The 276,166-nt window shown below is 41.0% G+C and overlaps 2 protein-coding genes, 2 long non-coding RNA genes and 1 pseudogene across 5 annotated transcripts; all 5 read right to left on the bottom strand.

Annotated features, from left to right (window-relative positions):
* Positions 1-51,025: 51,025 nt before the first annotated feature.
* On the bottom strand, positions 51,026-91,485 carry LOC137163750 (receptor-type tyrosine-protein phosphatase R-like). The gene is made up of 3 exons (XM_067564028.1): positions 91,310-91,485; positions 75,930-76,234; positions 51,026-51,276 (listed from the first exon to the last, which is right to left on the bottom strand). The coding sequence occupies exons 1-3, from the start codon at positions 91,368-91,370 to the stop codon at positions 51,250-51,252; spliced, it is 393 nt and encodes a 130-aa protein (XP_067420129.1). The 5' UTR covers positions 91,371-91,485; the 3' UTR covers positions 51,026-51,249.
* A 25,205-nt stretch (positions 91,486-116,690) lies between these two features.
* On the bottom strand, positions 116,691-118,989 carry LOC137163623 (uncharacterized). Its single transcript, XR_010922739.1, has 2 exons — positions 118,929-118,989; positions 116,691-118,161 (listed from the first exon to the last, which is right to left on the bottom strand). It is a non-coding gene; the product is annotated as an uncharacterized lncRNA (long non-coding RNA).
* A 1,367-nt stretch (positions 118,990-120,356) lies between these two features.
* LOC137163622 (uncharacterized) lies at positions 120,357-152,992 on the bottom strand. The gene is made up of 3 exons (XR_010922738.1): positions 152,843-152,992; positions 122,286-122,376; positions 120,357-120,638 (listed from the first exon to the last, which is right to left on the bottom strand). It is a non-coding gene; the product is annotated as an uncharacterized lncRNA (long non-coding RNA).
* Positions 152,993-176,041: 23,049 nt separating this feature from the next.
* Positions 176,042-190,577, bottom strand: LOC137163740 (ubiquitin-like-conjugating enzyme ATG3 pseudogene; annotated as a pseudogene).
* A 7,712-nt stretch (positions 190,578-198,289) lies between these two features.
* TSPAN8 (tetraspanin 8) lies at positions 198,290-249,238 on the bottom strand. Of its 2 annotated transcripts, XM_067563930.1 has the most exons (14): positions 249,113-249,238; positions 248,008-248,148; positions 245,671-245,763; positions 244,266-244,463; positions 243,421-243,565; positions 242,367-242,518; positions 241,613-241,765; positions 213,943-214,005; positions 211,135-211,263; positions 209,481-209,555; positions 209,282-209,389; positions 204,289-204,438; positions 202,233-202,316; positions 198,290-198,532 (listed from the first exon to the last, which is right to left on the bottom strand). In XM_067563930.1, exons 7-14 carry the CDS (start codon positions 241,691-241,693, stop codon positions 198,479-198,481), a joined length of 744 nt encoding a protein of 247 aa, XP_067420031.1. In that variant the 5' UTR covers positions 241,694-241,765; positions 242,367-242,518; positions 243,421-243,565; positions 244,266-244,463; positions 245,671-245,763; positions 248,008-248,148; positions 249,113-249,238; the 3' UTR covers positions 198,290-198,478. The 2 variants fall into 2 exon arrangements, with proteins under 2 accessions (XP_067420031.1, XP_067420032.1); XM_067563931.1 differs by lacking the exons at positions 241,613-241,765; positions 242,367-242,518; positions 243,421-243,565; ... (2 more) ...; positions 248,008-248,148; positions 249,113-249,238 and adding an exon at positions 219,885-220,000.
* Between the last annotated feature and the right edge of the window lie 26,928 nt (positions 249,239-276,166).

The following is a 276,166-nucleotide window of genomic DNA, read 5'->3' as shown; positions in this document are numbered from 1 at the left end:
AAATGTCATGCTGACTGGCACTATCTGGCATTTCTACAGGAGGGGCCAACCTGGAACTGACTAAGACCCTTAAAGAAGTCTACCCAAAGCAAACTGAACTGGTTGATTTAACTGAATGAAAATGATTTTTCATGTAAGAATTTAACCTTTCTATTTAAAGCCATCAGTGTGGCTGAGTGACTTGTTCAAGGTCACAGAATGAATGAGGGTAGATCTGGGAGAAGCTTTGATACAGCTCTAAGTACCCTGGGATGGTTTCCCCCTTCCCAGATAGACCTGTGTGAGAAGGATTAACTAGCAGTGGGCTAGACATCAAATTGTGACTATGCTTGATAAAGAAAGAATCATTTTCTTAAAGAAATCTCCCTGTTTGTGACAGGATTTTCCGTCACAAAATTGCAAAATGTGTTTGCAATAGTTTTTGATTATGTATAAATCAGGAAAATATTATAAAACTCCAAGGGACATACGTAAAAAAGAGAAGCAGAGGAAAGGGAAGAGAGAGAGAAAACAACCCTCAATATTTGTTTGCAGGAGAAAAGCTCCTTTTTAATATTGTTATGCCACTCTGATATTACTGTAATTTGTCTTGATACTATGGTGATTTGTATTCTGTAAATATGATAGAGTACATAGATTAGGACAGACAGATTAGATTAGAAGGATTAGATAGGTCTAATCTGTCTAAACTAGATAGACTGGGATAAAAGAGAAACAGGTCTGGAGTCCAGACCTTTCTGACCACTTGGAAACCATAATATTATTAAGCTAACAGTACCATTGTGGAGCATATAAATTGTGGGCATTAGTATCAATAAAACAAAATGTTAGCATAAATTTTAAAATTATTTCTTACTCAGTTACTGCTGCTGCTCCTTTTGCTCTGGAAAAGGAAAGGCTGAAACATCCCATGTTAGACAACACTAATTAATCATTTACTCTTTGCTGATCAGCAGTGTTTATCATATATTGCACCTGCTCTCTAAGGAGTATATAATTCTGAAACTGCTACCCATGTTCATTTCCCAGAGCAATTATTAATCTGGCTATTGCAAGTGTAGCGACAGTTTCTAGGTTTATATGCTCCAGGCAAAACAGGTGATTTGAGGAGAAAGAGTTCTTGCCTGCAATAAATAAAATGCCTAGAAAGAGATATTTCCAAAATGAAAATTCAGAACAGAAAACCAAAGAAGAAACATTTAACACTGGGATTCTACAGGCATCTTTGTACAGGGATTTTCATCCAGGAGGAATGAAATTATGCACAATGGGATTTTCTTCAAATATGGAGTCATGTCTTTTATCTATTATAAGAATGTATTGAGTCAAGTGCAGGATTTGTTACTCAGGCAAAAGCCAAATGAAGCCTCTGTGGCTTCCCTTGATTCACCTTCCCACCATTATCCTCTTGCTGCTCTGATTCCTCTGCCTGTCTGCCTCTAAAACACACCACTGCTCTTCATTATTCTGGCTTCTCCCCTGTGAACTCCAGTTGCCACACCTGCCTGCACCTATCTGCTGCTACCAATTTCTCACCCACCACCCAAGAAAATAGGGACCACAAAATTGAAAATCATAAAACAGGTCACGTGCAAAAACGAAACCTCATAAATGGATTGCTTTATTTGCATTACTTTCTATTTCTATATCTCAGGTCAATAACAAATATTAATGGATCTATAGCAAATGCCAGAAAGTTGCTGTATGACAGAGAGACTGAAGAATAAAATTAGAGTTCTAACACTCTTAACAAGCACACTTGATTTTTTTGTGGCACTCGTTTGATTCAAGATGGAAGGAGTGAAAATGCCCTCTCAGATGTTTTAGTGATTAGTTTGTGTTTGTTATTTGTTTGTGTTAGTGGAAGATTAACGGATGGATGACTTGGGTGTCAAAGTTAGCAGTACCTATTAGGATTTTAATATGGTACTCAAATTCATCCTGACTACAGTTTTGGTAGGGTAGGGCAAGATCTGTTAAGAATAAAACATACACCACCCATGATTCTACTCTTGTGTGTTATCTGGATCTGGCATAAATCAGTGAGACTTGGTTTGATACACTGACCCAGCTTATTTGCACAACTTTGCACTCAGCCATGCTCTAACTTTAAGCAGAACGAAGAACAGAGGTGAGTAGTGTATGTTTTCATTCCGCTTGCAGTGCTTGAGATAGCCAGCCATAGAGCCTAGTTTATTTGGCTCCTGTCACTTCCTGTGCACCTGAAGCATGATGTAGGCTTATGATTTTGTTGCCTTATAGACTATCAGGTTGTATGGAAAATGTCAGAGCTAAACTCTCTAAAATAGTGTTGGTGCAATGTTTGGAGTCCTTATGTATTATTATCTTTGATGACTCCCATGTGCATGCAGATGTCAGTGCAGATGTTTCTGGAAATTAAAGACTGTTTTGGTTTTACCCAGAGGGTTTTTTCCACAGGGCCAGCCACATTTTAAGGCTTGCCTTTGGGTCTGTTTGGAATATTTCAGATACATGGGTCAGCCTTTCTGGTTCTTTTCCAAACCTGAATCAGTGCATGAGATTTTCTGCGTATAATTGTGTATTAACAGCATTCTGATAATAATCTATCCCATGTTCAGAAATGAACTCACATACAGCGAGAGAGAGAGATGACTGAAATTTTTCGACAGCTAACTTTTCCCATCAGGAAATGTGGCTTAGTTGAAATCAGTATTTTCCACAGGGAAATATTGATTTTGACACAATTTTCCAATGGCAAAATTGTAAACAGTTCCCCACTGAATTTACATTTCAAAACAATTTTTTTTAATGAGTTAAAATGTTGATTTGTTTCACAATTTTGGAAACTGACACACTTTGGTTTGGGGATTTTGAAGATTTCTCCTCCCCCTCTCTTTTTAACTTTCTCCTCTTGGACACATTTCAGGTTTTTGACCAGCCCAATATTTTTATAATATAATATAAATATAATATATATAAATTGTGGGTTATGATAACAAAATTGCAGATCCACAATTCTATTTTGCCTGCAATTTATATTCATTTTTCTGAATATCAAGCAACTATTTGGATGATTAATTAATACTCCATATCAAGGATGGCTTTGGGTATTAGCAATTACCTAGAGCTGTGTATGCAAACTGCCACACACACATTTCTACTAGGAACACAATGTGAATAGAAATCAAAACAGAAACACTTCCTGGGAACTTTATACTCTTCCAAGGCCATGACCCATCAGGTAATGACTGAAAATGTTGGGGGGAATCTTAGGGCTACGCTTAAATATTATAGAAAAAAAATATCTGTAATTGCAGAGAAAATGACAACATATGTTGTGTGAGGTAATTAGAACCAGACAAAGTATAGGCAAATGCTGTACAGACCTCTGTACACTGATCTATCAATATAACTCAGTTGTGACCTAGAATAAACCTTTATTTCAATCATGCAATTTTCCTATGAGGAGAATGCTGAATAAATATACAATAGGGACTGAGATCAAACAGTTCATATTTACTTGTAGCCTCTGAACATTTGGGATAACTTGTCCAAAGAATACTTTTGTGATCAAGAAACTAACTCAGATTGCAGATTGGTTAAATGGTAGGAATTGGCATTTAGATTGCTGCAGCCCCTTTTATTCAAAGCACATTTTGCATATTCAGATAGACACATTGCACAAGTTCACACTCAAGGTAAAATGTAATGCTTCTTAATTGTATGTATTTGTAAGATAACAATACAGAACATATATTTCTGGCACTTGATATATTAATATAGTGCAATGAAAAATAATGTATACATACACATACTATGAGCTCTCAGAAGGAAATCGAGACTAGAAGTAATACTAATGGGAAGTGTAGGGATAATCTAGTTAGTTAACATGACAATGGACACAGTGGACACTGCATTCTCCATGTTTTCCCCAAGGGAACTTTCTTTGAAATTGAAATATGGGAAATATAAAATCAGTGTGCAGCGTGTAATTAAACTGTAGAATTCATTGTTAATGCCAAGAATTTAAGATTCTAAAAGGGATTGGACATTTATATGGATAGGAAGAATCTCCAGAGTTATCATAATTCATTATAACAAAAAATTTGTGGAAGTGTTATTAAATGGCATGCTTCAACTCTTTACTAGTAAGACCAGTATGAGATCTAATGTGGGGTGCAGATTAACCCATATCTGCCTACTGAAGGGTTCTTAAAATTTCCTCTGAAGCATCTGCTGCTGGCCAGTCAGAGACAGGATAATGGACTTGATGGACCTTGAGTCTAACCCAATTCAGCAATTCCTATGTATCAATGTAGATAATTTAGTACTTTCTCAGAGATTATTGTGTCATAGAGTGTTTTGATAATTCTATGCCATAACAGGTGTTCCAATAAAGAACGTTTTTTCCTCAGTCATGGTATTTGGAATCTAGACCAGCAAAGTTGTTCTGAATGTAGCCAGTATGGTTAACCTCGACTGCCTCAGTCCCATGACAAATTAGAGTACGTTTTACAGAGAGGAAATATTAACTCAGTTTGCAAATAAGATCAGCTGTTTTGGGGGGGGAAGATGACCACTTCTGTAGGAAGCGTCAAAGCAGGAATGAGAAATATTCTATCTATAGTGGCTAACTTTCCCCTAGAGTCACTCATTGAGGTTTTAGGGGTGCTTGGAGACTTATAGTCAGACATCTGTAGAAAGGACCCATATCCTTTGTGATGATTAAAATATGTAGACACACATTTGGCTCATTACTGATGAGGATTGTTAATGTCTCCCTTCAAGAGGGCACTCAGGGACACCCAGGATTTTGCCAAGTTTCCATCTATGCTCTGACTGTTTAAACTGTTACTCAACAAACCAAAATTGAATATTAACAAGCTCACCAATTATTGTCTGATCTCAAATCTTCCTTTTTCAGGGAAGACTATTGAAAAGTTTGTGATGGACCAACTCCAGTTGCACTTTGATTCCACAGAATACTTTGATTTCTATCAGTCTAGGTTCTGCATTAATATCTATTCTGGTGATCTTCTAGAAATGATAAAGAATAAGATGTCTATGATGATATCACATGATAACCAGTAGCCTGATCTTATGGGAAAAGACAGAATAATACTTCCGACGGTTTGCTGCTGCTTCTCTGAGAAGTCTCAGATGGCCTTTTTTTTGTTCCTCTCTGAGGGCTCTCACATTTGTGTCACTCCTGTTCAGCACCTATATGAAGGCATTAGGTGATCAATGTCATCAATATGCTGATGGTACTCAGGATACCTTCCTTTTCATCAAACCTGGCCCTGGATTCACCTTTCCCTGATTAACACGTCATTGTGGGGGCCATGGAGATTCATTAGTCTATTTGCTGTATTTATGTCTATCTGATCACCCCTCATAAGCACCTCTGTAAGGGACCTGGTCCAAAGCTCACTACAGTCAATGGGAGTTTTCCTTTTGAAGTCAATGATCTTTGAATCACACCACAGAGCTCAGTGGGTTTCAGGCTCCACAGTTTTGGAGGGGTAGGACAGGGAGAAGGGTAAGAGATGTCCACTCTCCAGGGCACTGTACCCCACAGATCTTCAGGACTCTTGGACTTAAGGTAATGCTAATCTTGGATGCATTATCTGAGTCTTTGTCACCCTTTATATTATGAAAACCACTTGTGGGAGGATAAGGAAAGGTTCTGGAGGCAGCAGGAATCCAATGGGGCTGTTCCAATCCAAAGGAATTTTAGGATCTTCTGTAAGATTAAACACACTACAAATTATGAGGTGCTCCGATACTGTGGTAATGGGGGTCATCGACCTATCTAAGATAGATAGAAGTTTACAACTTGTTTCAGAGCCATCCTTGACTTTGTCGTGAAAAGTTATGTTTTGTCCTTCTTTAATTTGGTTCTGCATTTCCCCAAAGCCTGGATTTTAAATGAGAATAAAATGATGTCAAGCTTGTTAAAAGGATCAGCTGGGGGGTATTTCAAAAGCCACTGGAATGATGGATTTCTCAGCCCTTTCTGCCTCTTTTTTCTCTCATTGTCCCTGAGTTATATGCCAGAGAGTTGACAAGAATGATCTACCACAAAGGCAAAAGACAATATACAGACAGATGGAAACATGGGGAGAGAGAGAAAGTTCAGCTGAACCATTTTAACCTTCTCATTCTTTGAGAAATATGTGATGATTAGTACATAAAATTGTCCAACCTGTCCTTATTAAACATACAGAAACCAAGGACTTTCTTCTATTATAAGAGAAAGAAAGGGTACTATTATCTACAGTACAATTTTTATGCACAGCATGATTACAGCAATCATATCTTGTTTCAACCTCCCAAAGCTTACCTGTAATACTCAGAATACTGGGCTCTTTTGAGCATGTTCAGTACAGCACATTGTAATACATTGTTTTTTTCTCTCTGATTATGGAGTCTCTAGATACTGTCTCTGTAAAGTTTGAAGCACAAGGGAACGTGTACCGTCTTTCCCTGCTTCTTTGGAAAAAGATATATTATAAGTTTGTACTGCCAGTTTCACTTCACTCAAACTACCTGCAGTTACTGAAATTTAAATTCCTGTTGTAGTTTTGTAAAATGGCTTAGAGAATGTAGAACTCACTTTCAGGAAACTGTCAGGAGGAGCAATGACATTTTACCCAGAATTGTAAACTAATACACGACAGACAGATGATTACTTTTTCTTTTATGTACTAGTCAAGATCAAAACTATAGCTTATTTTAACCACAAGACTCTCGTTGACTTTAATAGGAATCACACTATTAAAGCCCTTCACATAGCTTAGAAAATGTAAAGGTAAGAACCCGACACTACTGATTGGCTAGATTGCTTGCATGCTTATTTTCACAGACAATTTTGCGAATAGTTAAGGATCAGTAAAACATTATGATTAAATTAGGAATCTTCCTGAACCTTTGCTCAAACTTAAACTGAACCTTTCTGGGAGAAACAGAACACTTTTATATTTTCATGTCCCTCTGTCCTTCCATGGGACTAGAGCTGGCTGAATAATTGATTTTTCAGTTTCGTGGCAGTTCTGAAAAAAATCTGTTTGGGTTGAACTGAACCAGAACCTTTTCAGAATTTTTGGTGAATCAAAAACGCCAGTTTTGGGTCTGTTCTAGGGGATTTTAACCTAGATCTCCCATGTCCTAGGTGAGTGCCCAAACCACTGGGCTAAAGGTTAAAAGGAGAGGAAGAGGCAGGAAGCAGATACAGCAGCAGCACCTCTTCCTTCTCCAGCCATTTTTTTTGAATGGCCAATATAATCGTCTCAAATTCATGAATAGTTTTGGGTTGCCCAAGACTGCATTTTTGTCAAACGATTCAAAAAATTTCATCCAAGAAAATCTGTTCTTGTGCTATTTCTGGGCCAGCAGGAAGCAGGATATTCTGGAAATATCATGAAAAAGCTTCTTCTATGTGATTTCCAAACTTACCCCGCAGTCCAAAATTGTCTGGCCAAGATTTTCAGAAGTGAGAAGTGATTTTGCTGCTGCAGTTTGAGAATCTCTGAGGGAGCCTGATTTTCAGAAGGTGGGTGTGTGACAGACTGACAGTATCGTGGAATATCCTGAACAAACCTTACGGAATTATGAAAAACTCTATTAGGGGGACCAGCTGTCCCAATTTTATAGGACTTTCGGATATAGATACTCAGGGCTTTTACTTATCTAGGTGCCTATTGCCCCCAACTCCTTGTCCCAATTTTTCACACTTGCTATCTGGTCACCCTAAACTCTATTGAATTAAGTTAAACCTTATTGAATTAGGTTTAGTTCTTTTGTGGTACGGTGTATTAAAATGCAATTTTGGTATGTGTTATTGTGGCACTATATGTACTTTCTCTAGTGGGAAGGGGATGCTAATGGATTTCCTTTGTTATCAGCCCTTTGAAGCCATCCCCTGGAAAGGTTCACATATACTGGTTCAAACTGGATTCTCTAGGGACCAACACACAAAGAAAGGATTTTCTGATAACTAGCCTGGTTTTAAACAGACCTTCTTCCTGATCCAGCTAACAGACAGGACCCTTGGCACACAGAGGGCCCCAATCCTTTGAGAACGGTTGGAAAGACTGGGCTTACTGAGGTCCCATAAAACCATGTGCTTGTTCTGAACTGAAGCTGCGATGAACTTGTGATCAAAAAGGAAACAATAGGGTGGACCGCTGAAAGTCTGCTCTTTCCAGAGCCCATATTAGAGGGGGGATGGTGTCTGGTAAGGTTATTATCATGTATGTAAGTTAATTTATTGTTTTAAATAGATTTTCTCAGTAATGTCTTTACCTTGATAATACAGTAGGCTTGCACAGAAAGAACTGTACGGTACTTATAACTGTTGCCAATTAAGCTGGCGATGTCTACAATACACAGCACTGGTGGCAGCATGTAGTGTATGTGTAGTTACGCGCTGCAGCAAAAAGCAGGCTGTGTCCACATTGTGATGTGTAGCTTCATGCACTGGTGAAAGGCTCTGGCAGAAGGGATGCAGTGGGGAAAGCCTTCAGCAGGTCTCTGTTGCTGGAGCCTCTCTCTGTGGGGAAGGCTCCAGCAACAGGGAGTTTCAGAGCCTTTCCCGGTCTCACAGTCTTTCCATGAGGCATGGAAGGGCTCCAGCACTAGGGAGCTGAAAGAGCCTTTCCCTGCTGGGGGAATCTTTCCTGTGAAGGTGAAAGACCCCAGCAGTGGGGCAGCAGCAAGACGCTACCCTACTAAAAATAGTAGTGTGGTTGGGGAAGCACAACATGGGGGAGTAGAAAGCATGCAGGGTATGCACTCGAGTACATACCAACACCTTTCAGGTGTGTCTTTACTCCAGTTGCCTAAGCAGTGCCTCACCAGCTACACTTATTTAAACCCATGCTAGGGGGGCTATGCAGGTATGTGTTCTCTACACACTGCTGAAAGAAGTGTGTAGTGTAGATGTACCCCCTGTTATCAGTCTTTGAAGAGAAAGCAAACAGGTGTGCATGGGAAGCCTGGCTCTGCTGGGAATCACACAGTGAGGGCAGGGAGCTGTGCAGGTTGAAAATACCCTGATCAGAAGGGAGTGAGACGTGGGTCTCCACCCAAGAAAGGCAACAGCTGAGGAGCTGGGTGCCTGAAAGAGGGTGCCCTTGCTGAGGGAAAATACAGGTGTAATTGCCCCGATCTGTGGCAGGGTGCTCAGGACTTTCTGAAAATAAGGCCCCTTTAAGATTTCTCCAGGTGACCCATGGCTGTTGGGTGGTGATCTGCACTGAACTTCTCAGCCAATTTTGTCCAGCATACTACTGTCATCATTGAGATATGGGAGCAAAATTGATAGCATTGATTTTCCCGATTTACTAGGCTATTTCAACTCCACACAAACTGAAACCAGAAAATATTAAATATAATGTTTGTGACTGCATTTAATCTCCTATAGCTTAAGAAGCATCACCTGAACTGCATTTTTGCTGCAGAAAGAATTAATCTCCATAGTCTGAGGACCACAGATACTTCATAGGCATCCCCAGGGCTGCCAACTCTCATGATTTTATCATGAATAAGTGAGAATCTCAACTTTCATTTTATAAAAGCGTAGGTTTCTAGCCCTCACAGTTGGATCAAAACATAAAATCTATAGGCTCAAAAATCAAACAAACACCACGTGTATTATTATTATTTTTTAAAAAACAAACAAACTCGTGAACTAAGGACAGTGTCGTGATTTCTGAACCCTTGGAGCTTATAATACCAAATGCATCATATCCGTACAGACTCTGAGGTGCAAATTTCCCTTTTCTCGAGCAGCTGAATGGATAGATGCTGTTTTCTTTCTCTCATGTATTACTGCAGTACAGTTCACATATAAACAGAAATACTTAATCTTCTAAGACTCATGTAGGATTTTAACTGCATGACTCTCATGGACAAAAATGCCAGTTTGGTATTTTAGGTCTCATCTTTCCGGTCTAGGCCTCTAATACTGCCCATGGATGTTGGATTCTTGAGAATTATGTTGGGTACCAGATGCTGTAACATACGGCAAGTTTTTCATGTGCTGACTAAACACTGGGGAAAAAACTTCAAGAGGCTGCAGCCAATTTTTTTTTTTTTTAATGAGGGTTCCATTTGGCCAAACACGGAGAGCAAGAAAGAGCCGTGCTGCCCAATTTTTTTTGGACATTACCACCACCCTTTAATAGTTGGAAGCCAGGGACTTTCAGTATGTGTGTGTGGCGGGGGATGGGAGGAGGGCAGGGGGAAGGGATAAGATTGTCTCTACCATTCCAATGGTCAGGGCATCCCTCCAAGTTCTTTTTTTTTTTTTTTTTTTTGTAAACAGATAACCCAGCTTTCCTAGTACATTTTAGAAATGGATTGAGCAATGTGAAAGGTAGTTCATTCTTTTATGTATTCAGATTTGTTTGCTATGCTTATCCCAGTCTCTAGGCATTAAAACAAGCCATTTTAGAAGGTCTACACTCATAAATCATACAAAGAAAAAAACATAGACCTCCTATAATATCTTCCCGTCCCCAAACATCCCTTCATTTTTAGGACACATTTTATTTGTAAGTCATTTTAATATTGTAAAAACATCCTTATTTTCCCAAAAGGAATTTACTCAGTGGGGGGTATATTTAGCAATCTGGAATGCATAGACTTTATTACCACTATCACTTTTGGTTTTGGTTTTATTACAGTATGCCAAATTCAGATATCACAGGAGCACTATCACCACTTATCATTGTTAACCCTCTTTGCCCTTCCTACTTAATAAGTATATAACACTAGTCAGGATTTGTTCAGTGCTTAAATCTTGAAAGCACTGAGCAAATATTAACTGATCAACTGCTTGCCTTATACTTGTACTTTGTTCATCCTGTACTTTGCTCTTTTGCTTACATTGTATTTGCTTCATAGGATCCAGGCTAGGAAAATGAGATGAAACTCCCTGAAGATACTTACGTGGGTGACCTCAGTGTTTCCCTGGGCCCGGCCTTTAAGTCTTTCTGAATATGTCTACATGTTGAGATGGGCTGTGATTCCTACATTACAGAGAAATACTCATGCTAGTTCCCATGGAGCTGGTGAGCTAAACACAGAATGTAACCATGCTGTCGCAAGTGGCGGGGTGGGCAAGCTATCCCAAATACATGCCTAAGGTCTCAGATGGGTATGTACTGGGGGCAGCTAGCCAATCCCACAGCTCGTGCTGCTGCAACTACACTTTGTGTTTCGCTTGCTTGCTCAATGACAGCTAGCGTGAGTGTGTCTCTTCATGCTGGGAATCACCCCCCCCCCCCCTCTCAAAGTGTAAATGGACCCTCTCTTTTTTCAAATTTACAGACAAGAGAGGAATTTTATTGGGCTTCAAGCCTTCGTGTCCTCCCTTGTTTTTCCTGTTTCTTTCTTTTTCCATCTGTTTTCTATTTTTCCTCTCCTTCAGTTCTTCAGCATCTCCCCCTCCACACAACCCTACTTTTCCTCAGAACAACACACACAAGAAGTCATTGTAATTTTTGCTTATTTCTCTCATTTTTGTTTCCATACGCAAGAAGGAATCTCTCAAATATCTCCAAGTGAACTTGAGCGCTGCCAATTGCATTTGTGCAATTCAGTTTCAGATCAGGGATGCAACAAGACAAACATATCTGTGATCACTAACATTTGCCCTTCCCCTATGCCACCCAACCGCAAAGAGAAGACTCCCAAACACTAGAATAATACAAAGAAAGAAGAAGAATCTATAAAATGCAAAAGTGACTAATCAGTTATCAAAAACTAGTGGAAAAGATATGTGTTATTTGCCTTCTGGGTGAAGTTCACATACCTGGGCATTTGCAGGAACCAGCAAAACAGCTCTGAGATGACTGCTCCATCTGAGGGGTAAGAATAGCATCCCTGCCCCCTCTGAATCCCCACCGTGAGTGTCCATAGCTTCTGGGTGTATGCATGGCTCAGAGCAGAGCGAAAAGCCCAAACGTCATACACTCCACACCTAAGGCTCAATCCCATATGGGACTGCATGCAGATGTGCCGCTGTGCTTAGATGGAGTCCCACGGACTTCTCACAAACATTTGCCTTATTACAAGGAAAGTCAGCAATCATTTAAGGCGATACTGTGTTAGAAATTATTTCTATTAGCAAAAGGTTCTGTTTGCCTTTTTTTGAGTGCTTGATTGGAATCTAACTGAAAAACAGGGACCAAATTCATCAGTCGAGCTGTGCCTGCTTCTACATGTGCTGAATTTGGTCATACATGTTCAAGGCTGAATTTTTTTTAAAACATAAACTGTAGGAAATTTCAGCAGAAGGTGCTTTAAATTATATATTTTACACTTATATTATATGTAGATACTTCATATGACAGTACCATGCAGCAAAAGGAATTTCATGTGAGGCATGTTTGTTTTATTTTTAGTCACTGATTTTAAAATTATTCCGACAAATTACGTGAATTAGCTCCTATTCTCTATAAGACGAATAGCATCTATGATAAGATGGAAATCAATTTAGTTAATCCTATAAACACTTACTCATGAGTGATTCCAATCTACACAAATTGAAATCAATAGGATTATTTGCATGAATAAAGGCTGCTTCTATGGTAAGACAGGGCCTGACAGCCAAGCTAAATGTAGACATCTCTGATCTTTATACCAAATAAACTATGGGTTAATCCCTCCCCTCCTTTCTCTTAGACTAGAGCTAATTTTCTTGACAACGATGAATTTTAGATAGTGTGCAAAACTTCTAAAAGTGGTGGGGGACACTGACTTGATTGGGACTGTTAAAACTAGATTGAACAAAACAGTCAAAAATATAATAGAACTGCTCTGCAGTGAGTATGGAGATGGGGTTGATGAACTAAATGGCTCTTTTCCCTGTCTTATTTTTGTGATTTGATGACCCCTCCTGACAAGCAAAATAACTCCCCAAAAACTCTTCAGACAGAAATTTTGCATACTTAAATAATTACCTCTCCCAAGGGAAAACAAGAAAAAAGGTTTAAATTAAAAATGCAGATTTTAAAAAAAATCTTTGCATTTGGTAAGCAGAACAAACAGCAAGAACAAGCAAAATATTTTTTTAGGTTATTGCAATTCTTAGTTTTGCTAATATGCAGTGTTCTCTGTCCCTATGGCAAAAAGGCTTTGGAAATATAATATGTTCCACAAATGGTTGGAGCAGTAGTTAAGAAAAAAATTCAGTGGAGCTGCATGGCTATAAAAGACACTGTAGTTTGTACTTTATTTCCCACATCTCCCCTATGTTAAAGACATGACAACACTACGAAGATCAGTTTGGGTTACTGTGAAAAACTGATGAATCCCACAGAATCCCGTAGAAGAAATGCAAGAGCAAAAATACTACAGTACATACAATCCAACATTTCCTGCACACGATAAGTGTCATCTACTCACCATATCAGTTTGCTATATTAACCAGATCTATATCACACTGAATAACCTGATGGAGTCTCTTACTTTTCAGAAAGCTGATCCCGTGCTTCTGCTGTGTCAACATCTATGTGCAAGATTTTGTGCATCTTATTTTCACCTCAGTAATCAGCCCTAATCATGCAGGTTTCTAAGTCAATAGAGAAAGAAAAGCAAATCCCATTCAGCCTCTAGAAAGTGACTGCCTGGTTTAATTGCTAGAGACATAACTGGTCCCAGAACTCCTGAGGTGTGCTCCCCAGGGAGCATCACAGGTGCTTGCTGTTCCTGCAGTTTACCAGAACTGGAATGTACAGAGGGGATGCTTCTCACAGGTAATTAGCAAATCCATACAGAGAGGCCTAGAAGGTGTGTTATGCAAGTTAGTCATCCATCAGGTATCAACAAGAAGACCCCATACGCAGAATGAGTATTGGACTATCCGACTACTGTATTCAAATAGCTTCTTCCTACTGATTCCACTGTGCAGCTACTGTGTGCAACCTGACTCTGAACAGAGAGAGTGATTTTAGCCTATTGAAATATTAACCGCAAATGATAAACAGCAGCAGATTTCCAGTAGCCTGTGTTATTGTTGATTGGATTGACATTGTGTACATAGCGACCTTTATTCTATCCTTGCAAAGATTTTACTTCCTGGAGCAAATTTTGCTCCCCATTACACCACCTATATAATAGTCAACAGAATTTGGTCCCATGGCTGTTAACTTCAAAGAGGCTTTTGCAGTCAAAATAAAGAAGTTCAGTCACAAGTTGCCTGTTCATTCACTGTGTGTCTCATCAGGACACAAAATATTGCAAATATTAAGCTTCTTTCAATAATCAATAATAGTAACTCTAAATTCTTTTCATTTATGGGCCTCAATGCATTTTAAAATGGAGAAAAAGTATCCTCTCCATTTCACTGATGGGGAAACTGAAGCACAGAAATGAGAAGTGACTTGCGTACAGTCACGGAACAGGTCAGTGACAACTATGAATAAAACCCAGGTCTCCAGATACCCAGTCCAGCATCCTAGCCACTAACCCATAGTATCGCCCTTTCAACATTTTTGGTTTGTCATATTATACCGTATGTAAAATATTTTAGTATAAAATGTGATTAATACTGAACCATAAGCAAGTTTAAAACTCCTCTGGTAAATACATTCTAAAGTATATAAATAAGGTACTACATGTATTTTTATTCGTGATGGTGTAGAAGGTTGACAGAACCCTTTGGATCTGGATTCTTTTAAAGCTATTTCACTACATATGTTCCTTTTTTATGTTTGCACACTGTAGCATAAACCATCAGGTTGTGCAAGATTACATCAAGTTCAATTTTTTTTTAGGTGCTTATATGACTTCCATCATCTTAGTATCCAGGGCTCAGATTTTAAAAAGTATTTTATGTGTTGTAACACATAATTGATTTAGGAATCTAAGACTCATTTTCAAAAGTGTTTTATGCATTTAGGAGTCTAAAGCCCACTAACGTCACCGGGACTTAACTAAGATACATATTTTTCCTTATGAAATATGAAAGAAAGAATATTATTTGTTTAGATGACCTGGAAAGGGATTAGAAATTGGTCTTGACAGGTCATGTGCTTTCATTTTTTTATGTAATGTGGTTTGAAAACATATTATGACTCATAAATCTTTTAAAGTATAATGTGTTATTAGAGATTCTAAATTATCATCCTGAAAGTAACAGTTAAGTTCCCAAGATTTCAGTGGTGTTCTTCTGTTGTTTCTCACCTATTTTATTAACCTTCACTTTTCTTATACTAAAAATACACACCCAGAGAACAGATAGATCAGAGAGCTGTTCAAAAACAGGAAAATAATTTTGCAAAAAGTTTTAAAAATGTCAAATTTGTTATATTTTACAGAGTTCAAAATAGACCCATTTCCCATTTTCATTAAATTTATCATTAAATTTTTTAACCAAATTTTTATCAAAATCACATTTTATATTTGTTATTTATCAAAGCCTGGTGAATTTTGAAAATTTTGAAAATTATTTTAGTAAGTTGACAATTTTCCACAAAAAGCTTTGTTGTTGAAAACAAGCTTTTTTTGTTTGTTTGTTTTTAAACACAATCCCCCCCCCCCAACCCCCCACCCAGTTTGTGCAAAAAATGGTGACTGGCTCTAAACGGTCCTACATATAACTTATGTATTAAAGATAGATATTTGGATGTGTGGTTTTGGTTGAAGCTGATATTTTTAATATATTTACACATACATACATATACAAAGAAACATTTGTAGAGTTAACTATGAATAAAACATAGAGATGCACACTGCAGGATGGTGGCAAGAGCAGAAGATGGAGGATCATATTAGGAATTTAGAAAAGAAGCTGCCAGAATTAGATAAGGTTTGTAGGGCTGTGAAGACAAAAACAGAGGAATGGCATACAGGAGCAACCAGGGACTGGTTTAGAGAATTGGAAGAGCAGAAGTAGAGAACTGGCAATTGGATTAAATTTATAAATCCAATTTGCTTCCACTGATGGGAATTTTACATTCATGTTTTTGCTAAATTCAAATTTAGTCAGTCTGATGAATGGGGTAATTTTACACTTTAGGAGCTGCTGTTCACACCCATTTGGATGCTATTATTTCAGTCTTTCTGGCTGCAGCCTAAAAAAAGACTATTTCATATTGTTGAAGCTATGCATCCAAAGGGTATGTCTACACAGCCTGTGGAAAAGAGCCATGCCGCCTGGGTCGACAGACTCAAGATGGCAGGGCTAGTGCAGCTCAGGCTGGAGCTTGGGCTCTGAAGTCCAATGATGGGGGTGGGCGTCAGAGGCCAAGCTTCAGCCTGAGGCACAACTTCAAGGTGCTGTCTATACAGCTATTTTTAGAGTGCTAGTGTGAGCCCCATTAACCCAAATCTGTTCACCTGGGCTGGGAGCTAATGGGCTATGTAGATATACCCAAAGAGCCTAGAAAATTTACAGTTTTCCTTTTATGAATAAAAAGGCATTTGATTCTGAAGAAAACTGCAAATCTGCTGAAAAGACTGTAATTCTGTGAATCCATCTACACTTCTATGACAACAGCGAATTATTGGCCTTGGATTTCACTTTTCTAACTAGTGACTTCATAATAACAGGGAAGAGGAAGCACCGTACATGAAATGTAGCTAGTGGATAAAGGAAGCTAAATGTATTAATGAAAGATCTATGGCCAGTAGGGTTAAGGACAATAAGATTTTTTTTTTTAAATCAGGTACAAAATTAACCCTAACGATAGTATAGTTCTGTTACAAGCTGGAGATTGTAAAATTGTCACTAATAATGCAGAAAAGGCAGAAGGGTTCAATAAATATTTCTATTGTGTATTTGAAAAAAAAATGGCTGATGTATTCATATCTTACAGCAATAATGAAATACTTTACATTTCAGCAGTAACTAGGCAGGCTGTTAAACAGCAGCTACTAAAGTTAAACATTTAAATTTGCAGGACGGGACAACTTGCACCCAAGAATTGGCTGAAGACCTCTTTCCAGTGTCATGTCTTGGCCCAGTTCTATTTACTATTCTTATCAAAGATCTTGAAGAAAATATAAAATCATTACTAGTAAAGTTTGCATCTAACACAAAATTGGTGGAGTGGTAAATAATCATAAGGACAGGTCAGTTTTACACTGATCTGAATAAGCTAGGCTCACTTGAACAACATGTTTCAATGCAGCCAAATGCAATGTCACATACATCTAGGAACAAAGACTGTAGACCACACTTACAGGATGATGGACTCGGTTTTAGAAAGCAGTGACTCTGAATGGAATGTAGGAATCATAGAAGAATCATAGAATCATAGAAGATTAGAGTTGGAAGGGACCTCAGGAGGTCATCTAGTCCAATCCCCTGCTCAAAGCAGGACTAACTTCAGCTAAATCATCCCAGCCAGGGCTTTGTCAAGCCTCAGCTTAAAAACCTCTAAAGATGGAGATTCCACCACCTCCCTAGGTAACCCATTCCAGTGCTTCACCACCCTCCTAATAAAATACTTTTTCCTAATATCCAACCTAGACCTCCCCCACTGCAACTTGAGACCATTGCTCCTTGTTCTGTCATCTTCTACCATTGAGAACAGCCTAGTTCCATGCTCCCTGCAACCCCCTTTCAGGTAGTTAAAGGCTGCTATCAAATCCCACCTATTCTTCTCTTTTGCAGACTAAACAAACCTAGTTCCCTCAGCCTCTCCTCATAAGTCTTGTGCTCCAACCCCCTAATTATTTTTGTTGCCCTCTGCTGGACTCTCTCCAACTTGTCCACATCCTTTTTGTACTGGGGGGCCCAAAACTGGACACAATACTCCAAATGCGGCCTCACCAATGCCGAATACAGGGGAATAATCACTTCCCTCGATCTGCTGGCAATGATCCTACTAATGCAGCCCAATATGCTATTAGCCTTCTTAGCAACCAGGGCACACTGCTGACATATCCAGCTTCTTATCCACTGTTACCCCCAGGTCCTTGTCTGCAGAACAGCTGCCTAGTCCGTCGGTCCCCAGTCTGTAGCTGTGCATGGGATTCTTCCATCCTAAGTGCAGGACTCTGCACTTGTCCTTGTTGAACCTCATCAGATTTCTTTTGGCCCAACCCCCAATTTGTCTAGTTCACTTTGTATCCTATCCCTACCTTCTAGGGTATCTACCACTCCCCTAGCTTAGTGTCATCTGCAAACTTGCTGAGGGTGCAATCTACCCCATCCTCCAGATCATTAATGAAGATGCTGAACAAAACCGGCCCCAGGACTGGCCTCTGGGGCACTCCACTTGTTACCGGTTGCCAGCTAGTCATGGAGCCATTGTTCACTACCCGTTGAGCCCGATGACCTAGCCAGCTCTCTATTCATTTTATAGTCCATTTATCCAACCCATACTTCTTTAACTTGCTGATAACTGTGGGAGACTGTATCAAAAGCTTTGCTAAAGTCAAGGTATATCACGTCCACTGCTTTCCCCACATCCACAGAGCGAGTCCACCTCTTCATAGAAGGCAATCAGGTTGGTCAGGCATGACTTGCCCTTGGTAAATCCATGTTGACTGTTCCTGATCACCTTCCTCTCTTCCAAATGCCTTAAAATGGATTCCTTGAGGACCTGCTCCATGATATTTCCAGGGATTGAGGTGAGGCTGATTGATCTGTAGTTCCCTGGATCCTCTTTCTTCCTTTTCTTGAAGATGGGCAATATGTTTGCCTTTTACCAATCATCAGAGACCTCCCCCAATTGCCACGAGCTTTTAAAGATAATAGCCAATGGCTCTGAAATCACATCAGTCAACTCCCTCAGCACCCTCGGATATATTGCATCTGGCTCCATGGACTTGTGTGTGTCCAATCTTTCTAAATCATCATGGACCTGTTCCTTCAGCACTGCGGGATGCTCACCTCCTCCCCATTCTGTGCTGCCCAATACAGTAGTCTGGGAGCTGACCTTGTTTGTGAAGACAGAGGCAAAAAAGGCATTGAGTACCTCAGCTTTCTCCACATCCTCTATCACTAGATTGTCTCATGGTAGAGAACTAGTTGAGCATGAGCTCCCACTGCAATGCAGTGTCTAAGAGCTAATGTTATCCTTAGATGTAGATGGGACACAGAAGAATATCAAGTAGTAGAAGCGAGATGGTACCACCGCTATATACAGCATTATTCTTTCTTCTTTATTCTCCCACAACTGCAGGTGCATAAGGGTATCCATCAATTTCCATCATTTATTTCAGTCTTGTGCTGGTCTGTTCAGGCTTCTGACTGTCATGCTGATAGATTTGGCTTCTCTTTCTGTTGTTCTGCATAACGCCTTTCTAGGTTGCCCTCTTTTTCTCATTCCAGAATTATCACTTGCCAGGGAAGTCATGTTGGTGGCGTTCTTAGCATGTCCTAAATACACGATCATCTTCTTATCATACTTGATATCAAGCAGACAAAGGCATAATACAATCCAATGCTTGGAAGCTGAAGCTAGACAAATTCAAACTGGAAATAAGGTGTAACTCTTTTTATATAGTGAGGGTACTCAACAATTGGAACAACTTACCCAAGGATGTGGTTGATTCAACATAATTAAAAGTCTTTAAATAAAGACTGGGTATCTTTCTAAAAAGAGATGCTTCATGCAAATGCTTGATGCAGAAATAATTAGGTGAGGTTCTATGGCCTGTGCTTTATAAGAAGTCAGACTTGATTATCATAATGGTCCCTTCTGGCCTTATGAATCTGTGAATATCCCATATGTTTTATCTGCATGCTGTTCATCTCAGAGATTGCCAGCAGCTAATTTAACTGATCTGTTGAATTTAAGATTATACACACACACATACACAAAACAGCTTTAATTCAATGTTATTTCTTTTCATTAAAATCACACCCCCACCCCCACACACAGAGACTGATTCAGCATCACGTGGTGATTCTTTACATTCCAGCTGCTTCTAGCTTTGTAAGCACATAATGACTTTATTACTGCTAATGAGCTGAATCTTACCAGGTGACACACAGCACCTGAGGGGCGACTTGAACAGATTACAATTTACTCTTGGTTCCTGCATGTGTTATTGAATTAGCAACATCAGTCTTGAATGCTGTATGTGCTGATCACTGAAAACACAGGCAATTACAAACAGGCATCCAGCCTTATTTTCTCAATTACATTTGAAGAAAAATATGATTTGCTTCAAATTATAAAAGTAATTGAAGGAAAACATTTTTCATGATGTGTGTCACTCGGATAAGCCGAACAATTCCACACATTAACAGATGTTTTCCACTCCTATTTTAGGGCCGTGGGCAGAAATAATGTGTTAATAAAAAGTGTTCCCCTCAGCAAAGATTTCCAAAAAGATTTTGCCTAAACAATATTAGGGTGCCAAACAAAAAACAAAAGCCAGCCCAACAAAACCCTACTCATTTTCTTGAGTGAACTAAGGGTGAGAGGGGCCAGTGCCAGGACTTCTGCATTTCTTAAGTCTCTTAAGTCTTCTTAAATCGATTTTGCTAGTCAGGAGGCATGTGCATGCTGAAGGAGGCATTTAGACTCTCAAACTTTAAGGTCAGAAGGGAACATTATGATAATCTAGTCTGACCTCCTGCACAATGCAGGCCACAGAACCTCACCCACCCCCTCCTGACCTGTGACTGAGTTACTTACTGAAGTCCTCAAATCATGGTTTAAAGACTTCAAGATACAGAGAATTCACCAGCAAGTTACCCGTGCCCCATGCTGCCGAGGAAGGTGAAAAACCTCCAGGGCCTCTGCCAATCTGCCCAGGGGAAAATTCCTTCCCGACCCCAAATATGGCGATTAGCTAAAGTCTGAGCATGTGGACAAAACTCACTAGCTAGGCATCTGGATAGAATTCTCTGTAGTAATTTAGAACCCACCACATCTAACATCCCATCACAGACCATTAGGCATATTTACCACTAGCAGTCAAAGATCAGTTAATTGCCAAATTAGGCTGTCCCATCATGCCATCCTCTCCATAAATTTATCAAGGTCAGCCTTGAAGCCAGCTAGGTTTTTTGCCCCTACTTCAGGGAGGATTCTGCAGCTCTTGTTCCAGTACAGAGACTCCTCTGACCTTGCATAGATTGGCACCCAGAGTTGCAATAGGGGCAGGACGTATGCTTACAGAGATTTCATGACTCTACCATAGCATGCAAGTGGAGTGGAGGGCGATGAAACAGCTACTATGGTGGGGCTGTACTGTGCAGGGGTGGAGTTTACCTTTCCCCCGCCTGCACTTCAGCCACATGAAGAAGGATTATTCAGGCATTTCTCCCTTCCATGAACAGCCCCAGTCTATACTTTTTGCTACACCATGCTGCATAAAGCCCTCCTCAGCATTTTGGAAGTGAAATAACTGCTCGCTGCATTTCATTAGTACCCAAGAGTTAAATAAAACCAATGCAAAAACTGTAAAAATCACACATAGGGAAATTTAAACTCTCAAAAGAGAAGCCCATCCCCTGTTGACCCTATGGCTTGGTTCACAGTATGGACTTAGTTCGATTTAAAGTCCCTTAATTCGAATTAATTACTCCTGCGTTTACACTGGCACCACTGTTAATTCAAATTAAGGTGCCTGTAAAATCGAATTAATAAGACCACCTCTGCAAGTGGCGTAGTGCCTAATTTGAATTAGTGTCAGTGTGAACGTAATGTATAGCTGTAACGCCCAAAGCCATCCGTCCAGCACTTCGGCACACAGATTACATGTAAGCTTCAGCAGGGGTCTTGCTAATTTGTTCCAGCCACTCAGTGAGACACAGCCACACAATGCATTTGTTTATTATCTGTCCACTATGATTGTAGAACACTAACTCAATAGGCCAAGGTTACTGAGGGACACTGCTACTGTAATGTTATACACATTGCTCTTATATAAAGTAGATTGTAATCACAACACTAAAAATGAATGCCGAGATCCCATCTGATTACACTTATATGTGTTTGGATAAATATTATATACTTAAAGTAAATCAAGCAATGACATGGAAATTAATAATTGGCTACAGAGAGTGGCCCTGTGCCACAGAAGATACCCTGAGTTCTGTGGGTGTTGGGCGCACAGAATACCCCCCGTTCCCTCCTGAAGGAAGATAGTAGAAGTAATTCCATGAGTTGAATCTCACTGACAGCGCTTTATTTGTAATGAAAGAGGTGCTGGGGCTCAAGCAGTTTTTTTGCATTCATAACTGACGCAGCAAGTCCAGAGGTGCCGGGACTATGAACTGCCAAACCTAGAGGTGCTGGGGCTCAGTCCTGACAAGCCATGGTACAAATTAAGCACTGATTACTGAGTTTCTGCAGGAAGGAACTATCTGGCACTTTGTTAACAATTCTGTGGATGATGCCATGAAAAGAAAAGAATCCAAGTCACTTTTCCAGAGTTGTGATGTTTCTGCAGTAATAACATTATTTAAGACTTACTTTTGTCACTCAAATTAGCAGCTATGACTCTAAAGGTACACAAGGACACACCTGCCAACCTAGCAAGTAGCATTTTACAGTTGTTTTTAAAGCAGAGGTGGTTTTGGCCCCTGTTGAGCATGTGAGTAGTCCTATTAACTTTCACAGGATGATTCACACACTCATGGTTATGCATGTACTTAGCTGCCTTGCTGGATTTGGACCTTTAAAGTTTTATACAACTTACATAGCGAGATAAAAGAAAACATACTTGATTTATAATGACTCAATGTGTTTTGTTTCCCCTGAGTATTTCAGTGGGCATTTCTTTTAATTTAGTAATATCTGTTTCAAGATAACTTACCACTTTCAAAGCAACATGATCAAAGACAGGACATAAGGGTAGGAGAATGAGGCAAACATTTTCAAATTAGAGTGCCTATAGTGTCTATATCTGTATTTATATGCATAAATAAATGTTGAGCATCCACATTTGCAATAGAAGTCAATGAGAGGGCTGAAAATTTGCCATCAGATAGAGGACACCATGAATGCAAAGGAAACAGATATACTAACCAAAAATATTTTGCTACAGAGTTCAGACAAAATCCTAAAGGTGATCAGCAAGGTGATCATGTTTCTTTATGATATATCTAGAAGGCCTGAAAATGGTTTATTTTGTTGGTTTGTTTCTTTGAAAGAGTGGTGGGGTCTGCCACCTTTTTACACTAGACATTTAGGCTTAATCTATACTTGAAAGTTATATCAGTACAGTTACATCGGTCAGGAGTTTGAAAAAATACACCTCTGACCACTCTACCCTGAGTGTAGATGCAGCTATGTTGACAGACGAATGTGTCCATCAACTTATCTAAAGTAATTTGGGAAGGTAGTGATCTTACACCAATGGAAAAACCTCTTCTGTTGGTGTAGTCTTCATCTACACTATGGAGATATGTTGACATAAAGTCTCCATAGTGTACTCATACCCTCAGGTTTTGTCTGTCTCGGAAGATTCTAGGATGACTGGATAACTAGTGAAGTGATGATGTCCACAAAAGTGCAGTGAGTAAGAACTGAACAAATGAGAGGTGAAACGAATTTTAGTTACACTCTTGGGTTTTGTTAACACCTATTTAACTTCCTTGACTAACATTTTAGACAAAGGAAGCTTTTGTGAGAGACACAACCTCCCATCTTTTCATTTAAGGCATGAAAGTCACAAAGCTTTTCTATGAAAATATTTAGTTCACAGCAAGCTGGGGTGTGAATCTACCCCACCGCTAGCCACACCACGTGGACCTCATTGATGTGCACTAACAGGTCCCTAGTGTGCTGTGATGTAGTCCTGTTTCAAAAGGGTAGATCAAAATGCACTAAGGTACTGTTAGCATATATCAGCAGGGCCACATGGACACTTAGTGAGTTGCAGGTGAGTGCAGGGTAGATTTATATCCCAGCTTGCTGCAAACTAAACATTCTTGTAGACAAGCCAATAGTAAACGTGCTCTGAGAGAACTAGCAGGTCCTCCAGCTAAATCAAGGAAGACTAGACTTGACACTCTTAATATTTCTGAAGGTAAAACAAATAAGAAAAAGCACAGTCCCATTTATTTAAGATCATTTGCAGGACACCTTGAATGCATAATTTGGGATATGGATGCACAGAATGCAGATACCATACTGATGAGCACAGTATAAGAACCTATATGGAATGGAATAGAATTGATAAGCAGATTCAAAGCTCAATATCTTTATGCAACATTTAATTAAAAACAGGTCTAATACGCTCCATTCTCTTTTGCTTCATGCAAACGAGCTGCTCATCTATTTCATTAACTGCAGAACATTTTTGAATGGTCAAGATAATTAAGGCCCCGATCCTGCAAAGACTTAAGGCATGCACTTAACGTAATGCATGTGATTAGTAAAGTTAAGCACATGCATTGAATATTTGCAGGAACAGAGCCTTAGTGATAAAAATCTTGCAACCCATTTCACATAGGAAAAAAAAAGAATATTAAAAAAAAAAAACCCCAACTCTTCAATAACTTCTATTCACTAACACCAAAACCTAAGGGCATGTCTTCACTGATGGTAGCAAATTTGCCACCGTCAGATCGATCTATCCGGATCAATTGAGCAGTCAGTGAAGACCTGCTCAATCAATCCAAAAGTCGACGCATTAAAACCACCCCCTCAAGTGGCATAGCACTGCGTCGATGGGAACACATTTCCCGTCAGCGCAGCGCAGCGAAGACACTGCACAGGAGAGGAGTTACGAAGTTGATGGGAGTTACGCAAGCGTACCTTATGTAACTCCCATCAACTGCTGCTGAATTTCCAGGTAAGTGTAGACCGGGCTTAAGATGAAAACTTTTTCCATTAGGATACACCATCTCTGGTTAACAGGAATTTATAAGTATACTGATAGTTTGACCACTGGAGAGAGGCTTTGTTGTTCCTTAAATGAAATGGAAACATACTGAAAATTAAATTTCCTTTGCAAAATGTAATACAAAGGCTCTAAAGTTCAAGCCAAATTGTTCAGAACAATATCAACAGGCTTGCAAAATGACACGAAAAATCAGACTTAACTTTAGTTTTGCTTCTTCAACACAACAAAGAAGGTGGAGAAGAATTTCTCCATTGTGGTTGTATACTGTAACTTCCATTGTTTAGCTGTCTTTGTGTAGACAGAACAGCTATTAACAAATTAATCCCTACCACAAATGAGTTTTTTTTTCTCTACTGAGATCATGGTGTAAGGGTGTGAAGAATTCGCAGAGTCACACTTCCAAAATTTATGGTCAAAGAGTATTTAATCAATAACTTGAAGCTTCATTTAAGCAACCTTAGTTCATGCAAAGGCTTTGATTCTAGCATTCAAATACAAAATGGTGTCTCCTACTCATTTCAGTCCTAAAAGTACAAACATCTTTCTAGTGTGGAGTAGCATCAGCTGAAGTACATTTATGTTTCCACTGAAAGACCAAGGTCCCAACAGACAACCTGAAAGATTATACCACAGTTCTGGACAACAGATTCTAAGAACACCATATGTGACAAACATGACAGTGATCAGTAATTCAAGAGCTAGTTCCTTCATTCAAATATATTTACTTTCACCAAGGAATCAGAAAGGAAGTAGAAGGGACTGCATGATTGTGTGTGTCACATGACATGCATTTCATTGTAGTAAGTCCTGCTGCATGCCTGATTTTCAGCTATGGTATATCAGTGACTATACCACCACTAATTACCATAATACTATCATCTCCTGGTATTCCACAGTCAAGTAGGCATGAGATATCCTTCTCCTTTTAATAGTGTTCATGCTTTATGCCATTTCATGCTCTAGCTCTCTGTGACATTTCCTGTGAGTATTTTCTATTTAGTTTCATCCTCTTCATAGATTAATATTCATAGTGTGGGGGAAAAGTTTGTCCATTTCTAGTGTGTCTGATCTCTGATAGTTTCCAAGAAGATGCCAGATTTTTCTTTAGAGATTAATTTAAATTTAAAACCACGATGAGTGTATGCTATTGTAAATTTCTGAGTGCTGGTCTGTCTCATACAGGTAGTGCCTCTTTACGTGGTTAACACATACAGAAGTTAGAATATATGGGCCACAGGTTCTTGTTATAGAACAAAATCCATTAAGGAAGTACATGATGATCTTGGTTGTATTTTTGCACTGACACAAATTTCCTTCAAATAAATGAGGTCAGCCAACTCCCAGCAGAGAAGGGTGTGGAGGGAGGATCATTCCACCTAAAGTGCAAAACTCTTGCGGTTCTGAAATGCACTGCAGTGGAAGGATTTTCAACAACCAGACATAGAATTAGTGTTCCATTGTACTAAAACAAATATATCATCTCAGAATAGACCTCCTCACTTTTCGGAGATAAGTACATACAGATCAAAGTCTAACAAGAGAATTTTGCTGTAGGTTTGGGTAGAGAGAGAAAATAAGATATTTCATTGCAAGATGTTGTACATCAGGGAACACAATGTAACTTGGTATGTCCACCTGCAGTATGATACAGAGCTAACATATGTAGAAAAATCACAAATCATCAGAGGTGATTAACAACCTGTATCCAAGTAAAAGAAATTGTGTCTACTGATTTCTACCAAAGTGGATTTCCCAACATATCTTTAAAAGGTTCATTTTTGGTTTTGGTATATGAGTGCTAGAACATCTATCAAAGCAGCTATTTTCTGTGAGCAAGAAATTCCCTATTTCTAATGAATACCTAAGCTACTAGTTAAGTTTGAAAAAGATTCATAGCCAGTGTCCACAGTTAGTATTAATTTATTCTAGCAATTAATTACTTTGGACAGTTGATTGAAGCCAAAATACGAATTGGAGAGGGAGAGGAGTTAAGATTAATTTATTATTATTTTAGAAATTGAGCAATTGTAGAGTTCTTCCTTTATTTAAGTCAATATGATTGATTCAGGATGAGAAAAAGACAGATGAGAATTTATTTAAAAAGGAGGAATTAAAGATTTGGTTTAGTGATATGAAAATAAAACATGAGATTCCTACAGAAGCCTTGTTTTTGTAAAACACCAAGGCCTAGGATGAAAGTGATTTGTGGGAAGCAGTTTTAGCTCTTCCTGTGTCATTTGATAACAGAAGAGTTTTTGATTCACACAATTAATGATGAATACCATTCCTCTAGCCAATCACAATACAAACTGATTTATAGAATATATGTAGTATTAATTATATTATATAGAATAAGGTTATCTATCACTGAGATGCAACCACTGTGGTGAAGTATGGCAACTCTAAGCACACAGCAGAACTGCACAACAATTTAAGACATGAAGTAAAGAATGCCAGTGTTTACAGCACACAGTTTTGTAGCCGTCCTGGTCCCAGGATATTAGCGAGACAAGATGAATGAGATAGTATCTTTTATTGGACCAACTTCTGTTGGTGTGAGAGACATGTTTTCAAGCTTACACAGAGCTCCTTCTTCACAAACTGTGTGAGTTCCAATACCATTCTTAACTACATGAGCCTGTTTTTCAAATAGAAATGTGCTTCTAATGAATAGTGTCCTGCAAGAAAAACAAGATTGTGTGATTTATATAGGATGGAGCTCAGTAGTTTCATGGCTGCCTTGTTTTCTGAAATGTGCAGGATAACACCTGGCACAGTGTATGTCATGTCCACCTGTAGTATTTTCTGCTCTGTGATAATGGACTACTACTACTACCACCTAACAAAGTTACTGTTTTAGCTCAAAGGGCAAAGGTCTGTAGTTTGGAGTTAGGCATCCCAAGTTCAAACTCTGCTACCAACCCATTCTGAAAGTCATTAAATTAATTTAAAAAAAATCTATCCAAAAGAAGATGATTTCTTCTCCAACATTGGACCTGATCCTCAGCTATGTCAGCTTTTTACATCAGCTAATTATCTGCCCCATTTTGTTGTCATTTCTCCAACTGATATTTAAAGAACTCAGAGGAAATTGAGTAATACAAAGTCTGATACATTTTGTGGAACAAAATTTCTCCTTCAGTTTGCTTTACTTTGGAAATCCATTACTCCCTATTGTTAAGATAATCCCTTTGGAATCCACTGGTAGAGGAACATGTTTCCTTTACTAAACTGGAGGAAGAATTATTTATTTAAATACTCTATCCAGTAACAATTCGAATTAACATCAGCTAAATTTGCACTAACATGAAAGGTTTGCATTTCAAAATGGACTATTTTGCCATGAGCTTGCAACTTCAATCTGACAAACTCTTACTAAATGACACATTTCCAAAAGGTTAAACCTGGGAAGCACAATGAAATGCCTCTGATTAAAATGTGAAAATGAATTATTTTGAGCTCTTCACTATTATTTGGGCTTCAGAGTTAATTATTCTGCTAGTATCACAGCAAGAAACATTCCTTTTTATGTGCTTGCTGTTATCTTTTACCTTTAATTGGCCATCTCATAGTCATTATTAGGTAGACGAATTCTGGGGAATTCAGCAGATAGGCTCATAAACAGTAACAGTAGTAAGAGTTATGATGGTTTCTTCAGATGTTCCGGCATTAAAATATTTCCTCCAAATATTCCATCGTTTGCTTCTTAGAGTCATAGGCAAACATACTCATAGACTTATAGACTCTAAGGTCAGAAGAGATCAATATGATCATCTAGTCTGACCTCCTGCACAATGCAGGCCACAGAACCTCACCCACCCAATCCTGTAATAAATCTCTAACCTATGACTGAATTATTAGAGTCCTCAAATCATGATTTAAAGACTTTAAGATACAGAAAATCCACCAGCAAGTGAGCCATGCCCCATGCTACAGAGGAAGGCGAAAAAACCCCAGAGCCTTTGCCAATCTGCCTTTGGGGAAAATTCCTTCCCGATTCCAAATATGGCTATCACTTAAGCCCTTAGCATGTGGGCAAGACTCACCAGCCAGACACCCAAGAAAGAATTCTCTGTAATACCTCAGAACCCACCACATCTAACGTCCCTTTGTAGGCCATTGGCATGTCTACCATCAGTAGTCAAAGATCAGTCAGTTGCCAAACTAGGCTGTCGCATCATACCATCCCCTCCATAAATTTATCAAGCTCAAGTTTGAAGCCAGCTAGTTTTTTTGCTCCCACTGTTCCCTTTGGAAGGCTATTCCAGAACTTCACTCCTCTGGTGGTTAGAAACCTTCATCTAATTTCAAGCCTAAACTTCCTGATAGCCAATTTATATCCATTTGTTCTTGTGTCCACATTGGTGCTAAACTTAAATAATTTCTCTCCCTCCCTGGTATTTATCCCTCTGATGTATTTATAGAGAGCAATCATATCTCCCCTCAACCTTCTTTTGGTTAGGCTAAACAAGCCAAGTTCTTTGAGTCTCCTCTCATAAAGGCAGGTTTTCCATTCCGCAGATCATCCTAGTAGCCCTTCTCTGCACTTGTTTCGGTTTGAATTCATCTTTTTTATACATGGGGGACCAGAACTGCACACAGTATTCCAGATGAGTTCTCACCGGTGCCTTGTATAATGGTACTAACACCTTCCCATCTCTACTGGAAATATCTCGACTGATGCATCCAAGGACCACATTAGCTTTTTTCACGGCCACATCACATTGGCAGCTCATGGTCATCCTGCGATCAACCAATACACCCAGGTCCTTCTTCTCCTCTGTCACTTCCAACTGATGCGTCCCCAGCTTATAGCAGAAATTCTTGTTATTATTACCAAATGCATGATCTTGCACTTTCCACTATTAAATTTCATCCTATTTCTATTACTCCAGTTTACAAGGTCATCCAGATCTTCCTGTATGATACTCCGATCCTTCTCTGTATTGGCAATACCTCCCGACTTTGTGTCACCCGCAAACTTTATTAGCACATTCCCAGTTTTTGTGCCAAGGTCAGTAATAAAAAGGTTAAATAAGATTGGTCCCAAGACCGATCCCATGAGGAACTCCAGTAGTAACCTCTCTCCAGCCTGACAGTTCACCTTTCAGTATGACCCGTTGTAGTCTTCCCTTTAACCAGTTCTTTATCCACCTTTCAATTTTCATATTAATCCCCATCTTTTCCAATGTAACTAATAATTCCCCATGTGGAACTGTATCAAATGCCTTACTGAAATCTAGGTAAAATTAGATCCACTGCATTCCCTTTGTCTAAACAAATCTGTTATCTTCTCAAAAAAGGAGATCAGGTTGGTCTGGCAGTGGCACGATCTATCTTTTGTAAAGCCATGTTGTATTTTATCCCAATTATCGTTAACTTCAATGTCCTTAACTACTTTCTCTTTCAAAAATTTTTCCCAAGACCTGTTGGAGGCTCAGTACAATTTGAGTTGCTTGACCACTGTCCTACAAGGTCTAGCATAGCTTCAGTTGCTTGGTTGGCTATTCTGACCCCTGTAGCATGACATCATCCAGTTGGCAGAGACTGAATAACCTTATAGATGTCTCAGTTTCTGCACACCATGGCACATAATAAAACAAAATACAGATTCTGTATGCTTGCAGCTGCACATAGATAATGGTGATGGGAACAACAAGTTATCCTTGAATGTCTGGGGGTACACTGTTTTATTGCCAAGGGGGCATACTTTTACTCTGCCCCTCCTATCACCAGATGTTGTTTTGATGACCCCAATTATTATGGTGAGAATGGAATGTAGTTAAGGGTGGAAACCCAATGTGGGTAATTAGCATATATGATAATGAGAGAGATAATTAGGTGAAGGTTGTTTATGGAAGGGTATAAATAGTCACCATTTAGACAAAGTGGGGCACTCCATCAACACCTGATTCCATGGGAGGTGCTGCCGGTTGGACCAGAGGATCCACTGACTCCCTGAAGAAAACTGCTCCTGTATACAGCCTTCTGAGTAATTGCTTAGCTCTCCAGGCTTAGTGAGTATGATATATTGTGGTTAATTTTAGGCTTTGATTTTAACTAGTATATTTATAGAAAACCTTGCACATTAAACCTTATTGATCTGCAAATCGGGTGTACCGTGTCTCACTGGTATCCACACTGATCACAAAGCGTCCAGAATCAACAAGACCTTGCATACTACTGAGGTCAAATTAACAGGCCTGTAGTTACCCAGATCACCTTTTTCCCCCCCTTTCTTAAAAATAGGAACGATGTTAGCAATTTTCCAGTCATACGGTACAGCCCCTGAGTTTACAGATTTATTAAAAATCCTTGCTAATGGGCATGCAATTTCATGTGCTAGTTTCTTTAATATTCTTGGATGGAGATTATCCGGCCCACCCGATTTAGTCCCATTAAGATGTTCGAGTTTGGCTTCTACCTCGGATGTGGTAATTTCTACCTCCATATCCTCATTCCCATTAGCCACCCTACCACTATCCCCAATATCATCATTAGCCTCATTAAAAACAGAGACAAAGTATTTGTTTAGATATTCAGCCATGCCTAGATTATCCTTAGTTTCCATCCTACCCTCAGTGCTTGGCAGTCCCACTTCTTTCTTGGTTTTCTTCCTATTTATATAGCTATAGAACCTTTTACTGTCAGTTTTAGTTCCCTTTGAAAGGTCCAACTCTACTTGGCTTTTGGCCTTTCTCACTTTATCTCTATATGTTCTGACCTCCAAGAGGTAGCTTTCCTTTCTGATCCCTCCCATCTTCCACTCCTTGTAGGCTTTCTGCTTTCTCTTAATCACCTGTCTGAGTTGCTTACTCATCCAGCTTGGTCTACAACTCTTGCATATGAATTTTTTCCCTTTCCTTGGGATGCAGGCTTCAGATAGTTCCTGCAACTTTGACTTGAAGTAATTCCAAGCCTCCTCTGCCTTTAGATCCATGAGTTCTTCAGTTCAGTCCACTTCCCCAGCTAATTCCCTTAATTTTTTAAAGTTAGCCCTCTTGAAGTCAAAAACCCTAGTCACAGATCTATTTTTGTTTATCCTTCCGTTTAGTTTAAACTCAATTAGCTCATGGTTGCTCGAATCAAGTTCTTCTAGGACGTCCTCACTACTCACCAATACCAAATCTAAAATGGCATCCCCTCTTGTTGGTTCAGTAACTATTTGGTGAAGAAATCTGTCAGCTATCACATCCAGGAAAATCTGGGCCCTATTATTACTGCTAGTGTTTGTCCTCCAGTCTATATCTGGGAAGTTAAAGTCTCCCATAATCTCACAGTTCCCAATAGTATTTACTTCATTTAAAGCCTTAAAGAGGTCTCTATCCATGTCCAAATCAGATCCCAGTGGTCTGTAGCACACTCCAAGCACTATCCCAGGGGAAACTCTAGTAGTTTTCTTCCCCAATGTGATTTTTACCCAGACAGACTCTGTCTTATCAATTCCATCACATCATTGATATACAATGCTACTCCACCGCCTTTGCCTTTATATCTGTCTTTCCTAAACAGCACATACGACTGGTGTACAAGTATTGTGGATGACTACTATTCCACCAGGTTTCTGTTATTTCTATAATATCTGGTTTCACTTCCTCTACCAGTAGCTCTAGTTCCTCCATTTTGTTACCCAGGCTCCTTGCATTGATATACAAACATCTTAATTTTTGCTGTTTGGGTTCGCTCATGTTCCTTACCTTATTTGGCGCAGTCATTCTACTGTCAATATCACCTGTTAGAGTGGTATCTACACTACACTTCCGCTTAATGTCCATTCTGCTTCCCATTGCTGTGTCCTTTTTTACTTCATTTCCCTCCCTCTCAATGCTAAAATCAGGCGTGGAGATTACCTGGGCATCTCCCAACCATCTCCCTCAACTCCCTAGTTTAAAGCTCTCTTAATCAGTTGTGCCAGCCTCCATCTTAGAAGTGCATTTTCCCTTGCTACTCAGGTGAAATCCATTCCAAGAGAACAGTCCTCTGTCCATGAATTCCCCCCAGTGACCAGACATCCCAAAGCCCTACTTATAGTACCACTGCCTGAGTCATCTGTTGATCATCTGAATCTTGTCACATCTTTGTTGTTCTCCTCAAGGAACAGGCAGAATCCCACTGAAGATCACCTGAGCTTCGGTTTCCTTAAGAGTCTTCCCCAGCCTGATATAGTCTCCTTTGATACGTTCCAGTGAGAATCTAGCTATATCATTTGTATCCACATGAAGGACAATCAATGGTTCTTTCCCACTCCCATTAGGATCCTCTTCAGCCTCAGGTCCACATCCCGTATCTTAGCACCTGGCAGACAGCACACCCTTCTGTTCTCCGGATCAGCTCTGGTTACAGGCCTGTCTGTTCTTCTCTGGAGGGAGTCCCCAATCATGTAGACCTGCCTTTTCCTGGTGACGATGCGATTATCCAGTCTATCCCCTGTTCCTTCTGGCTGCAAGTCATTGTGTCTACTATTCTCCTTTGCAATCCTCTGCAACAATTCCTGTATCCTCCTGGGGCTCTTATTTGGTGGTATCTGAGCTCTATTGCACCTTCACTAGCCTGTCTTTTCCTCTGCTGGGTTCTCGCAGTCACATGCTTCCACTGGCCATTTTGCTCACCTAGCATTCTCCCCCCAGAGTTCATTGGTCCTGCTTCCATCTGCAGGTCTGGGTTTTTCCCTTCAGCTTCCTCGTTCCTTTGCTCCAGCATCTGCTCGAACCTCCTTCTAAACTCAACCAGTCAGCGGTCTCCAGTAGCTCATCCCAGTCACCAGGACTTGGTAGCCCTTCCCAGTCTCTAGGGCCCAGTAGCCCCAGCAGGCCCTTGAGGCGCCGGTCAGTGGAGGGCTTGTGCTGCCCAGCCACGTGGCCTAGGTCGGGCTCAGACCACAGCCTCGGGGAAGGAGCATCCTTCTCTGGCAGCAGCTTCGCCCTGACTGCGAGCCTTTTGTACTTCCCCTTCCTGTCTTGGCCCCGCCCCTCTGCTCCTGCGGTCTGAGGCCTGCAGTTCCCGTATATGTCCAGTAGGGGTGTCACAGCCCTTCCTCGGGCCCAGATTCTGAGGAAGGCCACAGCGCCTTGCTACACACTCCCTCCAGGATCATGTACATCCCGTAGCTTCCACATCCAGTCATCTTCATTGTCTCTTCCACTGCTTGAGTGACTACCACTACCATCTCTGTATCTGTCATAGCCTTTCCCCTACTTCCTATCAGAGAGAGACAGAAAAACAAAACACCCCCACCAAAACATTCCCCAATGAGCACACCAACAATACCAGAACACCACATATCCCCTGCCCTTAAGGCTCACTCAAACTCCCCTGTCTTCAGCTCTGTTTGCTGGCTCCTGTGCCACTGCCTAATTGAGTGGTTGCCTTTATATGCCTCTTAATTAGGGAAGCCCCGCCCCCTAATTAGGATAATCTGATCTAAGTACACCACCCAGTACTAGCTCCTGCAAACTGAAGGGTAAAAAAACGAAACAAAATGAAACAAAAAACAAAATCAAAGACAACTCCACAAAATTCACCCCTTACCTGTAAGGCCCACTCAAACTCCCCTGTTTTCAGCTCCGTTTGCTGACTCCTGTGCCGCTGCAGTTTTATTCCTGGGTTCTACATCTCTGGATATTTTCACACTACATTCACGGATATGTCCCTTGACACAGGATTTTGTTTTGTTTTAAAGAAAATTACATTTCTAGACTTTTATTGTTGACAAGAATACATTTCAAATATGAACTGCCTACAGATGATGCTGAGTTGTCTGCCTGAGTTTCAGACAGTCTGAAAATATAGCTCTGAGGTGTGAACTGGTATATTTATATTTATCTCAATGGTCTTATTACCTGTGAATTATGTATGTTTCATTGTTAATATTTTTAACCAAAACTGAACATTTTAGTGTCTTGCTAATGTGGTTCTCCCAATCCCAAACTTCACACACACTTTTCCATGTGCCAGAACCCCCATCTGTGCCCTAGTTGACTGCAAAATCCTCATGTCCCCAGTCGTGCAGTTTCCACTACATAAATATGGAGAACAATCAATTTTTATAAAAAAGGAACTGAATAACAACAACACGGAAGTTACTATAGGTATCATTCATTTTTATATTAATTCAATTTATATTAATTTAGCAGGAACACTAAACATCTCAATAGCTAGAGAAAAGACATCATTGTTCTCCTTGTCTCTTTCACTCCTATACCCAATGACTAGCTTTAGGAGGATGGTCAAATAACAAACAGGTTTCTTTTGGTTTTGTTTCAAATGTCATAATCAAATCCATTAGTATTAGCTTAGCAAAAAGTAGTAACAAAGAGAGATAAGTGGAGATATAAAAAAGAAGTGAAAGATTTGACAGGTATGACAAGTTTAAGTACTCCAAGAACTGATTTACATGACAATGTTTCTGCTCCCAATACACAAAATAGGAATCTTTTACTTAAGTTTGCTAAGGTCAAATGTACAACATAGCAGAGAATTCTAAAAAGCAATGATGGATGGCAAGTGCAGGAGATACAGGGGCTCACCTCTGAGAATGATAAATGAAAGAGACACGGCACAGTTGGTACAGTAAAGACCAATTTAAGAGCCTGATCCAAAGCCTACTGCAGTCAATTGGACCCTGGCCTTTGAATTCAGTGGTTATTGAATCAAGTTCATAGGCCCAGATCCACAAAGCGGCATAAGCACCTAATTCCCATTGACATCAATGTGTGCCTAAATATATCTTGAGGCTCTGGGCTGCAATGACTATGAGAAGTAGTATGTGATTTAAAAAACTTACATTGCTCTGCCCTGCCTTTTGAAGATAGTGCCAAAACTGTGATTTGTAAGGAGTTGTTTCCCTCCCAATCGGCCTTTCCCCTTTGGTATCCACCGAACAGCTCTACACATGGCTGCTCCTTTCCCATGCAGACTCCTCTGCAACCCACCACCTCTGTGGATCACTCCTCTAGGGGGAAATTGTGGATTATTGACTGCTGTAATGTTAGGATTGAGTTACTGTTGCATGAACCTGTCAAAGTCAACTAATTAATGAACTATGGACTAATTAAGTAAGGCCCTTTTGCTGAGCAATTTTATTTCATGTGTTCGTATTTAAATCAATGGCAGTGGGATTTACGCAATGGTTTGATACACCCAAGATATATAAACAAACTTCTGGGAGGCAATGGCAAGGTGGTATTTTTACATTCCCCTCTTTAGTTCTTTAATGAATGATCTAATTGAAAGAGTCTTTGAAAGAGTCTTTCTGAGTGAGAACAAAAGCACTAGGAACTCTCAGAATACTTGCTGGAACTCAGGTTCCCCTAAAACTCCACATATGCCTCTGTTGTAAATGGGACATCCATCATCCAGCTTGAATCTCTTGAGAATATGGGAGCAAAAACAGGATAGTGCCTTTTCAGTTCAATGCTTTCTAGGGACAGAAAGGAATCTAATGTGCTCAGTAAAAGAGGCTATGAAAAGGTAAACACTAGCAGCATACAGAATACAGCTGTACCTTTCAAATGTGTAATTGGGCCAAGACCCGTCCCTGGTGTAACTCCATTGAGGTCAGTGGCATTATGCCAGCCTTGAATTTTATGCATTATGTTTTATTGAATATGGCTCCATTTTTTGGAACATTAACACATCATGCAGTTGGTGAGCATCGGGCATATTTGTAAACCAGAAGATCTACCCTGCAGCTATTTTCAGTGGTTTTTTCCAGTCAGAAAGTATCTTCAGTAATAATAAACAAATACAGTAACTGATGTAGTGTTTTCTTTTGTTGAAGCAGTGTTGAAATAGCCAGAGATATCAGCACAGTATGACACAGAATTAGTACTGTATTTAGCCCTTTCCATAACCCTAGATGATAGTGGCAGTCATGAAAAGAATAGTTTTCTCTGTAGTCCTGAGGGTAAATATATTGAAAAGTCAGCAGAGATATTCATTTAGTAGTTATCTTCCACTGACATAAATGTTTTTTTAAAAAGCCATTGTTTACTTTTTTTTAATTTAAGTAACATTTTTAAAGGAACAATTCACTCCTAAGAATTAATTTACTTCTTTACAATATTAAAAATAAAAACTACTTGTACTTCCTGTGTGTGTCTTTCAAAGGGCTTATTATTGAGGAGAATAATGGTACTGTTAGATGCATTGTTATTGTGAGAAACCAAACTGAGGTTTACAATAAGCCCATTTCATTTGTGACCCTGGACTTAATACAGATTTTCAGATATAAAATACCAGAGTGTAACTTCTTCTTGGCCTTTTGTCTAAGACTGTGTAGTATCAATTAATATCTGATATGGCCTAATGGGACACTGTATCCTGCTTGTGCATGGGGAGAAACTGCAATCTAACCACTTCCCTTTCCCTATCTCTAACTGCTATGATCCCCACTCCTCCAGATGTGACTAAGATTTTAATGACAGCAGAAATGTCTTTGCCCTGTGTACTCCCTCTCCCTAGCCTCCTGCATAATTATGTCTTTGCTTGCATTAGAAAGACAAAAGCACTCTGTGCCAATTAGCTTTTAAGACCTTTTTAGGTAAGGAAATCAAACCTAATTGAAATGCACTGTGACGGTTCCACTGCTGTAAGTCATGTCAACATTAAAGAGGATCTGATTTAACTGATTACTTTTCGAAAAGGCAATGCACGTTATTGAACATGAAGAGACTCATTTTTAAAAGTACAGCTGTGACACTGGAGAAGTGCTGTGATAAGTACATTGGTACACAGAAACTTACCTTAGTTCTTTCACAACTGGTGAAATGGCTGCTTTTTATTAGCAATGGTAAAATAAAGTAGTACATTTATTTGTACAGAAAATTTCATCCTAGTTCTTATGAGGAAAAACAAGCCAACAAACATCTTAACAATTTTAAACTCAGTAGATTAGTTGTATTTCTGGATGTCAGATGTGAATAGCTAAAGACAGATAACTACTATTATGTTACATTATATCTTCCTCTAAAATGATTTAAATGTTATGCTGCCAACTGTGAATGAGCAAATCAGTGTCATGTTTTTTACATTTCTGTAGTGTACTGGGAAATAAATTACAAATATGAATAATCCTATGAGTGTAAGGAAGGATTTAGTGTTCAAACTGATTGGCTTACAGCTCTTGCCTTATTCAACTTCCTGAGATCCTGGAAAGATTTATATCCTTCCTCAAACTCTAAGTGGAAAACAGATTTAGCATCTATCCTTATAAAGACAACAATCAAGGAATGGTCACCTAGATTGGTTCGCTCAGATCTCGAACATATTACAAGCCACAGTCACTTCATAAGATCATTTCTCATTGACATATCTTTTTATGTTAATCATCTCAAACTCAACATGATGAAACCAAGAGCATCATGTACTTCCTTCATATCATCTGTTCTTTCCTCTCACACTTCCTCCATTTCCCCCTTTCTCCTTTACTGATGACAACCATGCCTCTAATCTAAGGTGGCTGAATGTGTAACAACTTGACTACTAAAGGAGTTTCTCCCTACCTCCCTCAGTTATAGTGTGGATTATGCACAGGATTATGAGAGTTCATACCCCTTCCAAACACCTTTCTTTTTCATCCTATCCAATGCAACTGTTGACATTCTAATTATCCAGTTCTGCAACACTTGAGTTATTGAAATTTTTCTACATGCAGGGCTCACTGAATTTATCTTAACCCACGCCTGTCTCTGTCTTCTGAGATGTGGGGTTAATATAAATTTTACTTTTATCTCCACCAACTCCTATGCCCCTCTTACTACTATCCACTTCTTGTCTGGGCAGGTGGGAAGGTCATGCCACTCTCACTGGGACACACTGATCTGAGTCTCATCATGAATTCAATTTCTCCCCAGAGACTTAGTTCTGCAATAAGTGAAAAGAGAATTCATTCACTAATGCAGGAAGCATTAGCATGTGTACCTATATCATCCACAACACAGACTGAACTTCACTGACACAGGCAATACTAACCTTTTAAAGAACATAAGAGCTCTCTTAATGAAGCATTGCCATTGATTTGTCTTCCCAGATGTACTCGGTTAGAGATTGTTGGCTAACTTAAGTGTTTTATGAGAGGAAGAAAAAACTAAATAGGTTTTATTCCTCTAAGGACCACATTTATTTGCAGCATTATTATTCTGGATAATAATATCAGAGCACTTGTAGGGAAAAAAAAGAATGCTTTGTCCATTATACATCTCCACTGTTAGAAACAATGCAATAATAATTAACTATTAATGAGAGCAAAGAAACAAGATTTTTTTCCCTTTCTCTAAAATATCATGTTAAATGCAGCAGGATATATGAAAAGCAAGAGACAGCAGCTTACTTCATTCATACATCAAAAAGCACTGTGAAGATCAAGAATTTTATACCAAAATGTAGATTTCTAAACTCAAGAAAATGGGTATTCTTGTGAGAAATGTGTTATTTCCTTTTCAGGGAACATTATAACAAAAATACATAGACACTTTTCCTATTACAAGAAATATAAAGATTTGTTCTTACTGCTAACAAACCGGGTAGCTTTTTAAACGGACATAAAAGATTTTGTTCCATTAAAGTATACAGGATTCGATTCAACATAAATGTTATATGCCCTTCTCTATTTCCTTTCTCCTGCACTTAATAGCTCCCTAACATTTTAGCTGTTTAAAAGAAATGAAGCCATTTTGCAGCATCATTTTTGTAGCTTCTTGGTGAATGGAGTGGGGGAGCTTGACAAAAGGACTGCTCCTAACAAGCATATTTGATTCCTCCAAGCATGACATCTTGACTGTCTACGTTCATGTAGGCATTAGGATATTCTCACGCCCACATGAAAGGAAGGGAAAGAAGGAAAGAATATCCTATGACTGATGCTAGTCACATTGTTTAATCCACTACTGGAAGGTGCTCAGATACTATCCATGGTCTCGGATAAAGCACAAGAACCTGAACAGAACAGAACAGACATATGTTAAGCAGGAAAGGATTTAAAGATAAAGGCCTGGTTGGCAGATGTACTGGGGGCCTATTGTGATATTGTATTTAAAACCTTGACAGGTAGGTGTTAATAGTTCCCAAGAGTTCATCCCAATAGTTCAAAGAGAGCATATCATACAGTTTCTGAGTAAAACAGCCATTCAATACACATAAAACGTAAACAGTATCTGGAGTACTTAGAATAACTTTTAAACAAAAGCTGTTAGACAGTAGATCTACTCGTGTTCCTTATACAGAAATCTTCCTTTTGTAGTGGTCACCTCTTTAAATGTAATGTAATATTTCAACATAAAATCTGCACTTCTATACTTTACCACACATGTAAACACATTCCCTTCTCACGTTGTTTCGGAGATGACTTCTCAGTCTTTATAGTGTGATCGTAATACATAATGAGAGTCATCTGCCTCTTCAGAGCTTGAGCAGAAAGGGAGCACCTTAGTCCTTTCAAACACTTCAGAACCCTGCCATCAGGTCTGGGGATCTCCACATCTAGCAGCGTGCCAGCCCTCGGGCTAATAGTGGACTAGTCCTCAATCGCTGGTGAAACAGAAATCTGTAGCCTGCATCCAAAGTGGAACAGGTAATGGGACCAGCATATAAAATGTCTACTGCTTGGATCTGTACAAGGCTCTCACTCTATAGGGCACCATCTTCTCTCTATAAACCCAGCTAAATCAGGCAAGAATATACAAATCTTCACCTCACTCAGCTCTGCCCCTGATCTCTCTTTTATGGAGGCAGAATCCCACTTAAAGCAGTTAGTTAACAGTTAAATGTAAGTTCCCTAGGCTCTGTAGCCTTTAAGGGTGACAAAATCTCCTCCCAGCTCTCCTCCTAGGTCCACAAAAAAACACACTGTTGTGCACCAAACATTAAATCTAATGGAGGTATTTCCTAGTAAGTAAAGTTGGAACAGCATTTACCTGTATCCAAAGTGATACAGGTATTGGGACCCAGCCCCCACAGAAGACACATGTCTTGGTCCTGTGTGGATCAACTGCTGAGTCCATCTTTAACTCCTATGCTTATAACCTTTCCCTGCCTCCCACATTCTCTGGTTGTGTGAGCACTCAGAGGGTGATTAGGTATGACCTACCAAGTAGCTTGTGCACAATGAAAACTTCCTTTATAGCTTCAGAGACCCCTACTGTGCATGTCTAGTAACTGCCACACCCTATTTCTCATCTTTCTGGGCCCTTTCATGTCTCTTCTCCACTTTTTCTCTCCCTTTCTTTGGGACGAATAAATAAATAAAAATGCTGCAGTAATAAAACACGTGGATTACAGATAAAGTTTATAGCAAAGAGATTTTGGCCCTGATCCTGCATCATTAAAGTTAATAGGAACTTTGCTATTGACTTCAGTGAATTCAGATCCAGCCTCATAAGAAATAGATTTGTTAACATGGCTCTTGGAGAGAGCCATACGTAATTGGAAAACTACATTTTTGGCAGATTTATAGTAATGGATTTTTAGTATGACCTCTTGCTACCTGTCTCTTTGCATTACTGCAATCACTCATTCGCTACTAATTTGGATCAGCTCGACTCTCCTGAGCAATATCCTCCTAATGTACTAAGAAAGACTAGGTAGATGGCACAACTCTCTTCAAAATAGCTTTTTAGAAAGTTCTCTCTTTGATTAATCATTTTGTATCCTGCCAAACAATCAAATGTTGCCAGTAGCTGTTTATATAAGATTTTATTGCAGGTAAGGAAGGCAACAATCAACTTGACATGCACAAATATTTATAAGCAGCAATTGCTGTACAAGAACAAATGATGACTATCAGGAAAACAAGTGACCTTTAAACAGGTGAAGGCACAATATTACAGATGACATATTAATAAAACTAAATTACTGAATGGGTGGTAAATTTGATTCAGAGGTATTGCCTAGCATATGCTAACTACATTTTTAGCAGTAGTGGTCAAAAATTGTCCATCAAAAAGATTTTTTTCAAAAGAAAATAACCTTTTGTCCCCCTAAAGAAAAATTTTCATGGAAAAATAATTGCGATTTTTTTCCAACAAAAACAGACATTTTTTTCCCCCTTATGACTCTAAACCTTTTTCATTTTTTCATGGGGAAAAAAGGAGGGAAATCCAAAACCCAAATACCATGAATTTTTTTTTTTTTTTTTTTTTAAGATTTTTTCCAGAATTTCCCACAAAAAGCAACTGGCCTTGTTTAAATTTATATCAGAAACATATGCCTTTTAAAGAATAATATTGAACACAAATTGTTCAGGGTCTTACATGTCAGACCCCATATCTAAAATATTAGCTCCACAGGTGGCAAATTCTACTGAGCACCAAAAATGACCATGCAACACTAGATTTTATTTCAGCTTTGACCTCTAAGGGTACTAGCAATAGTGACCTGAGGAGTATAACTAGATCTGGTAAAAAAATTTCTGGTGGAACATTTTTCTGTTGGAAAATGCTAATTCAGTGAAATAGAAACATTTCACAAGAATGTACTGATTGCCAAAATTTTCATAGGAAATTATCAAAACGTTTCATTCCCATAAGGTCAAAACTTCGTTTCTATATGATCATTTTGATTATTATGATATATAAGTCAAAATGTTTCAACTTCTATATTCTAAATTATAATATAATATAAAAGTTGAAACAAATCAAAATTAAACATTCTGACCTTACTGAAACAAAGTTTCTATAAGGTTGAAACAAAATATTTTCTGAATATTTTGTGAAAAATTCTGAGATTTCAATTTCTCATAATGATTCAGGATGAAACCAAATATTGTTACATCAGAATTTCGTGGGGGGGGAGGGGGGTAGAAATTCTGTTTCACCCAGCTCCAGAGATGAAGAGTTTGTTAATGGGTTTGCCTTCCCTTGATGGTCGGTTCGAGGACCCTAATTTATCAATGTTTATATAATGCTTTGAGAGCCACAGATGCAAAATTCTACAGAATGGCAAAATATTATTTTTTCTGTCAAGTTCTACAGGGTTTCTTCTTTATAGTCATGTAAGTGTAATAGATTTGTGGGCTGCCAGGAATTATATTTATTATCTCTACCAGCTGTCTGAAAGGGGAGAATATCCTCTGAGCAAAGGATGAAATTCATCCCTGTGAGGTCCAGAAAAAGACCTATGCACTACTTTTTGACACACAGTCCCAGCCATCTATGTTCCTGCCAACTCTCTGCAATTGGTGTGGTGCGGATAATATGGTTCAACAGCCCTACTTCAGAGCCATATTTTCAGATTATTTTGTTCTTCTCCACATGATTTAATGCACGGAAGAGAACATAAGGGCCTTGGGGAACTATTCTATCCCCTCAGTGCTTATGTGTAACTTACTCTAATGCTAATGGGAGTTACATGTGTGCATCCAGGGAAGAAAACATCATAGTTCTTAATGTGATAAACAAAGAACGCTGTTTAGTTTTATATATCAGTCCAAATCCACAGCATCGAAACATTCATAGATTCCGCACATTTAGGGCTGTCTTGCAGATTTTGTTGTATTTACCTAAATCTGCATCTTCATTTTGTTTAAAAAATTTTTAAAAAAAATAATCACAAAACACCTAGCACTTGTGGTTATGAATATAATTATCACAACAACTCTCAGATGCTAGACTGAGATTTGAACTGTGACAGATGCAGTTCACTGGTGACAATGACATGAATTTCCTTAGACTATGGAAACGCACACATTTCCATACTTAACTATGCAATAAATTCTGTACTGGTAAAAAAAAGCCCAACCCCACCCATCCCAACACATTCAAACTACAGAACTAGTTTAATGCTAAATACATTTCTCTGTGTTAATAATTTTTTCCTAAATTTCAGTGTTCACAACTGATATTATGACCTCAAAGGACTGAAACAGTCATTTATCATCTTTATTTGTTGGCATCACAAAGGGTACACATAGCAGTGGAATATTATGAGAGGAGAAACTATCTAGTAATGATGTGAATGTGTTTTAACGCACTGTGAAAAAAAATTAGAATTTAAAGGAAATGTAATTTTAAAAAACCTTAGATGCATTTTGGACACAGAGTAGGCTGCAAGAAATCATCAATAAAAAAAGTAAAGCTTTGATCCAATAAAAATTATCCAGTTACCATGGCAAGGCCAAGAGGGAACACGATACATTGATTTAAGTTTTTCAAGGAATTCTTCTCTGTGGAAGATACAAATATTTTAAATTGAATCCAGCTTTAAATTTTTAACATACCAGTAGTAAAGCTGCAACAGGATCAAGAGACCAAAAAGAAAAAGCTCCTTCAAAAATAAAATAACCATGTATGCTAATCTAAAAAGCCTGAGTAGCAGACATTTTTCACTAGAATAACTCACATATTTCCATTAAAGTCTTTTACTCAACAGATAATAAACCCACGTGTAACAGTCATGTGAAATTGCATTTTGAAGCGGTTCTCAAAATGATTCCCACGTGCATGGAGTTGCCAACCAGCATATTACTCTGAGAGGTCCATATGCTCTCCTTCACATATAGAAACTGCACATTGCTCTGTCCTATGTATAAAACCCCATAGTTACACTGACTTTCTCTCCAATGCATTGCCTCCACTGGAGATGGAGTTGATGGCATAGCACAACAGTCGGGGAGAAGGGTAATATTTCTACAGAAAAAAGCAGAGATCTCTAGGAACTACAGGATTTTGCTTCTCAGACCTGTTTTAATTTAACTGGTCTCTGCAACCTGAATTGTAATTTAAAGTGTTTTGTCTGAGAACTTTCTTAGCTTTTTCTAGAAAGGATGTGAAATATATGTGAAAACTTATCCTAGGGTTGTTACATTTTTTTTCCAATAGAGAGACTATATTTTTCTGTAATTATACGTGTTGCGAAAATACGTCATTCAATGAAATAAATCAATGTACAGCAGTATTTATATAAAATATTTTACCAGCAGAGTTTGTAAGCATGGATCATGCAGATTACATTTCTCCTTCACGTTCTAGATTACAATTTTACAAGAAGAGATGCAATCAGTTCTGATGGAGATCATAACCAGCTCGAATCCAGGTGGTTTGGCCAACAAAGTTTGCAAATTCCTTGTACCCAGCTTAATTAGCTGACTGAGTTCCGGAACTCTAGGTTGCACTGGTGGAGAGAGTTTGTAACCTCCTGGAACCACAGAACTTTACAAATGCTTCTGGGATCACTGTCCACAAGACAGTTTCTAAGCTGTGCTAGACCATGATTATAAACCCACAAAAGAAAAAAGATAGTCAGCAGCTGGATGACAATTTTCAGTTGAACACTTTCCCCACCAAGCAATGGAGTGTTATAAAAAGTTAATTATTTTGCAGAAAAATGATATTTTTGATTTTTAAAAATAAGTGACGGGAAATTTTGAAACAAAATAAAAAATTTGCTTTTATTTCTAATTGAAGTTTTTGGTTTGGTTTTTTGAAGCCAAAAACATTTCTGAAATCAAAATTTTTGTGTTTTCTTCTCTCTCCTTTTTTCCATAGCATCTTTGCAATTGAATCAAATGGAATGATGTCTGCGGATAGGAGGTGGGTGGTTGTTTTTTGTTTGGTTTCCACTGTTTTTGGTTTTGGTTTGTTTTTTTTTCCACAGAGTATCATTTCAAAACTTCTCCAATTTTGAAACGTTGGAGCACAAAAAGGAAAAAAGAAAAAAAAGTGAAAAACCTTTAGACGTCAATAGTGACAATAAAAGTAACAATAAAAGGGGGGAAAATAGGAAAAATAAAAGTAAAAATATCAGACATTTTGAAATCCTTTTGGTTTCTAAAAATTGAAATGAAACAAATTTCAATTAAAAAAATTTCCTGCAAAAAAAGTCAAAACATTTGAACAAAAAATTAAATTAAAAGTTTTCATGTGAAATGTTATGTGAGGAAAGAAACCCCAATGTTTTTGTCCAGCTCTCCAACCAGCTCTATAATCAATACCTTTTTGGGAGATACTGGGTAGGAGTTTGTAAACCATTCCCTTGCACGGCTTCTCTAAATTCAAATCTTCAGAGTAATTATCTTCAAAATTAACCACAAACCTTCTAAAAATATTCAAAGATACACAATAATGTAATTGTGGCCCCATCATTGATCTCCTTCTTTAGGGTCTTCTCTTTTTCTCTTTCTCTCTACCAAAAACACATGCTGCAGATGAAATATTAGCACATCTTTCTGCAACTGAGACAGGAAAGAGGGACAAAGCAATTCACTTGCCTCTTGCAGACTATGACAGAAAAGATTTGACCTCCCAAGTCAGACTTATCTTGTACAGTTGAATATTCTGTCTGTCATTCCAAAAGCTTCAAAATAGAACATCCCACACGAATGATGAATTTTGATTTTGACTGACAGCACTGAAGAATGAATTAGCTGAAGACAGTTGGCAGGCTGTAATTTCATGCCCTGCTTTTCACTCACCTGCATTAGCCACATTCTGTACTTCCATTACAAATAAAAGTCTTTCACTCAAAAAAGTCATATTTATAGTAACCGAATTACCATGATTTTTACTAACAGTTTCCTTAAAATGTTTTCCTTATATTTGTTGGGGGGCGGGGGGAGACGGGAGGGATGTAGATTTGCTCCTACTTCAAGCATCTCTTATTATGGAAGATTCCTTGAGGTTAGATTACAGTAATGCTCCTTGTTATGGGATACTAAAAAGATTGATTCATCATCTGCGGGTAGGGTAGAGTGCAGCAGTACTTTTAGAGCCAGATCGAATGCCAGTGAAGGAAATGGGAGTTTTGATCATTGACATTAACAGCTCCTAGATGAGATGCTTGTCTCCTTGGGTAAGAGGAAAGGACCAGCTACATTAATAGGCTGTGTACATGGCAACCTGTCCTATTTGTGATTTTGGTTTTAACTTAAAACTTTTGGGACCTGGTCCGGAACAGACCATTCTAACCTTCTGGATCCCCCATATGTACCATTGATTCATCTAAACTCCAGGGAATGGGACTGTTAGAACTTGGAGTTTGGAGGAGAGATACTGTCTGATCTCATTCTTGCTCAGCTGAAAGTCAATGCCAAAACTCCCTTTTACTTAAATGGAAGCTGGATCATGCCTGTATCTGCAATCAAGTTCTCAGAAACCATGATGGTGGGTGTGGTGTAAGACACCAGAAAGATAGACAGATAGGTTAATCAATATATTTGTATCTGCAACCCTGGGAGTATGCATTCTCCTTCCTGCTGATGCGAGAAAGACCACTTTGCAAGCACCGTTTAAAATGTTTGTATATTGCTTTGAAGATATTTATCTATCTGCAGGTTTTTCTACAGTCATCACCATTACGTCAGAGTCTCTCATTAACATTACCAAATTTATCTTATCAGCCCCACTCTGTGAGGCAGGCTCAAGATCCCAGCCTTATAAATGGGGAGCTGAGACAGAGAGAGACTAAGGGCTTGTCTACACTTACCTCGGAGATTCGACGGCAGTTGACTGAGTTACGCAAGCTACGCAAAAAACTTGCATAACTCCTCTTGATTTCTCTGTTCTGCGCGTTGTCTTCACTGCACTGTGCTGACGGGAACCGTGTTCCCGTCGACACAGCACTACGCCACTTGAGAAGGTGGTCTTAATAAGTCGATTTCTGGATCGACTGAGTGGGTCTTCACTGACAGCTCAGTCGATCCAGAGAAGTTGATCTGACTGCGGCGACTTTGCCACCGTCAGTATAGACATAGCCTAAGACAACACAGGAAGTCTGTGTCAGAGCTGTTAATCAAACCCAGATCACCTGAGTCCCAGTCTACAGTATAACCACCTTCCTTCCTCTTTTACAAAACATTCTATAAGTGTTACGTATTTCAGTTATCCGTATTATTTCAAATAGCTTTTGCCACAGCATATGGGATTGTGTGTGTGGTTTCATAGACCATTTTTCTTACCTCCATTATGTTTATTGTGTATCTATTCCAACCTTGCAAACTTATCAAGAAAATTTACCTGTTTAGGCACAAAATCTATTAGCCTGCCTTTTATTATAAATGATGATGATGATGATAATGAAACAACACAGTTGCCTGTGGCAAGGATGGGTGTGTGTGTGCTGACCTATTTGAGTATAATTTGCAAGATGTTTTAAAGCCCAATCCTGCAAATGCTTACCCTCTGCTTAGCTTTGCACATGTGAATAGTTCCATTTACTTCAGTGGGACTATTCACATGATAAAGCTGTGCATATGCACAAGTGCTTATAGGTTTAGGGCTATATATGTTTGCAAGATGTCATGAGATTTTTGTTGATTGTGCTTTATAAATTATATATGCCGTATCAAATGTTAGTGTCATAACTATTAATAATTAACACATCTTCTCTACAAAACAGTAATCATACAAATACAAAATATACTTAGTGCTCACAAATTACAAATAAACAAACACCTCCCACTCTGTATTTTTTCCATTTATGCGGACGTATCTGAACAGAATTGTGTTCTGTCTTTTAATGTGTAATAAATTTTAGAGAATTAAAATACATTTGCCTCTTTAAAATCATTATTATTAACAACATAATACTGTTTAGCAGTTAGACAGGATGTTACATCTTCCAAGCTCTTTACAAACCTAAGCCTTGATACTGCAAGCTGTTCTTTATGTCTGCACCTACGAGGAATTTCTTTGAAGCCAATGGGGATCCGCACACTCATGCGGAACAGCTTTCAGGGAAGGGACTGTAGGGTCACAAGTTCCGCCTCTTGTGGGCTGTACGCCCCAATATATTCCACAAGCTAGCAACACTGTCTCCTCAGGGTCTGGAGTTTGGGCCAGCCTGTAAAGGTGGTGGTGGTGGTGGTGGTGGGGTGGGGGGAATCTATGAAGGGATTGGATTCTCAAGGCATTCATCCCATCTCCACCCCAATCTATTCAGCTTACCTTTTCCCCTGTCAATATGGCTCAGATGGCCATCAACATGGTGATCCTTTTAGGCACACTTGCACAGAATGTAATTTATTGTAAGCAGTAACTTCGTAAGAGATTTGTACTTAGAAATTCACCTGGTGCAGGCTCCAGAGAGCAGCTGCTTGCCTGATCTGCCTCCTTCCAAACACATACTCTCCTCCTCAACTCCGTCCAGCTACAGAGAGTTGAATCAGAGGTGCCCCCATGATGCCTGAAATTGGCAAAGCATGCAACTGCCATGCTGAGGTTTGTCCTTAGAAAAGGATCTCTTCAGTGCTGTTAACCCTTACAAGGAGAAAGGAAGTGCTAGATGACAAATGAAGTGGTGTTATCAATATCGAGTTCTACCCAGCTGTAGTAATCTGGAGACTGTGGAAGTTAGCTTCACATGAAGCCAGCAGAAAGGTAGATTGGCCTATGGATGTGCTTCATATACTGCTCCATCCATTTTCCAGCAATATATAACTTCCTCAATCCCAGTTACTAAAATCTGTAAGTTTAAAGTTGGTGTGTTCATGGATGAGAATTGCAAGTGAGCTACCACAATCATAGTAAAACAAGAAACACTGGTTTAAAAACTATTGATAGGCCTCTTTTTACATTACTGATTCACCTGCAACCTTGCAACTTTCATTTTTATACACATTAAGGCCCCAGTCCTGCAACGAGATACATGTTGGAATCACCATTGACTTTGGTTTCTCTTCCCTTCTACAATCATGCTAAAAATGATTATATTTTTGGCTTCTGTTGAATTATTTGCATAAGAACAGCTCACTGAGAGTGAGTGTTTGCATGATTGGAACCTTTGGCCCCAATCCTTCAGTGAGAAGCAGGCAGCTGAGCCCCAGTGCCTGAATGGATTTCCATTGAGATAAACTAGACACTGGCTAGAGTTGTTACGCCCCAGCATTGGACCTATGGACTTATGGCAATGTTTTTCATACACTACATGCTCTAATCTCCATTTGCTTAACATAAGCATTATAGGCATGCACATATATAATTAATTAGTGGAGATGGTCAAAATTATTCATTGTGAATAATTTACCCAAGAAATGTTGGCCTTTTCTTTGAGACTATTATTTGTAAATATTTTTCCCCTTAGAGCAGCTCTACTGATAGCCTAATACTCAGACGCAAAATTACATTTGGTATTGCCTCTTTTATAAATCCATTGTATGCCCACATCTTGAATACTGCATACAGATCTGGTCACCCCATTTCAAAAAAGATATATTGGAATTGGAAAAGGTACAGGAAAGGGCAGCAAAAATAACTAGGGGCATGTAAAAGCATCCATATGAGAAGAGATTAATAAGACTGCGACTTTTCAACTTGGAAAAGAGACAACTAAGTGGGATATGATAGAGGTCTAAAAAATCATGATTGGTGTGGAGAAAGTAAATAAGGAAGTATTATTTACTCTCTCATAACACAAGGACTAGGGGTCACCAAATGAAATTAATAGGCAGTAGGTTTAAAATGAACAAAAGGAAATATTTCTTCACGTTACACACAGTCAACCTGTGGAACTCCTTGCCAGAGGATGTTGTGAAGGCCAAGACTAGAAGGGAGCTCAAGAAAGAACTAGATAAGTTCATGGAAGGTAGGTCCATCAATGGCTTTTAACCATGATAGGCAGGGATTGCCATTTGCCAGAGGATGGGAATGGCCAACGGGATGGATCATTTGATGATTACCTGTTCTATTCATTCCCTCTGAGGCACCTGGCATTGGCCACTGTTGGAAGACAGGATTCTGGGCTAGATGGACCATTGGTCTGACCAACTATGGCCATTCTTATGTTCTTAAATTATTCACTCATTTTTCCTGACTATTGTTGAATAAATGTGCATGTAAATTGTTATTTAAAGTAGTTCCTCTTTTCTTTCATTGTGAACCCACTGTTAGCACTCATCATAAACCACTGCTTGATTAAAAAAAATAAGTGTCACAATGTCACTGGAAGTAATTATCATCAGCAAGTCACTGCACTGAGTTTTTTAACTGATGTAAAAGATTATTTATATAAGCAAGCTGTCAAGAAGAGGCCATCGCTGAATCTGCTGAGGGTGATTTGTGTTTACATGGTATATACTATATGAGATTAGAACAGTTAAATTAACATTTCAGTTCAACAAAACTGACCACATTTTTATTGGAATAATTAGTTGCTCTCTAAATCTAACGGGCATCAATGAACTGTACAAGCTATGATGGGTATTTGCAGACTAGAACAGTTTACCATGCATCCTTTTGAGATATTTGCCTATTTGGCATTCAGTGCAATATGCTACAGAGCACAACATCTGTCTAAATATGCCCACGGCAGAATTAATTCTATACTATTGAACATAATGCTAAGCAACTCCTTGGCTCTTAGAATACCTTTTTATATTTAAACAAAAAAGCTTATTCAAAATTACAAGTACTTACATAATCACACTTCATTACAGGATGTATATGTAGCTGATTCGTACTACTACTTTCAAATTAAGAAAGTTGTGAATGAATTTTTGCAGTCTCTTGCTCTTTTCCTGCCAATGGCTTTCCCCGATGCATGCATGCAGTTTAAGAAACATGGCACTTTATGAGATTAGAGAGCTAGAGATAATCCAGGAAGCTGCAAATAAAATAACAGGATTAAAATATATAATTAGCTCACTGGATTGAAATTAAATTTAGTTCACACTATTACACTAAAACAAACTAATGTGAAAGCTTTTATCTCCATTAAACCTTTTCCCTAAAAGCTTCCTTGTATCAAAATTGAAGCACATCATGAATTCAAACCATCTTAAAATTTTTTTAAAATTTAGTGCCAAAAACCTTGTTTAAAATTAAATTATTTTTGTATTTTTATATGAACGGGAACTCGCAGGCCACCACCTAATGCAGTACTTAGACCTTAAAAAATTATTCACAGCTTCTTCTATTGTGCTAACGTTTCCTTTTATCACTGTGTGTCCTATTGCTGTCTCTCTTGCCCAGCTGTCTGCTGGAGAGGAAGACAACTTTACAACTAAAATGTCAAACATCAAAGTTTACATGCAACATAACATTTAGAAACTATTTCACACAAACACTCAGTGGATAGATAGGCAGTGATTGCTATAAGAAATCCTTTTTTAGTTCAGATCTAAAGCTAAGACAGCTAAATTCTGAACATGCCGACATATTCCAAGGAAGATAAAGATGTCTGGTTTTTCAGAGTGCTTTAATTTTGGCTAATTAGTAGAGATGTATATTTGTTGGAAGAGAACAATTAGTTCAGAAACATTAACAAAAATATATTGCCAAGGGGCTCAGTCTCACAATATACTCAGCACTCTCAACCCCACTAATGTTACCTTATTGGATCAAGCCTGTAGTACTTATACAGCAGAATCCCGTAATCTTATTAAAAAAAACACCTTGTGAAGGATAAATCCATATATATCTTTGGGACCAATCCTGAAAATGTATTCAGATAAGTAAATTTACTCACATACATATTTGCAGGATCAGGTTCATAGACACACACTAACAATATAAATGTTCAATAATGACAATTATCACATCATCATCATCATCATCATCAAATCTCATCTTTCAACAGAAGTTTGTCAAAAGCACTACTAGCAGGCGTTAAGAACTTACAAGGTTGGACCTTGTGTTTGTTGTATTTGGCTCATGAGGAAATTTTTACATGCCATATAAAAAGTATTTTATACAAATTAAAAACCTATGGAAATATCTCAGTAAAAATCTTCATTAACAATACATATGTTCTGTTGTACAAATACCATTTGTTTACAGATGTAAAGAGACATTGGTTCAATAAACAAAAAATATTAAAATAAAGGTTGTAACTAAAACCGCCAAATGTTTGAAAGCCTAGAAATGTATATTTCTTTCCATATATTTCAGAGTGAGGAGGTTCATAATTAGGGGTTCTATATTCCCCAAATCCTGACCCTGTATCTCCCCTTTGTGTCCATACATTTTATATTAGCCTGTCAGGATTCAAATATAGGCCTCATTCCTGTGCAAACTTACACGCAGATTATGTCTAAATGTATATGCTTCTCTTGGCACTTGTCCACGTACTGTTAGCTCATGTACCCATATTCGCACTGGATGTCAACATGTGTGTGCTGGGCATAGGTATACACCATGCAGAGATATATCCATGCCCACACTGCCCCTCTTTGGTATGCAACAGTAGCGGTACCATTTCAGGGACGGTATCCCAGAGTCCTTTGCATCTCAGGAGATGCTCTGGGAATCACTTTGCTGTGTGCTGCTGGTACTGTACACCACCTTCTATACCACCACCACCACCACTACACATACGGTGACTACAGCCCCAGTCATCTCTCCCCTCTGTCAATCTGCATTGAAAACATGGAGCAAGTCCATGATGATGTGGTTGTGCTCCTGCTACTGCTCATGGGACCAATGTATTGGATCCTGGATGGAATGGGTTGAGAAACATTTGAGACACGAAAGGGTGAATGAAAATCCACTGGCATCCCATGAAACAGATTGTTGAGTGCTGGAATTCGAATGGATGAACTGCTGTTTCTGGTCCCAGAGAACCTGCATGGTGTGGTGGGACCACATCATCTTGGAAACCTGGGTTGATGACCAATGCCTGCACAACTTCCAGATGAAGAATCAGACCTTCATGGAGTTGTTCAAGCAACTTATAGCAACCTTCAGTTCCAGACAAATTGTTTTCCAAAAGTCATACCAGTACTGATGCAGGTGGCTATTACCCTTTGGAAGCCGGCTACACCTGCTATTGATCAGCTGAAAACCAGTTCCAGGTTCAGAAGTCAAACATTTGCTGAAATAGGCTTATAGGACAGGGAGGCAATTTGGGTGGAAACTGACTGTATTTTAAGCTAGCAGACAGAGTTCTCATGGAAGATGAACAGAGAACAACAAAGACTGTCCACCCACCTACCAATCCCTCCTCCCTCAACAGAAATTCCAGCCCCTGTTTGCAAAGAATAGCACTGGAAGGAAAAAGGAAACAGAAGTCACACTTCAAGCATATTTTCTTCTCTGAACTTTTGGATTAGCACTGCAAGCATTTCACCCCTCCTCTGCTAAGGGAAACAGCATTGTGTTTGTGTAACCACTGGAGCAGATGCTTTACCCATCCATGCTTCTCCTGGTTTCTGTAGAGTGGCTCAATGTGGTGAGAGCCCGGACACCAGGGACTGGGGACAGTAACAAACATTTGAAATGGTCAGAGGGAGAATGGACTGCTATAATATTCCTCAGGCAGACAAATGGCTCTCTTTCCCTTCCTAGACCGAGGCAGGTGTCAAGCTGTCCTTCAGTGGCTCAAGAGCATGAGTACCAACCTCAGGGCGGACTGCTGAGAAGCAGGGCACAAACCCCAAATTGGTTAAGTTCTATACGTAGACTTCACCAACCAATTATCAAGTGTGAACTCCTCAAGCACTAAAGCCTTAATATGGAGTCACTGCCAGTCCCCTTCGGTACTCCAATCCATCTTGCCACCAAGGTAAGCTTATCATTGTGATAGATGGACCCTTACGCTAAAGATCCCAGCAATATTCAGGTTACTTCCAGTCCCAAAGGACCAGCCACTTATGCCAGGTCAATTGCACCTCAGATCTCACACCAAAGACAGTGCTTGTAGCCAATCCTATAATAAACTATCTAAAGATTCATTAACTAGGAAAAGGAAATGGGAGTTATTTACAAGGTTAAGGCGTGTGCGCACACATGCACACACAAATAAGTCACAGTCTTACACTGTGAACGGTGACAGAAGCTGCTGTAATATGCAAGTTCTATATGTCTTTTAGCACTAACCCAGGCTAAGCAGCTGGAGATCTATTGCTTATATTGAGGTATCTTGCCCTCCCAAAGTCCAAGCAGCAGAGAGATACACTTCCTTTTTGTTAGGGATTTCTATTCCCTTCCCTTCAGAGTTCAAGCTGATGGAACACACATCTCCTCTTCATAGGTGGGAGGCAGAGGGGAGAGAGCAGTCAGCAAAGCCTTATGTCATTTTATGTTCCACAATGGTTTGCCTAGTGTTTATGGCATTCTTTTGTTGGGCAGGAGATAAGACCTCCTGTGGCAAACTAGTATTTCATACCTGGTAATACTTTTATCCTGATCCGTGGTTTACAGTCACAGAGCAAACACTTAAATATTACCTCATTTATAAACATGGGATACCAATATTATAAGTGAGATTAATGCATGCTGCAACTTACAAATGTTTCATAAAAGTTTAAACACTAACCACATTTTTATAAACCTAACACCTGTGCTAACGATACTGGCACACTGGTGAGCCAGCCTGGCTCCAGCTACGTATTCAGCAGTGTTCAGTGAGGCCTACGGGCCTTGGCATGAGCTGGCACCTGGTCTGCCAGCAATCAGATCTGACCTCTGGTAATCTGTCATGCCTCCATGATCAGCCCAACACCTGGTCTGCCCGCACACAAGCCATCAGCCACCCCCACCGTGCGTGGCCACCATTCATAAGGGCAAGGGAAAACAGGGGAAATGGTGGTATTGTGTCTCTGTACAAGTGTCTTAAAACGGTTCTTTCCCCACTGGGTCCTTTTAGAACCTGCCCCTCCTATATTAGAACCTCCCTTTCCTCTCTGTCCATGCGGCCCAGGGACTACATTGCTGCCAGAGCGCTGTCCAAGAAATGCACAGACATTCAGGGGCACAGTGGCTGCTCGTTCACATTCGGTGATAGCTGCCACTAAATGCTTTACAGCAGTTCACAGGATTTCAATACAGTAATTGCTTTACAGCCATGTGTTGCTGAGGCACAATGTCAGGGTGCTACTGGGGTGGGTACAACATCAGGCCTTGATTATTGGAGCAAGAGGCGATTTTTTGGGGAGCGTGCAGGTGTGTTGTAACTTACCAGCCTCAGGTTCTGGTTCCTGCAGCAGCTCAGGGTCCTCCTTAGGCTCCTTAAGTGGGGCTTCCTCAATTGGGTCCATCTGGTAGACATGAGAATCACATGCTCCTCTTCTCCTGGGAATTACTCTGAGGCCTCTGCTATCTCTTCACCCTGCCCATCATATGAGGAGGCTAGCAGGGTTGAGAGTCACTTCAGGCTCTGTACTCACAGCCCTGGAGGGTACCTGGTCCAGCTCACTGTAGCATGGGCACGTGCTAGGTCCATCCCGGAGCAGTAGTTGGAGTCCTTCAGCCTTTGGTACAGGAGGCTGAGGTGCCTCATGTGCTCCCTGCAGTGGGATGGAGACTGGTGATCGCCACCTCCTTCAGCCTCTGTGAAATGTTCCTGCCGATCTGGGTGAAGTCATGGAGGATGGTGTACTCTGACCACACACTGATCAGCACCCGGATGTGCTCCAGAGACCAGGTGGCAGCTTTGGGAACATGATCCATGATTGCCTGTACTGATCAATATAGTTCATGGGAGAAATGATCTGAAGCTCTCAGTACAGGTTGCTACTGCCACTGGCAATGAGGGATTAGAGATCTTTTTCCTTTTGGTAGAGGTTAAGCAGAAAATGGATCAGTGCATTATGGGAATGGCCCCAGAGGACTATCGATATCTGTGCCCTGGTACATGGCCCTTGCCCTAATCCACACTGCACTGTAGAACAGCTACAGGGCCATGTCAGAGCAGAAGCATGTACATGTACATACACAACTCTTCATGTGTGTTAGCTTTTGGGTTATGCTCTCTCCTTCATGAACATGCTGCAGGGCTTCAGATGTGGACAATAGTGGTATTATAGCACAATGATGCACATGTAACTGTGTATTTGCAAATGTAGATGTCACCATAAGGTATGTTTACATTGGTGGTGGTAGAGTGCAGACTTACCCTTAGTCACGCAACATTTATACACATAATTAGTTCTATTGAGTCCAATGGGACTACTCATACAAATAAGTGCTTGCAGTTATGGATCTATATGGGGATTCCAGACGGTAATATTTTAGAGGGTGAACGAGATCAATTTGGCTCTATAAATTATAGCGGAAGGGTGGCTATGAGACAACTTTGTTGCATGAGTGTGCATGGAGAGAAACAGGAGAGCTATTGGTGATCCTCGCTGTCAATAGGCAGCTGAAATTGTAGTGATAAATAAGGGTGAGGATGTAGGTTGCAGCTTGGTACCAAGAGTATGAGACTGATCTAAAATCCTCAAGTCAAAGGAAGTCTTTGTATTGATTTCAGTGGGCTTTGAATCTGGTCTTATGGTAATTCATCACGCCTCCATGATCAACACAAGCCAGAATTATAAAACTCAGTAATGGTAATTCTAATAGCTCTGGCCTTCTCTCTCTCTCTCTCTCTCTATATATATATTACTATAGTTGCCCTAGTTGAGTTGTGTTGTTTCTATTGGATAAAGTACTAGACAAAGTTTGATTTAAGGAAGTGGTTGTTGAATAGATGCAGGCATATTTGCTACAAGGTCAAAATTTAGGCTGATTTAGGAAATTAGTTAAGTTTCCACATTTCCAGACATGTATAACTACAACTTTCAAATAATGTTGTTTTAATATAACTGCTATCTATTCACAGCCTTACTTATATCTAACAAAGAGTTTGGTCTGGGAATATAGTGATAAACAGAGGTAGTGTAAGGATGGAGCTTGGGTGTAAATTCTCTTTAAACAAGCAATTAGGTGCTTGCATGAAAACTGTATAACGCTGTTTGTGAGCAGAGGGACACCTGGTGGATGAAAATGGCATTATTAAACTTTTATCTATATATTTTTTTAAAGTTTCTTTCTTGAATTAATTCCAGTGTAAAATTTTAACCTACACAGCAGCTGACATGTAAGAAAGAGTCTTAAGAAGGGATTTTAGCATTGCGAATTGACCTTGGACACAAGCAACTGATAATAAATTAATCCTATGTCAGTTACAATTGCCAGTTTTGGTTAGATGTATCCCTGGAGGTTTCATCACGACAATCTTTAATTAAAGATTAATCTTTTATTAGTGGAGACTCCAGTACAATTCTGGACGGTTGGCAACCCTAAGTCAGTACCTACTTCAGCTGAGAGGACTCTTTTCTTTCCATTTCTTTAGTTTCTTTTACTTAGTAATCAAGCAGTAAACTCAAACTATGCTTTTCTTAGCAAAATATATTTTCTCCTTTAACTGATTATTGAGCTATGAACTTGCATCCTGAAAATTAAGCTACATTTTGGCTTTGATTTCACCAGATTTTCAGAATCCATTGCCTATATTTTTATGTCAGGATGTTGTTTTTATTTAAAAAACTCATGGGCATCTATCTCATTCCAACAGCACCTGCATTGCTTGGGGCTGGTTCACACTTACCGCGCGATTCAGCAGCAGTTTGCGTAACTGATGTCGACTGCTCTGCTTCCCTCTTGCGCGTTGTTCACACTGCGCTGAGCTGACAGGAACAGCGCTCCCGTCGACGCAGCGCTACGCTACTTGAGGGGGTGGACTTACTCAGTCGACTTCCTGATCGATTGAGTGGGTCTCACTGACTGCTCAATCGATCCAGAAAGATCAATCTGGTGGTGGCGATTCTGCCGCTATCAGTATAAACGTAGTCTTGAAGTCCATATGTCTAGAGAAGCCTGCAGCAGCCATCCACTATTGCCAAAAGAGAAGAGTCTGCATTCTCCCATATCATAGAATCATGGAACCACCGGGTTAGTAGGGACTGCAAGGGTCATCTAGTCTAACCCCCCTGCCAAGATGCAGGTTTTGTTGTCTAAACCATCCAATACAGATCGCTATCCAGCCTCTTTTAGAAAACCTCCAGGGAAGGAGATTCCACAACTTCGCTAGGCAGTTTGTTCCATTGTCCTACTGTTCTTACAGTTAAGAAGTTTTTCTTGAGATTTAAATTAAATCTGTTGTGTTGTAGTTTGAACCCATTGCCTCTTGTCCTGCTCTCTGTGGCAAGAGAACAATTTTTCTCCATCTTTCTTATGGCAGCCTTTCAAGTATTGGAAGACCTCTATTATGTCCCCCCTTAATCTCCTCTTTTCCAAACTAAACATACCCAGTTCCTTCAGCCTTTGCTCAAATGGCTCACATTCCATCCCTTGGATCATTTTTGTTGCTCACCTCTGGATCCTATCCAGTTTCTCTACATGCTTTCCATAAAGCAATGATCAAAGCTGGACACACTACTCCAGCTGAAGCCTAACCAGTGCTGAGAAGAGCAGTTCTATCACTTCTCGTGACTTGCATGCTATGCCTCTGTCAATGCAACCCAAAACTGCATTTGCTTTTTTTGCAACAGCATCTCATTGTTGGCTCATATTGAGGTTGTGATCCACCACAACTCCCAGATCCTTCTCAGCACTGCTGCTGCCGCCAAGCCAGTTATCCCCCATTCTGTATTTGGGCATTTGTTTTTTCTTCCTTGCCATGGTATCCACTCTCTGTGAGCAGTGGCTCCTGCTGGCCATCTTGGAAATTAGCTCTGCCAGCTTGCATTCTCCCTCCAGTGTTTTCTTCTCCTGTCTTGTCTTACTCTGCTGCCTTGCTCATTCCTGGGTCTGCAGCTTCCTCTCTGTGATTTGGCCCTCCAGCCAGGTCACTAAACACCTCCTCTTCTGGGGAACTCCCCTGTGGCTGGTAGGGGAACCCAAGCCCACTCTCTATAACAAGCAGCCACAGTCCCTATACAGTCTTACCTCTTGCTGCAGTTTCCCTGGCCTTCTTGCTACATGTCTGGCTTCCCCCCTGTTTCTGGGTTTGCCAGCCTCCAACTCCTACTCAGGGAATGATTACAGCCTACTTCCCTGCAGCCTTTTTCAGCAGCGGAAACCCCCTTTCTGCAGCCAACTACCCAGCTTTATACAGGCCCAACCTAAGGAGCCCCTAGGGCTCTTTAGGATGGAGATTTAGCTGCCTCCATCCTAAATCTCCCCTGATTGCAGCCTAATTAGCTAATTGGGCCCACCTGGCCTAATTCAGCTCTTGCAGGGCTAGTGTGGGGAATCACCTCATCACATTCCCTAAGTGTATCACCTTTCATGAGCTGTTGTTGATTTTCATTGTGTTGCCTATAGCCCAGCTCTCCAATTTATCAAGATCCCTTTGAATCTTAGCTCTATCCTCCAAAGTGTTTGCAACCCTTCTCTCTCCAGTTTTGTGTCATCTGCAGATTTGATCAGTATGCCCTCTATTCCTACATCCAGATCATTAGTGAAGATATTTAATAACTCTGGATCCAGAACAGATCCCTGTGGAACCCCACTTGAGACCTCCCTCCAATCTGACATTGTTCTATTAACAGTGACGCTTTGTTTGATGTTGTTTAATCAGTTATGTATCCATAGATCTTACTGGTCTTGTGGAGAGGGACTTGGAGGGGAAGTGGGGGAGAAGGAAAGGGTGCCAAAGGCATCAGGGATGGGGAAGGACACCTACTTGGCAACAGCTTCATATCAAGAACAGAGTTGCCAACGCTCACCACATTATCATGAGTCTTGTAATTTGGGGTAGATTTTTTAAGTTGCTCATGGAATCAGCATGGAAACTATTTCCCATTGTTCTCAGAAGGATTGGACCCCACTTGCCTTCAGTGAGGACGGCTGTCTCCATACAAGCTGTGTAGCTCAGAGAGGACAGAGTGAAAGGAACAGAATGAGAGGAGGGGTGGAAGTACATGTGGGAATCAAGGTATTGCAGGTGGCCAAGAGGGAAACTTTAAGGGGATCAGGGACAATGTAGGTCCAAGGGAATTTGGGGGACAGGAAAGAAGAAAGTTGAAAAATGAAATGTTAGGAGGGCAGGAGGGTTGTAAATAGAGGAGCAGGTGACCAAGGAGGAAGGAAGGGGCAGGACGGCGACATGGAACAAGGATACTAGGCAGACCAGGGTAGTTGGCTGAGATGGGGAGGATTCTGAGAAGTCAGAGGAGAGTGTGGTCTGTAGACGGTGAGAAGAGTATCTGAATGGTTAGAGGAGAGATGGGGAGAAGGACTGTGTGGCAGTTAGAAAGGACCGAGTGGAGGACCACTCCAAGCAGCCAGGTAGGCAAGGCCTGCATTTGTATGTATGCATTTTAGGTTGAATTTTCAACCAGAAATGAAACCACACACTAATTGGGAGTGGGAACTTCCCCTAAATATTAGAGGGAAGACAGAACAAAAGACAGAAATATTTTTCAAAATATCAATATCTTATTATATTTTGGGTCTTACTAAGTGTTTGAACTCAGAGTAGGAAATGGTGGAGCCACCGAAGTCAGTGGCCAGAGAAACCAAAGGGCTGGTGAGGAAAGGAGCAAGGACTCCAGAGGCTTGGAATGTGGGTGGGAGGGGGGAGGTCAGGTCAGTATCACCAGGATCCTGGGGGAAGGAGTGGAGAAAGGAACATACTCACTAGAAATTTGGGGGTGGGATTTCTGGAGGTGAGGAACTCTACGAAAGCCACCAGGGATGTGGGGGGAGGATAAAGAGAGGGTGGCAAGGAGTTAAGATAAATGCTTTGAGTGGGTGGCAATGGGGAAAGTGAATGGAAAAAAGTGGCATTTCAAAGCTGTGTCAAGGTGTCTCTGAATGCGTTACACCTCTGCTTGCATATACAGAAATGAAGTTTTTACAATGAGCAAAATAAGACATGTCAAATAGGACTTCAATTCTCATTAATTTCACATGCCTTCATATCAGTAGTATAATAGCATAAGTCCCAGTAGAAAATATTATTCAAGAAAGAATGAACAATGCAGAAGTAATTTAGTGCAAGTCTGGCTGAAACCATTGTCTGGTTGACATTAATGCTTCTGACTAAAATGACTACCCATTATACGTGGAGGATTTTTAAAAGATTTTCCTTGGATGAATAAGTGATCTATCCAAACAGAGGACATGAGAGTGGGCTAGATGCACCACGCTTCAGTTTCACTCACTGCCTGTCAGCCTATGTAGTCACTCTGGTATTAGCTACTGAGTAGGTAATCTTTCTCCCTTTCTGTCCCCGTATATAAACACATTTAATACATAATATATTTTGGACTATATGTGGGCTAGTGCCATGTACAGAACAAGAATTCCTTCTGGGTTGGGGGGACTTCCACACTGCGGAAAGAAAAAATATTATTTTAACCAATAAAGTTCTATGGGCTGGGAAGCAGACTGCCATAGAATGCAGCTGTACATCTACCTTATGTTAGGGAGGCTTCTTAGGTCCAGGATTTATGGTCAAAACCAGATATAAAGTGCATGCACAAACAGGGATTCAGAACAGGATCTTAAACCAAGATCTCCCACATTCCTGGGGAATGTTTTTCCCACAAGGCTATTGGCTGTTCTGGCATGACTATCTGTCTCTCTCATTTTTTTCATGACAAATATCAAAAGGTCTTCACTCTGATATGGAAAAAAACCAAAACCAGATTCTGGACCCTTGAAAATGTTCACAAAATGCAGTTCTTGTTTTCTGGCCAGCCTTATTCTCATGTCTTGACTCCCACTTACAGTGCAGAGCCCAATCATAAGGAGGACATGATGGTCTAATCAGAAATTGACAGTCAAACCAGGTGGAGAGGTGGTAAACAAAGAGATGAGAGAATACCAAAGGAAATGTAGAGTTGTATATAGTCTGCCCCAAAAAATGCTTTTCAGGGATAATTTAGCATGAGATTGCCTAGAGATAAGATAGATGAAGAGGAAAGAGGGAGCCAAGGACAGAGCAGAGGGGAAGTAAGACCTTCACATGGAATAAAATTTAAATGGTCATAGATGTGGATTATATGCAAAGAAAGAAAGACACGAGAACAAACTTTTGGCCAGAAGAACCAGCCAAGGGCTTGTCTACAAGGTGAGGTAATGCACTATATACTGAGTGTGATTTTTAAAGTGCACTAACACGTTACTCATGGTCAAGTGTAGACCCAGGCAATGCACTTAGTGTAGTGCTGTTTCAAACTGTACTATGTTACAGTGCACTTGAGAACCTCTAGTGCACACCAGTAGAGTCTTCACAGACAAATTAATGCACAACATGTTGGTGTACTTTAGAAACCTCACCCGTACGGAGCATGTTACTCCACTGTGTAGACAAGCCCTAAGACTTCCCTTCAGTCCAGGGCATTTTGAAAACTGACCAAACTACAGTGGTAATAATACGGTCAAACTGACAATAATGAGAAGTCAAAGATTGATTCCCCAACAACAGAAGAGCAATGGATGGAAAGAAAAATTAAAACAGTAAATAAAGTCAACAAATAAAGACAAAAAGAAATGTAATAGTCTTTGCAGTCTCTGACAATCATATCTGGTCAAACATAAGTAGGATTGATGACATACAGTAAGTTACTGAGGCCAGGATGGGTTAGAGGTTCTTTTCAAGTTTAGTAGCAGATACATATTTTTAAAACATTTAATTTTTCCAAAGTCCAAGGAGCTGTGTACTCAGATTACATTTCATTATTTTACATTTAACAAAAAAAGTCATTGTATTCTACAGACGTAAAAGGTTTTATTTGCATAAGCCCTAGCTATAGCTGGGTACACTGTTCACAGGATATAATACATGTCTCAAACTTAACTTATAAAAAAGATAAAAGGCTATCTGCAAACAGATAATATCCATCAATTAATTGTTTGTTCAAAAACTGTCTGAATATTTTATGGAAACATCTTAAACTGTTTAGTTCGGATATTGCTTTGAATATTCCAAATTTGAGTTGTTTAACTGGTCTGATAAACTCTTTAATCCCTGATTGATGCAATGAAAGTCATAGACTCAATCAGACTTCCCATGAAAATATTTGCGATTGCAAATTCGTAATTTGCTTTCTGTAAATGTTGTACAATATTTGCTAAAAATTCTTTGTTTTGGTTATTCCTCCCAATGGACTGAGATTCAAGAAGGCAAACAGTACAGTAGTGAAAAGATAGTTAGAGTTTGTTTAAAAATGAAAACAATGTTTGCTTTTCTTCCTTTTGTTTATGCACGTGCACACACAATTCAGCATTCACCCATTCTACTTTAAAGATTGTCATAGATTTTAAAGCCAGGAGGCCGTTTTGATGATTAAGTCTGATCTCCTGCATAAACAAAGGTAGTTATTTTAACCCTTCCACATCTCTATTTTAAAAAGAAAACTGCTTTTGAACTTACCATAATACTTATCATTCTTTTTTATTACCCTACATGCAGTAATTCGAAATATTTGGAAGGTTTTTTGTTATACAGCATTTTGCTCACTAAAATCTGTATCATACCACAATATCTGTTATAAGTAAAATGTGAATAATTTTCATTGACTGGATGAAGACAGTAATTAAAACAAAAGTCCACAACTAAACTAGCACTGCTCTGTATGTATTTTTGGTATATCATACCCACAGCCTTCTAAAATTAATTAGTGCTTAATTGAAAGTTGCCTGTTATCAGACTACCAGACTCACTTTTTCTAATATCCACCCTGGCTTTCAATTAAGAATCAAAGAGCAAAGAACTGATGAGCAGAGATGTTATAAAAGATTTATGGATGTCCTACTTTTGTATAGGGTACATTTATTATTCTACTTTATGTATCCATATGTTTTCTAAATCATTCATTATTGAAAGACTCATGTTGCAGTTATTTCATAAAGGTTATATCCATTTTCAGAAAGTTTCTCAGCGAGTAACATTTGAAAGCTAAACATTCAATGAGTTTTTAAATTTAGCATATAGATTCCTAATATACCCATGTAATACCCATGTAATATTAGAAACCTGTGCTTTTTAGTGAGACAAATCTAGAAAAAATTAAAGAACAAAACCAGATCTAAGTAAATCTCTCTCTCTCTCTCTCACCATCTCTCTCTCCATGGTGGTGCATTATATTTTCAGGTGAACGTTCCCTTGTCCTAAACAGGAATATGGATAGTCTGTGGAAGAGATGTTCCCAAGACTTCTCAGTCAATCTTTTGCTAATTATTTATATTATGGCAATTGCTAGTGTGATAGGCACTGTACAAAGATTCAGTAAGAGACAGCTCTTGGCCAAAGAGCTTACAACCTAAAAAGACAAGACAGATACAGGGCAGGTGGAAGAAAGAAAGAATTGTTAAATAAATAATTATTAATTTGCCCTTTAATTTGATTGCTTCTATTTCCCACACTTGTATGTACCATCACTGAGAACAAGTAGGTTGATTCACATCTACTTGCAGCACCATTCCCAAATAAGCCTGCGAGAGGGCACTAGGAACACTGTATGCTTTGTGTTCTGTTCGCACATCACCTTCACCTTGAGACAAAGACTTTCTGTTCTATACTGTTTCCAGGCTTAGCTTGCCAGAAGAATGAAAAGAATAAAAGAACGAGGCAGTAGTTTAGGCCATTCTGGTCCTAAATACCCATATTTTTGATGGCCTGTCAACTAAGAGCATCATATAAACATAAATTGGGTAATATCTAAAGTTGAAGCATCATTACCATATGTGATAGGTAATTATTAGCCTCCAGAACGGCACTCTCATTTAGCCACTATGTTAGATGCAGCATAAAATAAGCACATTAGAAGCACATTGTTTGGCCAATGCATAACTGTATAAACACCACAGCACTACCTACCATAATACAAATATTCATTATTTCTGTGAAAGCAGGTTTTAAAATGGAGAACCTTATTAATATAATTAGCCCCAACAAAGGGAAAACCCATTATTTTCAATCACCACCACCACATACTAATAGAAACAGGATAATGGGCAAACAACTAAAAGAAATCCAGGAAGTGATGTGTAAATCAAACAAAAGTGTTTAGCACATCATAAATGTTAAAAATCTTTTTATTGTCTGTGATTTCAGTCCTACAGTGATGTACATGATCATTACAAAAGAAAATGCACATCTTCCGTTAAAACTGTATAAAATAGGTATTCCAATATTCTTCTCTAACAGCTAATAAAGGCTGAAAATGTAAAGTCTGTTTCAGTGTGTATTTAAATAAACAAAGCTATAATTTACAGTAACAATCACCTCCTATAATTTCTAATGCTTTTATATTATTATAAATGCTTCATGTGTAGCTGCAATTTTTTCATGATACTTTTACCACATACTGGACTAGAAAATTTTTATCAACTTGGTCCCAGACTCCCAAAGTATTTTCCGCCAGCTTATTGTGGAGCAGAGCCAAATGAGAATTAGCTCCATTACAAATCGTCAGTCATGAATGACCTTCAAAGGAAGGGCAACAGAAGGGTAAAATAACATTGCTTAAGCACTTATAGGAACAAAATAAAGACAAAGGCTCAGTACCTCTATGCCTACCTCCCTTGGTACTCACCATTCCTTTAACCATTACATTCCTGCAGGGCTTTCAAAAAAGGTTTCAATGCACAGCCATGTGATAGTTTTTAAACTCATTCAAGCCATTCCTCTCAGCTGTGCTCAATTTCAGACTCCAGTATTGTCATTTAAACACAGACCAGCCACATATACTTCAGCCACTCTCCATTATGCCAAAGTGCACTAATATTTGATCTTTAAGAAGTCAAAAGTTCATCCACAAAATCCTCTTCTATTTCCTAATCTTTGGCTTCTACAACTGAAAACAGCACCATATTTTAAACAAAATACTGTACGTTGATAGCTTCGTAATAAAGTGAGTACATGGGGTATTTTCCTTTTTAAAAGGCCATGCTAAAATTGTTACATTATTAACCTTTAAAAGATGACTAATTTGTCTGTGTGTGTGTGTTTATATATCAGTCATCTGTTGAGGGCCCTAGCAAAACTATCTAAAGTGAAGAACCAAGGGAATAGTGCACGGGCTGAACTGCGAGAGCCAAGAAAATGTTTACTGATAAGAAAACACATGCTGTCTCATCATCTAAGTGCCCTTTCTTTACCTTTTAAGTGTTGTTGTAGGGGAATTTGGCTTTCCACAAAGGTAGTTCTCATGGGCTATAGAAGAGATGAATGCAAAGCTCTATATGTGCTTCCTCACTCTTCATTCCTCAAATAAACGAGTGTGCAGTATATTTTTGAGACAAATGCTAACATTTTTATGGGGGACTCATTATTACACTGAGTGCCTTTGGAGATCTCATTCATTTGAGTGCTAAGATGGGTGGGCACCTGCAATATAGACATAGGAATATGGAACCTCATATGGCAGGATGCTGCCTCCCTTAATCTGTTTTATGTGGTAGTGGGGCCATCAGCTCTTACAGGAGAAACACTGAACTCACATCACTGCAGGTATAAGACCATTTGGAGTATGCACTTGATTTATTCACCAAGGGTAAAAAATCTGCCTCCACTGCCAAGCAAGGTCTCCTTGGATGGTGAAGCAGTGTTGATCTAATCCATAAGGGATATGGGGGGTAGACAGCATGGACCACACTAGACTGGGGCTCCTTGGGTGTAGCTTTGTAAGGAAACAGATAAGGCCAAAGTAGGGGACAGAAGATCTACCTCTTGTATTTACTTTTTCAGCCACTTCATCCTCAGCCCAAATAGCTAGAGCAGGCATCAGGTGGATGTATGGGTGCAGGAGAAAAGGCAATCTATTCCCCCCTATCCTCCCGAAGACTACTGAAGCCCAATGGCCAAGCTGGTCCTCAACACCACTTATATGCCCTTTCCATGAGAGCTAAGGAAGAAGGCTTTGAAGAGCTATACAGATCCTCTGTCCCCCTTGTCTGGCCCTATCCATGTGCAGCTTAGGAACCCCAGTGCAGTGTGTGAGTCCATGATGCCCATCCCCCTTATGGAACCACCCTGCTGTCACTATATATACATAGAGCTAGTAATTATAACGCTAAACAGTTTTTAACACAGTTCCCCTTTAAGAAAAAGTTAAAATGCAAAATTCAAAAACAACCAGGGGCCAGATCTTAAAGTCCTTACTCAGTTTTCATTTAATTCATATTCATGAAAAACACCAAGTAACTTCAACGGGCATTTCCCTGGGTAAGAAATGAAGGAAAAGTGAGGAAGAACTTGACAGTTTTACACAAGATGCTGAGCTGGGCATTTAGAAAGAGATTACCACCTTTGTTTCAAATTGAGTTTTGCAAAGAACAAACACAGAAAATATACTCAGATTATTATGGGTGATCCTTTTCAGAATCCCAGCACTAAGTGAATCAGTTAAAGTGTTTCATGTTCTGGACTATTCCTCTAGCATTCTATTAACATTTTCCAAAAATAAAAATAAATGTGTCTTGTGGAGGTTTTTGTGCACATTACTGCCTCACAATCTTTTCTGACATCTTCCACAAAGACTGACAGCAAACACAATACCACAATAATCATTTAGCATACAATTATTCCAGCTAAAGCACACAGAAGGCAGCAGAAAGCAAATGAGGACAACAAATGCAAACTCCAAACTTCCTTATACAAATAAAATCCAGAATGACAGAGCTGGAGGCTATTAAGAGCTACTTGGAAGGCATGCTGCAGATATGTTATGCCTAGTACAATTACTCAAGAAAAGGATAAGTAATGGGGAACATTAGAGGGTGGGGGCTTAGGTTTGAGGGCAAAATGTTTTGAAGGTTTGATATATATGAGAGAGAGAGAGAGAGAGAGAAAATATTTGGGCCCAAGGCTGAAAAATGTAAGTAGACACACCAGGAAATTAGTTACAATCACATGAATGGAAGTGATTGATAAAATTGTCCTCATTCTTACTGTATGACTAACATGTAGAGCTCATTAGCAATTCAGCACTATAGTTATTAAGAGGTCTCAAAACTTCACTATGTATCAGTGCAATACTTGTCTGACATGTTAAACAAAGAAAGGACAAGAACATGATCTTAGAAATGAGAGATCCATTTTCTTCCGATGATCCCATCTAATTTCTTTCAGGGCTCACCAATCTGAGTCCTCAAAAGGTCTCTTCAAGAAGTCATTGTTGAGATGCAATAGTCCATTTACTACCCCTTCCCTCCCCATGGTACCACTTCTTCTCTTAAGCTTGCAATATCAGGACTCACATGTTAAATGACATCTGACTTTCTGTCATGCTTCACAGGCTAAAGCTTGGCTTCTTGCTCCACAGTTGGCCAAGCTGCCAGTTTACGGATGGCTTGTTCTCCTGAGCAGCATTGCATTTTACTTTCTTTTTTCATTCTACATATTAATAGGCTTTCACCCTCTGAGGAAAGTTCTGCCTCTTCTTTACAGGTTCTTAGAGTCAGTGGACTTGGTATACTTTGCTGAACAGGGGGGCAGGACATGGTGAACTTCCCAGCCTGGGGGTAGTGGTGGGGAAGAAGCGTGGCCTCCGAGCAGCTTGGAGAAACAGTACCGAAGTGTTGCCAACCTTCATGAACTGATTGCGAGTGAAGGGATTTTGCTGCCTGCTGGAAGAGCTGTCACGATGATGCAAAAAGCTCCTCCGATCCTGCGATTTTCAAGGCTGGGCAGAGCTCTGTGGGAGAGCCTCAGGGCCAAGAACACAGACCTGCCCTGCCACTAAGCCTGGCTTTCATGTATGGTCCTATGGCAGAGAGAGGGCCCTGGAGCAGCTGGAGGCAGGAGAGCATGGAATAAAAGGATTGGTGCTGCTGGGTTCCAAGTAGAGAAGTCCCAGGGCAGCAGGTGGCAGAGCAGTGCTGCTGCTGGGTCAAGACAGTAATAGGAAATGGATGTCATTTCCCCTATCATAGGTGTGAGGCGATGGTAAATGGAGTCTCCATTTGAGCAGCCAGGGAGAGGGGTGCATTAAAGGTTGACTTTTTCAGCCTGGCATTAGCACACCCATATTGGCAGAGAATACAGGAGAGTTAAAAAGTGAAAAGACAAAGTAAAGGGGAAAAAAAGTGATTTAAAAAAAAAAATCATAAGGGGGGGGGGGCGTGCGATATCACAAATTTTGAGTGTCTGACTCCTGATCTTTGGTCTCTTGAAGTTGGCAATACTCTGTATTTTCCAGTTGCACTCAAAATGACCAACTGGACCTCATTGTGCTAGATGCTGTACACAGACAAAGCCACTATTACCAGTCTAATTTAGGAGAAGATGTGACAAGGGACTGGGCCATTAAGAGGGAACCAGTAAAAACATCCATACTTTCACAGGTTCTGTAATAAACATGCTGGCTCATTATTTGGTACCTTCCCCCAGCCCTGAGTCAGCTAGTGGGAAAGGGATTGGCCAGCTCTGTGTTAATCACTTCAACATCTTGCCAGGACACAATGCCTAGAGAGCAGGAAAAGGAAGTAGCAAAGGGAATCAGGATAGGGTGGGAGTTAGGTACTGCTTATGAGCAGAAGTAGTAGGTTGGAAGCAGGGTGCCAACAGCAGAGGGAGAATACTGGGGAACAGCCCGAAAGCAGGAGAAGGAAGGTTCTAGGACAGCCAGTGGATGCTGGAGTAGCCTGTTGGCAGAAGCCATTACTGGAGTGCTTTACTGGGACTCACCCAGGGGTTAGAACCTGTAGGGCCTAGCAGCTGAAACACCTTAAATTCTAGCCCCTGACTCACAGTACACCTGGCACACTGCCACAGACCTAGAGCTGCTTGGGAAAAAGTATTTTCTGGTAAAGTTTCAAAACAAAAACACTTCAAAGAAAAATCTCAGAGAAATTGAGACTTTTACGGGAAAATTTCACACTAAGTGAAATTTTTTCACAAAAATATTTATGGAAAAAAGCCCCCCCCCCCTTTTTTTTTTTAAATAAAAAAAGTTTACAAAATGTTTTCAGCCAGCTCTACATGTAGTATGGCAGAACAAAGGTTTGTTGCCACAGCACTCCAGTATCTCCACTGAGTGGGGACAGTTACAGGTCCAAATCGTTGAAGAGTATTGGTGTTGGGCTCCCCCCTGGATCTATCCACTGTTTGGTTGGCTGATTTCCTGCAGCTATACCAGCAGAAGTGGGACTCAAGGAAATATTTGAAAGAGGAGAGGGTAGTGGCCTCACAGACTAGTTCAGAGGGGCCATTCCATGTCAAATGGATGACTTGGACGCAGGCCCGCCAACAGGAATTCCAGGCTCCAGGGCAGAACAGTCCTGCCCCACCTCTTCCGCCTAGGGCCACACTCCCAGGCCCCGCCCCTACTCGGCCCACCTCCTCCCACCCAATTGCTCGGTCCCCTCCTCTCTTCTCACACCCCCTTCCCCCAGGTGGCAAATTACAGCAGGGGGGCTGAACGGGGAGGGGAGGAGGAGGAGGAGGGACATAGTGAGCAGTGGTGGGGGGGAGAGCAGGAGAGGACTGGAGGGACACATGTGGTGAGCGATGGCAGAGGGGTGAGCAGGGAAAGGAGGGTGTGGAAGAGAGGAGGGGGGCCACGTGTGGAGATGGACTGGTGGGGAAGGATGCAGCAGCAACAGGGCTGAGCGGGGCAGGGCCTGGGATGGAGCAGGGGTGAACTGTGGGCGGAGGAGACGGAACGGGGAGCTAGCCTCCCTGAGGGGAAGGCTTCACCCTGCCACCTCATGTCCTGAGCCCCTTTTAAAATCACCGGGACCCTGGATAATTGCCCCGTTTGCCTCCCCTGTTGGTAGTCCTGCTTGTAAGAAAGGATGAAGAATTAGAAAAACAGGCATCTTTAGCAGAACGGATGTGGTGGGGCAATGTGATAAGACCAGAGAATATAAGAAGGGAGAACGGAGGTGTATAGGGGCTTAAAAGGTGAGGAAAAGGAGCTTAAGCTTAATGCAGTGGGAAATGAGGAACCAACAGAAGGATTCAGAGGGTGCATGTGTTTATGAGGTGTGGGCAGATCAACAGCAAGGCAAAAAGACTAGTTTAACACTGAATTTTGCATGGATAGACATGGGGGCAACATTGGTATCATGGTGGCCGGAGGAGAGGAGGTGACAGTAACTATGAGTTACTGAATTATGGCTGGAGTAATGAATGCACTTAAGAGGATATTCATGCTCATTGAACCTATAATTCTGTTAGGTATTGTGACGCTACAGTGAGCAGCATGGTACTAATTAAGGGGCAGATAGGTAGATTTTGGCATCTTGAATAAGGTGTGTGAGAAATGAAGGAGGAAAGGAAAGAATGAATGCAATGACCAAATGCATTAGCTTTTCATCTCTGGAAACCTGTCTAGGAAACAAGTGACAATGCATCTGATGGTCTCAGCCCAATCTCTAGTGGATATTTATCTACATCACAAAACCAAACACCACAGTGCATTTGTTAATCAGTCTGGGATAGATTTAGGACTGAATATTTAGAGTTGAGATGCATTGGCATGGCTCTGAGAAGACACCTGTGGGCTTCCTGCCTACACTGTGTCTGATTAATCAATACTATTAGTCCTTTACTTTTTCTTCCAAGTTCTGCCAAAACAGGGTTTAAATTACTCAAAAGTGTGCCAGAGAGCAGCATCAAGTGTTTAATCTATGTACTATTTCTGCCTTCTGTGTATTGCACTGACCCTGGTGGCACTCACCTTGAGCATATACCTTACACATGCAGAACTCCGAAGAATTGCATCTCAGTTTGGAGAATCAAGAGTGAAATGAACAAACTCACACAAAGACTGAAAACATGCATTTTTGTTTGACTGATAAATAAGTAGCTTTTTCAGTTACAAAATAAACACTGGTGAATAGGACACTTAAAATGTGGCCGTATGAAAAACAAGTAATCCCTTACATAAAACCATCAATCAGCTGTTCTCATATGTTTGCTGGTAATGCTTAAAGGAACATATGGTCTAACAGTCAGACTGAGTCGGTGAGGCATAGTTATACAACAGCCAAAGCCCCTCTGAAAGCTCTTGTTTTGCCCCTATTGTTCCTAAAAACAAACAAAAAGGCTAGAAGCATAAGATAAGGCAAGCATTTTCCTGTGATAGAAAGCCTTGAGTTACATAACATTTACCCCTGGAAAATAGATGCCTCCTCTTCCTTCCCCAGATAAACATGCACAGCAATTTTCCCAGGTTCACTACAAAGATAACTCATGAATGCAGCTCCTTTATTGATGGAATCCCAAACAATTCTTTTGCACACATAATTCTTGGCTTCCAACATGCTTCAAGGAACTAGCTGTATGTGGACAAAACTTGCTCGTTCGATGGTCTTTGTCTAACAAAGAATTCCACCTGCTCCTAATTCTACATTCCTGATTCAGTCACTCTTCTTCCCTGCCCCTACCATGCAGAAAATGGAATTTAAACTGCTGAAATTTGATTTAATTTTGTTTTCTCCTGTGCAATAAGCTGTGACAGTACGGATTTATTTAAAAAATAACCCCCCTTCCCAAGCTTTCCTACTAAATCACAGCATGCACTAGTCAAGTAACTAGATTACAGAAAGCATTAACATTAGCAATTGACTTTTCAAGTTGAGAAACCAACAGCGTAGCTAAAGGCTGGAACAAAAAGGTCGGCAAGGGCAACACAGCAAATGTTGCTGCTTGCCCTAAATGATCAAAACCCAAAAGACAACAAGCAGCAAATGCTGGTTATAAACAGAGAGGGAATGCTATAAATGCTTAAAAACCAAACCAAATCCTTTACAAATGACATTAATGTAGAAATCCACTCAGTATTAAATTCACATGAGAAAATTTAGATGTGAAATATCCTGCAAATAGCTGACGTCTGATTGAATTCTGACTGGCACCCTGCAATTGAAGTGCTGCCTTATGGTGGAAGGCATTCCATATGAAAATTCTTATAGTAGGATTAAGCTCATTTGGATGTTGGATCTCTCAGTGCTTCTACAGATACAGATATACTGCTCTGACTACCTTATACTAAAAGACAACATTACAATAAGTCTCAGACACACCCTCAGAAAGCCAAGTGAAAACTGTCATGGCAAAGGCTGCTTAGCTCTCACTGTTGTGTCTAGAGCACAAATGGTTCTTGGTCAGGACAGGAGGGCTCAGAACAGTGGTAGATTCTTCATAGCACAAATAAAACAGCAAGGCTCTGGACTAAGGTCACCTAATGAACATTTAATAGCACAGTTATATAAAAACTGCCAACTGAAACCTGTGGTATTCAGGTTTTAAAGTGAATAGGATGCCATCCATTTGAAAGCATTGCATTCCCTCAGACCATTTGGTGTGGTCTCGCCATCCTGACGTGAGACTTATGAGTCTCCCAGAATTGATACAAGTTCCCTGTAAGGTTCTAACACCTTTTAAGATGAATGGTGTTATAGATACTGGGCTTAATTTGCTTACACCTGCATGGGCAACTGTATCTATGTGAGGGCTTCACCTCCCGAGGATGACAAGCAGTGCTGCCAGGGGTTCTGCTGGTTTGGCGGAAAGGGGCAGGAAGCTTTAATTTGCAGTTAGGTTTCATGGGAAACCTGTTGGCTGAACCAATGTATCCATCAGCTGGCCTGGCCACTTCTACTACCAGATCAGCACCACTCACTATTGGAACTGCACTAACAGATGATATTTCTCCAGTGAAGTGAAGTTGTCAGCACTTTGAGCTACAACCCACTTCCATGTGCCAACTGGCATAACCCCAAGCTGACTCTTGTCCACTGCATACGTTATATACCTAGCATCAAACTGGAGTTGAATAGGGTGCAAATCAGCACAGAATCTGGCCCTGAGATGCTAATCCTGGGGAAATATATTTTAAACCATCAATTGCTATATTATAAAACTCTTCATAAATCCAAATTAGCCCCTTTTTTGCTGGTTCTCTTCTTCATCTTCAGCAACTATCTGCATTCCATTTACCTCAACTGAATATGAGCACATACTTGGTAGTTTTCAGCACAACCTGGATGCACCTGGAATGTCTAGCAGGAGTCAAATAGCCAAGGCCTAGTCAGGAATCTTCATTTTGAAACCTTCTGCTAAGATGCCAACATATAGTATAACAAGATGACTTGATCACCATAAAAACACGTGTTTTTTAATCGAACGTGTTTCATAAGAGTATTGCAAAATAATTTATGGAATTACTCATATAATGGTTGTTACCATTAGTCGTACAGTTATAGCTGAATCTTATCACTAATGACCAGGAGACCCACTGTGAATTGATGAATTTTGTAAATTAGAAAGTAAAAAGAAAACCCAGTCCCTTCCTCCTTGGTCAGACAGTCACAGAGCTGTTTCATTGCCACTTTACTATCAAAGGCTTCTTTTTCCCCAGCCTAGCTCCCATAGAAATCCCCAGCAGATGGTTCAGGAAATCCAGAGAAAAAAAATTGCTAACTAGCCACTGAGAAAAGTTTTCCATAGCTCCTATCACCTTGCATGGGGGATGAGTTTCTCTTTAGCTCACCTAGTAAAGGGTCGCATGCTTGTAGGGTGACCAGATGTCCCGATTTTATAAAGTACAGTGCTGATATTCAGGGCTTTGAATTATATAGATGCCTATTACCTCTCAACCCCTGTCCTGATTTTCCACACTTGCTATCTGGTCACCCAGCATGCTTGGGTCTCCAATTAAGCAGTGCATGTTGCTTCATCCAGAGGACTACTCCAGTTAATGAATGCTACTCAGAACTCCTGATTGCTACATAGGAAACGTGAATGTTCTAAAATAGCTGCTTTACCATCATTATGGAATTATGCAACACATCACAGAAGTGATGGAAAAAACCTGTTAGATCACCCATCCATCTCCCTGACTATGTAGATTATTCCTTAAAGTACATTTTTTAGTGCTTTGTTCAGATTAATTTTAAAACCCACCCAGCAATGGGGGGGTTCTACTACTTTGCTTGGCAGGGCAAATTCAAAGAGAGAAGCACAAAGAAAGGTATTTAAGACAACTGAAGAAAGGTTGAATTCCCTAACTACCTAGGGCCAAATTCTGCCTGTCTGGTTATTTGCCTATCACACGTATCATGACAGCACTCACTGAATGGGAGGGTCACTGAGCACACTCTCAGCTATCTGGTGTGTTGTGCTGCCTCGCCTGTCTCTGCCTCCTAACACTCAAACATGCCCCAGCATTTCTCCTTTCCCCATGTATACCTTTTGTTCTTTTGCTCTTTTACCTACAGAACATAACACAGGCATCTCATAGCAGGAACTTTCCATGCAGCCTTCCTCCATAGCACAGCTCACCTTCTGAGCTCCTCCTTGCTTCCCGTTCCTTTTACTTATATCATCCCAATTACATTGTTAGTAATTACCACCCAGGTGCTCATAATCTCCCAACAGAAAGTGCTTAATTCATAGTGCAGCAATGTCAGTGATCAGGGTGCTGTTGCTAGCACTCTGTCACAGGGAGCTTTACTTGAATGAGGAGTACAATGTGAGGGCTGCAAGAGGCAGTCATAAGACCAGAGCTCATGCAGTAGAAATATGAACTTCGGATACCTCAGATAAAAACGCACATGAAGCAATATCAAGATCTAGAGAAATGCACTTACCACAACAATCACGTTAGTTGCTGGAATCGGGAGATTTTCCACTTCCAACTCTTGACCAGTCATAGCTAACAGATTGAGGGATGGGTCATAAGCAGGTCTAGGGAATGTTGATTTAACAATTATCGCAGGGTGCAGCTTGCTTATTTTTGCATGGGAAGAGGAATGGAAAGCATGTTTATAAATCTTCTGGCTGTTTGTATCCAAACTTTTCTCAACATTTTGGACCTGGCGATAAATAAATACAGGTTTCCCACTCTTCCGCTGATGAATTGCCAAGAAGTGATCATTGTCTCCTGAAAAGCACCCTGTTGAAATAAGAGAGAACATCAGTGACTTCAATGAAAATACAGTCTCATTTGGCCATTCAGATTTACAGAGCCATCTGCTGAAATGAGTAGCATAGATCCTATGAGGGATTATTTGTGGAATATGGAATGATGCTTTTAAAGCCTGCTATGCACATTTCCACACTCGTAGGTGATCAACACTATTTCATTGTGTATGACAGATTCCATTCTTGATGAGGTTCCTATGTGGCTTTAAGACAAATTTTCTTTTACAATCTGGCAAATGCTCATGCTTACATTTCGAAGACTACACAGAGGACACACACACTGGGACAAATTCTATCTGTCTATCTTAGGTACTTATAAGGCCTCCATTATCACAATATTTGAACACAGACAATGTTTAATGCATTTACTCTCACAATACCCTGAGGAGGTGGAGAAGTATTATCACCTTTTTTAACATAAGGAGTTGAGGATGGGAGAAACTAAATGACTTGCCCAAGGTCACACAGGAAGTTTGTGACAGAGCAGGGACCTGAACCCTTGTATCCCAAATCCAAAATTAATGCCCTTCCCTCTGGATCATCCTTCCACTGCTGGAAGAAAGTAGTTTGCACATTACTACACAAAGATTCTTGTGTACTAGCACAATGGAGACCTGATCCCTGACTGGGGCCTCTACAAACAATAAATTATGATGTGTTCTATTTATATCACCCTATTTTGCTTACATTTATAATTCTACTCTCCTCTTTACAATATATCTGTTGTGGCTGCATTGAAGACAAAACCCTCCCCTCCCCTCCCCACTTTGAAAATGGCCACACAGTTTGTTCCTTGTACATCACCTATATGTAAAGATAATGCTTTTGTTCTTGATCAAAACAACTCAGTTATCTTGTTTTGAGGTAACTTATTTCTTGTGTGTAATAAACACATATGCTGGTGGACAATTTAAAATAAAGTGGGATTCTCAAAGCAACACATAATATTAAGGTTATAGAAAAACAGAGATATACTTCAGACCAAAGAATGACATATGGGACGTCAAAGCTGGCGAGCCCTTCGTTTTGAATTGTGTGAAATCAAAGCATCACTGCTCTTCCTGCCTGCATCGTGTTTGTGAGGAGATGTGAAATGGAGGTTGCTGAAGATCCCATTGCACTTTTCAGAAGAAATAAGATGTCAATCCCAGTGCCCTTCAGAGATTCCAGTTTAGGTAATTACATTCTGTTGACCTAATTTCCTCATGAAATTTCAGTGAGCCAAACAGTATCCTATCTGTTGTGTACTGTTGCTGCTCACTATTGAAGAGATCTGCAGTCCACTCAGAGATGGGTGAATTTCAGTGGTGGGTGAAGTGATTCATGTATATGCAAAAACATCACATGGACTGAAACCAATGGGAAATTTCTCTGAATAAGGACTACAGAATTGTGCACATAGTTTGTAAAGCACTATAGCACTATAGTTTGTAAAGCACCATCTCTGCTTCTACTGTGGTGAGTCACCCCATCTCTGCATGCCCTGTACAAACTCCAAGGGACACAGGAAAAGAGCTGGCCCAGGTACATTAAGGGGATCAACCTGGGCCCTGGAAAAAACAGCTCCCTCAAACCTAGTCTGGACCAGAACACCCCCTGAGCCATGCACGGAGGTTCTCCACTTGTAGGTGCTGGTTGAGTTGCACATATTCAAGGTGTCCCAGCAAATTTCCATCCTACAGGCCCTCTGACTCAGGTGCAACCAACTGCTTCATAAACAGAGCAGCAGTCCAGATTCTGCAGATTCCCCTGCAAAACAAGGACACTCCTGATCTCATAGAGACCACTGATCATTTCCCTTTGTCTTCTGGTTCAATAATGGAGGAAACCACTCTCCTTTAGGTCATGATTCAGGGGCACTGAGAAATGTTACAATTCAGAATGAGTCATTCCTCACACTTGCCCTTGGTGTCTCCTGACTGACCCGCCACAGTTTGCTCATTTGGTGGCCAGCACAGGCAATCTGTTTTCCATTGGAGTTTTGTCAGCTGCGCTGTTTGGGACTGGTAGATCCTGACACAGCATCCAACCCTCAAAAGGCTCAGGTGGGTGTGGCCACCTAGGCAGAGCCCTCCATCAATGTTACGTCAGAACGCCCCTCAAAATACCAAGATTATGTCAATATATTTGAGAAGAGAAATGCAGAAACTCTGCCCGATAGAGTTGCATCCATGAGCAAAAATATAATTTGTAAAAATGTATGCTGTGTCAGAGCCCACATTGACAGTGCTCTGAGAATACCTCCTGGAGAACCTGTCCCAAGGATTCATCTGAAAGTAAACCTTCCTCACCAGCATGCTTGTCCTTTTCATCAAGAAGAAAGAAGGCAGTCTCCATCGACTACTGCATGTTGAATCAGATAACTGGCAGAAACTGGCGGCCTGATTCCTGAGTTACTGGATTGTGTAGGGGCTGCCTGCGTATTCACTAAGTAGGCCCTCCAGAAGGCATACAACCTCAGGTGAATCAGGAAGGGAATAAGTGGAAGATTGCCTTCTGAACTCAGAATAGTCACTATGAAAATCTGGTAGTGTCCTTTGTCTGACCAATGCCCTTGCCATCTTTCAACATTTCATAAATCATGTGTTCTGAGACACATTGGACCGGTACATAGTAGTTTATCTGGATGACATACTGGGCTTCTCCAGCAACCCTGAACAATATACTGCTCAGGTCCGAACAATCCTGGAATGATTACAGCAGCAGGGCCTTTATGCCAAGCTTGAGAAGTGTGCCGTTGATCAGACCACCTTGGAGTTCTGAGGCTTCATTTTATCCCTGGAAGGGATCCAGATGGACCTGCACAAAGTCCAAGCCATCCAAGATTGGTTGACTTCTCACATGATACGCAACCTGCAATGCTTCCAGGGTTAACTAATTTTTATCAACGATCCATCCCAAATTTTTTCAAAACAAGTCAAGCCCCTCACCATCCTTCTCTGAAAAAATGTCCTATCCCATGGGTCTTTCAAGGCCCAGCATGTATTCAATCAGCTAAAACTCACAACCATATTGTCTCAATCAGATGTCACAAAAGTCTTTTTCGTAGAAGGTAATGCCTCCAGTTCAGCAAATGGGGGTGGCCTCTCCCAATGACTTGAACCAAACAAATATTACACCTGGGCACTTATTACTCAAGGAAGTTCACCCTTGCAGAGTTAAACTACAAAATACCAGATAAGGAACTCCCTGAGATAAAGACCACCTTTGCAGAATGGCAGCAGTACCTGGAAGAGCTAGTCACCCAGTCCAGGTATTCATCATAAAAATCTGGAGTACCTATGTAGAGTGAAATGGCAGCTCAGGTGAACCCTATTTTTCTCATGATTTGATTTCATCATCACATATCACCCCAGAACCAAAACCAACAAGGCTGACATCCTGTTCTGAGGATATGGTACCAACCCACAAGGCCTCAGCCAGAAACTGACCCTCATTCTCAAATCCCATAATTTTCTCAGCATAGCTCTTCACCAGGATATACTAGCACTGACACATAAAATGCCTCTGCCTCCAAAATTCCTCACCATGAGCACACCATTATCAATAAGCAACTGCACGACTCCTACGAAGGGATCACATATGTAAGAGGCTTCACCTATGTCCTCCCAAGGTCCTGCAACTATTCCAGGACTTTCTCGTAGGGCGTTTTACTTGGGGCGGTTTAAGACCCTACAATTAAATCCCACTCTTTTTGGTGGCCCCAAAGGCACCCCACTATTCAGCCATTTGTTGTCTCCTGTGAGGTTTGTACCCCACAGACACACTGTGCCATAAGTCCTGTGGTCTCTTTCAGCCCTTGGACACCCTGTCACAACCCTGGTCAGCGATCACTGAAGACTTTATTGTAGAATTGCCAGAGTCCAACAGATTTACAACAGTTTTGATGATAGTGGACCACTTTATCAAAATGGCTCACTTATCCTCTGTACAAGCCTCCCCTCCACAGAGGAGTTGGTCCAGCTATAGATTAACCACATAGTCCACCCCCACAACCTTCTGGAAAGCATCACTTCAGATTGGGGGTCCCAGTTCACAGCCCAGTTCTGGTACAAGGCTGCTGGGAGTCCACACATGTGTTTCCTCCACATATCAGGCTCAGTCTAACAGTCAAATGGAAAGGGCCAATCAGATCCTTGAGCAATATCTGTGATGCTATGTCAGTCATCATCAGGATGATTGGTGTTGCTCCTCCCTTACGTTTAGTTTGCCTGTAACAATGTGGACCATGCCTCCCTGGGTCAAAGCCCATTGGTTTTATGTTTTTTTTTTTAAATCAACTATAGGCACCACCCCTGATTCCATCCACAAATACCCATGTCCTCCCCCAATCTGGCAGCTTTGGATCTATTACAGCAAATTCATCAGGCCCTGGAAGAAGTCAGGGAACACCTTGAGAAGGTGAGAGTAGACTATATAAATGATGCACAGATCAGCATTGGCAGCAAGGCCCCAGCTACTCTGTGGGACAGAAAGTATGGTTCTCCACAGAGAACCTTCACACAGATAGACCCTCTCGCAAGCTGGGACATTTGGTTCCTTGGCCTTTTTACGATCCAGTGATAGTTCAACACAGTCATTTGTGAACTTCAAGTACTCCTCAATCTGAAGATTCACCATTATTATATGTACTGTATCACTTCTGAAACCCTACATGGAAAACGTTTTACCCACAGGACCCAGCCACCTCCTCCACCAGTACACGAGGGATACATGATTCATGAGGTCCTGCACTCTAAATGTAAATGTGGCACATTCTGGTACTTTGTCAAATTGGAGGGATATGGCCCTGAGGACCAGCAGAAAATACACATGCTCTTGCACTAGTACAAGCGCATCCATAGGACCCATCCTCGGAAGCCCAGACCAACATTGCCCAGAGGGCACCACCCCTCAAGGAGGTGGTAATGTCAAGATCATGGATCATGAACTCCAGTCCACAGGGCTCTTAGGAGATGTTATGTTCCAATCCGCCACCCAGTGGACCCATTGAGAGTTGCCATAACTCAAGCTTAACTCTGGCAGAAGACTCCAGTCCTGGGCTCTGACTGGCGAATCTCTGGGGCTCTTGAATGGTTCTCAGTCTCTATTTAATCAAGCAGAAGAACACGAAGTTATCCGTTCAGATGGGTAACCCCCTGCTTAGGACTGCCTCCCCTGTGCTACCTGCTCCTGCTGTCTGACTCTGACCTCATGACCTGGCCCGCCTCCTGAAACTTGACTCTAGGTCTGCCCTTTGGCTTTTTCCAGGTTCTGACCTCTGGCATTCAGACCCAGCCTGTCCTCTAGCCCTTGACTCCTGCTCTGACCATCAAGTCAGACCACCCAAATCCCAGTCATGACAGTCTAATCCTGAATAGACAGCTATACACATCACAAGAATCAGAGCTGACACATGGATCTCTCTATATAACATATTATACGTACACATATTGACACACAACCACTACATATGTAGAGGAAATACCATATGATAAATTGTAAAACCATGTGATAAATGAATGTATCATGCACTTGTGACTGTCAGATGCCCTATGCTTACGAATCCTTCTCCCCAGGATTTATTTTAACATTCCAAATCTCTGGGAAGCTTTAACCATTTTATTTAAAGTAACCTGCCAGAAAAAAAGTTTCATCCTTCTCTCCCCAAAAATTTAACCTTGCCCAACTTTCAAGAAAGGCAGAATTCAGTTCAGAGTCAGTAACAGCTTTAAGACTTAAAAATGTCAAACTTTCAAGTCTGTTATTTCACATCCCCACAGACCTGGAAACCAGAGTTTTTTAACCACTGGAAAAGGGAGATTCCCAATGGGACTTCATGCTCACTTCTAACCCTGAAAGGGCCCAAGATAATGGATTCTGAAAGTTTTTACATCAGTTAGTCTAAAAAAGCTATTCCAGGTCATTTTCAAAAGTATTTTAAAATGTGCTTTAATTGTCTCTTTGAGCCCAGACAAGTTAAAATCATGGTAAGGTAGCTCTCTCAAAAATTCCTATATTGTTTTTTCTGAAACATATATGGCACTCATATGTATATATCATACCACTTGTGAATAATGCAGGCATCCAAAATCCATCTGATAAAACCTTTATATCATACCCTATCATTATGTAAAATACACAGACACACGTTAAAATCACACCTATTAGTTGAGGTACACTTTCTGAAGTCTCCGTTTTTCCATGGCTGTGACTGTTTTAGTTTATTTCATGGAGTTTGCCATTTTCTTACTAACAGGACAGACATAAGGACAGGAAGAAATACATTTTGCAAGGAGAAAAATGCTGGAACTTGACTGGTGATCTATATCTTCTATATATTCAAAGGACATTTAAAGCTTTTTTACAGATAAATTAGATTTGTTAACTTTTATTTCTTAATTTTGTTGCCCAACAATGTGTGAGATTTTCAGAAAGCAGATTAATTTAACCTTGCTACATAAGAAATGGCATGTCTCTGATCTTCACATCCCTTCCCTGTCTCTTTAGCTCAGTACTCTCAAACCTGACCATTTCCCCACATCATCTTCCCTCTCATTCTGCAGCACTAGACATTCACCTGGGTCCTGATCTAAAATCCAGTGACGTCAACTAGAGTCCATTCACTGACTTCAATGGGCTTTGCCTGGATCCCCATCCATTAGCACTAGATTCCAGCTATCCTCTCACACTGGAAATGTCCTCCCACTTTTCCACCGGCTTAAACTCAGCCACCTTATCGGGACAGTGGCTGCAGTGTTGGATATTACATGGAGTCTAATGCCAAGATCAGAACGCAAAGTGAAAGGATGGATTTCTTAAAGTGATCTCTTTCTGTTTTTAATAATATATGAAGGAAGAAAATATGTCAGATTTGATCATTCTACTTAGGTTCAGCCCAAAATAAAAGACAACATGGAGCTCTACTGCCCATTGAGGAGCACTGTGAACCTTTCTGTCTCCAGGAGGTAGAATGCCTAGCTGAATTCCTCCAGCACGCATGGAGAGCATGGTTGCTGTTACAACTTTTTAGTGCATTTAGTGCATAGGCCTACATTTCCCAATGCACTGGTCCCACTCTACCCCTCTAAGGGGAAGGTTATCATTTAGCTGCCTACTGCTGGTTTCTTGCACCTTTTTCTGAAGCAGCTGGTACCTGTTATTGCAGTGTTTCCTGACCTACCAGTGCATTGTGGGAATATTCTAGCTGGGTTACCAGGCACTAGACAAACATATGCTTCTCCTAGTCTGGTGCAGAGCTGAGGTCCCAGAGAGCAAGTCCGCCCTGCACTCATCCTGTAGAGGTAGCTCCTTTCCTGCAGGATCGGACTGTGCTCCCCACTCAGGATGTTGTGACCTGATGCAATTTGGCTTGACTGCCCCTTTGTCATGATGGAGGAGTGACCTGGGCAAACCTAACTGGCACTGCAATCCCATATGCCAGGTCGCAAAGTCAAGAGCTGGGAATTGGGCACAGCCCCGCAGGACAAGAGCTGCCACTGCAGGATGAGGGTGGGGTGGGCTTGCTCTCCAAAAACCCTATCCTCTGTGGGGCCTCCCCACTACACTGCTCCTGGATTAGTACTGGGGTGAAAGTGCATAGATGTAAGACTGAGTCACAAGAAAAAATTCCCTAAATGCAGTTAGTGGTTCACCTTAGTAAAAGGTTTGAGAACCACTCGGTTACGTAACTAGATGGACCTTGGTCTGCTCCCATATGGTCATTGTTATGTTTCTTCAAGCATAAAGGAGCTGGGGCCATAGCCTGCTTCCTCCCTGCTCCCTTTGGACAAAAAGATTCCTGCATTCCATTGAGAGTGGTAATGCAATTACACCTTGCGCCTCTCTATGCACCTCCATAAGGTGGAGAATCTGGCCCAGAGTGCGAGGGAGGAGGGGAATATTATCTTCGAGTCTTTTAAAATATTTGTAGAGTGATATGAGTTTACTGGTCGTGGTCCAATTCCCAGGAGTCAAAATTGCAAAAATCTAGTGCAGCATTTGGCATTGGCACCTTTGCTGGTAATTGCTAAAGAAATACAAAAGCTGAATAGGTGAAGGACTACTACACTCTCATCCTGAGAGGTGGTCCTTTCAGGTCAAGGTGGCAGCATATTGGGGAAACTTGGACTATCACTGGTACTTCAACAACCAAAACATGTTGCATTTTCAGATCTAGGTAGTAGCCATGTATATTAATGAATAATTCAAGAAGCATTTTGACCCATTTTCCTCTCAGAAAAAAACAAAAGAAAATCACTGATATTTTAAAACTTAAAAAAACATACAAGGAATGTGAGTTCTAAATACAAATACCAGATTCTTCTCTCCATATTAAATTTGTTCTACTCAAAAACATATCAAGAGTACTTAACATTTCTGATAGAACAATGCTTTATATGATCTTAAAAGCCCAGATGAAAACAAAAGCTGTCTGAAGAAATCATGCCTCACATTTGTAATGTCTACTTAATAGTATGCCTTAAATGGCAGCAAAACAGCATGTCAATCAAGTCAGAGGATCTCATTAGTGTAGGTTATGTAGCTGTAGCTATACATACACTAATGTTTATCTCTAGGAGTTAAAATCAGGCATTATTACCAATAAATCCAGATAGATTTTTTAAAACAATTACACAAATGTATGGATTTACGCTTAATCAAATGAATAGAACACGCTTTATAAATGGTATTTTCTTAATTAAATTAGACTGACCTTAAGAGAAAAAAAATCTGGATGCTGCTTTACTGGTCTGGGGATGAGACAATGTGTAAGAAACTTCAGTACTGGCATCGTTTTCAACTTCATTTGAAAAATATTTCACTACACAACATTTTCCAAGGTATGAGAATTGTAATTACATATCCAACAAATGTACAAAGCAGAACACAAAGTAGTTGGGATGCACCCAATTTATCATTAAGTACACCAGTAGTATTTTGAAAGAGATGCTTTGCACCTCATCTTCTACTTTACGGTCATGTTGCCTGATATATTGAAAATGGAACCTGTTACTATGGCCCATTGATTTCAGCAGGTCTACTCATGTAAGTTAAGAGATGAAGCACTGGTCTGTAAGGCACTTAGAATTCTGACATATTCAGACACAGAGTATTGATATTGTCTCATATTTGGCTACTTTTCAGACAGTGCCACATCAGTTTGCTCTGTCTGAGTTATTGCAGTTTTCCAAGTAAAGACTGAGCTATATTCCGCTCTGTTTTACACAAAGGTAAATCCATAATAATTCCAGTGAAATCACTAATTGCTGCAATGGAAAGCAGAATTTGATGTTATGGAGTTTTGGTGCAACCAATGTGACTGAGAAATCACTGCTTTTCATGAGTGCTTACAGTACATAACTGGTTGGCCTTACCAAGTATTTGATTCAAAGCTGTATTGGAAACCCTGTAGGACAGCTACACTGGTTCACAATATAAACGTCCTTCCAAAAAGGATAGATTTTGGAACATTCCCACAGCATTTAAGCACGATTGCCTTTGATGCCACAATACTTCCAGCAATCATCAGCTTTGTGGGTGACAAGGATACTAAGGGCTAGATTGTGGCATTTATGCCACAGCCCTGAGTGGAAGGCAATGTGGAGCGACCCTGCCCAGGAGCAACAATGGGAGACTGGGCCTGTCTGAGGCACAATCTTTCTTTTGGCTTCACTGTGTGCATCTGGGCTAAGCCCTTTCCCCCAGCCATTAGGCTGGCACAGATTGCTCCCCCACTTCTGTGAACCAGACCTACTCCATGTCACCACCTCTTCCCCTTCCCCGTTTTGAGTATCCCACTCCCTGAGCAAGCAGTCTCTATTTTTCCCTAAGCATGGGGGCTGTTGCTGTGGAAAGAGCTTTTAAGGCTTAGCAAGTGGAAGCATGATTTAGAGGGATGGGGGAGGGCTTCTTGCATGCCCTTCTCCCCCGGCACACCCACAGTAATCTGCTCACAATCTGTGTCTCAGTGAATTCTTAAATTGGCTGGCTCTGATCTTATATCTAGAGTAAGCCTATAATTACTATTTTTCCATTCCTATTTCCTTCTTCAAATCATGTTCCCAGACTGAAGAGAGTGAGTTATAACATTTACTCATTTGATCTTAAAAAGACCATTCAAATTTATCAGAGATTTTAATTTGAGAGTTCTAACTTGAATCTTAAAAAAAAAAAAAAAGAAAAAATCTATTGACCAGAACTCTGACTGGAGCTACATTGATTTGCACCTATGGAAGGCCTCCGTGTTGTCTCTCTGGTTTATCTGCAGTCCCATTGGCTCTGTGTGATATACACTCCTTCGCAGGCGACATGGTTAGTATTGAAGTAGGGACAATTGGTTACAGTTGGCGGGAACTGGTTTTCCAAATCCAACATTAAACATCATGTGTTCTCATTTCCCCTCCATATGATACAATAGAGTTAAGAAGGCATTCCAAGGAAGAAAACATCTCAGTAGTTTTCTACTGGTAATGCTACACAGAAACTTCCATACTGAAAGACACTTTCCATTACAAACTAGCAGGGAGGAGCAGATACTCACTTCAAGTCTATTTTCATATGCATTGTACACACTCACAATCTAGCGTGCATCCTTTAAGTTTTTCCACACTGGAAAAATTCCACTGTGAGAGATTTTTATGTTACTTTGTAGTTACAATTGTTTGGATCAGGACTGAGCAGCATCTACAGAGGATACATGCCAGTCTTCTCTACTAGAGTTTCAGATGAGCTTTTGGGGGTGCTGGAAACACTCTTGGCAAAAGACTGAGAGTAAGACCCTTGTCTTTGCTGGTTGCTGAAGGCCAATGGGAAAGTACTGATTTGAGATTATCAATGTGTTCCTTCAAGGGAGGGAACAACAAGAGTGGCCCTTAAGAAAGCTACTGTAAGACTTTTGCTCAAGAAACCTTGTCTTAATTATGACAATCCTACCAAGTCTTGAGTAGAATTTTTTGACTCCTTGGGCCTCCAGGACCAGAATTTGTGAACTGTTTAGGACATTCTGCAAAAATCATTCTCTCTCTCTCTCATTTTGATAAAAGACATATGGATGGTTAATATGAAGGTTATTATTTGGATAGGTTTTATTCTAGTCTAGATAGTTTTGCTAGGACTATTTACAGTGACTGTATATTTTATTCTTTGTTGGTACATATTTTAAGCCTGTTCATGGAATTCATGAAAAGAAAATGAGGCTAAATAGTTAATTCGTTGAGTAGCCTAGGTGATGCAAATGGTTCACTACTTCTAATTATAAGCTTATTCTGGTGCATCACTAGGTGTTCTCACTATCACTTACCATTCTTTCACCAAGAAAACAATATTTTCTGGTTGTCTTGAAAGATACTAATTTTTTGTTGCACTATATCATACCTATTAGCAAATAACCTATGCCATTACTCTGTCTTGCATTTTATTGAAAGCATAATAGTTAAAGGTTCATAGTGCCTTGTAATCCATTAGTACAAAATTTAGGACCTACTTCTGCTCTGAGAGCTTTGTGAAAGCAGATCTCTGCTCCTGCACGTTGCCCAATGCAGCACTCGGGCCATAAATGGGGCTAATTGTATATTGACTTCAATGGAAATTGCAGAGACATATCTGAGAGCATAACTGGATTTAATTTGTTTTCCACGAAACTGTAATGTTTCATTGACAACAGTATCTAAACTCAATTGATCTTTTTTTTAAGATCCTTTTATGGCGAAAAATGTTCAGCTTCTTTGCAAATACATATCCTGATATTGGAGAACAAAAGTAATGGAACAGCCTTTCCATGGCAAACCCATTTCTCCAATATGCACTGCAAAACCTTTCAGTTAAAAAGAATTGCTTTAAACACATTACAGAATCAATACCTCTTTGTTGTAGTAACATCTCAATTAAATACAAAAACATTTTTTTCTAAAAAAAAAAAATAAAAAAAATGTACCAACTGAGATTAGGGAAGATATTGTTAGTGCCTCCGTTGATGGGTATCTTAGCATCCTCCTACACAGAAGTCAGCTTCATGTATTTCATACTTTGGAAGGAAATACATATATGAAAAGCCAAGTAGTTTCCATCACAGAGCAAAACAAAAATGACAAACAACATATAACTTATGACCAATCAGTAATGGTACATGAAATACATTTTATGATACCTGATGAACCCTTATCACAAAATCACCATCCATAATTCACAACTGTGGACTGTGCACCAGAGAATGTTCCAGAATGACATCAGCCAAATGACTAATTTCTCTTTCACTTCAAGTGAATATGAGAGAGCTGTTTATTGCTTACGGTTAAGTTTACTATGATACTAAAAGTCAGGAAGCTCCGTAGTGTAGTGTCTTGAAGGACACAAGAATAGTAACAGCAAACTCCATGCAGTCCTGGCCGGACCAGGCACAACTCTTGTCTTTGATGGGAGCTGTACCCATTATACTGACACCAAATGTGGCTCTTTTAAGATTTTCATGCTCATTTTTCTAAAGTGATTATTCACCAGAATTGCATGGGAAACAAGCTAGAGAAAACAACAGAGACCTACCTATATGTTACTGTTTTTGTGATCACTGGAGATTTTTAGATAAAGGCTAACTTTCATATACAAACTTTCCAATTAACTTAATAAATCAAATTAAACATCACAAGGCAGTTGTACATGTTAGTTAAATCAGTTTCCATTAGTTTGATGGAAAGACTAAGCAAGGCAGACTGTGCAATTTAGAATTAATAGCGGATAAATGAAAATTTAGAAGGCATGTTACGCCAAAAAAGCTGCACATTAATTTTATGCAGATGATCATTTTAATGTTTCTGTAAAAGGACAACCTAAAAGCAACTTAAGGATTTTCATAAAATGAATTTCAAAATGCTCCTTATCTTTTAGTCAATAATCTCAGTCACACACATGGTGTAAAATAGCGGTAAATGATTCGTCTAACCAACCATAAATATGAAGGAATTCATGGTTGAAATTTTGTCAAAGGTAGTCTGGTTTACCATCGCTGTAAAATACTAATTATTGAGGATAACAATATCTTGTGACTAGATTAAACAAGATGATGCCATGCCCATTTATCTAGCATATTAAATAATGTATACAACAACTATTATCATAACCTGATAATCATGAATTATTTATAACTATGTTACATTTGTAATTGTATTACTTAACCCTGATATGCTTCTAAAACATTTCATCCTATAATAAAACAATTCAAGTTAATTGCATATTGAAACTCTCTCCTAAAAAGATGGTCTGTGGCAGCAAAAGATGGCATATGTACTCACATATTCATAGATTCATTCATAGATTGCCAGGCCAGAAGAGACCATTGTGATAATCTAATCTGACTTTCTGTATAACACAAGCCATAGAATTTCCCCCAAACAATTCCTAGAACAGATCTTTTAGAAGAGCATCCAATATTGATTTAAAAATTGTCAATGACGGAGAAACCACCACAACCCTTGGTAAATTGTCCCAACGGTTAATTACTCTCACTGTTCAAAATGCATGCCTTCTTTACAGACTGAATTTGTCTAGCTTCAACTTTCAGCCATTGTATTTTGTTATACCTTTCTCTATACGTACACACAAAGGCTGGGTTGTAATGAACTTAAGCGAAGTTATAAGTAGGGTGCAACAGCCATTTTCTATTTCAGAAGTACAGATATAGCAGTATTCTGCAAACACAGAAAGACTTCAATTATATTCATTACAAAACTATATTTAATTATACCTTCGGCCCATATTTTCTATCCTTCTAAAAGAGTGAGAATTTAAGTTACCATGATGGGAAGCGGGGAAAAGGACACAGGAGAAAGGGCAGCTTTTACACCTATTAAGCCATAGCCTCCTTTTACTGAAGAAATACAGCAAATGATAATCCAAGTGAAACTGACAGTGGAACTGAAAAGCTCCGTGTAATATATTTCTTCATTAACCACATTTCTGAATGATGCCCACATTTTGCTAGCTAAGCGGTGAGAGGATTTATTAACGTAGCTGCAGGACTACTGCACAAATGACTGCTGTCGCAGCTGAAATTTTGCTTTCTGAAATCCTGTTTCCACGCTTGAATTCAGGTGTCAAATTCAAAAGATACTAAACGCATTTTTAAAAAAAAGACAACAACAACAACAAAACTTCCATCATGCCAGAATATTTAGAAACCTATGTGCCTACTGCTCCAAATCCCAGAGCAATAGTGACCAAGAATTATAGGTACTAGCTGTACGCTCTAGAGTACATGAAGTGGCCACAGCTGAGCGCTTGCACACTGTGCTATTTAAATGTACTTTTATTTTTAATTATTAGCAACACTTTTGAGGATGCCCACTGCTGCAACCTCATCCATTTCAGCGACATTTGGCCTCTTACAATGTTTCAGCTTTGCAGTTGTGTTTATTCCGTGGCTGCTGACCAAGGTGCTGAAACACACACACACACACACACACACACACAGAGCTGAGATCTCTCCCTCACTCCCAAACCCTGGCGGAGGGCACTTCATCGACAAGAGACACGGCCAAAGAGACAGAGGATCGCTCAAGCTGCCATTACCACGAGTTCGGTCCTTGGCACCCCGCTCATCAGGTTAAGGGGCAGAGACCAAACAAAGGCATCGGTCGAGCTTCCACTTTAAAACCCCTCGCCAGCGCCAAAGAGCGAAGAGCTGTCGCCAATTACTTCAGGCGTTAGATTAACCATCGCCCACCCCGCCCCACACATACACACTGGCCCCACGTGCTTTGGTGTGTGCGAAGCTACATCCATGTTAATGCATAAGGAAAAAAGGAGACGGTCCCTGCTTGGACTAACGCAAGCAGCGCTGTGATCCCCCAGGCTCTGACACTACCGAGCCCGGGCGTTTCATGGGCACATTGAGCCACGGCCCTCGCCCCTGCCCTGCAACAACAGGTGCTCCGCCAGCTCCCTGAACCGGCGCTGGTTTGGCGCGCGGCGCACGGCGCTCTCCCCTCGGCCGGAGCCCGGCGCTGCTCCCAGCTCCGTGCCCTCGGGGGGCTGCCGAGCGCCTGTCCGGCGAGCGCCCGGCGCGGCGGCTTACCTGCAGCCTGCAGCTGGAGCAGCAGGCACGCGACGGGCAAGCAGGCTGCTGGGCCCCGCATGGTGCCGGCCAGGAGCTGGGGCAGCCGCGATCCGGCAGCCGAGTCAGCGCCTCCTGCCCATCGGGGCTGGCTCCCTCCTCCACAGTGAGCATGCCTGGCCGCTCAGCCGCGCATGCGCAGCGACGGGGCCGGGGCGGCGGCGGCGGCCGCCCTCACCTGCTCCTGGGGTCTGGCTCCCTCCGGGGCAGAGCCGCGGCCGGGGCTTAGGCACAGGGCCGGGGGCGCGACCGCCAGGGGGAGGGGGCAGGTGATCAGGTGATCCCGGGTGGGGGGAGGAGGGGGATGAAACGGGGGAGCCAAAATGGGGGCGGGAGGGCGATGAATGGGCTCAGGGGAGGAGGGCAATGAATGGGCTCAGGGGAGGTTTCCTCTCCCGGGGAGATGCAATTATGGGGAAGGTGCAAAAGTAAAGGGAGGAAAGCAGAGCCCTTAACACGCCGCCCCTGTAGCACCGCCACACTTAGCGAGAACAAGGAGGGGAGAAAGTGGGGAGATTTCCCCTGCATTTCACACTCGAGCTGCATTAAGACGCCCCTCCCCGGCAGCTAAACTGCGGTGTTTGCGTCTCATTCCGCACCGCTGGTCATCGCCGCCCAGTATTAAAGCGCCCCGAGAGACACGTTTGCTGCTTCCCAGACACAGCGTGGCTGCGGGCTCTGTGAACTGTGCACCTTTCCATGAAGACACGGACACTGACACCGAACCGCCCCGGCAGGTTATGTAAAAACCCCGCCACCGTGGAAAGTGTGTGGCAGAGGGCGGGACTGATCAGGACATACAGCAGTGGTTGTCTGGGGTGCTCTCAGCTCCAGCTACTGGCTCAGACACGTTCATATCGTTAACAGAGCCTACGAAGAGAAGATTCTTCTCCTGGCCGTCTCAACCTGCCAATCTTGATACCAAACCTTCCCCGTAGACGCCATATAATTTGATCACGTGAAAAAAATTTGCAAAGCGGAGACCCACGATAAACCAGCCCTCAGAGCAACGCTCCATTGAAAAGTTCAGTTTAAAACGATCCAAAAAAGCAATTAGAGACTCCTAAACCTGGCAAGAAATGAAAGGTGCTTCACCCCTTCAAACCGTCTCTCCATGAACCATTGTTTGATACAGGGAAAGGTATGTTTCAGTGATCGACTCTGCAATTAAAACCACACATGGCGGGGTTTCTACTGTCAGTGGACAACGCTGAGAAAAGTGGGATGGGTGAAAGGGGATTCCCAGTGTTACTTTTCCTTAGTTCGTTTAATCTGAGGGTCAGCATTTTTTGTAAAGATTTTCCTTACCTAACAGTGAGAAGAATTGCAAAGGACTGGCTTCCTGTAGCTGCTACTGTTTTTGTGGCTGTACCAATCCTAATCTAGCTTCCTTGGCAACCCCCACACTGCTGTTCACACATGTAGCAGGCAGTTCTCCCATTTTCTTTATATCATCTGTGGTAGAAAAAGCCTGAAATTTTAAAGATGATCTGCAAAGAAACTAAATGGTTTTTCATCTCCTTTTTAATTAATAAACAAGACCAGGAAAGTATTTTGTTTACTCATTTTACTCCCCCATTCAATATATTCTATATAATTCTACAAAAAAAAATATCTATGGACAACTGGAGAACTAGGGAGTAAGGACTGTGGTCATATTAGCTTGAACTGAAGACAGTCCCATAGCCATTGAGCAGCAGTCAAGGTGGTTTTCTCTATATCTCCCATTAGTATTGGCCATAGTATCAACAGCTTCATTGTTCATGAGGATTGCAGCTAGTGCAGATTGTATGGGTCATACAAAGAAAGAAAATCTCTCCAATAATTTTCAAAGCTCTTATGATATGGATCCATCTTAACAGCTAAACATCTAAACTTGCTCTGAAATTCAATAGGAAGCTGCATGACTGGAGAGATGGGCTCTTGATCTTGTTGGTCAATGTTGGCCAGAAGATGAGCTACTATATGTTGCCTCAGCTTGAATTCTTTCGTGTCTGTAGCTTTGTTTCCACCTTTAGCAGGTGATACTAATCAGCTCTGGAGAGGGGTGTGTGTGTGTTTAAGAAAAAAGGTCAGTATGTAGCCTCTAGGCCAGCTGAAGATGAGAATATGAATTTTCTTTTGCTGCTACTATTTGGTTATCCAGGACAACTCTTTCACCAAGTACTATTTTAAAAAATGCTCTCTACTGCATTGGGATAGGTAAGGAATTTAATTATTAGTATTTGATGTGAAGGCATATAACTGAAAGTAATTTGCTTAAACCTGTAATTTAAATCTTTGGCATTTTACAATCCCCTCAGGAGCTTGACATAAAAGTGTTGAAGGAAGGAGACATAGAAGTAGAGAATATGGTACTGGCTAATTCTTCACAATGATTCATGCTATCCACTAGCTCACCTCCTGCTAGTCTGGCGTGTCTGATTTCTCAGCAAAGTGTAACCAGTCATATTTGATCTTGATTAGAATAAAGGTAGTATGCTCCTACTGTTGAAAAGATCTTACTTTTCTAACTTGTTTCCTTAGCAAGATAGTCTTTTCGTGGCTAAGAATCATTTTGTATATAAAACTAGGCTTCTATTGACAAAAAGAATCCTTGACATAGACAGTCCAAGCCAAGGTGATGAATGGAAAAAAATATTAACCAGAGATGAGCGTGTCACACTTCTGGCTAGGACAAGGAATAGTTACATTGTTTCTTGGACTAGATTCAGTAGAATATAGAGACACTGTAGGAAAGGGCTTGTATAGAGAAGAGTAAGCAGGTGAATGTACATGCTGAGTCAATGGATCATTTTTGGTCCTAGGAAAGATGAATGAGAATTGAAGAAATAATTCATTCTCAGGGCTGGGATTTTTTTTTTTTAAACCATATGGCATAGAATGGCAACCATTCTAGGGGAAGGGACAGGGATTAATTTGTGTCCCAGGGATTTCACTAAGGCAAATATTATGATAGCCATGCAAATGCATCATACAACTGAGTAAGGTAGTAGAGGTTCATAACATTGAAGTTATTTCTAAGCTCCACCAATATATATTTGACAGCCCCCTCCACTCCCACCCTCCAAGATGGGGTGGTTGAGAACAACTCTTTATCAGTGACCACTGCTGTGCTAGAGAGCCTCTGAAATGCTGCAATGTTAAGAGACAGGCAAAGACTCCAACAAAATGGAAGAGAGAGAGAATGTTAAAGTCTTTTATTCTAAGAATTACTCACCTGTGTCTATATGTATATGTTGATATTACTAGGCTGTTACACAAATTTAGGCAAGATGTGATTTTATGTTATAACATTTGCTGTTATTTTCTTTACTTTTTCTAATGAGCTTTGCTATAGACTGTTTGGCAGGAATTCACTCCAGTCTGACAAGGAAAGGAGAATGAAATGGATTAGATGATACCTGACCCAGAGCACTCTGTCAAATGCATACAGAAAAGAAATGTCCATCCCCAAGAGGTGTTGCCAAAACGACTGAGTTCAGCATGGTACAAGGAGAAAGCCAGGTAACTACAAAGGTGAGGGGATGGAGAACAAACAAATAGGTTTAAACATTATTTAACTGCTCTTCTTTCAGGAGCTGATTTAATTCATGCATTAGGATAGCTAAGGAATTTAATGGTTAGCATTTGTTGAGAAGGCGTATAATAAAGTCGTTTGTTTAAACCTGTAGTTTAAATCTTTGGCATCTTACAATCGTCTCAGGAGCTTGACATAAAAGTGTTAGAGAAGGGAGGAGAAATGGAGCCTTAGGCACAGTTGGGAGTACTGAGAGTATTTCTTGAGTACTAGATGAGAACTGCTAATTTTAAGGTGGCTAATAAACTGCTCTCATGGAGGGAAGCACTGACAAATCTGTGTTAGAGGGCCCAAGTATTTTTATCTTTCACCAGCTAAGAAGGACATGGGTCAGACTCTCAGGTAGTGAGTTAGTTTGAAGAAAACCTACCTACCATTTCATCATCTAGATTAAGTCTATTGTTTGTTGGATTTCCTTTGAGATCAATCTCTTCTCTACTTTAAGCCTTTCACACCAGCAGCCAGTGAAAAACTCATCCCCTGCAATGCTCCACCAGAGGCAGTAAGATTTATAAAGTCAGATTACAATATAACCAGGAAAAAAAAATAAGAAGATTCAGAATGTTCTTAAAAGATCTTTAAGTCAATAGTATAGCAAGGAACAAAATATTTCAGAACTATACATGTTTATCCATTTGTATTATATCAGGATAATGTAATGTGGTAGGCCATTTTATTTTCGTAAGAAAAAATATAAGGTATGCTTTTAAAGGTTACATTTTAATTTATGGTTACCATGAAGTATTTCTCTAAATAAAGCAGGTAAAGTTAAGGTTTAATAAATAGGCACAATATATTTATAACTCTGTATCCTAACCTCCCATAGTAGGGGGAAGTTTTACTTCTGGATCCAAAATTCATTGTGTCAGCTTCCATCTACAATGAGTCAAACCAAATCCAAGCAACGCCTCCGATAATCCAGATCTAGCATTTAGGGAAGTTGGGATTCAGATCAGATAACTGACACAAACTTTGTGACTCAGGCCTATGTCTAATGTGTGTGTCAGCCTCCCACAAACCTCTTTAAAAATATTCCAGAATGTCTAGCACAATATAAATATGAATCAAATTGGCCAAGATTTTACTAATAAATGATATAGTGTATTCTAAAGCAGATGTTTTTACTTTTTAATCAAACAGACAAGAACAAATGATATTTTAAAAAGACCCCCTCTCTCAGACTATTTAACATTCATTAATCTTTTTACGGTATACTCAAAGCTTGCTTTTAATGAGAATTTGCTTGATTTGACTGAAAGAAATTACTCTAAGGAGTTCTAGAAGGGTAGCTGTGTTAGCCTGTTTTCAGCAAAACAACAAGAGTTCTGTGGCATCTTAAAGACTAACAAATTTATTTGGGCATAAGCTTTTGTGGACAGAAACCCACTTCATCATCAAAGATATGTCTTATTTGTTTTTTGAACAATTTAGTGAACATACATTTGAGACAGACAATCACAGTTCCAGAGACGCTGAATTCCCATTCACTAAATTGCAGTACACTGGTATGCATGAAAGGCCAGAAAGGACAGGTACTCCTAAATTGTCAAAATCAGACAGCAGCAGCAGCTTCTATCATATAAGGAGGAAACAAACTTGTGTATTCAAAATTCATCCTGAACACTATTCAGAGGCTCAGGGAGTGGAGATATTTTTTTTTCTTATTCTTTCCTCATTTGGCTAATCTTGGATTGGTCATATGAAACACTGTAGAATTGAGACCTTAAAACTGATCTTAAAATAATTAAAATTAAAAATGATCTAAATCCTCACATTGACTTACAAAGAGAGAGAGAAAGAGTTTAAATCAAGCATAACATTCCATGTGACATCACCTCACCTACAGGAATCCAATTCATATGCTAATCATGACATCAACTACTCTCCCCCTTCAAGTCCTGTGGCGATGGGTGAGCAGCAAAGCATCAGGTGCGGATCCTGGGAGCCATACCTGCAGACCTACACACAGGCTGCTCAGGGCATAGGAAAAACAACGAGAGTTCTGTGGCACTTTAAAGACTAACCAATTTAATTTTTGTAGGCATAAGCTTTCATGAGACTCAGCTCACTTCGTCAGATGCAGAGGTAGAATGATACGAATGACAGATTTCAAAGAGAAACTGCTGAGTTAGAAATTATCTGCAAACTTGACACATTCAAACTGGGTTTAAACAGAGATTTGGAATGGCTCTCTCATTACAAGAGGTAATTGCATTGCTCACCCATTCTCACCTCCTACTCAATGACTGTCATTAGCCCTCAAGTACCTGGCTTTCATCCACCTCCCCCATTGTTCTCTATGCACTTGCATATCTATGTTTCCTATTTACCATATCATTCTACCTCTGCATCTGACGAAGTGAGCTGAGTCTCACGAAAGCTTATGCCTACAAAAATTAAATTGGTTAGTCTTTAAAGTGCCACAGAACTCTCGTTGTTTTTGCTGTATACAGACTAACACAGCTACCCCTCTGGAACTGTTCTACATCAGGGCATAGGGTCGCTTTTCACTGGACTGAAGCAGCAGTGGAATTCGGCATCCCCATTGGGTGGCTGAGCAGTCGTATTTAGTATTACAGTGCTCACCTCCATAGTATGAGGAAGGGACTAGAAAAAGGTGCCCTAAACATTGTCTGCTTCACCTTAACTCTGGTCAGCATACCATGGCTGACGGGGATCCCGTTACAGCGGTCAGGGGCAGGGGAAACAAAACAAAGACAAATAAGAAAAAGACAAAGGTGACACCATCAGTGCTTGGAATGTGCACACATGAATTGACTGCATAACACTGCATCACAGCAGATTGGCCAGTTCTCTAGCAACTAGAGCTGGTCTGAGGTAACATCTGAATAGCAGCCTTGAGTGAAACTCACCTTGTAGAAGACAGACAACTTACTGAAAAAGGAGCTGACTATACCTTCGTCTGGAGGGGCCATAATAAAGAGCAGCAACATGAAACTGGTGTTGAGTTTGCCATCAAAACACAGCTGGTCAGCAAGTTTACAAATTTCCCAAAAGATATGAATGATAGACTCATGCTAGTGAGTCTCCCACTGTTTGGGAAATGGCGTGCAACTATCATTAGTGCCTAGGCACCCACCATAACCAACCCAGATGCGATCAAGGACAAATTTTACAAAGACTTCAGGTCCCTTATTGCAGAAGTGCCAAAGAAAGGCAAGCTTATCCTTAGTCTGCACCAACTCTAGCATTCAAGCCACCACTAGGCATGGCCAGGTGTGATTGGAAAAAAGTGGCCTTGGGAAATGCAACAGCAATGAGCTCCTCCTGCTGAGGAAATGCGCTGAATAGGACCTCCTCTTCTCCAGTTCAGTCTTCCACCTGTCAAACCCTAACAAGATGTTTTGGATTCACCCATGCTCCAAGCACTGGCATCTCATTGACTATGTCATCAGGAGAAAAGACAGACAGGATGTTAGATTGACAAAGGCCATGAGAAGTGCAGAATGCTGGACTGATCACAGGCTCAGTCTCTAAGCTGAATATCCGGATACATCCTAGTAGATGAGCACAAGGTAGAAAAAAAAGGACCCAAAAAGCTTAATATCTCCAATTTGAAACAAGAGAATGTGAAAGTCTTTTATTGAAAAACTATGTAACCAACTTGTAACAATTGATGCAAAGTCCAATAACGGGAAAACTGGGCATCCTTTAGAAACCATGTACTCGACTGCATCCAATACCCTCAGTTTCATCACACTGAAACATCAAGATAGGTTTGATGAAAGCAAAACTGATGTAGGGAGACTGTTGAATGAGAAACATCGGCTCCATAAAGGCCTGTTTAGGAGAGAGCACTTCAACATCTAAGAAGGCAGCCTTCACCAACGTCAAGAGGACTGTCCAATGCAAACAGAGATGCAAAAAAACTCATGGCTGAGCAACAAGGCAGATGAGATTGAGTCCTCTGCAGAGAGGAATGTTATGAAGAACTCTATGATGCTCACAGGACAGTCTATGGGGTCATCAGGAACATCTGCAATACTGAGTGCCGATGGCACCGCTCTGCTCCCTGACCAAAAAATAAATAAAAAAAAGAGATACAACAAAAGGTGGGCATAACACTTCAACATCCTCAGTCATTTAGTAGCGAGGAGGCAATTGATCAGCTGCCCTAGATTGATAATATCTCTTGCTGATCCCCCAACACTGAAACTGCAAAAGCAATTGACCTGCTGTCCAACGATAAAGCACCTGGAGCAGATGCTGTGGACTTCTGCTGGTATAAGTCTGGAGGCTTGCACATGACTTTGAAACTGACTGAATTTTTCTAATCAATGCCAATAAATTCCTTTATTAAATCCAAAGGCCAAATTGTATTTTTACAATTGCTCTAAACATTCCTAAAAAGCCTAATTAGTAAGCAAATTATTACATCCAAACAGTAACAAAAAACAGCTGTAAGCCTTTGATCAAGATCCTTACAGGCAGGCTAAATCCATATTGGTCCAACAAGGGCTCCAATACCATCAGGCAGGTATTAGCAATGAACACTTTAAGAGTTTATTTTTTATATCCTTTAACAAACAAGTGATGTCACTGCTAATTATGGACTCAGCAAAAAACAATTTGAGATAGTTCAACCCCATTTCCAGCCTTAATCCATATAAGATTTACAACTTCCTTTCTATTATCTTCTCCCCCCACTCCCTGCTTACCAGCAGAACAATGGGAAGATTTGGGCTTATTTCTTTTAACACAGTTTCTGTGTCTTGTTACTGTAGCTCTTTATTTTATTAGATACTTTTGAAACCATACATCTTTCCTACTCTACAAGTAATACTACTTATTATTCGCATAGCCATCTTTTACTAGCTGATTGGGCTTTATTTACAACACATATATCCTTAAGCTAACTTTAATTTTGTACTTATCCTACAATAGAGTAACAAGCTTTTAATTATAACTTATTTTTTTGCTATCTTTTTGCTGTATACAGCACCACTCAGGCTTGTCTACACTTACCTCGGAGATTCGGCGGCAGTCGCCAGGAGTTAGGCAAAAAACTTGCGTAACTCCCGTCGACTTATGTGCTTCTCTTCTGCGCGCCATCTTCACTGCATTGCGCCGATGGGAACTGCTATGCCACTTGAGGAGGTGGTTTTAGTATGTCGACTTCTGAATCGACTGAGCAGATCTTCACTGACTGCTCAGTTGATCCAGATAAGTCGATCTGATGGCGGCACCTTTGCTGCCGTCAGTGTAGACATAGCCTTAGTGGGGAAATATGCTCCCTTTTTAATCCACTGTTATTCCTGTCCCTTGTTTATCTTCCTTCCCCAGCCTCCTCTTTGTTCTCTCTTCCTTGTCTATGTGTGACTCCTATGTTCTTTCTTCCTTGCTGCAACTCCCAGTTCCTATCTCTCACTCCATTACATCCATTAGAACAACTAGCAATTAAATAGTACTTAGAGTAAAGTGCTTTAGAACTGATCTCAGTTAAATTAATGTGAGATGGAGAAGTTAATGCCTTTTGGAATAATTACTTCAGTCTGGCTGCAGACTCAGGAAGACAATGTTGCATCAGTTACACTCCGTTCATATTTGGATAGTTTTCTTCAAAATCATTAGGGAGAGAGTTTTACTCTTTATTCTTTAAGAATGAAATGTTAGATTCTATAGAAACAAAAATTTTTGTAGAGACCACATATGTACATCAAGTGAGCTGGACTCATAGGTCATAGCTTGAGGTCAGTTCCTGTTCCACTGAAATCAACCAGGAGTTTTTCCTTAAGTGGATACAGAGTTTCACTTCAGGTGTATGATGTCCCTGCTTTGCATGGTAGTGAAGATCCTTAATACAAATGGGTGTATGGGGTATTGAAAAACTATGATGTGTAATAGTTATGGAAAAGCATTATCTTTCATGGATAATATGTATTCTGTGTAACTCATAAATTCAGCATCATATTATACTTGGATTAATTATTAGCACAAAGAATGTTGTCCATTTTACACCTATCACAGATGAAAAAAATGCATATATGGGCAATGAAAGCCATTCATTGATTTCTGAAACCCAGCTACTCCAGGCAGTGTTACCAACTCATGTGCTGTTGCTCTCATGTTTAGCTGTGTGGACAAATGCGTATTTCCATATCTAGACAACTCCCTGTTGACATATCTGAGATAATTGTTCATTGCACCAAGTGTCAATACATTGGCACCAAAAAAATCAAAATATTTTTGTAATGCCTCAGGGGGAAGATTGCCCCAGATCAGTTTTAAGATTATAACATAGAAGAAGATGTGTTTCTAAATCAACTTCTGTGCCTACTCAGACTATACCCCTTTGTGACCCGTCCATGCCCAGGGTAGCCACCTGATAATGCCAAGATCAGGGCAGGCTGCAAAAGGAAAGCAGATTCTCCCAGCACTGGTGGGTGGCACTGAAGCCAGAGTTCCTAACCAGCCACAAACTGCACTTTTGAATCCCCACAGAAGCCAGTACACAAATGCACACAGCCCCCTTTACTGCATTCCAGTTCCTGGATCCCAAATCAGCACTAGGTCCAGTAAAGAGACCAGTTAATCAAACTCTATGCTCTTTACTAAAAAAGGTTCCCTCTGATCCCCAGGGGTAAGCTACAGTACCAGATCAATACAAGTTTAGATCTTACCTAAAATACCACGCTGGCAGCCAATCCTTTAGTAACTAAAACTAAAGGTTTATTGTAAAAAAAGAATAAACCATGAGAGATGTTAAAAGATTAGAGCAATCATATACATACAAATGATTAAAGGTCCATATACATCAGGTTTCAGGAAGAAATGTGGAGTTGCAGGCTTGTATAGTTCCCTCTGGTACACATCCAGTACCTGGATGGGTTTAAGTCCTTCGGTTCAGTTGCAAAATGGATAGATCCAGAAGTAGGTGTGTGTCTGCAGCTGGACAGGGACATAGACAAAATGGTTTCCTAGGCCATTACCTTATATACCTTCTGTCTCTGGCCATGCGACCTGTGAAAACTTACAGGAGCTAAAATGGAGTCCAGAGTCACATGGGCCAATCCTGGTAACTCTTTCAGGTGTGCTGCCGGTGGAATTTCACAGGAATCAAAATGGAGTCCAGAGTCACATGAGCAGGTTCTGGTGACCTCATTGGTGATGCTGGCTTCTCCCCCAGGGCCCCTTGCACCTGGGAATGTCTTAATGGGCCACTAGGCAGGCTATTGTTCTGCAGCAATCCTGTCTGAGATGTTGCCCAGGCAGCACAATTTGAAATATAGATATATCAAATATATCTAACTTCCATTTCACACATTACACATGAATGTAAGTATTATCATCTGACTTAGCACATTACAACCTTTCTAACAGCACCTGACATGGCATATCTTACATGAATATTTATAATTTAGACACACTGATGTTAACCAACATGACAAATGCTCCCCCCCAATTTACCTAGCATGACACCCTTTTTGGAGGTTGAGGGAAGAGGAGAGGAGTTGCTCCCTGACATTCCAAAGGTGGAGGACATCCAGATCCACATCAGGTGAATCAACATTTAATATAGAGATAGGGTGAATTTTGACTATTGGCTTTCATAGAGGGTAGTGGCCATAGGATAGGAGAGAGCAGGGGTCATGGGCAAAGTGGCCAGCTATGCCTTCAGACACACTGAACGTAGTAAGAGGGGTCTCCACACAGGACAATATAGAGACTGGGGATGGGATAGAGACAAGTTAGAAAGGGGGCCAAAGAAGCCAACGTTACACAGATCAAGTGGTCGGGAACATACAACCCAAATAGGAAGAAGGCTTGCCTTGGGGCCAAAGACCTTGGAGTGGTGCTCAGGAGAGCTAGGTTCATCTTCTGGCTTTATACAGAGCTAGGGCACATGTGCCCAGGTTTTCCCCATCATTAAATGGGGGATAATAGAGCTAGGTAAATAATGAATTCTTTGGTGGTGAACAGAATGGTGTGGCACCCACCTGTCACAAACACATCTTCTCATCATGTGTGTGAAATCTTTCAACACTACCAAACCAGGTATCAGGCCATACCCCCAAAGCTTCCTCCCTGGAGGCAATAGTTTCATTCTCTGCAAGCCCTTTTGGCCCCAGCTCTCCATCTAGGACTCAACACTTCAGACCCCCCTTCACTTCACTAGAAGCCTGGGAGTATGTGTGTGTGGGGGGGGGGGGCGGGGGGAAGGGGGGGCAAAGAATCCAGGCCCACCTACTACTAAGACCCTAAGAATAACAGCCACACACCACCTTGTCCCTTTAACAAAACTGTTTTCAGTTCTCTGGGCCACTTCCACAGCCCTCCCCAATGCTCCATCCTTACTTCAGGACTCCTCTATATTCAGGCCCAGCAGCCTACCGGGAGCTCTTTTTCACTCCCCCAGATCCCTGCCCGCACTGAGCTGTCCATGGTGCTGCAGTTCCCTTCAGCCAACTAGCCATTCCTCTAGCTTCCACAAAGAACTGACTGTCTCAGCCTTTGCAGCTCCTTTTTATATGGCCCTCCTGGGCTCTGATTGGCTGCTCCCTGCAGTCTCTCTGATTTGCTAGCCCTTTGCAGCCTCCCACTGAGTGGCTGCTTTCTGTGTAGTCCCTCTAGGCCTCTTGGAGGACTTAGCTCCAATGCTCCTTTCCTGGGAGGGGCATGGAAGGACCCTGAGGCATCCAGGAGGGGGCCTCTGAGCCTAGTCTACCCCTCATACCAAATAAAATATATTTTTGGCAAACTAAAAAGTTAAATAATCATTTTAGGTCACAGAAAACGTATTTTGACCAGAAACAAAATATTTTATTCTAGATTTTGAGCATTTTAACATTTAAAAAAAAAATAAAGTGAAAGGAGATATTGAAAAAGAAGAGTCATTTTGAATTAAAAAAAAATCAGCATTGTTTGTTTTGAAAATGTCAAAATGATATTATCTCACCCAAAATGAAACATTTGATTTTTGGACTTTTTAAAAGGGTATTGGGTGTTTTGTTTAGTTTTGGTTTGGTTTTTTTGACTGAAAGAATTCCACAAATCAGCACAAATTTGTATTATGTTTCAGTGTTGCTGAATATGCAGTTTTTATTGAAAAATGTTTTATTCAAAAAATTTGTCCACCTCCAGATAATACTACTTCCCTACCTCTCAGGAGTAGTACAAGGATAAACACTAACTTTTGTGAGTGCTCAGATACTATGATCTCAGCAGAAATTATGCTACTCCATCCACAGGCTGGAGTACATACCCCACCTCCTGGGGGAAATTTCACTTCCTCATTTCCTGTGCAGCCAGCGTGGAGAGAGCTTTGTTGCTGGACTCCTCATGGCTACTGCAAAGCCCAAACACGCTCCAGCATGGAGTAGACCAGAGGTCTTAGATCTCATCGGTCTGTGGGGCGAGGAGTCCGTTCTGGCTCAGCTCAGAGCCAGCAAAAGGAATCTGGACATTTACAGGAAGATATCCCAGGGCATGCTGGAGAAGGGATACAAGAGGGATGCGCAGCAGTGCTGCGTGAAGATCAAGGAGCTGCATCAGTCATATAAGAAAGCCAGGGAAGCTAACAGCCCTTCTGGCTCCTTGCTGAAAACATGACACTTCTACGATGAGGTGCATGCAATTCTCGGTGGCGATCCCACCACGGTGCCGCCCCACAGCATCGATAACTCCGCTAGATCACAGTCCATGTACAATGATGAGGACTCCGTGGACAAGGAGGAGGAGGAGGTTGAGGAGAGCAGGGTACAGGAGAGCGGGTGTCTGTTCTGCCAGAAAGTCAGGACCTATTCCTGACCCCAGAGCAGTCCAGCAGCACATAGAACAGCACTAATAATCCTGGGGAAGGCACATCTGGTGAGTTTTTTTCTTCTTAGCAGTTCTGTCCTTTTACATTGGGGGAGGGACAGGAAGGGGATTTCAGGTGTTTATCGAACTTTACTGGGGGGTTACCCATGGAACAGATTATTTATGTGATGAGATATGCTCCAAGAATCATCAACTGATATCTCATGGAAACTTTCTGTTATCCTTTGCACAAGGTTTCGGGGGAGGGCAGTCTTGTTCCTCCCTCCCCAGTAGGATGCTTTGCCGTGCCATGCTGCAAACAAGGGAGCCGGAATCATGGCGGAACACAGGATAGCAGCATGAGGGCCAGGCCGGTACCCCGCTGCATGCAGCAAATCTTCCCTTTCCTCGTGCGTTACCCTCAGGAGATTGATGTCGCTCATGGTCACCCAGGGAAGATGGCGCATGTTTAAAATACCCGAGCTGTACAGCAGATACCCTGTACCTCTGTATTCCCCATTGTAGTGTCCTACCAAGTCACTTTAATTACTTTTATTTGGCTTAAGCAGAGACTATATACCCTACCCCACCGCCGCTGTCTGCAGAACCCCTTGCTTCCCATCTCTGTAAAGGCACAGCGAGCCGACCCTTCTGGGATGTTAGGAATGGCATGAGGGTCTGGGTTTGCCCTGTGCACTGCAGGGGGAATATTGTCCACATTGTTGCAGTTGTATCATTTTCTTCAGTCTGCTAACAATGGCTACCTTGTTACTTTCTTTTCAGTCTGTAGACACTTGGGCCTTGGCCCAACTCTCAAGAAATGCTGAGGAAAGAAACACAAGAGATGACATGTTTGGCGAGCTCATGAACGCCTCCGCGGCCGCAGAGACCGAACAAAGAGTGTGGCGGCTGACCTTGTCCCAGAATGTGGACATGGACAGGGAGAGTCGCAGAGCAATGCAGGAGCATGATCGCAGTACCACGCAGGAGATGCTGTGAATCATGCGCGACCAGGCAGACATGCTCCGGCAGCTTGTGGAGCTTCAGGAGGAGCAGAGGAAGGACAAAGTGAAGCTGCAGTCCCTCCATAATGCTCCTCCACCTAGGGCTGCACTGCCCTGCCTCTCCTCCGCCCCCAAAAGGTCTTGGAGGAGAATGGCCAAGCTGCAGTACGTGATGCACTCCAACCCAGTGGAGGTGAGCAGAAAGCAGCGGCGGCCCTGCTGACAGCTGGCCAGCAAGCTACCACACTACCCCTTGAGACTGTGAATGGGGATTCCCCCCTCCCCCCCTTCACCCATGACTTGAATGTTCATAAATAAAAGTTTGCATCATTTCAACATGTGTCTTTATTAAATCATATCTTGTTCTGCAGGGATTTGGAGGGTACAGATATTGATTGGGTAGGGGTTGTTTAGCAAAGGCAAACAACATACAGGAACAGAAATCAGTCCTGCATCTCATTGCAGAACCTGGTTTTCAAAGCTTCCCTAATGCAAAGCGCTCCGCGGTTAGCTCTCAGCGTAGTGCTGGCATCTGGCTGCTCATAAATGGCGGCCAGTCTTTCTGCCTCCACAGCCCAACCCTGGGGGAACCTCTCACCCTTCGCTTCACACACACATTATGAAGAACACTGCATGCAGGTATCACCGAAGGGAGGTTCTTTTCACTCATGTCCAGCCTAGTGAGGAGACTCCTCCATCTGCCCTTTAAACGCCCAAACGCACATTCAACAACCATTTTGCAAGTGCTTAACCTGTTATTAAAACACTCTTTGTCACTGTCAAGGTGCCCGGTGTATGGCTTCATTAGCCAAGGGAGCAAGGGGTAAGCAGGATCCCCCAGGATCACTATGGGCATTTCCACACCCCCGATGTGAATTTTTTGGTTGGGGAAAAAAGTGCCCACCTGCATCTTAGAGAACAGCCCCGAATTACGAAATACATGAAGGTCATGCACCTTCCCAGACCACCCCACATAGATGTTGGTGAAACAACCCCTGTGATACACAAGGCCCTGCAGGACCATGGAAAAGTACCCCTTGCGGTTTATGTACTCGGTTGCTAGGTGGGCAGGCGCTAAGATAGGGATATGCATCCCATCAATGGCCCCGCTACAGTTTGGAAACCCCATCGTGGCAAACCCGTCCATTATGTCCTGCACATTTCCCAAAGTCACTATGCTTCGTAGAAGAAGTCTATTGATGGCCCTGCACACTTGAATCACAGCGGTGCCCATTGTAGATTTACCGACTCAGAATTGATTCCCAACCAAGCGGTAACAGTCAGCTTGCCAGCTTCCACAGAGCGATGGTGACTCTCTTTTCCACTGTCAGAGCTTCTCTCAAGCAAGTATTCACGTGCTTCAGGGATGGGGCCAGCTCTGAGCACAGTTCCAGGAAAGTTGCCTTTCGCATACGAAAGTTTTGCAGCCACTGATCATCATCCCACAACTGCTTAACGATGCAGTCCTACCAGTCTGTGCTTGTTTCCCGGGACCAGAACCTGTGCTCCACGGACTGCAGCTGATGCATTACAGCCTACAGCAATCGGGAATTGTGCTACTCAATGGCTTGTAGCAGGGCAGCCTCGGTGGCATCGCTGTTGCCTGTGCTTCGGCTTCTTGCTCTACTTCAAAAATACTCGATGATGAGCCACGATGTATTTGTGATGCTCACAATAATAGTGCAGAGTTGAGCTGACTCTATGTCTTGCAGCAATGGCGAGCGTGCGGTGTAAAAAAAACAGCGCAAAAATACCTTTCCTGTTTGTTTGGGGGAAGAAGAGAGGGGGAAGCAGCGTTACATCATGGGACGATGAAACTCATCCCAACAGCCACCGTAGCTAGTTGCATTGTGGGATAGCAACCCACAGTGCACTGCTTTGAAAGTCGAAATAAGCGTGGTGAGTGTGGACGCACGAGACCGGCACAAACAGTGTGGTGTGTACACACTGCAGTGATGTCTAAAAATCAACGGGTCAAAGTCGACTTTAAGTAAGTGGACTTCACTCGGCACTGTAGACATACCCTGGGACTTTAAATTCATAACTGCTAGACACTAAAAATCATGGACTGAACAGAGATGCTTTATTACAACAATCAGTAACCCACTAACCCCCCCTTATTGTCCTATGACTGCAGAGCTGCTAATGGGCCACTCTCCCTTAAATGGTCCCTTAGAATATGTGCTAACCACTTATGCTAAGCAATCTGTTCCATTTTGCATTTAGCTGTGACGCTGGGAGTACCTTTCCCAGACCTGAAGAGCAGCTCTGTGTGGCTTGAAAGCTTGTCTCTCTCACCAACAGAAGTTGGTCCAATACAATATATTACCTCGCTCACCTTGTCTCTCTAACTCTAATCATACAGCGTAGTATACATAATATTGATTAAAAAAAAACCTGTTCAGACAATTTTCCCCTGGGGAATAATGAGACAAAGACTGAATTACATCTAATAGCTGCTAGGCAGGTCACTTAATATGATTTTGGAAGGCATTCAGATCTCATGGTGACAAGGGTGGTATAAGAACATAAATAGAATGGAACTACTTGTATGAGAAACTGCTCACCAATGAGAAGGAAGGCTTCACAATCTGAGTTAAATCAGGACCACTAAGGAATTTTGCCATTGACTTCATTGGAAATTAATCAATCAATCATGTTATTATAGTAGTGCGTAAGGATCAACCAGGTGAGAGACCCCATTGTACGAGACACTGTACAAACACAGAGTATAAGATTTTTCTAACTAAATGATAAAAAAAAATAGTGACTAACATCTTTTTCCTTTACTGATAAAAAGAAAGGATTGATTATAATTCTCATATAAAACTAAAGTGCTACTAATGCATAACTGTTTGAGACACATACATACTCGCACTACCACAATTTAATGTTGCAAAGAACATTTTTAAATGCTTGACCTGACCCATGTGGTTACTCATGGTCCTTTTAGTTTATTTTTGTATGTTTTGTAAATATACACTGGAGAGCCACAACCTTCAGTTTTATAGCATTTTAAATGATGAATGCATGCATTTTAAAAAGGCAAAAATTATAATAGAGTCAACCCAAAGAGAAAATGTACAATATACACTTTCATGAAACCGCATTCTTTGATCTAAAAGTGATTTACATTTGGAGCAAAAATTAGTTAAAATTAATCTGTTTTCATCTATTACTCTGAAAAATTAGAACTGTATGAGATGGTCACAACAAAACCAGAAACTAGATTAGAACCATCCTGTTTTGCTATAACCCCAAAACTTTGTTGTGACCCACACTTGAAATGGAATTCCCCTAGGAAATAGTCAGTTGACACAATAGAACCTTTCCAAACAGCAGAAAGTCTTCAGCTTGCCCACTGGCAGTGCGCTCACAGAATCGTAGAGATGTGGGGCTGAAAGGGACCTTGAGAGATTAGCCCCTCATGAGGAGAGAGGGCCAAGGATACCTAGACCATCCCTGACAGATGTTTGGCTAACCTGTTTTTAAAAATCTCTAAAGATGGAGGCTCCACAACCTCCCTTGGTAACCTCTCCTAGTACTTAACTCTCCATACCATAAGAAAGTTTTCCCTCATATCTACCCTTAATCTCCCTTGCTGCAGATTAAGTCCATTATTTCTTGTCCTACCTTCTGTGGACACGGAGAACAATTGATCACCATCCTCTTTGTAACAGTCCTTAACAATATTTGGAGGCTGTTATCAGGTCTCGCATCCATCTTCTTTTCTTAAAACAAAACATACCCAGGGTTTTTTTTTAAATCTTTCCTCATAGGTCAGGTTTTCTAAACCTTTTTTCATTTTTGATGGTCTCCTCTGCACTCTCTATCCACATCTTTCTTAAAAGGTGACACTCATAACTGGACACAATATCCTAGCTGAGGCCTCTTCAGTGCCAATTTGTGCAAATTAATTACCTCTAGTGTCTTATATACGACACTCCTGTTAATACAACGAGAGTCCTGTAGCACCTTAAAGATTAACAAATTTCTGCGGGCATAAGCTTTCGTGGGCTGCAACCCACTTTGTCAGATGCATGAAGTGGAAACCACAGATAGGAGGTATATATATACATCCAAGGGTAAGAAACATAACAATGGGGAGGGCAAGTGCTAACAAAATCAATTCAGTTAGGGTAGATGCAGCCTATTCACAACCGTTGATGAGAATGTGTGAACAGTGACAATTACTTCTTGTAATGAGATAACCATTCCAAGTCCCTATTCAGACCCAGTCTATTGTGTCAAGTTTGCATGAGTTCCAGCTCTGCAGTTTCTCGCTAAAGTCTGTTTTTGAAGTTTTTTTGTAGAAGTATGGCAACTTTCAAGTCAGCTACAGAGTATCCTGGGAGATTGAAGTGCTCTCTTACTGGCTTATGGATGTTACCATTTTTTATGTCTGATTTGTGTCCATTTATTCTTTTGCGTGATGACAGTAAGACAGTTTCTTACCCTCAGATGTGTATATATATACCTCCTATCTGTGATTTCCACTTCATGCATCTGACAAAGTGGGTTGCAGCCCACGAAAGCTTATGCCCGCAGAAATTTGTTAGTCTTTAAGGTGCTACAGGACTCTTGTTGTTTTTGCTGTATACAGACTAACACGGCTACCCCTCTGGAACATTTCACTCCTGTTAATGCACTGCAGAATGATATTTGCCTTTTTCACAACTGCATCACATTGTTGGCTCATATGCAATTTGTGATGCACTATAACCCCCAGATCCTTCTGCAATTAAGGTTTCCTACATTCTCCATTATGAGTCCCTGTTTTCAGATGTTCCTAACTTTACTGGACTTAAACAGTTCAGGCTGAAGTTCTCCATGTTGGGTGTCTGCCTGGGACTTGTTTGTTAGTTTGTTTCAGCAAAATTGATTCAGTCAATTCAGAGACTAAGGTTAGGGGAAAATGTTTTTTCCGTGTTAAAAAAATTTACAACCTCTAATGTCTAATGTATTGGAGCAGGAGCAGTTGGAATTTGGTCATCCTGGTGTCAGGATGTGCCTTTTGCTATTGCTGTGAAAATCCACCCAAACTTGGCCAAGTATAAGCCTCTGAAAACTTCAGCTTGCTTATGCTCAGAAGAGAGGCTCTTTACGAGAATGGCAGCTAAATTCTCAGAAGAGCCCATCTACACTGAGCATGCTCCATCACACATAGACCTCACTTGCTGAGTGGCTTGAACATGCACTATTCTTTCAAAACAGTGGCGTGGGCTCCATCGTGTGTCTGCAGGAGCCAGACTTTACCTGCAATTTCTCCTTCCAGCTGCCAAGGACTTGTGGTGCCAGAACTCCCCGTATAGTCTAAGTAGTCCCTTGCTGGCCTGCAGGCAGCTTGTAGGAGAAGGGCTCACTCATCCTGACTCACTCAAAAGCAGAGTGATGCTGCGTGGGGAGAGGCGGACAGGCTCAACATGGGACAGAAGGGGCAGGGTAGGGGGTGCAGACTGAGTGGCAATGTAAGCAGAAGAAATCAAGGATAGGTGTGGGCAAATAGAAGCAGAGAGGGACAAAACCAGGTTCTGGGAGTTAGAGGGACAGAAGGGTCTGTAACCATTACAGCATACTCTGCTCGAGAATATGGAAAAGAGCCAGGATTCCCAACATTCCTCTCCTGTTAGAAAACAGCTGTTAAACCCATTGACAAGGTACCCATTTCACCCTGCTCTAGTAGCTAATCTATAGAGAGGATAAACAGCCTGCTACTGCTGCCACTGTTAACTCGACTGATAGAGGTCTGCGCTGTCGAGCAAAAGTTTCCAACCCTGCTGATGACCAGCGGGCTGGGTCCAACATGGTCCCAAATGATTGATTTTTTTCAATTTACTTTTTATGAAACTGAAGAAGTTACATTTTAAAAACTAGGTTGTAACAAACATGGCCCCATATCCCAGTGTAGGGGCACCAGAATATTGTGAGTGGACCCAATCGCTGTATCCCATATGAATCCAAGCCAGCTGGTTCTGTGTTGAGTCCAGTCACAGTTTCTAGGTCTGGGGTCTTAGGACACAGTTCTAGGCACTGACTTCCCTCCTGACTCCCTTCCTTGGGACATGGGTTGCTGCCACTCCACACCCCTAAACCCAAAGGTCAGCGCCTGAGACCTCACAACCCATTCCGTCACTTACGTACACTTCCTCTGAGCTCCACCGAGCCTGTGGGCCTCTAGTTTAACCCCTTCCAGGATAATGTGGCAAGAAAGCAAGGAACACGGGCTTAGCAAAGGAATTTCTTAAACTACAGACATTTTATTCTTAAAGTCCTTGAGAGTTACAGAAATTTGAAAACTACAAAAGTCCTGAGTCATGCTTTCTCTAAGTCGAACTCCTGTGAGTCTGAGGGTAGTCAGCATTTCAGGCTGGGTGGAGTCCCTCATGCAAATCCTCCTTCCATGTGGTGATGGTCAATTTCCTGCACAGAGCAGCACCTGCTTACGTAGAGTCATGGGCATAGTTTGGGGGGTAGTTTAGGCATTGCCCACCAAACAGAGGTGAGGTGTGGGGAGGGGGTGCACATGGAGGTCAGATGGGAGCCTAGGTGAGGGAGAGTGGCTGCTCCAGCTCACTGACTCTGCAGTTGGATGCCGCCTCCTGGGTCAGGATTCCTGTTAGCCTCCCCTTCTGTGTGTGCTGGGCACCCTGCATGGCTCGAGGTAGCATGTTAAAATTGTTATGTGGCAGCATGAGTATCAGCATGGGCTAGCTACCCAAGTGCAGCCCTGCCCAGCCCTCTGGGTCCAAATTCAGATGGCAAGCCCTTGCTACTTTCTGTGCCACACAGCTATTGTTAGCATGCTACCCCAAGCAGAGCAAGCACCTGTCTGTCTGCCCAGGCTGGGACTGTGCCCCCAGCTCCTGTGTAGATGAACCCTTGATGGTGTGTTGGCAGGGCTGGATAGTACTTTGTTTCTACATCTTATTTAACACATTTTAAGTGTCTCTCCCCAGTTCAACCTCCTCTCCAACCACAGGTATTTTAACTCCGTATTGTGTCTTCTTTTCCACATCTATTCAGTAAGCACTGACAGAAATCAGCAACGTGAACAGCTGAGCACACAAATGAATTCTGACTTCAGAAATAGGTAGTGAATCTTAAGAAAATCCCTAGGGCATACTCATTACTAGCTTGAGCAATCACTAGATGTCACTGTTCTACAGAGTTAAAAGTGTGATCATTTTTTCCTGGCTGTAAATATGGTGGTCTTTAAAACTTTAGTTCAGAAGCGCACATATTCAGGGGTTGAACTCATCTGTAAGTTTCATATAGTTCATTGTAAAATGTGATTCACTTCAAATAACTTACTTTACTATAACATTAAGTCTGATTGCCTGATTCGCCTCTTACCTTCCCTGACATAGATCAGGAATAACTCCAGGCAATAGAGAGATGCTAGTGTATGGTGTGGGATTAATCAAGCCATACGTTCAAACTCAAAGGTACAATCTTTATCCTTTCTCCTGACATGCATACATTATGAGAGTGTCTTTAATTCCAGGGTTGCATCAAAATGAGCAATGCAGTGCACTGTAATACCTGGTGATGCTTATTTTTTCCCATTTTGCAGATAAAAACTACAGGCTGATGTCACCATTTGTGTCCAATTTTAACTCAGAAGTTATGCTAGTTGTAAACAAGTGAAATGTGGGGCTTCCCATGGAGACAATTATCTCGTCTCTGTGGGTAGTTTTAAATGTTTTCATCGCCACTTATTCTTGAAATAATCCATTTAAGTTTTATCTTTGCTTAACTAGGCTGTGTTTAAAAATACATACATAATTTTAAATGTTTATAAAAAGCTACAGGTAATACTGTTCACTGGACCAACTTCTGCTGGTGAGAGTAGAACTCTGCTACACAGAGTTCTTCAGATCTTGGAAAGGTACTAAGAATTTGACTACATGGCAATTAGACACCCGTGTCTGACCCGTGCCAGCTGATTCCGGCTTGTGGGCCTCGGGCTAAGGGGCTATTTAATCGCAGTGTAAATGTTCAGGCGGGGGCTGAGGCCTGGGCTCTCCAGGTTTCTCACCTTGCAAGGTTCTAGAGGCCTGGCTCCAGCCTGAGCTCAAATGTCTGCACCACAATTAAAGAACCCCTTAGCCCAAACCCGGCAAGCCCAAGTCAACTGGCATGGGCCTGCCACAGGATTTTCACTGCAGTATAGACATACTCTAAGAGTCTCTCATCTAAATATAAGTTTGAACAGATAGTTTAACGTAAATACTTAGCGCATATTCTAAGGGATCATTCAAGGTGAAGTGGCCTGTTAACACCCCTGTAGTTGTAAAAATGTGGGGGGGGGCTAGTGGGTTACAGATTAATCTAATAAACCATAATAAACAAACAAGGAAATGTAGAAACAAACTAGGGAAATACAGCCTAGATGGTGCTACTATAAGATGATTGCATCACTGGTTGAAAAGCCATTTCCAGAGAGTAGTTGTCAGTGGTTTACAGTCAAGCTGGAAGGCCATATCACATGGGGTCCCACAGGGATGGGTCCTGTGTCTGATTCTGTTCAATATCTTCATCAATGATTTAGATAATGACATAGAAAGTGCACTTATAAAATTTGCAGACGATACCAAGCTGGTAGGGGTTGCGAGTGCTTTTGAGGTTAAAATTAAAATTCAAAATGGTCTAGAAAAACTGGAGAAATCATCTGAAGTAAACAGGATGAAATTCAACAAGGACAAATATAAAGTACTCCACTTAGGAAGGAACAATCAATTGCACACACACAAAATGGGTAATGATTGCTTAGGAAGGAATACTGTGGAAAGGGATCTGGGGATACAGAAGCTAAATATGAGTCAACAGTGTAACACTGTTGCAAAAAAGCAAACATCATTCTGAGATATATTACCAGGGGTGTTGTAATAAATACATGAGAAGTCATTCTTCCACTCTACTCTGCACTGATAAGGCCTCAGCTAAAGTACTGTGTCTAGTTCTGGGTGCCACATTTCAGGAAAGATGTGGACAACTTGGAGAGAATCCAGAAGAGAGAAATAAAAATGATTAAAGGTCTAGAAAACATGACCTCTGAATAAGGATACAATTTGGTCACAGAGGTCATGGATTCCGTGACTTTCCTGGACCTCCATGACTTTGGGTCGGGCTGGAGCAGCTGTCAGCCCTGCCACTGAACAGCTGATTGGGGGGTTGGCTGGCCCCCCGTGCCGAACAGCTGATTGGAGGCCAGCTCTGGAGCTGCCACAAAACAGCTGATCGGGCGACCAGCCAGCCCCACCACCAAACAGCTGATTGGGTCCCGCAGCCCCTCCACCAAACAGCTGATATGGGGGGTCCTGAGGCTGCCTCCAACAGCTGATCGGGATTTTTAGTAAAAGTCAGAGACAGGTCATGGCTTTTGTGAATTTTTGTTTATTGCTTGTGACCTGTCTCTGATTTTTACTAAAAATACCCGTGACAGAATCTTAACCTTACCTAAGAGGAAAGATTGAAAAAATTGGGTTTGTTCAGTCTGGAGAAGAGACGACTGAGGGGGGACATGGTAACAGTTTTCAAGTACATAAAAAGATTGTTACAAGGAAGAGAATGAAAAATTGTTCTCTTTAACCTCTGAGGATAGAACAAGAAAAATGGGCTTAAATTGCAGCAAGGGAGATTTAGTTTGGACTTTAAGGAAAAATTCCTAACTGTTAGGATGGTTAAGCACTGGAACAAATTGCCTAGGGTGGTTGTGGAACCTCAGTCATTTGAAATTTTTAAGAACAGATTAGACAAACACCTGTCAGGAGTGGTCTAATTATAATGTAGTCGTGCCTTGAGTGCCTGGGACCGGACTAGATGACCTATTGAGGTCCATTCTAATCCTACACTTCTATGATTTTTAATTAGACCAGTGTCTTTATTAAGACCACAATTTTTAGTGTCTAGCAAAATTATGAATTTAAGCTTCCAGGCTCATCTTTTGAATGTGAATGCAGATTTCCTTTAAAGGTGCAGACTAATAGGTCAGATATAGGATGATTGTTTAGTGAAAAGTGTTCACCCATAAGTGATATGATGTTTTTGTCTTTTATCATTTTCATGTGTGAGTTCCTTGGAGAGCAGAGTGATTGTCTGATTTCACCCACATAATTGTAATTGGGGCAGTTAACGTACTGGATGAAGTATACCACATGTTGTGATAGGCGTGTGTAGGATCTGTGGAATTTGACAGGTGCATTGCAAGGGCGTGTTGATCATTGTAACAGAGGAGATGTGTCTGCAGGTTTTGCATCTGTTGTTCTGGCAGTATCTGGTGATGCTTTGAGTTAGTGTGTCCTGGTCTGTGAGGAGCTTACATGGGTTGTGATGAGTGTGGAGAAGTTGGGAGCTTGCTTGAAGACCAAAAGAGGGGGCTCAGGAAAGATTTCCTTTAGGATGGGATGCCCATCAAGTATCGGTTGTAGCTGTTTGATGATACCCTGTTTGGGTTCCAGTGTGGGGTAATAGGTGACAACTAGGGGTGTGCAGTCGGAGGAGGTTTTATTTCTGCATTGAAGCAAGTTCTCTTGTGGTATTTGGGTGGCCAGTTCCAGGACACAATCTACTTCTTTGATGGAGTGTCCTCGTTTGGTGGAAAGTGGTTTTGAGTGTGTTAAGGTGTATATCCTGCACTTTCTCCTCAAAGCATATTCTATGGTATCTGAGTCCCTGGCTGTAGATAACAGACTTGGTGTGTTTGAGGTGGTTACTGGTTCTATGAAGGTAGGTGTGGTGATTCGGGGTTTTCTTGTATGTAGTTATCTGTAGGGCTCCATTGCTGAAGGTGATCATGGTGTCCAGGATGTTGATGCTAGTATGGGAGTGTTCCAGAGAGAGTTTAATGGATGGATGTTGAAGTTGTGGTGGAAATCTGTGAGGGAATTTAAATCATCTGTGACTACATGACTACAACACTGTGTATAAAAAGCTACAATATAGACTTTACTGCCATATTTAATACCATATTCTTTGTGTCTATCAAATTGGCATAAAAATAATCAAGCCCTGCATGTCCAGTATAACTTTTGAACAATAATATCCTCCTACATGTAAAAAACACAGGTCAGATCATGGCCACCAGCTCTGGTGGTGCAAATTGGAAGCAGACAGGCCCTAACAGGGCAGACTGGGATTCACCCAAGGAAAAGAAGAATCCTGGGGTAGTGGAAAGCAGACATAACTGGCTCTATGCCATGCATTTATACTCCTTGCACCCCAGGCACAGGGGATGTTTCTGGGTGGACTGGGAGCATGGTTGGGATGCAGGAAAGGACAGAACCTGGAGTGCAATGCTCTGCTCTAAATTATGCTTTTAAATTGCTCTAAATTACAGTAGGGGTAGTTTGGTTCACAGTCAAACTATGGATTATAGGATTACAGGAAGGTGGTTTAGAGCTGCTACCTTATCACCCCTTGTCCGCTGCCAAGCACAGCTCAGACTGCCCCAGGGATCTGGCCCTACAGTTTTTAAATGAGGTAAAGCAATTCATCTTCATTAACAGCTTGCCAAATTTAATTTTAAAAGATCAATCTGTTTTCCAGTTATATGAGTGAAATTAAAAACATCAATCTCATTTTTAAACTATCACATTTATGTTAACAAATTTAAATAATGGCTTTGTTATTTTGGTGGGAGATTGCCATCTGTGTTAGCTATAATCAGAGTCATTATTATTTAGCTCGGCTATCTGTCTACTCTCATTTTCTCCAGACTATATGTTGCTTCTAACACCACATCAGAATGTTTCATGGATGGTTTTTTGCAGTACAAAGTGCCAAATAGTGTGGCAGATTCATTCATCACACTGCTGAAAACTACTAGGAGAAAGACAAAAATCAAGCCCTTTATCAAGCCTGTGGCATCCAGAATCTTATGTGAACTGAAATTCCTGTCATATAGAATTTCTTGTAACGATTCAAAGATTTCATTGAAGTTACTGACGATGGAGTTAACATCTCTATCTTTAAATAGCTGCCTAGACTGACAAGACCAAGCTGATTGTCCCTGGTTTGATTTCGGAAGGTATCTATTTTCTTGGATTCAGGAGCACATACACACAAATCACTAATCATTTGCTAATGCTAGCAAATGAATCCATACTTTTGATATACTGGACACTATCTTCAGTCCATACTTCTGTATTATTTTGAACGTATTGTCCCATTGGAATAGGTTTGGTTGCATTAGCTGTTAGGAGATGTACAAGTTTATTCAGAACCGCAATTCTCATGCTGTTGTCCATGGAGACTTGCAAGTGGTCTGTGGAGAGATGACTGGTCACATGATGCTGGTTCAGCTGCATCTTCCCACCTGCTAAATTGCATTACTGCTATTTTTTCCACGTAGGCAATTGCTGTATGCCCCATTCAGATATTGTTCCATTACAGAGAGGGAAGGTGGTCCATGTATCCATGGATGGGAGGAGTGGAGGTCCATGAGACACTATCCCGAAGTTTGGTCCACACTGTGAAGAAATTGAGACTTCCTGATTTAGAACATGCTCTATATGTAATATTAAATTTACAAACATGTTCCTGCTTTCATAGATTTTGAGGCCAGGAGGGACCATTATGATCTAGTCTGAGCTCCTGCGTAGCACAGACCACAGAATTTCACCCAGTAATTCCTGCATCAAACCCAATAGGAGTATGTCTTTTAGAATGGCATCCAATCTCATTCAGTGCCAATGGCTGAACATTTCTGGAGATTTGTACCTGGATGTCTAAAAACTATTTTGTTAAACTTCTGTTGATTTACACGTGTTTCTCCTGTTGCCTAATTCAGACCCTGTTTTATCATTCAGGAAAATCTTACAGACAATGTTTGTGCTTGTGGAGATAACCTTATGTTTCTTTTGGTCTAGAAAATGCCAATCCCAGCAAATTAATAGGGACTGAACTAAGTGGAAAATTTATATTGCTTTCTCTCAGTCTCTGCAAATCTACCTCATTTCATCCACCAGCCTTGTCTCTTCAGCAGAGACGTGTATTTTTGATATCCATTTGGAGAAACATACAACATTTTTTTGCTAGACGTTATATACTTCTACCAAATATTCAGAAGCAAGTGATGGTGTCCATGTAAGGACTTAGAGCAAAATGTTTTATCTTTCTGACTGAAAATCTTTTATTTGGTTTCTGTAATTTTCCAAGATCTCTCTCTCTATATATTTTAACAAGAGTCATTCAGTGATGACCTCACTGGTTCAGGAGGCCAAATAATTTACTATACCTTCTAGGTATTCATGTTTTTCATCATCCCATGAGCTGTGCTGAGAAGCAGTTCCTTCTTGAGCCCTGTCAAGTGCAGTCTGTCAAAACTTTTTCAAGAAGCCTTTAGTGTCATACATATTCCAACATGAAGTTACAAGCTTTCATGTTTGTTCCCCCCACTCTTGGTCAGATGTTGCTTCATATCACTGTAACCATTTACTGCCCAACATGGATCCATCCTGTTCTTTGCAGTCTGAATATGTAACTACAGCGCCAGAGATTAATTCAGTCACTAATATTTATCTTATGATTCCAAACTGGCCTCTTGATTTGGTTTTTTATTTCTGAGTTGATATAGAATCAGAGCTCACACTTCCCTAAGAAATCAGATTTATATCTTTTGCTACAATTGTGAAAGGATTCTTGGGCAAAAAAAGAGACCACTACATTCAGGGGTAAAGTTTCAAAGTTTCAACTTCTCAGTTGATCTTATTTCTAAGTATTAATAGTGCATCCATATGGGGCCAATATGGAGCTTTTTGATAGCTAAAATGATTAATAATAATTCAAAATATTTTTGCAAAAAGAATGCAATAGAAATATGAAGTAAAGTTAACATTAAAGCAAGAAAGAAAGATGCAAAAAGAATGTAAGTACTTCAATTAAATTCCTGCGTGCCATACACAGTGCGTCCATCTCCACCATGTTTCAGACCGTTCTCTGCCCTGTTGAATACACACTTTCAAAAAAATTCTTTTCAGAAGATAAGCAGATTTAATATGGCATGTATGATTGGCTTTTCAGCAGCTAGAGCTTAGCAGCAAAAGAGGGTCTCTTTTTTCCCAGCTTGTCATATTTTGTGCAGTTCAGGAAGTTAAGAGATTGTTACTGACACTGCTTTGATCAAAAGACCACATAGGACAATTCTTAAAAATTTCATACTATGCCAAAAGCTACTAACTCCTGACTTCATGAGATTTGTAGACACAGGAATGCCTTCAGTAGGACTGTGGGGAAAATTGTTGTTTCCACACTTCTGCTTTCAGTCACTTAAGAGGCCCCTGAAAGAATTTCAAGGCCATCAGGATAGTCGATCTGCTGAGACTTATTTATTTTGTCTACCAAATTTCATCGTTTTCATATATGTTCTATGAGTACCTGAAATTATTGTAGTTATTACTCACATGAATGTTCATGAACTGTACCTACAGAACTTTTAATAAACATGGCTTCATTAAGGGCCCACTCTTGCAACTCTTGTCTGAGTGAGTAATCCTTATTCGAGTGAATAGTCCATTGGCCTCAGTGAAAATAGTTGTGTGAGTAAGAATTGCAGAGTTGTGTTCTAAAACTTTATGGATTGTCAATGGATGCTTCCATAGAAATGGGGCAGGGAGGGAGGGAATGGAAGAGAGTAAATGGTTACTTAAGAGTACACTTTCAAGAATATTTATTAAAGCTGGTCAGAAAATGAGGTTCTTCCCAGTGGAAGAAATTGACTTTTCAGCAAAAAATTGAAAACTGGAATATTTCTATTTGGAAATGGTACTTCAGTGCCTCATGGAAGTTGTAATTTGGAAGTCTCTTGCTTCCATTTTCCTCTGAAGATCAAGTTCCCCGGTCATTCTACAATTCCCTTGATGCATCGTGGTCTCTCCTTTTGGTCAAAAGAGGTAAAGGAGTCCTATGGCTGCAGTGCATTCTGGGACGTGGAGTCTAGCTGTGGAGCCTGGCCCATAGAGGAGAATGGGGACATGAAGTAACCGAATTACAACAGCATCTCAGAATCAAATATTTCATCTTTTGGCCAAAACCAAAATCTTTTCTGTTTTCAACCATTTGCTTTTTTGGATTAAAAAAAATTACATTTTCAAGGAAAAGCAGACGTATCACAAAAAATATTCTCAGCAAAATCCCAAATTTCTATTAAAAAACTATTTTGTTGGAACATTTTTGACAAGCCGTATTATATGCAACTTAAATCCAGTTACTATAATAGCAGTATACATGACAGTTGGATAGTCACGGTGTCCACTAGGATTTTTAATCTATTATAACTTCAGTCTTGTCATTCAGTATTTCTATTATGCTGATTTTATTTGACAATATTTCTTTATATTATAGTAGCATATAGGGGCCCCACATGCTAAACATTGTACAGACACACAATGCCTGCCCCAAAGGGTTTTCAAAATAAGCAAGTATTATAATCCCCATTTTACAAATAGGAAAATGAGGCATGGAGCAGGTAAGTGACTCACCCAAGGTAACATAAGTAATCTATGGCAGAGCCAGAATTTATTCCAGATCTTCTGAGTCCCAGTCCAGCACCATAACCACAAGAACATATATACCTCTCTAAAGCTTTTCTGATTTGTTCTGTTTAAATCTCATATAATTTAAACAGAAGATATTGAAAGATGCTCAGTTTATTGAAACTAATGTAATTTGAAATTCCTGTGTTTGACAGACAAGATGGCTCAAGTAATATCTTTTATTGGACCAACTCTGTTGGTGAAAGAGACAAGCTTTCAGGCTACACAGAGCTCTCTCTTCAGACTTCCGACAGACTAAGCTAGCTGGCTTTGCTAGAAGAGATTATCACTTCTAGCATTTTTTAGGTGTTTACAGGCTTTGAAAGAATTGTGGTACTATTGCATAATGGAACAAAGCTTTCCCTTTTTCAGTACACTCATTGCGTGATTTCTGGGCATATTCCATTGGAAGAAGTGATCATTTAATGAAAAACTGTTTTGATTATGAAAATATTCATCACAGTTGTGGGATGGGGGAGAAGGGAGGAAGGTACTGACTGTGAGATGATTTGTTTGGCAAATCAGCAGTTTCTCCATTCTGTGAATTTCTTCACTCAATCCCAGACACTTTTGCAAAAGCTCTTTCGCAACATCACTGCTTCACAATGTATGGCTACTTCAGGCTTTATCTTCCCATGCAGGTATCAATGCCTATTGATCTAACTCAGCTTCTGGCCCAAATTCTGCTCCCAGTAGCAGCTCATTCTCCAAGGTTTTTTCTGGCAACAGCTGATGCCGCCTTCTCATAGGAAGAATGACTAACTCCAGGCTGAGCGTGCTGGAGAAAGTACAGAATGTATCTACTGTACTTTTTATTTTGGGAGGCAGACATGCCCATATTTTTGTTCTTAGAATAAATATTCTGCCTACATTTTTCTTCTTGGAACAAACATTCTGACATTTTCTGGCAGGTGTGAATACTTCAGCGGACTGGCAGGGTGAGGAGGGAGGAGTGTTTTCAAAATGACAGCTTGATAAACTCTCAGATCTGCAATAAATAGACAGTTGGCAGTTTTCTTTGTAAAATTCCAAAATCTAACCAGATCCCAACTGAAACCTACCACTTGATGTCAGATCCTGGTCCTAGTTGTCTCCCCAAAGACTGGAGTGAACGTTGTCCAGATTTCAGTGGGGCCTACTTGCTCTTCTCAGCTGAATCCGAAGAACAGGGAAGCCATTAGACAGCTACATAATAAATGTTAATTTTAAACCTCAGCTCATTCCTAGCCAAATACTTTGCCAACTGCCTGACAATATTCGAAGTGTAATGTAGAAGTGACAGCATGCAGAATCCCTTCTCAAATGACTTTCAACTGTTGTCTCATCAAAACCTCAATGAGTTGCTAATATAGCAGCTCTGATCTGAAGGAGCACTAGCCAAAATTGTTCCACTTGATGTCAGTGAAACGTAGTTTTATTTTAGCAATGCTTTATGCTGAAAGATGGTTAACAACTTAGGGTTTTGGACCATATAAAAAAAGTAACTTGAATGCAATAATAAATATTGGTGCAATCCTTTTAGCACTAGCATATCCACTAACAAAATATGGGCTTATCTGTGGAAAATTTAACTTTTAGTGTGAAGGAGTTAAAGGCTATGCAGAAAAAACCATTAAGAAATACAGAACTTCAGATATCTCCTGTTTTAAAAATAGTAGTTTGTTCTTTAATCACAGATAACATTGTGTTTTTATTCTTGGTAACTATTGACTATTTTAACGGCAATCTCCCTATATCCTAATAATTTTGCAAGCCTCTCTTTGATTTTTGATTAAGAGGAAAATTTGGTATCACTCAAACCTGAAAATCAATTAGAACAGGGACCAACAGAAGCATGGGACCAAAATACGGAGATTTTATAATAATCAGAGTGCCTAATAGCCCTAACCAAATGAAAGCACGTTCTCCTTCAGATAATATATACATACTGTACTGACATCTACACTTTCCATTCCTATTTACGTTGTATTTTTGAAATCACAATTTCAGGAAAAATTAGTCCCCACCAATCTTGAAAGTATGAGAGAATGAGTACTACCCGTTCATTCTGGAGTAACACAGAGGCCTGTTTGTGTAAATAAGACAGATAAATGAATGAAGAAAGCCATATCAATTGCTAGCCTCAGTGCTTTAATAATGACAAAACCTTCAAGAACAGAAAACTGTCAAAAGAGGCTGCATGGTCTAATGGAAAGGCCACTACACTAGGAATCAGACAGTCTGGGTTCTGTGTTCAGCTCTGTCACTGATGGGCTGAGAGACCTCTGGCATGTCACTTCACTTCTCTGCATCTCACTTTCCCCATTTTTATACTGAAGGTATTGATACTTTCCTTTCCTTTGGAAAGCGCTTCCAGATCTATGGGTAAAGAGTGATATAACTATACTAAAATATTTCAGTCAGGCTTGGAACTGACCACATTATTCATTGAGAATTAAGTACCTTATGCATTTAGACATCTCTTCTGTTCAAAAACCTTAATAAGTGTATCCAAGTGTCTGCAAATTTATTTGTTATTCATAAATATTTGAATAGCTTGGACAAACTATTTTAAATGTATGGATATTCAAAGTGTTCACTTCAACTCATCACTTACCCAAGACATCTGGTATCAATTTTGCTCCCTGACATGATAAACTATTTGAACAGGAAAAATAACAAATAACTAAAAGTGAATAGCTAAGAATAAAAAGAGATATGCTCCTCTGTGCATGAATGTCTTCTTCACAGGCAAATTAAGTATTCATGTGGAGAACAGCCATTCTTCCAACTTGCATGTTAACAAAAAGCATTTGCACAAATGTCTGTGAATAGATGCACAAATGTAGCTGAATGGAAAAACTGATCAACATTTGAATGAATACAGCATTGCCAAGCCCTGTTGTTTAAAAAAACTGTGAGCCATGCCTCCAAAATTCATGAGATTGGCTTTTTTTAAAATCATAAGAGTAAGAAATAATAAACATGGGGTTCTTTTTATTTGCCTTCTGTTTCTTGAGCCTTTATGCTTCATGTTCTCCTGCTTTTATCCACAATTAGAGCCAATCAGAAATGGAATTTCTTCTCAAATGGAAATTCCAACATTTCATATTTTGTTTTTGTGCCAGATCAGGAAAAAAAAAAAAAAGAGTCAAAATTTTGAGTTATCCATGAAATAAAAAATCTGAAACATCTGGATTTGGAAACATCTACTTAGTTTGTTTCAATAACATCAACATGTTTGAAAATGTAGGAAAACATCCAAAAATATTTATAATAAAATTAAATTTGTATTCTATTATTGTTTAACAGTGCGATTAAAACTACAATTAATCGCAACTTTTTTAAATCTCACAATTAATTATGATGTTTTAAATGATTCACAGCCCTATACATTTAATATATTAATATTAACTAGAAAAGTCAAAATGAAACATTTCAACATTATCTAAACAAGAAAGCTAAAATAATTTATTTCAACATTTTTCTGGCAATAGTTTTATCAAAATTGACACATTTCTGCAAAACATCTCAATTGTGACTAAACAGCATTTTCCAAAGACAAACAGCTCTGTCAAAAAAAAATTTCAGCCAGTTCTATTCATGAAAACTAGAAAAGAAAGAAAGGTAGCTGAGATTCCCACACAATTACATGATTCTAGGAGTTAGGATTTTAAAAAAACAAAAACAAAAAAGGCAAAATTTGCAAGAGTTGCAATAAAAGCACAAGAGTTGGCCGCACCATACACTGGTTTTGCACTATTCCTCCAACTCTACATGGGGCTATTACATTGAGAAGAAATACAGTCTTGTAATTAAAGCACTGCCCTGGGCTTCAAGAGATTGGCAGGCAATTTGTGCCACTGCCACATACATGACTATGTGTAAACTAGGCAATTCACTTTCTCTTACTCTTCCTCAATTCCCTCTATAAAATGGAGATAATGCTTCTTTTCTCCCACCCTCTGTCTTGTCTGCTCAGATTGTAAGCTCAGCAGGGCAAGGACTGCCTCTTACTAGGTTTATATGCAGCCCACAGAAGAATGGGATTGCATTCCTCTGTCATAGAAATAAGAATAATATATCCATTCTGGAAACTAGAAACCATATGGATAACACCGAAAATAGAACATGAGTAGGTTTTCCCCAGAAACATGTTATGCCCAAACAGATCTTATTGAACACTGTAAAGAAAAGATTTATACTGGCTTCACAGCTGTGTCTGAATGGGCTGTGTAATGGACATATCCACTACAATCAGATAACCTGAATGGAACAAAAAACATTTGTCTCTTAATATTTGTCCATATACTAGGTCCTTCAAAATCAATATTAAGCCTAAAGCTTTGTACTATTAGAGAGAACAAATAAATCAAATGAATTAATTTGAGTGCCACAAAGAACTCTCATTTCAACATTCTAAGAATAGCCCACAAACAACTAGACACTCATGTTACAGAGACAACCTGATAAAATGATGAGTCTCTGAGGCGCCAGCAATAGCGTTGGCTAAAAGCCAGCAGCAGCCCAGCATTTTAAACATTATGCGAGGTCTAATGACCCAGCAGTGGATAAAGTAGAGAATAGCTCCCCTTTGAATGCCATGTCTAATTTGCCATCAGCTCTAAGTTATGTGTTAATTTATCCTGTTGGTTTCTAAATTTGGCTCAGAAATTTGGATGAGCATCCAGCTTTGTGGGTCTGTGACAATCAGTGTCCAGACACTCCACGGGGAGACTTAGGGACGAGAGGCTGAACCCTCAAAATAAGCAGTTGAATCAACTGGTTGTATACAGTGTTAAAGTACTATAAATAGATGTTACATAAGGTCTTATGGAAGCTTATAATGTTCCAGACTTGATAGTCATTATTACCAATATATACAGACTCTGGCTAGGAATCTATGTGTTATTTATATAGAATACTACACCTATGACCTGTACTACAATTTCAAATACACCTCACAGCAGGGAAGGACTCCTCCCAACTCATACATTTACACAAAAACTGATTCCAAGTGGTAACCCAGGTCCAGCCAGGAAGAGACAATTATGAACCATTAAAGTTAATGGAAAGACGTTGAAACTGAACAGGAAACCCCAGTCTTGGAAAACTAAGAAAGGAGGGTGTTTCCCTTTGAATAGCAATCAGTTATCATGCCAGGGGAAAGAGAAAAAGGGGAGAAAAGCCTTTTAAAAAGGAGGCTTGGGTTTGAAGTTTTTTAGCCAGAAACTGGAGGTCAGTATCTAGGCAGGGTGCTATCAATGAAACACTGGTTCCTCTGTATGACATGGGGCGTGCCGACAAACTGTTAAAAGGCAATAGGTAATAAGAAAGAGGAATTTGTCTAATACCATCATGAAGTTATGTCTTCATGTTTATTTTCTGTGTACTTTTTATATATATATTTGTGTCCCTTGCTATTTCATCTTTCAGTCTGTGATTTTTCCATTAAATAAACCTTTTGTTTATTTTTACCTCATGCAGATCTCTGGTGTGCAAGCTGTGTGGAGGGTATATGCCAAAGTTATAAGGCAGGCAGTGACAGAACCCCTTATGGTCTGGGTGATCCCCAAAACATCACAAGGTCCTTGTATAAAGTGCAGCTGAAATAAACCTTTCAGGGTCAGATTCAGTTTTCTTTGCGCCACTCTCTAACTGTCATAAATTAGAGTAGTCTTTAGGCTGCTCCAAGTTCTGCTGTGGGTTGGCCTGGCCCTCAGTCAGGCTAAGAATCATTGAGTTGTAGAGTGGCTTCAAGCAGCCTGGCCAGACAGAGGATCTGGCCCTTGGGGCCCAATTGCTATAGGGATTAAAAAAGTCTAAAAACCTTTAAATTAGACCTACAATCACAAACTTCCTGATAAATGGAATAAGCAGTCCTGTTTTTTGTGTGTTCGTTTTTGTGATCCAGACTTCAACAATTATCCACGACAGGCAAAACTACTGCCAGTTTGTGATGCTTTCTCAGGACATCCAAAACTGTGGTCACCATGTTACCACTACACCTCAGCGAGAAAGAGACTTGCTGGTGCTAAACTGAGAGCTCCCTGTCCCCCAATCTGTTAGCCACTGCAGAACTGTGCCAGCCCTTCCTTTGCCTTCCAAGTTAACACTTGGTATACACCAGTTCCTGAATGTCCCAAGAGTGTCCCCCTGTGGTGTCCAGCCCCTCTCACTGGACACTCACAGTATTTACCAAGTCTGCTGCCTCCAAAGAGACAGTGCACACACCAGTTTATTTGATTCAACTGGGAAGGCACCCTCTACTTAACATCACAGCACTCAGGTGACTTTATAGTAAAAGGAGAGTAAGTTTATTAACAATGAACAGATATCCACAGATTCAAGTGAATATTGAGGAAGAATAATAGAAACAGTGACAGTTACAAATAAAACGTAAAGTACAACATGCTTCTAAGAGATTAATCCTAACTTTCAGCAGGCTAAAACCTTAATCTAAAATAAATTTCTCATCTAAAGCAACCTCTTATCATTGCCAACTCCAGGCCAGGATCCAACTTCCATGGATACAAAAAACTCTGTCCCTTTTGCTCCCTCAGTGATGGATAACCAAGGGGTTCTTTTCCCTTTTTTCTTATATTCCAGCAAACTTTTGAAATGTACCCCCAGATAAGATTCTTCTTCCCTGCTATGTGAGCTCCCATATGCTTACATCATGCTGCTTTCTTATCCTCCTATTGATTTGTTCTTCCTGTTAACCTCAGATGCAAATGAATTCCACTTGTATTTGGCTTTTCCTCTGATCTTACATCAGAGATCTAGGCAGCCAGGTAAGTCAACATTCCTTTGTTTGGGAAAAACTTGTTAATCAATTCTGCCTGATTACATAATTTAAACATACTTCAGTATACACATAAAACTTTTGAATAACACCCATACATATATCTCTCAATACTTATGATGACCAATATGATATAAGCTTTCATTTGACACCTTACACCACTTTCTTTACAGACAAATACCATGACAGCAAAGTGTTAGCATAGGCATAGTTTGACCCCATCCCCTTCTCTTCCCCCACCCCACCCCTCTTCCCCACTGTCTCTTCCCCCCATCCCGCCCACCCCCCACTCCTTTGCCCTGTCCCCACTGTAGTACAGGAAGTTAGTGGACACTAGGACCCAGGAGGCAGAGTCCAGATGCCAAGACAGGGACCCAGAATTCAGGAAAACAGCTGATCCATTCTGCCACCTCCTCCACTCCCCAAGAGCCGAAACATGCTGTGGGGGTGAGATATGGGGGAGGCACCAGATTTGTCCCACATCCCAAGCCGAGCAGAGCAAGGCCTGCATAACACCTTGGCGCTTGCATAAATCGGGGTGGAAGGGAATGGCATGTGACTCCCCCCGTGTCTTGCCTCTGTTTGGGGGGGCAATGCTCCCTCCCGCACTCACCCAAACTACGCCCATGTGTGATAGGTGTAGTGAGTTTGTCAGACCCTGGCATTAGTTGCTAACACACAATAATGAACCACCAGTGGGCTTCTGTGTCATAGTTACAGCGTCTGAAGCAGGACAATACCATTAATTGATATAGAAAGCAAAAAGAACAAAAGAGGTGGTGATGGTTGTGGGAAGTTCTTTGATAACTATGACCTGCACTGATCATCCACCCTCAGGAAATCAATCTCCTTTAAAAATGTGTCTTGGTTGGGCACCCAAAAATCATTAATAGAATTTTGAAAAATCTTGGCCCAGATTTGCAGGTAAAATTGGGTGTTTTAATACACAAAATATTCAGTGCAATTCATCTTAATTAAGGGTTTGTCAGTTTTAATTTTCAAACATTTTCCTCCATCCAATTTAAAACTCTCCAAAATGAGAGATTAAGTGTAAACATTTCTTATGCCTCTCAACTTCTCCTTCACTTCACCTTCTCTGCTCTTAAATGAGTCTTCTCCCTTTTTCTCTGCCTTCTCCTGATGAGTGACAAAAGAGACCTCCTTATTCCAGTGGATGGAACATAACTCAGAGAATTTTTTTTTCCCCTCAAGAGTGTCTGCTGATTCACCCATGGGGATTGTCGGTGCATAGGAAGTCATAGTAGAGAATACTACATTTTTCACTGGCTTCTGTCTAGATCTTGGTGAAGAAGGGAGACATAAAAACAACTGAGTTTGTTGAAAGTAGCGGTGTGTCTACTTCATCCAAAAGTTGCCTAAAATCTTTGGCCACAAACTACGGGAAATGTAGCAAATTTTTATGTTCATAAAAGCAAAGCGGAAACTGTTGCCAGAGCCGGTTACAGCACAGGCAGGTGCTAGTCTAAGCTTCCAGTCACATCTCTGCCAATGCCTCTCAGTACAGATGGACAACTTCTTCAGAGGAATGCTGATAAACTTGAAAAAAATGGTGTGGTGGTTTTGTTGATCCAGGCAACAGCGCAGAAAATACTTTCAAATGCATGAACCTGTTTTCTCAAAGATGAAATGCTACTGAGCTAACTCACCATCCCATTGGACCTCTTTCTTTTCCCTCTGTATCAAAAAGGGATTCTTCTCTTCTAATTTCTTGATGGCTGATTTAAACACACACATACACACACACACACACCTCTCAAATATTCTGCCTCTGTAGCAGGACAATGGCTCTGTATATATTTTGGGATGCAACTGCTCCATCTTTTCAAATCACCATTCAGTGTATTTCCCTACTTCATTATTTGACGAGCAGAACCAGTATTTTGGCCTGGCTGCTATGTTCTTGTAAAATGCCTTTATAAAGCACATTTTTGTCAGCACTTACTCAGTTGCAATGAGCTTTTATATCCGTATATGAATCGGGCCAGAGCATGGATCCCTCAGTTGCAGCAGTGAGCACTGACAGGAGTAGCTGCTTTCCTGGGAATGAGCGCTTGCCAACATGAGTAAGGGCTACATAATCTAGCCTTTTGTAACCGAGCTATTCATGACCAGTTGGTTGAGGTCAGTCCTGCTCCAGCCAAAGTAAATGGCAGAACTGCTGTGTTCTTCTGCTGGAGCAGGATCAGCATCATTCGACGTTCCGCCTCTCACTGCTCAAAGAACGATCTCTTATAGTAGAGATGGTTTTAAGCTGCGGAGATAGATCTAAAATTGATCTCACCTACCTGCTTTTGCCCCTCTGCTCCAAAAAAATTCTGGTACAATTCTATAAGACATCAAAAACTTTTACTATTGCAGCAGCATATTCCCCATTTTCCACTATAGCTGCAATTTGCCACAGAATAACTGATTGCTGGGAGTTAATTATTTATATTTAAAGATGTACTATTTTTGATCAACTTCTTGTAAGATCTGTTCTCTCAAATACACAGAGACAGGCTGCTAAGCTGTTTGGCAAACTTTAGCAAGTGGAATCAGAGCAACCTGAATCCTACCTTCCCTCATAAACCAAAATACAGGTTCTCTCTCAGAATATGATCTTCCAAATATACATTATATATATAGTTATATATTAGCACTGTATAAACTGCAGCTTGTAGGCCAGATGACACCTGGCTCAGATGTAAGATTTCACTGTAAACCTGAATGGTAATTATCACAGGAAATCATTTGCTGTTCAGGTAAATGCTGAGATATTGTGGTGGCATTTTCTTTAAGTTCTTCCAGTTATAAAGTCTCCCATAAAAGTCAGTTATGTTTGTTTCAATATACAACAAAACAACAGAACAGCAAATAATTATACCCATGACTCCAGATAACATGTTTGCTATTGTGACAGTTCAATATTTGAAGAAAGAAAACAGTCTGGAAAATAAGGTATTTAAAAGAGCAGAATAAAACTAAATAGCTTCTAGTCCTGCAAAAAATCATGTTATTTCATAAATAATGCATGATGTTTTTATGCAGAGTATTATTGACAGGTAAGGCACACTGCACTTTAATTTCATTTCTGCACTTGTTTTTACTTAGTGCCCACAGAGTTTAAATCCTGTCTCATGAAATATTTAATAATCTGCAGTACTGTTTTTTGAAGTTATATTTTCTATTAAAATGAAATATCTAATGCCAGGTAACAACATCCTTTAACAATTTTTTTAGGTCAAAAGGACTGACCAGTATCGATAGCAGTAATGGTATTTCTATTTATTGTACTGATTTTGAGTTTCTTTGCCAAATCCAACAAATTTTAAGTTACCGCTTTGATATCCTACCATTCCCTCTGTTTGACATGTGGTTTTCTCCAACATATGGATGTAATATTTTATATTCCACATACTACTTAAGTTAAATCCCCAATTTTACTGCAGATCTTGGTTCTTTCAGCCTCTATCTAGTCTTCTAAATCCAATTTGACCCTGTCATGGCATGTCCAGGACCATCATAGCAACTGCTTTTAAAGCCTTGTGCTAAATCATCATTCTGTTCTGATTAGGTTTTCTACATTTTAAAAAATAAAGATTGGGTGCATGAATATCCACTGCTTTCCAGTGTGGCTAATATCAAAAAATAAGACAGTGTCCAGAGCTTGCCTCACTAAATCTGGTAACTACTAGATGTGTTCCTGCACAGGAATTCGCAGATGATTAAGCCAATTCTGTGACAGCTTACCTAACCAAATCATCCAGAACGCCGATTTTTAGATATTTTCTTGAGACAATGCTTCCAGGACCCGATCCTGAAAGATGCAGAGCATCTCATAAGAAGTGCTGAAAACCCTCAAGACCCTTCAAAATCAGATGTTTCAAATGATATTTAGAAACTTTAGATCCCTGGTTTTTCAGGCCACTAGAATTTAAGCTCTGGGGCACTGGTAATTGAACGTACAGTGCTTTTAGAGACATATGTTAGACAAAGGCACAACAGGTGAGGAAATTAGTATACTTAGGATAGGAAATCCCTTTAATGCCCACACTAATTAGATCAGAATTGTCTTTGAGGAAAAATATAGCTAGTGTAGAGAACATATTGGTTTCCAATAGTCTTGATGCCTGAGCAGAAACATCTGCTAACAAAACTAACCATACTGAACTGAATGTTTTAATTAGAGATCCTACTGAGATTCAGAAGATCAAAATACAAAGTGAGGAACCCAACTCCTCTATATTAATTGGAAGTATAAAAGGGGTCTCAAGACATGTCCTTTAAGTGCTGCCCTGATAATCTCACACCTTTGAAATGAATCCAAAGTTTTCCATAAAGCTTTGTGGAAATAGGATCAAATTCTAATAATTCAACCTACTACTAAATTACATGAAAGTCGTCGAACAGTGGTGGTTGCTGCCACTCTCTCATTTTGGTGGTGAACATTTGACTAAGGATAATATTTCCTCACCAGCTAAATTGCTGCTTCCATGTATGTTATTTAAAGACATCAAAAAGCTTATTGTGTGCTCATAAGATTTATTTTAGGCAGAAAAGTTTTCACCTGTTGTTCCAAAGAGACTGAAGCTTCCTATTGATCTCCCGGGAGCCTGTTTTCCAGACTTCAGCCCTGTCCCAAATTCTTCATGTAGCTGATTGGCTACATTAATTTATTTAAATAAATTCCCATAGAGAAAAAAAAAACAACTGGAATTCTTCCTATGGCTTCCACCCCCAGCACCACTTTAAACATAACTCCTTCCCCACTTGGGTAGTTATTCTAACCCATCGTTTGCTGCCTCCCATGAAGTTACCTTAAATTGCTCATTACACATACTTTCTATTAATTACTAAAGAACACTCCAGACTTTTCACCAGGGCTTATTCATTTTAGATTTGTATTGTGGGCATTTCATAGTTTCCTTAATGGACAGTCCTTATTTAAATGCGCTTTGCTTGTTTATTATTAATTATTTTTATTGTTGCAGCAACTTGGAGCCTCAGACATGGCGCAGGACCTCATTGCACTAGGCGCACTACAAACACAGAACAAAGGTGGGCCCTGAGCCAAAGAACTTACAGTTTTAGGCACTAGTTTGGGGACCTCCTAATTTTCCTCCGCCCGTCCTCTTCTGTTTGCAAGGTTCCCATTTTCTGAAATCATATCTTATGAGAAACTGGATTCCACTTTTGTCTGCTCCATTAATTATACAGGCTTCTCAAGCTAATTATCTAATCACAAATTTACTCAAAGCCTTAAAAGCCATTCTATGTCCTACCTAAGAAGGGTCCCTGAATTAAAGTAGGAACAAAGTTTGGGATTTTCTTTATCACCTCAGATTTGTGGGGACGTGTTCGGATCTATTCTGTTAATTTCCATCTCCAGTATTATGGAAACAATATATTGTGTGTTTAGGACTTTAATTCCTCAGTTTTAGATAGGCAGAGAAAGATATTGGGGCTTTTAGAAAAGCATGTTACATTTTAAAAATATTTCAGACTGCAGTGAAGACAGAAGTATAATATTATTCATGGGGCTGCAGTTGTTCCTTAGCTCTTTGGCTGCACATCTGTGATTTTTTTTTTTTTTTTTTTTTGTGACTGGCATTCAAGCATGAAAGTCTGTTGACCCATTTATTTTTCTCCTTGAGGAATACTGGCAGCTGAATAAATAGCCTAGGTGGTTTCTATCATACACTTTATTTATAATACATAAAGTTAAACTTCTTTCTAAGACTTAAATCTGTCCTGACATTATACTTTTTGATCTTTACATTATGTGCATTTTTAGATCATAACGTAACATTCTGTTGCTTTCAGTCTGTTGCTTCAGACTAATTTCACATAGAGACTCAAAGTGTGAAACTCCATCACTAAGTTTTATCAAAGGAACTTCATCCATTCTACTGGTCAAAGACTGGACTTTTATTATGCTAAAGTAAAGTTTATTATGCTCTGTTGACTTTTTTTTAAGATACATTTTTTAAGAAAACAGGAGGAAGAAAAGGAGGAGCAGCTCTACAAAACTGAAGAAATGGAGATTGAACTGCAACTGAAGGAAGGAGGGGAAAAGCTGTAAGTCTAACAACAACAACAACAAGCCTAGTGATACATGCAATAAGCAGAGAATACACCCAATAAGTGTGGAACCATCTTCCATCACAGATATCCTGTATATGTCACTGATGGGAGCTGAGATGACAAGACCTTGCAGCAGTAATTTTGACACAAGTTGTGATGAATTTAGTGGTGTGTAATTGGCTTCCCGTTATTTAATGGAACTTGTCCATGTTAATGGGACTTGTCCATCTGTGTCAGTTTCTTCTAACAATGTGGAAAGGCTGCTCAGCTCACTCTATGAGAACTTGAGGGGTCTGTTTTTGAGGCTTGCAGTTGTAACCAAGCCTCCTTCAGGGTGTCACTGAGCAGGTGAGACAATAAACTCACAAGCTTGGAGTCAAATCTAGTGAGCACTCCAGAACTAGCCTTTGGAGGGTTCCCACTGTAGGCCGTTTCGGGGGAACTCTTGATCCCCAGGGTAGTAGAGCCCCTTATTTCTCCCTCCTCAGGGGCTTGGTATCCCACCTTAGGGCCACCCTGGGTTCTTTACACTCGCTGACTCCACATTGTGACCAAATGCACAAATGAACAGACAACCCCTATGACATGTAGGTAGGCTTTGCAGAATTCAGTTTTATATACATTGGCATGGCTAAGAGCAATGATTTTTTTAAAAAGCATTGTGTTTTTAATCTGTTTAAATTTCCACAGTTGCCGGAGATTACGGGGGCCAGACAATAATTATGTAATGACAGAAGATGCTGGAAGTCAAAGTTAAAGCTTTAAAACCATGTGATGGGGTTTACAGTCAGAGACAAAAGGAGTGAAGGAGCAGTACTGTGTCAAAAGGAACCCACCCCTCAGCAGCTGAAAAGCATGTGCCAAAAGGAGGATCTACTCAAAAGGGGACTGTGACGGTCAAGCAATGGGGAGAGTCTCTCTGAAGGGAAGAAACCAGTTTTCATCATCTGATGACAGAGCAATGCACTGGAGAAGAGTCTGGACTGGGGGTGACACCCCAGCCAGAAGAGTAGGGGTCAGACCCTTTCTTCTGCCTCATTCCCTGTTGAGAGAGAATAACTGAACATTGGGAAGAGAGCTGGGGAACACTTATGTGACCAATTGAGAACCTCCTGCAGGTGGGGGTGTGGGCTGTGACCTCGCTCTCCACTGAAGAGAGAGCAGGATGGTAGGGAGCAGCCCAGAGAAGGCTGGTCAGATGCACCAGGAAAAGGCAACTAGGACACTCCACACAGTGGCATACCATGGGTCTCTGGCGCCGGGGGGCCTACTATACTTGCATATACACCCCCACCATCGGCAGCAGAGGCAGCACCCTGTGGAGGGGGTCTGAGGGCCCGTTTCCTGCTCTCCCCCGCTTCCCCCCCCCACTGTGGGGACAGTGGGGAGCAGCAGTGACAGGGGCAGATGCCCCTGAGCCACCTGACGGCGGGGGAGGGTGGTGGTGCTGAAGGCCTGAGCTGGGGTCGGCACAGCCTCTGGGGATGTCAAAGCCCGGTGGCCCCTGGCTGCCTGCGACAGCGGGGGGCAGCTCCTCTGACGAGGGCCCAGCTGGCTCCCCTACAGACCAGTGCCCCCTCCCGTCCCTCTTCCCCCATGTCAGTACACCACTGACTCCACACGTTCCTCCCGGGAGCTTGGGGCCAGAACCTGGTGGAAAGCAGGGCTTGGGACATCTTACCTTACCCCCGGTTCATTTGGGGAATGATAGACTGCAGTTTGACTGCGGGGCCAACTGACCATCAGGCAAGCCTGTGCCAGGACCTTGGGGTGGAAAGACTGTCGAGCTATGGCCTGCCAGTCTCTAAGTGAAACCTGCTACAAACCATTAAAACACAAATTGTCAGCCTCACATGTCAAAATATACACAGTAAATATCCTTAAATCAAACTCTAAGCTCTCAAGCAGCATTTTTTACTGTGACAATCTGTAAATTTTGAAGATCATCGATGGAAATATTTTTCATCTGCTCGTGTGTGTACAGTTAAATGAATGTTTATCAACAATTCAAGATAAAAACTGAATCCTTCCAAAATCTAATCCTACCTCTTGGACATTACAGATAATTACAAGAAATCAAGGACCAACAGATTTTGAGGATATACAAGGATAAACATTTATTTCAGGAAAAGGTAGGGGTAAAATAAAGACGAGAAAAGGGTAAGAAACCAGGGACAAAAGGAAAAGGTGGGGATAACAAACAAAACAGTGGCTAATCACTCATACAGCAACCTCCCTTAATTACTCAAACCCCTACAACTAAGTAATAACAAGAATGGCCCTCAAAGTCTTATGACAGGTCTTAGCTGGTTGTGGAAATGGAGGTTGATGAACTGGATCACATCCTGTACTAGCAAGCCAATAGCTCTTCTTCTGGGTAGAGTAGGACTCTGGTGGCCTCAATCCCTGGCCATCCGCTGGATCTCTGCTGGGGAGGTCTACCCCGCTCAGCTGCCAGGCAGCCCTCTCAGACTAAGTCTTGGATCCTCTGCTAGATAGAGTAACTGAATCCTCTCCTGCTACTGTAACCCAGCTCCTTGCAGCCAGGGGTCTCTCTCCACAACAACACTGCCTGGGCTGAAATCACATTTTGGGTAGTCCCCGCCATGTGCAGGCTCTCTGGGGCCTGGTTTTGGTCACACAGGCATCTATCAATCAGCCTCAGGCCTGGTAACTAATTCTCCTCCTCCTCCTCCCAAACATGGGGTATGTCTAGGCTCAGTTCACATGATGGGGTGGTCCCAGCCATGTGCAGGCTATTTGTGTCCTGCAGTTGGTTGCCCAGATTGTCAACTGAGCTTCTGGTCCAGCCCCCACAGCTGGTGTGTCATCTCAAGTACCGACTATGCAGGCAATCTCAGTCTCAGTCCCCCCAGCCTCTGTGATGCTGTCTGCAGTGCTGTTGGAGGCTGCTTTTCTCTAAATCTCCAAAATGGCCCCCACAAATGTCTTTTTACTAAGAGAACATTCAATAAGGCTAGTCTAGAAGAGAGTGAATATACCCTAGGTTAAAAGTCTTAGGGCTAGATTCTCAGCTGTTGTCAGCCAACATGCTACTGATGCCAGTGTAGCTATGCTCATTTGAATCAGCTGAGGATCCAGCCCTTAAAGCATGATTGCAGAAAGAAAGCATGGAATGGACTTTCAGAGATTAAATTAATCCAGAGTCTGACTGTCTTTTAGGAACCACTGCAAGATCTACCTTATATGATAAAATGTTTTCAACATAACCAGAATGGTATTCACAAAATCAACAACACACATTTTTCATTGTCCTCCCACCCCACAGAAACACTCTAGACTAAATTGTAGTTTTCTATAACCCAAAAAAGAATAGTCAGAGATGTTGTAATGTCCACTAGTGAATGGTCACTGATATCTCTTTGAGTTAGCAAAGTGTGCAATATTCCAAAAATGGAACTAACACCTCCACAGTGTTCTAAAGCTACCAATTGGGTTCTGTTGCGTGGCTTCCCTTCAGCAACCCAGTCCCAGGCTGCTGCCTCCAGCCTGCTTCTCACGTGCACTTCATTCTCCCGATCACCATCACCTGGATGCCAACTGCTGTTCCTGGTCACTATGAACCACACAGCACCTTCACTGGTGAGGTTGATCCAGGTCCCTGCCTCTCCTTGGAAGACCCAAGATTAGAGCTGGTCAAAAAAAAGTGTGTTTTGTGTTATGTGAAAAGTTTTGGGGAAAAAATGAAAAATTGTGCAAGAATTTCTCTCAAGTTCTCACTGAAAGCCCAAGATTTTTTTCAGTTGTTGTTCAGTGAAAAGCCTGAACCTTTTTTAATGAAAGTGGAAGTTCTGATGATAATTCCACTTCAGTCAGAAAGCTATTTTTTTTTGTAAGCAAAAAGTCTCAACAGAAATTTTCAGCTAGCTCTACCTGTGACACAGCCTCTGTTTTCCTGGTGATTTAAAAACAAAAACCCACAAGGAATGGAAGCCTGCAGGTTCATTCCATTTTACTATGGTTTGTGTAGTATATCCATAATGACCATTGCAAAGGCACAAACTATCATGAACTCTAAATACAAGGTGGGTGAGGTAATATCTTTTATTGGACCAGCCTGTGTTGGTGAGATAGACAAGCATTTGAGCTACTGAGCTTCAGGTCTGGGAAAGGTACTCAGAATGTCACAGCTAAATACAAGTCAAACAGATAGTTTAGCAGAAGTAGTTAGCACATATTCTAAAGGGACCATTCAAGGTGAAGTGACCCATTAACACCCATGTAATCATAGGACAGAAATGGGGGGTTAGTGGGTTACAGAGTGTTGTAATAAACCATAAATCCGGTGTCACTATTAAGATAATGATTTTTAGTGTCTAGCAAAGTTATGAATGTAAGCTCCCAGGCTCATCTTTTGAAAAGTGTTGTGCAGGTTTCCTTTGAGGATGAGGACTGATAGGTCAGTCAGAGAGTGATTGTTTTGTGAATAGTGTTCACCCACAGGTGATATGTGTTTTTATCTTTTCCTGTGTGAGCTCATTCAAGAGTTTAGTGATTGGTTTCATCCACATACCTGTTATTGGGGAATTTAGAGCTCTGGATGAGGTACACCACATGTTGTGATAGGCACGTGCAGGACACATGGTATCAAACAGCTACAACCCATACTTGATAGGAACCCCATTCTGAAAGAAATCTTCCCTGAAGCCCCTCTTCCGGCCTTCAAACAACCCCCCCAGCCTCTCCAAACTCATCAGAATACAAGCGAGCTCTCCACAGACCAGGATACACTAACTCAAAGTGGCACCAGATCCTGCCAGAACAACAGATGCAAAACCTGCAGAAATATCTTTGCTGCTACAACAGTCAACACCTTCCACAATGCACCTTTCAAGACCCATGAGTCTTACACATGCCTACCACAACTTGTGGAAGGATATTCCCTACTGGTTTTGTTCACCTATTTGAACTTCCTTTGTCATTCCTTCCTTTGTTTAGAGCAGATCCAATTTCTGTCACATATATTTTACCAGGACAATACTGACTAGCAAATTATGAGTTTTCAAATGATACCATACAAAGATTATTACAATAGCACGTACGGTGAGGGTGTGAACAAAGGGGTGTATTCCATCACAGAGTCATTGTGGATAGTTCTCTGAAAATATCTGCCCAATGTGGAGCTGCAGACAAAAGACTAACAGAATTTTAGGAACGGTTAGGAAAGAAAGAGATAAGATAGAAAATATAATGCTACTATATAAATTCATGGTCTACACAAACATTGGGTACTGCATTCAGTTCTGCATTCACCCTGCCTCAAAAAAGGTATATTAGAATTGGAAAAGGAACATAGAAGGGGAACAAAAATGATCAGGGTTCCAGCTTCCATAGGAGACAAGATTAAAAAGACCGGGATTGTTCAGATTAGAAAAGAGACAACTAAGGGGGGATATGATAGAGGTCTATAAAACCGTGAATGGTGTTGAGAAAATGAACAGGTAGATGTTTATTTACCCTTTTACATAACACAAAAGCCAGGGGTCACCCAATGAAATTTGATTGGTGTCCCTAATCCTCTGACTTCCAGAAGCTGGGACTGGGCAATACTCAGTTGCCCATTTCCGTTCATTCCCTCTGAAGCACCTGGCACCAGCCACGGTTAGAAGACAGAATGCTAGGCTAGATGGTCCATGGGTCCAACCCAGTATGGCCATTCTTATGTTCTTATTAGCTCTTTTGGCCACAGTGTTGCACTGGAAGTTCATGCTCATTTCCTTATCTACCACAACCCCCAAACCTTTTTCAAAGTCACTGTTTCCCATAATAGAGTCCCCTGTTCTAAAGTCTGGCTTATGTTCCTTGTTCCTAGCTGTATACGTTCATATTTAGTCATATTATTACTTTTACACCTCTCTTTTTCCTTCCAGTAATTTCCAGTAAAATGGGACCAACTCAAGACTTTCCAAACCTAAATAATTTAAGTCCCATATCCTGATAATTTATTTCACTGAGGAGCTCTCTGAATCATGAAAATCTAAGTAACAAATTCATCTGAGGCAGAGACATGGGTATAGAATCCGTTTTATTATTATTATTGTATGTGGAGCAGAAGACTGGGGTGAAGGAGAAGAAATGAAGAGAAGTGCAGCTTATTGCCACAGGCCCCCCAGCCTTTCCGGGTCCTCTGGGTGGTCTCACCCCTCCACAATAACAGGACTCACAGGCTTCACGCAATGCAATCACCCGTGCTTGTTTATTTACAGTGTATAAGTACAGACTCCACTCCCGAACCAGGCCCACTTGGCCCCCGAGGCTTTGGGCTGCTCACCCTCTCTTGACCGGGAGGCAAACTAAAGTGTAGGGCTTTTATCCTCCTCCCTGACCATGCCTCTCTCTGGTTTCTCCCTGGCTGGGTTATATGCATCCTGCAGCTAGGGGGACAGTTGCTCCCCCTCACCTCATTAGGCACATTCCTGACTTCTTCTAATCAGCCCCTTCAGCTGTGGGTTCCTTCCCTGCCATCAGGGGCTCTGCCAGCCCACTTTATCCCAGCCCAGGAACTTGGGGGGTGGGGGGGAGCAGAGGCACAGAGGGGACCTAATCCCCTCCACTCTGCCACAAGAAGATATGCAGAGCATACAAATGAAGGTGTATTTTACTGAAAACATATTGATTCTACAGGCAACCTAAAACAGACATGTTCAGATAAGTCCATATTCTCTTCCTACAGTATTCATATACTACTGTGGTGGTCATTAGGAAAATGCATTAATAAAAGCTCCTAGCTGAAAACACTGAACTACTGAGGCTTCTGGAATTTCATATTTAGATCAAACTCCTTGTGGGCAGCAGCCATGTTTTTATTTTGTGTTTGTACAGCACCTAGAACAGTGTGGTCCCATCTATGACTAGGGCTCCTAGACACTACAGTAAGGCAAATGTTATTAATAGTTTATTTAATAATAATCGTCATCGTCTATTTGAGGGTATATTCCTAGAAGTGAGAAGAGTCCAAATAGCGTCATTCCACTGTTACAGGGGTAGGAAGTATTTCTCTCTCGCTCTTTCACTCCCTTCCCCCGCTGAACACCCTCTCACCTCACACCGAACACTACTTTGCTGGGTTTGAAGATACCTAGTCTTAGCTGAGTCTAGTCTAGCTCCTGAGAAATGAAGCAACACTGCTTATATGTCTTTTGATATTTAGACTTCTGGTTCATACCCCTGGGAATACAGCAATGTTCTTTGCATTCTCTACATCTTTGTCCAGTCTAGTTTCTAATGACCAAGCAATAGGGCTACTCAGCCATCTAACATACAAAAATTGACTCAATTGTTCTTGAGGCATTGAGCCAATGGGTGGGTGATGCAGAGGCTTACCATGTAAGATATAGGATCTATTGACTCTCAGGGCTTGTCTACACTTACCTCGGAGATTTGTTGGCAGTCGATCGGAATTACGCAAACTACACAAAAAACTTGCGTAATTCCCATCGACTTCTGTGCTTCTGTTCTGTGCTCCATCTTCAATGCGCTATGTCACTTGAGGAGGTGATCTTAATACATCAATTTCTGGATCGACTGAGCGGGTCTTCACTGACCGCTCAGTTGATCCAGTTAAGTCGATCTGATGGCAGCGAATTTGCCACCGTCAGTGAAGACATAGGCTCAGGCAGCCCAACAGTGTCTCCTGGAGCAACAAAGCATGTGGGAGGTAGCATGCCCAATGCTACACCCTTAAAGGGTTGCAATGTACACTCCCCTCCAGACCACTGACTAGCTGTGCTAGTTGAGATGCCATTAGAGTAGGGAAGAAGGAATAGAAAAGAGAAAGGAGACACTTCAAAAGACAACTAATGAATACCTTTTGGCCAGCCCTAATTAGGAGAATAAATACTGCAATTTTTACCAGATATATCACAGAAGGCTCTTTGTTTCCTCTCTGTTTTATATACTTATTCAGAGACTGAAAGTCATTGCTTCACATTTAGGAAGTATTCCCTACTTGTCCTAAATTTTTCTTTGCTTAAGATCATGCAATTTCTGTTATATTTTATCCTCTTCTTTGTAAGAGTTAATTTTCTTTTAAGCTCCCAAATTACTCTAAAATTTTTTTGAAAACTTGATAGCATAGCAAACTGCTGCTGACAATAGTTCCAAATTCTACCAGAATAGAAGACCTGTAAGAAGAGATGTATATGTTTTTCATCTTAGTAAGATAACAGTCAACAGCTTGTAAGTGCCATTGTTCACGTAGCAAATCCAGAGCTAAAAATAACTTGACGTACAGGACCTCCTGGATTATTCATAGATCTTGAGGCAAATCCGATCTCTTTGTATTCAAAGTTTATGTACAAAGCATATTTTGCTGCCTCTTGTAGATTATAAACCTTTGAAGATTTAGACTGTTTTTGAAATCTCATTCTTCTGCTTGTGTTGTACAATAAATCAGTTGCTAATAAAAATGCTTTTGACTGAGCCAACCTGGTAGTGCAATAATGGCTGTTGTACTGCCAGCTAAGGGTTAGGTTGCTTGCTATACAGCCAATGCAGGTGAAGTAGATTAAAGGGCTAACATGTTGAATGCTGGTTGGAGATGGTCATGATGAGAGTTTCTCTTTCTCACTCTCTCTCTCTCTCTTTTTTTTTTTTTTTTTTAAGACCTTTATCCATAGTTGGTAAAATATGTAGGTCTTAGAAAAGGTAAATCCAGAGACGCTACACGACAAGACCTTAGGTCCCTTCCAAATGCACCCAAACTAACTCCACTATCCAAAATTGTATAATGTATGGAGCCTTATCTGCATTTAGGAGTGGCCCCCATTCAGCATTTGGTGTAGCTGCACCAGTGCTGGTACCTAGGAGTGCACAAAGACAAGCCAGTTTGCACCAAATTTGCCTATTTCAAACCAGGGTAAATTGCAATTAGCTCAAATCCCAGCTTGTTCTTATAGACACTTATGGGATCCAGCCCCAGAATAGATATGTTGGTTTTCAGACATGAAAAATCCAGATTAAGCAAAACCTTCAAGCACATGCTTAAATCCATTCCTATTCAACTTTAAGCATGTGTTTAATCCCAGTGAAGTCAATGGTACTTAAAAACATACCCAGTGTTAAGCACTGTGCTTTGCTAAATAGCAATGGACTGCTGAATGAGGGCTACTCTGAGGTGCAGGCATCAAGGCCAGTATGTGTAATGAGCAACAAATTTAAATGGATATTGGCCACAGGTGGTCGAGAAAATTCTGACTTTAGATTTTGATCAAAACAAAAAAGTTCTGCTGAGACTGTTTGATTTCAATAAGGTTCCTCCAGAAGCCAGACAAGGGCTCAATAGAATCTTGCCTGTTTTCCTGCCAGCTTTTCCACCTGGCTTCTTGGCAGACCCACCTAGCACACTACCTCATAGTTGGAGACCCCAAACCTTCCAGGGTCCAGCAGATGGACTGCCCTGGAACCAAGGCTTTATTTCCTTTTGCGGAGAATTTCAAAGGCTTTTTTGTTTTTGTTCCAAAAATCAGAATGAAACCAAATTTTGAAATATCAAAATCCTCCACAAAACAGGATTACCTTTCTCTGCATGATTCTAGTGATGACTTTTCACTAAGGGTATGTCTACACTGATGGCAGCAAAGTCGCCGCCGTCAGATTGACTTATCTGGATCAACTGAGCAGTCAGTGAAGACCCGCTCAGTCGATCCAGAAGTCAACGCAGTAAAACCACCCCCTTAAGTGGTGTAGCTCTGCGTTGACGGGAACGCGGTTCCCGTCAGAGCAGTGCAGTGAAGATGCTGCCCAGAGGGGAAGCAAGCTACTCTGCGTAGTTTGCGTATCTCCCATCAACTGTCGCCGAATCGCCTGGTAAGTGTAGACCAGAGCATAGACTTAAATAGAATATAATTCCATTTTATTAAACTAAAAGATCTCCCTTACCAAGACCAGGAGGTCAAAACAGAGATCTTGCATTTTATTGCTCATTTGGGCGGCATGAAGCAATTATCTCCCTTTCAGAGTGCCGTGATAATTTTTTACTTAACTGGGATCTCATTTCCCATTCTTTGAATATGCTGAACAAGAGCAATCCTTGATGGAATATCCCTGGCATTAGTTCCCAGGAAAGCTCACATTCATCTGTAACATATAGTATCTCTCTCACTTTTAGCTTAAAAAGCTCTATATTTATCATCTCTTGATTTTGAGATCTCAGCACTCCCTCCACCCCAAAACTAAATTTATGAAATATGTTTAAGCAACAGTGTTTAGCAGCCAAGGTCCACTTCATACCCTATGGATTGATGGAGCTGGAGCAGCATAAAAAAGTGTCTTATTAGGATTTGTCAATGAATCCAGTGCTGTTTATTTTGGTGAGGATGAATGAAACACATCGGTGAACAAACGATGCAGATCTACTGGCTATACATAGGCTAAGTATTATGGCCAGCCCAGCTGGCCACACTTCTAATCCCTGAGTGTTAGCTGATGAGTTAAACCACTCATAACGCAGGGTCTTCAGTCACTTGCACACTCATCAGGGAGTTTCTTTAAATATCAAACATCAGTAGTAGCCATCACTCAGATTAGCAGCATGCATACACTTCATCCTAAAGGTTGAATACAGGTTTTGTTCCAGGGATCAGGAATCTCATCAATCAGTGTGTTCCAATGCTCGTGTTTCCTCTAATCTCTGAAGCAATACATTCCAGCCTCTGTGATTGACATTGTAATTATGAGTTGTCCACCTATCTTCTAGCTTTCCCTAAGGCACAGCACCTCTAGATAGACTTTCAAGGGTGCAAACAATTAATTTCTCTTGATCAAGCACTATTCAAGCCTCATAAGGTCTTTCATGCTCATGAATTCCATTCTGGAATTCCTACAGACCATACACCATGTAGAAGGTTTCTACAGGTATGTTACCAACAAAAGGAAGATTAGGGAAAGTGTAGGCCCCTTACAGAATGGGGGAGGCAACCTTGTGACAGAGGATGTGGAGAAAGTTGAGGTACTCAATGCCTTTTTTGCCTCTGTCTTCACAGACAAGGCCAGCTCCCAGACTACTGCACTGAGCAGCACAGAATGGGGAGGAGGTGAACATCCTTCAGTGCTGAAGGAACAGGTTCAGGACTATTTAGAAAGATTGGACATACACAAGTCCATGGGGCCAGATGCAATGCATCTGAGAGTGCTGAAGAAGTTGGCTGATGTGATTTCAGAGCCATTGGCTATAATCTTTGAAAGCTCGTGACAATTGGGCGAGGTCCCTGATGATTGGAAAAAGGCAAACATAGTGCCCATCTTCATGAAAGGGAAGAAAGAGGATCCAAGGAACTACAGACTGGTCAGCCTCACTTCAATCCCTGGAAAAACTGTGGAGCAGGTCCTCAAGGAATCCATTTTAAGGCATTTGGAAGAGAGGAAGGTGATCAGGAACAGTCAACATGGATTTACCAAGGGCAAGTCATGCCTGACCAACTTGATTGCCTTCTATGAAGAGGTGACTAGCTCTGTGGATGTGGGGAAAGTGGTGGACATGATATACCTTGACTTTAGCAAAGCTTTTGATACAATCTCCCACCAGTATTCTTATCAGCAAGTTAAAGAAGGATGGGTTGGATGAATGGTCTATAAAATGGATAGAAAGCTGGCTAGATCATCGGGCTCAATGGGTAGTGAGCAATGGCTCCATGTCTAGCTGGCAGCAGGTCATAAGCGGAGTGCCCCAGTGGTCAGTTCTGGTGCTGGTTTTGTTCAACATCTTCATTAATGATCTGGAGGATGGGGTGGATTGCACTCTCAGCAAGTTTGCAGATGACACTAAGCTGGGGGAGTGGTAGATACCCTGGAAGGATAGGATACAGAGTGACCTAGATAAATTGGATGATTGGGCCAAAAGAAATCTGATGAGGTTCAACAAGAAGTGCAGAGTCCTGCACTTAGGACGGAAGAATCCCATGCACAGCTACAGACTGGGGACCGATGGGCTAAGCAGCAGTTCTGCAGACAAAGACCTAGGGGTTACAGTGGATAAGAAGCTGGATGTGAGTCAGTAGTGTGCCCTGGTTGTCAAGAAGGCTAATAGCATATGGCTGCATTAACAGCAGATCACGGGAAGTGATTATTCCCCTCTATTTGGCATTAGTGAGGCTGCATTTGGAGCACTGTGTCCAGTTTTAGGCCCCCCACAACAAAAAGGATGTGGACAAGTTAGGGAGAGTCCAGCGGAGGGCAACAAACATGATTGGGGGCTGGAGCACAAGACTTATGAGGAAAGACTGAGGGAACAGGGCTTGTTAATCTGCAAAAAAGAAGAATGAGGGGGGATTTAGCTACCTGAAAGGGGGTTCCAGGGAGGATGGAACTAGGCTGTTCTCAATGGTAGAAGATGACAGAACAAGGAGCAATGGTCTCAAGTTGCAGTGGGGGAGGTCTAGGTTGGATATTAGGAAAAAGTTTTTCACTAGGAGGGTGGTGAAGCACTGGAATGGGTTACCTAGGGAAGTGGTGGAATCTCCATCTTTAGAGGTTTTTAAGCTGCGGCTGACAAAGCCCTGGCTGGGATGATTTAGCTGAGGTTAGTCCTGCTTTGAGCAGGGGGTTGGACTAGATGACCTCCTGAGATCCCTTCCAACTCTATGATTCTATGACAGAATTCTCTTGTCATGCAGCAACCCATTATTAAAACAAAACAGATACTAAAAGTTATTCCGAACTCTTGTCTATACATAAAAGTGGTACTGGCTTAACTAACTCATTGAAAAAAACATCTATTTAAACCCCTCAAGTGGGTGCTCATTGGTTTACACCTAGCTTATGCTGATTTAATTTATGTTGGTAACTTAAGAAAAGGACAGATGGGAAGAAAATAGCATAGAAACGTACGGACAGAAGGGACAGACTCTCCTTACCACAAAAGCCCAGAAATGTGTGCAGGCAGCCAGTTAATTAACATAGGTGCCCCATGCTGCTTGTCCACATTTGCAGACTTTTACATTCATTTGTATATGGTAACAAAGTTATAGGCCTCATCAGGACAAGAATGATTTATAACTGACATTGTGAGTTTGGCACCAGTGGTGTGCAGCACTAAGCTATTACCTTCACATTTTTCTACCAGACTAATTTATGAATAAAGGCACAAGAACAATATAACCACAGTCCAGCTCCTTATTAGCTGATTATTAGCTACTAAAAGCGTGTAAATAGGATTCCAGACACCTTATGAGATATGAATATACATGGATTCCTATCAAAATGTTCTCATTCAGCATCATAACCTCAATGAGAGGGTTGGAAAGCATATTCTAAGTCATCTAGTCTCACTCCCACTACAGTAAGGCAGAATTGTCCTTTGTATAATTTATCCTGTATTCAAGCTGTGCCCAGAGTATCTCCATGAAAACATGTGGGGCTGCAGAGGTGGGCCGGGGGGGAGAAGAAATAGTAGGAATTATCACAACAGGTGGCTAATGCTAAACCTTAATGCATTCCCCACTGCTGTGGGACAGTGAGGATCCTCTGGCACCACCTTTCTCCAAGCCCTGCTTGTCGTGCCCTGGCCCACAGAGATTTGCCACAGCGCTGAGTCTTAGGCCACGCAGAACGGCATAGACCCTGAGAATTCCACTCCCTCAAATGGTGTCTCCCCCTTGCACAGTAGAACCACGGCGGTTCTATTGCCAGGAGACTCAGCACATTCACAGAACAGGCACAGGATTTGCCATTAAATTCATACCTGCACCACCCTGCTTCTGAGATCTGTTGTAACTTTTTCATTGACTTCAGTAGGAGTAGGCTTGGGTTATGTGTATTTCATCTAGTGTATTGTTGACTTATCTCTAGTAATGGTAGCTCCTTGAGCTTCCTTTGGCAAGCTGTTCCATTGTCTGATGTTAAATAACATTTCCTGAATCTAATTTAAATTCTCTCTTCCCTAGCTCACAGCTCTTCCACCTTATTATTCCACACACATCTTAAAAGTAATTCCTCCCCATCTCTGGTGGGATTACGGCACTCTTCACATTTAAATATTTACACCCTTTCCCTTAATTACTTTCTCACCCATAAATATTAAGTTCTAACAACCTGTCTCCTTTAGTCATGCATTATCTGCTTTTTAGCCCTTCTTTGGATGCATTTTTGTTACTAATTTATTGGCTTTTTAAAATAGTGATAAGCCTAAAAATGCAAACAGTTCTCTGAAGAGTGACTTCACTGAGTCTGTGCACAAGAAGAATTACAACGCCCCCGTCCCTGCATTTATATAAGTCATACATATCTGTAAAGAACACGTTTTTTGTTAGCATCACGCATGAGGCATGAGTTTGTAGCATGATTTGATATTAGTCCCAGATTCATCTCTTCTCTACTGCTCTCTCTGAACACTCAAACATTGTGCTTTTAACCAGGTATTAGTACTAGAATCAAGAACTTCCCAAATCTGGCAGAGCCCTTTTTCCTCAGCAACTGCAGCATGGACTAGTGGGTAAGACACAGGGCTGAGTTTCATGAGATGAAAGTTCTATTCGTGGATCTGCCATGAATCTTGGGCCAGTCACTTCCATTATCTGTGTTTCTGCTTCCCTCCAAGTCCCTTTAGACAGAAAGTTCCCTGGGGGCAGGGACCGTCTCTTACCATACGTTCATATAGTGCACTGATCTTGGTTGGAATCTTGAGGCATTATTGTAATGCAAACAATAATACACATTTTGTTTGAGACAAAGATTCTTTACAGCCCTTTTGATGTAAAGATTTTAGCAGGGTGCACAGACAGATCTAGCAGAGACTGAGGCCTTTAGTGGCAAAAAACACTTGAGATTATTTTAGGAAATAGGTAATTTCTCTTTCATCCTTGACCATTTCCACCTATGGCTCCCAAAATAAGGAAGCATCAAGCTGATAGTTTATTTTGCATTTACATTACTAAACTGGTCTTAGTCCTGGTTTTTCCCCCTGGGAAAAGTCAGTGTTTCCCACAGAAGGCTCTCTCTATAGTTAGAGAATGGGGTTGCAAGAGATATACCCCATGCAAACAATAATACACATTTTCTCAAACTGAAGGGGCAAAGCGGGAGGTTTTGGAAGCTGGATAAGGGACAGGTGGGTGTTTGGCAGGCAGAGAGCAAGCTTGGTACATTAGCTAGATGTTTGAGCTAACAAGCCAAGTGAAATAGTTATTTTAATAGTCTTCCAGAGGTTTCAGAGGTAACACACGGACGAACAGGGCAGGTCTGCTATCAGTGGCCAGGTCCAATATTTTGGTAAATACTAAGACAAGGTAGGAAAGCCAAATATTGATTTCCCATAGTTTTCCCAGGGTAGAAGGCTGCAGAAATTTTGCACTGAATAGAGCCCAATATATCTATTTTCATTTGATAATGTATGGAGTGTTATTTTCCATTACGAAACAAACTCAGTTCTGGTGCCTCAATAGTTTACATATTAAAGTTATAAATGTACACAACAGTGCTAGAACAGGCTGCCCTGGTTGACTTTGGAATGCACTGTTAAAAAGAGTAATAATAGTAACAATAGCACTAGGCCAACCTGTACTGTTCAGTCTATTTACCACAGAGCCTTTAAAGAGATTCAAAACACCCTGAGATACAAATTTGAAACCTCTCTCCTTCTAGTTCACCATAGAAATTCTCCTAAGGTATAATGACTAGTGACTTCCAATGTACAAGTTATCTGTGACAGATACACCTTCCCAACAGAGTTCATAGAGCAGTCTTCAAAGGACACCTAGATTTGATCATAGCAAGGCATAATAGGCTCTAGGAATACAGAGCTCTTCTGCTGCATCACACTAATGTCAGTTCTAGAACTCTGCAGCCCTTGTGGGATGCATCACTCTTTTATCATTGTAAGCATGTACCGTTCCCAGCATAATGGGGACCAGATTGCTGATTGGAACCTCTAAGCTTTATTGCAATACAAACAATAAAAAAAATGCAGAATTGCTTTTGTTAAGTCATGTTTGCAGATGGGTTGTATCAACTCTAGGTCAAGGTGCAATAGTTGGAGCATCTCTCTGAGTCAGCTCAGGAGAAAGGTAGGTTAAAACATGCTTATTTTTTGTTTAATTAAATAAAGTAAAACACCAGGAGTAAGTTTAGACTATACCTACAGTGCATACATTGGCCCCAGTCCTACAAACACTTATGGACTGAAATCAATGGGTCTATTCATGGCAGTGAAATTAAACGTGTGTAAGTGTTTGCAGGAGATGTCCATGTGCTTACATACAGTATATATGTTTTGTCACAGTTTCAAGTGGTTTTCCATTTATGCAGTATTTCAATCCTTCGTTGAGTTCTCAGTGCTAATGGGGATTATGCATATCAGTCTCTGTATAAAGATATGATGATCTTTTGTTTATATAGCACTCTGTATCCAGATGGATCCTAAAGAAGTTTACAAAATGCTGTTTGTCTTTATACACAATTTGACCCAGCACAGAACTGCAGCTCTCCCAGGAATGGTAGAGAGCAACTACCTAAACAGTACATAATTCACAACAGTTCAGAGAGGAAGAATACATTATCTGACTGAAGTTGGAAAGGTAATTTAGATTCAGGATACAATAACCCTGGTTAGAATTTGGCCAAGACATGGGGGCTAACACTCTTATTCTTGCTAGAAAAAAAAAGTTACTGTAGGTTCTAGAATGAACACAAGTGGTTGGCGACCTCTGTTCTACCTCAGCAAAAACACTCACTCCCCTCCATCAGCACAGAATTCCTTTAACATGCTGGGGTATGGGTTCAGTTGGACACCTCCTGAATCATCAAAAACACTTCCTGCAGCATTGTCGGGTTTCCTTGTAAGTCTCTCATGCTACTGACCATGCCACACTTTGTTTCACAACCAGCCATCTGCAAACCATGGAATAACTGAACCGAAAGCAGAAACACCTGCTTGGGCTGAGGATACAGTTATATATCTAAGCATGCAGGTGTACCACCAAACTATGAGCCCACTCCCGTAGCTCTTGCTCATATAGGTTGAAATCAATAGAGCTACTCATGTGATTAGATCAGTCCCTATTCCTGGTTGTCCAAGTATTCATTCAAATAAAAGCTTCAAATCTGAAACCTATTCACTGAAATTAATAGGGCTTTGCATAGGCCTACATTATCAGGATCAGAGCCTTAGTTATTAATTTTTCATTAAAAAAGACAGAACAGAATTGCTGATGATACCACTTTTATTTTCATTATGTAAAAAAAATAACTAGAATAATGTTCCAGATATACAAGATAAAGGAATACAGCAGAGCTGAGTTGTCATATAATAGGTTCACTATATGTATAATGCTTTATAACTATATACATTTTTTCCAATCAATCCCACTTGGTCCATTTTCTTCAAATAATTTGATTATTAATTAAACACAAATATAGGTCCTAGGACCAGCTCCTATAGCTAAAGCTAAGCACACATGGAAGTCTTTGCAAGTCTGGGTCCTTCACTGCTGCAGTTGCGCACACATTCACAGCTTGTTTACAGACATTACAATGCCTTTTTCTCCCGACAAACCAAATGATCAAAGGATTAATCTCAGCATTTTGGAAATGTTTTCATTATATAACCTCTCCTGCGACTCCTCCCTCAGAAAAGAAAGAAAGCCAGTGCTAATTTTCTTCCCCCTCTGTCAATAGCAGATACCAGCAGGAGTTTTGTTTTAAAAGTTTATAGACATATATCAGAGATATATAGATCTGAAACTGTTGCATGAATTGGCTGTTCTTTTAATGTAAAAATTGCAAATTTAAACTCCTAACAATCAGAAAATGCAGAAGCTAAGGCTCAGTACCCCTTAACACAACTCCTGCTGTGATTTGTTTCCTCCTGATCCCTAACGTCCAGGGAAAGAGAGTGAGCTGAGAAATCTCACTACCAGCCTGTCCCACGTTGCTACAGGAGCAAAAACCATCTCCCCAAGTCTCAGCACTACAAGATCTTTACCATTACAGTAGCTCTTGGATTTGTTTTCCTGAAGAACCCCACCACCTACCTCTGCTACCACACCCTGTCCCACTATTTAAGGCTTTTTCCCTCACCTACCTTGAGCAGTCTTCTGAAGACTACTGGCCTTTATTCCCTTAATCTCAGACATCTTTGTGATCTGTGCTTGGTTTCTGGCTACTCTCCCACCTCTTTGTAGAGGAGAGACCCTGCAACATCCATCTTGCTAGATGGGAATGTTATTTGCACTACACAGGCGTTTTAATATTCTCTGGAGCCAAGAGGTACTATGGTACACTGGGCCTATAGGAAAATTTTACCGTTAACTCGTGGCACTTGAGACCTTCAGTCCCAGAGGCCATTAAAAGGCTAGTGCAGTGAAAGTTGGAGGAATATTTATAAAAACTTTAAGATAGAAGGATGGCCAGCCTCCCCCCCTTTCCCTTTGGGATATAAAATCAGATTGGAGAAGGGGATACAGATTTTCCAGAAAAGCAGTGAACAAATTAACATTTTTCCTCAGTTGCATCCTCTTCATATACTTTATTAAAAACCTGGACCTTGCTGAGTGCACTAAATCTGACATTCATGCTCCAATCAGAAGGGTCAAGTAGCAGACTCAAAGGTCCTCCAAAAGAAAACACTACCTTAGAAGTTAAGTCTCAGGAATGCCTCAGATGATCTCAGCTATCCATTTTATAATATAAACCAAACAAAAAAGTGTTCTGAATTCCACTCTTCTCCTACTGGGGGAAATGCTTAATTCCTCACAGCTGATCCAGCTCTTCTACCCATCTCACAATCTCTGTACTAACCTTACAGCATGCAGCTGTGGTCTTTGCTTTGCTCAGGACAAGAATGTGCATCCTTCCCATAACAGTCTCTGAACTGGTTATTATATACCTGCCCTCAGACTCATCTGAGCTGAGACAAAAGCAGATGGATGGTATTTAGGTTAGAACAAACCCCAGTAGAAAATAGTACAAGATGCTGCAAGGTCAGTTAGTGCACCACAAATCTGTGATCAGATAGTGAAAAAGAATTAAGCTGGTGACTGAGAAGGATCATGGATAAGCACTATTCTGAATTCATTTGTCCCTTTGCATTTCTGCTTTTCAAGACCTTTCAGCCAAAAGCTTTTGCTTCTGTTACATTATTGTGTTTTTGGAGGGTTTTTTTTTTTTTTTTTTTTTAAAAGCTGTTCTGAAACATGTATCCTTTAGGGTGTTTGAATTTGATTCACAGCTGAACCAGAAGAAGCTTGGCTAGCACTTTCATGATTGAAAAAGGAAGATTGACACCTGGAAATGCTGACACTTCTGAAAACTAATCTTCTCCATTTCAAGTACAAATAGGATGTTGGCAAACAAGAGGACACTAAACCATGATGAATGTTAAGAAACTTAAGACATGAGGCCTGTGATGAGCATTCAGCAACAAATAGATACTTTAGTACAGCTGAGTATCAGGACTAACTTGTGATATAGATCACAGCTGTTTGAGACCTGGGTAGAGAGTGGTGCATATTGTGCATGATTTCAACCCTTCTCCTGATGATCCCTGAACAGATTGCAGCAGCAGGGGTGAACTTTGTTTGTGACTAGCTCCTAATCTGAGGTTGATTGTTGTATGCAAGGGATAACTCCATTGTCTTCTGTGTCTCAGGACAAAATGAGTGTCTTGGGGTTTAACCTCTCATTTTTCTGTTGAACTGTTCTACAGTGGGGAGGCAAATTGTTCCTTTCAACCATGTTTCCATTTTTAACGTGTATGTCCATTAACAGCTATTCTTTACACAGGAAGATCCTGTTGTGCACAGTGAGCTATGCTAGACAGCCATGTTATAAATTTGGAATAAATAAGAGAGGCTGCAACTCCCAGGGATGCTGAAGATATTAACTTTAACCCACATGCTGCTTCTGTTTCTCAGGATATAACACTTAATATTTTAATATAAAGATTAATCTTTCTTTATGCCCTGTATGTTTGGGACAGCCTTCTGTTCTCTGTTCTATTCTATCCATCTGAACCACTGTCTGATATTTTTTGTACATGAGCTAAAAAGTTTATAAACTGCCCAAGAAAGGAACTCTCATTTTTACACAGTAAGATTCTGTATAGATCTACAGTACTCTCATCATTCTAAAGAGCAGTAAGAAGAATTATGAAGCTTTTTAGAATACGCATCTAATAAAGCCCAAACTTTGTAAGGTTCATACACACACTGCAGACAGAAGACTGTTTAGATTGAGCTGTGTCCTTACACTTATATAATAAGTACACGTAGAGAGAAACTACTTTAAAAAGCAAAAACAGCTTAAAAACAAAATGAGTAGGAAAAAAAATCTGCAATCCTCAAATGGTGAGAGTATTTCTGTACCCAAACATGTTACTTTTGTTAATGTTTTTTCCCCTCTACTTTTGTGCGTATTTTTTCTAATATAAAACTCAAGGAAGTCCATGCTGCAAGAGCTATTCAGGTATTAGTGAATAACAAAACACAAATCATGAAAATTAAGGCCCCTGCAAATATTTCCCCAATGGCACCTCTCATGTGCCTAAATTGACTTTCATGCCACTGTTCTCAATGCATAAAATTAAACACATGAACAAGTCTTTTCAAGATTAGGACTTAGGTATGTCATAGACTCCTAGACTTTAAGGTCAGAAGGGACCATTATGATCATCTATTCTGACCTCCTGCACAACACAGGCCACAAAACCTCACCCACCCACTCCTGTAATAGACCCCTAACCTATGACTTAGTTATTGAAGTCTTCAAATAATGGTGTAAAGACTTCAAGGTACAGAGAATCCACCAGCAAGTGACCCGTGCCCCATGCTGCAGAGAAAGGCGAAAAAATCCCACAGTCTCTGGCCTGGGGGAAAACTCCTTCCCAACCCCAAATATGGCGATCAGCTAAACCCTGAGCATGGGGGCAAGACTCACCAGCCAGACGCCCAGAAAGAATTCTCTGTAGTAACTTAGAACCCATCCATCTAACATCCCATTACAGTCCACTGGGCATATTTACTGCTAGCAGTCAAAGATCAGTTAATTGCCAAATTGGACTGTCCCATCATACCATCCCCTTCATAAATTTATCAAGCTCAGTCACACAAGGAAAGCCATTATTTCGCTTAGTTAAAAGGATAGACACATAATTTCCCATTTGATAAGACACCAGAGGGAATCAATGAACTACTAGAAATAGATGTTTTAAATGATCTACCTTATAAGTCTATTTTTCCAAAGTCAGGTAAATGCCCTTTCATCCGCCTAGCTTCTGAGCATAGTAATCATACTCCCCTGTTCATTCCACAGGAGACTATATTTTATCTTGGGTTAAGGTGGTCTATGGACCTGAATTATCTGCCAGCATTGGCATGTCTTTGGTCTGATGACTGTAACTGGAAATACATTTCAGCTGTGATTTGAAAGATGGGATTATAATGGAAAAGAGTGTTAGACTGAAGAAATAACATTAGTTGTATAATTTGGCAGGAAAACAGAGGCCATCAAAACAATGGGTTTTGCATTTATGGAAAAATAATTTTAGCTTTGTGCCAACAGTGTCTGGAACAAGCAAAAATATGATTTACACCTTTATAATTCCCTGAATCCATTGCCAGCAACAAGCAAGAAAAATCAAAACCCTGAGATGCAAACTAAATTTCTTGGGCTGTTATTTCAAATGACGAAGTCTGATAAATAAAACTTAAATTTTACATCTCCCATGGATTCTAGCATATGATTAATAGTTACAACCCTGTGGCCAGTAGCCAATGTATGTATGTGATTACAACAATCTTAAATAAAGTACATTTAAAATAAATATGCCAAAAAAAGATTATAAAAAACCCTTCAAGCATGCTTGGAAAAAAATCTTGTCACTGTGTCAAATATTAAATCCTTATGAAAGTTAAATGCCACAGGAATCATTAGGCAGAATAAGAGAAGCATGGGGTGCCACTGGCACCAACTCAGCTTTGGAGACTCAGTCATCGAAACACCATTTTTGTTCATTTTGTTTTCTACAGTTTGTTTTTCTGCTGATGTCCTACATATGTTCATTTTTAAAAACCCTTAGATTGCTAAATGTACCATAATTAATTGGTTGTCTTTCACAGTCACTTGCCAACAGAAATACTGGATTTTTCTCTTCCCTTACACAATATATTTGTTAATTGCTGTATTGTAGCCGTGTTGGTCCCAGGATATGAGAGATGCAAAGTGAGTGAGGTAATATCTTTTATTGGACTAACTTCTGTTGGTCTAAAAATATGAGCTTGAAAGCTTGTCTCTTTCAGCAACAGTAGTTGGTCCAATAACAGGTATTGCCTCATCCACTTTACCTTTCTCATACTCTGTTCACTCAGACATGATCACCAACGTTATTATACTCTACTCTCTTAACAGAGTTCCCATCTGTGTTAAAACTACCAGGAGAACAATAGAGAGCTCATGTTCAACTCATGGAGTTACTGATTTAATTAATGCTCCTCTAGTGAAGGAGATATTAGGGGTTTCAGAGGAACACAAGGTATATCTTTCAAATCTCATGGATCTGCTTGGAATGGAAGCTTTGACCTCCTCCATTGTGTTAATTTTCCTCTGAAACCACTTCTGCTTATCATGTTCCCACTGTCTCCTCCATCAGTGCCTGGGCAATTCTCCCTTCCATGCTGAGAGTTATAGATCTGTAGTAGAAGCTGATGATCTGAGGAAGTCATTTTGCAGTGTATCTTAACTACAAAAAGAGTTACGTATTTGGGGTGGGGTTTTTTTTGTGGGGGGAGGGAAGGTTAAGAAAGTTTAGGTTTCTATCAGTCATGTTACTCTCTAAGGTAAACTTGTTGGAGCCAATGAGCCATTTTAACTTAACTATTGACCATACAATCTAAACAGCTTAAAATGTGAGTTTAATCAATTCTCCTTTGGTCCTATGCCCTATATCTCAGCCAGATGAGTCCAGTAAATGAAGTATGAGCTGTGCTTTTCTGTACAAATGGAGAGAAAAAACATTAGAAGATATTTTGAACTCTTGGTAACTTCTGTGTTTAGAGTGCCATAATTCCAGACCCTGTGTCTAATTCACTTCAAATATGGCATAAAAAATATACCATCCCCTCTGACAAAATCTGCTATGTTTGAAGGCTGATATTCCTGTGTGTGTGTGGATTCTGGAAGGAGAAGGACAAAAATCAAGTTTATAATGGAAGCTTGGTTGCAACCTTAACTATGGTTGGGTGGGGACTGGCAGGCATAATGTCCTGGTTATTGAAGTCAATGGCAACACTCCCACTAACTGCAACAGGACCAGGATTTCACCTGGAGTGGTTATTGCCACTATATAGCTCAGAGTCTTAAAACAGTTATAGAGTAAACACATTCTTTAAAAACACAGATTGTTTCCTGCTTTTGCAGTGCATTCAGAGCCAATGTTTGTGTTAAGCAGTATTGACATCCAGTGGAGAGTTAGAATAATTACAGGCATACAGATAGTTCAGTGCAGTAGTCCAGATTGCATTGCTAGTTCATCTGTTTATCCCAAATTGAAATGGATTGTTATTCATTTCCTCTCATGCAAATTTAATCTTCCTATAAAATGTATCTATTAATGCAATGCATTTTCTTTGTGAGCAAAAGCAGGAATACATATAAATGCAAAATACCTTTTCTTTTTTTTTTTTTTAGAGTTTACTTTTGAACAGTTTCTTATTTCACTTTTTTTTTTTTTTTAAAGTGTATTTTTTCATAGGTAGTGAGCTGCAGGAACTTTTTTTTAAAGAAAGGGTATTGGATCATATGATTATTGACTTTTCAAGACATGCAAATGTACCTGTCTTTACAAAGAGAATTATAGTAAAATATAAAACCGGTTTATCAGATCTGGCATCTCAAACATGATACCATTCATTGGGAGGTAGATTAGTGAGCACTGATTCACATCAGGAGGCCTATTAACAGTTCATCATTGTGTGTATGGATTGTACAATCTAGCCCTTAATATGGAAAATTTGGGTATGGATTAGAACAATAGCAATAATTTCAATAGAAAAAATCTGATAAGAGTTCCATGATCCTTTCTCATTTTAATAGATTTATCTGCTTATGAAATAAAGCTGGTCAGAAAAAAATTTCCTGTGAAAACCTGTGACTTTTCATTGAAAAACTGAAAAGATTTTGGTCTTTCAGCAACCAAAAACTTAACCTTTTCAGCCAAAAACTAAAATGTTCAGCTGAAAATTAGGGAGGAAAAATGGTTAACAATTTACTTCTCATGACTCTCTCTTTAGTCTTTTTATAGTCAACACCCTTTCTTTTAAAATCATCATAAAAGTCCTTCAGGGGGAAGTTGGATCTCTCAGGACGTTGGCAATGGAAAATGAAGCCTTCACCTGTAGGCACCAGTTCAAAAAGTTGCCATTTGATAGTAGTTTATATCTTCATATAAGATATGAATTGGTATTGTCCGTTGTCACCAGGAAATGAGGATTAACAAAACAGAAAAGACCATCCAAATGGGCAAAAATGTAAATGGACTTAGTGAGGTAAATCCAGCCCTGGGATAATTGCGTAAGCTCCAGAACCAGTCTCTCAGAGTTGCTCGTGGCTGCTCCAGGATTATAGATGCAGTTTATATGAATGTTATATCAATTTGGTGGATGAAGAGAAGACCTTAATTATAAAAATAAAACATTTAGCCTAGGCTAAAGGCAGCAGTGAAGATGCTGTAGGATGACCATGATTTGGAAACTTTCCCAGTAATTCAGGATCTACAGGCTATGGAAGCTTTAAAAGAACAATACGTCAAACTGCAAAACACTCTCCTTCTGTGAAACCAAAGGAAATGGGGCTTCCGCACACAGCAGTGCATGATGTGCTACATGATTCTAGCACATATATAAAATTAATCTGTTAACTCAGAACACTAAATAAATCATTTGGTTTTGTTACTTCCCAAACTAATCTTACCTGCATAGTTTAACTTTTGCAACTGCCATTTACCTCATGATTTTTCTTTCCAGTACAAAAGAAAATTAATTGATGCCCATTTTTCATTATAAATTCATCCTTAGGAGAACAAAAGAATTCATGGTTTTTTTTCCCCAATACACAGTAATTAGTTCTCTATACAAAACTACTGTTGCTTTAGCCAGGTTATCTTACCTCAGTTCTGATTACTCTTGACTTCTTTCAATTTGTTGATTTCACTGGGATGCTGAGAACTAAAAGCAACAGGAAATACACTACAATGAACTACAGTCAATAGACTTTTCAAATCTCTGATTAATTTATTATGCTTTGCAGAAAGATTCTGGAGGAAGCCACAAATTACAGTACTTGTAAAAGTTTATGAACAAGACTATAAAAAAAATCTAAGGAAATTTGAGAGAGGATAAAAACATGTAGAGAATGCGAAGTTCCTAAATACACATTTAACTTTAATAAGCCAATTATTTTATATTAAATAAATATCAATTGATTATTAGGAACATTCTTACTGAGGTTTAACAACTGCAAAAGATTTGTATCTCTTATACAGCTGTTGCAGGAATACGGTGAGGTAGTTTAGAGGTCCATCTAATAAACTGATACTATCTGGTAGGGAATGTTCTGCAGATTCTACATATCTTTATTTTTAACCTCCGTTCTCTTTTGGGTGAAATTCACCTCTTGTCTGCTGAGCACAGGCACAGAAGAAAATGGATTCTCAAGACAACTCAACCTCAATCCCATCCCTGGCTTTGGAATATCCTGCTGGCCTGGAACCCAAAGGGCCAGCTGAGAATAGTTGGAGTGTAACCACACACTGCCTGCACACCCCTGACCCTGGCAAGAGAGGTAGTCATGTAGGTGCTGGCTCCGTACAAAGTGCCTGCAACATGCCAGATAATCTGGTCCATTATCTCTCATTGAAAAGATGGATAATTGTTCAAATAATAAAAACCATGATCATATTTGACATCTGTGCCAACACTGCAACAGAAAGGCAAAAAAAAAAAAAGGGGGGGGGCATTGAAACCAGCTGCCCTCTTACTCCTTCAGATGGCCCCTGGGCATTTTCATCGTTATGGACATACAAATTCTGCTGTCTGATTCTGACTCTCTTTAAAGATTCAAGGGTAAATCCAGCCCCTTGTCCACAACCACCTAAGGATTTAATTTGTTTTTTCATTCTACACCTGATTCTTATTGCACTCAGGGTAAGACACAGAGATTCAGAACCAGCAGCTTCTATTTGAATCTAATGACCTGCATGTTTTGTTAGCGTTCAATTTTGCATATCATGAACTACATTTGATGACTAATATGAACAAAGCACTTCTGAGCCTGGTTGTCTTCATGCCTTTGAGATGCATTATGCTTGCATAGCTGTTGAGTTCTATGTTGTAAAAAATTTTAGCCCACTTCTTGGAATCCACCCTTTTATTGATTTCAGCACATACACAGAATTACCTCATGTGTTTAAGCTCTGTCTCCACTGTCACAGGTTGCACTGTGGACAGTAGCATCTTGTTCAAGTAAATCCAGGATCAGATTCTTCACTAATTGTTTTTCATTTGTATTACAGTAGTGCCGGAGACTCGAACCAAGTTCAGGGTCCCATTGTGCAAGGCACTGTACAAATACATAGTAAGAGGCAGTCTTTGCCAAAAGAGTTTACAATTGAAACATACAAAAAACAAGGGGAAGAGAAAAAAAGAGGCCCAGAGAGATTAAATGACTTGCCCAATATCACACAGCAGGTCATTGGTACAACTGGAAACAGAATCCAATAGGGAAATCCCAGCCCTGCTGAAGTCAATGGCAAAACTGCAATATGCACTTTGGGTCTTTTTATTTGCCTTCTTGTTTTTGAACCTTTAAGGTTTGCATTTCCAAGTTTTTCTCAACAACCAAACTTACTTTTTTTAAAAAAGTGAAAGCTGAAATTCTCACATAATCACATAAATTGGGGCTTTAAGAAAAACATCAAATATAATGAGATTAATGATAAAATTGCAAGAGTTGGCAACATCAAAATAACTGGCATGCAAGACATGCTGAAATATTCAGAAATGTAGACTTGTCCTTTTATATTTTAAAATAGACTTGTTTAAAAAAAAAAGAGAGAAAAGAAGACAAACTAAATGTAGTGGTTTGCTTCAGATTGTGGAACAGAAAGGCCTTTCACCCTGTACGTTATCTGTAGCCTTTGAAGGATTAGATTTTTTTTTTTTTTTGGTAAATGTCAATTTCATCACACATGCAGAAACCAACAACAACAACAAAAATGCATGGATAAGTGAAATCTACAGATGCACAAAGTAAGAAAAATGCTGCTTGAGAACTTATTCAAGTTTGATTTAAGGATATTTACTTTGTATATTTTGACATGTGATGTTAACAATTTGTATTTTAATGGTTTGACTTTTGAATCTCAACAGCTCTGTTATTAAATAATTATTGCCTGACCCTCCCTAATTTCCTGCAACTCTGAAAATTTAAATTGATAAAAATTTCAAAAATGCTTAACAGTTTTAATAAAACCCATAATGCTGTGAAATGTGAAAGTTTAAATCGATTAAAAAAATTAAAATACTTAAAGATAAATATTGATGTTATCTGTCAAAATTATAAAAAAAATAAAATCTAATTCTTGCAAGCCTAATTATATGATTAGGAAATATGGTTAAGATGAGTAGTTTAGATACTTAGATGGAGAATTGTATAGTCACTGTATAACAGGAATAGAAATTCCATGCTCCTAGATAGATAGACTGGACTGTAAGGTATCCCCACTGAATGAATCTGGGCCAAGTTACTGTGACCTTCGTACATGAAAAGCAACTACTGCATATAGACAAGTGATAAAGGACTGTAAGCATGTGAACTCTCTAGTTGCTTTATTGCTTTTATGTTGTGATAACTGTATTATGATATGTAATGAAGATGACATATAGCTTGTTGGGACAAGACTAGTCTTTATTCCCTGGCATTAGTCACCTGGCATGGATCAGGATGACCAAAAGGCTCCATATACTCTTGTCACATGGTGCGTATCCATTGTCTCCAGTGTCTGCTTTTACATGGTGGTTTTATATTAGAAACTTATTTTGATCCATTGGGATCAATATGACGTTAATACCCATTAACAACTTAATGCTACCAGTTCTTCTAAGACAAGTACCCATTTCTTAGAGAATGGGAATATGTAGTGACATGAGTTACCTTGACAGTTTCCTAGAAGGCTGTAAAGCATATTAATGTATCATAAATTGCTGTAATGTGGCTGTTTAGAGAACAGTACTAGCTGTGGGTTAGGAGTTCATGGGATAACTGTTCAGCTCCTTTATTTCAGCTGGAGTGGTAACTGCTCACAAAACAAGGAACCAGCTAGAACCAACTAGAACTAGTTGAAAAACTTTGAAATTAATCAAAAAGGGAACAGATTTTTCATGACAATGTTCACAAAATATTCATCCTGCTCTGGACCAGTTTCACCACTAAATCTCATGGGAGGAGACCCTTAAGTTATCCTGGAGCCATAGCCTGTTAGTGGCTTTCAATTGTATTAGAGTAACCTAGAATACCAGTGAAGGTGGGCCACTCCACACCCAATTGAGACAGATGAAGCTTTCCAGTGTTTCAAAGATGAAAAAAAAAAAAAAAAAAAAGCCACATCTGCTGAAATCAGTGCTATTTCTACCAACAAGTAAAGATTGTCTTCCAAAATAAGCGTCAGTGTAAGATATCACATCTATGTAGGAAAAAATTCTGACAACTCTTTAATGGTGGTGAAATTGTTCCCTTAGTTGGTCAAGGTCTGACATTCTGTAATATCATGACCTTGCTCTGGTTGCTTGCTCAAAGTAATCTACTGATTTATCAACACAAGTATAGTGAGCAATAAAATTCCTTGTATACCCTGCGGAAGTGGTTTTGAACAAAGTAACTTCTGTATGTTTCATACATGGAACACCTTGTTAAAATTCTTTTCCAGAAATATAGCTATTAATTAAACTTCCTCCCCATCAAAGTGGCCACATAAATCAACACCACATTAATGGGCCATATTTTAATCTCGCTGTGAGAAAATACTTTATCAAGCCTTTTAAATACACTTTAATGAAGTACCATTTAAACATAAAATAAAAGCTGCAAGGCTTTATTCCCTCTAGTCAAATACAAAACTTACTGCTACTTGAAAGGTGACTTTTCTACCCTTATGTCTGTGGCTTTGGTTGAACCTGCAGTCTTGGAGAACATATGTGGATAATTCAGCTTGTAGCAAAGAGCTGGGTATATGCACAAGATGTCACTAGTGGAGCACAAGCTGAACCATTGACTTACTGACACCTTCCATCTACCTGTAAGGCTAATGGCATGTAATTCCAAATGTCACATTCAGCTGTGCTACTCATGTGTGAGAGTATATGCTCGAATGATGTTGCAGCTCAAGAAATAGACTCAGTTGATGCCTCTTGTCCACTTTATCTTTCCCCATTCTATTAGTCTTCTGCCCACCTCAGTTTGTAATTTACTGCATAGTCACCAAATGCCAGAGTGATGCTGCTTTTTCACTCCACTTCCTTTCACCCATTTTCTGACCCACTTATACCCACATGGAACTAACACTATGGTTTCAATCATCACTGGGAGCTGCACCTGGCTATACTAGGCCTGAATTTGGCCATTCAGCACACACATGGATATGGTATTCTTCATTCCCTGTCCTGAATTATTGTACAGTGTTGATGTACTCTAAAAGGGACCCCATAAAGTGGGAAAGAAGTAGCATCAGAGGAAACTGACAGTAGTTTATGCATTGCCAGCAGGATTTTCCTTAGCTCTGTTCTAAGGGCCTATGACCAGAGTTCCATCCTTAGGGTGGGCTGGGCCTTCTTCTTCCTGTCACTGGCTCCACCCAGCATGCTGGAGACCAGAGAAGCTGGTCTAATTGCTTGGCTGTAGGAAATGCAAAGTATCTTTATTTCCCCCCACCACCCCATGTTTACTTCTGTATGTCCCAGGGGTCCCAATCGTCTGGTGGGAGGGGGTCAGAAAAGGAAGGGAGTGGTCAAAATGACTCAGAGGAAGAGATGATATTGTCTATATTGGGCATGGGACATCTTGGTAGCAGCCATTCCAAATTATGGGGAAGGGACTAGCTCCCAGCCTCCCTTTTTATAAAATAGTGGCCTCTCCAAGCAGATTGAAAAATATAGGGCAAAATTCTCCAGTAGTGTAAACTGACACAGCTCTACTAGGAGCATTCCTAGCCCCAGGTAAATCAGTGGGGCTATTATCATTGACGTCAATGGGGCTAGATTTTTCCTGTTGACTTCAATACAGCAGAGAAGTGGGCCAATTGTCTCAGCTGAGAATTGGTCATTTTTGCAGGCTAGCTCTTCTGTTCAAGCAGGGTCATGCTGGAAAACAAGGAAGAATTTGAAGCCCTTTGGTAAAAGAAAATCTCCCTCATGCTTATCAGAATGAATCAGGCAGGGAGAGAAGGAAGGATGCTGCTATTCAGAAGACGTTGGTATCTATTGGTGCACACATAGCCTGGGGTATTTTTAGCATAACGTCCAGTCCTCTTATTCAAAGAGTAATTTACATGAGTGTGTTTTTGAGATGAGGGATTGGACAGCATGGAATAATAACCGATAACAGTGCTGAAATCAACACCAACCATTTCTGAAAGAAAAACAAACTCATGAAATGACAGATGTAACAGGGAAAAAATGAAGTTGCTCCCCATCCACCCGGCATCTGCAACTTTAAAATAAACCAAAGAACAAAACCAAAACAAATTGACTGCTTGCGCTGTAGGAGTTTTTCTTTTAACTGGCGCCAACAAAAAGACCCCCACAAAAAACAAAAAAGATTGTTTATAGTTTTTAAAATACTTTTCCATTTTTATTTTAAATTGCTCACAAATGATTTTTTGGAGGGGAAAAAAACGGTTAACTGAGCTGAGCTACAAAAAGCAGCTAGGAAAGGATTTTCCAAGAAATATAACAAATAGTTACTGAAAGCCCTCCATTGCAACTATTTCTATAACAAAACCAGAGCCAAAGTCACAAGATTTCCACTGCCTGCCTGTGCTCTACAGCCATTGGGGTGAGTGAATCTGAAAGGGTGTTTGCTTCTCTCTGAAGTGGGCTGGGTGGTGCCCATACAACTACGCAACCGCACCCTTTCCTTTGAGGCAGAATCTGGGACTCTGCCAAGCTTGATTACCATACATGGCAGTCAGTCAATGGGGCCAAGGAGCAGTGCTTCCCCACCAGCCCAGCCAGTGCCAGCTAAATGATTGCAAGAGAGACTGAGTAGACAGGGCACTCTTAGCTGATGGTTCAAAAACAAGTAGGTTTTCGTAGCGTGCAAGAGTGTAATCTTACACCTTTACCTTTTTCTTGGCTGAACTTTTACAAGCTGTTTCATTATTAGGGCCCCACTTCTCCAACCAATGGAGTCAAGAGGAGTTTTGCGGTCTTGGTCTATTAGCAGAAATAGCACCAGCAAATCAAAGATATTACTCCATTGCTAATCCCCAAGGCTCCATGTACTCAGTGGCAAGATTTTTGTGGCAAATTCCCTGGATTCTATTATGCATGAATATGGCAGACTGGCAATACAGCAACAGCATTATTTCAATTTTAATACTGAGGTTTTAAATGAATTAAATAGGAACATTAGTAATACAATCAGTGCAGTAGAGCTTGTGCTTAATTTATTGTGCTGCACACTCATTTTTAGTTTTCAATACGGTGTGTACGTTTGTATTAATTCATACAACAACATCGAAGAAGTTGTTGGGGGAAGCTGGCTGGTTTTGGTTTTGGATGGGGACAGTTGGATCTTCTGACATTCAGAGAAGAATGGAAAATAGTTTAAGGCTGAGGGATAAACACATCAGCTGGACAATTCTGTTAAAGTTTTCAGCATTGAAATAGTTAAATATTAACATTTAAATTAGCTTCATTAGCATTCAGAGTCAATAACCTAGTGAGATGAAGGGGCAGTTCACACACCTAAGATATTGTTTCAAGCTGTTGCAGATTCAGGAAGACTACACTGAATCAGTAACACTGACCTGTTCATGTTCTCAAGATTTTCTCCTTACCCAAGAGGGTTAGAATAAATTAATGAATGGAGGCTTAGATTCAGAAACATAATTCTGCAGCAAGATGTGGATTCCACTGCAAATATCTCAGCCATGGTACAACAAAATACACAGTCCTGGCTACCACACAAATGTTTCTGAAACGTCTTAGATTTCTGTACAGCTGCTCAGATTCTGAGACCCTGACGAATGGGGGAGGCAGACAAACAGAATGACTACATGAGACAAGAAATGTGACTGCTTTCTGAGGGAGAAGAGTCCAGGTCATAAAAGACATAGAAGGTGTCCACTTCGTCATGCCTTTTATGAAATTCTAAACAGATGCCTGTGAAGAACCCAGGTATAGCTGCCAGCAGCTGCCTCACTGGGAACAGATTTGGATTATTTACATTAACAGAACATCCCCTTCAGAATCACTCACCCAATGTTTTCTGCCTGTTGCTGCGTCTCACGTTTTCATATACACATCGTGGATGGTTTGGGATGCAAATGATGTATGCAAAGCCTCTGTTTCCAGTGACTCGCAGCTTTTGGAGATGGTGCAAGGATACCAAAAGATCATGATGCTCTCTGACCAAGAACAGACACTGCCCTTAGGAAATAATCTCTCTGGTACAGATACAGTAGTCCTGTTAGATGCAATGTGATTAAAATTACAGTGATGGAACTGCTGACACAGCAATGGTAAATCCACTGGTTCAGATCCTGAGCTGGTATAAATTGGGGCAGCTATTTTGAGCTACATATGTCAAGTTACACCAGCTGAAGATCTGTCCCATCCACACACAGATACTGTGTATTGGTTTTTTTCCCCTTGTCCAGAGTAAGTCCCTTTGTTCCTCAGGATCAGTTAGAGACAGCAGGGTGTGTGTCAGTCAGTGTGGCACCAGGACGTTGCAGTCAGTCCTGTGCTGGCTCTTGCATACTTTAGATTACCACACCCCTGATGTACTCTGACTGGGCACTTTGGGAGGGGTGACAGGGGAGCTGGCTATTCTAGCTGAGGACTCTCCATGCCTTGGACCAGGGGAAAGAATCTGGCCCACAGTTTTTACAGGCACTTTTGAAATAATTGATCCCAGGTCTCAGTTTTAAAGGTGACTTAGGCCCAAATCCTCACAGATATTTAGATACTCAAAGATATTTCAATGGGAGTTAGGGATCTAAATATCTGTGAGGATCTGGGCCTCAGTCACCTTTGAAAATGGTATTTAGGCTCCTAAACACTTAAACACTTAAAATTTTTACCCTTAGTTCTTAATCAAGCAAACTCCATATGCTTCAGTGCCATAGTAAGGACTGAGCATGTTGAGAATAAAGACTTCAGAATTTGTATTAGAGTTTTTTAAACACACTTCTAAGGGTAATTTAATGGCTGTCTTATAAAACTTTAATGATAGTGTAAAAAATTCTTGGGTTATTTCTTTTAATCCCTTTCCTTCTGAGAAGCCTGTTTCTTTTTATTGTATTCCACTAATAACAGGGCTTTTCTCACAGGTAAATCCATAGCATGTTACAAGCAGCAATATTAACACAACCTATGCTAATGTTAAGAAAACTAAAAACAGCAGTTCAGACTTGTGCTGTGCTGAAGGGAAAAAATGTGTATGAAGGGAACTCTTGTAATGTAATGTAGTAGTATCAAATATACAAGTCATTTCACAGTTTGTGATCCTTTGTGTCAAATAACCTTTCCTTCATTACAGTGGATGAAGAAGGCCAGGCAATCCAAGTGACATTGTCTTTATATATGGGTCAAAGTTTTTACATACAACACTAAGTTAAGGTAATAAAAAAATGGAGAATATATAGCATAGAGAGAGGGAGAGACAGGAATCTAACATTAGCCTCAATACAGGGCTTAGTGAGTAGGTAGGGGCAAATCTGTCTAGCCCAATTTCAAATCCATTCAAACAATACGAGTTTGTAAGTTCAACTCCGATGTTATTGGGCTCATGTTTGACTTAGGAATGACAATAAAAAAAAAGATTGCAAAGCAGGGAATGAGAAAACAATTAATGGAGAAAAAGAAGAAATGAAAATGGAAGACAGCAAGCAGAATGAACAAAATCGAGAGGCTGTGTAAAATGAGCAGAGGCAGAAAGAAAAACCCTAAGGGAAAACTAAATAAATACAGCATGTCACATCCTGCAAGAGCTGTGCAGGAACTGAATTTCCACTCGATGGGAAATTTTGCATTTCCAATTTTTTTCCCCATTCTGAATTGGAACAAAGAGTTGGAAATAAAAATTTTTCCTCTGAAAGCAAATTTTTGAAGATTTCCATTTCAGGAGAACTGAAACAGAATTTTTCTATACAATTTGGGAAAGGAGCAAGGCTGCTCAGGGATCCTGGGAATCTAAGCAGCCCACCTGCCTGCCTGGTTTCCCTCACAAGTTTTGACACTATTGACATGTTGCCACAGAACAGCATTCTTCAGTGAATCTGTTCCATAGGATATTTTTCAGTCAACTCTATGTCTTGCCATTGCTTTTTAAACAGAACTTTCTACAGATATCTGTGGTAACTTCCGATTTTAAAATAGGTCTGATAGGGCACATAAGTCTAGATTTTCAATAAGTGAGTGATGTCTTTTCTAAATCAAGTAATATGCAGTACAGATTTCCAAAGGAAACAAACAAGCTTGTTTTCTCTAGTTTCATTGTTCACCTTGGGCAGAAGAGACAAAACATGTATGTTTATTGTAGAGAGGGAAAAGTAAGCAATATTGAACTCATTTTGCAACCCCCCAAAACAGTTGAAGGGGTTCACAAAACCCTGAACTCTACAAAGTTCATCCATTTCTAAATGCACTGAGCTTTATTATAGTTATTACAACTTTTGGTGAGCAGATACCTGCTATACATTAGAGAATAACAGGTAAGTAAAAGGAATCGATGTAGTGTCCAGCTATCAGGGAGAGTCACACTGCTCTGTCTCTGAAGTTGAGGGGGGTTAGGCCTCTGTCTCTGAAAACAATATAGACTCTCTAACTTCATTTGCATATGTAGAAGCTTTGGCTGAGACAGAGGATAAGAAAATATATATGACTCCTGTGTATACATCTCACAGCTTTAGCTAGACTGGAAAAAGGCCTTCATGGATTGCAGGATCAGGGTTTTTTTTAATTGGATCTGCTTTGGAAGCAGTTCAATTTTTCATTCATACTGAAAGTTCTTATTGAATAAAGTTATCTCACACACCCCTGGAGTTTCCCCCCTTTCTAGTCTAGTTCATCCACTTCATATAGCTAACTATATTGTAACTCTAGCTGATAATTGTTCCAGGTTACTTTTCCTAAAATACCTCAAACAGAACCCCATTAGTGAGTGACTGGGCTAGTTGTTGCCATTTAAAGCAAAGGGAGTTGGTTCAAGCCTTAAATAGTGTTTAAGGGCTTGATCCTGCACCGCTGAAATCAGTGAGTTTTGCCACTAATGTCAATGACAAGAAAGGTGGATCAGGCTGTAACTAAGGAAATATTTTACTACTCCAAAGCTCAAAATACCACATAAATTCATCATAATCATCTCCTGTTTCCAACACTAAGGTGGGCTAGACCCAACTTCTCAGCTTTGGTATTTAGACACCTCAAGTCTCAGCCCATTTTGCAATTAGGGATCTGAGGCACAGAGAAGTTAGGTGACTTGCCCAAGGTCATACAGGATGTCTGTGGCAGAGCAAGGATTTGAAACAAAGGTCTCATGTCCTAGGTCAGTGACCCAAGCACTGGACCATCCTTCCTCTCACCAAACAAGTTACATACCAGATCAGAATTCAACCCATAATTTTAAATGGATAAATATATTTACCTTTTGTGGGACAGATGCTAGACCGACCTAATCCCTCCTCCCATGCAATCTCATTGTAATCAAGTTTTGTACGAGGCATAGGTCAGTGCACAGTTACAGTTTGCTAGTTATAGACTGTTGATACATATTGATTATTTGGCAATAAATACTTGTCTGACCCAGATCGTCCCAAAAGATGAACGGATTTGTCCAGATATTTCACACGCCCTTTGGGGAAAAAAAAATCACCTTTTGTATATTTGTAGAAGAAATCTAAGATGCACAGGACCCGTCAGTGCCTTGATGCATGAAGTGACTCTAGCAGACTTATATAAAATTTCCCTATATGTTCCCCTTGCAGCTACTTGTCCATTTCTGTTCTTAAATTGTGAACCCCGTGGAGCAGAGACCATCCACTCCTCTTGAATAGAGGAAGCTGCTTAGCATATTCTTGGTGCCACCGCAAACGAATGGAAATCCTCAGGGTATGAGAAACTGAAAGGGCTCCATTTTGATTGCCTTTCTCATGGTGGTGAGCACATTTCCCCCACACAAGTGGCCCCCATCATGGCAATTGGAGAATAAATACCCACCAACATGAACCATGGCTGCATATGCAGCCCATTTGAAAACGAGAGTTCACTGTTAGCCATACAGACAAGAGCCCAGCTGTCCGCAGGAGTCTTCATTATCTCTTTTTCACTTGGTTAAGGGAATCTTTCTAAGGCCTGGTTTTTGGTTGCATTAACCCTAAGATCACTACATTCCATAGAATCATAGAATCATAGAATATTAGAGTTGGAAGGGACCTCAGGAGGTCATCTAGTCCAACCCCCTGCTCAAAGCAGGACTAACCTCAGCTATATCATTCCAGCCAAGGCTTTGTCAAGCCTCAGCTTAAAACCTCTAAGGATGGAGATTCTACCACCTCCCTAGGTAACCCATTCCAGTGCTTCACCACCCTCCTAGTGAAAAACTTTTTCCTAATGTCCAACCTAGACCTCCCCCCCTGTAACTTGAGACCGTTGCTCCTTGTTCTGTCATCTGCCACCACCGAGAACAGCCTAGCCCCATCCTCCCTGGAACTCCCTTTCAGGTAGTTAAAGGCCGCTATCAAATCCCCCCTCATTCTTCGCTTTTGCAGACTAAACAAGCCCAGTTCCCTCAGCCTCTCCTCATAAGTCTTGTGCTCCAGCCCCCTAATCATTTTTGTTGCCCTCCGCTGTACTCTCTCCAACTTGTCCACATCCTTTTTGTAGTGGGGGGCCCAAAACTGGACACAATATTCTAAATGAGGCCTCACCAATGCCGAATAGAGGGGAATAATCACATCCCGTGACCTGCTGGCAATGCCCCTCCTAAAGCAGGCCAATATGCTATTAGCCTTCTTGACAACCAGGGCACACTGCTGACTCATATCCAGCTTTTTATCCACTGTTACCCCCAGGTCCTTTTCTGCAGCCTTTTCCATGTAGCCTTCTTCCACAAGAGGGGAAACAGTGAAACCACATGAAACTGGGCAAGGCACCAAACACGTTGATGAAGTCTGGTGAAATGTTTTGGCATCACTGAGTAACAATAACACACCATTTTCATTAACTTGAACAAACAAATCCAATAGAGGATTAAAAAGCAGCACAGATGTGACACAACTTTACACTTTGAGAATGTAGCAGGCAGATATACCACCATGTTAACGGTTTCTTTTGACAAAGGAGAAAACGTGGCCTAAAGCCATTGGCTGTGTCCATAACAGGGAACTCTTAGGGGGAAATTCCCATTACAGCTACCACTGGTGCCACTAACCATGGGAGAGCCATGATGTAGACAAGATTAACCACTATGTCAATTAAAAGTAACTGATAAAAATGTCAGAAGCCAGGTAAATACTAGCCAGGTAAATACTAGGTAAATACTAGCCAGGTAAATACCACATAGCAGCTGGGAGGGGAGATTCCCAGCATGGGCAGGTAGACACGTGCTAGCTCTGCTGGAGCTAGAACCAAATAGCAGCATGGCTGTGGTGACCCAGGCAGCAGCTCAGGCTAGCTGAGCAAGTACATACCTAGCAGGTCAGGCAGGATTGTACTTAGGTAGCTAGCGGGAGCATCTGCCTGTGCCACCATGGCCACGCTGCTCGAGCAGAGCTAGCACATGTGCATCTATACATGCTGGAAATGATGCCCCCAACCTGCTATGCAGACATAGCCAAAGTGACTCGCCAGCCAGCATGTCCCGTTGTGGCTGGGCTCCTCATTGCAGTTTGCTCTTTTTGTCACTCAGGTAGGGTGGTGGTCCCCCATCTTGGAACTCAGCCCCATCCAGCCAGATCATGTTCAATCCCACCTCTTCAGGGTAAGTGTCTAGTCCAACAACAGTCTGACAACCTCTTACCAGGTCTCCAGCCCAACTCTATGCCCTCTGGTCCTTACAACTTTTCTCTGCAGCCTTCAGCAGTCTTTTCCCTGATGAGCTGTAGGGCAACCCAGTCCGTCCCTCAACCCTGGGTTGCAGTTCAGGGCCTCTGTAGCAGGTGATGAAGATCTGCTTCTTTATACCTTCATCTTACTGCAGCCCACCTCCAGGCCTTCTTCCCCAGCCCTCCTCAGATAACAAAGGAGAGGCCTCATACAAAAATAGTCCAAATATGCCTCTGGCCTCCCTCCTTTCAGAAGATACCTGATAAGCTGAGAGGCCAGCTCACACCAGCTGAGGCCTCAGAACTATTGTGCAGTGTCCACAGACATCCTCAGGCAGCTTTGTCCTCCATAGTGCTCCTTTCTGGGCATCAACAAGGAGAAGTCTGCCCACCTCCCAGAGCCAGCTCCCTCCTTTTAAAGGCTCCTCCTCCAAGTCCAGCAGCCTCACAAGTGCAGTGAAGTGAGTTGCCTGAGGCCAAAACCATTCTTTAACCCCTTCCCGCTGGGTGCAGGGTTTGTACACCAAGTCACAGGCTCCCACTGATGGCACCTGAATGGATGCTAATTTATTTCTCAGTTAACCTACTGCAAACATGGCCTAATGTTCACGTTCTACAGCCATTTTCTCAATCCACCCCCAGTCCATGAATTTCATCATTGCTGAATTATTTCACTAACCTACTGTATATCAGAACATCTTTTAAACTTTGTTCTAAAAAAGGGAAGGTGAACCTGGTGGGTAAAAAGGAATCAGTCCACCTATTGTCCATCCCTAAGAAACTAAAACCTAAACCTTTGTGCTGGTTTAAAAAAGTATTGATAGACATTTCCTTCCCGCCCATTTCCCTTCTACCTGAAGAGCTTCCCAAGCAAGCAGAAGGTGGAAGAAAAGTATTACTATCCCCATGTAGCAGATAGGGAAGTGAGTGGCAGCAGGTGTCTGTGCTGTCATTGGTGGTATGACCACAACATCCACAGGCATCCCTGAGCTAGCTTGCTAAAAAATAGCAGTGAATCCATGGCAGCAGCATATGCTAGTCACCTAAGTATATACTCAGAGTCCCAGGCAGGCATCTACTCATACAGCTAATCCATACTGCCTCCCCTTTACTGTATTTTTAGTGACCTAGCTTGATCATGCTGACATGGGTTGCAATTGCACCTTCCAATTACAGTGGAGACATACCCACAGAGACTAGCCCCATGTCACAAAGAAGAGTATAGCAGAAGCAGGTATTGAATCTAGATCCCCTGAGCCCCTGGCTAATGTCTTAATTTCAAGACCATTCTTCCTCTCTTTCTTGATTACAGTTTAATGTCATTAAAGTAATCGGTATAATATGGTAATGTATGAAGAAGGAACTCAAAGAATTTTGAGAGACCTTCAAGGAAGTTATCTACACCAGCGACATTCAGCCTTTCCAGATTACTGTACCCTTTTCAAGAGACTGATTTGTTTTGCGTACTCTAAGTTTCACCTCATTAAAAACTACTTGCTTGCAAAATCAGACAAAAATACTTGAGTCACAGCACGCTATTACTGAAAAATTGCTTGCTTTCTCATTTTTGCCATATAATAAATAAATCAACTGAAACATAAATATCATTCTTACATTTCAGTGTATAGTATATAGAGCAGTATACACAAGTCATAGTCTGTATGAAATTTTAGTTTGTACTGACTTCACTTTTTATGTCGCTTATGTGCTTTTTATATAACCGGTTGTAAAAGTAGGCAAATATCTAGATCAGTTGATATACACCCTGAAGACTTCTGCGTAGCCCCAATGGTACATGTGCCTCTGGTTGAGAACAATGGATCTACACTCATCCCAAAACCAGGAACCAACCAAATTCTGGCGAGACAAGAACCAACTAGCTACATAAAACATCAAAGAACAAAGAGCAGACTGGAATCAAGGAGTCTCCCACAGTACGAACAAGTTGACTGCTAACAAAGCACAAGTGCTCTATGTCTCATATTCACTTATGAAGGTCGGAGAATTTCTCTCTGTGCGTTTTGTATTCATTTTCATGTGCACTCATACATCTGTTAGACATTTTGTCTACTAGTTTATAACTAGCAGAGCTATTTAAGATGATAAAAAGCATTAATACCTAAGGTTTTACCTGAATTGCAGGATGATTGTCAAATAATTGCAGCTGAGTTGCGGACAAGACATGGAAAAGTAATAATGGATCTTTATTAATTGAGTTAATTTGGAAAAGCCAGAGAAGCGATATTTGTTTAAGAAAAATTTGCTGGAACAATATAAACACTCAAGTATTATGTTATAGCTGCTATTTTTTTTTTGATAACCAGACGTTATGCTGCAACTATATTACAGTCATTAATGCACGGGGCTGACAGTGGGACCTCATCATGTGGGGGGCTGACAGCCTGAGCCCCAACCGCTACCAGCTTGGATAAATGGTTCTATTGTGCTAATGGGGGAAAAGGTTCCTTGTAGCAAACCTCAAAATGTATGCAAAGTTGTGGACTGTGCAAAGTAAACTATTTAAATCAAAATTACAGTGGAAGCCTAATCCTGCAGGGTCTGCAATTTTTGCACTATCATGAATTGAGGAGGGCCTTATCAATATACAAAAAGGAACAAAAATGTACAGCTGTAATGAAAATGGCATTTTCTCAGTGAGGCCAAAATATTATCCGTATTGTGGCATTTTCACCAACTCAGTATGAATGAAAATAGTGAAAATATTGTTTTACTGCTCATAATCATAAGATCAAATCAACATCTTGTGTGTGTGGGGGGGTAAATTATTTGTTTATTAATTTGTTAACTTTTGATTCTGACACCCTTACTCATGCTGAGCGGCACCTTATTCCACCCCACTGGGATCAATGTCACATCTTGTAGATTAAGTTGCTATTCAGTGTAACAGTCTCAGAACCTGACGCTAACTATTTTACAAGGGGAATTTGCAGCTCTTACGCACACATTTTGAAGGTGGGTTTTTTTGGTTTGTTTATTTTTAAAGGCAGCCTTACTGCTGCAGCTCCTGGTTTGACCCCCCTCACCCCTAAAAAAAAGACTAGAGGATGGATGGGAATCTCATTGATCCATCCCCAAACTTTTTTTTGTCCTTTCAATAAATTACAGTGTTGTAATGCTGTCACTTAGGCCCAGGTTATTAAATGTATTTGGGCACCTAACACACACTGATTTCTAAAATCTGAGGTTTAGTAATTATGTGAACTGAATTGGCTATCATAATGGCAAAGAGCTTACACGGGAAGAATGCAGCACAAATAATGTGGACTAAATCATCAGCAAATACATCTCATAAAGGGTGAAATTCACCTAGGATCCCAGGGAGAGCACAAAGTCCTATGCACCACTTAAAGCCTCAAGATAGGGCTTAAATTTGAAATACAGGAAGCATAACACTTTGTGCTAATCCTAAATGAATTTCTCCCCAAGAATGGACATCAATTGTTTATAATTTCACTATATTCTCTTACTTTGGTTACACAGCAGATCCTGAAGGATTGCTTCTTTTTAAAAAAGGATTAAGACTGTGTCTGAGTTGGGCAGGTTAATTTTGTGAGGTTATTATGATTTTCTGTCCTGAATTGTCTCTTGCATTTGTAATCTGAGGAAGGACTTTGCCAACCTCTTTGTTTCAGGTCTGTCTTTCATGACACCCACCTCTGGCTGATGGCTAGCTGACTGCTGGAAATGGGAGGCGTCACAAAGTCAGACCTGACAGCTAAGAGAATGGAACTTTTTATTTTGATGCATAAACTTGATAAAAGTTGAATGCTACAGAAATTGTGTACAATGCTGAACAAACAAGTCACATATATGGGTTTTTAAAAAGAAAAAATCAGAACCAATAAATAGCAGACATTTGCAATTTCTAGTAACATTGTAAAGTGTCTTGTGTTGTCATATTCTATTGTTGGAATGACAGCTTGTACAAATTTCAAGAAAACGAGAAGGTACATATGAACTCCAAGTTCTCCCCCACCTTCTGCAACTGTTTCAATTATTTTCTTCATCGCATCTGCCTGCCTGCATGGATGAACTGAACACACACGTGGTAGAGGAAGATGGGGATGATTTTCAGTTGTTACTGTTTTTTTGGCATGATCTTGACTAGTATCTTCATACATGGGATCTACTGTTAAAGGCTGCCGTTGCTCATCATAGACAAATAACCACAGCCTCGGAGTTTGACAGTATTTGTAATAAGTGATGTAGAGGTCGTAAATTCTGGTCTGCAGCAGGATGGCATCTTCCCCCTCTGGTATCAGATTTAGTTTTGCTAGCTTCTGCTATTTTTCTTGTATCAAGAGTTGCATCATCAGTCTCCAACAGCCCACTCTCTTCATATTCTTCCATGTCGGCTGCTTCCTCTTCATCAGTGAAGGCCCTTTTCCCTACGGACTGAAAAGAGGTTACCTCAGGTTAATTAGAGACACCTGAGTCCAATTAAAGACAGCCTGTGACCTTTTAAAACCCTTCTTCTGGTGAGAGAGGGATGAGAAATGAGAAACAAGAGGCAGCAGGCAGGAAAGGCTTTTCTCCTCCCTATCGGGGAAACAATCAAGATTACTTCTGTTTGAGGAAGAGCTGGCAACCAAAAGCCAGCATAAGGCAACACCCCAGGGGGTCAAGGAAATGGATTTCTTGTGTGTTGTGAGTGTAAGAGTTTGCTTAAGAGAAGTACTCGGGCCTCCCCTGAGGCCCATGTTGTAAATTTTGTAAAAATAAACCACAATGAAGAATTATAAACATCCAGAGTAGGGCTGGTTTATTCCAGACCCCCCACCACCAAAGGGAGAAATTCTGAGGCTGACCAGGCAAAAGGAGGCGCCTTGCCACAGAGGAAGCTCATCATAAAAGAGAGGTCAGAATGAAACAGGATAAGTATTAGGAAGGGAAATGCATTTTTAAGAATACTTTGTTATGGACTGGGATGGAGGCAGTCTAGCCTAATAGTCAGAACAGGAGACAGGTCTAGAGGGCACAGCAGGCATCCAGGTTGGGGAATAATAGCCAACAGTCAGCACCAAAATCAACTGCCAGTTACCTGGGCCAGAGATGCAGCCAGAAATCAAGGCTGAGAATTAGAGTCAAGAGTCAAGCCAGAGTCAGGTCTGGGAACTGATGTTTAGAAGCAAGGTGTAAGGGCAGGAACTGTAGGAGAGGCAAGGATTAAGCACAGTGGGAATAGGAGCCAATCAGGAACAGGGTTGGGTGCAGGAAGCAGGATCCAATACAGCCACAACAGGAAATTACCTCCTTCTGGCTTAAGTAGCATGGTTGGACCAATCAGTGGAGCTGGACAAGCCTTCAATCTGGGCTCCCATAAGTGGTGCCTTAGCGGTGGCTGTAGTCCTATTAGCATCTCAGTGCACTAGCTTTCAGCAGACTTTGGGGAGAGGTGAGGATGCAGTAGTTATCTGGGCACTCCCAGGCCAGGGTTCAAGACCTGGGATACCATGCTCTTGTATGTCACAGTGAAATGAAGAAGTCTCCTTCCTTTCATATAACATCTAGCACGTTGCCCCTTCAGTACATCTGCCCCCATGTAGACTTAAGTATCCTACTTTCAAAGAGTCTTTGCAAGTGGTTTGTCTTCCATGTGTTATGGGATGATCAAGTCTCTGTAATAACCATTTATTGATTCCAATTTCCATCTGTATGCAAGTGTGACATTCACAGATTCAAAAAGCTGGCACAGCCGCATATAATAAGTAACTCACATGGCTCCATTTATCCCTCTTTCAAATTAAAGGCAATGTAACCCAAAACCTCTATCTTCTGCTTTTTAACATTTCACACAAACCCATTTGGAAAATTTATTGTGGTTTTTAAAAGACCTGACTTTTTCATTTGGTGTGTCACACTACAAAAACTGTATGGTACCTGTTAGCCAGATGCTATGAGAATAATAGGCCAAAAGGTACCAGATCTCCTATTCAGAGTCTGATGTATAGCATACATATCAGATTCAGGTGATATTAATGAAAAATAATGCTGGAGAAGTTACAAGCCACTATTCCAGGCACAAATGGCATTTTTTTCCCTTTTACAAGTGCTCTCAATCTAAATAAGCTTTGAAGTTTCAGATCTGTCTGTTTGTGGGGGGTTGCTTGTAACAGTCATATAGCCAATATGACGACAAGTTTGGAAGAGGCCCAGGTATTTTTAATCAGCGAAACAGTACCGTAGTGTATGAAACGTATGAAACTACCCCTGCCTGTTACAGATCTAAAATTTTCTTTGATTTTATATTAAGTTAATGTAACCCACAGGCCAAATTTTAAAAAGATTTACTGCCACTCAGCAGCCCAGGCAAGCTCCAAAAAGGATCTTGCAATGTTTTTATAGCAAACAATTTACTTTTAGAGACTGTAAATGATACAGTGACTGTGTCAGTACTGGTGTGAGCAACTACTTCACTATCATATCAAAATTAATGCTTGGTTTTATTGCTGGCTGGTATTAAACCAGACCACAGGTCTATCATGAGTACACAAATCTTTCGAAAGAGTGAAGAACTCAGAGCAAACCATAGTGGAAAATAAATACAGTGCTGGAATTCTGAGACATTTGGTCGATTTCTCCCATCTCTCTCCTCTCCCCCCCTCCACTTGGACTGCACACCAACAAACCTGTCCTCCTTCTGCTTTTAAAGTCCTTCTTTTGGGTGGTTTTTCAGGGCAAATGACTATGTCTTCAGCCCATATAAAAAGCACACAGTATTTCGGTAGAACTTGTTCAGGAAATAAAAGGAGCACGCTTTATCAGGATATTGTGTGCATTTCTGTGGCCTGGTCTACACTTCACATTTTTGCTAGCATAGCTCATGTAACTGTGCTGACAAAAGCCCTAGTGTAAATGCAGTTAGGCTGGCAAAAAAGTCATTGCGCTGGGACAGTTTGTTTTGTTCAGGGAACTTGTATAAGCTAACCGATATAAATTATTTTGCTGGTATAAACTATGGTTCCACTAGGAGCATTTGCCAGTATAGCTTTACCGGCAAACCCTTACCAGCTAGACAAGTACTGAGATTCATTATACCCCCCCCGTGTACCACTTCCCTGCTCATGCATATGATACCAATCAAAAGTAGTGGCAAAGTGAGCCAAACAAGAGACACCTGTGTCCTAATTACTATAGTTCTCCAACCAGGACACAAGAAGCAGCTAAAATGTTTTGCAGTGACCGTAGTTTAGTGTCATTGAGGAATTGGGATCATATTGCAGGCGTTGGTGAGTGTGCTGAATGGGACACACTGGTGATGTTGAATAAGGGTGTAAAACAGGGTCTCCCCAATCCTGGCATCGGACCCTGCCTTTGACTTGGGTTCCCCACTCTGGGGAAGGCAGAGGCATTAAACAAGGTAACCGAGAAACAGAACCATGCCAGAAAGAAATATACTAATCTCTAAATCTCAGCTACCAAAACTACTGAGGTGTAGTGGTGTTGGTGCTGTACATAATGAAGAGTGATGATCCCTATAATTTTACTGTCATGTAGAAGCATCATAGTTTACATGACATGTAGGATCCTGTTCCGCGGTCCTAAAGCCATGTAAGATAATATTGGAACATATTAGTCTTAACAGAGATAAACTTTGAATTTTATAAATTTAAGCCAATTTAAAGGAAAAAGGTACATTTGTGCCTTTCTAACTAGTTAGAAAAATTCTTTCAAACAGTAATCAAGATGCCTAGGTGACATGATTTTCTTAGGCCTGGTCTTCACTGCCACCAGCCGTTGATGGGAGATACGCAAAGCTACGTATTGTAGCTTGTGTATCTCTCATTGACTTACATTACTATACTGTGGCGTCTCCACTGCACTGCATTGACAGGAGACACCCTCTGATCAATGCAGCTGTAGGCCTTTCTGGGAGGTGGATTAATGGCATCTACTGAAGAGCACTTCCGGGATTGTTTGAGTGGGTTTCCACAGCCCACTCAATTGATCCTGCTGCATTGATCCGTGCAGCCCCAGCAGTGTAGACATATCCTTAAATTTTCAGAAATATTTGGGTGTTTAAAGCAGATGTGTGTGAAATGTTCTTAATAAAGTGCAAAACTACTCAAACGTCAAGTTTCTTCATATTACATCATGAACTAAAAAAAGAGAGAGAACATTTCTGCAAAAGAAAATGGACTTGTGTATTTTTTAAAGGAAATGGGCCCATTTTTGAGCAAAGTGGTACTGTGCCTTAACATTTTGAAAAAATATGGCTTTACATGCATTTGATAAAAATAGCCATCTTTCATTAAAGTAAAATTAAGGATGTGCAAAACTATGTGAAACAAAAAGGTGAAAAATATCTGCATGAAATTTTGGAAACAAATTCAATTGCAAGCAGTTTCATTTATAATAGACTTGTCAGGCACATCAACAACTTAGAGATAAGAGACAATGAGCCAGCTCCTCGGCTGTGTGAACTGGCATAGCTCCATTGACTTCAGTGGAGCTGTGTCAATATCAATGGAACTATGCTGATTTAAACCAGCTGCGGATATGGCCCAATATCTTATTGGGGGTTAAAGAGTGGTTTTTACATGATAGAGCATCAATGAATGCCTGTGCCATAGAATGGCATGAAATTAATAGGGAAATGTCTCAGAGAACATTACTGGAACCTTGTCAGAAACTGAGATGTGGATGGTCAGGCCCAGTGGTTGAAGCAGCAGTGGTCAGGCCCAGTGGCTGACCCCAGGGGTCAGAGCAGGAATCAAGGACAGGGCTGAAACAAGGCTGGAGCAGGAGCAAGGACAGGAACAAGCTGGGGTGGGAACTGGAGCAGGAGCAGTCTGTCAGAACCATCAAGTGGCATATTCCCGGTGAGGTTGCGATGTTGAGCAGATTGGCATGGCTGCTGTCACTGGAAGCCTATATCCCCAGCCTTGCAGTCACCTGGTTAGACCTTCACCTGTGGATTGGCTGAGCCTTGGTTGATTGATGCTGAGCCCTTGGGTAATCAGGCTCAAAGAACACTCATCAGTAAGAATACGATTTGATCATGGAGGTCACAGGTTCCATGACTTTAACAGATCTCCATGACTACTTTGGCTTCAGTCCCCACACAGCAGGGCTCAGGCTTCGGCTTCAGCCCCAGCGTGACCAAACCCTGATCTGGTACATTTTTACCACAACTGCTCCATGAATTTTGCCTAATTTTACTGTGACAAAATCATATCCATACTCATCAGGCTCAGAGATGACCACTGTTCTTAAATATATTTCTTATCCATAATATTAATGGCCAGTGACACCCTTGTCTAAATCAGGTGCAAAAGAAATTATACCATTGTACAGTACCATAATACAGCACCATCTGAAGAACTGTGACCAGTTAGTTTTATAGGGCAGTACATATTCATAAGCTCTGTCAGATCATGCTGCCCTGCCCTGTCACCGCCACCACCACCACTGAGAATTTTATATGCCAACCAGATTTAAACTTTTAAGCACTCGTTAGAAAAGCAGATAAATTCCCAAACAAAAATCTTTGTTAAAAAAGCATAAATATTAAAAGTGTTTTTATGGAGTCCAGCTAACACCCCTCAAAATGACATCCTTTACAAAAAAATTAAAAAAAAAAAAAAAGCTGGTTAAAAAGTTTGGAACTGAACATTTAAAATATCAGTCTAGTTCCTCACTCTTCTATAATCCTACATCACCACTATCACCCCACCTGTCTTTCAGTGTCCACTAATTTTAACTGTTCGCTAATATTTTGCAAAAATATATGGAAAAGTCAAAATAACAAATAAGTAAAAGATTATAAAATCCTGTTTCCATTCAAGGGATCTACTTCCCCAATTTGCTACACATATAATACAATACCACTTGCCAAAAGAAAGTTACATGTTAGTAGTTGCTACTCAATATATGCCCCAATTTTACAAATTCTTAAGCATATGCTTAACTGTAAGTATATGAGCAATCCCAGTGATGTCAATGGAGCTTCTTCTGTGGTTAAAACTATACTGTTGAATCAGGGCTTGTCAAGGACACAACTGGGATGTGGGCAGTCATGCCTAATGGCCAGAGCCATGGGGGTAGCCAGGCCTGGAGGTTAAAGCAGAGCTCAGCTGTAATTAAGGATCAGGGCCACAAGACACCTGTGGGCATAGTCGAGAGCACAGCTGATGGTCAAAACAAGGTATCAGAAGCCTCATGCCAGAGTCAATGGGTGAGCCAGAGACTTGGTCAGGAAATGGAGCTAGGGCTCAGAGCCAGGGGTGTCAAGAATGGAAAAGGGTGGGGGCTGAAGTGGGCACAAGAATAGGTGAGGCCAGAGCAAAGGCAGCTGTGAGTAGAGAATGCATTGAGCAGCCACCAAGTGCTGACTGTTGCTGGATCAAATAGTAGTCAGCTCTGTCCCTCCATGAATCAGGGAGTGCAGTCAATGAGGCAGCCCCAGTTAGGATCAGCTGTGTCCAGTGTGTTGCTAAAAGATTGCCCCTTCTGCAGCTGGCTCCATGACAGGGTCATAAGTACTGTATCTTTCTTCACTTGTTGGAGTTTATCAAGTTCTAGGTGCTTCTGGCTTTCAAAAGTTCTTTAGGGGCTCTCTTGTTAGTGGTTTTCTGTCTCCTGCTCACACAGTTTACTGTTACAGCCCTTTGTCTTTCACAGATCCACCCCTTCATTTTCATTAAGAAGTCATAAACTCAGCTTTTGCTTCACACAGAGCTTCCAAGCAAAGAAATGAAGCTCTACTGACATGCAACCACTTAAAAAATCTTCAGGCATCCCAAATAAAGGCAAATAATCTACACTAAAATCCACATAAATTACATATGATTTTTCAAAACTCTGTTTGTTTGCATTTTATGGAACTACTTAAGGTAAATGCCAATTTGGTATGAATGCCAATTATATTTGGTATGAATGCCAATTTTTCAACCAGGCACCTTGGGTGAACAAATTCTTTTCTTATTTATAGTACACTGTGAATCCAGAGTATCTCCACTGAGCTTACTGAAGGGTATACACGCTGGATTTACCCTGGTGTAACTGAGAGCTGAATTTGGCACAGTAGTTTTGTTGCCAAAACAAGTTAACTTTTCAGATTTCCTCTAACGTTTCCACAAAATGAGCCTTTTATAACAAGAACAAATAGACTGATTGGCTGTTTGAATAATCCAGGTAGTTGATAAACATAAGGCAGGTACAGAAGTTCAGGTACCTAGGTGAACTCAATGATGAACTTATAAGCAGAACAGGAAGCATGATAGGAGAATGCCTACCAAATTGAAAAGACCTACAAGATTGTAATCAGGCCCACACTTTGGTATGACTCTGAATGTTGAGCACTGAGGAAGCAATATGAGCAGATCTTGAATACCATGGAAATGAAAATGTTAAGATGGATGACTGGAGTTACAAGGATGGTCCATGTTGAGAACAAATTAATTAGGGGAAAAATGAAGACAGTACCAATTAGAAAAATGTTGAGGGAGTTCAGGCTTAGATGGTTTGTTCCTGTGAAAAGATGGATATATAAGAAACAGGAAATTAAACTTATATATGGAGGGTAAGAGAAGGGCTGGAAGCCCCAAACTAGGTGGCCGGATGTCACACAAAAGGATTTGATTAGCTGTGAAGTTTCCAAGGAACTGCTTCAAGACAGACTGTAATGGAGAAGAAAGGCTCAAAGCGATGACCCATAGAAAGGGTTCAAAGGCTAGAAGAAGAAGAGTTAATAAACAGAAGGAGAAAAATTCCCTTCTGGGTATCAGGGGCCAGATCCTCATTTGGTATAAATGGGTGTAGCTTGACTGAAGTCTGGAATGGAATAAAGAAGCTGTTTAACCGGATACAGTAACATATACTATAATATTTGATATACTAACACATTTGTGAAGTCATCAGTAATCGTGTATTGTAGCACATGAACCATTTTCCCCAGTGAAACATCTAACAAACTTTCCCCATGGTAGTTTGAACATCTTGAGAAAACGTTTAAAATTCTATTTTGGTTAAAATGCTCTATAAATATTTTTTAGTTTTGGCCTACATGGCCATTGGCTCTTGAGTACAATTATTTTCCAGTGTAAGTTACAGCAATATCCATCACAGACTACAAAAGTAAATGAAAACAACAGATTTATAATCATAGAAAGCTTATACCACCCATTGTTTCAAAACCCGCGAATGGCTGCCATATGACCAAAAACATGTCAAATGTCCGTCTTGGAAAATACAAAATACTTTCCACCTGATCACATAGTTCTCCATACCAGCATGAAATCCATGGCTATCGTTTCCTTTCCATAACATTGTTGTGGTTATTACAGCGAGAGCAATCATGATTAAAATCAACTTCCATCCAAAAACTGGTCTTTCAAGAACAATTGAAGAAGAGCCAATTCTGACTCTGCTTGTGAAATCTTTTGTCCACAATGTTGTAACTCTTCAGCATATCTGCATAGCATGTGCACTATATTAAAGTTATGGGTAAAGGTTTTTCGGATATATTGTATTTCAAATATACGTTTAACAACTTATGTTGAAGCAGTTTAGCAAATGTAAGCCTCTGTGTGTCTAGTTGTAGGTCTCAGTACTCTCACTGGCTGAGAGACTGCATAGAGGGCAGACAAGGATAGTGGTGGCTAACTTCCCATAGTCATCAGAAGGAGAATACTGTAGTAAGTCATGAGGTGACAACATAGGTGATGCACTGTGATAATTTGTGCCATCATACTAAACGGGTCAGAAGAAATAATATTTGAACCCTCTGTACAATGGTCACACTTAAAAAGGTCTATGTCCAAGAAATAATTTCCTGTTTTTAACAAGGGAAATATCCATGGAATGAGGGATATCTCTCAAAACAGAAGAAACAAATAAAATGTAACCACTATAGTATAGCTCTCATTTCCTACATGATGTGTACTGTTATATTATAATGATTGTCAGGGTGAAACTGTTTTTGCAATCTCTTGTTTCAGCTGACAAACATTCAGATCCGTGTGCAACATGCAAGGCATTCCAAGGTCCCAAGCACTTCCCATCAGATTGGGTCTTGAACTTTCCGTCTCTGGACACATTCCACTTCAAGAAACTTACATTCTGTCTCCCTAACTTTCCCTCAGAATTGTTATCAGATATGACATTAATATCTCCCTAATCAGAAGTGTTGTGTAGTGTTGTTGTGTGGTCTAATCCATCAATCTGTTTGTCTGTCTGTCTGTCTATAGTATGTCAAAAGCACATATTAACATGGCAACAAAACAGCTCCTCATTTCAATGGTGAGGAAAGTGATTGCAATTCATATCCTACTTCATTAGGTGTGTGTAAATTGTGCTTCACTGACGTATGCTCCATTTTTATATTCACTTCCTGTGACTAATCTAGTGAGCAAATCTCCTGGCAGTGAAACATTTATAGAAACAGTGAAATTTAAGCAAATACTACAGAATATAGACAGAAAATGAATGTTGAACTTGTAACCAGAAGCATTGACATGGGCAACCTAATCCAGTCAGGAAACAGAAATAAATAATGTGATGCATGTGAACAGTCAAAACTCATCAACACAGCTCGAATTTCAGATATTCATTACACATAACAATCTGCTCGCAAAAATCTTCATACCAAGAATTATCTAAAGAAATTATTTGACAAATATTTTCAAATAACAAACTGTAAACTGCTGGCAGACAATTCACAAATAGGACAATAGGTTACGTGCACTCAATACATTGTTTATTCAACTGTAGAATTAAGTCTATGTTGGAGGCTCAGTACAATTTGAGTTGTTTGACCACTGTCCTACAGGCCTAGCATAGCTTCAGTTGCTTGCTTGGCTATTCTGAACCCTGTAGCGTGACATCTTCCAGTTGGCACAGATGACCAGGACTACTGAGTAACCTTGTAGATGTCTCAGTTTCTGCATACCACGGCACATAATAAGACAAGATACAGATACTGTATGCTTGCAACTGCACATAGATAATGATGATGGGAACAACAAGTTATCCTTGAATGTCTGGGGGTACACTGTTTCATTGCCAAGGGGCATACTTTTACTCCACCCCTCCTATCACTAGATGTTGTTTTGACAACCCCAATTATCATGGTGAGAATGGAATATAGTTAAGGGTGGAAACCCAATGTAGGTAATTAATATATATGATAATGAGAGAGAGATAATTAGGTGAAGACTGTTTATGGAAGGGTATAAGAAGTCACCACTTAGACAAAGGGGCACACTCCATCAGCACCTGTCTCAGTGAGAGGTGCTGCTGGTCGGACCAGAGGCCACTGACTCCCTGGAGGGGCCCCTGAAGAAAGGAACGGATTTCCTGTGTACAGCCTTCTGAGTGATTGCTTAGCTCTCCAGGCTTAATGAGTATGATATATTGTAATTAATTTTAGGCTTTGTATCTAACTAGTATATTCATAGAAAACCTTGCACATTAAACCTTATTTATCTGCAAACTGGATGTACCGTGTCTCACTGGTATAGACACTGATCACAAAGTGTCCAGTATCAACAGTCTACAGAAGATTTTTCCTGGTCTTATTTTAGCTTTAGGAATGGAGAAATTAATATCAATAAGTTGAATGTTGATGGCTTTAATGGTTCAGAATTTAGCCTGATGCTTCCATTCATGATTATAACGAAACAGGGACTTTTAGAAACATCTGTCTTACAATAAAGGAGTATGATGCATGGAAGACCTCGGCCAAGAAACATTGCAACAACAACAAAATCAATATTTACACATCAGTTTGGATCTCTCTTATCTGACAAACCATTCAGATACCAGGCAACAGAAAATGACAGAGTGAACAAGTCTATGGATAATAGAAACAATCACACTTATTAAATAATAAATATAATCGTTTAACATGGTTTTCTATCAATAATCGATGATTTAGACTCAATTCTTTAAATGCATTCAACGGAAATCACTCCTATAATTAACTTTGTTATAGAGTTATTTCCTGGAAAGAAAGTGTGGAAATATATTAAGGGGGAGGGGAGGAGGGAGAGTTTATTAAGTTACTTAGGTAACTAAGCAGATCCTGGTCAGTGGAACTGTTAGGTGAAATCCTGGCTCCACTGACATCACTAGGGCCAAGATTTAGCCTTCTGGGTTCTCTTCCTGGCTTTGCTGCTGATTTCCTGCAAAACCTTGGGCTAGTAAGTCAATTACCTCTTTCTACTTCAGTTTCCACATCTGACAAAAGGGTCTAACAATACCTCCCTACCTCACATGGGTGGCGGGTGGTTTCATTTATTAGTATGGGTGAAGAACCTGAGGTGAAATATGCTTTACAGATGTGTTACCTTCTCCAGGTGACCTCCATGCAGTTGTGCTTGGGACCACATACATCCCTTTCGCCCTACACTCCCAAACATCATCTCTTCCCTCCTATTCCACCCCTGATTTTGCATGAGTCAAGAAGCCTTCACAGACTCCAGGGGAAGTGGGATACTTCTGTTGAGGAGGCTGAGTCTCCACTCTGTGCAAGAGGAAGAGATCTGCACCTGGTTCTGGGGGCCTGATTTCCCCCTTCCTATACAATTTCCCAGAGCAAATAGAAAGAAGATTCAATTCTGCAGATCACTGAGTGCCTTCAATTCCCAAAGAAATCAAAGGGAGGAAAGGGTGCTTGCAAAAATCAAACCTATAGTCATCTTTAAGCTCAAGAAAGAACAAAAAGAAGGTAAATCAAAAACACTGCACAAAAACAGATCCCTTCAATGAAAGAGGGTTGGAGTTCAGGATACTGTTGTTGATGGGAACATCTCCTAGGCCATTTGGTTTATAATTTTTAAGAATAATCAAACTGCCTTGGATAAAATCAGAAGGGATCCAAACCTTCAGTGCAACTTTGAACTGCATCCAGATTAAAGTCTTCACCAGTTCCACAAGCCTCTGTCACTTCCGGGTAGAAATGGATCCAAGGTGGATTTCTGAATCTGAACTTTTGCAGGGGAAAGTTTCAAATCTGGATCCCCAACTGGATGAGGAACTCTCTCTATAACTGTTTGAACCAAAAACTCAAATTTAAATAGCCCCAAACCTTTAGGAGTGTTTGAAATCTAGCCTATGCTAGCTTTATATCAGCTGAGCTTTCCTCCATGCCAGAAAATCCTTGGCTGCACATTTAGGATAGGTTTAGTGGCATGAAGGGACCTAAGCAGAGCCAAGGATCTGGCTTTTAATTTTGTGGTTTCAATCCTATTTCAGGAGCTAAACAGCTAACCATATATATGAATTTTAAAATAAAGTCCGCTGCCTCACTCAATCCCATTTTTAAAAAGTGGGTCCAGATCCCCAGTCCCCCTTTCCAGCTGGAAACCCTGTCACAGTTTCCATCTGCCTGGGGATTCCCCTGGCAATACAATTGGCACAGCTGACTCTATATTCCCTTCGCTCTCAACCCCTAGTGTAAAGGTGATGTTGGGGTAAGACTGGAGCACTGCTATGATCCCCAGCTGCCAGTGGAATTTGGGGCAGCCCTCAGGCTGCACTAACTTAAGATGTGGCTCCAAATATCTCTAGGGACTGCAGAAGCATAAAGTTGAGTTAAAGCCAACTTTTCCTCACACTGAGATGAGCGCTGGCAAAGCTGAGGATGTGGCCTCATATCTTTACTCAGTTGGGTTTTTTGTTTTAGGACTTGACCTTTTTTTGGTTGCCTGATTTTTCTTTCCTTTTATTTCCACAGTCAGCTTTTATGGTGTTGTTAAAATCTTTCTTGCCAGTTGATTTGCTTTCCGGTTATGGACATATTAATGATCCCTTGCTTGTTTATGACATTCCTGACAAGGCTTTTCTGGGTCAGATTTTACCGTGAACTATAACCTTTACTTTTCTGGTTTTGTATTTTTTCCCAAAAATATTGTTCCATTCTGAGAACAATACGTTCTCCTAGAATCCCTTTAAGTAGGGTAACAAATTATTCTTTGGACACAGTCTGACCTATACTCAACATCATGTTTGTGGCAATTGAATATTTCTTTTCGCTTCAATATGATAAATCACCAGTATGTATTAAGCAGACATGGCTTTTAGTTGTGACTTACGTCCCCTGGCAAAGGCAGGGTTTTTTTGGTCTTTCCTCTTACCATTCCTTTTCTTACACACTGGAAAATTATATTGAGTTGCATGTATGTTTTCTGCTACTCCAAAGGGCTCAGTTCTTGGCCCTGTATCTTTTCTCTGTCTATTTGACACTATTGGGTAACACGAGAGCTCAACATGACCTTGAATATAATTGCTCTTCAAAAAACACATCGATTTATTGTTCCGTTGAGGGTTTACTGTCAAATTCCATTTTCAGATATTCCAGACATTAAGATTAAACAGTGGATGTGGTCTCAGCAATTGGCCTCTTGTTGCTTTAAAAATTGAGTTAATTGCTAATGCAGAAATTTACTTTAATAAGTATGCCAGGAAAGTTCCTTAAATTAGTTGCTTTGTGATGCTGAAATCTCTGTTACAACATCTACATGGACACACCCCCTGAGCCCCGAACAGGGTTATTCTATCTGCTACCCAAGATCCACTAACCAAGGAATCCTGGACGCCTCATCATCTCAGGCATTGGCACTCACAGCAGGATTGTCAGGCTATGTGGACTCTCTCCTCAGGCCCTATGCCACCAGCACTCCTAGCTATCTTTGTGATACCACTGACTTCCTGAGAAAACTACAATCCATCGGTGATCTCCCAGAAAACACCATCCTAGCCACTATGGATGTAGAAGCTCTCTACACCAACATTCCATACAAAGATGGGCTACAAGCCATCAGGAACATTTTCCCTGATGATGATATGGCACACATGGTAGCTGAACTTTGTGACTTTGTCCTGATCCACAACTACTTCAGATTTGGAGACAATCTATACCTTCAAGTCAGTGGCACAATTATGGGTACCCGCATGGCCCCACAGTATGCCAACATTTTTATGGCTGACCTAGAACATCTCTTCTTCAAAACTAATCCCCAAGCACCTCTTCTTTACCTACACTACATTGATGACATTTTCATCATCTGGATCCACGGGAAAGAGTCCCTCAAAGAATTCCACCAGGATTTCAATAATTTCCACCCCACCATCAACCTCAGTCTGGACCAGTCCACACAAGAAATCCACTTCCTGGACACTACAATACAAATAAGGGATGGTCACATGAATACCTCCCTATACTGAAAATCAACTGATCGCAATACATACCTTCATGCCTCCAGCTTCCACCCTGGACACATTACATGCTCCATTGTCTACAACCAAGCCCTAAGATACAACCAGATTTGCTCCAATCCCTCAGACAGAGACAAACACCTACAGGATCTCCATAAAACGTTTTTAAAGCTACAGTACCACCTGGGGAGGTGAAGAAACAAATTGACAGAGCCAGATGGGTACCCAGAAGTTACCTACTACAGGACAGACCCAACAAAGAAAACAACAGAACACCACTGGCCATCACCTACTGCCCCCAGCTAAAATCTCTCAAACACATCATTAAGGATCTACAACCTATCCTAGAAGATGATCCCTCACTCGCTCAAGCCTTGGGAGGCAGACCTATTCTTGCTTACAGACAGCCCCCGCAACTTGAAGCAAATATTCACCAGCAACCGTACACCATACAACAAGAACACTAACCCAGGAACCTAGCCCTGCAACAAACCCCATTGCCAGCTCTGCCTGCACATCGACTCTAGTGACACCATCACAGGTCCAAACCACATCAGCCACACCATCAGGAGCTCATTCAATTGCACATCTACTAATGTAATATATGCCATCATGTGCCAGCAATGCCCCTCTGCCATGTACATTGTCCAAACCGAACTGTCACTACGCAAAAGAAAAAATGGGCACAAATCAGACATGAAAAATGGTAACATTCATAAGCCAGTAGGAGAGCCCTTCAATCTCCTAGGACACTCTATAGCTGACTTGAAAGTTACCATACTTCAACAAAAAAATCTTCAAAAACAGACTTCAGCGAGAAACTGTTGAGCTGGAACTCATATGAAACTTGACAAAATCAGACTGAGTCTGAATAGGGACTTGGAATGGTTATCTCATTACAAGAAGTAATTGTCACTGTTCACACATTCTCACCTTCTAATCAACATTTGTGACTAGGCCTCATCTACCCTAACTGTGTTGATTTTGTTAGCACTTGCCATCCCCATTGTTATGTTTCTCACCCTTGGATGTATATATACCTCCTATCTGTGGTTTCCACTTCATGCATCTGACAAAGTGGGTTGCAGCCCATGAAAGCTTATGCCCACAAAATTTGTTAGCCTTTAAGATTCTACAGAACTCTCGTTGTTTTTGTTACAACATAGAGACTCTACCATGGACATTGCAGTATGGGCAATATAATCAAAGCAGCCTGTCCAGTCATAGGGACATCTATATTAATGGGCTGAATTAATAATGGACAAAAGGAACCTTTGCCTCAAACTCAGGGATTAATGAGTCCCCATGTGGAATATTATATACAGGGTCTTTTGTAGTGTGTAGCTGTTTTGGTCCCAGGATATGAGAGACACATAGTAGGTGACATAATATACAAGATATTACCTCACCCACCTTGTCTTTCTCATAAATGGTCTTGTCCAGCTACTCAGTTATCTTTCCATTATTATTATTGACTTTAATGCCTTCAGCCATATATTGATCTGTTTGGTTCTCATATGCAACACTTAGCATCTTGCTAGTTTTGCCCTAGATAAATAGATGAGACTACTTAGCAGTATCTGCAGCAGTCCCCATATTTGCTATAAGGAGCACTACAAATACTGAAGTAGTATTATTTAGGTCAAAGGCAACTGGCAAGCCTTTAAAGATGTCCACAATACATCTTGTCTACAGATGGATAATCCACTGAATACTACCTTGAGATTCAGCCCAATTAAGAATCATAGCAACATATAATCACAACAAATGAATTATATGAGTAAATATTCATCACAGCCTGAAAGGAATTTTGGCCAGCTCCCATAAATCAATAACAGAAGATGTTCACCTCAGCCCTGAGTGCAGCGTTAACATTACTCTTGTCTCCAAGGGTGAAATCCTGGCCCCATTAAGTCAACAGGAGTTTTACTGTTGACTTCAATTGGGCAAGGATTTCATCCAAAGGGTCTAAGGAGTGTATTCTATTTTGATGCAAGAATGGTTCTGTGGGAATAGCAAAATGTCTATGTGCTCGAAAGTTTGTTTTTCAAACTGTGGAGGACAGTGCTATGATACAGCTGATGAGTATGATCAAGTGCAGACTAGTATGGAAGAAGTGAACATGTACTTGGCCCTAACTTTACTTATACCCAGCTGGCTGCAAAGTTACTGTACAAAATCTGTCAGGTGCATATGATTTATCATTAACTACTGACATGCAACAACTAATCATTTCAGAGACTTGAGAATGTGTCCATATGACTGTCCTCCTGCGGAGATTGATACGTATGTTATTTTGCACATGGCTTGTCATTATTTTCTTATATCTGAAAACTATATTTTATCTATGTAGGATACAACTGGCAGCAAGGACTGTAAAAGAATTAATTATCTCTAGTAGTGTTTTGGGCTGGAGCACTGATTCCCCAGCCCAAAATAAAACAGTCAGAGGTTTCCTGAACCAATGCCGGCTCCTTTCTTGTTATGTTCCCACGCATTCCCTAATGATCAGGCCTGGGTTGAGCTCATTGTTCGTTTATTGATTGGGGAAGCCTTGGTTTGGGCATTTCTCCTCTTGGAGCAATCCAGCCTCCTCCTAGGCCAGTTGGAGGAGTCTGTTCGAGCAATGTCTGTGATCTTTGCTGACCCTCACTGCGCCTGAACTGTCAAGGCCACACTTCAAGCGCTATGGCAGGGGTGGCAACCTATGGCCAAATATGCAGCCGAATTCCACCTCCTGTCTGCAGAAACTTAATGGAACAAGGCAGCACAGTGTCACCTTATCCAGCTAGGATTCAATCAAGATACTAAAGAGGAGCTAGCGCAGGCTGAACCTCCATCCAATCTGGATGACTTGAGTGATTTGTGCATTCAAATTGACAACTCCCTGACTGAGCAGCAGCATGATCATGGTTCAGCCCCCTGAAACCTACCAACACCCTGGACTGTGCAGTTGCTTCAGGACTTGGAACCTAGGCAATCTGATCAGGTCCGCTGACATCTACCAGAAACAGAAAAGCACAGATGCCAAGCAGCTGTGCTGTGCTTATATTGTGGAGGACCTGGACGCTGCACAGCATTATGGCTGGCAAAGGCTGGGCTGGTCTTTGGGTCAGGAAGACACCAGGCCCCAGCCTTGATTAAGGAACCTGTGCTGGACCAGTCTCCTCCATCCTTTCTAAATACTTGGCTCTCACATGCCACTGTCAGGATGGCAGCAACTACAAACCAGCATTCTACACCCCTCCAACTGCCACTAGAGATCCAGTTTTCTATGAGTCCTCAGATCTACCTAGAAGCTCTATCTAGAAGCTCTGGAGGGCTTTGGACAATTTTATGGACTGGGATTTTGCGAAATCTTTACAAAAACTCTCCGGATCTAGTGGCAAGCATTGATGGTCACTCTGATCCTTGGGGCCAGTAACCCACCAGACCATTCTCTTAGCAGTCGTTTCTGTCCAGGGACATCAGGAAAACTTTGAATTTAGGTTAATTTGGGTGCCCCACTCTGCCATCATCCTCAGTCTGCCCTGGCTTGCTGCACATGTGCCCTCATCTGCTGGCAGAAAGGTACAATACGTTTCTGCCCTCTCCGTTTTGCCAACAATCCTGTCTCCCAGAAGCCAGTAAGAAGATTAGTACTCTCTGTACCTCATGCCACAACACAAGGAATCCTACCTTAAGAAGGCGAGCTCCTAGCAATTAAATGTGCCTGCCACAGTGCCCTCTGCCACAGTCAAGATACCACTCAAATATCTTGACCTAACTGATGTATTCAACAAAGGGAACATGGACATCCTGACCTTACACCAAAGGTGTGACCATCCTATTGACCTCCACACCAGAGCTAAGATTTCCTTTGACTGTATACATGCCCTTGCTGAACCAGCGCTTCGGACTCTTCACACATATCTGCAAGAGAACCTGCAGAACTGGTTCATCTGTCCTGCCACATCTCTGGCAAGCGCTCCTATCTTCTTTGTTAAGAAGGATGGGTTTGAGAAGCCCTTCATTGATTACTGAGCATTGAGCAGTGTGACTGTTTGGAACCACTATCTACTTCCTCTCATTCATGAGCTCCTGGACCATCTGTTCTCCACCTGAATTTTTATGAAGCTAAATCTGCATGGGATCTATAACCTGGCAGGTGTGCGAGAGGCAGACAAATGAAAGACCGCCTTCCACACTCAGTTTGGCCACTTCAAGTACCTCGTCATGTCATTCAGCCTGTGCAATGCTCCAGTGACCTTCCAGCATTTTATTAATGACATTTTCTAGAACATGCTGAATTAGTTTGTCATTATTTACCTTGGTGATATCCTTATTTTTTTGGAGGATTAGGTATGTCATGACCAGCACATATGAAGCATCTTGGAAATACTACCTGTATGCGAAGCCAGAGAAATGCCAGTTCAACCAGGACGCAGTGGAGTTTCTGGGCTATGTTATCTCCCCCAAAGGACTGGCTATGTACCCAACTAAGGTGGAAGCCATGACAGACTGGACAGAGCCAAAAGACATCCTCAGAATACAATGCTTTTCCAGTTTCTATTGATGATTTATCAAGGGGTTCTCCAATGTGATTGCCCCAAACACTGCCCTTCCACAGAAGAGAGCCTTGTTTGTTTGGTGTTTAGAAGCACAGACTGCATTTGATCACATAAAGCAGAGATTCATATCAACACCACATTGACCACTCAGACCCAACCAGACTATTTACAATGGGGGCAGATGTTTCAGTCTTTGTGCTGGGAGCAATCCTCTCGGCCGAATCCGATGGTCAACTTCACTCTTTTGCCTTTCATTTGTGCAAATTTACACCACTAGAGTAGAATTATGACATTTTAGACAAAGAGTTAGTAGCCATTAAAGTAACTTTCGAAGAGTAACGGCAACTCCTGGAAGATACTAAATTCCCAATCCAAGTTCTTACTAATCACAAGAACCTGGAATTCCTAAAAACAGCCCATCACTTGAACCAGCAGCAGGCCCACTAGTCTCCTTTACTCTCTTCAATTTTGAGGTCATCTACTACCCCAGAATAAGGAATAGGAAGGTGAATGCATTATCCCAAAAGGACAAGTATTGAGAACCTGGCACTAAAACCCTGTGTATGATCCTGAAATCTTCACATTTTATGGCTGGTACCACAGTCCATAACCAATACCTCCATCTGGTCCCTGCTACCCAATGATCCATTTATGAATAAAATCCACTGGGCCCTAGAAGATACCAATGATCAGTCCAACCCGATGTTCACACTCCATGATGGAATCCTCTACTGCAAGGGGAGCATCTATGTGCCCAACATGGAGCACAACAAGGCTCCAAATCCTAAGAGTATCTGCCATGTCTCTCCTCTAGCAGGCCACTTTGGCCAGTTCAAGATGCAGGACCAGGTGTCTAGGCAGTTCTGGTGGCCAGTCCTGAGTGCTTCTGTAGCAACTTATTTGAGATCCCACAATTTCTGTTCCTGGACAAAGACACCCTGACTTGAGTGATATTGCTGGGTCTCTTCTAGCCCTTGCCCACCCCATCTCAACCCTGGACTGGCATTTCCTTGGATTTTATCATGGAACTGCTGCCCTCCCAAGGGCGCCCAATGATTCTATTGGTAGTGGAACTTCTTATTACAATAGCGTATTTTATACCATGTTGAGGCCTCCCTAGCGCCAAAGAGACAAGCCTGCCTTTCTGAAGAAAACATCTTTTACCAACGAGCATAGTGTCTGACTGGGAAATCCCAGTTCATTTCCTGTTTCTGTCAGCAACTCCTATGCCTTTTGAGCATCAACACCCCTTTCTTGACCGCTTACCATCCAAACACAGGTTAGACAACACAGGTCAATCAGGTCCTGGAGCAGTAGCTACGTTGCTTTCTTAATTACCATCTGGATGATTGGTTGCTGCTTATACCCCCCACAGAACGTGCTTACAATAATGCCACACACTTCCCCATCCGACAGATGCTTTTTTTTTTTTTTTTGGCTAATTATGGAGTCCTTCTTTTCTTTCACCCATGGTCCCCACCAAGTCTCCAATGACCATCGTTACTTACCTCTTCATTCACATCCATCAGGTGCACCAAGAGGTTAAATTCTGGTTAGAAGGAGCTAAGGCAGCATACAAATGATATGCCGATCAGCACCATCAGCCAGCCCCTAGCTTCTCAGTAGGGGTTAAGGTTTGGCTGGCCGCCAGAATCTTAGATCTACTTGCCCATCTGTGAAGCTGGGCTGCGAGTACTTGGGGCCCTTTAAGGTTACACAACGGATTAATCTAATAACCTTCAGGTTACAGTTACCGGAATCCCTTCAGGTCCATCCCATATTCCAGATATTCCTGTTGAAGCCACATACCAAAAATCCCTTCCTACACTGCACCACTCCCCCACCAATAACTGTTCAGGGTCAGGAAGAATATGTGGTTCAGCAAATTCTGGACTCTCGCTGACTAAGGGGAAGGCTCCAAAACTTAACTGACTGGGAGGAATATGGCCCTGATGAATACTCATGGGAACCTGCAGAACACATCCATGCCCTGGACGTCCGCTTGTTTTTCACCGCATTTACCCAAAGAAACCAGGCCCCAAGGCCTCCGGGCGGGGAGGGGAGGGGGGTACTGTCAGGGATTAGGGCTGCAGCAGAGACAGTTTGCTGGCAATCCAACAAGTACAGCAGGCCTGCAGTATGCTACCTGGTTGACTGCACCACTTGACTGGTCAAGAAGGGTAGCCGGCTGGCTTTAAGCACAGCAGCAGCTGCAGCTTTCTGACTGCTCAGTGTGTATTATGCCATTCGAGTACCTGCGTCAGCAGGCTTCCCTGCTCCTGATTTGCATCAGTTCTGGGTCCCCTGCAGCTCCTGAGTCTCCAGCACTGATCTTTGGCTCCGGCCCTGACCTACAACTCTGGTTTCCCTCCAGCTCTGGCATTCGTTTTCCATCCCTCCGGCACTGACCCATTGCTTGTTCCTGGACTCCTGAACCCTAACAGGTAGGCCAAACTAGCAGGCCAGGCTGCTCTTGGCCAAATCTCTAGCACACCCATTGATTTCAAGGTGCTTTTAGAATCCCACCAGGTGCCTATCTGCATTGTTTGGTGCCTAAATACCTTTACTAATCTGGCACTTAATGACGATTACTGTGTTGACTCTGAATGAATGCATCTTTTCCCATTCTTTCTGTTGCCAACCTACTTCTGATGAACTAGCTGAGTTTCTTAGACTCTGTAGATGAAGTCCCCTGAAGTCAATGCAAGTTTTGCCATTGATTTCAGTAGGCACCAGGATATCACCCTTTATGCCAACTCAGAAAACACTTGCCCCTAAATCCAACTTCTCATTTGGACATTCAAAGCAGCACTGAGACCTCTCAGTGGCCATGTTATATACCAAGATGCCAATTTAAGTATCACTATATTCCCTATTTGAGAAAAAAATAGACTCTGTGAATCCCCAAAGTGACAAAACCTTCTCCCTAATACCATATGTGGGCTCAAATTGACACTAGTCATAAAAAAAACACTGCCCCACAAGCAATATTTCCTGGAACCATGTGATTTACAGCATCAGCCAGTCATTGCAATGCCATTTGCAGATATTTTTTTGAGGACTCTGCTGTCATTAGTGAAACACTGTGTAGACACACTGTCTGATAAACTAAAAATTTCAACATCGCTTAAAGCAATCCACCGACAAAATTAGTTCGTTGAAAGTGTAAACAATGACATTTATTGCAAATAAAAATCCACATTCACATCATTAACGTCATTAATTTTAAGGAGATCATTTTACACATTGCGAAGAATCTGTATACATCAAGGCTGTGGCTTTTATCAAAACAGCTGTTTGTAACATGCGTGTGTTTATTTAAGCCAAATACCTATCTAACTATAAAAGTTCTGATTTGGCTGATGACATAGTTCTGACACTTCCATCATTTCATTTTCTCTGGATCTGACAGTACAGGCTCATCGAAAACCCCAAACCAACAGTCTGGAAAACAAAGACATTTATGGTATTACTTGGCAATTCTGGAAATCCCTGCATACAATTGATACACAGTGTGAACATTTTGTTTGCAAATGTCTTGGATTTACATGCAGACAATCTGTTGTGCAGTAGATTTTTTCCCAGTGACTCAAGCTAGAAGCATGACTCTAGAGTATTGGGATTTTAATGAAATCAGTATGTACCACAGGTAAGATTGCAGAGAAGATGGAAAACAAACTTTGTTTAAAAAAGATGATTGTCCAGGTGTATGGGGAACTTTGTTCAGATGTGGGACTTTTAAATGCAGCTATTCGTTTTTATTTTGTAAGTAGCTGGAATAACTTTTCAGACTTTGGTGTATACCAAGATTTTAGTTTCTTTGATATCTTTCATCTTTTCTATTTTTACCTCTGTGTGTTTCACTCGCTTTTATATTATATCTATACACACATATTATATACATATGTACACAGACACCCCTATCATTTTGGGTGCTAAATAGTCACATTACAAATATTTTACGTTTACCGGCAACCTGATCAGGCCAGAAATGTCTATTAAAGAAATAGCAGACAAATAAAATCTGAGTAGGGCATAGTTTTGATGTGGGAATTACTAAGTGAAATTCTGTGGTGGGGGTTATGCAGGAGGTCAGATTAGATGATCCTAGCGATCCCTTCTGACTTTAATTTATCATATATGAAGCATTAAGTAAAAACAGGCAAAAGCCAAATAGTCATTTATGAAGCAACCAAACAAAAATGTTTAACTTTCTCAAGAAATTTACAATGGAGAATATATAGAATATACGGCTCTAAAGTAAGATAAGGAGACAAATTCACTACTGGCTTACGCTCCGCTGAAGTGCCACGTAGGCATATTCACTTGTGCCAGTGTTGACTTTGGTCCAATATCCCCAATTCAAGGAAATTATGGTCTAATTTATACAAATAACTCAGTGTGTAAACATATCAGTATGCTGATGGCAAAAAAAAAAAAGATGAGGAAAATCTTTGGAAGAGCACTTCTTGGGGTCTTTTGGTTTGTTTTTGGGTTCGGGGAGTGGTAACACAAGTGCCCTTTGAATGGTACTCATCCAAGATGGCATAACATGTTAACATCTTGGTGGCAGGTCCTCAGCTGGTGTAAAATGTCATAGATTCAGTGAAGTCAATGGAGCTTTGACATTTTGCACCACCTGAGGATCTTTCCCTTAGATTTTTGTTTGTTTTGTTTTTTAATCCTCTCACGATCAAGAGAGACAGCAGGAATGAGGAATGCCCAAGTGGAGAATAGTGGCAGAATGCTGAGCAAAAGAAGTGATGTTTAAGGAGAGACTTGAGGTAACTGTAATCACTAAACTAAAGTGAATACAAGTTTAATTTTTCATAGACAAGTTAATTCATCATGTAGATTTTTACTACATTTTAAAAGTTCTTTTTGCATTTTCGCAACTATTTTTTCTCATTTGTGCTTTGCAACTTTCATCTAAGTAGTACATCTAAGGTCCACCAGCTTCTTGAAGTAATACCCAGCTGTCACAAGCAGGCTGGCCCTTCAGGCAAGCTAGGTTCAGCCGATGACCTGGCAGTTACCCTCAGCCTTGCCCCTGATCTAGCCAGAGATCTAACCAGAGAAATCCACAAAGTCCTGTCAGGTGGGAGCCCTGAGGTAGGGTTTCTACATGGCACCGAAAACTTCAATGGCCCAAGAGGGCAGAAGAATTAGTCATATGTTTGGACTTCCATTTGGATCTTTCAGTTACCTCAGAAGGGGTTTAAACTTTATATGACTTGGCTGATGAGCTGAGGCATGGAAGAGCCAATGAGAGGCAGATGGTCAATAGGTAGTGCTGGAAACAAGGACTGCCTGCAGCACTGCACCCTGACACAAAGGTGTGCTATGCGTGGGGAGTACATGGCCTTATACCAACCGATGCAATGTAAGAGGTTAGTTGCAAGTCACATCAAGCACTTCAGCTGTACTGAGTCTTTCCTGCTGACTATTACTTTCCTGGATATGTATTTTTTAGGTTGGGGCTCCTGCCCACTTTTAGACCATGGAGAATAATTCTCTGCCAAAGCAGTGCTACAATTTTAAAACATTTTCAGCCTGAATTATGGATTCAATACTGCAAAATGCTCTTTGTCAGTCTGTTTTTATCTCAAGCCTCTAAATGGGGGGGGGGGGGAAGAGGAGGAGGGACTACAAAGAAGCAATAAAAACAATGTGAAACAATGGAATGAGGCAAAGCAATTAAGTCCCGTTTCTTACTGATATCTTCTAATCAAAAACTAACATTAGTCAGGTGGCTAACTAGATAACACCACATTTTTTCTCATCCCTTTAGCATGCCACTGTTCAGTGGATGAAGAGACAATTGAAATAAGTAGCCCAAACATTCCAATAGTACATACTGCTCTTTACATGTTTAAATCTCCCTTATGGGGGAATTCTGTCCTCAGAGCAATAATTCTACCTCATAATTTCTCTATTACATGAGGGCTGCAATTAGCTACAATAGAGATTAATGTAGCTGACTTGAACTCCTCACAATGCATGGCTTTCTTAAATCAATGTATTTTGAAAGACAAGGTCGATAACTTTTTATGGACCTGAGCCAAAGCCCATTGAAAGGTCTTTCTGTTGACTTTAGAAGGCTTCAAATCAGGCCGCATAAGAACAATTAAAAAAAAAAAAGGTTGAATTTCAGGTTCCAGCAAATAGTAATGGCTGAACCTGAGAAGGTTCAGGGTAACTGTCTGGTTAAAATGAGCATTCAAAAGTTCAGACCAATTTCTTTGGTCTGCACAGCTGAGCTGAAAATCTCACAAGGATATGTTCTTTTGTGAGATTTCTACCATTTCCTGTTTCCAGTTGGGCCAGAAACAAAACAAGAATAGCATCTCTTTTAGTATTTTGGCCCCTCTATTTCTGATGCTGACAAGAACCAGAAAATAAAGATGCACATGAAAGCGAGTAAAGAAAAATAAAATAAACAAAAACATCTATGATGGGGGAGAGTAGAGGCTATTCTCTAGATCTACCACTGTGAGCAAGTGGGTGGGAAAGGAAGGAGTGGCAGGAGCATCTTGGTTTTTTCCACTTCACTGCCAGCCACCGTGGGACCTTACGGGTCATCAAGTCCAGTTCTTCGCTATTGCAGGAAATCCCACCATATAATCCCATTCAAACTCCATTTTAAAACTAGCTATGTTGTTTGCCCCACTACTCCTATTGGGACGCTGTTCCAGAACCTCACTCCTGTGATGGTTAGTAAGTGACCAGGTGCACAGAAAGTAAACTATTCTCCTCCCAGCATAGGGGTGGGGGAATAGGGGAAGAACTGCCACTCTCCCCGATGTGCTGTGCGGGTTATGCAGTGACATACCAGCTCTTATTCAGGGCAAATCGTAAAGTTACGATTTAGCCCTTAGGCTGTAAATTCTTTGTAAGAAGTGGGACATGCAACTTGTGTGTACAGCACTCATCATAGCAGGGTCCTGACCCTGGCTGAGGTCCTGAATCTTACTGCAATATACCTAAATATTGAATAATAGTACGATTATGGATGAGGTTAAAGCCAATTCACTCTTGCCTAATAGCTGGGCAATCCAGGTATTTTAATCCCAGTCTCAGCACACGTTCAAGTACAACACATTGCTTGTCATCTAGTACATATTTTAATGGTTTATACTGATACCTCAACAACTGCAAGTCCAAATGCGATCCCCATGAGTATGACCATATGGTTTTTGAAGAAATCAATTATTACAACCGCACATGGCTGAAAGCAAAAAAAAAAAAAGATTAATTATGAGTAATACAAGCTCATTGGGAATACAGCCTCTAAAATTATTGGCTGCACGGGAAAGCACTGGCCAAAAAGGTATTCCACCATGAGCGAGAGAAGCTGTTCTAATTTGCTTTGGTTTGTTACAAAGACGAAAAGAGTACATCTGCAACCATCCTGTGCTCTGGGAGGAATATCAGGTCCTTGCTTTCCCAAATTTTAAATATATGAATCTAGTATCCAAATAGACAGTAGGATAAAGTTTCAAAATAAAAGACACTGCTGCAGTGTCTAAGGTTTGTGCTATTTTTATTGCATTTTGTATGTGGCAGTATCATTTACTCCTATTTTCTCTTTGTAATCCCTTTTTATTAGAGAGGGGCCCAAGCTGTGAAGTTCGGGTATGGAAGAGAGTCTTAATTTCCCATTAAACTAATCTTTGGATTTGATATTCCAGGTCAGGTTTATAAGTACAGGCTCAAACCAGGATGGCTGGATATGGAGCCACATTTAAATCCAAACTTTCTCTGATGTTCAAGGGGCTCAGGTGGAAGTGGGCTGGAGTGAGCAATTCAGAGCTGAAGTTTCCAGTGTGAGCACCTGTGTATTTTTTTATAAATGTATATATGTCTGTTCTTATCATGACTACATTTGCTTAAGTCCAGGACTAACTGCTCTTGCAAACTGGTGAAGACCAAAACTACAGAGACCCTCCACCGTCACCATTGTCCCTTGCCCGTCACATGGATGGACATTCACTCTATTTCCTCCCCAAAGATAAACATCTTTCTCTCAAAAAGGCTTTTAATTTAGCTCTGATTCATTACTGCATCAAGTCTCAAAATGATGGATCCTCCTCACAAGGACCCTGCCAATAGATCCTTGTCCATAAGATTTGGTGGTTTGCACAGGCAATTTGTCTTGCACCTGCAGTAATTCATTTATATTTCCATGCTTGTATTCTGTGGGTTCCATACCTTTATTCACAAGTCTTTACTTCAGTGGTGCTACTCAATTAATAAATTAATACTCAACATAAATAAGGGTGATGGAATCTGGCAATGAACTTCAATATTTATAAAAATATAGCCCCAAATTTTGATATTTATAAACATCTGCTATATAGTGAATGTAGATAATGGCAAAATCAGACGTGTCGTAGCACTAGATTTCTAAAAATGCAGACATTTCATGCCTCTTTTCACTCTTTTTCTCTGGATTTGCAGAGTTCTAATTTCCACATAAAGAGGCAGATGAATCTTGAAATAATTGAACTGAGTTCTCTGCTGCCCATCCTCCAATTTTTGCCTGTATCTCTCTTTGCTGCCTGTCATCATGCACCTTGTCTTACTGTTATCATTAAATGCTGAAAGCTTTTCCAAAGGTTACAGCTGGGGGAAATGGCCCTTGAAGTGTGCTGTCAGAATACATGCAGCATTTCCTTCCAGCGGATTCTATAACTGAGTGTGAACCTTTTAAAAAGAGATTAACAACAATAAAAATATCTTACATTTAAGCCTTTCATTCTGCAATATCCCTAAAAGCTATGGGTCAAATCCTGGGCAAACGTGTCTGACAACGTAGTTATCATATTGTGTGGAATCATGATCCTGGGGTGACAGAGGAGGTGAGCAGTCCCCACAGCAATATAGGGTTGTTGCTAAAGCATCCTGTCACTCACAATCCACACTGGCGACCACAAGCTGGGAATGCAGGCAGGCTGCAGAGGTCCTTAGAGCACGGCACAGCATTGTGGAAATGTAGGCTTTGCAGTGGGAAGAGGCAGCAGCCAACACGCATGCTGCACTTCACAATCGCTGGAGGGGAGGAAAATTTGACTAAGGAAAATAGGACAAACCCTTTTCCTTTTCAAAAGTCCTAGGAGCTCTTTAATGATCACACAAAACAGACAGAACCTTGCTTTAACCTCCTTTTGGAAAATGCAATATGTAATAATCATTCTTACCTTTTTATAAATGTATCTGTTAGAATAAGTGGTGCAAAGATCTGTATTTTGGTCTTGCTGTGGACATTCACAAATCTTATAATTACTAAAAGGAGTATTAAAATTGTTCCCCCAGTCTTCATGCCCCTTCACCAAACCACAACACTGATTCTGTAAAAGAGGAGAAATGAACAGTTGAAAGAGGAGAATGGTGACTAAAAACAAGTCACATAAATCTGCTTTGCACTTGCAAACCTTACCAAGATATTGTTCATCTATGAGGCCCTTTGCATATATGTATCAATGTATTCTATCAATAATCAGAATGGCAGGTTTGACTGTAGTCAATAAATAAAGAGGATGAAGAAGGAACAGATATACAATTAGGAAGAATCAATAAAATGGCCTTGGATTAATCACTGTGTGTGTCACAACACAGCATAGAACAATGTTGGACGTTTTACTTTTTCAGAATTATGTCTTTCCCCTGCATTTTATATCTGTATGTTAGACACAGCTGAAGTATTTTACATGTAAAAAAAAGCCAACTTGGAAAAAGACAATACAGGCATATCCAAATGTGATAGCTAGAAAAATAACCATCTGAATGGATGGGTAGCCCACTAACCTAACCATTGGCCAAGGAGGCTTGGGATTTGTTTTGAGTTTAAAAACTGAAAAAAAGTGTGGTGATTCAGGTTCCATTTTATCCAAATCATCAAAGTTCAGGGGTGCAGGTAGGGCTTCAAAAAGTTCCGACTTTAGCTCTTCACTGTTTTCAAAGGCAGCTGGAACCACTCATCTTGTAGAGATGCAAAGGCCATGAGACATAATAAAACAATCATGGTCTATTTAAAAAATAGCCTCTAAATACCTTAAAAATACCTCTAACTTTTCAGGAGAGACTCCTCACCCCTCCTGGGGGCTGTCTATGATATCACAAGCAGTGGGTTGGGTCAGCAACAGGAGGGGGCAGCACAGGCTGTCTAAACACTGTTTTTGGCTGCTGTTCCAGCAGTATTAAGAAGAGGAGCCCTTAAGATCTTCCTCTAATGTCATGTGCTCTTTTAACCAGGGCAAAAGCACACCCAGACCCAATGAAAATGAATGGTTCTGAGCACTACCTGCACTGTGATGAGGGGCCTGTACTTTAACTGATGTCAGTGAGAGTTAAGGATATTCTGCACTTCTCAGGAGGCATGCAGCATCTTTCAGGATCATACCCAATCTTGAATGTTCCACCTTTTGGTGTTAGGTGTGCATGAATGAGCCCAGACATAACCCACAGAAAAAAAGTGATAAAAAGAGAGGTTCTGTTACCCTCTCTTACAATAAAATATAACATTACATGACTTTCTAGTAATGGGGAAATATTTCAAATAAGCAACACGTGGTGAATTTTCCATAAGACATGGCAACTTCCCTTAAAAAGCTCTTCAGCTTGGAACCAATGGCAGTCAGCTCTCTTTTAAAGCACTTGATCTAATTAGTGGTGCTGCCACTGGTTGACATTTGTCATGTCAGAATAGGATCTGTCATTCTTTGAGTGCGGAAAAGGTTATACAAATTGACTATCTAGGTGGCTGCCATAGCTGGTTTGAAGGGGGAGTGCAGCCAGATAAAGAGAGAACGTCCCTTAGATAGAGAGTCTTTTAATGCCGGGAGTGATCTCTCTCTTGGAGCAGGAGTCTGCCAGCTCTGAGCTATTGCCTCATTAGAGACCTGTAAAGTGAAGACCTCAGGCTGGGGAAGGAAGGACGGTTAGAGTTATTAGAGCTTGTTAGAATATTATTGTTCTTTGTTTTGCATCCTCATTCATAAAGTCTTTATAAAATGTTTGCCTTCTCCCATAAACCCACTGTGTCATCATTCCAGTGTTGCTTGGATCAACGGTCATTTATTTTAAAGAAGATATCAAATGTCAATTAGCATTGTAAGATGGCATGCAATATGTAGCTCTGTGATGGGGTATACAAACACCCAAACTGGGACGGAATGGGTGTAAGGATTATTCTAGGCCCAGCTAGCCCCGCCCCTCCAACCTGTAGAGCATGCTCCAGCTGGAGACAGGGTTGAAAAGGGAGCAACCCAGCTCAGAAGGAAGAGGCTGGGGAGAAGTGCAGACCTACCCTGAAGACTCCTCCCACCAGGGGCTGGAGAAACTTCCCTGAAGGAATAGAACTATATGCAGAGCCCAGCCGGGGCTGCCAGTTTTAGTTTCCTTTTTCCTTTTTCTTTACCTCTTCTCTGGGACCAGAAGCTGAGGGAAGGAAGCAGTGGCAGGAAGCGACCCAGGGAACATAGCTCAGAGAACCCATTCAGGAGGCTCAGTGCTGCTGACCCTTCTAGGGCTCTGGGTCAAAGACTGGTGCAGCGGGTGGGCCCAGGATCCTCTATCACTGCCCCACAACTGAGTAGGTGCTAACCCATAGGCTCCTCGGCCCATTGAGGATCCTATAACAAGCTTCGTCTTTCATAGTGTATTTAAAATAAATAAAAACATGTTAGCTAAAACAAACTACTCTAAATTCCATCCTCTTGTATCATATTTGTGTTGGAAAGGAAGTTTCTCTGAAGGTCAGAGAAAAAGATTGAGACATTTCAGGCACCACTTAAATGAGAAATTGAACAATCATTGCTAGTCTAAACTAATGTAGATGCCACAGATAAGTGCTTCGCCGACAGAGAGTAGCCAAAGCATTTGAGCAGGTGAGGTACTTTTTACATTAAAAATTCTTTAGTGCTTTTTAAGAAGAAATTGAAAATATTTATATTTTATCTCCTGCACTGGCCAAATTCTAAGGCCTTTTATTAGTTATTGAGTTCTTCCTCAGGTAAATTCCAGTCAAAGTTCTATGGAGCCCCAGATAGAGTTTAAAGACAGAGGGTGGTGACAGAACCACAATCCACCCTAGGGATGAATCCCCATTTGAGCACAGGGAGTGCACATTGCACCCCTCACGCGCCCCTAGCTATGAATCAAGACTCATGAATGTGAATCGGTCTCTTTCCTCCAGAGCAGATAAGGTCCACTGGCACAGCAGTCAACAGACCTAGCATTATATGAGGTATTCATAATAGTTAGTGGAGATAGATCCAGGATGCAAAGTTTGGCTCTTTATCTAGCTTTCCCTGATTTTGAGCAGTGTTTGAATCTAGGGGTTTAGTCTTTCTTTTTATTCAGTCTGACAAGTTTTAGATCTGGATCCAAATTCAAGATATTATTAGACTATAATCAAGTCACTCCTTAACCTTCTCTTTGTTAAGCTAAATAGATTGAGCTCTTTGAGTCTGTCACTATAAGGCATGTTTTCTAATCCATCAGTCATTCTTGTGGCTCTTCTCTGAACCATCTCCCGTTTCTTAACACACTTCTTGAACTGTGGGCACCAGAACTGGACACAGTATTCTAGCAATAATCACCCCAGTCCCGAATATAGAGGTAAAATAACCGGTCTGCTCCTACTTGAGATTCCCAAGCTTATGCATCCCAGGATCTCATTAGCTCTTGTTGGTAGCTATATGGGAAACAATTATTTAATAATGGTCTCTTCAATCTACAAGAGAAAGATATAACATGATCCAATGGCTGGAAGTTGAAGCTAGACAAATTTTGAAATAAGTGTAAATTTTTGACAGTGAGGGTAATTAGCCATTGGAACAACTTACCAAGGGTCATGGTGGATTTTTTATCACTGACAATTTTAAAGTCAAGATTGCTTTAAGAATTATTTTGGGGAAGTTCTATAGCCTGTGTTACACAGGAGACCAGATAATCACAATAGTCCCAGCTGGCTTTGGAATCTAGGAATCAAAGGTTGGATATGTTCAAATTCAAAGGTTTGGTTCAGGTGTCTCTCTGCTGATCTGTATTTGGTTATAGGCTGCAGACCCTGTAATCTCCATAGCAGTAAGAATGAAGCTTACAAAACCAGCAGAATGGATTTGCAGATCCTGCAAAACACAAGCAATACCTGTGGGCCTTCTAAACTCAGTAGATAAAATCTGCAGATCTTGTAAGCTGCATAGTGGTATAACAAGTACAGAGCTTACGTGGCCCTCAGGAAGGGGCTGGAGACAAGGGACAGATGTAAATTCTCTTGGCAACATGTGAGGATCTTGAAAGCTTTGTATTAGTGGCTTTCTATGTTACTTACAAGAACTGCTTTGTGTTCCTAATTTCCTTGAGTCAAGTTGTTTGGTTGAAGAAATTTACAAGATCTGTAGGCACAAAGCAGAGTTTGTAATCTATGAACCAAAGTTATTTGGTTTAGTTTCTTTGAATCGAGCAATTTAATTTATGGAGCTTAGATACATAACAACATCCTGACTTTGTAAACTCACATGGCCCTTAAATTATTTATAAACTTTATATGGAATTTTGAAGTTCAAATAGTTGTAGTAAATGACTCCAGACTCAACCATGAAACCTTCTAAAATATAGCTCAGTAGTTCTAAGTGAAAACAAATGAATAAAACAAACTTGGAATTTCTACACAAGCAGATATGATATTCCTAAAAAAAAATGTTAGATAGCTACCAAAACCTCTTTTCTTCAAATGCTCATGTCTCAAACACACTTTGTGTTCTGACACCATACAGGTACTTAGATAACACAACAGAAGAAAGTGGGATATCAAACTTCTCCAAAATATTCCTCTAGTAAGAGACTTTCAAAAAGTTAAATGATGACTCATATGTAAGATCAGTGGCTGGGATTCTATGTAGTGGAAGCTGGACATGGGGAACTGCATAGTGGTGGATTCAATGACTATTCTAAACCCCTACCTCCAATTCTTACACATAAACTTCTCTGCAGGGAAATCACCACAAAGAATAACTCCATGCCACACAAAGAGAACAGCATTCCCCTGTACACTTTTTAGCTGCATTCAGGGCAGTTTGTCCTTTTTCAGAAGAGTGATAATCAACTCTGTGATAGTGTAGTGAGAAAGCAAGGATTAACTCTACATCAAATGCAACAGATGGACAGATAACACCTGCCGTCAATTACCATTTTCTCAAACTTCTGAAACTTCTCTTGAAATACTTGATCTTCCTGGGTGCTGCTTTGCAATATCTTTGCATCATCGAGGAGAGTCTTGTTAATGGCTGTTTCTATCTGGAAATCAAGTGATATTATATAATATTAGTTCATATTGTATGTAACATACTGGAAAGAATTCAGCAAATGTGATTACACCATACAGTACCTGAGACTTATACACTGCTCCTAAAATACCTGCTACGACCTGAAGGAGCAGGATCAAAAGCAGTCCAATAAAAAACTAGCAAGAAAACAAAGAGGGAAAATGTTAATACTTTTGATCAGCAGATGATCATTTTTTTCTAGCTTGGTGACAAACTATTATTTACATGAATGGAAACTTTAGTGGAGTAAATTTACATCCTGGTTACAGCTGATCAAAGTATTCATCCTAACTATATTTAGGACAAAATTTGGCCTTTTTCTGTACACAAATGCCCTGGGCCTGTGAGAGAGATGATGTAGTGTTTCACTGTTCCTGGAGGAGCAGCAGGAGCTATTATGTCTCAGGCAGGCACTATCTCGCTAAAGGCTGCTAAGTTCACATGAGCACTGCATATTGTGTTCCATCCATTGGCATGGTATAGATTGCTGCCCTCCCTAGTACAAATGGCTCATGCAGCTCCATGTGTGACATTTTATGCAAATGATGCAACGAACTAATTTGCATATTTGGAGAAACCTAATCTTCAATTTGTGGTGAATATACTGCATTCCAAGGAGTGTGGGGTAGGATGTAGAGCTGCACAGTACTTGGCTGCTGTGGTTAAGGTAGGTGAGGGATGCTGGGTAGATGGATGGGTGCTGGGTAGGGTAGCTGGGTAAGGCAAGCTGCAGGTGGGGGGTCAGGGTGTGATGGGGGATGTATGAGGTGACTGGGTGGGAGATGACAGGGGTGGGAAGCTGGGGTAAGATTGTCAGGGGGAAGCTGAGTGGGAGTTGGATGGGGAGAAAGCTGGGGGCTGGGTAGGGGCTTTTTTAACCCATCACTGGGTCCCCTTCCCCTTCTATTCCCATCATGGCTGCCAGCAACTGCTCCTTCCTCTCTGAGGCTATGTCTTCACTAACGGTGGCAAAGTCGCCGCCGTCAGATTGACTTCTCTGGATCGACTGAGCGGTCAGTGAAGACCCGCTCAGTCGATTCAGAAATCAACATATTAAGGCCATCTTCTCAAGTGGTGTAGTGCTGCATCAACGGGAACGCGGTTCCCGTCAGTGCAGTGCAGTGAAGATAGTGCGCAGAACAGAAGCAGAGAAGTCGACGGGAGTTACGCAAGTTTTTTGCATAGCTTGCGTAACTCCGGTCGATTGCTGCCGAATCTCCGAGCTAAGTGTAGATAAGCCCACAGATCCAGAAGAGGAGAGGCAGAGTGCCCACAGTGGCCATTGCAGACAGGACCAGCTTCAGGCCATCCCCACAGCTGGCAGAATCCCTGACAGGGCTATCAAATGTAAGAGTGTCAGACCAGACGCATGACACTTGGCAGCTATGCCAGCGCACCAGCCCTGCTGTGTGCAAACTATCCTTTGGGATAATTTCTTCCTCAGGGTTGAAGAAGGAGTTAGCAGTCCCAAGAGTGAAGGAACTGCTATCATAGGAAGCCACTAATATGACCCAATGTTTTGGAAACCTTCCTGACCCTGCTTACGGAAGTTGCCTTTGTCAAACAGTGAGAAGCACCCCACCATGCGTAGGGTGGAATTGGTCCAAACAAAACTGCCTCCAATTACGGCCAGTCTCATTTGCAAGGGACTTTTCCACCAGCCCTAACTTTGGTTCAAAAAGTTTAAGTGAAGATTTTTTCTTTTTGTGACCCTACCAAGAGCAGCATGCACTGGCTTTCCTTCATCGCTCCACAGCAACCCAGGAAACCAAGGACCATTATGATGGAGCCGACTGCTATCATCAGGTCAACAGCTGCAAACAGGCTACTATCTAAATGGAGATCCTGTAGAAAGAGAGAAACAAAAACTCCACTATAAGAAAACCCTTTCTAGAAGAAGGGTAATTTGTTAGATAACCTGATCTACCCCACCTTCGCTCCAAAAAAAAAAAAAAAAAAGGGTGAAAAAATATGATTTGTTCTGTTGTCAACCAATGAATATCTGTTTTTACTTTATGTAGAAAAAAATGATTACCTGGAAAAGTTCTATGTTATTATTAATCTAGTGTTTGAGGCGGGAAGTTCTTCATGATGATCCCAGAAATGCACTCTCTCTGTTGCGCTTCCTGTGAGAGCACTCCTCAGAATAATACTGGATACATCACAGGGCAAGGTAAGATAAATTTTTCCAACGCTTCTATTTGTTTAAAACTGGTTCCTCAGGATTACCTTAAGGGATGGTGTCTGTATTTTGATGTGTGTGATATTTACGCAAACAATTCCTATAATTCAATATCATTAAATATCAATGTATTCAGTTCCCATTGGGCATGAGGAGGGCCATATGTCAAAATCAAGAAAAAATAACAAAGAATATTTTCAAATGTCACTGTTGCCAAGATTAGTAACAATGTCTGGAAGTTGTCACGTTTATCTTCTGATGGAAATAGAAAAGGTGTATATAGATTAGTATAATTTGAGGAAAGCAGTGTGCTTTCCTTTTCCAAGTTGAAATGAACCTCCTATTTACCGTTAGAGAGCTGTATTCATCTACAGCCAAATCCTGAAATGTTTACTCAATTAATACTCAGATAAAACGCACATTGACTTTGAATGGGAGCTTTGCCTGAGTGAAGACTGAGAATGGTGTGTAAAGACTTCAACATTTGACCTCTAGTTCTTAATTCTGCAGGTAGCAACTGAAGCAGTTCAGCTATTTAGAACTAGGGATCCAAGTCAGGAAAGCACTTAAGTACATATACTTTAATACTCTCCTGAATAGAAATGCTTTCCTGACTCGAGGCCCCGCAGAGCAGTTGTGATTAAGGAGTCCCAGGTATATATGGCCCTTTGGGGAAGTGTTCTGTATAAAGTCAATAAGACAAGTGCAGCAACTTGAGCCTCTGTAGAAGATTGGGAGATTAGAGAATGGAACTTGTCTTCTATCCTCTTATGTAACAAAGAGGGTCAAACCTCTCCACTTCCCCACCACCAATGACTTTATATGAAATATGGCCATATTTCATTGTACTAGGGTACTCCATGAATATTCAGTGTGTTCTTTCATGTCCACACTCGGGCAAAGGTGGGAGTTCATTCTGACATTGACTGGCTGCAACACAGCCAACCACCAGCGGTAGGAAGCCAACATCTTTTTTTTTTTTTTTAATTGTAAATGTGAAAGTGTTGATCAAAGACATATTGTTCTTGATTGATGGGAAAAGTGCCCTGGCTCAAGATATGGCAACAGACTGACAATCAGAAGTCTTGGCACTTTAATCAGCCTTACAAAATCAACCTGGAAGTTGGAAAAATTGTTTCCAACATGAATAGCCATTTTTTCACTTCTGGAATCAGTCAAGAAGCATTTTGAGAACAAAATTACTCACAAAGTTTCAAATCCATTTATCTCCCTCTGGCCCAGATTCATGCACTGAGGAAAAGAGTTATATTTCTCAAGAGCATGGAGCTGGATTTTTCACCCCTCTCAATATAGTAAATCTTAAAAGCACAGAGCTTCTCCCATTCCACCAAGCCCTCCATGCTAACAAACCAGCTTCTCACTAGGGGAGATTCCTGAGCCATGGCAGATGAAAGAGTTGCTGTTACAGTGCGACTCCAATGGAACTGTGCTCTCAAGGTCCATTGACAGTAGGTTGCAGAGGGTCCCAGAACCACTAAAGAAGCAAAGAGCTTCCACACAGAAGGCCTTAGCATCTCACATATTCCTCAAGAACCTTAGATGATAGAGGGTGAACTCCCTGGTTATTTTGCAAGGAGGGAAGGTGATAGGTGAAACTCCAGTGAACTGATCCACAGAAATTCCATGAAAGGAACCTCAGGGAGTTTTCCTCCCTCTCATCTCCAGCAGGATTTCTGCAGGAGAGAACAATGTAACCCTACATAAGGACTTCTTGATTTGGCTACCTTAGGGCCCTGTCCTGCAAATCCTTACTCATGCAGTAAAAAGGGTTACAGGATTAGGCCTTGCATTTTTACAGTTTTATTAGAAACACAGGGAAAATATTTGCTTACATGTAAAAGCAAAAATTGCTAAGAAAATAGACATCCCACTTTTGGGGAAGGGTTAGAAAGGCGGAAAATTCAAAAGGGTTCCTGAGTTTACTTAATTCTTTTTCTAAAATGATTTGGATTGACTTTTGAGGGAACAATTTGTTATGTGAGTACTGATCTTTCTCCAACATTGAAATCAATGGCCTAATTCCCCTTGACTTCAACAGGAGCACGCTCAGGCCCATGTCGTACAATGGAAATCTAAGCAGCTTTGTCACCAACACTATATACATATATAGTAGGTCCACTAGGAGAAGCTCACTGCACACACACCTCTGCGATTGCACCAGTCATTACATCTGACCACCTGACTAATTCCTTTTTGTTTAATTTTAGAGATCACAAGCTCAGGGAAATTACTGTGGAAAATGAATGTGCGTCTATTAGCTGACAGTGTTTTAGCATTTTAGGGTGAAAACAATGTTTTTTTATAGGACAGAAAACATTTACCTCCTGAGCAGCCTTGCTTACACGTATCCAGATAGAGACCCCCAGAATAATGCAACCACACACCTGTGGAGGAAAAACATTTAGACACATCAGTAATAACAACAACAATAATATCTAGCTCTCAGCTATAGTGCTTTCCCTCACTAGCTCTCAAAGTACTATATAAAGGAGATAAGTATCATTATCCCAATTTTACAGATGGGAAAACTGAGGCACACAGAGGGGAAGTGACTTGCACAAGTTTGCAGTAGGGCGCAAAAAACATGGTAACGTAAATCTAGCATAGTGGCAAGACTAGGCCTGATAACCTAGGTATCAACTTAAAATAAAGCAAAAGTATGCTAACTGCAAAACTGGTTTAAAGCAGCTAAAAAAGTAAAAAATTACCCACAGCTTATAGCAAATTGGGCACTAAAAACACGAATTATAAAAAAAATAATAAGTGCCAGCAAACCAATCCCTCAGCAAATTAAAAAGTAACCAATAGGCAAATTGTCAAAATAAAAAAAAAGATTATATCAAAGTAAAAAATAACACACTGCTGTAAAGCTCTCCGTGGACTCTCGGTTTTCAAGGGTGCCACGTGGCAGGTCTGCTCCTGGGGCAGCCCGCTTTCAAAAAAAAATGGGGCTTCCCTCCCTCATCCTGGTAAGCACCTAAATTGCATTGCTAGCAGCTTAAATAAACAAATTTTGTAAACACTGCCTCGTCCAACTGCTCCTTTCTCGCCACCAAAATCTTAAAACACAAACCCTCCGTCTCGGCAAAGTGCATTTGCCCAGCAGGCCAGTAGCGGAGCTGGGAATAGAACCAGCTCTCCTGAGTCTTAGGGTATGTCTACACTGATGGCGGCAAAGTCGCCGCCGTCAGATTGACTTATCTGGATCGACTGAGCAGTCAGTGTAGACCCGCTCAATCGATCAGGAAGTCGATGTATTGAAACCACTCCTCCAGTGGCGCAGTGCAGGGAAGACACCGCGCAGAACAGAAGTAGAGCAGTTGACGGGTAAGTGTAGACCAAGACTAAATTTAGTGCCCTGCACATTAGGTCATACTGCCTCCTTGTACACACACTCAATGTCCAAACTGCACCAGCTGTCTGCAGAGATACTGACATTATCGTACATCAAAGTGAAAGATCAAAGACCTACAGCTCAGGATGCAGCTTCACAGCCAGGAAATTTCATAATATGGTGGTTGAATTTCCCCCACCCACCCCAGTTGTGCAATGTGCTGAGAACCAACTGCCTGTTGTTCCAACCCCAGAGGTGCCTACAGATCAATGATAATTTATGTACGTGGCTTGGGAGGCACTTTGTGATCCTGTGGGATGAGGGTGTATATAGTGGTGTACAATGTTACACTATTTAGAGAAAACCGTATATACCAGAGAAAGAATGATGTGCATTTCCCCCTTCTCCCCTTAGCCCTCCCACTCTTTCTGCTCAGCTTAGACAGTACTTGACCCTCCCCTATGGATTCCACCCTATAGGCCCTCCACAGAGTGCTAGGAAGTGAGAAATGGTTCTGGGTGCAGAACAGATAAAATCCTGTGGGCCCAATATGGCCCAACATTAACGTTCAAGTGCCAAATTTTGAAGTTCTCCCTCATTTGTTATTCAGCTAAACTTGTTCTGATTCCATGGTTTGGTTTGTTTTTTAATTACTTCCCTGGGAGTCTAATTGGCGACTGAGTAAAATCTGAGAACGACTTCAGGGTTTGGATCTAAGTGACCCCTCCACCCCATGTTTTTTTATTGGCTGCAATGGTTGCCTACAAACGATGTGCAGATCCTGGTTTCCAAGAATAATAGCACTGCATATCAAGCTGAGCAGGGGTGAACTATACCAAACTGGAGACATCCCCAGCTAGTTGAAAGCATACATTCTCACTGGCCTCATACAGCTGCCTTTAAGATAGCCTCCTCAGAGCAAAGACGACCCTAATGACTGGATGAAGGATTAGAGACAGGCAAAGGGCCCAACTCTCCTCTCATTCACACTGATGAAACTCAAATTAGAACCACTGAAATAAAGGTAGTTATACTAGTGTAAGTGGAGAACCACATCCAAAGAATGTACTGGTTTGGCAGAATGGATGGGATGTGGGGAGAGAAGGAGAGAGAAGAATCATTTAAGGACAGACTGCCACACTTACTCAATTTCAGTATTACCTTGCTGTAAACTGTTAGTGGTCAGCTTAAGGGTGGTAGAAGCTGACCCTTAAATTTGAGAGAGATGATGATATGGATTTCTCAGTAACAGTGTGACCATTCCTGGACAATCTAAAGTGCAATTGTTCTTTTTATAATTCTTATACAATGTTCCATAAAAAAATCCCTCCCTCACTAAAAGGGCTGGTATAATACTCTATCTCAAATCCCCTAAATGACTTTAGCAGATTATTTAACATGGAACATGGCCAATACTTAAACATGAACACTACGTTTTTTTCTACTTCTAAGTAAAAGTCCTGTAAGTACACTAGTATTTAGGCTGCTTATTGGCTTTTATATATGCACAAAGTGAAACAATAAAAAGAGAGTATATTATTGACCAGAGCTATATCATGTTATCAAATTTTAACCAAAACTTCCATTGAAATCAGTGCAGCTCAAAAACTGATGGTATTATCTGACCCCATGTTCAGGCCTTGGTTTGTGTTACCAAAGAAAATATTTGGCCATGTACCACACATTATGGGCGTTAGGCCAAATGTATTTGCTCAGGTGAGAAGTGCCACTGAGGTAAATGGGACTAAGCTCATGAACAAAATTTGGCCCACAATATTATTATTTACTTAGTTACTTCCACAGAAATATATCAAGAGTAAAAAAAAAACAAAAAAAAACCTAATAATGAGAGCTGGGCCAGAACTAGATTTTCCATTTTGTGGGGAACTCCAATTTCAAAATGTTTCCATTCTGAAATAGAAGAGAAGCAAAAATGTGAGCAGTTTCCTGCAAAATGAAATTCAATTCCCCCCTCCCCTCCCAAAAAAACACATAGTTTCAGGTCAATCAAAATGCTTCTCTTTGATAACACATTTCATTCCAGTTTTGACTTTCTTTTATGTAACACAGTTTTTAAAAAACCTGGAAAAGTAAGTAGTTTCAAAATGGAAAAATCAAAACATTACTTTCTGAGAAGGTCAAAACAGAACTGCTGTTTGCCAGAATCTGGAAATGGGCCATGGGATGGATCACTTGAGGATTACCTCTTCTGTTCATTCCCTTTGAAGCACCTGGCAATGGTCACTGTCAGAAGACAGGATACTGGATTGGATGGACCATTGGTCTGACCCAGTATGGCCGTTCTTATATTTCAGCCTTATTGGAATGCTCCATTCTGATATTTTTCCAAATGAAATTTTGCCAAAATCAATATGTTTCCACAAAATGTTTCATTTTTTTGACAAATCAACATTTTTGGATGGAAAAATGTGCCATCGGAAAATTTCCAACCCACTCTCCAGGTAATAGATAGCAAATAAGTGAGGGCTATATTGTGCCTTTGCAACAAGCCCTGACCAAGGGCCACCCACAGATGCACTGCCTCAGGAGCAGACCAGGACCCAGACTGTCTCTCACAGAATCACAGTCTGGTGCCTGGTTCCCCCACCCTCCTCCTTCAGGGTCAAGTGCAGTAATCTGTGCCAGCCCTACACTTGATGGAGATTATGGCAGATGTGCTGGCTGTGACGTCTGACTAGAATACTAGGACACCACCCACTTCCTACCCAAATGGGTAGGTGGGGGGAGTAGCAACCACATGGAGACTGCATTCCTCCCTGCACTGTTATATGCATTGCAGGTGGCCTGGGCAACAGAGCAGAGGAGAGACTTACACACCCTTAACTCCCTTGCCTGGATGCATAGGCTGAAAATTAGAGAGTTTCTAACTCTCAGAGGAGTGAGGTTCTGGAACAGCCAATGGAAGCTGTGGGGGGTGGGAGGCAAACAGGCTAATGAGTTTTAAAATGGAGCTTGATAAGTTCATGAATGGGATTGTATGAGAGGGTTGGCTGTGATAGCAGGGGATTGGATTCAATGATCCAGGAGATCCCTTCCAGTCCTGTGTTCTTACAGAAGCCCCGAATAAAGTACTTCCTTGATTTTGTTGAAGTTTAATATACTAAGAAGTGCTCACCTAGCAGTAGTGCTCTGAGGCTGAAGTTACCTTAAGCTTCCCATTCATAAGCTCAATTTTCAACCCTACATTGGGGGCAAGCTATGTTGGTTGGACTGTTGGCACTTTTGGCAATGCTAGTGGACCCAGTGCTTAGCCCACACACTAGACAATGCCAGGCTGAGTGTGCTCGGTGAACACTGGCGAAAGGCTGTAGTAAAACCCACAGCTCTCGGGCCTGACTTTCGAGTGCTTCACCACACAATCTTAATATCTTCCATGGACTAGAGACATGAAATGTGAACCAATAGAGTCAATTATTTAATTACATCCTGTTTATGTGCATCCCTGTTTACACCCCGGTCTGGCCCTCCCTCCCGGGCACCATCAGCATCTTCCTTTAAAATGAGACAAAACACCCAAGGATTTCTCCTCTCCTCAGTACAGCCCAAGTTTCCACATGTAACATGATGCACAGGGGATGCCCTTCCCACCTTCCCTGAAACACAGTATTTTGGGGAATGTCCCACCAGAAACAGAGTTGTGGAATTCCTACTAACAGAAACACTAAGTTGGGCACAAATAGAGGTTGTGGAATCTCCATCCCTAGAGGTTTTTAAGAACAGGTTAGATGACCACCTGTCAGGAATGGTGCAATTATTACATAGCCCTGTCTTGAGTGCAGCAAACTGGACTAGATGACTGTTGAGGCCCCTTCCAGTCCTAGACTTCTATGGTTCTATGCTTAGTGCTCCTTTAAGTACTGTTGTGCAAAAGGTTCAGCTCAAACTTTAAACACATTCAAAATCAGCCGTGGCTAGATCTGAGTTTGCAAAGTGGCATTGGTTCATTAGAAGTTTATTTACTGCGTCCCCAAGCTACCAAAGGCTTTTGCAAACTCTGTCTGGCTAGCTACAAACTTTCAGAGCCACTGTTTGTGGTTCCTTTTGAGTTTTGTCTCCTGTTCACTGGGGAAGATCCCCTGGGGCAAGTCCCATGGTGTAACTACTAATTCCACTTCGGGTTTCAGTGTCCCCTTTGTGAACCTGTCACATCTCTTGCCTAAGGGTTGACCAGATTCAGCCATGAGAATACTGGTTTTATTTGAACTCAAACCTTTCAAAAACTTCCGGGCTGGCTGCAAACAAGTTCAAACACACTAAGTATGGCAATCTGTTTCAAACCAAACTCAGAAGGCTTCACACAGCTCTTTTTTTAAATCAGGCCTGTATTCTACTCTCTCACATACTAAATCCACTTCAATACAATTACCCCTAATCCACACCATTGCAAAATATACACGTGTAAGCCAAAGCCCAAATGTGAGACTCGGTGCAACATAGAGCCAAAATAAGACACACACAAAAATTATTCCTGCAAAAGACTTGAAAATGTTGTGGAATTCCTTCTACATCCTTTACTTTCATGATTCTACACCCCTCATGTAAATAATTTACAACAATAAAAGTGAGATATTTCATGTGTAACTTTGGACTATAATGAGTGATGTCCCTCAAAATGAGGGACATATATGATATATAGTAATAGGAACGAAAATCTCTAATTTTGAATGTATAAAAAATGCAGGCATTTACTTCCTATCAAAAATGAAAGAAAAAGAGAGATTAAGTTAATGTTGCTGATAAGCAGAAGTTAAATATATTCCACTCTCTCCCCACTGCTCTACCTACTTGTAATCATACTCTAGTTTTTTATTTATATCAGATTTCCTTTATAACTTACTCTGCTATAGTCCCTGAATAAGATGGGCTCTGGGTCCCATGCTACTATTAATAATTTAAAAATCAACTTACCCAGAACAAAAAGTTGAAGATGAACATGGAATATTTCATACAGCTGCTCACACCTGCCATTTTCAAAAGCAAGTGTAACCAAAACCAGAGAGAAAGTTTTTACAGGAGCTCTTTTTCTTTTCTTTTCTTTTTTTTTTTTTTTTTTTTTTTTGGGAGGTGGACTCTTTGAAAAGCTCTCAGAATGTGTTCTGTGCTCTCATACTAAAACTTTTAGTGAAAAGCACTTACAATTATTAATAAATACATATGCTCTGGGTAAATATTAACCAAGCACCCAAATGCACCACCAGGTGTTATCTCTGTATATCTGCCTGTGCATGTTCTCTTGCAGGATTGGTAGTTTTTATGATTGCATTCTTATATTCCACACCCCAAAAGTAAACAGGTATTATAGGATAAGGTATAATATCAAAAGTGGAGGAGAGGAAATGAAAATGTAAAACTTGTATAGTGTTAGTTTTAAGAGAATCCAACATTAAATGCTAAATGGTTGCATTCTAATGCTTCTAACAATTACAAGATTTGCTCTGTTTCGTCACTTTATTTACACAGGGCCGGAATTCACAGATCTTTCCCCTCCCACCTCCCCACAATCCTGCTCCAAACATCCAGTCTAAGTAATAGGATGGACGCTGGCTTTCTCCGCAGAGGAGTGGGCGGGAGGAATCTATCAGCATTACTTCAATCTCAATGCCTTCTCCAAACTGCCCACATCTCTCCCTACATGACAGCATCCCATGGATCGGGGATCTGTGGTACACAGAGTATACACCCTCTGTGCAGATTCCCAAGTTATTTTCTGCCCTCGCATGGCAATCACACTGGTTCCACTCTGAGACTCACCACACCTTGAGAGCAGGAGCAAGGATTTGTCCCACAATAAATGGCAATGACCGTTGTAATGATTTCACTTTTGTTTGGTTGCTTCAGTAGCCCTCAGAAAGATACTATTTAATGAATATAGCTATCAGATTGTTTACCCTTCTCTATCACTATATTTTCTAGAGAAACCCAATAAAACAATCCCAGGGAGATGAAAATCAGGCAGTGGTGACATTGGATTCTTCCAGGAAAGAAAGCTTTCAATTTGCAGATGGGCCGACAAAACTTTAGCTGGTAGAGGCTGGGGATGGGCTACACTGAATCAGTTTGAGCCCCAGACAATTTGACCAAGCCCCTCTTTAGTCAGCAGTGTCTACTGGCATGCCCCACACCTCCCTTCTGAGTGCACTGCACGGTTGTTTTGGGAGTGTTCTATATTTGTGTATGTAGCCCCTGCCCGCTCAGACTGGTGCTCTGTCCCCCTCTAGCAGTGACTAAGCCAGCTAGAGCAGTGGTTCCCAACCTGTGGTCCATAGGCCAAAAGTGGCCCGTGGGGTTTTTCAGAGTGGCCAGCCCTCCTGCTGGCTGCAGAAGGGAGCCACTACCTAAGTACCCAGGAGGAGTGTGTTGCTCCCCTCCCCCCCCCCGGCTGTAGCAGGGAGCATAGTAAAGCACTCCGCCTGGGTCTCTAGGAGCAGGGGTCCCTGCTGGAGCCAGAGAGAGGAGAGTACTGATCTCCCCTCTCCCTGGCTGCAGAAGGGAGCCGCTGCCTAAGAGCCCAGGTGGCATGCGTTGCTGGTGCAAGCTCCTTGCCACAGCTAAGGGGATGGGAGATTTAGCACTCCCTCCCCTTGATGGTAGCAGGGAGCAAGGCAAAGTGCTCTGCCTGGGTCCCTAGGCGCTGGGTACCTGCTGGAGCCAGAGGGAGGGGAGCACTGATCTCCCATCCCCCTGGCTGCACATTGGAGCCACTGCATAGGGACCCAGGTGGAGTGCAGCCAGGGGGACAGGAGATCCTCCTCGCTGAACTCCTTCCCTTTGGCTGCACTGGGAGGGTAGGAGCGGCTGGTGGAGACTGGTGGCCCTTCAGGGTTGTAATAAATTATATTTGTTGCCCTGGAGCCAAAAAGGTTGTGAACCACTGAGCTAGAGATTGATAAGCCTGCTACACCCTTGGCTAAGAGGTATGCATCTTTTGGTTCATGCGTTTAGCTCAAGAAGTCCAAGATTTGATTCCCGCTGCTAACACCATGCCCCTATGTAGCTCGAGGTTGCGTATATATGTAAATAGTTAATAAATAAGGTGTCTGAGGGTGATGCACATGGATACATAACCTAGTTCGGGGTTTTGTTGGACCAATAAAATGTGTTGGGCACTGAACACGGTTTCTTCTTGTTGCTCTTTACAAAAGTGATGTGTGCTTTAAGTTACACTGTCTGAATATAGCCCATAATTTTTATTAAACTAAATTTAAGAAGACACAACTGCTCTTAATTCTGATAACTGATGTTAGACCTGGCTGATCGGTATTCTAGCTTCAGACATCTTGCATGCATTTTGGAGGTAACATTTTTTCTAATTCTGAGGGCTTGGCTTTTTGACTAATTTATTTCACAACATCCATATTGAATCAGAAAATGTTCCTAAAATAATTGTGCTTATGAAATGCATATTTCTCAGGGACTTGGAGAAACAACAGAGTAGTATGTTTTAGATCTAAAGCCCCAGATAAATAAATAAGTAAATAAATGTATGTTTTCATGGAAAAATGACATAGCTACAAATGAATCATGAGAACAGTTCAAGTGCCATATAAAATTATATGACAGAGTCTATAAAGGGCAATAAAAGAATTATAGTTGACATCTGCTTTGAAGAGAAGTCTAAAATCAAAGCATGGAATTGCATTTACAGTAGGTTTATTAGTGGAGTATCTCTGAAAAAAACTGGCATATTGTACCAGAGATTACAGAGTCATAAATTGTCTTGTATGGTACATACCCATTAACAATTGATAAGTTTTAGCATAGTTTAACTTAAAATGTTTGGACCAGGCATTCAAAAAGAAAAGAACCCTCTGAGGGAAAATGAGATAAACTGAGAGGCATTTTGACATAGAAACCAAGGATAAACATGTACATAATGGCCCCCTCTAGACGGTTAGTATGCAAACATTTTGCATGTTATAAAGGGAGTCTATAGAGCCAAATCCTTGCCCCCGCCGCACCTTCCTGCCTTCTTTGCACCTTTCTAGAGTACAAAGCAGTCATGGTGTAACCGGCTGGTGTAACTGGCTATCTAACTTCAGAGATCCAGAATGGCCCCTTTGGGGTTGTTGCAGTTGGTAACAGCTTAGAGCTAAAGCTGGGCAAATTGTTTTGGGCAAATAGTTTATTCATTGGAATAAGGACTTGAATCCGGCTCTCCCACTCCCAAAAGAGCACCCTAAGCACCAGACTATGGAGTCTTTCTTTGTTTCTTGCTCTCACTCTCTAGCCCAATGACCATTCATGCTTCTGAGAAGGAAGACACAGGATCATAATCCCTGCCCTAGAGTATGGATTTAAGCACCTGAGTCTCCCATATCCCAGGTGAGTTCCCCAATCACTGGGCTATTAGATTAAGAGAAATGGTGGCACCACTTTCTCCTTTATTGATTCTGTGAATTTAGCCCTTTGCTTTTACTTAAAGATTAAAATTTCCCAGAAGTGAAATGAAACCTACTTGTTTCAGATTGAATACAATGTTTTGTTTGACCCCCAAACAATTTTTCTGAACTGGCAGCAAACCCCCCAAAAATCAGTTATTCACCAGCTCTACGAAGACCAAGCTTGAGGCTGCTCCAAGCTGTGCCAAAAATAGAACCAGTTTCCCCCCGTGTTATGTTTTCCGTTGTGCAGGGCACAAGACCAGCCCAGTTGCAGATCTGGCGCTATTGTATATAGAGTTGCAGTGAGGTTAGACAATTTTAAAAATGTAAACTCTGTATTTTAGTCAGGTCTCAGCCTATTTATTTTAGTATTGCAGGCACAATTTTATACCTGGAGGCTGCAGTTGCTGAAATAATTTACCAGAACCTCTGGGATTTTACTTCTCTTGTCAGAAAAGAACCAATTACCAGTTATTACCAGTAAATTCCAGGAGGATTCCAGTTCTTCCCAAGACTAGTGGCATCCATCTTGTTGACCATTTACCCCAGAAGTAAAAACCACCAGGACTTTTTTTTTCTGGTCTTTCTGAAAAAACAAAAGTGAACTTTTATATGACTTGATTGCTATATCTGGTCTGAGACATGTAAAAGAGGAATTGGGCAAAGTTAAACACATTCCCAATATGGATTGTATGCTAATTATAACTTAATCTTCCTGTATTACATGAACTTGTCATAACAGTGATGTTTCATATCTATGTGCCAATGTACCTAAAATAAAAATGTGTTTTATATGATTAAAAGTATGTGAGTGCCTTCTGTTATTGAGAAGTTTTAGTGACAGTTGTCTGCAGAAGATGGTAACTCTATTTATTGTCTATTTACCTATCTTCTTTGTGGCTGCATAAGTGGATCATTGCACATTTATTTGCATTTGCAGTTGCATTTCAATATGTAACGACCTGATTTGCAGGTGCAACCAGGTGGTAACAATTCTAAATGGGTGCAACTATCAGCAAAAGTAAATCTGCCTGCAGTTTTGTGCCCATACTTAATTGTTTATGCTAAAATTGCTCCCACAATCTTGGAGACCCTATTCAACATTTAGGCCCTTACGTACGTATACAAATAATAATAATAATGGTTTGCCACAAACCTCCTGGAAGCCTTTTCCAGTTAAGGCATTGAAAATATAAATTGTAAATAATAAATGCCTGACAGGTTAACGTATGGCGTTATCAGTCACTCCTTTGGGTGCAGTGAATGGGTGAGGCTAGCATGCTATTGCAGGGCACAAGCTAAATACAAATAGAAGTGGAATTCTGAGATCATTCTTACTCCTGCAACTGAGTCTCTCAGCTGAATGATAAACCTGAGATTGTGATGACCAGACATGATTAAAGATCCCATGGCACTGGTTTTCAAGAGAAGGTGTCACCCCTTGTGCTCTCATCCATTTCCACTTTCGGTAATTAAATTGTATTTACCCTGCTCTGGAGTTTCAGTTGGATACCATCTTCTTCATTTCCTGCCCCTAACTATTGTGTAATGTTACTGTACACAACTAAAGAGTTGCCATATATTTTCCAAGAGTGTGCTGCAGATCAGTATGGATGAAGTGATACTTATATGTAGTCAGTCTTGAATGCACTTTGAGGTCCATCAAGAAAGATAAAAGAGATAAAAATGGGTATCAAATCCGGATCTGAATTGCAAACTCTCCAAAATGCATGGGAGTTTGGATCCACAATTTTGGTAATGGAGATGGAGTAATTTGCAACATTTAGATCTGTGTTCAGATTTCAATCACCTACAATGTCAGATCTGGGATTTTGGTTTGGGTCCATCTATAACAAATGTAAGATATTATTGAATTATTATTATTAGTAATAATAATATTTAAACTGGAAATTAATCACTGCCACATTAGCCAAGAACCAGGTTAAAATGCGATTTCAAATGCAGGGTCACTGGATTCCAATTTAAGTTCAATGGCAAGGTGAAAAGGGTGAAATATAGTATGAACTTTTTGCCCAGTTTGGTTAAAACTGCATAATAGAATAGGCTTGGTATTGAAGAGATATGGTATTACCAAATCTCACAAGTTTTTCGTCAACCACTGGAACTGAGTGATTATGTCAGAATCTCAGCTTTCATTTTAAAATAAACTGTGTTTCTAGCCCTCAAGATTGCAGCAGAAAGCTAGAAAACATGACATGAATGCACCCTAAAGGCTTAAAATCAGAAGACAAATAAAGAATAAAAACTACACTGATATTTTTAAAAAAATCTTGTGATTTTTCAGATCTGACTCATGAGTTTTGAAGGCTTAGTTTTGACAGTACTGCTAATATGATGTTAAACTCTTTGTGTTGACAAGCATTGCCATGTTTAATACAGTGTTAGCTGGTTGTAAATCCTAGAGTCCACACTAAGGCTGATCATCTGATATAATGTTAAGCACAAAAGCCCTGTCTATATCGAAGGCCAGATTATCCTTTACATGATTCTGGCAATGTAAACTGGGTCTTCATGAGTATAAATCTCATTAACTCCCACTTCAGGCCTCTTTATACTGCAAGAATGATTTAAAAGGGGCTATAGTGTAAATGAGAATCTGGCCCTGAGTGTTTAATACTGTGTTAGTTAATTAGCACTGTATAGCTATCTGATGTAGATAGGCCCATAAGGAGATGTTCCACTTCAGTTTGTGGCACTGAGGCTCTAGAAATAAGGAGCAGCAAAACTCCCCCATCAACATTCATACTGACTGCACATGCATAATGAATTATTTTGGTTATCGGTGTCTGACTTGGACTAGGGTAAATGAAAGGAAGATGGAGTCATACTGGTGAGACTTGATAAAAATACTGTTAAAGGAGAAAGTGGACATTACTATCTCAGTATGTTGTATTTTGATAGCCACTCTTTCTTCTATTTGATCTTCCTAATGGTTGGGAACTAAAGAGAAGGGACTTGATAAGAAAGAAAAAGAGACAATCTGGCAGCTCTCCCACTTGATCTCATTCCAGATTTTGATTAACAGTATGTGGAGTCATGTATCTAATTCTTTAATTGCTTATACACCAATGCTAGGATCCTGGGTGTATAAGAACATAAAAACTGCCATACTGGGTCAGACCAATGGTCCATCTAGATCAGTATCCTGTCTCTGGCAGTGGCCAGTGACATAGCTTCAGGGGGAATGAACTGAATAGGACAATTTTTGACAGATCCATCCCTGTCTTCCCCGCCCAGCTTCTGGCAGTCAGAGGTTTATGGTTTCAACACTGGGCTCCAAGGTCTTGCCACCCACAGTGTTCAAAATTCAGAAGTCCTCTCTGAACTTAGCCCCGAGATCCAGGCATTCTAAGGCATCTGATTCATAGCATCACTGCTCTCCCGCCCTTGCCTGGGCGACATCTAATGGACTTGTGCACTCTCTCTCTTTCCTGTTGCCTAAAGCAACAACTTTTCCACCAAGAAACAAACCTTACACAGCATGTCCGTCTCTGATCCACTCTTACTTTCCTCCCACAGGAAACTTCTCCTCTTTCCACATACTGGAAGTTTTATTCCAAGTCCACCCAGTTCTCCTAACTGAAAACTCACATGAAAAATGTAGTTTTAAACTCTCGCTGATATTTTGCTCCATACTAAAGTACAAAGACTTGATCCTGTTGGACAGGGACAGGGAGCAGGAATGGTCCCATGAGGTAGTACTCTGCCCTTTACTACGGGAAAGAAAGGATGAGTCAGGCCAAAATGAGAATACATTAATATTTTTGTCACCAGAGCTGACATTACAAATCTGTCCCCATGCTAAAACATTTGTCCATACCAAAGCCAACATTTCAGGAATCATCTGCTTCTGATGCGTGCAGTATATACAATGGGGATGGAGAACTGAAATGCACACAGAGGATCAACTTATAGTTTAAATCTTAAAAAAAAAAAAAAAAGTAATTCTTTATGACAGAGAATATTTAGAAATGAAGGCAATAATGCTGAAAGGGACAACAGATTGAAATCATCATGGGAACAAGTGAAACCTGAATGTTTCCATGTCATACCTCCTTTGAGCATAATTGCTTTAATTTTCAGCACTTAGGATAACAAAGGATGCTTTTCCCATTGAAACTGAAGGCTCCACATCAGCATACAGTTGGCCTTTGTGCCTCCTCTGAGCTAAATCATTTGTTGCCATACCATCAAAGTGAAGGAATTTTGGTTTTGGCACTACCTCCTCATGACAAACAAACAATAATAATAAAAAAAAAAAAACGTTTGTCCTGACACTGGGTAACAGTGTGGGACATCCACCCGAGCACATACTTCCCAGCTTCACAAAACTGTTCCAAGATCATCTATATCTGTGGTCAGGGTTTCCATATATCCAGAGATGATCCTGAGCAAATGCCATGGAACCCTCCATGTATGTTGACAATCAGATACTGATTGTGACCTCTAGAGCTGGTCCCTGTCTGTATAATGAAGCAAACCAAATCCCAGATCTGACCACCACCTACACATTGGGGAAGTTCAGATCTCCTGTCAGCTCTGAACTTGGCTGTTTAGATCCATCTCTGCTACCACCAATGTATGGGATCCAGATAAGGGTTATATTCCATAGTGTCTTATTATTTAATATAACAAAAGGTCCCAATCAAGATAGGGGGTCTATTGTACTAGATAATTTATAAATATATAGTAAGTTGTAAGAGACAATATATGCTCCAGAGAGCTTACAGGCTGTGAAAGGAATAAACTGATATGTTATACACATTATTCACTAAGAAGATTAGATTCCTCTGGCTTTCCCAAGTTGCAGGTCCAATGCTTGCTTTCCTACCTTTTGTATTCCATGCAAAATATTTGCCCATCTCACCAAGTCTGGAAAGGCCAATCAGAGACAACAAAGGGCCAAATTCTCATTAGGTGTAAATTGGCACCACTTCATTGACCAACATAGCTATTATGATTTACACACAGGAGCATCTAGTCCAAAGACTAAATATGACAGTATAAAAACACCATGATCCGTAAGCCATTCCTAAAATGACTCAAAGGGAAAACATCAGATATGGATATATGTAGGATATTTCCTCTAAAATCTCCCTAGAGACTCTGTGTGGACTATTTCCTCACAAAACATGGCAAGAAAGGCAACAAATAGTGATTATGAAGGACACAAGCCTTCACGTTTGCACTACATCAGTAGAAGAAACAAAAGGTGATCATTTATCCAATTTTTCATAAGTAACATTTCACATCCATTTTCAAAATGTCAAATACATGTCAGAGATAAGTGTCGTTTTGAAAATAAAGATGTATCTTAATAGCATCCGCCATCACAAGACCCATCCCTTGGAAAAATATCATTTAATATAGGCATATGTATGCCCATGCATGTTTCCCAGACATGCTCCAACTGAAAACCCAACAGCTACACGAAGACAACCTTCCACTAATTGCTGTCTCAACAATGTAATTTTGGTTACTGGTGCATAAATCTGGTTGAGCTCTTTCACCATCAAATTATGACAACATAGCACACGGTTAAAAATGTGCTTATGAGTCTTCTGACACTGTGGAGATGTGAGATCATTGGACCAGACACTTGACCACACTAAGTCTCTTTTGTGCCATTCTAACCCAATTGAGAAAACAGGAGTTTACTCACCCTGTGAAGTAACAGAGGTTCTTTGAAATGGTTGTTCCTGCCATGGCTGCTCCACTTTAGGCATTAGGTGATTGCGTGCCCTTGTGCTTGTAATCGGAGATTTGTAGTAGCACCTGGTTGGGTCTCACATGAGCTGTCCCTGTCTCGTGCCGACTCAGCCATGCAACCAACTCCCTCTTGGTCCCTTCTGTACTACAGAGTACCTAGTACAAAACTCTGAAATAGAGGAGAGGAGGGAGAGTAGTGGAGCACCCACTGGGTCAACCATCTCAAAGAACCTCAGTTACTGCACAAGGTGAGTAACCTTCTCTTCTTCGAGGAGTGTCCCTGTGGGTGCTCCATTTTAGGAGACTGTAGAGCAGTGCCACCTCAGTGGAAGGAAGGGGTTTTGGAGTTGCAGTTGTGGTGGATGATAAAACTGTAAGTCCAAATAGAGCATCTGATGATGAATGCTGCTCTACAGCCTAGAGTTGTGTGATGTATAGGCTAACACCCAGGTTGCTGCTTTGCAGATGTCTCTAATAGGGACATTGGTAAGGAAGGCTATTGAAGCAGATAGTGCTCTGGTGGAATCTGTGTGGGTCCCCAGAGGAGTTGTAACTGTTGGTGATAACAAAAGTCAATGCATCCGGAGATCCATTTAGACAGCCTCTGTTTAGATATGGCATTTCCTTTTGATCATTATGTGATAGAAAGGAATAATTTTGGTGACTTTCTTTGTTCTCTCAATATAAAAAGCTAGTGCTCTTCAGACATCCAGGTTGTGGAATGCAGCTTCTCATTTAATCCCATGGCATTTTAGGAAGAATGATGGGAGGTAAATGGGTTGATTCAGATGGAATGAGGAGGCAACCTTAGGTTAGAACTTGGGATGCAGTCTTAAGGTAAATTTATTTTCGATGAATGTTGTATATGGGGGTGTGCCATGAGGATTCCCAGTTCTCCCACTTGTCTGGTGGATGTGATGGAGATGAGGAAGGCACCTTCATCAAAAGGTGGAGTAGTAGACATGTCACTAGTGGTTCAAATGGTGGTCTGCTAAGGCCTCGTAACACCAGATTGAGGTTCCACGATGGAGTAAGGGCTCGTGTTTCAGGGTAGATTTTACAAAGGCCCTAGAGAAAATGTTTGGTAATTGGATGAGTGAAAATCAGGAACTCATCCACCTGGCGGTGGAACGCAGTGATAGCTGTGATGAGTACTCTGACCGAGCTCATGGAGAAGCCTGATTTCTTAAGTTCCAATATATAGTCAAGTACCAGTGGCAGAGGAGCAGAAACCACCCTGAGTGGTCTGTTTTGGCACCAGGTATTGCATCGCCTCCATTTGTGAAGGCATGTATGTCGAGTAGTTCATAGACTCATAGACTTTAAGGTCAGAAGGGACCATTATGATCAGCTAGTCTGACCTCCTGCACAATGCAGACCACAGAACCTCACCCACCCACTCCTGTAATAGACTCCTAGCCTATGACTGAGTTATTGAAGTCCTCAGATCATGGTTTAAAGACTTCAAGGTACAGAGAATCCATCAGCAAGTGACCCATACCCTATGCTGCAAAGGAAGGCAAAAAAAACAAACAAAAAAAACAACCTGAAGCGCCTCTGCCAATCTGCACTTGGCGAAAATTCCTTCCCGACCACAAATATGGTCATCAGCTAAACCCTGATCATGTGGGCAAGACTCACCCAGCCAGATACTCAGAAAGAATTCTCTGAACCCACCTCATCTAACATCCCATCACAGGCCATTGGGCATATTTACCGCTAGAAGTCAAAGATCAGTTAATTTCCAAATAGGCTGTCAATCATCCCATCCCCTCCATAAATGTACCAAGCTCAGTTTTGAAGCTAGCTAGGTTTTTTGCCCCCACTGCTCCCCTTGGAAGGCTGTGCCAGAACTTCACTCCTCTGATGGTTAAAAACCTTCCTCTAATTTCAAGTCTAAATTTCCTGATGGCCAGTTTATATCCATTAGTTCTTGTGTCCACATTGGCGCTGAACTTAAATAACTCCGCTCCCTCCCTGGTATTTATCTCTCTGATGTATTTATAGAAAACAATCATATCTCCCCTCAGCCTTCTTTTGGTCTCTGAGCTTCATCTCAGAAGACAGGTCTTCCATTCCTTGGATCATCCTAGTAGCCCTTCTCTGCACCTGTTCCAGTTTGAATTCATCTTTCTTAAACATGGGAGACCAAAACTGCACACTGTATTCCAGATGAGGTCTCACCAGTGCCTTGAATAACGGTATTAACACCTCCCTTCCTCTACTGGAAATACCTCGTCTGATGCATCCGAGCACTGCATTTGTTTTTTTCATGGCCACATCACATTAGCGGCTCATAGTCATCCTGTGATCAACCAATACGCCCATGTCCTTCTTCTTCTGTCACTTCCAACTGATGCGTCCACAGCTTACAGCAAAAATTGTAATTAGTCCCTAAATGCATGATCTTGCACTTTCCACTATTAAATTTCATCCTATTTCTATTACTCCAGAATACAAGGTCATCCAGATCTTGCTGTGTGATATCCTGGTCTTTCTTTGTATTAGCAATACCTCCCAACTTTGTGTCATCCTCATATTTTATTAGCACATTCCCCCTTTTTGTGCCAAGGTCAGTAATAAAAAGGTTAAATAAGACTGGTCCCAAGACCAATCCCTGAGGAACTCCACTAATAACCTTCCTCCAGCCTGATAGTTCACTTTTCAGTATGACCCATTGTGGTCTCCCCTTTAACCAGTTCCTTTATCCACCTTCCAATTTTTATATTAATCCCCATCTTTTCCAATTTAACTAATAATTCCCCATGTGGAACCATATCAAATGCCTTACTGAAATCTAGGTAAATTAGATCCACTGTATTCTCTTTGTCTAAAAAATATGTTATCTTCTCAGAAAGGGAGATCAGCTTGGTCTGGCATGATCTACCTTATGTAAAACCATGTTGTATTTTGTCCCAGTTACCATTAACCTCAATGTCCTGAACTGCTTTCTCTTTCAAATTTTTTCCCAAGACCTTGCATATTACTGAGGTCAAACTAACAGGCCTATAATTACACAGATCACTTTTTTCCCTTTCTTAAAAATAGGAACTATATTAGCAATTCTTCAGTCATATGGTACAACCTCTGAGTTTACAGATTCATTAAAAATCCTTGTTAATGAGCTTGCAATTTCATGTGCCAATTCCTTTAATATTTTTGGATGAAGATTTAGTCCCCTGATTTAGTCCCATTAAGCTGTTCAAGTTCGGCTTCTACCTCGGATGTGGTAATTTCTACCTCCATATCCTCATTCCCATTAGCTCCCCAGACACTATCCCTAAACTCTTCATTAGCCTCATTAAAAACTGAGGCAAAGTATTTGTTTAGATATCAGGTCATGCCTAGATTATCCTTAACCTCCACCCTATCCTCAGTATTTAGCAGTCCCACTTCTTTCTTGGTTTTCTTCCTATTTATATGACTACAGAAACTTTTAATATTGGTTTTAATTCCCTTTGCAAGGTCCAACTCTACTTATCTTTTGGCATTTCTCCCTTTATCTCTACATGTTCTGACCTCCAAGAGGTAGTTTTCCTTGCTGATCCCTTCCATCTTCCACTTCTTGTAGGCTTTCTGCTTTCTCTTAATCATCTGTCTGAGATGCTTGCTCATCCATCTTGGTTTACAACTCTTGCCTAAGAATATTTTCCCCCTTCCTTGGGATGCAGCTTCAGATACTTTCTGCAATTTTAACTTGAAGTAATTCCAAGCCTCCTCTGCCTTTAGATCATGTTCTTCAGTCCAGTCCACTCCCCTAACTAAATCCCTTAATTTTTTTAAGTTAGCCCTTTTGAAATCAAAGACCCTAGTCACAGGTCTATTTTTGTTTATTCTTCCATTTAGTTTGAACTGAATTAGCCCATGATCGCTCGAATTAAGGTTGTTTCCTACAACCAGTTCTTCTATGAGGTCCTCACTACTCACCAATACTGAATCTAAAATGGCATCCCTTCTTGTTGGTTCAGAAACTATTTGGTGAAGGAATCTGTCAGTTTTCACATCCAGGAAAATCTGGGCCCTATTATTATTATTGGCACTAGTCTTCCAGTCTATATCTGGGAAGTTAAAGTCTCCCATAATCACACAGTTCCCAGTAGTATTTATGACTATTTAATAGAATGTCCCTTACTTCCTCTGAACAGGTCATTTCAGTTTCTCAGAACCATGGGGCAGCCACACTTTGATGTGGAATATTGCCAGGTTCGGGTGATGAACCTGGCTCGCATCCTGGGAAAGGAGATGAGGTAGAAGAGGAAAAGTGCGTGGTGGGCACACAGCCATCTTTACAAGGTAGGGAAATCACATTTGCCTGGGCCTCGTGGGGGCTATCAATATGACTCTGAAGTTGTCTGTCCTGATCTTGCATATGACCCATAATAGAAGAGGGGTTGGAAGGAAGGCATACAGTAAGGGTGCATCCCATTTAATGAGAAAAGTGTCGCTCAGGGAATGGGAAACCAATCTTGCTCTGGAGCAGAAATATGGGCATTTGGCATTTTGAGTCATAGCAAAAAGGGCTATAGTTGGGGACCCCAAATGTTTGACTATATTCCATAGTACTCCAGGATTCATTTCCCACTTGTGGTCCTGAGAAAATTGTCTGCTTAGTGCATCTGCAGTGATGTTTTGGCATCCTGTTAGGTAAGAGGTTGAGATGTCATTATGACTGATGCACCAATCCCATAGTAGCATGGTTTCCATGCATAGGGACTGTGACCAGGCCCCACCCTCCCTTTGCTGGTTTATATAAAGCAAGTGATAGGCAATTGACATTATTTGCGAGGATCTTTATAGATTTGTTCTTGATCACAGATAGGAAATGGGAGCATGCACTGAGAACTGCCCATAGCTCCAGTAGGTTTATATGTAGGATGGATTCTGATAGAGACCAGTGGCCTTGGACTGTGTGATTGTGCAGATGTGCTTCCCAACTTTGTAGGGAAGCATCCATAGTGATTATCATCATTGGAAGGTTCTAAACAAAAGGGGACTCCTGCACAGGCATTGTTTGGTTATGTCCACCAATGTAGAGAGTCTTTTACTTTGTTTGGTATCGTGAGACATTTGTTTATGCCATGTCTGTGTGGAGCCCACACTGTCTGAAGATAAGCTTGCAGGCATCGCATGTGCAGTCTGGCATATTTGACAACAAATGTCATTGCGGACACGTGGCCCAACAGTTGAAGGCAGGTTTTGGACAATGACTGGGGACTGCCTCATGTCGTGAAAATTAGATTGAGTAAAGACATGAACTGTTGTCGGGACAGCAAGGCTGTAGCCTCCAGAGACTCAAGATAGGCCCTAATGAACTCCAGTTTCTGCAAGGTGTGTTGATTTCTGTATATATATTTGTAGGCCTAGACATGTGAAAAGAGCTATTGTGTTGAGTAGCTTAAAGTGCTTCTTGTTGAATCAATGCTTTAAGTAAACAATAATCAAAATAGGGGACTATTATGACCCTTTTTCTACATAGATGAGCCATCATCACCACAAGAACTTTTGAAAATACCTGTGGGGCATTGGACAATCTGAAGGACAGTACTTCGTAATGGAAGTGGTCTGCTCCTAGAACAAACCTGAGGAATCTCCTGTGTGAGGGATGTATTGTTATATGAAAATATGCATCCTGGAGGCAGAGGGCTGACAACCATTCCCTTCTTTCCAGTGCTGGAATTATGGTTGCTAATGCGACCATCCTGAAACATTGGATCTTCACAAATTAGTTGAGTTTCCTTAAGTCGAGAATGGGCCTCTATACTCCAGTTTTTTCTGGGTTATAAAGTAATGAGAGTAGAATCCTCTCCGTCTGTGTTGTGTTGGTACTGGTTCTACTACTCCTAGGCATATGAAATGGTTTACCTCCTGTTGCAGTAAATTTTCGTGAGAGGGGTCCCTGACAATATGGGTTGGTGGGTAGGAGGGATGGAGGTAAATGAGATGGAATAGTCAGTCTCAATGATCTCTAATACCCATCTGTCTGATGTGATAGTCTGCCAAGCTGGATGGAATGGGGTCAGACAGTCTCCAAATGGATGTGAGGTAATGGGTGTTTCCAGCATTTGAAATTGAGTGCATCTCGTGTCCTTGATCAAAACCTCAAAATTATTGTTTTGAAGGATGTTGCTGGGATGTCAAGGACTGGGACAGGGGCTGTCACCATCTTGTGGGTCTTTGCTTCTGTCTTTGTGGGTCATACAGTATTTGAGGTTATGTATAACGTGCAGATTGGAATCTTTGCTCTGAGTTGTATTTGCCCTGTTTTTTCTTATTCATAGGCATATATCTACCCAAGGATTTCAGCGTTGCTCTGGAGTCCTTCAATGTGTGAAGGGACGCATTGATTTTGAATGCAAATAGTGTGAGGGCCTTTAAACATGAGATCCTCAACCGTTGATTGTAACTCTTTGGGAAACTTAGAGAGGTGGAGCCAGGATGCGTGGTGCATGACTACAGCAATGGCAATGGAATGTGCTGCTGTATCTGCTTAGTCCAGTGAGGCTTGCCAGGCTGTTCAAGTGAGAAGATGGCTCTCCAAGAGGGTTGCCTTGAATTGTTCTCTCTCCTTCAGGCAGAAACTCAATAAAATCTGATCATTTCAAGTAGTTTGTATAATTGTACTTGGCCATTAACGCCTCATAGTTGGCAATCCTAAATTGTAGGGTTGCTGATGAGTAGGCCTTATGACCAAAAAGGTATAGGTTCTTTGAGTCTCTGTTGTATAGGGTGACTCTGGAATAGTGTTGTCTGCCCTGTTCATTCACTGCTTCCACCATGAGGAAATTTGGTGTGGGGTGTGAAAAAAAGAAGTCCATTCCTTTAGAGGGACACATAATACTTTTTATCTGCCCTTTTGGAGGTGGGTGGGACTGTTGCCGGAGTCTGCCGGATGGTTTTGGCTAGATCCATAAGGGCATCATCGGAGGAAGTTGATGTGTCATATATCCAGCAGTTTATGCTGGGCTCTGACACTTCCTCTACCAGAATACCCAAGGAGTCTGCCACTCTCTTAAAGAGCTCCTGAAATTGTTTAAAATCATCTCCAGTGGTGGATGGTGGGCGATGATAGTTTCTTCCAGGGAAGAAGATGAGAAGTTGGCTGCTGCTTCAGCTTCCTGGTCTGAAGCCTCCTCCAGTTCTTCAACTGCCTCTTCAGGGGGCTCAGAGGGTCCTGGTACAGAGGGTGAAGGGGAATGTCTTGACCTTACTCTGGGTGGACTGGGAGGCTTGTGGTGTGGTGCTCAGAACACTGTCCCTGGGTCCCAGTAATGCCATTGTGATGAGAAAGGCATTGGCGGTGACATCCATGGTTGTCCGTACCAGCTCTGAGTTTGAGATCCCATATGATAAACCCTTTGTTGTGATGGATCTGGTCTGTCAGATGTATGCGGAGGCGAAGAGTGATGGGAGGAGTGGATTTCCCCTTCGTCCTCATCACTCAAAAAGGGAGGCATAGATCTGGGTGATATAGTAAGATGGCTCAGTACTGAGCATGCTGGAGTGAAGTCAGTACCGAGGAGATTCGGCATTGAGGAAACCAGGAGATCCTTGTATCGAAGGAATTGCTCTGGTATTGAGAGCATTGATACTGATGAAGGTGTTGTCAATGGTACCAATATCTCGAGTGCAGCTGTCGGTGCTGAGGACTGCGTGAAGACAGAAGGTGGTGCCATATCCTGCAGTGGTGTCAAGCTGCTCATGCTGAATGCCTCAACAGCTCTGATGATACCAAGGCAGAGAGTTTTACTTTCCCTTTGCTACCCTGGTCCAAGCTAGCCCACTCAGACTCTTTTGCTCATGTGGTACGCATGATACCGGATGGTCCCACTACCTCAATGGTGCAAGGTCCCAGTGCAGTTGGTACCGATGGGATATGCTCGGTGGGAGAGTGCTGGTGGATTCCCAGAAGGGGAAGTTGGAGCCCACTTTTTAGTCACCTTTTTAGCAGAGTGCTCTTTTCCCTGAGCCTGTGAAGGAGAGCCTCTGTCATAGACTGTCATAGGAGACTGTTGTCCAAGGGGGGGGTCATGATCTGGGTTCAGATGCTGGGCACAGAGATTTCTCCATCATGAGGAGTTTAAATTACAGGTCTCTTGCGCCTTTCTGGCTTGGGCTTTTAGGTTATGGCAGTGTGAGCACTTCTGTGGGACATGAGTCTCGCCAAGGCAGTGGACACACTATGAATGCCTGTCTGAGACCGGGATAGAAAGTCTGCATATAAGGCAGTGTTTAAAACCTGGGGAGCTGGACATGCCCCTCAGAGAAGGGTTTTGTCCCAGAAAGGAGAACAACTATACTATTCTAAAGGGTCACTAACAACTAAAATTTAATTTCCTAATATAAGAGAAAAAACTTTTTTTTAAATGTTTGTTTGTTTTTAAAGGAGAAAGAAAATAAATGGTGAAGGAGAGGTAACTATAAACCAACCAACAAGTAACAATTAACTAAATAACTCAACTAAGTTAAAGTACAGAGCTGATGCTAAGTGCTCTGACTGAAGCCAAAGGCTGTACAGAAGGAACTAAGGTGGGGTTGGTCGCACGGCACTATAACTGTCAGAAGTGGCATGAGATAGGGATAGTGCTTGTGCGACCCAACCAGGCACTGCTACTACAAATCTCCAATTATAAGCGGAGGAGCGTGTGATCGCCTAAAGCAGAGCACCCACAGGGACTCTCCTCGAAGAAGAACTTAAAGTTTGTTTAAGTGACCAACTGAAGATCCTGTTTACAAAGGGAAATTCTCCATTTATGTAGAGGTGGCTATGCCTACACCACCTCCATCATAGTTTGTGGCACAGGAGGTGTGTCAAAGCATGGGCAAGGGACAGGGACCAAGGCTGGAATGTTGTTGTCTGTGCAACAAGGCACAAATAGAGCAGCCTTGGCATTGCTCTATATTGAATGCCCAGCCTCAAAGTCAGTGGGGACATACAATCAACTTTGGCCCCTCAGAATCTGCACTGAACAAACTTTGTCTGGAATAGAGAATCCCACCCATTACACCTTAAAGCTACATGTGCATGGAAGCTAATGAGTCACATATACCTAACTAAAAATTCCTGAACAACACATTCATATTTCCACTCCATCAATGGGTAGCTACTTCTTACACCTCCCCTCATGGCCTCAGGTCACTCTGCAAGCAGCCCTTGCTTTTGTTTCCCCATTCAAGGGGCTTCTTCAATAAGTCAGAAATCCTTTCGTCCAGTCACAGCTCTTCTCAGTTCTGGTTTATTAAATTAACAAAACATTCAAACTCAAGGTCCCAAGTCCCTCCATTTCCCTCCTTATCAGGTCACTCCCAGGCCTTTTCCGCCTGCAGTCTCACTCCGCACATTTCAGGGTTCTCTCCTGGAGCCTGCTGTCTCCCAGCAGCTTCAGTATTCGAACTCTGTTCTCCCTGAGAACTTGTCTCTCTCTGCAGGGTCAACAGCCCAACTTCTTCCTGCCATTCTTTATAGGGGCATCAGATGATCCTGGCCTAGGTGTGCCTCCTTAATAACTGTGGTTGGCTGGCCCCCAGGCCTCTAGCCCTTAAAGGGCAAGTTAGCCAGTTACACACACTCCAATGCTCCTTCCTTATTGGGTATCATTCCTTCATCCTCCACTTCAACCAAGTCTTCAAGTAGCAGTATTCATCCTGTCTCTCCATGCTATGGAGAATACAGGCCCACACAAATCTGGCACATCTTCCACAAATCCATTTCACCCATGGGCCATCTTTGGAATGGCCAAAGCTTTCAAAAGTTGTGGTTTTCTTGCAGCCCTCAGCATATGCTAATCCAGCAGCACAACTGTCATGCTATCCCCTACAATAGAATTAAAACATATTGTACACTGTAAATAGCATGCCCTACACAAGTCTCCACACGTCTATCACCTTCCATTACAAACTCTTGTACATCATCCCAAACAGAAATATACAGTTTACTGTGCTGAAAATACTCAAATCAGACTTAGTAACTGAACAATTAATTAAAATGGGTAAAATGTGCTAAGGCACCGCCTCCTGCACGTATCCCTCAATATATGGACAACGCATTCTGAAAGATCAAAAGTGAAAGTCCTAGTTTGAGACTATGTTCAGTATTCCCCAGACCTTGCTCTGTTAATAAATAATTTGCTCAGATAACAATTTGGTAACTCCTGTTTTGATAGAGAACTCCCCTACATTCACATTACATATTATCTACAAACACACCTTAAGAGCTGATAAGAATGTGTGAGTATGGTGACTGTGTGTCCTTCGGTAGTTGGTACGGTATTGATAAGGAAAAAACTGGCGTATATCTGATGACGGAACAAAGGGGGAAAAAAGAACACCCTGGCGGATAACTACTAAAGAAAAGTTTATGGAGGAAAAGGTGCAGCTTACATAGCATTATGTTATATGTGTTACAGCTTTATTTAGGGCTAGTCAAAAATTTCCCCTCAACTCTTTCAGCATAAAATTGGGTTTTTAATTAAACAAAAGAAACTTGTGAAATTTGGTTTCCATGGAAAATTTTGATTTTACTTTTAAAAAATGAATACACAAACATTTAAAAGTTTTCAGTTTGAAGCTAAAAGCAAAATATTTCGATTTGAGTATGCCATCACAGTCTCTCATGGGAGTTGTAGTTTGGTTTTCTCACATCTCCATTCTCCTCTATGGCCTGGGCTTCACATCCAGACTTCATCACCAACAGTGCATTACAGCCATAGGTATCCCATGATGCATCAACTACAGCCACCAAGAGAGAAAGCCATGCTGCATCATGGGAGATTCATTTTGACCAAGCAGCCTGACTTTTAGAGGAAAATGGGAGCAAGAGGCACCCATATTATTCTAACTACAACTCCCATGAGATATTGTGGCAGCATTTCCGAATGGAAATATTTAAGGTTTTGACCAAACTATTTTGGGTTTTGATTTTTTGCTGAAAAAAGAAGAGTTTTTGCTGAAAATCCCCCCCCCCCCAAAAAAAAAATTTCCAAGGAAAAAAAGCCATTTTCCAAACAGCTCTATATCTTTATTTAGTTATTTATATTACAGCAGCACCTAGAGGCCACAGCTGAGATCAGAGACCCATTGTGCTTGGTGCTATATGAATACACAGAAGGAGACAAATCCTGCCCCTGAAAGCCAACAATCTGAAGAGACAAGACAAATAAAGAGTGAAAGGGAAAAAAGAGTCATAAAGAGGCACAAATAGTTTTGCAGCACCTGTGGCTATCTAATGTTCAGAATCATGGTGTCATGCTGTCTGGAGTGGCTCACAACTCTGAGTACCTACCTCAAGGCAGACTGTCAGGAAACAGGGCAGACACCCCAACTAGTGGTATGTTCTATAATGAGAATCACCAAGCCTTGTAACAAATTGTAAACTCCTGGATCACTATACCAGTCTTACCATGGAGTCACAGACAGTCCCCTTAGACTCTCCAGCCTATCTTGCCGCCCAGACTAATGATAAAAGATCACTCAAACCCAAAATCACACCACATCAGGTTTCTCCCAGTCACCAAGAGACCAGTCACTTATCCCAGATCAATTGGTATTCCAGATCTTACACCAAAGACAACACTGGCAGCCCATATATGCACAGGTGAATCAGAGTCTATAGTTCCAAATGGTAGCAGAGATGTAGTAATCTGCCAGTAATGGCGTACTGGGGGGTGGGGAAACCGGGCCATCCCTTCATGACACGCAGCGGGGGACATGGAGTGCAGGAGGCTCTGAGGGGCAGCTGCCCCATGCATGGAAACCCGTGGTACGCCACTGCCTGACAGTTTCCCAAAAGTCTCTCAGGGTTATCCAGAATAACTCTGAAAATCTGTCTTCTCGTTCAGTTTTTTTTTTTTGCCTTGTTGGAATCCAAATAGTCCAGAGATACAGGGTCTTTCTTTGAATCCATATTTATAGTATCTTCACACAAACCGAGGTGACTGTCTCTCAGTGAGGAATGAAATTAGCCTTTTGCCCTTCAACCATCCCATAATGGCCATTTGTTTTGAAATTAGTATTTTCTGTTAAAGTCTTTAAATCCTTCATTAGCATTTCACAAGAATTCTTTGATGAATTGTTTAGTTACATGGGAATACACAATGTAAATGTTTGCTATTACATTATAACAGGAACAGATAAGTGAAAACAATACAAGTACCATTCCACTAGTTTTAATGAAGTTTAAACATCTGAATACACACTTATACATTATTCACTGTGATCTATACTAATACACAAGTGAATTAGCCTGTGGCCCTGAGCTGACCAATGTCACACGGGTAAAATCCTGGCCCTAAAGAACTCAAAATTAATACCCTTGCCTCCTCCTGCTAGAACAAGACGGAAGCAGAGAAGGAATAGCGGCTCAGAGGAGTTTCTCTGAGGCCCACTGCTGCCTTCGGCTGCTTCTGGGTTGGTGCATCTTATAAATTACCTTTTGCTCAGGGCTGTGACTAAAGACACCATCTAACCCACAGAAATAGCAGCTAACAATTGGAACGGAGAATTTTTTTACTCACGAGCAAGGAAACAAACCTCACTGGTTGTGAATGTCTGAAAAGTATTAGTGGAGAAAATCTTTTTCCATTCAAAATAAACAACCTCTGTAAATGACATCTTCTGTATTTTGAGATGCTAGACAAGGATTATTCAGCTTGTATTGTCTCCACTTTTATGACAAAAATAGTCCTGCCAAAATAAAAATGTTGATTAGATATGCACAATAACACATAAAAATAATCCTTAGCCAAGCTAGAAAAAATGTCCATTTTGTGCTTAACTACATTTTTGTGGTGAGAATAAAATCTCAAGGAATTTTATGGAGAACCTTTGCACTGCAAAATCACACACAAATATGCAGCACTCAGTGAAAGTCATTATCATTCAGAAAATGTAAAAGGCAAGCTAATTGGAGAGGCCTAACAGAAAGGGATTTGTTTAAAAAATAAATAAATAAATAAATAAATAAGGACAAGTGGCAGGTAAGAGAAACCGGGAGTCCAGAAAACATGAATTACTACACAGTGTGTGGTGCAGCAGAGACAAAAATGTACAGAAGGAGGAGGAATGACTAGCAGCAACCCCAATCAAAGCAAAACAGAATTGTAGGAGAATAATATGCAGCTGTTCAATAGGTGAACAAGATTTCCACTTTTTTGTCTTTGTGTTTCTAATGCAATATTTATAGAGACAAGAGACACAAAGGCCCAAAAGGAGATGAAGGCTGTTTGGGAAACTATAAATCAATTTATTATAAAAAGCATAAAATAGCAGAGCTCCTTCCACTTACCCAGATAGAACAATAGCTTAAACCAAATAGTGGGAACAAAAATTGGTAGCTGTCACTGTTATTGTTTCTTCACACGCCAACAATGAGGGTCTCTCCTGTATCAACAGTTTGTAGCTGAGCCATTCACAGGAACTGAAAAAGTTACCTCTTAGCTGATAAGAAAAGTAAAATGACCAGAATGTCAGTGTAAAGTGTGATGCAGAAAAGGTGACAGGCAGCTAGATGGGTGCAAAAGATAGAAAATATGATGTAGCATTTGCATAGTCAAAGTCTTTGCAAATATTTACACAACAGCCAGCAGTGGCAGGGGTGCAGAAGTGCTCTGAGCCAGGGACAAACTAAACAAGGACCTTCTGGTTGACTCAGACAGAAGCCCTCCGGAGCACAAGATGAGTGTATGCTGGAACAGGCACTTCAACACCGACAGCCTTTGGATGGGGGCAGTAGGCACACCACCAGTGCTAACTAGGGCGACCAGATAGCAAGTGTGAAAAACCAGGATGGGGTGGGAGGTAATAGACGCCCCAATATCGGGACTGTCCCTATAAAATTGGGACCTCTGGTCACCCTAGTGCTAACCCCATTGACGGTGCAGAAGAAGGGCAAAGCTATGACATTATCCCACCTCTTTGGGGGGCGGGGGGTGTCTATCACCACTGTTAGCACTAGAGGCCAGTCAGCTTTCAATCTGAGAGCATGAGGGCACAGACTGCAGTTACCTTTTGCTCAGGGGCCAAAGGTGGGGAGGTGCCTTGTGTCCTTTTTTTTTTTTAAACTTCACTGGACACCCATGCAAGACTAGCATTTAATTCATTTAATCTACTGCTTCTACAGTAGCCATGGAAGACATGCCCTGTCGAAAATCAGTGAATAGTAGGGAGAAACGGTCAGTATCTGGGCAGTCAGAGCTATCAGTAAACCAGCCGTGTCAGCCCTACCAGAGAGAGGCAGCTTTCGTGGGTGGTACATGCCACCAGCTTCTTCAGGGAGAAGAAGAACAAGCTGCAGCCCTACTGTGAGGGAGCACCCTAATCCATAAATCACAGGGGAGTACCTGTATTAGAAGGATTCCACCTCCTTGCTTGTCTGCCATCTTGGGTGTCTCAGGGGAGGTAACTTTCTTCAATGTACCTCCTCTCTCCCCTCAGAGGGTTGTTGAGAGGCTACAGTCACTCTTGTTGACAAAGCATGTTGAGAGCCTGAGATTGGGAAGGTGTTACATAAATACAAAGAAGAAAACATCAGAGAGTGAAAAATTGCCATGGAAAATAGTGGCATGTTGCTCTCATCACCTCTCCTTTATCCTTTATGCGTTCAGTTAGACTGTAAACTGTGGACTATTTATAAAGCGTATTAGAGTGTAATTTAAATAAATATCGGTTACTATTATAAACATATTGGATCTTCATTTACATCCCAGAGGGTGACTATAACCAAATCTTCAGCCTTTGGGTGGGAGCCCGGACACTACTGAGAGGCAATGGGTATATAGTTGAATAGTTCAGCTGTTAAATTGACCCGCAGTACTTCAGTGATGCGACAGATGGCAGAAGACAGCATTGAAATAATATTACAAAACAGAACAGGTGTTCAGCTGTTGGCTGAGATGCATGCACTGAGCTGGAAGGAAGCAGCAGCTAATTTTGACCTATATGTGATTTCATTTTTTCATCTAGTTGTTTTACACTGGTTTCATTGTCATGGTGTATTGTGTTTCTGGGACACCAATGTTTCTGGCGTTTAAGTTGAACTCAGCCCTAGAACATTAAACTTTTTTACTTTTAACATTAAACATTAAATCTACTACCAGACTGTGATTGTGTCTTTTCACTTTCTTAATTTACAGTTTTTTCATAGTTATGGAGCGCTGTTAGTTTGGAATGCTACACTTTTGCTAACCTTTTAATATTCATCATCCCAAAGCACATTGATCTTCTACATTCTGAGAAACATGAATGAAATCCCAAATTTGGGTCTTCCGTGCAGATTATTCTATATTCCTCCAAATCTTTTTTTTCATTAAAAGAGTTTCTCTTCCTTTCAGTTTGTAACAGTTGGTTTGCGTGCTGGTGACACTGCATGGTCGCATGGTGAAATCTGCCAAAAGAAAGGATGAAACAGCATCAAGAAAGGCGTGAACCCTGTTGGTTTTAGAGATATGTTAATGAAAGGTATCAAAGTCAACAATGCTTTATTTGAAGGGAAATGTGGGTGAAATCACAAATCCTTTTGACCAAATGGAACTAGAAAGAGGAACTTCTGTGTGGAGATGGAGCATGTGAGGTTGAATTGATAAATCTGATTTGATCCTTGAAACTCTCAACTGAACTGTGTGGGCATAGGAATGGGCATAAATTCTCTCTCTCCAGGACAACCACACAAACAAGAAGTGTCTCTAGGTATATCTCCTAACATTATCTGTAGCCTCCTGAGCAAAACTGTAATACAAACAAACAAACTGCTGGATTTCTGCTCTCCCACTTCCCCATAATGATCCCAGATACTCTTGTCTCCTTCTCATGTTCTATCCAGAAAATTCAGAACTGAGCTAGCTGATCCTGCTTTATAGCTCTCCTCCCCCCCAGTTACCGTCTAGGAAATGAACGAAGGGAAAGACTTCTCTTGTTTTAAGACGTTTTTAATTTCTCCCACTTTGCTGCTCCTGTCTGTTCAGCCACCTGGAGTACAGTGCTGAGCCTGCTCTTTGTAACTAGGGTGACCAAATAACAAGTGTGAAAAATCAGGGGAGGATGGACGGGGGGGAGAGGGTAATAGGCGCCTATATATCACAAAGTCCTGAATATCGGGACTGTCTTTATAAAAATCAGGACATCAGGTCACCCTAATTGTAACACAGACCTAACACATCCTCTCACTACCTGACAGAATGCACTGCATGTGGCACAGTTGGATCTTAGTGATGTGCTGTGTCAAGACAATCAGATTAATATCCACAGGGCAGCACAACAAGAAGGACTAAAAATATTGGGCCTGATTCTCATTTACGCTAAGGCTCTTTTACTCTGTCAGAGTAGTGTAAAGGGGACTTAGTGTAAATGAGGATAAGGTCCATTTTTTAAAAAAATCATCATTTCTCTCATGCCTCACCCAGGAATGAATATACAACGTTTTTACAGTTGCTGATCCTCCAGATGCATGTCTGCTTTTCCATTCATGCATAGGTGGCCATAAAAGGGAACAATGAAATGCACTGGTGAAATGCCAGAGAGCAGCCTAACAGATGCCACTACTATCCTGAACTTACAAATCTGGAAAAGAAAATTTGACCACTTTATTCACTGACCATCTTGGTCTCTGCTCCTCCCCAGCTTGGTAACGTGGTGTACAAATCAAAGTTGTTTGTGTTTTTAAATGAGAACATCCATGTTAATTTAATCTGCATTCAAAACAAAGCAAAAGAAAAACATCTGACAAGTGGAAAGAGAAGAAGGAAACCAATAGGAAAATAAACAGTGGTTTTAAGCTTCTAAAGAGAGTATTAAAATAATGCAGACTAAGAACAAACTAACAAACAAAAAACTCTGAAAAGCCTTGATGATGACTTTTAAGTGCACATGTGTGGTTTTGATTCATTCACACAAGTCCTAAAGGTGCCCTTGCCAGCTATCCAACCAGATTGCAAAAAGGGTATGTGTGATTTCCTCTCACACACCCCAGAAATATTTATTGTAAAACAAGCTGAACAAGTTTGGTCTCTTTGTAATAAACACTGTTAATAGTTTCAAGAATACACATACTTGCTGCTTTTCTTTTTCTCTTAAAACAAAATGATCTGTAAGACATTCCATTTACTACCATCAGCACTTCTAACGTACCCATAATTGTTGTACGTAGGCCCCAGTTACAAGAATTAGTAGGAAAAAAGAATCACACCTATCTGTCTAAATCATTGCCCTTTCCTTGTTTGTTGGCTTCTGTTCCTCTGGAGAATGGTGCTGGGACATTCCTGCCACTCCTTTACTGAAGTGAAATCTGTGTAAGGTCATGGGTCTTGCAGCATGTTCTAAACCTAGCAAAATGTGGGCTCACCCTACAGCCTATGACTTTCCACCAAGAATGCTCTGGCCCCCTTGTGCGAGTTTCAACCTGCTAGTCAGAGTGTCCCTCTCTCTAGCAGCTGCTGTGACATGTCAAGGTGGGAGAGGTACTCTGGATCAGTTCCCTTGAAAACTTTAGAGAGGCTGACCTGGATCTGCAGTAAAACAGGAAGCCATTGCAGGCTGCAGAGCACCAGTACTCTGTGCTTTTTGGGATCTGTTCCATGTAGTAGATTAGCCACTGTGTGCTGGGCCAGCAGCAGTTCCTGTGTTACCTTAGCGTTTAGTCTCAGGTAGAAAAATACTGCAGTAGTCCATTGTGAAGGCAATGAGAGAATAAAGACACTCCCTTGCCTCTTGCCTTGGAAACCCTAGTCTGTAAAATGAAAAAATCAACAACTAACTCTCCTTGCCAGACAAAGGATTTCCGGCAACCCTGAGAGTGAGTACTGCCTTGACTACTGGGGAGCAGGGCTGGATTAAAGCACAGGCACTCTAAGTCCACGTCTAGGGGCCTCAGCTCCTCGAGTTATGTGGTCATGTCAGAATCTCAGCATTTAATTTTACAACCCCAGTGATTTCCTAGCCCTTATGGGTGCAAAGAAAAGCTTCAGAACGTGACCCAAATGTAACCAATGCAGCGATGTCTGCCTGAGGCTGCAGACAGCCAAAACAACAGTTCAAAGGCGGGGAGAACTGCCCCATACATCCCAAGGAGGTTAACTCCAAGACCTGTGTTGTATTGTGCTTCTCTCCACCCACACCACCACCCCAGCAGAGAACTGTGTGTACGCAGGAAGAGAAGAATGAAGCAGGCCTAGCTGACCCATCCCAAGTAGATACTGACTGCTGGGGTAAGTACTGGGGAGGCTCCCCCGCTACCATACCTGCCTTTATAGAAGGCAGAGGCCCTCTGCTCCTGCTGTCCTGAAGCAAGTGGGGAGACCCTGTTGCCACTACTTGAGAGCAGAAAAGGGCCTCATGCTGCTATCCTTGCTTCTCTGGAAGCCCCTGCCACCATCACCCCTGGAAGGGCAGAACCACAGCACAGGGATAGGATGTGGGAGTGGGCCTATATGATGTCTCTGTACATGGTTTGCCCTTAGTCCTGTATCAATGGAATCCCGTACTGCTAGTGAACAGATGCCTTGGCTAGGAAAGGCATGGGCATAGTATCTGCCAGTTCTGTCTTCATGGGACTCATTCTTGACTAGCTGTGGAAACTTGGAATTGACAGACCAGGAAAATGAGAGGGACTGAGAGCTCTGTTGTCCTTATCTTTGTAAAATTCAGACCTTCCAGTGTAGAAAGCTTTACTGGTGCTATCTAGTGCTCTCTGCAGGAATAGGAGTAACAGGCTGTACAGCTTCTCCATCAGCAGTGACAGAAGCAGGCAAGGAATAAGCACATCGAGGTGTTTCTTTTTAACCAATACAAAGAACCAGTGCTACGGCTGATGGTCATGAATGTGCTAAATCCATGGACAGCACCGGGCCAGTGCCTGTGTAGTGAAGCATATAGGCACAGATAGTTCTTTGAAGGCCTACATAAGACTTATTATAAGAAAAATAAAAGGTACTCACTTAACGTGGTACTCATCACTTCCCCTCTCAGGAGTGAATGGCTGTTGCTCTCCTCAGACAAAGCTCGATTTTTCTTCTGAGCTTTTTAGGGACACAGTTCAGGCTGAATCCCTACAGCCATGACACATCCAATCTGAATCCCTGTGAACCACAAGAAGCAGAATTGTCTGGAATATGCTTTAGATCTGTCCTCGTATCTCAGTTTTCCCTCTGACTCCTAGACTGACATCTTTGCCATTGCCTTTCCTTTTCCTGCCATCTTACTACCGGCATCCACTATCCAGTTTGAAGATCTAGGACTTGTAAGCAACAACTGCAGTGAACTAGCTCATTCACATGGGACAATGGGACCTACTGCTAGACATGGTCGGGAATTTTTTTTGACAGATTCGAATATTTATGCTGATTTATGAAAACCAAAGCTTTTTGTGAAATGGAATTCTGGTTTTCCAGCCAGACCTATTTACTCCTGCTGCAGTTTTACTTTTCTATCTTAGGTATTTCTAATGTGCCTATCACCAGCCAATCTAAGCACAGTACGCATTTAAATAAAACTACCACTCATTGCAACAATATATTGAACATCCGGCCAAAATTTTCAAAGATGGATGCCTAAAGTTAGGCACCTAACTCCATATTTATGCACCCAAACAAGCATGACTGAATGCCACTCCCACAAACCTAGCATCTATTTGCCACCTTTGTCTCCCCCCTTAAACCCACCCCATCTTCCCCCACTTAACATCCATTCAGGATCTTGTGGCCTTTTTCAAAAATAAAATTGACAAAATCTGATGTGACCTCCCTTCCTCTCTCATCCACCTCTCCTCCCATATTCTTTTCCTCAGGTTCTCACTCTCTTCCCCATGCAACACAAGTATGCTCTAGACTCTCTCATCATGAAATATCCCATTCTTAACCCAGCTGCCTCTCCACCTACTGCCCCATCTCCCTGGTCCTGTTCACCTCCAAATTTATTTAAAGTGCTATCTACAATCACTGCCTTGAGTTCTTTTCCTCCAATTCTATCTCCATTCTGATTTATGCCTTCTACACTCTACTGAAACTGTCTCACCAAATTCCAGAGCCTATCAACTCTCCTTACCCTGTTTGACCTTTCAATGGCTTTTGATGCTATCACCCACACACAGTTTCTTGAAATCTTGTCCTCCATTGGCTTTTGAGGTACCCTCTGTCACGCTGTCTGGAGTGGCTCAGGATTATGAGTGTCTAGCTCAGGGCAGACTCCCAAAAAGCAGAACAGAAACCCCAAACTGATGGTGTGTTCTATAACTGAATAATCACAATAAGAAGTGTGAACTTTTAAAGCACTATAACAGTCTCATCATGGAGTCACAGACAGTACCCCTTGGTATTGCAGTCTATCGTGCTATCCAGGCAAGCTGAACTATGTGATAGTCACATTACATCAAAAATCACAACAATATTCAGGTTACTCCTAGTCCCAAAGGACCAGTCACTTACCTCAGGTTAATTGTGCTCAGCTCTCAAACTAAAAACAATGCCTGTAACCAAGCCTGTAATAAACTAACTGAAGATTAATTAACTAAAAAAAGAAATGAGAGTTATTTACAAGGTTAAAACAAGACACACAAGTTACAGTCTTAGATATAAAAAGGTAATAGAGCTTCTATAATAAGCAACTCTATATGTCCATTAGGGCTGGCCCATGCCAAGCAGCCTGGCGATCTCTTGCTTATATTTGGGAAACTTTGCCCCTCAGAGTCCAGACAGCATAAAGATCCCAATGTATCCTTGTCAGGGATTTTTATCCCCTTCAAGCCAGAATCCAAGCTGATGGGATGAGTTCATGCGCAGACCTCCCCTTCCTGAAGGGAATGAGGAATGCAACCAACAAGGACACTGTCCTTTGGTGCTACACAGTGCCTCATTTGCCTTCAGTGGGCCATCTTGAGTGCAGGATAAGCCCTTTACCTTAATAAGTGCTTCTTTCACTGTCTGGTGAATTACACAATGACAGGGATTTACAATGCAAACACTCAATATCACTTTATACCCTGGGATATAGATGTTATAAGTAGGATTAATATACATAACATCCTAATAATCGTTCCATAAAGTCTAAACACTAAACACATTCTTATAATTCTAATATCTATTTTAACTCTACTAACCTACAGGTAAGCCAGTCTGGCTTCCAGCTATGCATTTGTCAGTGTTCAGTGAGGCCCTAGGCCGTGGCATGAGCTAGAGCTTGGTCTATCAGCATCACACCCTCCTTTCCTGGTTATCACACTGATTGCTCCTTCGGTAGCTCCACCTCTTCTTCACATTCTCTTTCAGTGGGCGTCCCCCAAGACTCAGTCCTCAGCCCCCTGCTCTTCTCTCTCTAACACACATATCTCTAGATCTGCTTACCTTGAAGCATCATTTCAAACACCATCTTTATACAATAACTCACAAACCTATCTTTCCACTACAGACCTGTCTCCCTCTATCCAATCTTGTATATAGTCTGTCTCTGTGATATCTCTTTATGGGTGTACAGCTGGTGCCTTAAACTCAAGATGGTTAAAACTGAGCTTTGGATCCCCACCCTTGCCCCAATTTTTCCATCACTGTGGACAACAGCACCATCCTCCCACTCAATCAAGCCCACTGTCTGGGGGATCATCTTCGACTAAACCCTCTCTCTCACATTCAGGCTTTGTCCAAGTCTTTCTGCTTCTGCCTACATAATATTTCACAGATTCAGCCTCTTCTGTCTCTCCAGACTATTCAGGCCCTCATCATCTTGTACCTTGTCTGCTATAACCTGCTCTCTAGCCTCGATGCCAGCCACATCGCTCCCTTCAAGTCTAATCAAAACATTGCTGCTAGGAGCATCTTCCTGATTTATCACCATGACCACATTACCTCACTCTTTGCATCCTTCCACTGACTCCACACCATCAAGCATCCTGTCTTTGCCTTTAGGGCCTTCACCATTTAACCCTGCCTCATCGATCAGCTATTTTAGCTTATCAAGTCTCCAGCTCCAACCTTTGCTCTGGCAATAATGGCAGCCTCCATCAGCAACCTGTCCTCTTCCTCAAGCACCTCTCTACTTTCATCCATGCTTCTCCCTATGCATGAGAAAAGCTTCCAGTCAAATCCATAAAGCCACCACTTCAGCCTTTTCTAGTGCTTCCTTAAAGGCTCCCTCTGCCTCAGTGCACACAAACGACTTCCATCTTGCACTGGCAATTGGCAAGCTGTGACTTCAGCTTCTCTGTTAAGTTATGCTCACTTTATTCTTGCCTTGTCCTCCCGACTTACCTTCCATCCCATTTGCCCATTTCATCCATCTGTTGTGTCCCTATTGACCAGTAGATTGAGAGCCCTTTACGTTCATTGCATACAAACAGAGAAGTTAGAGAAAAACATGGAATACTCCTTCTGGAAAGATGCAACTTTTATTTCTTAAAATCCAGAACCTTAACACACAAGACCAAAATACAGAGAGAAAGCAGGCTGCTCTCCAAGGCAGAGAGGCACAATTTATCTCCAACTTACTGTAGGCTGGCTCTCTGCAGACTATCTGCAGAAGACTCAGATTGCATGCTTCCCTCCAGAGCCTCCTTGCCTGCAAATAGGACCAGGAACCTCCTCACAGTTACATGGATAGCTTGTCATTTTAACACAGTTTCCAATACATTCCAGGGCAGGAACTGTTTTCTTTGTTATTTGTCTGTACAATGCACAGTACCAAGCACAAAGGGATGCTGATCTTTGACTGGGGCTCCTGGGGGCTTCTACTACTCATCATCATCATCATCTGATATTCAGAGGTGCTGAGAACTCATAGCTGTTATTGGCTTCAATGGGGGTTGCGGGTGCTCAGCACCCATGAAAATCAAGTCATTTTTAATAAGTGTCTAAATATGGAGTGAGGTACCCATATACATGGGGGCCTAAAGTTATGGATGCCTATTATACATAGCTACAGTCATGCTCTCAGACAATGTGGTTGAGTCTCAGGGAATGTCCTGAATCAGAGAAGCTGTCCTCTAATGTGCCCAAATTGTGGACACATTAGCTTACCATTTCTCCTCTCTTTTCCAGTGTTCTCTACCTTAAGTTCAGGAATCTGCTTTCTCCTCTTTTTCTTCTGCAGAACACTGAAGCCTGGTCTACACTGGCCACAGATTTTGGCAGCAGTTGACAGGAGATACGCAATCTATGTATAGTAACTTTGTATCTCCCATCTACTTACTGCGGCATCTCCACTGTGCTGCATCGACGGGAAATGCCCTCCCATTGACACAGAGCTGCGCTTCTTGCTGGGGTGGATTTACAGAGTTGACTTCTGGGTTCGTTTGAGTGAGTTTTCACTGCTGCTCAATCGAACCTGCAAAATTGATCTCGCACTGCCAGTGGTGCCACCGACACTGTAGACATAGCCTGAATATGTGACTGTTGTCTTCAGACATCAGCAGTGTTTGTGGCCAGGGTATAATTCATTGGGCACACCAGCAAACTGTTTGGCAGATACCATGGATTCGAATGGCTTGTCATTTGGTAGACCCCAGTTCACTTGGGCCAATTATAAAACAAGCAAAGGGATCAATTCATGCCCCTTGGGTATGAACTTTGCCACTACCATGGCTCACTAATCATGATCATGCTTCATCTTTCAGCTAATGATTTGGTCACAGACACCCGCACTAGACTGATTGATTTTACTGGGAAAAGGGCATTCCTCCCAGGTGCCAGGTTATTTAAAATTGTTGCATGCCTACTTAGGTTTTAGGAACCACTGTTGGCCTGGTCTGCCTTGGTTGCAATACTAGATTTCATAGGGCTTTAAGACAGCTAATAGTTATTAATGGCCACTCTCATTGTTATATAATTGCAGAATACGGAGAGGCCTGTTATAGTCAGGGGCTACAGTGACCTCCCATTTTAAACAGCTGCTATCTGGCTTCATGAAATTATGATCTTTTCAGCCATTGTTCACACATGACTTTGTATCTGCCACTGCTGTGTATTCTTGGCAAGGAGTCCCATCATAACTAGAGGGGAGTATGGAAGAAGTTTTTAACTTTATTAACTCCAAGCCACTGAAGTGGAATGGTGTTATGTTTTGATTCTTGTTCCTTTGATATTTTTAAGAATCCCGATCAAACACCACTGATTGAAGCTCAGTAAAAACGTCACAGATTGTTAAAATTTCTGTTTATTCTGAGGGAGATATAGATTAAACTATTTTAGATATTATAGCTGTTATTCCTACAGGACCAAAATCAGACAAGACTAAATTCAAGGCCTGTTTTGAGATTAGTTTTCCAGTGAACAGTCTGGAAAAACTGATTTAGCAAAAAATATAATTGTTTGTGCTTAATTTCTTGGCTAACGTATAGCATGATCCAATGGATATGGCACAGGACTAGGAGTCAAGAGACCTGGATTCTCTTTTGATTTTGTCACGACATGACTTGCCCAAGGTCACCCTACCTCGGAGCTTCTCTGTCTGTAAAATGGAGATAATTATACTTACTTTCCATTACCAAACACTTTGAGATCTATTGAATACTAAGCATTATGACTAGCATAAATAGGTGCTGGGCAAAGAGTCCTCTGATTCTGTCCAATGTGCCAGATGATTTACCACATCTACTGAGTTCAGTCAAAAGCTGGAACATCAAAAGTACATAACCACCACCATTGCACAGATTTTGGAGGAGGGACAAGTGGTATAACAGTAAATTAATTCTCTCTTTCCCACTTTTGTGTCTATTTGTCTTTTGCTCCTTACCCAATATTATATTAGTAAAAGTATTTATCTGGGCACCGATATTACCCACAATGTGATAGATGCTATATAGATACAAGCTCTGATCTAACAAGTGCTTAAACATGTGCTTAACTGATTTACTATATCCAAACACTAGCAAATATTTATATAGTCTCATCAGATATTTTTCTTTATATTCTCTCTCTCTCTCTCTGTATGGAGGATTTGCAGGATTGTTGTTTTTTAAGTGCTGCCATGCACAAGGCTGAAAGTTTCAAAAGATTTTTCCACAATAAATCTCAAATAATTTTCCTGGTCAGCATGCTACTTTGTTGCTTAAGCAGATTTCAATAATAGCATTTTAAAGAGAGAAAAATAGCAAAAACAGACCTCATATATTGAGGTCAAAAATAACTTTATTGGGATTTCTATAGTATTCCTGTAGAATCACTTTCTACATTCTCTGTCAATGCTGTCACTTTTTCTAGAAACTTTATAAAAGCTTTGCATAGCAAATGGATGAGTACATAAGTAACCAGTTTCACAGAACCTGATTTCCTGTCCAAGAGCTACATAAATACATTGTGCTGATATTTTTTACAGGATTATTTTAGCACAAGCACATTGTGTTATGTGTTGTAATTAAATCAATAAATCTTTAAAACAATCACAGCTTTCTGATTTATTTGAGTGTACAGTGCAACATCTTATGCTCCTATTGTGCTTTTTTGAAACATATATTGCTATTCTGACAAGTTAATTGTTTTCTATGCCATCTCATTCTTACTTCCTAATGAGACTGACGCTTGTGTGTACCTAAACTATTTTTATAATGTACTTTCTGTTGAACTAGAGGTTATTTTTTGCAACTACTTATTTTTAGTAATAAATTAGCGTTGCAATCCAGAAACTCTGTTGTTTTTTTCCTCTAGCGTCACAGACAACACATACCAATATGTACATTATATATGTGTGTGTGTTAAATGTGATGAAGAAATATCACAAGGTTTGGCTCTTCAATTCAGAAGAGAATTCCAGACGTTTGGATGTTTATCCAAAGTTTTTCTGAATGTATCTGCATCTCTTGGCTCTGAAAATCAGTTGGAAACCTTGCAAGATCAAGCTTCCTTGAAGAGATTACCTCTCATATCTCTTGGTTACAGTGAGGCCAGTAAAAATACCACAAGAATAGTCTCTTGTACACTTTTGCTCCTGGCTGAAAATGGAAATGATGGGGAATGTAAAAATTAAACTATTAATCAAATTTTCCCAACCCTCAGAAAAAGGTTTGGTTCAGTTCAGGTTTTGGGTGAGAGTTCAGATCTGTTCTTATTGTATTCAAACCAATTTAAAGAGCACAAGTATGTATCTTGTATTGCTCCTCACTTCTCTCTGAGTCTGATCCAAAGTTCACTGAAGTTCACTGAAAAGTTCCCAGTAACTTCAATTGGCTTTAGATCAAGCCCAGAGTCTTTGAGTCCCAGAGTGTGGCTACAATATATGGGGATTTCCACCCTCCTCAAATTCTGGTTATTCAGTGGCAGTTTTCTCAATAACTCCACTGAAAAGTAAACAAAACGCTGTGCTGTAGCTCCATTTTAAGAGTGAAACTGACCCCTCTGCAGAGGCTCTGAACAAGACCTGTGCATCAATTAAGTCAAACAGAGCTAAAGTGTGGCTTAAGTAATAGGCAGGCATTGTGCAGGCCTGCTCACATGGGTGAATTTCATCATCAATTATTTATCCCCAAATCTACACCATCAAAGTGATTCCCTAAGAAGATTATTCTTCTCTGAGTATGATTTCAGGTTACGCTTTGGCCCTGCTCCAGCAGAGAGAATCTTAACCCTCCTTGGGGTTCTCCTAGAAACCTGGGGCCTTTCTTCTTCCCTGTTTGCAAAGGCTAGTAACAGTTTTAAATTATTTATCCAACAACACTGTTTAACAAAATTGAAAAATGTCAAGACAAATACACAAAAAAAAACAAACCACAATGATGTAGAAAATATACCTATGAAAATGCAAATACTACATTTTGATTAGATTATTGAGGAGTTGTGTATTGAACAGGACTGCTGTGTATGCAGTTCCATTTTCATGATTTGTGATAATGCTACAGCATCAGAAAAATGGAGAATTTTTCCTCCTGCTTGTCCATGTTTACACTGTACTGGTTAGTCAATTGTTAAATAAACTTTTCCACAATTTAGTCTTTGCCAAACAAGCACTGTAACCATGATCTTAAATAATATTTTGTACATTTCACAATAGAAACAATTAGAAGCATTATATTACATAGATTAGATTACATTACTATCTATTTGTGTTCTTTAATGAAGTTTATGAAAAAATAGATGAGAAATCAACAATAATTTAAAAATAATAATCTCATATACTGATGGTTTAATAGACCCTCTTTTTAATTTCTTTTTTTCTTTTCTTTCTTTTTTATTAATGTCAGTCAATCTGAACAAGGATTTGTAAGTTATAGGTTCTAGGAGTGTTTCATATAATGACATGCAAAATACAAATAATTTTCCTTTCTGATCTTAATGTCAGTTCTGCTTATTGTGATGTGCTATTTTGGAACTGTCTGTGTGATTGTCAGTCTCCAGGCTTTGTTCTGAATTTCAGTGTTAACTACATTGTCCTATCCAGGGACTTTGAAAATTCTATACTAACAGCATATACACGTTTTAACAAGAAAAGTAACAGAGAATTTAACCCAGAAAATCCCTTCACTTTTCCAACAGTTCAATAGAACAGAAGATTTTATGGATACTTCTGATGCAATTAAGCTGACTTCATTGTACTAAAGTCATTGGCTAGCAGAGAAGGCAAGTACTCCACTGGAATTAGTCCCAATTGCAATTAAATTCATTTTGTGAAAGCTGCAGTAAATTATTGTTAGACAAAGGATCAGAATTATGGGAGGAAAATAGGGAAATTATAGTATTTAAACAGTCAATAAGAGATGTCCAAACGTTTGCCTTAAAAATTAGAAATATATTCCTTCACATTTTAAGGAAGCAGGTTTATTTGCTAAATGGTGTACTGAGCTTTACTCAGCAGATCTTTCTCTGTTCCCAGTTAATCTATAGATGGGGTTATTGGTATGTCACTTTCTTCATTTCAAGTGTAGAACAATACTTAGAAGATTACCATTTAAGCCAGAAAGACCAATGAGAGCACATCACACTGAAAGTTGTGAGTTCCATTTTCTCTCACCCAATTCCAGATCAATTCAAGGCCAGTCCTAATCTTTAACACCTATTTTGGTTAGGGTTAAGCTATTTTTAGAGACCATCTCTCCAGCCACCACCCATGGAGACAGCCAAGCTTATTGGGGATGCAGTGGTCAATGGAGCCAAAGATGAAACTTCTGAGAATCAGGGACAGAGTGGCAGTTCTTGGGTTATGGTAATCCCTAACAACAGAGATCAAAATGGGTTTGAGCTGGGCTGGTTTTAGAGCCTAGTGCCAGACCCATTTCTTTGTACAAGCCTTCCTTCATTTTTAAAATGACACTTCTTGCTTCATGGAAAAGAAAACTAATAATCACTCCAGAAAGTAACAGCAAATGATTCTGAAAGTGGTGGAGAGTGTGCGTTAACATGGTACTGTTTCAAACAGTTAATGAGGACTATGGAAACTTTAGTGCATGCCAGTAGGGGCTATACAAGCTAGTCAGAATGCAACACACTGGTGTGCCTTACAATTCACATCCCACTGGTGAGCATTAGTGCACCCTGTAGAGAAACCCTAAGTTAATGCTGAGAGCATCAGCATTCATTTATCTGCTGAACATGCCACAACTTCGCTGGCAGAACAGTACAGTGACAAGTGGACATTCTTCCAGGCTCAGCCCCACACCCTCCGGCCCAGAGCCTCGGCACATAGCTCATCCCCAACAGAAGGAAAGCAATCAGGCAAACTACAGAGGTGGTATTCTCATTTCTACAGCTGCTCTGCAACACCCAGTGAAGTCAGTCCTTAAACTGATAACAGTGCTAAGTAATGTAAAGAAGAGTAAAGTAGCTCTTGTGACATGAACAAAACACATGGGAATTAGAAACTGGAGAACCAGCAACATTTTTCTCTGGAGATTTTATGTCTATGGTAAATTACCAAATTTTGTATCTAGATTTCGCAAATGTCTGAGTATTGAATGTGTCCAAAAGAGAAACTTTGCAAAATGAAATGGAATACAATGTGGTAGGAAGAAATTCTGAATAGTCGCACCTATGAATGTCCAGTTTGATTCTGTTATCTATAGCAAAAACATCCAATTTTCCAGTATATAAATACAGCTAGTGAAGTTCTATATCAGCAAAAGGGCAGAAATGGTTTAGTTTAGGGCACATTAATATAACACCATTATACAGTGCCAGTCAAATCAACCTCTTCTGACTGCGTATCAAGTGTGTGCAAACTGATCTGGTTTCAGGCTTATTGTTTTGGGATTTTCCAGAGCTCTCTGCTGCTTGATCAAGAACACATGAGACCATAGAAGTGTCAAAGGATATCATTGGCAACATCCCAGTAGCAAATCTTTTCTCCTTTCTTGCACGGTCCATTTAATTGAACACTCATATCAGTGGCAGATTCATTGCAAAACACATTTTTCCTTTTTATGCCCTTTTTAAATGAAAGTTGTAAAGTTAAATGCTTAAAAGATTTTGGCTAAAAAAATATTATGTGAAAACGGATAACATTTACTTTCTCTAGACTTGAGTTGGAATAAGTTTTTCACGTTGTGTATACACTTGAATATTATGTTTTTATGAACGTTTCTATTGTTTAAAAGCTGTTACCAGATGTCTGATTTACAATGTGTTTCTAGAAAATGAGATTCAAAATACCTGCTACCCACATGAACCCACTCTGTGGATATACTTATCCACGGAGTGTGTGTCTGTTTAGTACTGGAAAGAACTAGTGAGTTAATTCTCTTACCTTTTCCTTTTGCACCATGATGAGGACATGTCGACCACTTCGCAAATCCTGAGTCCTGTTGCTCACTTGCTGAACTTTAGAATATTGGCACTGTTTTAGGAGGACTGCACATACGAAAACGTCTGGGCCAAATCCTGAGTCCCAACGCTTTACGAAAGCAAAACTCCCATTGACGTCAATGGGAGTTGTGCCTGACTACAAAATGAAGCACTTGGCCCCAAATGCTATCTTTGAAGGGGGCTTTGTGTACAGAACACAGCTGGATCTCATGAGAAGGGTCTCCAAAAGTCAGTTGTATTTCCCCATCTGAATTCACAAAGGGAGCCAAGATGAGAATAATCCCTCTGGGTCCAGGAAGGTGAATTTAAAATGTACTTTACACATCCTGATAACACAGGCAGAGATTACAACCACGTCACTGGTCTCAGAAGAAAAACTATAGTAAAAGGCAACTGTGGTTCTTACAGTCGAAGCAAGGAAATTCACAACAAGTTCATCAAGGTAATATAGCATGATAGAAGTTAGCAATGGAAAAGACCTACACTATTAGGTTTTCAATCCATCCCTCTGCCAGGGCACATCCCCTACAGCAGGGGTGCCCAACATATGGCCTACGGACCGACCACAGCCCACCAGAGCATTTCATAAGGCCTGCAGCCTACTTCAACACGATATTCTAATGGCCAATTTTTTTTCTATTTTCTATAATTCTGATAAAGAAATCAGTGCATAAAACATGTATTTGTTTTTAAATAGACAATATGTACATGGAAACAACCGATCTTAATACAAGCTGAACTTAAATATAAATCAGTACAGGTGACTTTATATCTTCTTAAAATATGTCAAATCTGTTTGGCCCACACAAGGTTGTGCTTAGGTTTATGTGGCCCTCCTGTGTCATAACGTTGGGCACCACTAGCCCTACATTATATTTTCTAGTCTTTTGCCTCATCTTATTTTAAAAATCTTAAGTCATAGAGCTTCCACTCTTCCCTTGGAAGAATCTTCCACAGCTTAATGAATCCTATTGTCAAGAAGCTTTTCCTACTCCTCAGCCCACTTTTTCCTTTCTTAAGCCTATTGCTTTCAGTTTTACCCCCATCTGTTATGCTAAATACAATGGCCAGGTAGGTGATCAGCTGAGACTTTTGCTTACCGTATGATAAGTTGTGCAAGTTGGGCTTGATCCAGCTCTCATTGCAATCAATGGGAGTTTTTCTATTGGGTTTTTCAATCTCTAACGGGATTGGATTGGGCCTTTTATGGTTACCTCATCCTCTCTCCATCTCCTCTTACTCCCTGTTGGTTGTTTCATCCACCTACTGCATCTTGTCATCTTAAAAAATTCAGGCTTTACTCTGAGATAATGTGTCCCAAATTTGGAACAGATACACTATTTCATACTGAAAGCAAAAGGTTGAATTTCCACTTTAAGTGCAAAATAGGCTTCAGCCTTAACTATAGCGTTTCAAAAGGTCTGCCAGAATACTATTTACTCACTCTCCCAAAGCATTAATGAAGACATTAAATAAAATCAAACCTTACATCAATCCTCACTAGACACTTACCCCAACACAATACATTTCTATATGCTTGTTGTTTATAGTTTTTAGGTAGTTTTAAATATGTGAGTGTTTCTACCCCAGCTAATTTGAATTAATTTCATGTAACATTTCATGGGATCCTCTTTATTACATTTATTTTTATTTTAAGCTATTAGGTGCAGGAATAGCATTTTATTTAGTATTTATATAGCACACAGTAGAATGAATCTGCAATCTTGATTTAAACCTCTGGATGCCTAAAATTAAGCATGTGCCCAAGTGCTTTTTTGGATCAGGGCCGTAGTCATTTATACCTGTGGAAAGTCAGTGGAAAAAACTACCATTCCGATCTGGAGTATTTTATTCTCAATTTGCAGAGGTTTAAATCACTGTGTAAGATCCAGGCAGCAAAATACCAGTACAAAGGTGTGCTATAGTGTAGCAGCTGAACATTTTAAGCTTCATTACTGTAAATTTTTGTAATTCCTAATAGGATACACCTGGGAGACTAAGGAATAAAGAACAAGGAGAAGAGAACATGCTAGAAGTCATGACTTACCTTAAAATATACTAATTTGAAAGCCTTGGGGGAAACATTTACCCATGAAAAGCACCCAGGAAACAGTATTTTTTGTTTATTTTCCTTGAAAGTTGATTTCTTCTGTTCTCTCTTTCACTAGTTAGGGAATACGAGAAATTAGCTTTGTTGAGTCTAAAAAAGATGTGAAGCATCACTTTTAATTGTTATGTTTCCTCAGATATATTCTGAGCTTCATGTTGCCTGAGGTTAACCCTAGAAAGAACAGGAAGAAAAACGTGTGAGAGAATCTGGCACAAAGCTCAGAATCTTAAGACTCCAGCCTAATGAAAATGGGAAGCTCTTACAAGAGTAAGTTGGCCAGACCCATCACCACAGGTTCATGACGTTACAACCTGCATGATGAGAACAATGGTTCCAGAACACCACTGTTTCACACACCAGAGATTTAGCACTCTATACAAACCTGAGGTTTTGTTACTATTCAGTAAAACCAAATTGATAAGCAAACTACATTTACTAACAAAATAAAATCCCATGAGCAAATAGCAGCTTTAGCCTTCAATTAACTCATGACTAACCCAACCCCAGCATTAAGACAACTCTTCTCTTTGCTAGCTTCTACTAACTGTAAGAGCAATGGGCAGAATTGTTGGGTGTCCAGGTGCTGGAATATAGGGCCTCATCTTCAGCCCAGATTAACCAATGTGCGTTTTGTGCACTTGCACAGAACCCCTGACCTCAGAGGGGAACCCGGCCAGGTTTGTGCCTAGGGTTGCTACCTGACCAGTTTTTAACTGTCCTAGTCAATTTTCCTCCTGCATTGCCAGTTCTCTTCCTGCACTGTCACTGAAAAAAATAAAAATGTCAATGAAAAAGAATCAAAATTTGGTAATTGTCACCCAATTCTATGGATTAATACAAGGAAGTCCCTGGTGTCAATCAAAAGGGATCCAATTACATGGCTAAAAAGAAGAGAACCCCTTAGATCCTCTTTCTCCTTTTCCTTTACCGTATAGACTGCTCTGGTGCTGATACACATATTGGGCTATTCTCAAATTGTGTGGATTAAAGGATCTGAAAGTGTCCACTGTACTTGAGACATTCCCACTCCAGAGCTCCCCTCAGTGCTCTGCATTGTACCAACTAGCTACCTGCAGGGGAGCAATAATGCCAGAAGGCCCCAACTTCTTAGCTATTACAGTAGGTCATTGTTGATTAATATAAGGCACAGCCTTTTTTGAGGAACGGAGTGTGCTGTTACCACGGAAATTCTAGCTTCTTCCAGATCAAGCATATTTGGATAGGGTCCAGAGTTCAAACCAAGGTTTCCTGTGTGACAATGCAAAGCAGTACTACTGGACCATCCTTTTAGAGAATTCTTAATAAAACAAAAAGCCATGTGTCAGGAAAGAAAAAAAAAAAAACAGGAGTAGGGATGGCAGGGAGTGGGTAAAAGCGAGGAATCAGAAGAGAGCATAAGCTAAAAACTAAACACTAAAAAAAAAAAAATAGCCTAAAGGAGAGCAAATCTGTACAATTATTGTTATCCCATTTCTACTGTGGTGGCAACTTATTGCGAAAGGTGAGGGAGGGAGGGGGAAGAGAGAGAGAGAGAGAGAGAGAGAGAGAGAGAGAGAGAGAGAGAGAGTCCCTGTCCTAATCAGCTTACAAATAAGCATATACATTCATAGAGATTCAAATGCACACTCTCAGAAGGGAAGAGAGAAACTCCTCAGTCAACCGTATACAATTCTGTAACTCTGGCAAGATTATTACGATCCAGTGATGTGTTCTCAAAAAATGCACAGGTCTGGGTTAGTTCCTAATTAAGTTTAGGTGGCTGCCAAAAAGTAATAGTCATTTTTTGTTGTTTTTAACATATAAAGTTGTGTTTTGAAAACTGATGCACAGAGCCATGACAGTTAACTAGACATGACAATAGTTGCCAGCTAAAGGGATTGTAATTGGTCTCCCAAGGCTAAAACAGCAACACGTGTTTCATTTTCATTGTGGTTCTTTCACATGCTCACTCTACTTTTGGGAAAAAGACTGAGCAAGCTTTGTGGAGTAAATGATCTTGCACTGAACTAGGTTTGGGTGACAGCCAGAAAGTAATAGTTTTCCAAGTATTATGGGTAATGCCAGGCTAATTAACTGTACAGTGGGCCTGGTAATGGTTAATAGCTGGTTAGATATTGTTTTCTTGTCTGTCAGAAGTTATCCGATCAAGGAGGAAAATATTTTTAAGGTGATTTCATTTATGGTTTCAACATATTCTGAATTAACAATCTGATTTCCCCACAAATGGTATTGTGTTGAACAACACAATTGACAAGGCTTCATAAATCCTTTTCCAACTTCAGTTTAATTGCAGTTTCAGATTCTTTTGTTTCCACTTAGACCAGGTAAATAAATAGAATGAACTGCCACGTTTGAACTGTGACCCATGGCACAATCTCCAATGCACTGGCACAGATGGAATTCTTGCAGATCGCAAATCTGAACAAAAAAAAATCCATGTCTGTGCACTCCAACAAAATGTCATCAAACTGCTGAAAGAATCCAGATTTATACCGTGCCTGGTGTATTAACAATACTGAATTGGAAGGGGCAGAATTTAAAGCAACATACCTAAAAAGTAGTGTCCTCCCTTTGAATTTCTTTCTTACCAAGCAGCAGAATCACAACCCACTTCAACTAATTATTTGTAAGATAAAATTAAAGATCTTTCTTTCCTTTTCCAAAAGCTCTTTGCAGACTAGAGAATCCCACCCTGGATCCTGATTCTGTTATTTAAGGAAATAAAATGGTCTTCTGTTGCCCTCCTTAAATGAATAATCGCATCATAATCCCCAATTAAAGATTAAAGCAAATTCTGAAATAGAGGTTTAACTTTCCAGTGCACAGCCCTAGCTGGTCTTTAATAAACAAAGTGATTTATAGAAAATAAAAGTAGAGATCTCCTGTTGCCTAACCTTTTCTCAACCGCCGTCCTATCAACACTGGTTAGGAACACAGTAGACCAGCAAGAGGGCTATGCAATCACTGCAGGAGTCAGTTCATGAAGGTATGCACAAACTGAACCCTACAATATGGTTTCCAGTGTTCAGAAATGAGGTAGAAGGATTCACATGGGAGTTTGTGTCTGATTAACTCAAACCCTCAAGGGGCCCTAAATGCTACCTCCTCCACTAGATTCTCATTCTATGCACTCAGAAAACTCTCGATGTCCTAAGACATCCCTCACAAAGACATCTATTGTAAAAGGAAGTGGTCCTGGGGTGTACTCAGGGAGCTGTTGCAGGGGAGTGAGGAAAGCCAGTTGTGGAGAGGAATGAGCACAGCTGTGTAAGTTGCCTTAGATCACGTCTGCCAAATACGCACAATCATGAGCTGAGGTTCAAGTATGTGTTTGACTCTCAAATTCAAATGGGTTTCAGGTACTTGTAAGTGTTTTGCACAGCTTTGGTGTGCAGGAAGGAGACTCACAGTGTTGGCCTTCTTACACAATATCTGTGAGCAGCTTTTTCTTGTGCATACATATGTCAAAAAACATGCAAGGATGCACTTTGATTTGCTGTTTCAATATCGTTAGAGGGTGGACTGGGTCACAATTTCTGCAAAGAGATGGCATTTACTGTGTTCTGTAGACCTGTCACCTCAGTTCAGGTTCATTTTTCAGTTCCGCTCCTGTAAAAGTATCCAACAGGCTTGCAAATCTGCATATTACTTCTACATTTTAACACACAGCTAGGAGTGTAGCCAGCCAAAACATTCTGCATCACACCATACCATTAGTTTTAAGCAGAACTCCATCCTGAAATCAGCAGGGCGTTCACCTTGAAAACGGATGTCAAAATATGGTCCCCAGTATGTGCAGCGAGTGTGATGTCTGCACAGAATTTCCCCACTGGAGGGTGGGTGGGTGGGTGGGCCGTCCCTCTCCCTCTCTGTCTCTCCCTCCCTCCCATATTTATGGCAAAGGGGATTTCTTTTGTAGTGACTTAGAAAGATGAAAAACAAATATTTTCCATGGAAACCTAGAGAGCTTTTGGCCTTCCTGAACCACATTAAGTCTGGTATTCTTCACCTTTTTGTTTTGTGTGGGAGACCCAACTGGAGCTGACTAAAACAAGTGTTGGCACTCCCAGCGACTTTTGGCTAAATCAGTCAGCAGAGGGTGGATAGTCCCTAAAGCTTCCAACTATTTTTTTTTTAAAATGAAAACACCCCTAGATACTGTCATCAAATTGCTGTTTAAGTACAAGGTACTATAGAGTATCAGAAACCCCTGATCCGAAGATATCCAGAGATTTCATTCCCTAAGGGAGCGGGAGAGAAAGAAGAGAAAGATTTTGCTTACTGATGTCCCAAAATCAGCTTTAAAAGCTGGAACTGCAATAGATAAAGAAGGAGTGATAAACCACTGATCTGTCTCCACCACTGGAAACATAGATTCTAGTGCAAAGGCAGAAGAGGTGTGGCTAAGCCCTGAGGACATCTCTGAAGTGCTTAGTATTTGCAAGAAGATTTGGTACAGCCCAAATATTTTGGACTTGGGGAGAGGTCAGGACTCTCAAATCCAGTTGGGTGTTATAAAATAATAATAGAATTAAAAAATGGAGGTTTGCCAATGTCAGACACTTGTTTGTGCTCATACGTGGTACAGTTCTTCAAAACTGGCTCTTATTTAAAAACAACACTTAATCAACGTGCTCTATGGGCCAAATATTGCAGTCTTTACTCCGACATAATTCTTATTAACTTCAGTAAGAGTTTTGCCTGAGTTAGGGCTACAGGGTTAGTTTGAAAACAAAAATGAAAAAGGCCAGAGTACACGTTATTGGAAAAATTCAGGGCCAGATTTTCAGCAGGTGTTAATCAGCATAGCTCCACTGACTTCCAAGGAGCTAGGGTGACTTAGACAAGCAGAGGATCTGCCCTGTGCTATATTGTAAAGTTCAAGTACCATATGGTCATGAATCCACTTTTGTAAAAGTCTCTTCATTACACAGAGATCTGCAATGTAGACTCTAAAATATAACATCACTATAATCTTTGTATTAGAGCGGGTATGATTTTATTTAAAAAAAAGCATTGACCAAGATTTAAGTTTAAATCAGATTTTACTGGTATTTAAGATGACGATGGCACTTGCCATTTTAAGTACAGGGAATACTGCAAATAATGTCAAAGGGCCAGATTCAAATGTGAACTGGAGCAGCTCCACTGAATTCGGTGGATTTATGACATTTACACCAACTGCGGGTCTAGCCCAAGTAGCGCAGCATGGGAAGTGCTGATTTTTTTTCTTAATATTCCCCCTCAACAGAAGTCAAGGAGAGCACTGGACCGGAACGCTGCAGATCTAGGCTGTGCTCCCGGCTCTGACATTGACCTGGTGGTTGGCCTTTTGGCAAGTCACTTCACCATCCTCATCTGTAAAATGGGGATAAATGAAACTGACCTCCTTTGTAAAAGGACTTTGAGATCTACTGAAGAAAAGAGCTAGGCATTAACTATTTTATTAATTATTGTATACAAAATATTACACCATTGGGAAATGAATCCCAGTGTTCTCACGGGTTGACTAGCTGTCCTTACAGCTGAGCTAAGGGCTGCAAGTAGTTGTAGTGGTAGTAGTAGCAGCAGCAGCAACATTTCCCCCCATGTATATAGCACAGTGAGCATACTGTGATGTTCTCTAATAGATGCATAGATCAAAAATAATTAAACTGCCAAAAAAAAACAACTGAGGCCAATATTTTCAAAAAGAGTTGACGTCTAGGCTTCTAAGAGCTCACCTACACTGCATTTTCAAACCCATGGCAGTGAGCCTCAGAGCCTGGATCTACAGAGGCAAGTTTGCAGGATTCATGCTACAGGGATGAAAATGGTAGTGTAGACATAGCCACTTGGGCTCTCCCCCAGGTTGCAGAGCCTGAGCTCCAGTCCAAGCCCAAACACCGACAGAGCTGTTTTTAGCAGAGTAGAGCAATCCCTGGGCTTTTAGACACACTGCCACAGATTTTTACATACCCTTAGTCTATGTTTAGACAGCGGCCTGACTTTCCAAAATGCTGAGTGAATTATGTACAGCTCCACTAGCCTCAGCGGGGAGTGGTTGGGTACTCAGCACTTCGGAAAAGTCAGGCTGGTGCCTAAAGAAATAGTTACTTAGGGCAACTGTGATTCTTCCAGTTGTGATGCAGATGTGTATTCCACTTAAATGTGTGCGCACCCAGCGCGCCGGAGCTGGAGAAATTGCCTAGCAGTACCTGTAAAGGAGCAGCTATATGAGGTGGCCCTGCCCCGAAGGGACAGAGGGTGGTTCATGGAATACACATCTGCATCACATCTTGAAGAACCATAGTTCACTTCACAGTAAGTATCTGTTTCTTCTTCTTTGAGTAGATGCAGCCATGAGCCAATTCTCACAAGCAGTATCCACCCACCCGCCGGAGGTGGGTCTCAGAATCTAAATAAAGGATTACATGACCGCCCTCTCAAGTGTGCATCCACTCTGGAAGATGCACCCCAATGGCATAATGGTTCATAAATGTATGTGTGGACAATCATGTAGCAGCCTTGCAAATATCCAATATGGAAATGTCACTGAGGAACACTAATGACATTGCTTGCTCTCTCGTCGAATGAACCCCTATTCACTCAACAGGAATAGTCAAAGCTATCTCATATGCAGACTTGATACAGGATGTTAAACATTTAGAGATAGTATGCAAAGAGACCGCTTGAGCCTTCATGCAGTTTGTATACGACACAAAAACGGTGAGGCAAAGCACGAAATGGTTTAGTCCTATCCAGATAGACAATTAGCCATCACCTGACATACAAGATATGGAGATGCTGCTCTTCCAGAGACGAATACAGTTTAGGGGGGAAAAAAAAACCACAGGTAAATATACCTCCCAGTTCAAATGAAATTGAGAGACCACTTTAGATAAAAATTTGGGGTGTGGTGGTAAAGTTCTATCTTTGGAGAATTTCATATAAGCAGGCATTGCCATCAAAACCTGCCACTCACACAGTTTCATTGTGGACACAGTCGCTACCAGTAAGGTGGTTTTCTGACACAAGAGGGGCAATGGACAAGATGCTAGGGGCTCAAATGGAGGACCCATCAGAGTTGCCAGGACCATGTTTAGGTTCCACAAGGGAACCAGGTCTCAGAGCAGAGGATGAAGACAGAGAAACCCTTTTAGGAATCTCATCACCATGGCATTGGAGAAGACTGATTTTCCCTGACCAAGGGTATGAAATGCCAATATCGCTGCCAGGTGCATTCTCAATTAGCTAAGCACAAGCCCCGACTTCTGAATGTGTAGCAAAATGTCCATGTCACTTAGATTCCACAGGCCATGGACTACACTGAAAATCTCTTCCATTTTGCCACGTAGGCCATTCTGGTATAGAGCTTCCTACTATTGAACAGGACTTGTTGGACAGCTGCCAAACACTGCTCTTCCTCTTCATTTAGCCATGCAGCAGCCATCCCGTGAGATGCAAGGTGCGACCATGATTCTGAGTGAGCAGGTCAAAATGGAGAGGATGCAGTAGAGGAGGCTGATTCAACAGCATGTGAAGGTTGGAGAATCAGCACTGTCTTGGCCTCACCAGGACAATGAGAATGAGCTTGGTCCAATCTGCCTTGACCTTGAGGATGACCTGAGGGATGATGGGGATAGGAGGAAAGGTGTATAGGAGAGTCGACTAACATCTGTGATGAAAGGCATCAGAAAGACAACCAGACAGAGGCCATCTTGAAAGCAAAACAGTCAACAATTTCTGTTCTGCCTTGTAGCAAACAGGTCAATCATGGGAAGGCCCCACGCTGTGAAGAGGACACTTATCTTCAAAGACCACTTGTGACTCAGGAAAAAATACCTGCTAAGATGGTCCACAAGATGAATCTGAAACCCAGGCAAGTGAACGGCTATCCGAGTAATGTTCTCCTTGATGCAGAACTAACACAGCCTGATCGCCTCCAAGCAGAACAACCTGGAGTGTGCTCCCCCTTGTTTGTTCACATAGTACATTGTGGTGGTATTATCAATATGTAAACCATTGAGTGTCTGATATGGTCCCGAAAGGTATAACATGCATTGTAGACAGTCCGAAGCTCCAGCATATTGACATAAAGTGAGGCCTCCTGCTCTGAACACAGTCCCTGTACCTTCAGAGACCCAGGTGTGCATCCCAACCCATCAGGGAGGAGGTATAAGTAACAACTGACTTGGTTGGTGAGGGCTGGGCAAAGGGAACACCCTGGCAAACATTCTGTGGACATATCCACCATTGCAAGGAGTCTAAGACCAGTGAAGGGAGATGAACCAGTCTGCCCAGAGGATGAAGGGTAGGACAGTAGACCATCCTGAGCAACGTTTGAAGGAGGCAAAGGCACAACCATGGTCAAACTGTTGTGCAAGGCTGAGATTGCAGACTGAGGGAAAGGCTTTTGAAAACATCTGAAAACAGTCAGTTGGCAGGAATGCTCTCAATGTCGTGGAATCTAACAGCGCCCCAGTGAACTCATTTTTTTGGGTGGGAGACAGGATTGACTTTCTGCTGTTTAGAATGAGACCCAGACGGTCAAGCAAGTACAGTGTGGTACTGACGTGAGACAATGCAGGGAGGATGATTGAGAGAGTGACCATTCAGAATCTCATGTACCTGATATATTTGTTGAGGCTGCAAAGGACAAGAATGGGGCTTATCCCCCCTTGGATTTGGATCAGGAAGTACCCATTAGTAGAAGCCATGACCCCAGCATTCTGGCAGAATCTCTTCCATTGCTCCCAAAGCCAACAGAGAGCTGACCTGCTTGAGGAGCAGTATCTCGTGAGAGAGATGCCTGAAAAGGAACAGGGAGGGAGGTGGAAAGGAGGATATGGAGAGGAACTGGATTTCACAATCCAATATGGTGGTACCTAGGACCCAGTTGTCGGAAGTGATCGAGCCCCAAGCATTGTGAAAGTCAGCCAGCCTGGCTCCAATGGTGGAGTAGTGGAGGGATGAGGAGGGGCAGCAATGACTGAAACAGTGCTCTGAATTGAAGAGTCAAAATGGGTGCTTGAACAGTGCTGGGGGAGGGCTCATGGACTGGCCAAGCTTTGAATCCAACTGCTTTCTCCTGTGGGATCTATTCTACTTTCTAGAGTAGTCCCATTGTCTTGGAGGAGGGAAAGGCTGGGCAAATGTGCACTACAGGCGATACTGCTACTGCTGCTGAATACCATTGTGGCACTTCTGCGCCGTTGGTGTGTGTACCCCTGAAGACCTCAGAGTAGCCCTGGAGACCTTGAAGGAGTGCAGCGTGTCTTCAGTTTTGTCTGAAGACAATGTTTGGCCACCAAAAGGCAAGTCCTAGATGGCTTTCTGGTCATTGGGGGTGTGATGGGGCATGCACCCCACACTGGCTCGGCAACAGCTGGCTGGGGTCAGATGAGTCCAAGCTACTAATTAGGCTACAAGCCAGGGAGCCAACTGAGGAGGAATGGGCTCCCCTGAGCAGGAACAGACAGGGTCTGTAGTAAGCCAGGTAGTTGGCTAGAGAGAGGGGTGGCTGCTAGGGAAGGGCAGTCATTATGCCTTGGAAAGAATCAGGAAGGCAGGCTGCACAGATTCCCTGAGAGAACAGAGTGGAGAAGCTGGCAAACCTAGGGGTGGGGGAGGAGGGCAGGGAAGCCAGTTAGATAGGAAAAAGCCCAGGGAACAGCAGCAAGGTCAAAGACAGTACAGGTCTAAGCTGCATGTTATTGGGTCCCTGGGCTGGAACTCAGTGTACAGGGCAGGCCTGGGTTCCCCTGCCAGCCACTGGGTAATGGCTCAAAGTGCTGGAGATGTTAGCCAGACAGCTGGTCCGGAAAGACTGATTTCCCCAGAAGGTGGGGAGGGCTGAGTGACCTGGCCAGAGAGCCAAGCTACGGACTGGAAGCAGCAGCACCAAGGGCAATAGAGGTCACATACAGAGAGAAGAAAATGGGAGGAGAGACTGCTAAAGAGGGTGCAGCATGAGATGGAGATAATCTTAGAATGACCAGCAGGAGGTGCCAGGCATGGAGAGGGACCACATCACAGGCGGCAATATCCAAGTTCTGCAGCCAAGAAGTCCTCCTCATGGTGAACACAGAGGCCATCACCATGGGCGAGGTGTCTGTGGTGTCAAGCATGGATTGCAAGGACCTTTTAGCAACCAAGCAGCCCTAAGTGACAAATGCCTGAAACTCCTCCTGTCAGACGTCAGGCAGCTGGTCTGCTAACTTTGACATGGCTGTTCAGTTAACAAAATCATACTTGGACAGCAAGGCTTGCTGGTTACAGATTTGCATTTGTAAGGAAGAGGAGATGTAAATCTTCCTGCCCATGAAGGCCAATAATTTGGAATCTCTGTCCTTGGTGGTGGACTTAAACTTGCCCTGCCAGAACCTGTCATTCACTGCAGTCATGACTAGGGAATTTGGGGCTGGATGGGAATAAAGTCTCTCAAATCCTTGCTTGGGAACAAAATAATGCTTCTCCATGTGCTTAACCACAGGCGGTACCGAAGCTGGCATGCTCCAGAAGGCCTTAGCTGGTTTGAGTAGCGCATCATTGATCAGGAAAGTGACTCTTCCAGGGGCAGATGGCTGTAAAATGTCCACCAAGTTCTGGGTGTTCTCTTGTAAGAATGCTCTCTGGATACCCAGGGAAGCAGCTACATGCTGCAAAAGATCTTAGTATGCTTTAAAACCTTCAGCACAGGCTTTTCAGCTACTAGTAAGTTATAAATTGTTATAAGTTATAAAGTGACAAATTGAGGAATCTATCTTTTGTTGTTTCTTATCAACATAGATTTCAGGTTCTAGATTTCCTGGAATCTGTCTAGTGATGGACAGATCAGCTAGCGAACAGGAGCAGCACACAGGGAGTTTTGCAAGAGTTCTCCAGGTGGAGAAGGAGAGACTACATGATCCTTGCATGAGTTTGTCTGCTAGTTTGTTTGTTGGGTGCTAGTTTACTTAAAGATTATAGTGTGGTCTGTTTTGGGGGACTGTGTGCTGAGCCAAGTGGCCTGATAAACTAGACTAGCCTGAGAGCTGCCTAAGGAGATTCTAGCCTGCTATACCTTTAATCCCTAACCTGGTTAGGATCCCGTGAGCAGGGTTCACTCAGGGAGAACAGTGGTTTAAAAAGCCAGCTCCTAAGCAACCAGAGCAGCTAGCATTTGCTTTTCTTTATTTTTTTTTCTTTTTCTTTTTCACTTTTTGAGGTAGCGAGAGAGGCAGATACACCAAACAAACTCTAATCTTAGGCCAATAAAGAAAACCTGCAAGACTAAAACTAACGCATGCAGAAGTCCAGCAGCAGAGTGGAGCTATCTAGTTTATTGCACTGAATGCAGCATGTACAATAAAACTTGCCTTATGGACAGATGGTGTATGTGCACATGCAGTGCAAGGAGCTCAAGGCTCACAGAGGGACAATATGGATTCAAGGCTGAACTGGGGGAGCTAAGGGAGACAGAGGTACCCAGACGAGACTTTCAGGGACAGGGTAGAGTGTTCCCATTCCAGTCCAACAGCATCTGTGCAGTTAAGGAAGATGAAGTCTTGGGGAAGGAAAACATCAAGCTGTAGCGCAGGGAAACAATCCCATAGTTGGGACCCTCCTTCCAGATGATGTCATGGTATCCTCTCAAATTGAGACTATCCCTTCTGGGGAGGGAACCCCAGTTACTAAGAAGAGCCAAGTAATAGTAATGGGGGATTCAATCATTAAAAATCAAAATAGTTGAGTTTGTGATGACCAGGGGAACACCATGGTGAATTGTCTGCCAGGTACGAAGGTTGCAGATCTCATGAGACATCTAGAAAGATTTATGTGCAGTGCTGGGGAGAAGCCAGTGATCGCAGTACATGGAAGTACTTATGACATAGGGAAAAGTAGGAGAGAGGCCTGGAGGCCAGATATAGGTTGCTAGGTAAAAGATTAAAGTCCAAGAACTCCATGATAGCACTCTCTGAAATGCTTCCTGTTCTACATGCAGGGCCAGAAAGACAGGCAGAACAACAGGGTCTCACCCTGACGATCGTGTAGGGAGAAGAATTTTAGGTTTATTAGGAACTATAATAAAGGGGAAGGGGGAGCCACTACGGGAAGGATGGGCTCCAGCTAAACTGAAATGGAACCAGATTGCTTTATATAAAATTGAAAAGGTTGTAGATGATTTTTTAAACTAAGGGCTGGGGAAAAATGACAGGTGCAGAGGACCATGTGGGTTAGGCGGAGACACCCCTTAGGGATGAATTTATTAGAAGGGGAACTCTATATCCTCATAAAGAGAAAGGGAAAGAAGTTGGTAAAGTACAGGTAGGAGTGAGGAACAGTCAAACAGTGCCATTTAAATATAAACACAGGAAGGCAAAAAATATTGACAAAATGTACAAGTGCTTATATGTTAGAATACTAAAATAGGTGAACTAGAGTGTCTGGCATTAAATGAGGACATTGATATAATAAGAAACATAGAAACTTGGTGAAATGAGTATAATCAATTGGACATGGTAATACAAGGTACAAAATATATAGGAATCACAGAGTAGGTTACACTGATGGGGGAGTGGCACTCTATGTGAAAGAAAGCATAGAGTCGAGTTTAGTAAAAAATCTTAAATGAACCAAACTGTACCAGAGATTCTTTATGGATAGAAATTCCATGCTTGAATATTTAGAATATAGAATGGACCACCTGACCAGGATGGTGACAGTGATTGTGAAATGTTCAGGGAGATTTGGGAGACTACAAAGGCAGTAAATGCAACAATAATGGGAGATTTTAACTATCACGTCAAGAAGGGATGTAAAGATAAAATTTCTAGACACCATTAATGACTGCTTCTTGGAGCAGTTTGTTCTAGAACCCATAAGGGAAGAGGCAATTCTTGATTTAATCGTAAGTGGAGCACAGGATCTGGCCTATTCAGTAATAGCAACGATAATGTAATTTAAATTTAACATCATTGTAGGGGGGGAAATGCCCGAGAAACCCACCACAGTAGCATTTAACTTCATGAAGAGGAACAACATAAAAATGAGGAAGCTAGTTACATGAAAATTAAAAGGAACATTCGCGAGGGTGAAATGCCTGCAAATTGCATGAAGATATTTTAAAACACCATAACAGGGGCTGAAGCTAAGTGTATACCCCAAATAAAAAACAAAGTAAGAAAATTTTAAAAAGCCACAATGGCTAAAAGCAAAGTAAAGGAGGTGGATAGAGGCAAAAAGGCATCATTAAAAAAAATGTCTAACCCTACTTCAGAAAACAGAAAGGAGCATAAACACTAGCAATTCAAGTGTAAAAGTGTAAGGCAGGCCAAGAAATAATTTGAAGAGCAAATAACTAAAGATACAAAAACTAACAGCAAAAATGTTTAAGTACATCAATAGTAGGAAGCCTGCCAAATAGTCAGCAGGGCCACTGGACAATGAAGGTGCTAAAGGAGCACTCAAGGAAGACAAGTTGCAGAGAAGTAGCTGTTGCAGAGGAGCTAAATGAATTCTTCACAGTGATTTTCACTGCAGAGGATATAGGGGAGATCCCCATACCTGAGCCATTCTTTTTAGATGACAAAACTGAGAAGTTGTCCCCAAGTGAGGTATCAATAAAGGTGGATTTGGACATATTGATAAACTAAACCATAAGAAGTCATCAGGACCAGATGGTATTCACCCAAGAATTCTGAAAAAACTCAAATATGAAATTGTACTTACTAATGATGGTATACAACCTATCACTTTAATCAGCCTCTGTACCAAATGAACGGACTGTAGCTAATATAAAGCCTTTTAAAAAAAAAAACGGGGGAGCTCCGGAGGTGATCCTGACAATTACAGGTTGGTAAACCTAATTTAAGTACCAGACAAATTGGCTGAAACTAAAGTAAAGGACAAAATTATCAGATGCATAGATTAAACATGGTATGTTGGGGGAAGAGTCAACATGGCTTTTGTAAAAGGAAATAATGCCTCACCAATCCATTAGAATTATTTGAAGGTGTCAATAAGCATGTGGACAAGGGTGATCCAGCGTATATAGTGTACATGGAGTTTCAAAAAATCTTTGACAAGATGCCTCATTGAAGGCTCTTCAGGAAAGTAAGCAGTCATGGAATAAGAGGGAAGGTCCTCTCATGGATCAATACCTGGTTAAAGATAGGAAACCAAAGGTAGGAACAAATAGTTAGTTTTCACAATGAAGAGAGGTAAATAGAAGGGTTCCCCAAGGATCTATACTGGGACCAGTGCTGTTCAACATATTAATACATGACCTGGAAAAAGGGGTAAATAGTGAGATGGCAAAACTGGAAGATGATACAAAATTATTTAAGTTAGTTAAGTTCAAAGCTGACTGTGAAGAGTTATAACTGGGTGACTAGGTGACGAATTGGCAGATGAAATTTAATGTTGATAAATACAAAGTAATGCACATCGGAAAATAATCCCAACTGCACATACAAAATGATGGGCTCTAAATTAGCTGTTACCACTAAAGAAAGATCTTGCAGTCATTGTGGATATTTCTGCTCAATGTGAAGCAGCAGTTAGAGCAAGCTGACAATGTTAGAAACCATTAAGAAAGGAATAGATAATAAAACAGAAAATAAAATCCCACTAGATACATCCATGGTATGCCCACAACTTGATTACTGCATGAAGTTCTGGTAATGCCATCTCAAGAGATATATTAGAATTGGAAAAGGTATAGAGAAAGGCAACAGGAATGATGGGGGTATGGAACAGCTTCCCTATGAGGAGAGATTAAAATGACCATGACTGTTCAGTTTAGAAAAGAGATGACTGGGGGAGGATATGATAGAAGTCTGTAAAATCATGAATGGCATGGAGAAAGTGAATAAGTGTTATTTACCTCTTCATGTAACACAAGAACCAGGGGTCACCTAATTAAATTAATAGGCAACCAGTTTAAAACAAACAAAAGGAAGTACTTCATCAGATAACACATAGTCAGCCTGTGGAACTCATTGCCAGAGGATGTTGCGAAGGCCAATAACTGGATTAAAAAAATAATTAGATAAGTTCATGGAGGATAGATCCATCAATGCCTATTAGCCAAGACAGTCAAGGATGCAACCCCATGCTCCACGTGTCCCTAAACCTCCAACTGCGAGAAGCTGGGACTGGACTACAGGGAATGAAACTCAAAATTACCCTGTTCTGTTCACTTCCTCTGAAGCATTTGGCATTGGCCACTATCAGAGATAGGATACTGGACTAGATGGACCATTGGTCTGACCCAGTATGGCTGTTCTCACATCCTAGCTATAGTTATGAATT

Source organism: Emydura macquarii, unplaced genomic scaffold (assembly GCF_026122565.2).
Source record: "Emydura macquarii macquarii isolate MOO-44397 ecotype Brisbane River unplaced genomic scaffold, CSIRO-AGI_Emac_v2 contig_2636, whole genome shotgun sequence".
Lineage (NCBI taxonomy): Eukaryota > Metazoa > Chordata > Testudines > Chelidae > Emydura > Emydura macquarii.
This window is presented reverse-complemented; position numbering and strand designations above follow the sequence as displayed.

Bases quoted from the DNA above. Each gene is read 5' to 3' on its own strand.
- TSPAN8 (XM_067563930.1), bottom strand. From the start codon at position 241,693: ATGTCATTTACAGAGGTTGTTTATTTTGAATGGAAAAAGATTTTCTCC. The intron at 214,006-241,612 runs GTTTGTTTCCTT...TTTCCTCCACAG, and splicing joins AGACATTCACAACCAGTGAG to GTGTGTGGTTGCATTATTCT. The intron at 198,533-202,232 runs GTATCAGTATAA...TTTGTTTTCCAG, and splicing joins TTGGACTTGCAGTTGTTGAG to ACTGTTGGTTTGGGGTTTTC.
- LOC137163750 (XM_067564028.1), bottom strand. From the start codon at position 91,370: ATGCGGGGCCCAGCAGCCTGCTTGCCCGTCGCGTGCCTGCTGCTCCAG. The intron at 76,235-91,309 runs GTAAGCCGCCGC...TTATTTCAACAG, and splicing joins GCTCCAGCTGCAGGCTGCAG to GGTGCTTTTCAGGAGACAAT. The intron at 51,277-75,929 runs GTAAGTGCATTT...TTTTATTTGCAG, and splicing joins CAACTAACGTGATTGTTGTG to CTTCCTGGATTATCTCTAGC.